The 223,933-nt window shown below is 47.3% G+C and overlaps 2 protein-coding genes and 1 long non-coding RNA gene across 10 annotated transcripts; 1 reads left to right on the forward strand and 2 right to left on the reverse strand.

Annotated features, from left to right (window-relative positions):
• Positions 1-234: 234 nt before the first annotated feature.
• Positions 235-129,265, reverse strand: SHROOM2 (shroom family member 2). The gene is made up of 10 exons (XM_066248647.1): positions 128,960-129,265; positions 65,862-66,013; positions 51,724-51,855; positions 45,347-47,672; positions 43,392-43,489; positions 14,458-15,249; positions 8,663-9,175; positions 7,182-7,365; positions 4,591-4,863; positions 235-2,969 (listed from the first exon to the last, which is right to left on the reverse strand). Exons 1-10 carry the CDS (start codon positions 129,122-129,124, stop codon positions 2,703-2,705), a joined length of 4,902 nt encoding a protein of 1,633 aa, XP_066104744.1. The 5' UTR covers positions 129,125-129,265; the 3' UTR covers positions 235-2,702.
• A 20,544-nt stretch (positions 129,266-149,809) lies between these two features.
• GPR143 (G protein-coupled receptor 143) lies at positions 149,810-171,169 on the forward strand. 2 transcript variants are annotated; one of them, XM_066248767.1, is made up of 9 exons: positions 150,583-150,892; positions 152,821-152,930; positions 153,512-153,606; positions 158,662-158,754; positions 160,928-161,037; positions 162,968-163,076; positions 163,819-163,936; positions 165,430-165,670; positions 170,522-171,169. In XM_066248767.1, the coding sequence occupies exons 1-9, from the start codon at positions 150,628-150,630 to the stop codon at positions 170,614-170,616; spliced, it is 1,236 nt and encodes a 411-aa protein (XP_066104864.1). In that variant the 5' UTR covers positions 150,583-150,627; the 3' UTR covers positions 170,617-171,169. The 2 variants fall into 2 exon arrangements, with proteins under 2 accessions (XP_066104865.1, XP_066104864.1); XM_066248768.1 differs by lacking the exon at positions 170,522-171,169 and having other exon boundaries at positions 149,810-150,892; positions 165,430-166,408.
• LOC136316713 (uncharacterized) lies at positions 150,886-182,496 on the reverse strand. Of its 7 annotated transcripts, none has more exons than XR_010727797.1 (7): positions 181,942-182,492; positions 179,083-179,173; positions 175,004-175,154; positions 169,542-169,695; positions 156,740-156,890; positions 153,578-153,745; positions 150,886-151,249 (listed from the first exon to the last, which is right to left on the reverse strand). It is a non-coding gene; the product is annotated as an uncharacterized lncRNA (long non-coding RNA). The 7 variants fall into 7 exon arrangements; XR_010727794.1 differs by lacking the exons at positions 150,886-151,249; positions 153,578-153,745; positions 156,740-156,890 and adding exons at positions 161,135-161,755; positions 162,903-163,160; positions 163,433-163,621 and having other exon boundaries at positions 181,942-182,495; XR_010727796.1 differs by lacking the exons at positions 150,886-151,249; positions 153,578-153,745; positions 156,740-156,890 and adding exons at positions 161,135-161,755; positions 162,903-163,160; positions 163,433-163,467 and having other exon boundaries at positions 181,942-182,491.
• Positions 182,497-223,933: the final 41,437 nt, after the last annotated feature.

A 223,933-nucleotide genomic window follows, 5' to 3' on the forward strand; every position in this document is an offset into this window, starting at 1 on the left:
GGGCACTGGCCGCATTCCTGTGACAGCAGGTCACCTACGTAACCCACGTCCCTGACGTTTCCTGACTGCTCACTGCCTGGCCTCATCTAGACGGGCACAAATAGTTACACACATACCATCCATCCCACAAGTTGTGAAGGGATTATGACTCCGACACAAAGTGAGACATTCCGATTCTTTAAAAAAAAAAAAGTGTAATAACACAGGTAAATCAGAAGACATACTCCATGCACTGAAAGACACTATTTATTTTGTTAAAGTCAAGCAGGAGGATCCGCTGAGAGGTCAGTGGTTAAGTGTCGAGCACGAAATGTTTACACAGTTTTCCACAGTGAAGGCCACAGGCAACAGCCCGGACGGAAATCTTGCTACACAGAGCATTCCACAGCTGAGCGAGGATAGGTAGGGGGTGGCCACCACCTTAGAACACCAAGGGCAAGACATTAGCACCAGACTGTCGTTATATGCAATGATATAACTATATATACAGAGTTACGTGCACTGGCTCTCTGGAATCTTTGGGTCCCTGCTAACCAGACACCGAAGAGGACCAACAAGGGAGCAGACAGGACAGCTGTGATCACAGGTGCTTGGGTGGCTAAAAAGGGGACAGCACTGTGTCGCTAGGGATGACACAGTCCTCGAAAGACATTAAAAGGCTGGGTACAGACATACAGATTCTGTTACTCACATTTTACATATATATCATCAGAATGATCACAATACTGAACTGCGGTGAGGGTGGGGGTAGGAGGGATCACAGGTAAAAGCTTTGTGTTGATTAAACACCAAAAACGCAGAAATCGCTGGGGTTGTCTTCCCGAGGGAGAAAGACGTAGCTCCGTGAACAGCCAGCTTGACTGTGGGACCACACCGAGCCTCAGGGAGCAGGACACGTCATCGGCAGGTTTTTTCAAGTCATACAGTTCAATGCCATAGGAGTGAAAACTTCTGAAAAAAAGCGTTTTAACTTTTTGGCATGGTTCGGTGGCCAAAAAGTGTTTATTGCCTGCACGCTGGAGCTTGTCTGTTCAGACCCCGCTTCGGAGCCCACTGACATCAGCATAGCGGTCTGGCTCAGGAAGCGTGGACAACTGTCCTAAGACATTAGTGTGTGTGTGTGCTTTGGTAAGGCGGTGGTCACTGCTGACAAAGAGATGTCTCCCCATCTGCTGGAGAACTTCTTTTATGGGGAGAAGGGGAAACGGGAATGGAAATGATCCCTCCATCAGAGACATGCCCACGTTCCCTGGACATGAACTCATCCAAGGGGTCCTCCCACTACGAACCATGCATTTCATCAGTTGGGCATCCATGAGGCAGCACACCAGCTCTGCAGTGAGTTAGGGAAAACCAATCGATAACCCACTGGCTTCTTGACCATCTTTCTCCTATGCTGGTTTGCCAGGTATGTATCGTATCCTCTTTGGTGACCTCTTTTGCCCACACTTTCATTGGGCTGCTTTTATTCCAGTTGAGTTTTCTAGAGTTCTTTATATATTCTGGACATTTGTCACATATGTGACTTGCAACTGTCATCTCCCAGTCTGTGATTTGGCAACTGGAAATTGACAGACAACAGTGTTTTGTTTTTGCTTTTTAAAGTGAATAGACTGTCTTTAGGATCCTGCAATTTGAAGCAATAAAAAGAGTCCAGAATCTGTAACCTCTGGGGCAAAGCTGTCCAGTCCAAGGAACCCTCTAAAAGACCAGAGGCAGGGTTCTTACAGTAGATAAAATGCCTTCACGGCACGGTGACAGATTTAAAGAGGCAAAAAAGAGAGAAGGAATCCATTGCCATCAATGACAGTACGTACACAAAACAAATGTTCTGGGGGGGGGGGTAATTTCATAAACATCCCACGGGTCTTAGGAAACAAACTTCTAGCAAGCACATGACTACAGGACACACTTTTAACCAAGTCATTTCACAAAAACATTTGACCCATGCCGTCAGAGGTGAGACAGACTAAAGGTACTTGCTGTGTGTGTGTCTGTGTTTTCAAACATGCACATGATGTCAGTGGCGATTTTAGAATGAGTGAACCCAACACACAGGCTCTGCATTTCACAGTTGGTTTTTAACCACTTGCAAACTATTCACCTTTATAAAGTGTCAATAAATTAATCATCACCATCATCTTCATCATCATTATGGTTTCTGATGGGTCAGAGAACATCATTATATGACAGAGACAATGAATGCCAACACTGTTGGACAGACACGGATAAAACATGGCTCCCCTCGCCCTAGATGAATCATGAGAAGACGTCAGCCAGGGCTTCCCCTCTCATGCACCCTGGGGACTCACTCGGTTGCTTCCCGAGTGGCAGGTGCAGCAGCTAGAGACAGGAGGAAGGGTAGACCAACCCCTGCCAACGAGCCCTCGCCTGTGTGATGGGGCCAGAGCCCTCGGTCTCCCGGGCAGCAGCTCGCCGTCTACCATAGCCCAGTGCCGTGTGTGGTTCCTTGGAAAGGAAGACACCTAACAGGGAGCCACTAGGCTCAGCATTCCGAAGGGAAATGAAAAACTTCAATAAATCACCCCAAACAGACACGAAGAGTTATTGCTTTTCTAACACCCATTTTGCTATGGGAAGAGTCTTGCTCTAGGACATAAATACAGGCCGGGGTGTCAGGACCTACATCCTGGGGACCAGCCACGGCGGCCCGGCCTCCGTCCCCCACCAGGGAGGACCCTCTATTTGCCCCTCTCGGGCTGCAGGCTGTCCACCAGGCACTTGAGCTGCTCCTCACCCAGGTGGATCTTGTCCTCTAGCTCCCGCTGCTCGATGATCAGGGCCGACTTCATCTTCACAAAGTACTCGTAGTCCGCTAGGCTCTCGTCGCTCAGATAGCTGGCCAAGATGTCGAACACGATGCGCTCCCGCCGGTCCAGGTTCTCCTTAAGCTCCTTGGCATCCTCGTGCTGTTGGATGAGGACCCGCTGCTTCTCAAGCAGTGATTGCTGTGGCAAAAGAGAGAGAGAGGGAGAGGGGGAGGGGGGGAGGGAGAGGGGGAGGGGGGAGGGAGAGGGGGAGGGGGAGGGGGGAAGCCGGCTGAGGACCTGAGCTAAAGCAGCGGCAGCTCTGGGGGCCCAGAGCAGAGGCACTGAGAACGGGGCCAGAACGGACCTTGTGGGTGTGGCAGGCTCCAATCCTTCCCCTCCTGCAGGTGCTCATGGACCTTGCACAGCTCCAGTGCCTCCCAGTGGCCTTGACTGGCTCACAGGAGTGACCCAGAGACTAAAAATGACAGAACTCGGAGATGCTTACAAGGTACAAAAGACTCGGGGATTCTACCTGTGTCAAGGGTTTTTCCTGTGACAATACTGTCACAAAGTTAGATAAAGGGACAGATTTTAAAGAAATTCCAGGGTGGGGTTTGTAAGCCCTCCAGACAGAAGGAGAGGGAGTCCGCGGGGGACTTATACAAGAGGGCGCAGGAGGGCACAGGGGGAGGTGGGGGAGGGCGTGGGAGCACGCAGGGGAAGGTGGGGGAGGGCACCAGAGCGTGCAGAGGGAGGTAGGGAGATACCCAGGGCTGTGGGGCGCAGATATCTCACTCCTTACAAGGGCCCCGATCTGGGGCACAGGGATGGCCCCATTCCCCAAACGTGGCACTCACAATCACTCTCTGTACCTGCAGAACACGCGCCTCCCTTCCCTACACCCTTGAAGTATAATGAACACAAAGAAGGGAAGGCGTGAATGCATTTAGTGTCCTCCCTTGTCTGCTTGGGGGTGCCAGGAATTCCTTTCCTCCATGTGACTTTCGGATTCTTACTGGGGGCATCACCCAGGCTCCCTGCTGTGCTGCTGCCTTGCAGCAGGGCGGAGGACTGTTAGCAAGGGTCCTGTGGGAGTATCCGGCCAAGATGCCAAGATGCGGCTGCACTTTGCAAATACAGAAGCTCAGGAAAGGTGAGCTGCTCTCAAACAGTGGCCAAACAGCAATTGCCCTTGGTGTGCGCCTCCGAGGAAGTGCCCCTGACCACAGGACGTCCCAGGCCATCCTGCCCACTCCTGTGGGACAGCCAGAGCCCGGGTGCTTGAGCAACAAAGGTGTGATGTACTTGGATGGAAAGAGCGGAGGTAAAGCCACTTCAGCCCAAACCAAAGGGGGAGCAGATCGTAAGGGACTCCAGAAATTCACCCCAGGCTAAACCCGGCAGGGCTCACTGTGGGGAGGATTCCACGGGTCCATTCCTGCATTTATTTTGCAAGGGAAGCAGGAAGGAACCCTTCTAAAACCTGACTCCACATCTGTTAACGCGTGAGCGCATCTGTCTATCAAAAACCGAGCTTCCCTGAGCCAGAGAGGCACCAGCTGTGGCAGCAGAATGTGGACGGCACACAGCCAAGGGCATGAAGAGCCTGCCCATCCTCATCTCTACCAGGGACCCACTGGAATGGTGAGAGGGAGATGGAGCCCAGCACCCCGGAGGACCACGTTATCCCTCAAGTACAAGCAGAGAGAGCTGTGAGGTGGACAGGCCACTGTGTGAAAGACATCCCCTCAACATGCCAAGGAGAACCTTCCCAAGCCCCTGATAACCGGGATTCTGGGTCGGACACGCTGGTACATACCCGGTCCCCCGGAGAAGTGCTGTCATCCAGATTATTGAGGGCGTTTTCCACCCGGGCCAGGCGCCCTGACAGGGACAGAAGGAGGTTGACCACTTTGTCCAGGTCCCCGATGAACATGCGGAACTTGTCAAACTCATTGGGTTTGCAGACATCCTTGGCAAGGGCCTCCACCTCTTCTCCGAGGGCACTGTTGGCTTGGATGTCCTCCAGCAGGCTCTCACGGGCGTCCCGGAGCACCTGCAGCTTGCGGCTGATGCTGTCGATGAGCTCCTGCTGCAGGGCACAGGTGGCAGGCAACCCCGCGTTAGGGTCCTGCACCCAGGACTGCCGCCGCCACAGGCGCCCCACATACGTAACTCAGTGGGAGAGTTTATTTTGCATCATCAAATAAGAGATTTGTAAGACCAGAGCAAGCATAATGGTTTCTGATCAAATCACTGGCATTTAATTTAGAAATAAAACGAAGCTATGCTTGTCCTCTTAATGTATCAGATTATAAGGGACTTGGCCTCTCCAGGCCACTCACGGTCAATCTCATTTCAACCTGAATTTTTTTTTAAATTTATTGACTTTAAAAAGAGGAGAGAGTGAGAAAAAAAGGGGGGGGGAGGAGCAGGAAGCATCAACTCTCATATGTGCTGTGACCAGGCAAGCCCAGGGTTTCGAACCAGTGACCTCAGCGTTCCAGATCAATGCTTTACCCACTGCACTACCACAGGTCAGGCTCAACCCAAATCTCTGCAGAAATTCTCAGGGTCTGCATGAAACCTTGCGTTTCATAGTTTGGATGTTTCCAATTTTTTAAAAAAATATTTTATTTTTAACTTTATTCAGTTTTTGTTTTTTTGTTTTTTTAGAGAGAGAGAGAGAAAGAAAGAGAGAGAGAGGGAAGAGCAGAAAGCATCAACTCTCATATGTGCCTTGGCCAGGCAAGCCCAGGGTTTTGAACTGGCGACCTCAGCGTTCCCAGGTCGACACTTTATTAGATGTTTCCAATTTAAAGACTCACATGGACAGTTATTTAGTCTTACATCTGGTACTGAAGTCCATGATTAAAAGGGGCCCTTTATGTAGAACTAGCAACTAAAAATTAAGATAAAGGGGCAACAGTGCACTTAAGTGTCTTTTAGAATAACCTACTGATTTTAGCTTGCCCAAAATGCAAATGAAAGACTAATTTTTTTAATGTGGTAAAAGACATAACATAAACTTTACCATCTGACCCACTTTTATTTTATTTTTTTAGAAAATCATGCTTACTTTTTTTTAAAAAAAGATTTTATTCAGTTTAGAGGACAGAAAGACAGAGAAGGGGAAGGAGCAGGAAGCATTAACTCCCACATGTTCCTAGACCGGGCAAGCGCAGGGTTTCTAACTGGCAACGACCTCAGCGTTCTAGGCCGACGCTTTATCCACTGCACCGCCACAGGTCAGGCTGACCTACTTTTAAAAAGCAGCATTAAGTACATTCATGTTGCTGTGTCACCATTACCACCACCAGACCTCCAGAATTTTCAACAGAAACTCTGCCCATTAAACCCTCACTCCTCTTTCTCCCCTCCCTCCAGGCCTTTAAATGATTAATTTTCAAAGAGCAGAATAAAATGGCTAAGACCTTTCAATCAGCCACCACCCTAAAGCGAAGCAGATTTTGTGGCCTGATTTGAGCGGCAGACAAAGGAGACATTAGCGCCTCCTCTATCACTGTTTATCTGAGAAAAATTATAGGAATGGCTCAAAAGGGGCAATCCTGGCCCCAGAAAAGCCAGTGTCTTACTGCTTTTTTCTTTTGAACTGAGAAGAGGGGAGGCAGAGAGACAGACTCCCGCAGGGGCCCTGACCAGGAGAGAAAGGGGGCAGGGAAGGAGCAGGAAGCATCAACTTATAGCAGCTGCTTGTCATATGTGCCCTGACCAGGCAAGCCTGGGGTTTCTAACTGGGGACCTCAGTGTTCTAGGTTGACCTTTTATCCACTGGACTACCACAGGCCAGGCAAACAGCACTCTATTTATGGAAGTAGGCAGTGGGGCAGGTATGGCCCATGGGCTGTAGTGTGCTGACTGGGTACATCTGTTTATATGTTAGCTGTCCACCTACCTCCCCATAAGAACACACGCTGTGCCAGGGAAGCCAGGGCTCTCTTCTGTTCTGTCTACCGCCATAGCCTCAAGTGCCCATGAGAGATCTTGGAGTTGCTCAAATGGTGCTTTTCAGTTAAGCAAGCACATTACAACCCACTGCTGCACTTATGGTCATCTGGTTAGACAACTGAACTTGATATTCCAAGAGGAACATGTGACTCACTGAAGGGCACATAATTCTTCCCCTAGATTTTCATCAGGATAGAATGGGCACACCAGTTGAACTTGAAATGAAGGAGAAGAATGGTGCCCACGTAGCTAATTGGACCCTGGATCTCATTCCAAAAAGATGGCAAAGAGATCCCAGGGGAAAAGGTCCAATTTTGGAAGAGAAGATTTAACCACAGGGCTTTAACATGACTGCTCCACACGTCAATGTCCTGCAGAGAGGCCCACTGCCACGCAGCGCAGGGCCTGTGTGCACCTCTGTGCGGACTGCGGCTTCCTTACCTTCTTCACGGACAGGTCGTGGTCCTGGTCACTCGCAGGGTCCTCCTCGGGCCCCTGCTGCTGCTGCTGCTGCTGCTGCAGGCCCTTCATCTTGATGAGCAGCTCCGCCTTGGGGGCTGACGTGCTGTAGTAGGCGGAATTGGTGGCCAGGGACACGGCTGCCGGCACTCTTGGCTCCTCCCTCCTGGGGAGAAACGTCACAATGTCCATCAGCCGCGCACATCTGCACAAGCGCGGCCTCGGCCCGCCAACCCGGGCTGTGACAGCTGTCAGTGCTCAAGATGAAGATAAAAAGTAGCCAAATGCATACTCATAAAGTCTAAGGAACCTAGCTTTTAGAAAAGGGGCAACTTCAGTAAGTAAGGGCATCTAAACATCTGCACCCAGAAAGGGAAAGAGCACAGAGCTTTCTCCAGCAGCGTCCGAGGTTATGAGGACAGTGTGAGTGCCACTGTCTACAAGAGAGGGCCCCTGCAACCTGCTTCCAGAAAGCACACTGGCCTCCTCTGGTTCTGGTCCTTGTTGCACACTATTTCTGTTGTCTGCTGTTCTGCGGGGCACTATGGCATCTTGTGCCCATCATCAAAGGGAAGACGGGACCCCATGCACCTTTGCGGGCAGATGACTGAAACCAAAGGGCTGAAAAGTGGTATTTGAAAAACCAGTCCAAACTGTCCTGGTCAGGTGGCTCAGCTGGTTAGAGCATTGTCCCCATACACCAAGGCTTCAGGTTCAATCCTCAGTCAGGGCACATACAAGAACCAACCAACAAGTGCATAAATGAATGGAACAACAAGTCAATGTTTCTCTCTCTCTTCTTTCCCCTCTCTCTAGAAATATTAATAAATACAAATATAAATAAAAATACATTCTAAGAAAACTATGCATTTATTCAGCTGTATCCAGAGTATTACACCCCTGTCATAAACATGCACACTGATGTAGGGGCCTTTACTCCTCTACGACAACCTCGCCACTAGCGACATCTGGGGTAGGTCATTCTTTGCAGTAGATGCCCTGTGCATGAAGGGGTGTTTGGCAGCAGCCCTGGTCTCCACCCACCAGGTGCCTCCCCTACTTGTGACAATCAACGCTGTACCAGATACTGCTAACTGTCCCCTCGGGAAACGCAATGGCCCTGCTGAGAACCACTCTCATCTGAGTAAGGTGCCTTGTGGGCATCACCGAAAACGACATCAGCCTCATGTCAAGAAGGCACAGGAGCTGCAGGATTTTTTGTCTTTGTCAGGCACCAAAGTCACCGTCCCCAGAAACAGGGTCCGCCTGCAATGCCTCAGCTTCTGTTCCGGGAAGGTCGCAAACAGCCTGAGTGCTAAGCACCAGGGCAGCCCTTATGGAAGCCAGACCCCCAAAAGCAGTTATGGGTATACATACACACGTCCCCATAGTCCCGTAAGCCTAAGACACGCCGGCAGCAGCACATGCTGCTAGACGTGGACTACTGGGCAGCGTCTACTCACTTCTCCTCTGCGGTCCGGGGAGAGGGAACCTTGGGGAGCAGCTTCCGCCGCTGCTGGGCCTCCTCTAGGAGGTGCTCGTCCTTGGGGAAGATACCCTCCATCAGGTCCATGGTGGTCTTGATCTTTACGCTGGGGTCCAGGATGTCGGCCAGAGACTTGTCCTTCCCCACGATCTCGCGGGCCAGCTCCTCTGACTTCAGGTCCTCGGCCGTCCTCTCGCGGGCCTTCGCATAGCTGAGCGCAGGCGGGGAGGCCTGGCCATCGGGGCTGCTGGGAGCCAGGGCCCGGGGCTGGGGCTCGGAGCCAGGGCGGCTGTACAGGCAGAAGCGTGAGTAGGACTGCTCCGATGTGCTCAGCGTCTTGATCTGGTCCCTCTCCAGCCCACTGGGCAGTTCGGGCAGCTCAGTGGTGCGGGCCAGGCCCTGGCGGCTCTCCTTCTCGGGTTGGCTCTCGGCATGCACGATCTTGATGGGAACCATCTTCACCGTGGTGTTGTCGATCACCCGCTCGATCCTGCAGAGAGAGGAGCCACCTGCTGAAAGGGAAGCTGCACCCAGGCCTGGCTCCCACCCTGGGGTGGGAACCTGGCGGGTGGCACCCTGCACCAGCATTCCAGTGGCCGACTAGCCAAGGGTCCCACCGCACACACCGGACACACTGTGCAATCTGAACATTATCTGAACTGAGCACACTCTTTCCCTTTAGAAGAAATAAATAAATAAAATAACTTCTTGCTACAAGAAACTGAAGGGGCGCCCGGTCAAGACAGAGAAAATGGAGCTGCATCCTGGACACCCCTCTCTGGACCACATCCAGGGGGACCCTACAGAGAAGGGCCACCGGGACAGAAACCTGTTCCCAAGTATTTTTTTTTTAATTTAATTTAATTTATTTATTTACAGGGACAGAGAGTCAGAGAGAGGGACAGATAGGGACAGACAGACAGGAACGGAGAGAGATGAGAAGCATCAATTATCAGTTTTTCGTTGCGACACCTTAGTTGTTCATTGATTGCTTTCTCATATGTGCCTTGACCATGGGCCTTCAGCAGACCGAGTAACCCCTTGCTGGAGCCAGCAACCTTGGGTCCAAGCTGGTGAGCTTTGCTCAAGCCAGATGAGCCCGCGCTCAAGCTGGTGACCTCGGGGTCTCGAACCTGGGTCCTTCCGCATCCCAGTCCAACACTCTATTAACTGCACCACCGCCTGGTCAGGCCCCAAGTATTTTTAAAGGACACACCGGAAAAAGAGAGCCATCTCCTGGTGCCCGAGAAGGAAGAAAATGCGAGCCAAAATCGCAACCCAAACTCCAGACTTATTTCTAACTTGGGGCTGAATGCCACTTCGAGGACGTGACCCAAACAGACCTCATTTTGTGGGTCACGAGGATGCTCTGGGCTCTAAATGAAATGCCATTTTTTTCACCCTTCCACTGGAGGCTGGGAATGCGGGATGACCTTCTTCCCATTCATAAGGGTGTGCTGTGTACACCGCTGTGAAGCAACTCTTCTATTTCCTTCTCCACCAGCGAAAACTGTGAAGAGCAGATGTACTTAATCTGCTGTTCGTATGCGGTTCCCACAAACACCACCATTGGGAGTCCAGTTTAAAAGGCTAACTATAGGCCCTGGCAGGTTGTTCAGTGGATAGAGTGGCAGCCGGGCATATGAACCTCCCGGTTTCGATTCCGGTCAGGGCACACAGGAGAAGCGACCATCTGCTTCTCTCCCCCTCCCTCGGCCCCTCCCTCAGAAGTGGCTTCATTGGTTCGAGCGTGGCCCTGGGCGCTGAGGATATCTCAGTTGATTGGAGCATTGGCCCTAGACAGGAGTTGCTGGGTGGATCCCTGGATCCCGGTAGAAGCACATGCAGGAGTCTGCCTCACTACTCCTCCCTTCTCACATAAAAGGTTAACTATGCAGACAACACCAGTTTGAGTTGCTACACTTTAGAGGTAAAAATTCTGGCAACTTAACCAAGCGAGAACATACAGGAGTCCCCTCCTTTCCTCTCATTTCACACTGCTCAACACCAACCCTCAGTTACTGATTTTTGAGCCAGCCTACCCCTTCCGGCATTGGTGCAGAAAACTGTCCAGGCTTCCACATATGGAGTTTCATAAACTCTTACTTCAAAATGAGAAAACATCGTGGATTGGACCTCACCGCAGGCAGGTCTCCTCAATTCCTAATCCAAAGGCACCCTGGTGACCTCTGGGGGCCTGGCCACTGTCAGAGTCCAGCTCCCAGAGGGCAATTCACCCGCAGCCACCAACATCAAACAGTCCACCCTGCTCTGCTCACACAGCCCACCCCGGGAGTCAGCCAGCCTGCACGCCACTCTGCTCTGGCACTCTACACGACCCCTCAGGGGACTCTCAGTCCCAATGCTCAAGGGAACGGTAATCTGCCCCAAGGACCCGGGGCAGCCCTCTTGGCTCTCTGCTCTCACACACAGCCTGACGCAGGAAGATGCCTGAGCTCACTGCTGGGCATCAACTCTACTTCATACATCGTTTAAAAAAATAAGAAAGAAGAGATAGAGAATTTGAAAAGATATAAAAGTAAGTGTTCTAGTTTGAGCCCAAGAGTGGATGCACTTTGGGAATGAGCAACGCCTCCGAAATTCTGCAGGTGGGGACATCGCGTTTTCTCTCCCTTGGACTCCCTGCTGCCAGCTCGAGGCCGGCACAGGGCAGCTGCATTCTGAGCGGGCAGAGGGACTGCCCCGGTAGAGGGGGAGGGACAGACAGGGAGGGAGAGAGATGGGAAACACTGAGTCATAGTTGCGGCACCTTAGTTGTTCATTGATTGCTTTCTCACACGTGCCTTGACCGGGGGCTCCAGCCGAGCCAGTGATCCCCTGCTAAAGCCAGCAACCTTGGGCTCAAGCCAGCAACCTTTGGGCTAAAGCCAGTGACCACGGGGTCATGTCTATGATCCTATGCTCAAGCCAGGGACCCCACACTCAAGCTGGTGAGCCTGCACTCAAGCCGGATGAGCCCATGCTCAAAGCCAATGACCTCAGGGTTTTGAACCTGGGTCCTCTGCATCCCAGGTCAACACTCTATGCACTGCGGCACTGCCTGGTCAGGCCCCGTAGCTCCTTTCGTGGGTGGTATGGCCACCTTTTGTCCTACTGTGATCCCAGAGGATAGAGAGGACACATTGGAGATGGCTCTGGTCTCTGACCAGAATTCAGGCTCATGATGAGAGCTTGCAGGGCAGGGACACCTGGTTTGACCACTGCTGTGCTGGATGACGTGCTAGATGGAAATGGAACTCTCAAACAATGTGGATACCTGAAGAACCCCATCGTACATTCACTAAATATTCCTACTGCTTACTGAAATCCTCAAACTCACAAAAAAGATACAGTAAGAAAACGGGCCCTCACTTCTGGTGCGAAAAAAACAGAAATCCATGCCCACCTCCCAGAGCCAACTCCAGTAACGAGTGGCAGGCAAGGGTTGCCCGGCTCCTGAGGATGGAGGGGTCTAGGCCAGCTGGCTTGGGACAATATCTGACACTGGACCCACCACACACGGCACCTGATGGCTTTCCCTTCCTTTCCGCATGTCCAGGTTAGCAGCTGGAAGGTGATTTAAGAGACTCCCGCATTTTGAGTGACACCACACACGAAGCTGTGGCTGCAATGATACATGGAAACTCAGGGTGGTATGAGGCAGGTCGTCTGCTGCTGAATTATTTTCTTTTCTTATACCTTTTTTTTTTTTTTTTTTTTTTGTATTTTTCCGAAGCTGGAAACGGGGAGAGACAGTCAGACAGACTCCCGCATGCGTCCGACTGGGATCCACCCGGCACGCCCACCAGGGGCGTCGCTCTGCCGCGACCAGAGCCACTCTAGAGCCTGGGGCAGAGGCCAAGGAGCCATGCCCAGCACCCAGGCCATCTTTGCTCCAATGGAGCCTTGGCTGCGGGAGGGGAAGAGAGAGACAGAGAGGAAGGAGGGGGGGGGGTGGAGAAGCAAATGGGCGCTTCTCCTATGTGCCCTGGCCGGGAATCAAACCCAGGTCCCCCGCACGCCAGGCTGACGCTCTACCGCTGAGCCAACCGGCCAGGGCCTCTTTTCTTATACCTTTTAAGTGAGAGGAGGGGAGACAGACAGACTGACACATGCACCCTGACTGGGATCCACCTGGCAACCCCCAGGGGTCTGGGGACAATGATCAAATTAACTGAGTTACCCTGAGAGCCTGGGGCCAACACTTGAACTAATGGAGCCACTGGTTGTGGGAGGAGACGAGGGAGGATACAGAAGCAGATGGTCGCTTCCCTGTGTGCTCTGACCAGGGAACAAACCTGGGATGTCTGCACACTGGGCTGATGCTCTATTCATTGAGCCAACTGGCCAGGGCCTGAATTATTCTTTTCAAGATAAAAAAAAAACCAGTTCTAGCCCTGGCCAGATGGCTCAATGGATATAGCATTGACCCAGCACACCAGAGGCTGCAGGTTGGACCCCCCCATCAGGGCACATACAAGAATCAACCACTGAGTACACAACTAAATGGAACTAAGTGGAACAATGAGCTGATGCGCGTGTTCTCTCTCTCTCTCTGCGCTTCTCTCCTTTCGTCTTTCATAAATCAATGGAAAAACACTTTAAATGCCTTGGCTGGATAGCTCAGTTGGTTAGAGCTTCATCCCAAAGTAGAGAAGTTCTGGGTTCAACTCCTGGTCAGGACACATACAGGAGCAGATAGATGTACCACCGTCCCTCCCCTTTCTTTCTCTAAAGTCAATAACCAAAATTAAAAAAAAAAAATTAATTTTAATAGAAAAAGAAAAATAGTTCCAAGACTCAAGAGTGGCGAAGGAAACAAGAACCTTCTGGGATGACAAAAGCTGCCTATGTCTGCTGTCCCCTGCACTGCTGGTGCCACTGAGGAGCAGATTGCATTTACTTGTCCTCAACTCGCATTCACACTGTCACATGGGACTGGCAACTCCTGGATTATTAGCAGTGACACTCAGGACCAATAGTTCCTTGTGGGGACTGTCTCACAGGACATTTATCAGCATCCCTGGCCTCTACGCCCTCACCATCACACCCCAAAATGTCTCCAGACACCGCCTGGGGCCCGCACCACCCTCCCCGTCAGTTGAGAACAAGATGAAAACTCCCCACTCCCTCCATTTCTCAGTTTCTTCAAAGGTGCTCAGACAACAGGGGCCACTCACTGGCCACAGCTCTCAGCTGGCCAGTCCCCACCTGCAAACAGTACCAACATCTCGACGGGCTCCACAGACCGTAGCACATGTGTAATTCTGACAATGGCCCCTTGGGACGGAATCGATTTTCCTTCTACTTTAACACAAGATGCATGCCCACTTAGAGCTTTCACATAAAACGTCTAGACAAAAAGGAGTACGGTCATACTGGCTACTGGGCACAGCAGTGCCAGTCGCAGGTCTCACGCCTGCATAAAACTGAGTGCTGATTACAAACAGAACGTGCCTGGGGCAAACCACAGCCCAGGTCTGTACACGCACATGTGCACCGCAGACGTAAGCATCTGGGGTTTCGGTACTGGCACAAGAGGTGGTCTGTTATCTCCTTCATCTCCCTTTTGGACAGGACAGCTCCCAACAGGTGACCATTGGAGCTGGGGCTCCCTCCCTGTTCGCCCTCAGGACCAGTGAGAATCTGACACCTGGAGCCTGAGCAAGGTACCTGACACTGCCCACAGAAAGCCACACAACAGAGTCCCCTGGTCGGAACGGGGCCAGCGAAAGGGGAAGGGTGCGTAAGGCTTCCGTCCTGGGACAGTACCTTGTAGAACTGTCGTCCTGGATGAGCAGCGGAGGTTTGTCCGTCAGCTTCTGGGGGGCAAACTGAGGAGAAGGGGAGCGCGAGGTCTCCATGGCGGACGTCTTCAGGGGCCGGAACTTGGACGGGAGCAGGGCTTCCCGCTTAGAACAGGCTACGGGCTCATCTGCATGCTGCTGCTCCTGCTCCCCAGGGCCCTTTGGGCCGTCGGCAGGCTGGGTGACACTAAGCTTCCCTGCCAAGGCACAGGAGCTGCGGGAGAGGGCCAGGCGGTCCGCGCACACCTCCAGGGCCGCGGGAGACAGCGGGGCGAGGGGCCTGCCAGGCGCAGCCAGGTGATTGGCTGCAGGTGTGCTGGCAGGTGCACTCAGGAGAACGGCTGTGGGTGCGCCTGTAGATGCGCCCAGGGGAGCAGTCATAGGGGTGCCTGTGGGGGCAGCACTGGCTGGGACTCTGAAATGCCTGGGTTCGCGCTTGGGCGGTGGCGGCCTCTGTGGGGTGGGTCGCTTGGCCAGTGGCGTGGCACTCACAGGCCGTAAGTCCTGCCCCCGAGTGTGTGGGGCCAAGAGGCTGCTCTGCGCTGGTGATCCTGGGCCCAGTGGCGGCAGCGGGTCTGTGGCCTTGTGGTCCTCGGAGTATCTGTAATCACGAGGTAGGGTGCCCGCTCTGCCGCAACCCTCCTGGGGCACCTCCAGAGCTTCCCGGGCGTGGAGCCGCTCAGAGACCTGGGCCGGGCACTGCACGTCCAGCTGTGCTGCTCCTGGACTATGTTCTGGACCCTGGGCATCTGCTTGTCTAGAGGAAGAATAAATAAAAGTGAGCGATCGATTCCAATCAACATCTTCACCCCAAATGGGACTAAGCCCACATCTTGCTAATTGTTTTAAATCACAGTCAGGAATTATTACATCCATGGGCATTTCCCCCATACCTGTCCCCACTGCAATTCCTCATGCAAGGCCACCAGTCCAAACACACACTGGATACCATCAGGCTATATACTGACATATCACATAGAAGACAAGAGTTATTAAAGGGCCCTGGCCAGTTGGCTCGGTGGTAGTGTTGGCCTGGCGTGTGGAAGTCCCAGGTTCAATTCCCGGCCAGGGCACACATGAGAAGCGCCCATCTGCTTCTCCACCCTTCCCCCTCTCCTTTCTCTCTATCTCTCTCTTCCCCTCCCACAGCCAAGGCTCCACTGGAGCAAAGTTGGCCCGGGTGCTGAGGATGGCTCCATGGCCTCTGCCTCAGGCACTAGAATGGCTCCGGTTGCAACAGAGCAACGCCCCAGGTGGGCAGAACACCACCCCCTAGTGGGCATGCTTGGTGGATCCCGGTTGGGCACATGTGAGAGTCTGTCTCTGCCTCCCCGCTTCTCACTTCAGAAAAATACAAAAAAAAAAAAAAAAAAAAAAGAGGTGTTAAAAATACGTATTAGATACAGACACACACACCTATTTCCCATAAACTGCATCTGGGAGCTATGACTGACACATACACAAAGACTTTAGAAAACAATGTGAAAATTTTCACACTCAAACGCTATTCAGAAATATTTATTTCGTGTTACAACAGTATTTTTATGTGCCTTATTTTAGGAAGTTGCCATCTACAGAGGGGCAGAACTTTCTAAGATAGGCTGCAAATTAACTTGTCAATAAAACATTTAAAATCAGTAGTGTATTATTTTTTTAAAAGATTATTTATTTATTTATTTATTTATTCTGTGGCAGAGAGAGAGAGAGAGTCAGAGAGAGGGACAGACAGACAGGAAGGGAAGGAGATGAGAAGCATCAGTTCTTCATTGCGGTTCCTTAAGTTGTTTACTTTTTTTTTTTTCATTTTTCTGAAGCTGGAAACAGGGAGAGACAGACAGACTCCCACATGCGCCCGACCGGGATCCACCCAGCACGCCCACCATGGGGCGATGCTCTGCCCATCCTGGGCGTCGCCATGTTGCGACCAGAGCCACTTTAGCGCCTGAGGCAGAGGCCACAGAGCCATCCCCAGCGCCCGGGCCATCTTTGCTCCAATGGAGCCTTGGCTGCGGGAGGGGAAGAGGAAAGCGCGGTGGAGGGGTGGAGAAGCAAATGGGCGCTTCTCCTGTGTGCCCTGGCCGGGAATCGAACCTGGGTCCTCCGCACGCTAGGCCGACGCTCTACCGCTGAGCCAACCGGCCAGGGCTGATTGATTTCTTATATGTGCTTGACTGGGGGGCTACAGCAGACTGAGTGACCCTTTGCTCGAGCCAGCGACCTTGGGCTCAATCTGGTGACCTCGGCGTCTCAAACCTGGGTCCTCCACATCCCAGTCCGACGCTTTATTCATTGCACCACCGCCTGGTCAGGCAGTAGTGTATTATTAAAAATGAAAAAAGGGAGACTTGCTTGTGAGCAGCAATGAGTCACTCATTTCTTTCAGTTCTTAACTACTGTATTTCCACATTCATAACCCATTTCTTGCCTTCCACGACACGCACCCAGTGGAGCTACACAATGAGTCTCTGACGGAGTTTCCCAGTCGAGTTGTACTCTGTTGGGAAGGCAAGTTCTGAGCTGTTCAACAAGGGCTATGGATAGAGTGTCGACCTGGGATGCTGATGTCCTAAGTTCAAAACCCTGGGCTTGCCCAGTCAAGGCACATACAACAAGCAGGCAATGAACAACTAAAGCGAAGCAACTATGAGTCGATAATCCAGGCTCTCATCCCTCTCCTTCCCTCTCTGTAAAATCAATACATAAAAAAATCTTAAAAAAAAAAAAAAAAAAAAAAAGCAGCAGCAGGAGAACCAGCAGGTGGTGCACTGGTGCTAATTCCTATTAACGAACAAGCAGGATAGAATGTTTCCCTGACAATGAGAGCCCCCTTGTAGGCCAGGGGTGAGCTTACTTCCCGGTACATGATACCTGGCCGGGCACTACAGATGTCCCAACCCCATGTAGGCCTAGGCCACTGCCCTGCAAGCCAGGTGCCCCGTCCATGTCCCTCTTGCTATGTCCTCAGGAGAAAAGTCCCTTGCAGTGTTCAGCAGATACTTTCAGAACAGCACAGCTAAGCAGCCATGTGGTTAGAAAATACAGCATGACCTTTAAACTCTGTCCAATTGACACAACAGGCGCAGTCCTGGCTAAGACGGCCTGCTGTGGACGGGGGGAGGCCCTATCTCTCCCTCCTTTTTCTGTTTCAGGTACCGTGCCTCTTTAGACAGCAAAAACGAAGTCACGACAACCCACAAATGCCTCCCCAACGTTGCATGTCAAAGACTCGAGGCACACGTGAACATTTTCTTTTTGTCCTATGAAAACTCTTGAAATCTAACACCCATCGACCCCCATAAGCTGGCACATGTTATTTAGTACATAATCTACCGCCTCACAGAAATGGAGAATGAAAGTAGCTACAACTGACTGCTCAAAGCTCAGTGCCTTTGGCTACTGAGATGCACATCTGATATGATCATTACAAAGGAGTTCTGTTTGCAAAATGCCTGCAACCGCACAGGCTGTGGGAACCACCTAGGAATGAGAGAGAACTCCCGGTAGCGGCAAAGCTCCCCTGGGGCATAAAGAATGACTCAGGGCCAAGGGCCTGCAGCACAGGGTGGGCTGCTCCCCAGGGCAGAACATGCTGCACAGCCACCTCTTACTCTAGATGTGCACCTTGCCACACTCCACCCCAATACTCCATCCAGGGAGATTTGTGTGAGCACAGCCATTTCGGCACCAACTCTGCCCGCTACCCTCTTCATTTTTCTTTACATTCCCCAAACCTGCAAAGTCAAAGCCATAAAACCACGAGTCGGTTTTTATTGTCCTGGCTGATAAAGAATTCAGAAAATCAGGGTCACCAGAAAAAGGGGACCACAAATGGGAATTTGGGGTTCTGCTGGGGTCCTCTTTCAATCTATCTAATAGGTTCCAAGTGACTACTCTGTAGAAATTTTGTTTATGAATGTGTGTCTATCATGTATATGGCATGTTCGTTGTGTATGTGTGTAGGTGTGTAGGTGTGTGTGTGTGTGTGTGTACACCCTTATGTTTACTGTGGTGTTATTTACAATAGCCAAGATTTGGAAGCAGCCCAAGTGCCCATCAGTGGACAAGGAGATAAAAATGCTGTAGTACATTTACACAGTGGGATACAACTCAGCTGTAAAAAGGAAATCTGACTATGTTTTGCAACAGTATATAGATGGACCTGGAGAGCATTATGCTAAGTAAAATAAGCCAGACAGACACGTGGAATCTAGAGAACACAACAAACGGAGAACTAAATACAAATAGACTCATAGAGAATGGACTGACAGGTGTCAGAGGGAGAGGGGTGTGGGGGTGGATGACTAAGGTGAAGGGATTAAGCAAACAAACAAAAACACCTCATAGACACAGACCACAGTATAATGACTATAGACAGAAAGGGACTGGGGCAGACAGAAGAGGGTAAAGGGGGACAGATGGTGATGGAAGGAGACTTGACTTGGGGTGGTGAACACACACTACAACATACAGATGATGTGTTATACTGTAGAATTGTAAACCTTTAACTAGTCACCCAAATCAATTCAATAAAGTAAATGTGTGTGTGTGTGTGTGTGTGTGTGTGTGTGTATTTTCAAGGATAACGTCAATGGTCATGGCAAGATTTCAGAGACAGCAAAAGCAAAAAAATAAGATGACTTAGGACTGGCAGCAAAAGTGACAAAGGCCTCCCTGCACAGGCTCCTGGGTGCATGCCAAGCACGAGCACAGAGTGCAGCCTCACAAGGGAAAATGAAAAGGACAGCTGTGTCCCGGCGTCCCCCGGAGATGGATAGTCAGGTTAGGCTGGGTCCATCCTCAGGCAGAGCCTGCTAACGACATGGTAGTGAGGAGGACCTACCCACGCAGCTGCAGAAGGAGGGAGAGCCAGCAGGCTCTCCACAAGGCTCTCGGATCCCTCCAGCCCCGGGGACCTGCTCGGAGCAGACGTGCACCACCTCCCTGGACTAGCCACTGCCAGAGGAAATGTGGAGGTGAACGGTCTACAACGGGACCAAAAGCAAAGCAAAAGGGAAGGGGGAACAGCACGGAGGAAAAGCCACGTTAAATGCTGCTCCGTAGCCTTGGCCAGTTGGTTCAGTGGTAGAGTGTCAGCCCAGCGTGTGGATGTCCTGGGTTTGATTCCTGGTCAGGGCACACAGGAGAAGCGACCATCTGCTTCTCCACCCCTCCCTCTTCTCTCTCCCTCCATCTGTCTCTCTATTCCCCTCTCACAGCCATGGCTGGATTGTTTCAAGTGAGTTGGCTAGGCACTAAGGATGGCCTGGTGGCCTCTGCCTTAGCCACTAAAAACAGCTCGGTTGCCAAACAATGGAGCAATGGCCCCAGATGGGCAGAGCATCATCCCATAGGGGCTTATCAGGTGGATCCTGGACAGGGTGCAAGCAGGAGTCTGTTTCTCTGCTTCCCCTCCTCTCACTTCATTAACATGTGTGTGTATGTGTGTGTGTATGTGTATGCTGCTCCATAACACACATGCAATATGATAGGATGGGAACCAGTGTATCAGATCCTCCTGAAATCCCATCAACCCCGCTGTTACTCAAATCTACATTGTTGATCTTGCTATGGACACAGCCAGCCCTGTGTCTTACATGTGGATTCCTCATCTGAGAGGCAGTGGCCTCATTTCCAGAGTCCATCTGCTCATGACGAGCCCTGTGATGTCACGGGCTCACTTCTCTGGGTCTCACTGTCCCACTCCCTGCCTCCACATCTGTGTGGCTGGCTGCTTGTCGCACGGGCCCTCATCTGCCAGCCCTGCTGGACCCCCTCCAGATCACCTCTAGCACAGGACATATCATTCTCCCCTCATTGTTTCGTCTACATGCTTGTCACTGCACAGGACAAGGAGTTGGGCCACCTTCACCACGGCTGCACAGGCAAACATTTCTTCCATGCACTATGTCACCCAAACATCCATCAGACACATAAATGCATCTGTTGCTTTTGGTCACCATGAAGAATGGCAAGGGGGCAAGGCACATTTCTATTTATGTATTTTTTTTTGAGATGTAGGTGGTTAGGTTCTCAGTGAAACAACCTTGCATAGGGCCCTGGCCAGATAGATTGGCTGGTTTAGAGCATCATCCTGATATGCAAAGGTTGCCAGTTTGATCCCTGGTCAGGGCATATATAGAAACAGATTGATGTTTCTGACTCTCTCTCTCCCATCCTCTCTCTCTAAAATCAATCAATAAAAGAGCCCTAGGTGGATAGCTCAGTTCATTAGCGCATTGTCCTGAAGCACAGAGGCTGCTGGTTCAATCCCTGGTCAGGGCACATACAAGAATAGATCTATGCCTGCTCCTACCTCTCTCTTTCTTTTTATCTCGCTAAAATCAATTTTAAAAAAATTATCTTTAATTAGTCAAACCAGGCAGTGGCACAGTGAATAAGCATTGGCCTGGGATGCTGAGGACCCAGGTTCGAAAGCCCAAGGTCGTTGGCTTGCGCACGGGCTCACCAGCTTGAGTGTGGGATCCTAGACATGACTCCATGGTTGCCGGCTTGATCCAAAGGTCGCTAGCTTGAACCCAAAAGTCACTGGCTTGAGCAAGGGGTCACTGGCTCGGCTGAAGCACCCCCCCTCCCATCAAGGCACGTATAAGAATCAATGAACTAATAACATGCTGCAACTATGAGCTGATGCTTCTTATCTTTCTCCCTTCCTGTTTGCCTGTCCCTGTCTGTCTGTCTCTCTCTAAAAAGAAAAAAAAAGGCTAAAAAATTTTTTAAATTAAAATAAAATATTTTTTAAATCTTGCATATGAACATTCCCAATATAACTAATTTGTCTTATTTTACTTTTTGGACTGCAGTGTCATCAATGCTACTTTGCACATAGGGTTACCAACTACCTTCAACGCGAAAGAGAAGAAACTGGCTCTTCTGGCTGACGTAACACACACCAGGGAGCCGTCCTTTCCTGCTTTGGAGTCAGGGGTGGGAAAGGGGTGTACTTATTGGTCACTTCCCGCATGTGGGATTTGGCCTTGGGCTATAGTTTGCTGACCCCCTGGGTCTAGAAGGCAATGCAGGTGTCAATTTTAAAAAATGCAAACACCTAATTGCTCATTTTGATAAGCGTTCTGAAGGCTCCAAAGAGAATGCTAAGGCAGAAAGAACAGAAGAGACATTTAGATGGGGAAGGATCTAATGAGGTTTTTAAAAGTTATGATTTTCTCAGCATTCTGGCCTCCTTTTAGTCACTAGGGAGAGCAATGGTCTCTTGTGACATCATGTATGAACCAGAGTGGGGGGGCTCCACAAACGGTCATTTAAAGTCCTTACAATTAAAAGAAACAATACGATACAAATACCTCTGATAGGTACTTTTTTTATAGCGGACACTTCTTTTACCTCAGTAGTGGTTTTTGGAGCTGGTGGGTTGTGTGGGTTTTTTTTTTTTTTACAGAGACAGAGAGTGAGTCAGAGAGAGGGATAGACAGGGACAGACAGACAGGAACGGAGAGAGATGAGAGGCATCAATCATTAGTTTTTCATTGTGCGTTGTAACACCTTAGTTGTTCACTGATTGCTTTCTCATATGTGCCTTGACCGCGGACCTTCAGCAGACAGAGTAACCCCTTGCTGGAGCCAGCGACCTTGGGTCCAAGGTGGTGGGCTTTTCCTCAAACCAGATGAGCCCGCACTCAAGCTGGCGACCTCGGGGGGTCTCGAACCCGGATCCTCTGCATCCCAGTCCAACGCTCTATCCACTGCGCACTGCCTGGTCAGGCGGGTTTTTTTTTTAAATAAATTTTTATTAATGTTAATGGGGTGACATCAATAAATCAGGGTACATATATTCAAAGAAAACATGTCCAGATTATCTTGTCATTCAATTATGTTGCATACCCATCACCCAAAGTCAGATTGTCCTCCATCACCTTTTATCTAGTTTTCTTTGTGCCTCTCCCCCTCCACCTCCTCCTCTCCTCCTTCCCTCCCGCACCCCCTCCCCCCCCCCCGCCCCCGGTAACCACCACACTCTTGTCCATGTCTCTTAGTCTCGTTTTTATGTCCCACTAATGTATGGAATCATGTAGTTCTTGTTTTTTTCTGATTTACTAATTTTACTCCGTATAATGTTATCAAGATCCCACCATTTTGTTGTAAATTATCCAATGTCATCATTTCTTATGGCTGAGTAATATTCCATAATGTATATGTGCCACATCTTCTTTATCCAGTCTTCTATGGAAGGGCTTTTTGGTTGTTTCCATGTCTTGGCCACTGTGAACAATGCTGCAATGAACATGGGGCTACATGTGTCTACGTATCAATGTTTCTCAGTTTTGGGGGTATATACCCAGTAGAGGGATTGCTGGGTCATAAGGTAGTCTATTTTCAGTTTTTTGAGGAACCAACATACTTTGTTCCATAATGGTTGCACTAGTTTACAGTCCCACCAACAGTGAATGAGGGTTCCTTTTTCTCCACAGCCTCTCCAGCATTTGCTATTACCTGTCTTGTTGATAATAGCTAATCTAACAGGTGTGAGGTGGTATCACATTGTAGTTTTGATTTGCATTTCTCTAATAACTAATGAAGATGAGCATTTCTTCATATATCTGTTGGCCATTGTATTTCTTCCTGGGAGAAGTGTCTGTTCATGTCCTCTTCCCATTTTTTTATTGGATTGTTTGTTTGTTGTTGAGTTTTATAAGTTCTTTGTAAATTTTGGCTATTAGGCCCTTATCTGAGCTGTTGTTTGAAAGTATCATTTCCCATTTAATAGTTGGCTGGCTGTTTATTTTGTTGTCAGTTTCTCTTGCTGAGCAAAAACTTTTTAGTCTGATGTAGTCCCATCATTTATCTTTGCCTTCACTTCTCTTGCCTTTGGAGTCAAATTCATAAAATGCTCTTTAAAACCCAGGTCCATGAGTTTAGTACCTATGTCTTCTTCTATGTACTTTATTGTTTCAGGTCTTATATTTAGGTCTTTGATCCATTTTGAATTAATTTTCGTACAAGGAAACAAGCTGTAGTCGAGTTTCATTCTTTTGCATGTGGCTTTCCAGTTTTCCCAGCACCATTTGTTGAAGAGGCTTTCTTTTCTCCATTGTGTGTTGTTGGCCCCTTTATCAAAAATTATTTCACCACATATATGTGGTTTTATTTCTGGACTTTCTATTCTGTTCCATTGGTCTGAGTGTCTATTTTTCTGCCAATACCATGCTGTTTTGATTGTCGTGGCCCTATAATATAGTTTGAAGTCAGGTATTGTAATGCCCCCAGCTTCGTTCTTTTTCTTTAGGATTGCTTTGGCTAATCGGGGTTTTTTATAGTTCCATATAAATCTGATGATTTTTTGTTTCATTTCTTTAAAGAATGTCATAGGAATTTTGATGGGAATTGCATTAAATTTATATATTGCTTTGGGTAATATGGCCATTTTGATTATAATTATTCTTCCTATCCATGAACAAGGAATATTTTTCCATCTCATTGTATCTTTTTCGATTTCCTTTAACAATGCTTTGTAGTTTTCGTTATATAGGTCCTTTACATTCTTTGTTATGTTTATTCCTAGGTATTTTATTTTTTTTGTTGCAATCGTGAAGGGAATTATTTTTTTTAGTTCGTTTTCTAATATTTCACTGTTGGCATATAGAAAGGCTATGGACTTCTGTATGTTAATTTTGTATCCTGCGACCTTACTGTATTGGTTTATTATTTCTAGTAATCTTTTTGTGGAGTCTTTGGGGTTTTCGATGTATAGGATCATATCATCTGCAAAAAGTGATACCTTTACTTCTTCTTTTCCGATATGGATGCCTTTTATTTCTTTGTCTTGTCTTATTGCTCTGGCCAGAACTTCTAGCACCACGTTAAATAAGAGTGGAGAGAGTGGACAACCCTGTCTTGTTCCTGATTTAAGGTGGAAAGTCCTCAGTTTTATGCCATTTAATATGTTGGCTGATGGTTTATCATATATGGCCTTTATCCTGTTGAGATATTTTCCTTCTATACCCATTTTGTTGAGTGTCTTAAACATAAATAGTGTTGTATTTTATCGAATGCCTTTTCTGCATCTATTGATAAGATCATGTGGTTTTTGTTCTTTGTTTTGTTGATATGGTGTATTATGTTAACCGTTTTACGTATGTTGAACCATCCTTGAGATTCTGGGATGAATCCCACTTGATCATGATGTATTATTTTTTTAATATGTTGTTGTATTCAATTTGCCAGTATTTTGTTTAGTATTTTAGCATCTGTATTCATTAGAGATATTGGTCTGTAGTTTTCTTTTTTTGTGCCATCCTTGCCAGGTTTCGGTATGAGGATTATGTTGGCCTCATAAAATGTGTTTGGAAGTATTGCTTCTTCTTCAATTTTTTGGAAGACTTTCAGTAGAACAGGAATCAAGTCTTCTTTGAAGGTTTGATAAAATTCGCTGGTATAGACGTCTGGGCCTGGACTTTTATTTTTGGGGAGGTTTTTAATGGTTTTTTCTATTTCTTCTCTACTAATAGGTCTGTTTAGGTTTTCTGCTTCTTCTTGACTCAGTCTAGTCTAGGAAGGTTGTATTGTTCTAGGAATTTATCCATTTCTTCTAGGTTGTTAAATTTAGTGGCATAAAGTTTTTCATAGTAATCTACAATAATTCTTTGTATATCTACAATGTCCGTGGTGATTTCTCCTCTTTCATTTTGGATTTTGTTTGTATGAGTTCTTTCTCTTTTTTCCTTGGTAAGTCTTGCCATGGGTTTGTCAATTTTGTTGACCTTTTCAAATAACCAGCTCCTTGTTCTATTAATTTTTTCTATAGTTTTTCTGTACTCTATTTCATTTATTTCTGCTCTGATTTTTATTATCTCCTTTCTTTGAATGGTTTTGGGTTGTTTTTGTTCTTTTTTTTTCTAGTTCCTTAAGGTGTGAAGTTAAGTGGTTTACTTGGGCTCTCTCTTGCTTGTTCATATAGGCCTGAAGTGATATGAAATCTTCCCTCTTATCACTGCTTTTGCTGCATCCCAGAGATTCTGATATGTCGTATTGTCATTTTCATTTGTCTGTATATATCTTTTGATCTCTGCGCTTATTTCTTCTTTGACCCATTCATTTTTTAAAAGTATGTTGATTAGTTTTCACATTTTTATTGGGTTTTTTTCCTCTTTTTTGCAGTTGAATTCAAGTTTCAAGGCTTTATGATCAGAAAATATGCTTGGTACAATTTCAATTTTTCTGAATTTGCTGATGTTATTTTTATGGCCCAACATATGGTCAATTCTTGAGAACATTCCATGTACACTAGAGAAAAATGTATACTCTGTCACTTTGGGATGAAGTGTCCTGTAGATGTCTATCATATCCAGGTTCTCTAGTGTTTCATTTAAGGCCACTATATCATTATTGATTCTCTGTTTGGATGACCGATCTAGAGCCATCAGCGGTGTATTGAGGTCTCCAAGTATGATTGTATTTTTTTCAGTTTTTGTTTTTAGGTCAATAAGTAGCTGTCTTATATATTTTGGTGCTCCTTGGTTTGGTGCATATATATTAAGGATTGTTATGTCTTTTTGATTCAGCATCCCCTTAATCATTATGAAATGACCATTTTTGTCTCTGAGTACTTTTGCTGTCTTGTAGTCAGCATTATTAGATATGAGTATTGCTACACCTGCTTTTCTTTGGATGTTATTTGCTTGGAGTATTGTTTTCCAGCCTTTCACTTTGAATTTGTTTTTATCCTTGTGGCTTAGATATGTTTCTTGTAGGCAGCATACAGGTGGATTTTCTTTTTTAATCCATTCTGCTACTCTGTGTCTTTTTATTGGTGAATTTAATCCATTTACTTTTAGTGTAATTATTGACACTTGTGGATTCCCTATTGCCATTTTATAAATTGCTTTCTGTTAGTTTTGTATCTTGTTTGATTCTTCTCTCTTGTTTTTCTATCATTTGTTTTTGTTTGTTTGTATTCCATACTTCTTTCCTCCGTTGCTACCTTTTTTAAGTCATGTGCTTTTGTGGTGGTTTTTTCAAGGGTGGTTACCATTAAGTAATAAAAAGGGTATCTACCATATTCATTGTAGTACCCTATCTTGCGAGTGTTTCTGCACTTCATCATCTTTTGCTACTGTTAATCTCTGTCCTCCCCCCCCCCTTTTTTTTTTGCTTTTGTTGTCACAGTTTAAATTTGGTTTTATTGTGTTCTTGTGGTTTTGTTTTGTTCTTTGGATCTGGTTGGAAAACCCCCTTTAGTATTTCCTGGAGTGGGGGTTTTCTGATGATAAATTCCCTCATCTTTTCTGTATTTGTGAATGTTTTTATTTCTCCTTTGTACTTGAAGGATAACTTTGATGGGTATAGTATTCTTGGCTGAAAGTTCCTCTCTTTCAGAACTTTAAATATTGGGGTCTACTCTCTTCTAGCTTGTAGAGTTGCTGCTGAAAAATCAGATGATAATCTAATAGGCTTTCCTTTATATGTTGTATTCTTCTTTTCCCTGGCTGCCTTGAGAATTTTTCTTTGTCGTTGGTTTGTGCCATTTTCATTATGATGTGCCTTGGAGTAGGTTTGCTGTGGTTAAGAAAACTCGGTGTTCTGTTTGCTTCTTGAATTTGAGGCTTTAGTTCTTTCCACAGGCTTGGGAAGTTCTCGTCTATTATTTGATTGAATAAATTCTCCATTCCATTTTCTCTCTCTTCTCCCTTTGATATACCTATTATTCTTAAGTTATTCTTTTTGATGGAGTCAGACAATTCCTGTAGGGCTTTCTCCTTTTTTTAAATTTTTGAGTCTCTCTCTTCTTCTCTCTGTTGTGCCTCAAGTTGCTTGTCTTCTATGTCACTAATCCTACCTTCTATCTGGCCTGTTCTATTAGCTAAGCTTGTAACCTCGTTTTTCAGTTCATGAATTGAGTTTTTCATCTCTGTTTGATTTGTTTTTATAGTTTCAATTTCCTTGGTAATATATTCTTTATGTTCGTTGAGTTGTTTTCTGAGCTTCCTAAATTGCCTTTCTGTGTTTTCTTGTATATCTCTGAGTATTTTTAGGATTTCTATTTTAAATTCTCTGTCATTTAGCTCCAAGGTTTCCAATATATTAAATTTTTTCTCCAGAGATTTTCCACATCTCTCTGTGTTACTTCTCTTTCTTTTGTATCCATGATATTTGATTTCTTTTTTCTTAATGGCATCTGAGAGTGGTCTTGTTGATAGCAGTTCGCCTTCAGGGTGTGAAACTCTTGGATGCTCCAAGGATAGATTTTTCTGTCTCTGGTTGTTGAATTTGTTGAAATTTTGGGGAGATTTTTCGGTTCGTGTCCTCACAGCGCCATTTCTATGATGTCACTCTGTGAGTTTTTATTAATTATGATTAATTGCTGATAAAAGCTACAAATGTTAGGACACAGGTCACAAGCAATACATAGATTTAGGTTCACCATAATTCTTGTTCTCCACATCTACACACCCTTCTTCCGAGCAACTTCAGCTTTTTCAAAACGTGTGCTTGAATCCCCCCACCGCACTACAAGGCATCATTTACAGACCGCAAAATTCACTGATCGGAGGTGTGCTGTCTGACGGGTTTGGGTAAATGTATAGAGTGGTGCGTGTGCCACCAGAGAACTACATCTAACAATTCCAGTGCCCCAGGAAGTTCTCTCTCGCTTAACGACACTCCCTGTGGCTGCACCTGTAACCCTTGTAAATGACTCTGTGATCTTGTCCGTCTGCAGGGATGGCCACTGTTACGCAGCAGAGGTCAAGGATTCAACTTCTCTAACATTGCCAATCAAACCACCCTGAAACTGTGGTAAGGACAACACCCCGTTTCAACAAATTAGAGGGTGACTTAATGCAGGGGCCAGGAACCTTTTTGGCTGAGAGAGCCATGAACGCCACATATTTTAAAATGTAATTCCATGAGAGCCATACAACGACCCGTGTACCTTATGCATTATCCAATAAAAATTTCGTGTTGTCCCGGAGGACAGTTGTGATTGGCTCCAGCCACTCGCAACCATGAACATGAACAGTAGGAAATGAATGGATTGTAATACATGAGTATGTTTTATATTTTTTATGTTATTTTTTTTTTATTAAAGATTTGTCTGCGAGCCAGATGCAGCCATCAAAAGAGCCACATTTGGCTCGTGAGCCATAGGTTCCAGACCCCTGACTTAATGTATGATGTTCACCACCGAAACTTTCTAAAAGCCAAGCCGTCTTGCGGTAACTCTTCCAGAACATTCAAGCATCCTGCGTGATGGCATTTCCAACCTTCTTCTCTGCTCTACTCACTGAGTTTTACAAACATGCACGCGTCTCAGTCACAATGAGCATGAAAAGGAGACTGGTTTACTCCCCACTGCCTAACTCCCTCACACCAGCACCACGATGACAGCCAGTCTGTCTCATCCTCCCTCAATCACCTCGAAGACACCTGTCCCTGCACAGTACCCCTGCTGAAGGCCCTTCCTGCCATCTTGCCTGGTGGTTCTCACACCTCAGCCTTGATTCCCACTCTTCAGAATTGATCGCATGGACACCATTCCTGTCCTTAAAGTTATCTTGGCTCTTCTCTTTTCTGGGACCTGTTGACAAAGATAAGCCTTTCTTCTGCTACACCATCCCCCCATAAAGATTTCATCTCTACCGTTTGTCCCCAAGTCGTACTTAATTCACTCGTGCTATGTTCATTTACTATCGCTCCTCCTGGCTAACAGACAGCACCAGCTGCTTCTTCTGTCTTGTATATGTCTGTGTTCCAGAGCCTAACACAGTATCTGGAGAAGGCGGGTTTCAGCAAAGGCTGCTCAGGAGGGACAGAGAGATGGAGGGAAAGAAGAAGCGAGTTAAAACGATGGAAAGGCAGAGAAAGGATAGAGGAAAGGAAGGGAGGGGAGAGGGAGGAGGGGAGATCAAGGCCAGCCAGCCAATTCTCTTGGGCCATGTGATGACCTGTCCATGAGCCTGAGTGACCTCACTGGGACTCAGACCGTCCCCTTCCCTCCTGCCTTCACCCTGCTATACCACATCAGACATTCATCTGAAACTGCCGGGGTCTTCTCCTCCCCCATAGTTTCCTCTTCTTCGCAAAGTATGAGAATATCTCAGACAGTGGGCTCCACCCCTCAGAGGGAGTGCTTGCCCCGAGCCCCAGGCAGCCACTCTGGCCGCAGCACAAACACTAAGGACAGCTCGCCACCACTATGAGCCAGGTGCAGTGGGACACGGGATGGACTGCACAATGCCCCAGGTGCAAGGGCAACGACATGACTCAACATACCTGCACAGTAAAGAAATCTAACCCTAACCCACTGTAAATGTTCGAGAAGGACACAACACACGTCTGGGATCTGTTCACAACCAAAATAACAATGATCAGGAAAAAAAGGCCTGCCCCAGCCGGGTAGCTCAGTTGGTTGGAGCATTGCCCTGAGGAGCAGAGACTGCCAGTCAGGGCACATACAGGAGCAGCTCGATGTTCCTGTTTTTCTCTCTCTCTCTCTCTCTCTCTCTCTCTCTTTTTCTCTCCCTTCCTCTCTCACTGAAATCAAAAAATTAAAAAAAAATTGTTTTAAAAGAAAAAGCCCCACCTTGCACAGAAAAACGTAAGATGTGAACATTATTGCACACAACAGAAAATTACGAATGGCTACCGAAGACACAAATGAGTCCAACTTCAGTAGTCACGGAGGACAAGCAAGTTAAAAAAAGAAATAACTTTTTGCCTACCAAATTGTAGATTTTCTTAGATGGCTAATATGGACAAAGTTCTGGGAGCTGCAGAGCTGTCCCAGGCTATGGGTGGTAGGGTGTGATGACACCCGCTACGTGGACGGCGACTCAAGGGACTTCCCACAGGCTGGCTGGCAACTCCGCACCCAGAATTTTATCTTCAGGAAATGAGCGTTTAAGAGCACAAACATTTCACTACAAGATGTTCGCTGTGGTTTAACTTGTCACTGAAAAAACACCCCAAAACGTCCAGAGTACATTTACTGTGCAATCTGATCTGAGAATGTCCTGCATTACACATGGACAAGCAAAAGGGCACCTTACATACAACATGCACAGTGTGACCACACATGCGACACTGAACATCTGTACTACAAGCAGGACTTGGAAGTACATCCACGTCAGTCTTCCACAGTGGTACATCTGGATGATGAGGTTGATTTTAATATCTTCATTCTGGCCCTGGCCGGTTGGCTCAGCAGTAGAGCGTCGGCCTGGCGAGCAGGGGACCCGGATTTGATTCCCGGCCAGGGCACATAGGAGAAGCGCCCATCTGCTTCTCCATCCCCCCCCCCCCCCCCCGCTCCTTCCTCTCTGTCTCTCTCTTCTCCTCCTGCAGCCAAGGCTCCATTGGAGCAAAGATGGCCTGGGCACTGGGGATGGCTCCTTGGCCTCTGCCCCAGGCGCTAGAGTGGCTTTGGTCGCGGCGGAACGATGCCCCGGAGGGGCAGAGCATCGCCCCCTGGTGGGCAGAGCGGCCGCCCCTGGTGGGCGTGCCGGGTGGATCCTGGTCGGGTGCATGCGGGAGTCTGTCTGACTGTCTCTCCCCGTTTCCAGCTTCAGAAAAATACAAAAAAAAAAAATCTTCATTCTGATGTCCAGAAATTCCACATACATTTAAATTTTTTTATTTACTGATTTTAAAGAGAGATGGTGAGGGAGAGAGAGAGGAAAAGGAAGGGAGAGAGAGAGGAAAAGGAAGAGAGAGAGAGAGAAGATGGGGGAGAGAGAGGGAGAGGGAGACAGAAACATCAATTTGTTGTTCCACTCATTTATGCATTCATTGGTTAATTCTTGTATGTGCCCTGACTGGGGCTTCCACCTGCAACCTTGGTGAACTGGGACAACACTCTAACAACGGAGCCTCCTCGCCAGGGTAAACCTGTGAACTCCCACATTTTTTATTTTTTATTTTTCTGAAGCTGGAAACGGGGAGAGACAGTCAGACAGACTCCCGCATGCACCCGACCAGGATCCACCCGGCACGCCCACCAGGGGCGGCCGCTCTGCCCACCAGGGGGCGATGCTCTGCCCCTCCGGGGCATCGTTCCGCCGCGACCAAAGCCACTCTAGCGCCTGGGGCAGAGGCCAAGGAGCCATCCCCAGTGCCCAGGCCATCTTTGCTCCAATGGAGCCTTGGCTGCAGGAGGAGAAGAGAGAGACAGAGAGGAAGGAGCGGGGGGGGGGGGGGGGGGGGGGATGGAGAAGCAAATGGGCGCTTCTCCTATGTGCCCTGGCCGGGAATCAAATCCGGGTCCCCTGCTCGCCAGGCCGACGCTCTACTGCTGAGCCAACCGGCCAGGGCCTCCCACATATTTTTAATGAAAATGTTTTTCATTAGTAAAATACATTTAATTTTTTTTATTGATTTTAGAAAGAGAGGAAAGGAGGGAGGGAGACAGGAATATTTATCTGTTTCTGTATGTGCTGTGACTGGGGATTGAACTGGCAACCTTGTGCTTCTTAGACACCTGTAATCCTTCCTGTACTAGTATAAATCCTGGCTCTCACATACATGCATCAAGCTTATGAAGTTAGGGATGATTTTAAATTGTGGGCAACCCTTTGCAGAAGACATTACAATATAGTTAGAATAACATATCATCTGTATAAATTAAGTGAAAAAATGATTGGCTTCAAGTGTCTAGCATTTTAACACAATAGCATGTAACCCCAAATTCTGAAAAATCACACACCCTGGATTTTTGTGCCACGATTGTTACCCAGCTGAACCATACTTGGAAATGGGTTATTTACCCAATAGGCTCAGACACTTATTGTACATAAAACTTTATGACCGCCAAGTATGTATAAAGGCCCACGGGCTAAATTAAAAAAAAACACCCCAGAATCATTAAATAAGGTAAGTTATGCAAGTTATGCCCAAGAGAAGCGCACTGTTAGCAGATGACTTTATGAGATGTGAGCACCGCAGTCAGATTAGCTGTCAAGGACACGGCAGCCGCCTCACAAAACCCTGCAGGCAGAAAATTGAGTCTGTTGACAATGGCTCATCTTATTTGTAAACGGTTCTCAAAAGATATTATGTGTGTCTCCTACAGTCATGTCTTCATTCATCCGAACGTTGACAGCAAATGAGTCAAACAGCACAACCCATGGGGCTGGATATGCAATGTTTCAGGGGAATTTAAGCCCCTGGCTTCCCTCCCTGGGCATCAAATATTATTATGGCTGAAAAGGACCTCAAGAATCACTGAATCCACATGCCTTATGTTATGGATGGAGAAACGGAAGGTCATCCCATCTCCAAGCAGGCTAGGCTTGGGACCCGTTGTTCCCGGTCACTCAGCCCAGCTAGGGGATCCTGCAGGAAGCCCATGCTGGAATTCCTTCGTGCTGCAGGGCTGGCACATCGGGCATGCGCCCTGAAAATTAATGAGAGGAGAGGCTTGGCATCTTGCAGCACATTCAGCCATACTTATCTGTAGAGGCTGCCAACATCAGCAGAGAGATGAAGCCATCAGAGTGAAAGCCAGCCGCCATGCAGGTACAGGCCACCCACAACGAGCCATGGGGATTCAGCCACGAAATCCAGGGGGCTGATTGCAAAATGAACCTGGTACCCATGTGGCAAGGCCCAAGAAACACATATGAACTTTAATGAATGAACACAAAGGATCTTGCAAATAGCTCTTTTCAAATACTAACTAAATAACGCTAGGATCTCTCTTCAGACATCCAGGGATGTCGGCACACCTCCCAGATATGATCTGACTACCCAACCCGCTGCAGGCAAAGCCATTGAGAAAACACAAGTGTCCAGGGAGTGGGCAGAGCACTGGTGTCTACCGCTTCCCCACTTGCACCCTCTTCAACTGTAACGCATGGGAGAGGTCAGGACGCAGAGGTGGTGTGAGTCAAGCCAATGTATCTGAAGGACCCCGTAAGGGTCCCGCTTCTCCACCCTCCCGGATTCAGAGGTGGGAGTTGGGAGAGCAGGCAGTCCATGCTAACTGAGCAGCAGGCAGGGAGCAAGCACAAAGGTCATCTGTCACTCCACGCTGGAGAGCAGAAGCCTGTGCAACCTACACGGTCCACACCAACACGTACGGTTATTTCTAGTACTCTTTTCAAACACCTTGGCCATGGCCCTTGCTGGGTAGCTCAGTTAATTATTAGAGCATCATTCTGATACACCAACATTGCAGGTTCAATCTCTAGTCAAGGCACATATATACAAGAATCAAACCAATGAATGCATAAATGAATGGAACAACAAATCTATGTTTTTCTCTCTCTCAAGTCAATAAATAAAAATATTAAGAATAAATAAAAATTGCAGTGGTGTGTGTTTTGTTCATGCATCTACGGAGAATACCCCTGCAGATATTTTTCCTTACGGTGTGTGCATGCATGCGTGTATGTGAGAGTTCAGAGAGAAAGTGTAAAATTTTCCAGTATGCATGACAAAAGCATAGAGCTGTCCCTCTTTCTACTGCCCACAAAATACTTTTCTGCAACATAATCATAAACAAAATTATAAATATGCCCTCAAAGATCTTGCTTTGCAAAGGAAAGAAATACACCGACCCCTCATCAAATCCGTACCAAATCTGCCATTTTCTATGACACGTTAAAAATATTATGCTTGGCTCATTCGTCCTCTACATCTTCAGACAATGTGGTTAAGGCAGAAGGCTGTGGAAATATAAATGATGCCAGGGAGATTTCTGAAAAACCTTTCTTACAACTCCTTTTCCTCCTCACCTTTCACCTAGCCTGACCAGTAAACCCGCATTCCAAAATGACTCCTGCCCATGTGAGTCAGTGTGGGTACGTGTGCACACACAGATACCGTGCAGCAACTTCCCTGTGCATGCCACCCTCCCTACACACACACACTCACACACAAGCATCCTTGAGCAAAGACATTCTTATCATTTTAAAATATGGCCAAAATTATTAACAATCTGCTTCTTTTGGTAGGCTACAAAAGGAAAAAAAAAACCACCCATAAAAGCACAGCCCACGCACACACAGTAAAACCTGTAATCCTGGTCACAATCACACCAAAGGCAGCGAACCCCGAGAACGAGGAAATGCTCAGGGGAGCCACAGGGCCCATTTCCCCAGCTTACACTTCCTTCTGCAATCAGCAGGCTGGGTATGAATTTATCCACAGAGCATTTTTCTCATGACACAACATGCACACCTGATTTCACTGCGGGTTTTTTTTCCCCCTCTTTTCATTTTGATGCAGCTGACTCACCATTTCCTTTCAACATCCACGCTCAACGCCTCAGTTGTAAAAACGCTCATTTCCCACCGTGATGGTTAAAGAAAAGGCAGAAAGCACGGAAGACGAGTCCTGACGCCCGGCTGGCGTCCTGAGCCAGCTTCCTGGGTGACCCTTCCGCAGGAAGGCGTGTCTGCAGATCTCGCAGGGCGCACCCCTCCGGCAGGGCCAGAGCCCCCGGGCACACCAGCTCCACGGCTCACAGCCCGAGCCCGGCGCTGACCTGACAGGCACTGCTTCCAGCTCCAGGGCGCACTCAGCCGACCGCCCACAGCACAGCTGCATACGCCGCTGGGATGTGCAGGCACACACGCGTGCAGAGCGCACGCAGCCTGGGGACTGCACTCTGATGGGCATGATCTGTCATCTTCAGGCGGAACAATAAACAAGGAGATGGTGTGTGCATCTCCCCGGATCCCCCCCCCCCCAGTGCCCCGCGAGCTGATAAACGGCTCTCACAGACAGAACAAAAGAGGCTTTGCAAGCACAAACCCCAGCACTGGGCTAGCCAAGGGACTGGTGTCCCGTCCTGGATGAGATGGCCTGAGGGCACAGGGCTCTTACCCGGCTCACTCTCTCTCTGCTAGCTGCACGCGGCTGTGGCCCCTTCAGGGACCAGCAGCCCCGTCTGCGGCAGTCCCTGCGTCTCCCCGTCTGCAGCACAGAGTCGAAGCCATGCTCACCGCAGCTGGCCTGCCTGTACTTGCTATCTCCTGATGGACAGGTCCACACAGGCTTCCTCACTCTCACCCCTGTGACTCATGCGCCCTTACACCTCATGTTACATCACTGTCAGGTCCTAACCTCACCATTCTCGCACTTAAACCCCCAAAGGCTGGACCCTCCATTTTTAACTGATTTTAGAGAGAGAGAGAAACATTGATCTTCTCCTGTATGTGCCCTGACTGGGGATTAAACCCACAACTTCTGCACATCGGGATGATGCTCTAACCCACTGAGCTACACGGTCAGGGCACAGATCACCATATAACATGGGTGACACACAGTTCAACACCACAACCCTCATGAAGTCAGACAGAACAAGGAAGTTAAAAAAAATTCAAAACTGTACTTCATACCTCTGGTGTTATTTGGTTTATTCCACACTCACTAGGGATCTGATCTACCAGACAACGAACAAAGTGCTTCTGGAAGTTTTGCTGTGGCCGAGGCATTCAGTGAGCTAGACAAAGAGGTGGCAGGCGAACCCTGACCTACCCAATCTGTCACTTCACAATGACCTGTATTGAAAGTCCCCAGAGGGGCCCCACCTCCCCTTCTAATGCAGCTGAGATCTCAGTAGTTTGCCCCTCCCCCAGGAGGTGCCCCTCCTCCCAGGGTCCCTAACAGCCCCTTCCCATTCCAGAGTCCCCACTCTTCCCAGGTCCTGCCCTTCACCTCCTGCACAGACTCCCGCTTGCCAATCTCTTCTGAACTCCTGGCAATCATGTCTGACTCTTGCTCACTTAGCCAATAACACACGTTACTTTGGGTACTCTCTGGCATTCACTACTATTTCTGTGAGAGTGACTTTTCCACATTCCCCCCCACCCACCCACCCACACACACACCTACTTGATCTTAAGCACTGTGTGGGTGCATGGATACCACATGCATTAAATGTTTAAATAAGTCTGCAGGGAAGGTTGCTATGGATATCCGCAAAATTAAGCATCAGTCAGGGACATGAGCTAGCAGCCAGCTTACGTGGCCCGACACAGTCATGGTGAAAAAGGAAATGAGGGTTTCAATCTGTGTCTTTGACTCCAAAGCTGACATTCCTTCCAGTACTTTCCCTTCTTCCCTCTTTCCTCCCTCCCTCCCTTCTTTCCTGTCAGTACTTCCTTACTTTTTGGCACTATAAGATGCCCCAGGTTCATTTTATATGTCCCTTGCCCTTGTCTTAGATGCCGCCATGCTTCTTCCATTCTAACATGGAGACGCACATTAGAATCTAAGATCTGGGTGCTGCTGGGGGTTAGAGGGGCAGGACTCCATGCCTCTGAGCCTGAGCAGGTGGTGGCGTAGTGGATAGAGCATCAACCTGGATGCTGAGGTCCCAGGTTCTAAACCCCAAGGTTGCCGGCTTGTGCATGGTATCGTCAACATGACCTCAAGGTCGCTGGCTTGAGCAAAGGGTCACTGTCTCAGCTGGAGCCCCTCCCTGCATCCGGTCAAGGCACACATGAGAAGCAACCAATGAACTAAGGTACCGCAACTACATGTTGATGCTTCTCATCTCTCTCCCTTCCTCTGTCTCTCTGGCTTAAAAAAAACAAACAAACAGAAAAGAGAAGCCTCTTTGAAAGCATCTGGACAGACCGCCATGCAAGTCTCACCTTTCCAGCTCAGGACGCCACCTCTCACTACCCTTGACCAAAGCCAAGGGGCTGGCAAATCTGTTCCTTAACGTTTTGTTGGAGCACAGCTGCACCCATGCCCAGAGGGACTGTCCACATATGGCTGTGTCTGTGCTACACAGACAGAGCGGAGTCGTCACAACAGGAGCAATGTCCCTCAAAGCCAAAGTGTTTACCATCTGCTCCTTTACAATGATTGCCAACCTCTGAGCCGGACCAACATTTCTCCAGCCTGAGAAATAAAGTCTTGTTTTGAATGAAAAACAAACAAACGGTTTTCCTTAGGGATGATAAGTGTTGACTGAGGTTTTTTAAAAGTGATATAGAACTTACACACACTTATCCACAGGGTACATATTCCAGGACCCTCACCCCCATGAATCCCAGAAACCTCAGATATCGTCAAACTGTGATATTTACACTGTGCTTTTTCTTACAACTTTCCTGCTCGCAGGAAGCACTTCCAGCTTCTCTTTGGCACATTAGGTGTCAGCTTCACCATTCCAGCACGTCGGGGCCAAGATTAAATAAAAGAGGAGTGACTTAGACCCAAGCACTGCACGGCAACCCCACAACAGTCGGTCTAAAAACCAAGGACAGCTACTGAGTGACTAACAGACCATGTAAACGCGCTGGACAAAAGGGAGGATTCACGTCCTGGGCAGGACAGAGCAGGACGGTGTGAGGTCTCGCCCCATTCCTCAGGACAGCACACAGTTTAAAACTTAGGAACCGTGGAGGTCTGAAATTTTCCATTTAATATTTTTGGACTGCAGCCTGACCAGGTAGTGGTGCAGTGGATACAGCATCGGCCATGGATGCAGAGGATCCAGGTCTGAAACCCCAAAGTCGCCGGCTTGAGCACAGGATTATAGACATGACCCCATGGTCATTGGCTTGAGCCCACGGTTGCTGGTTTGAGCAAAGGGTCACTTGCTCTGTTGTAGCTTTCTAATCAAGGCACATATGAGAAAGCAATCAATGAACAACTAAGATGCCGCAACGAAGAATTGATGCTTCTCATCTCTCTCCCTTCCTGTCTGTCTGTCCCTATCTATCCCTCTCTTGTCTCTCTCGCCAAAAAAAAAAAAAAAAAAAATCAATGAATATACAAATAAGTAGAAAAAAATAATGTGTTTCTCTCTGTCTCTCTAAAAATTTCATAATAATAAACTAGTATTCTTATTATTACAAATATAAAACTTTAAAAGAAAAATTAAAAAAAAAGAGCCCCCAGCACCCAGGCCAGTTTTCCTGAAGGCTGCCGCTTCTCAGGTCTGGGACGCCCGCGGGACATCTGCAAGCACTCTGTGCACAGAGGCTGTCATGGAGGGGAGCCGGCCAGGCTCTGGGCTCGGCCCTGGAAACCGCCCAAGTGAGAGTTCCGCCTTGTTATCCTGGCTCCCTAATTACCCAGCAGAGCAGTTCAGAATGGAAAGCCTCAACTGCCTGTCAGTAATTGAAGGTCAGGAAAAGGGAAACATCTTCCTCAAAGCCACAGCCGAGGTGGAGAACTTGGCTGGGCAATCTCTCCCTGCTCCCTCTGAAACCTACCTGTAAATGAGTCACTGGTCTTGGCATCTACCTCTGTGCGACAGGTCACCTCTCAGGGTAAACACACAGGAAGCCAACCTTTTAGCTTACTTAAAAAATATTAAAGTACATTTTCCTCAAAGTGCTTGATTTCATACAAACCATTTGGGGGCTGTTTCGGAGGATTTCCGATTCGCTGTCATTCTCCCCTCCTCTCCCACGTGTCCTGATGGGACACAACCCTGCAGGTCAGTGCCAGCAGCCCGGGAGGGCTGGGCGGATGGGGCCAGAAGGCAGTGGAGAAGGGACCCACAAGCACCTCCCGCCACCAGCTCTGCCCCTAGGTCCCCTCTTTCAGCCTCAGCTTCAGGGCCTCCCAGAACACAGTCCTCATTAAAGACACTCAGATTGGAGGGGCAACAGGTACAACTAGCTATCTGAAAAAGTCTGAACACTATTCCCAGAAATAAGCCCACACTTCAGACTGTAATTTGGGATATTTGTGCTGGCTCAGAAATGCTATATGAAGGACAAGCAAAGCCTGTTACACATGCTGTCGTGTGTACTAAAATCTCAGTGGAATTTCACACCCAAAATGTGCCTGCAGGAAATCATTATTCATCGTCGTCTGGAAGGACTGACCCAAGGAATGTGAGGCTGCTATCCATCCATTCATCTACCAATCCCCCCTTCCCATCCATCCATCCCTGTTCTCACCCTCCCACCTTCTCTCCATTCATCCACCTGACGACCGGTCTATCCTCTCGTCCACCACTGTCCTTGCACAGGGTCCACTTCCCAAGCTCAGCAGGACCAGCCTGCTGCCATCTGCTAGACAGGCAGCAAGGATGTCCTGAGGAAGGCTCGGGCATCTCAAGGATGGCCATATAAAGCATCAAGACCGTGAGGGAGGAATGAGCTGGGCCTGTTGATGGGACAGAAAGGTGGCAGTGAGTCCTGACCCCAGGGATGGGAAGGGAGAGTGGCCAGGACACGGCAGAGAAGACAGGGCATGTGTAGGTCCTTGCGGGTCAGAGTAAGGACTTTGCATCTCATTCCCAGTGCAAGGAGAAGCTGCCGAATGGCTTGGGAGGGGACAAGTGTAATCTGATTTACGGTCCAAGGCCAGCTTATGAGCTGCTAGGGCAAGGCAGGATGGTGTGTGTGTGTGTGTGTGTGTGTGTGTGTGTCAGGCAGCAGGGAGCAGGCAGCCGCTGGGGGCCAGGCTGCAGATGACGGCCTACATGGAGACGCAGAGAGGAGCACAGACTCGAGGGACAGTGCAGAAGCACAGCCCATGGAATACCAATGCAGGTGGGGAGGGGAGGAGAGGGGAAGGGCGGGCTCTGGTTTGTGCAGCAGGGACACAGGGATCACAGCAGTTTCATCTCCACTGGTCACTCCCAGGCACTCCCAGCCATTCAGGCGGGAGGCCAGCAGGCAGCAAGGGGCAGCTCTTAGAGAAGTCGCCCGTCACACAGACACCAGTCCCCATCCTCTCCAAACCGCCTGTGTGCAGAGAAGGCTGTTGTTCCTGGAGCAGTGAGCATCCGCGCCGAAGGTCAATGCTTAACAGGGCAGGCACTGGCCAGAAGGGGCGTGCAAATGGAAGGCTTCAGTTCTGTGTAGGCAAAGAGCCTTCCAGAGGTCTCGCCAAATCCCCGGCTTCACCAGGAGCATGCATGTAGGCAAACTCCTAGTTCCTTTATTTCGAATGTCTGCACGTGGGGTGTGACCTGATCAGCCCCATGACAGAATGACAGTCCCTGAGAGCTGACGCAGCAGACACAGTGGGCTACGGAAAGGTATGAGGGACAGGCAGAGACATTTCTCCCAGGGTTATGAACTGTGGTTCGCTCCCCTCCGCTCCCCCACTTCCATGGCCCTCAGCACATGGCTGTATTTGGAGATGCCTCTTCAAGAGGTAATTAAGCTCAAACGAGGTCATTAGGGTGGGCCCTCCAACGGGCTGGTGTCCTTAGGAGAAGAGGAGATGGAACACAGACACACACAGAGAGATGGTTAGGTGAGGACAGGAGGAGAGGCAACCATCTGTAATGCACGAAGAGAGGCCCTGGGAGAAACCCAACCGGGCGACACCTTGACCTTGGACTTCTGGCTTCCAGAACCATGAGCGAATAAGCCTTGGATGCTGATGCTGCCCAGTCTCTGCTACTGTGTCATGGCAGCCTGAGCAGACGGCCAACCCAGCTGTCGGGGTACCCCAAGTCCATGGGGGGCATTTGTGGAAGCGGACTCCTGTCAGTCACAGTGACCGAGCTTGAAGACCTGCTGCAAAACTCCAGAAAAACAGTGGGAGCCTGTGGGTTACAAGAGTCAGGACAGGGCAGGGGGTTGCTCCCAACGGGAAAGGCTGGGGTAAAGAAATACTTCTGGGCTGCATTTATCCGAGCTCACACACCAACTGTCTCCCCGTGACCAAGCCACAGGGGAGCTCACCCTCTTTCCTTCAAGATTCTGAAGCACCATGCAACTGGTTTTGTTTGTTTGTTTGTTTGTTTGGCAGAGAGAAAGGGAGAGAGAAGCATCAACCTGTTGTTCCACTTAGTTGTGTCACTGATTGCTTCTCATATGTGCCCTGACGGGAGCTCCAACCAGCAACCTCGGGGGTCCAGCCAGTGCCCTCGGGCTCGAGCTGGCAACCTTGAGCTCAAGCCAGTGACCCCAGGATCAAATCAGTGACCCTGGGATCCAGCCGGTGACCCCATACAGACCTGGTAATCTTGGTGCTCCAGGATGATACTCTATTAAGTGCACCATCAACCAGGGCCCGTGCAACTTTTTACAAGAATGATAATCCCGCGCCACCACTGCTATGGTAAGTATTGGTGTCTTTCCTCCCCTCCCACACTGCGACACCGTCTGGGGGGGGCAGAACTTTTGTCCTACTTGTCTTTGTCAAGAACACAGAATCGTGAACTCCACGAAAATGTACTCAGATTGCACGAACACATAGTAATTCTTAGCTGGACGCTCTTCAGTCACCCCAACAACATACAACAAAAAGACATCTTATTATCATGCACTGTGTATCAGATCTGCAATTTATATTCTTTGTATAGACACGTTTACATTCCTTAAAATTTGTGTGGAACACTGAGCATCTTGTAATCTTTGCATTATAGATTTTCTAGTCTTCAGTGAGTAAAAGCCAAGTTCTTTGCCTGAATGTTCATTTATTTTACTATCACAATGTCATGTTTTTAGCACACTCTTTCTTGCCAACACTTCAGAAAATAAATGCTCTCTGAAAAAAAGTTGGAAAAGACTCCTCAATGTTTCTATGCTAGAACTTCATTGAGGTTCGCCACTCTTTAAAAGCACCCACAATTCTGAAAATTGCTGGATCTGAAACTCAAAAAACAGCTGCTGGAACCAATTTTCTCAGAGTGGTTACGCTGTCCACACGAAGCCACGGCTGTGGAACATGGAGTTTATGTCCCCTCCGCCTCCCCCTGGACCCTTTTGCTACTGATAGAGCTATTCACAACACACACACAGTATATATATACATCATAGCTGTTCGGTAGGGCTTGTATACACAGCAGAGGAGCTTAACTCCAAGTACCACATGAGCCCTCTGCAGATTCAATTCAATGCTCACAGCACTTATGCAGGAGCAAAGCCAGAGCCCGTGTGTGCAGGGTGCACTGAGCACCCACACTCACAGCGCACCCTCCCGGCAGGACCTGGGAGTGCACTCTGAACAAAGTCCAGTTGGCCCTCGGCTTGTGCCTTGCTCAGAATTCAGTCATAAAGCTGTCATTGTGTCCCTCGCGCACTGCTCCCTCTGTAGGTGTATTATTCACTGGCCTTTCTCACATACCCAGGGCTCCTTGGTCTGAGCCGTGTACGCTGCTAAGTCACTGACTTCCTGCACACAAAACGCCACTCCAGGTTCCTCAAGGCCATGGACATGTTTGCTCCCCTCTCGGAAGGCTGACAACCCTCAGCCTAAAGTCAAATGAAATCAAACCCCATGACATCAGGCTCTCAAAAGCAAACATTTCAGCTGGTTATTTCCACAAGGGAATCTTGCATGTTGAGATGAGGGTCTAACTTGAATATCACACCGATCACTGGAGAGTTTCAAGGTTGGGCAACAGCACCTGCCCTGACCTAGCCTTTCTCCTCTGCCTCCCTCTGGGATGAAGGGCCAGGCAACACTATGTATGTAATCGGAATCCCTTTCTCGCTACAATGAAACAGCTACTTGCAACACCGCAGGTGACAGCATACACAGTCATTCCTCCCCGCCATCCACATTCTCGCAGATGTCCGCATCTTTCCGCGGGGAGCCAGCGGACCTGACGTCTATTTTAAAGCTCCAAAGGAACTCATTAAATACGGCCAGTTGGGGGGAAATCTGACTTTGAGACCATGTCCCAACCAGCCAGCTGTGTACGAGGCTATTAAAGCCCCCTTCACAGTCGGCATTCGGATAAAGCATTTCATTCACGTGCGTGACACTGGGTTTCCCCTTCTGTCCACATAAAGAACCTTACTGTACAGAAAACACAGCAGCCATTTTTAAAAACCAAAAATACCATGATGGAATGAGAAGGCTGATCACCGCCCTTGGGACGCCTCTCCCGGCAGCACACGGGGCCCGCGGCTCTGGAACGTCCGGTTAGGTTTGGCCAAAACCAGACACCAGACCATGTCAACTAAGCACTCACTCACCATAAAGAAGTTCCCCAACCCCTGCCGCCAGAAGCCTTCTCAGTAACCCCCATCCCAACTCGCCTACCTCGGGGTGGGACATCCCTCCTCGGCCCGTACTGCAGGGGCAAGTTCTCTGGGCTCAGCAGGGTCCTCCGCTTCTCGCCGTGGTTCGATGGGCGCTTCCTGCCAAGGGAGGCAGAGGGAGACCCAGGTCATCAGGCTGGTTTCTCCAGAACATCTGTGATTATGAACCCCCTCATTGTGGGTTCGCCCCGTGCGCCAGGACCACGGGGGCAATGACGCAGCCTGCCGACACGTGCGGACACTCAGTCACAGGGCTAGTGAGCTCAGCTCTGCAAAGGCTTGTACCAAAGTGACTCACCCGGACCCTGCATCCACTTCAGTTGTGGGCAGGAGGCAGAACTCCCACATGCAGTCTGTGAAGCCATGGGACACAAGTGGCAAAAACAAAAACAAATAACAAAAAAACACCCTGAATCAAATCCGGCCCAGCTGCTGACGACTCACAGCAGCAAAGCCTCAAGCCCCAGGACTTTGCAGAGTCTGGCATTCTGTTTCCTGACCGAGTGGGCATGGAATTCCCAGAGGTCACTGTACAGACCACAGGCCAGGGCACTGCCAGGGCAGAAGCAAACCCTCATGGAGTTCATGGGTCTTCCAGGACACAGACTCCACAGGAACTGGGCAACTCTCCCTACACACACACACACACACACACACACACACACGCATTCTGTGGTGCCATAATCTTGCTCCTAGTTCTTTGTCAAAGAAACCTTTTCTCAAACATATACAAATGCAGGTTTAAGAGGCAGAAAAAGCAAAGAGAGAAGAACAGAAAGTCTATCGATGCTTTAAAGTATAGATACAGCATGTATCTTGTTAGAAAGCTAGATGTTGCCCTGGCTGAATAGCTTGGTTGGTTAGAGTATTGTCCCAAAGTACAGAGGTTGCCAGTTCAATCCCCAGTCCCGCACAAACAGAAACAGATGTTCCTGTATCTCCTTCTCACTCTCTCCCTAAAAATCAATAAAACAAATAAACAAAAAGAACATTTTTTTAAAAAAGAAAGCTAGATGCTACCTTTAACCATCAAAACACTCACCTTAAAAAAAAAAAAAAACTGTGGGCCCTGGCCGGTTGGCTCAGCGGTAGAGCGTCGGCCTAGCGTGCGGAGGACCCGGGTTCGATTCCCGGCCAGGGCACACAGGAGAAGCGCCCATTTGCTTCTCCACCCCTCCGCCGCGCCTTCCTCTCTGTCTCTCTCTTCCCCTCCCGCAGCCAAGGCTCCATTGGAGCAAAGATGGCCCGGGCGCTGGGGATGGCTCTGTGGCCTCTGCCTCAGGCGCTAGAGTGGCTCTGGTCGCAACATGGCGACGCACAGGATGGGCAGAGCGTCGCCCCATGGTGGGCATGCCGGGTGGATCCCGGTCGGGAGCATGCGGGAGTCTGACTGTCTCTCCCTGTTTCCAGCTTCAGAAAAATGAAAAAAACAAAACAAAACTGTGGTAGTGTAATTTATGTATTGCATTTTAATTGCATTTGCCCCAGAGCAAGCTATTAAAATATTTGCAAAAAAAAAGTAAAAGAAAAGAAAGAATATGAAAAAGAAGAAACACTAAAAACATTAAACAACATCAATGTGGCTGAATGAAAAGTGGCTATTATACAATGTGTCTCAACCCTTTATGTAAAACATTTTATTTCAGATGACCACTTCCCTTTCTCTACAGGTTCCCAGAGTACCCTGCTGGGAGTCAGGGACAAGCTAATGGGAGAGACAGGTGAAGCAAGAGATGACGATGACAGGGGGGTGGGAATTCAAGGTGTGAGCAAAGCTGGGCACTGCTCCTTCTGTCCCCAGATCCCTCTCACACAGCGGACGGTGGAACAGGCCCCAATGGCTACCCACAAGTCATGCTGACACTGGGCCAGGACACTTTGGGAGTGTCCTCTATGTGCCTTAAGACAGCGGTCAGGGGATGGCCATGGCCTCACCCCACCCAGTGCGATGCTCACCTGTTTGTAGAGGTCTGTGGAGGGCGAGGAACGGGACCGCTCGTGAACGTACTGCAACCTCTCTTGTTGGTCCAGACCCGTGTCCAGGATGTCGTCAGCGGAGTGGTACCTCCCAGAGCCCCTGGCTTCCGGGCCTTTCCTCTGTTTCCTCCAAGAGGCTTGATATTCTGCAAAGGTTCCAAGCCTCTGTGGCGGTTCCGATTTCCCTGTCTTTCCCGCTTTCCTGGGAGCTCCATCGTTGTCCCCAAAGGAGGCGGTGCAAGCCCTCTCCTGGGGCTGGGTGCCTTGGTCCCTGGGACGCACTGGCTTCTCCTTCAGGACTCCGGGGAGAGGCCTTGGTCCTGGCCTCTGTGGAACCAGCCTGCTGGTCTCCTCGAAAAACTTCCACCTGTCAGCAAACGTCCCCACCGTGTCCTCGGGGTGTGGGCGGGGCTGGCGGTCCCCGGAGAGCCCCACCTCGTTCATCTTCTCTGGCTCAGAGTACGACTTCAGTTTCTGCTCCACAGTGAACCGTTTCCGGCCTCCGATGCGCACCACATGCGGCGCACCACCCCCGGATGAGGGCAGCCTGGCCGGGCCCGCCTCCCAGCAGCGCACAGCGGTGTCTGGATCTGGGCGGTGGTCCCCGATCCTGGGTTCTGCTGACTCTGCACAACAGTCTGCGGGACCAGGGTCCAAGTCACGGCGCTTAAACGACGTGGCCCTCAGCACACGCGCTTGGGCTTCCTTCAGGTGGTCCTTGTAGGTGCCCAGGAAAGAGGACTCCGGGGCGGCGGCCTTGAGCACCACGCGCCAGCCCCGGGCTTCCACTTCAGCGGTGTCGGGCACAGCCAGCGCTGCGGTGCTGCGGCTCTTCTGAAGCTTGGCCCGCCGTGACTGGATCTCATTGCGCAGCGTGGTGGCAAACCGGTCACTTCTCCTCACAGGTTTGCCTGCCTCCTCCTGCGCGTCCTCGGGCTGCTGGGTCCCCTCCTGGGTCAGCGAGTGTAACAGGGGCGTTCTTTGCGCGGAGATCTTGCTGCCTTCCCCGTCGGCCCATTGGAAGGAACCAGCGACTTTCTTTCCACTGGCTCTGTCGCTGTGGCTGGCTCGCTGTGGCTCTGCCATTCCCGGGGAGTGACCCCCCATGCCTCTGTCCCCTGCGTCACCCCTCTCCTCATTCTGGGCATCTGGGGCCTCCTCGTATTGAGGGAGGGGACAGCGGGGTTTCTGGCCTGCAGGGTGTGTGGCCGGACCGTTGGAGGCACCCAGAGGCGAGGCACAACGCCAGTAGTCCTCATGGAGCTGTGACACCCCAGCGCTTCCCTGAAGGCCCCGCCTTGTGTCCCCCTTCCGGTCAGCAGCACTGGGCCACCTGGCCTGAGGGGGACCCTCATCCTGGAAGTGGTGGGCAGGAGGCTCTTGACGGACCCCGCGAGGCTGCTCCCTGGGCAACACAGTGGCCCTTGGGGCCTCGTGGAAGAAGGGGCTCTCATCACTGTACTGGCGCGGGTGCTGACACCCATAGGAGGACGGTGAGAAACGCACGTCTGTGCTGGACAGAGAGGCCTGGAGCTGGCTGGGGGTCCCGTAGTTGGAGGGCAGCCACCCGCAGTCCGGCTGTGCACCAGCTGCACAGCCTGAGTTCTCGGGTCTCCTCCCGTCCCCACGGCGCACCGGCCTCCGTGGCTGATCAGTGGGCTCTGGTCTCCAGTCGCCGCGCTGCTGAACCCGCGTCAGGCCCGGAAAGTGCGCTGTGGTGGCCACCTCTGAGAATGGTGGGCCCTGGGCCTTCTCGTGGCTCTTGGTGGCTGCGAAGCTATCGCTGCGCAAAGGGGGCGGTGGTGGGGGCGGGGAAGAAGGTGCTTTTTTCTTATCCGGAACGTGCCAGACGGGCCCGAAACTGGACCTCCCGGAAGGGGCCAGCTTGGGCTCAGGCCCGTCCTCTGGCCTGGGGCTCTTGCTGCTGTCACAGGGGACCCTGAGCGGGAGGTACCCAAGCCTCTCCTCTGCGCCTAGAGGGTCCTGCCGGCTGCCGCCCGGGCGAGAGGCCTCCCACAGGCCCACTTTGTAGAGGATGTTGTCTGTGGATGAGGCCTCAGCCTTGGGCAAGGTGTGGTCAGGTGTGCTGGAGCTGGTGGAAAACGAGCCGTAGGCGGAGTCCCGCTTGCTAGGGCCACCCAGGTGGTCGATGCTGCTGTTGGACTTGGCAGCAGAGAGGCGTCCGGAGGGGTAGGGCTGGGAGGAATGGTCCAGGCTGTCCACGCTGCCCAGGGAGCTGAAGTGGTCCGAGGTACGCTGCAGGTTCGTCTGCTCCCAGGCGCCCAACAGGTCCTGGGAGGAGGAACTGGGGAAAAGAAGCAGCACAGGGACAGCTTGAGTTAGAATCGAGTCACTGCAAGGTGTCTCTACTGCAGCAGTAGGAACGCAGCTGGCCCTACAAGGAAACGTGGTGATTTCAAGGGACAATGACTCTTCCCGGAACTAGATCATCAGACCTGAATTGTGACTGCAGCACATCTAGATTATTGCATTTCAAGGAGACTGGGGGTATAGACACTTTCCAATGCTAGTGGCCCGCTCTTACCCTATACCCACAGGTCACAGCACCCCCAGCAGGGAATGCCTGAGTGAACATGCCCACTACTGATCACTCAAAAAGGACAGTGGCTGGCAAACTGAAGCCCCTGAGCTAAAAATGTGGGTTTGTTTTTTTAGGTGAAAGAAGGGGAGACAATGAGACAGACTCTTGCATATACCCCTACCCGGATCCATTCCACAATCCCCCTGACTGGGGACTATGCTCCAATCAGCCGAGCTATCCTCAGTGCCTGAGGCGGGGAAGACGGAGAGAAGGGGGCGAGAGGAGGGAGAAGCAGATGGTTGCTTCTCATGTGTGCCCTGGCCGGGAATGGAACCCAGAACATCCATACGCTGGGCTGAGGCTCTATCCACTGAACCAGACTGCCAGGGCCTAAAAATGGTTTTCATTTACTTATTTTATCTTTTGCTGTTAACTACTTATTCACACAACACTCACTTGAAAAAGATACTTTGTATTTAAAAAAACTTTCTGCTGGTTTATGCAACTTCTACTTTTATAACTGAAGACGTATTAGGCAGCAGGCAGAATAAAGCATTTTTTCAATTTTTTTTTCCATTCTAAATTTGTTGTAAGAAATATGATCTTGAAACTTCCTGAATATCAAAATTGCTAGCTCCTGGTTAAAATTGATTAGAAAACAGAAGAATTAATAGGGATATGGAAGAAAAGGGGACAGATAGAATTAGGCTTTATTCATTTATGAATTAGTTGGATGTCCTGAAAACATATCTTCTACTCTCTGGGTCTGTTTCCTCACCTTTAAGATAAAACTGGCTTGCTATATATAGTATATAATTAATTCCAAGACTTTGAATTTTCAAACACCATGATTCAAACCCAGTGCTCTCTGACACCCACATGGGACTGTGTAGTTCCTGAATAAAACCTAAGAGGGGTGAGTAAGCAGTGAAATGGTCTGGACCCAAATTACTCAGACCAAAGTTGAAGAATCTCAGGGTTGTAGATTGCCCTAGCCCTCACATGTTCTTTGTAATTATTTTTTTCCCAACATTCTGCAAAGTTCAAGTGCTGAGGATGTGAGAGTTGGCAGGTTGATAGGGAAGAGACACAAGGAGATTTTTTTAATGGCTTGTGGGTGGGGTATAGAATCAAAAGAATAATATTTCACAACCCATGAAAATAATATGATGTTCAAACCCCAGTGTTCACAAACCAACTTTGATGGGAACAGGCAGGGCCACTTGTTTACAGAGTTTGGGGCTACTTTTGAGCTATAAGTGAGTGGCTACTGAGCCTGAAGTATATACCAAAACTCTGCCCCTGGACACCAGTGGTTTTCAACCGCTGGTCCACGTACCAGTGCTGGTCCACCAGAAATGCTACCTGAATGCTCAAAATGCAGGTTCCTATCTTGGATAGGGTCTAAGAAGAAGAAACAAAAAAAATTAGGTGTATTACAAACAGGGTGATACATGGTTAAATCAGGAATTAATTCTTCTGTTAGGTCTTAACAGTGTTGTTATAAGTGTGCCTGACAGCACTCGAAGGTGAAACTATGTATCCAAGCATGTTAAATGCTTTCATTAAAGTTCAACAGAGCTACAACACTCACCCTTTAAGGTTAAAACAAAACAAAACAAAAACACCTACGGCTACTTGAGGCTTTGGCAGAACGAGGATGAAAAAGAACACAGTGTGGGCCCTGGCCGGTTGGCTCAGCGGTAGAGCGTCGGCCTAGCGTGCGGAGGACCCGGGTTCGATTCCCGGCCAGGGCACATAGGAGAAGCGCCCATTTGCTTCTCCACCCCTCCGCCGCGCTTTCCTCTCTGTCTCTCTCTTCCCCTCCCGCAGCCAAGGCTCCACTGGAGCAAAGATGGCCCGGGCGCTGGGGATGGCTCTGTGGCCTCTGCCTCAGGCGCTAGAGTGGCTCTGGTTGCAACATGGCGACGCCCAGGATGGGCAGAGCATCGCCCCCTGGTGGGCAGAGCGTCGGCCCTGGTGGGCGTGCCGGGTGGATCCCGGTCGGGCGCATGCGGGAGTCTGTCTGACTGTCTCTCCCCGTTTCCAGCTTCAGAAAAATGGAAAAAAAAAATAAATAAAATAAAATAAAATAAAAAAAGAACACGGTGTGGTCAGGACAAGGACGTGGCAGTGAATTGGCTAAGTCGTCTGAGGGAGGAAGGGTTAGGTGTTCCGCCCTTTCCTGTAAGGACAGATCAGGCACCCTTCAGATACAGGGCACGTTTCTCTCATCCTCTCACCGACATTCCCTAGGTGATTTTTTCATTAGATCCTTAGTCCAGGGAGACATAACGTTTAAGGACCATTTCCACACAGATGTGGGCGGCATATCTGTTTTTTTAATCAAGAAACTGCCACATGGGCTTAATGGAGATCCTATTACATTCAGTTCAATAATGAAATAAAAGGCCTGCTTTTCACTGACGTTTATCACTCAGTTGACAATCTGCAGTTTTTCGAATACCCTGGGCTCCCATCACCACCATCCCTTGTCACTTTAAACAGTTAATGCTGTATTTGACATGTATTGCCTTCACTTCACATGAGTACTTTGCGATTCTGCAGGAGACTGAGTACGATCAGCCAGAAATTGATTTTGACATGGCTACATTAGCCCCAAATACACTGACATACAGGCACAAACAGCCTGACACAGATACCCATGCACACTCACACATGCATGCACACACATGTGAAAAGATGCGTACACACAGATACAAGTGTATGCATAGATATGCATACACACTCACATGTGCATAAACAAATGCACAGATACACATGCATTCACATATGCACATAAATGTGCATGCATGCACCAACATGCATGCACAACCATGTACATGCAGATACATGTTTGTACGGGTGTGTGTGCATACATGCATGTGTAAACAAATGCACACATAGACACACATGCACATATGTTCAAACAGGTACATACACATAAGTGGACACACATACATAGACATTCAAGTACACAGGTACACATGTATGCACATGCACACATAGATATACATGCATATACACATGCACACACATAAAAGCCACCCTATTTGCTATTGCCATCACTGTCATCCTTCTGACAGGACACTAGGGAGGATGTTGGCCACTGACCTAGGGTGACAGGTCAGTGTCCTATGACTAACAAGAGCCTCCCCAAGCCAACCCCACCATGGTGCTGGCACATGCTCACCTGGCATTAGCCCTCCTGGATCTGAGATGTGGGTTCCAGGTCAGCCGGGCCGACCAGCACTTCCTCTTCCACCGACCCACAGCACCCATGTCCTCTGTCTCACACTCGGTGGAGGACCACTGGTGGGCTCAAGGCAAGCTGCCACCCAGGCGTGAGGACTATGAAGCCCCTGGTGTCCTTACCCCCACACACACACACACACAACAGCACCTGGGGAGCTGTTGCAAAGGATACCTGCCCAACCCATGTGGCTCTGGCCTCGCCATCTGCGTGTAAACATCTCAAAAGAAGGGTGTGGCTGTGGGCACACAGGAGCCCATAACTACCCCTCAGCTGCCCAACAAGATTCAGCCCAGGCTCTTGGCAGGCCCGTTAAACAGCACAACCAGAAAAGCAAACTGTTTGTCTTCTTGGCGCTCTGGCTTTTGTTTGCAGGTCTGCACACCTGTCTGCACAGTGGACAGCTCTCGAGAGGCCTCCCAGCCATGGCGTGATCCTGGCCTTTCTCATCAGAAAATCAAAATCGTTCTGAAGTCAAGGAAGGCACCGTCACAACGGGGCTGGCAAGTCAGGAGTGTGTGCAGATGTGAAACTTTCCACCCGAGTGAGGAGCATGCCTACCTCACGTGGTGTCGGCCGTGCCAAGATGGGCCGGCACCGGCAGATGGCAGCTGACAGGTGACAGTCTCGGGGTGGCTGTCGGAGAACTTGGTGGCATGCCAGGAGTGAGGTCTCCAGCTCAGCTCATTCCTCCTGGAAAAGAAGCAGACGACTCAGGCTGGAAAGAGGTCATAGCCCCTCCTGCATATTTGCAGCATGGCTTCCGGTGGCCTCCCACTGTTCCTGCACAACGACACTCTTCTTCTGTGTTTGTTCCCAGAGGGCTTACCCCATACAGAGGGCCCATCACAGGCCTCTGAACGTGAGCCAGCCCCTTAGTCTTCAAAATGCATTCCAGCTGAGCACACCTTGCCCTCCCCGCCCACACTCAGACAGACCACAGACAGAACTTTCTGTCTTTCCTGTCTGGTACAGCCTTACACAGGCCCTCGGTCTCCTTGGCGAGCAGGCGCTGAGCTGGACATGAGCTCAGCGAGTCCCCAGCTTGGCTGACTCACAGCTCAGAATGCTTCTCTCTGTTTGTTTACTTGCTTAAGTAAACACAGCTATGTCGTAGTTAACTGAGACTAGCAGGCATGCATGCCTCGGGCCTCTCAGAGTGTCTGTGGTGTCAAGTATGGGTCCTCGTAGTGTGACTCATGATGCCCACGTCCAGTGGGCCCAGCCCAGGGCTTCTGAACATGGTTGGAGCGTTCCTCAGATCCCACTCTGCCATCCCTACCATCCCATGGGTGGTCTAGTAGTTTTCTGGCCACACTTGCCCAGGAGTGACAGGCGTGCCCAGATGGAAATCCCTCCAGCTGTCGTGTAAACATGACAGAGCCTCCAGGCACCTCTGGTACTTGCCAGCCTTCAGTTTAGGACAGCACGAGCCTCATGGTGGATGGCTGACAGCACAAGAAAGCAGCCTCCATTCAGCTCTTTGGATACTAAGGGAGATCAAACACTCCCGAGCAGGCAAAAGGATTATGGAATATTATGCAATAAAGAATACTAAGGAGCTTGATCAGGTGGTGGCACAGTAGATACAGTGTTAGCCTGAGACGTTGAGGACCCAGGTTCAAAACCCAAGGTTGCTGGCTTGAACGTGGGCTCACCAGCTTGAACATGGGGTTGCCAGCTTGAGCGTGGGATCATAGACATGACCCCAAGGTTGCTGGCTTGAGCAAGGGGTCACTGGCTCGGATAGAGCCCTCTGGTCAAGGCACACATGAGAAAGTAATCAATGAACAACTAAAGTGCCTCAACTACAGTTGATGCTTCTCATTCTCATCTCTCTCCCTTCTTGTCTGTCTGCCCATCTCTGTCACTCACTCTCCTTCACTTAAAAAAAAGAAAAAGAAAAACCAAAGCACATTTATAACATAAAGCACCTGACAGCTCCGATTACTAATGAGGAAGAATTGCATGGATGACCACGGGTGGCACATGTAGACTTTCTGACCATTTCTAGGAACTAAAGCCTAAAATGGACAAACTCATTACCCCACGGAAGGCCACGGATCTGGCAGACCCAGTATGTACCTCATGGAGTGTCTCAAGATCTTCGTCAGGAAGGTCCTGGCCACATGGATCTCATTTTCCGAAGGCTTTCTCTGTGCTACTATCTCCACCACTCCTCTCATCTTCCTTGAGAGTGAATGACGGAGGGGAATCGTCGGAAACAGATTGACACAGAAGGCAAAGACAAAAAGACAGCTCAGAAGAGAAAATGCCAAGCAGTCTGTGGCAGCAGGTCACCCTGTCACTGGAAATGCCACGCCGCACGTAGGGCTGTGGCCACTGGACTCGTGCTCCCCGGGAACATGCTTGTCTTTTTTACAGAAACAGAACACGCAGCTCCAGGTCTCTGTTTCAAAGACCTGGTCAGCAGTCACAGTACTAATCAGGGCCATTTCTTTCAAAAAGGACAAACAAATGAAACCCCGCCAGAAAGGGTTACACCTACAAGCTACAACCAAGGATGTCACAGCCACAGAGGACAGTGAAATCTTCCTAAAACACACGTGCATTGTCAAGTGCTCTGGATTTCCTAGTGCACAACGAACACACTCGGGAGTCAGAGAGGCTTCAGCTGGTGTGTCTGCAAGAAACTCTGAGGCCCAAAGTGGCTGGAAAAACGAAGATAAGAGATGGAAAGCAGCCCTAGCCAGATAGCTCGGTTGGTTAGAGCATCATCCCAAAATGCAGAGGCTGCTGGTTCGATCCCCAGTCAGGGCACGTAAAGGAACAGATCGATGTCTTGTCTCTCTCTCTCTCCCCTCTCTTAGATAAAATCAATAAGTAAAAAATTTAAAGAGAGGCCTGACCTGTGGTGGCGCAGTGGGATAAAGCGTCGACCTGGAAATGCTGAGGTCGCCGGTTTGAAACCCTGGGCTTGCCTGGTCAAGGCACATATGGGAGTTGATGCTTCCAGCTCCTCCCTCCTTCTCTCTCTCTGTCTCTCTGTCTCTCCTTGCTCTCTCTCTCTCCCCCTCTCTCTCTCCTCTGTTAAAAAAAAAATGAATAAATAAAATAAAATAAAATTAAAAAAAAAAATAAAAAAAAAAAATTTAAAGAGAGAGAGAGAGACCGAAGACCAGTCGGCACCTGCGTGGTCAGGCAGTCACAATCCTGTGACAACACTGGACAGGAAAGCTCTGGGGGCAGAGCACTGGTGCCACCTAGGGCTCTCGCACACTCATCGTCCCTTTGGCTCTTTTCACACCCGCAGACACAGAAGAAATGACAAGAGCAGTTTTATTTATGTCAACAAGATGCTGGTGTTTCTTCCCACACACAAAAACACACTAGGGTGGCTTGAAGCCACCCGTCCCTGGAATCGTGGGGGCCACGAGACGTGCCAGCACAGGGGACAGAGCACCCTGCCATGAGGGCCTGGGGGACCAGCGCCGTACCAGGCCATGCTCGCAAGGGGTGAGACCACCCTCGCCACCTCACAGAAGGAAACAGATGCAGCCAGCTGATGCCACAAGCCTCCAGCCTCATCTGAACCATGCGTTCAGGTGGGAGGTCCGTCTGGTCAGGCCAGGCCACGCCAGGCCACACCAGCCAGGAGACATGCCCCCGTGGGGACTATCAGACAGGAATAAATGAAAGAAAGGGCTGCTCCAGAGGGTGAATGGAAAGGGCAGGGAGCTGGGGAACCTTACAGCCCAGAGGACAGCCCGGAAGAAGCAAGGTAACCAACAACAGGAGGGCCGACCCCTCCCTTGCACGAACCCCACAGCAGCAACAGGGCTAAGTCCACAGTCACGCCCACTCTCAAGACGAACCACAGTACCCTGCTCAGCCCAAGGTCTAGGTGAAAGAGTCTTTCCATTCAAACGGCTACTGATGCCCGTCAGTCTTAAAATCTATGCTTACTGTGGAAAAGAAGGAACGTTAAAAAATTAAGAGGCCAGTAAGAAGGCAAAGGAAAATCACCCATAACCTAAAGATAACTAGGAGCACCCTGGCCAGGTACTTTAGTTGGTTGGAGTGTCATCCCTATACACCAGGGTCATGGGTTCAATCCCCAATCGGGGCACATATAGGAATCAACCAATGAATGCATAGATGGGTGGAACAACAAATTGATGTTTCTCTCTCTCTCTCACCCCTTTCTACTCTCTTTAAAATTAATAAAAAAGCTTTAAAAAAAGATAACCAGGACCACACCTCTGTGCATTTCTCTCTACATGTTTTTAGACAGTGGCGAGCATGCCTCCTGCAGATATGGTGGGTCCCTTTCTTCCCACAGACTGAGGTTTTGGTGAGCACCCCCAGGCCATTGCCACTCCCCCAAAATATAACCTTTCATCAACACCAACATTCCATTCATCTAATTCCTGAAAAGCCATGCTACGAACTATGCATGTTAGGTTTTCTGGTACTCCAGATAAAATTATTTATTCCGGTGAAGGTTTCCCGTGAAACCTTTCCCCACAAATTATACACCAAAATTCATGTAAATTTATTTCCATTTCTAAAAACAATTTTAAGGGGATCAACTATATGGTGACAGAAGATTTAACGTTAGATGGTGGGCACAAATGCAGAAATACTGATGATGTATCAGCATTGTACACTGGACACCTATGTAATTTTATTAACTAATGTCACCCCAATAAATTGAATAAATGATGATTTTATAGCCTAGGGAGTCTTTTTTTTGTTTCAAAAGGACAGGGTTTATGTCACAAATACAAAAAAATGTGAGGCTATCACTCAAAGTTAAGAACAAGATCTAAACATCAAAATTCCTTTTTAAAAAACAGAGTAAAATGCTTCAATGAAGTATCTCTCATTTACATAAAGGCAAGCATTCCCTCCTTCCCCTCAAAAAAAAAAAGAAAAAAGAAAAGGAAAATCCCATGACAGCTGAGGTGATTGTCCTAACCTTTTCCAATGAAGCCAACAGGCACAGACAGCCTCACCAAATGGACATCTGCCTTTAGTCGCCATGAACTTGGTGGTGGGTTGGTTGGTGGGGGGTGGGGCCTTGGTTCCCAAGCCCTGGTGGCCACTGATACCCGATTGATCACTCGGGGTATGCGGGGGTATGCGAGCTTTCAGGCAATACTGGGCTTGGGGAAGCCTTCTGAGAAAACTGAGCCCACAGGGGGGCCTTGGGGAGAGAGGCGTGTGTCAGGGGAGCGGGAAAGCCCTTGGGGTAGGGGCTGTGCCCAGAGGCCCTGCAAATGCTCTGTGGTGAGTTCTGGGGGCAGCTGGGTCAAGCTCCAGGCGCAGGGAGATGCAGGGGAGGGCAGGGACGAATCTGCAAATGCCCTTTTACGCTTCACAGATGAAACAAACTCATGAAACGCACCACCCAACCAACAAGAAAGGCCCCTCGCTCACAGCCCACCCCTTCCTTCCCGTGCCTGCTCAGCCTCTGGAAGATGAAGCCCTAAGTGGCCCTCTGGTCTGTCTCTGCCACCTGCAAGTCCACCCTGGCCAGCCCACGCTCACTCCAGAACCATCAGCTACTCCCAGTTCCCCAGAAGGACACTCATGCTCCTGGGTCCAGGCATCTGGCCCAGGGGTTCCGAGAGTGCTCCTTGGGCGGGCACCGTGGGCATTACCTGGGCACGAGCTTGGGCGGCCTGTACGCTGGCACAAGCCTTCCTGGTAATTCAGGTGCCAGCCCAGGCCTGAGAAGCACTGCTCTGGCCCAAGCCACCCCGACCTCCACCTCCCCACACCCCCTTGTTGTTACGTCCCCTCTGCCATCCTGTCTGGGAGCCCTGGAATCACTGACACGGTCCTACCTGTATCTCGAACCTGGCCCAGCCTTCAACAACCAGCTGGAAGATCTTGTCCCCTGGAAAGACTGCTGAGGTCTGCGTGCCTTGTCCACCCTTCCACCAGGGTCCACGCCTGCCGGCCCACCCAGCAGGGGACTCCCAGAGTGCAGGACCCAATGGTGCGAACTGACCGCCTAGCTGGGGTGCCCCTCACTTGTGTTACATGCGTGTATAAAACACAGGCCAGGCCCTGGCCGGTTGGCTCAGTGGTAGAGCGTCAGCCTGGTGTGTGAAGTCCTGGGTTTGATTCCCGGCCAGAGCACACAGGAGAAGCACCCATCTGCTTCTCCACCCCTCCCCCTCTCCTTCCTCTCTGTCTCTCTCTTCCCCTCCTGCAGCCAAGGCTCCATTGGAGCAAAGATGGCCCGGGCGCTGGGGATGGCTCCATGGCCTCTGCCTCAGGTGCTAGACTGGCTCTGGTCGCAACAGAGCGACGCCCCGGATGGGCAGAGCATCACCCACTGGTGGGCAGAGCATCACCCCCTGGTGGGCGTGCCGGGTGGATCCCGGTCGGGCGCATGCGGGAGTCTGTCTGACTGCCTCCCAGTTTCCAGCTTCAGAAAAATACAAAAAAATCAAACAAACAAACAAAAAAAACACAGGCCAGAGAGTTCCCTAAACCAGTGCTTTTCAACCCTCTTACACTTGGGGACCCATGAATGTAGGAGAATTATTTTGGGGACCTCGGAGGCAGAAATCACCCTGAGCATAAGTGACTGAGAATCCTGGGTCTCCAATCTTCATACAACATCAGGGCGGTTAGCTCTTTCACAGACCGGCAGGGAATTTCTGGCTGGGCGGGCGGTTGAAAACCACTGATATAAACTATTCTATAGCCTGACCTGTGGTGGCACATGGTGGCGCAGTGGATAAAGCGTCAACCTGCAATGCTGAGATCACCTGTTCAAAACCCTGGGCTTGCCCAGTCAAGAAACATGTGGGAACTGATGCTTCCTGCTCCTCCCTCCCCTTCTTTCTCTCTCTCTTCTATCTAGAATGAATAAATAAAATCTTAAAATAAATAATTCTATAGAATTAATATAAGAAAAATGTCACCCCCCCCCACCGTCCCATGCACAGTGGGGACACTTCCACCGCAGAGTTCCTTCCCCAGCGGTGGTCAGACAATGGGATGCTGTGCGCGGTGACGTCGCACTTGAGAAAATCTACACCCCTGTGGGACTGGAGTCAAGCAGTTCCTGCCTTCACACGTGGGGAGAATTAAAGAAAGATAAAAATTCCCAAATGGCCTAAAGAGCGGAAACCGTTAGAAGACATCAAAGCTCGCTTCAAACAAGTGCCCGCTTCGGGGTTCTGCTCCACGAGGCCGCGCCCCTCACCTCCGCCCTAGCAAGGCCAAGTGCACGGCTCCCTTTGTGATACTGCAATTCCTCCCGGGCGCTTGAGCAGAAAACACCAAAGGGCGGCGTCCCCATAATGAACCCGGGCAGAATTGGAGATGACTCAAAGCATTTAGGTGTTTGGGGTTTTTTCTGTCTACTTTTAGAACCTTCCTATCAAGAAACCTGTTCATGTAGAGGAAAAAAAAGAAGCCAAGACTCCCTCAGCAGCACCGCCAGCCCCAGACAGGCTCTGTCCAAACGGCCTGTGTTCACAGAGCAGAGCCCTAATTGTTTCATGGGCACAACACGCTTCCTGGCAATGTTTCAACAGAGCGGGTTGTTTGGCAAAGAAACTAGAACCGCTCGAATATGCAACCATTAATACAACTAATTCTAAGTAGCCCTGGGGATTAGCGGCAGGGCTGATGAGACTGAGGTATAAGAACAGAGAAACAAAAATAAGCAGAATATTTTCTGTGTGGCTTCGCATAGTAGAAAAACCATCAATGGTTTTTCAATTTTGAAACTAAAGTTTATAAATATTGCCTGCTTGCCTTGCAATGAAAAAAAACCCATGATTTTTACAAGTGTCAACTTAACTTACACTATGAAACACCTCACGTCATTCGAATCATCCAGCTAAGCACTTAAGCCATCTGAGAAGTCTACTTCTGAACAGAAGCAACATCTCCCAAATTAAAACAATTCTGATCGACATGGTTTTCCTTCTTGATTTTAATAAAACTGATACCGCTCTCACCACAAGGAAAACATGTATAACTGTGTGGTGACAGATGTTAACTAGACTTGTGGTTATCATTTTGCAATAGATACACATATCGAATCATTATGCTGTACACCTGGAACTAATAATACATGTCAATTATATCTCAATTAAAAAAAAACAATAATGGAAAACAACCCAAACAAGTCAGGGTGTCTAGCCAGCATAGACCTCTAGTTCTACTTCGTTCTAACAAGAAAATAGGCACAATAGCACCTAACTGGCCATAACCCCTAAAATGCTCAAAGTAGAAACTTTCCCCTGAAACTCAAACAACTGACCTCAGACCCAAAGCACCCAGTTTTGACAACACCCACCAGCATTCCCACTAAGACAGACACACCCTCCATCCAAGCAAACACTTTCTGCCCCAAGGAAGAGCCCTCAAAAGGGGACAGGCAGGGAGGAGGAACACAACCTGCAGATGTCCTAGTCATCCCTGTGGTCCGTTAAAACATCTACACGAGCTTGCTTCCGGAAACGTCAATGGTGGGTCCTACCCAGAGTTACCAGCTCAGGGCAGACCACAGAGCCAGGAGGATGAGACCAACCATAGCCCCGCACTGGCTTGGTACAGAATTTGCTGCAGCTGAGTGATACCAGACACCAATGCATGTTGTAAGAAGCGCACTCCCAGCAAGCCTGGCGGCTGTCACTAGATTTAAAACCCCCTTTCTTCAAATACATCACACTAGCCAGACAGTCTGCTTAACCCTCACCGCTCCAGCTAAGAGTCTCCCTCCCCGGAGGTGTTAATCTGCTCCTGAATGCAGGCTTAGTAGCCTTAATCAGTCACACAAGGGTTTAAGGCAGCCAGCAAAGAGGCAGGAAACAACATGAACCAACCCTATCCATAATTCAGCCCTGCTGGTCCCACACCAGCTGGTTCAGGCTTAAGGTTTATGACGTGGTGGCCGGCATACTGTGGTATAAACAAAACTAACTTCATCACATACATTCAGAAGATAGGCTGAAATAGTCATTACAAGCTCTCAAAAATAACCTATGGCATGATAGTAAAACAATTTCCCCAAGGCATTGCAAATCACCTCCTTTGCAGGAGCTGAACTTATAGTAATTTGCCTCCGAAGGACCTGAGAAAAGTAGTGGCAGTGGGCCAGGGGAAGAGGACAGTGACAGCCCTGGGCACCGAGTATACAGCCAGGTGGCCCTCTCACATGTCCCCGACAAGGGGCTCACCCACTGCGCCATACTAATCCGGAAAATGACACAGGTGACCCAGTTCCTGGTCTTAACCTTTTCCAAGCACCGTGGCTTCAGGCAGTGATAGAACCACCAGGGAGAAGGGCCAGGCTGTCTGTGACAATACCAGCCCCTCCCCACTCCAGAACTGCCCACCGGGGTCTCCAGGGTGTGGCCTGGCACAGACACCCAGGAAAAAGTGCCGATGACAACTGGAGAGAGACAAAGGAAAGGTTTCCACACGCGCCCTGAACTTTCTTGTGAGGAGTGGTTCCTTGGCCAAGCAGAGAGGAACCCACAAAGTACCTGGCGGGAAGGGTGAGGCACAAACTTCCTGCTCAGCCTCTCCTACGGGACTGACAGGTGCTCACTGGGCTGACAGGTGCTCAAACCCCTGGGCAGAAGTCCCTGCCCCTCGACGCCTCACTGGTCTCGAACGCCGCCTGGCCACCCTGACAGGAAACATATGTGCAGTGGGTGGGAGCTACGATTACAGTTCTTGGTTACAGCCCACACCACTCGGGGATCGAGGAAGCGCCTGTGCTCATCTGTCTGGGGAGGAAACTTCACTGGGGAGAGATAGGGATCCTGTGCCTCCCCAAGCCTGGTTTCCAAACGATGACAAGATACGTGCTGCCACCCAGGCCTCATGAAACAAGACGCCACAGCTTTGCAGAGCCGGCCACCGCAACCCTACCCTGGCTGTGTGGGGCCCTGCTCACCACGAACTCGGAAATCAAGCCTACCTGCAGAACAGAAACCACTGCAGCTGTCGTGGGCAGGAGGGGTCCGTACATGAACTAGGATTTCCATTTTGTTTACAAAACCATGTATGTGTGTGTTTAATTGATTGATTTGAGAGAGAGAGAGAGAGAGAGACCGACCAATTTGTTGTTCCACTTATTTATGCATTCGCTGGTTCTCCCAGATTGGAGATCAAACCCACAACCTTGGTGTATCAGGACGATGCTCTAACCAACCTAGCTTTCCGGAATGTGTATGTTTTATACTGAGGTGCACACACCCCTCTCCCTACAACAACCACACCTGCCCTGGCCGCCCTCACTGCTCAGGTCCAGAACCTGATTTCCATCTTCATCAGAAAGGTCCTCATTTCTGGGGGGTTTTTTATTTTTAATTTTATTTATTCATTTTCTTTATTAGAGAGAGAGAGAGAGAGAACAGGGGGAGGAGCTGGAAGCTTCAACTCCCATATGTGCCTTGACCAGGCAAGCCCAGGGTTTTGAACCGGCGACCTCAGTATTCCAGGTCGACACTTTATCCACTGCACCACCACAGGTCAGGCAGAAAGGTCCCCATTTCTTAGGGCACCTGAGTTGGGCAGGGAGTTGAATCAGATTAAGCAAGGCTTGAGGACACTCATTTATTATTTGGTCATCCTCTTGGGTAAGGAAATATGTGCTATTTTTGTGTTTGTGGCTCGGCTGAAGGATATTTCACACAGCGCCTTTTTATAAAAGAGCCACTTTTTCAAAGAGTACATGATACGTTTTGGAGCTTTACTTAAAATGTCAAAAATGCTAACTACTCTGCGAGTCGGAAGTCAGGTTAGTGAGTGGGGATCTGGGGATGGAGAAAGTGGGATGGTGACATTTAAGTAGAGATTTAAATTTAGACAGAAAAGGCATGTTAGTGATTTAAGAGGAACCACTTTGAAAGCACTCCTCAGCCCTGGCCAGGTGGCTCAATGGATAAAGCGTTGTCACAGTGCACTGAGGTCGCAGGTTGGATCCCCGGTCAGGGCACATACGAGAAGCACTCAATGAGTGCACACCTAAATGGAACAACTGAGTGGAATGAGTTGAGGCTTCTCTCTTTCTCAATCAATGGAAAAAAAATTTAAAAAGAAAAAGACACTCCTTGGGGCCTTTGCAAGAAGGAAGATGATAAAAGTTAGTATAGACATTTATTGTCTTTACAGTGTGCACCCGAGGGGCTTCCGGCAGTAATTTGCTATATTCTGCATGCCAGCAACAGGTCCTAATATTAACTAATTAACCGGGTTGGACCATTTCCTTCCCATTTCTGAATGAAGCACCATTTCAGACCTTTCTCTACCAGGCAAAAAATAGTACCAAATATTATTTTAAATGAATACAGAATTATTTTTTTAAAACTTTAAACACCTAAGTGTGTTATTAGAAGTATTTGAACAAACTGGTTGGTATGCTTTTATATCTTGTTATACATATTACTGGAAATGCTCAAACTATCCAGACCCGACAATCAGTCTCTACAGCCCTCACTAAAGGAAGCCGGCTATGAGGAATGCAAAATGGAATCCACACAGTGGCTCCGTCACTCCTTCTGGGCAGACCTGGAGCCCTTAAGGCCAAGACGCTGTGAGCGACTGCAGCAGCTCGGTTAGCCGCAGGCCCTGGGGCCTTCTCCCCTCTTGCTGACCAATTCCCACGGCACCGAGTCTGTGCTCCAAACGAAATGGCAGACGGTCTATTTCTATGTCCTAAGTATTCTCCTCTGGTCCAAAAGCAAGCTTCTAAACATATGGAGAAAATGCCCAACTTCACTCACAATGACAGAAACGCCCACTTAAACAACAAAGCCATCTTTTCACCTGTCACATTCACGCAGAAAACCAAACAAACTTCACAAAGAGTAAAAAGTCACACCAAGAGCCCACTGCAGCCTCACCCCAACATCCACCCCCCGAGAGTCATTCTTTTTGTCTTGACCACAGTGCGACGAAGAAACCTCCGGTGGGCACAGCCCAAAACACAGTGTGAGGACACACGGCCAGCTTATGGGGACCAAGCCTCCTGCTGGCTCCCAGGAGCACAGGCACCTCAAACCCTAAGGGCATCTCCTCTTTATCGATGCAAAGAGCTTGATATCTTTTGCTATTATAAAAGTAATACACTACTAAGTAGTAGAATTAAAAATGGTAAAGACAGGGCCCTGGCCGGTTGGCTCAGCGGTAGAGCGTCGGCCTGGCGTGCGGGGGACCCGGGTTCAATTCCCGGCCAGGGCACATAGGAGAAGCGCCCATTTGCTTCTCCACCCCCACCCCCTCCTTCCTCTCTGTCTCTCTCTTCCCCTCTCGCAGCCAAGGCTCCATTGGAGCAAAGATGGCCCGGGCGCTGGGGATGGCTCCTTGGCCTCTGCCCCAGGCGCTAGAGTGGCTCTGGTCTCGGCAGAGCAACGCCCCGGAGGGGCAGAGCATCGCCCCCTAGTGGGCAGAGTGTCGCCCCTGGTGGGCGTGCCAGGTGGATCCCGGTCGGGCGCATGCGGGAGTCTGACTGTCTCTCCCTGTTTCCAGCTTCAGAAAAAAAAAAAAAAATTGGTAAAGACAGTAAATTTGTTAGGTCTATTTCACCACAATTAAAATATATACAGTATGTGCTTCTCTCAGATGGACTTTAGACAGTATCTTTCCAAGCTAGTAAATGCTGACATGATTTGAAATGGCAGCCCTCAATAACATGGATGTCCCTCACTCACTTTGGTATTTCCATTTGTTGAATGTCTAGGATCCCAGAAATGAAACACCTTTTGATAAAATGTTCAAGATATGCCTTCTGAAATGTGTTGTCAAACTTTCCTGTTACCAGGAAAGTTCTCGAACTTGTAACCTCATCAGCATCAACAAGTCCTTGTTAACTCACAATCTCACCGACAGGGGACGCTGCTACTCGATTAGATAACTCCAGAGCCAAAACCTGGTGTTTTGGTTTGTTTTTTTCAACTTTGTGTCGTCTCATTTCTAAATAAACTTACCAATTCCTTGTTAAACATCTTCTCACATGTCTGTTTCCTATTTATGCTTCTCATTTTATGAACTGCCCATTTCTGTCTTGAATGCACCTTTCCACTGGAGTGCAAATTCCATTCTTTTATGTCTGTTACTAGTTAAGCTAACTCTGTTATTATACACCTGCTTTTTGGACCCTAGAATAAGACCAGACATTGACTGACATTTTGCTTTACCTTATTAAATGCAGGGAAGAAAATATTCTCTTTTTTGTGTCCTGATTGTGTCCCCCGAGTGTCAATGGCTCTGTCCCTTTCATTGGCTGCTGTCCCCTGGGCTGCCCAGTGTCACCCTGATAGGCTTTACTGAACGAGCACATTGGTGTCAGCATCCCCATCAGATCCTCCAGGGATACACATCCAGTCCATTTGATTCAATGACCGCCAGTGCTCCACGAGCCCTTGTGCACCAAAGACTATGGGAAGCAGCCCAAAGTTCCCCGACGGCATGAACCAAGCTGGCGCTCTGCCCGCAGAAGAGACAGAACTGTCCCCACAGGAAGCCAACACACTGGCTCAGTGTTTCGGGGCCCTGGCGGCCCTATCATGGAGACGACACGGGAGACAGAGGAGGGGGCCCGCTGTCAGACTGGGGGCTGGGTAATGACTCCCGGAGACGGTGTCTAACTCCCTCCCCTCCCTGTCTATGAGGCTCAAACCTCCTCCACCATCATCACCACCACTGCACCATGTCTATCTGAGTCCCATGAGGACGCATGTCCTGCCCTAGGGAGCTTTAAGATGACCACAAAGGAGTGACTATAACCTGACAGCACCTATACCGTCCCATCTGTCCCAAAGGGCTCCAAACCTGCCATTTTGAGATTTCATTCTTCTGATTTACAAGGATAGCCTACAGCCCTTAGAAATGAAAGTTTTCCCTCTTTTGTTTAGGGACCTCCTCCTTAAATGTCATTTTGATCCCCCTCCCAAAAAATTAATGTCCTTTGGGAATCTGTCTTCAAGTATGTATAAAATAATTGAAGGAAGTGCTTGAGTTAATCTACTTTCTAAAATTTACAGTCAACCTTGGAAAGCCTGCACGAGGTCTGCTAAGAAGGGCATGCTTTCCCAGGACTCAGCCAACTACAAAATGTGCGGCAGAGAATGCTTTCTATATGAAAACAACACGTCACAAATACATCTGTGGTGTCCAGGAGCACTGCTCCAGTTCCTCTGGGTAGAAGTACTACATCCCTACAGTCACTTTCTAACCTCCTCAAACCACCTAAATTTCTACCAACAATCTAATTTCTGGGAACCAGCCACGTGCACCCCTCAGATCTCAGCACGGCTCTCAGAACACCTGTCGCGGGCGTCCCCATTTCTACCCGCAGTAATGCTCTATTCCCAGCATAAAACCCAGTAGCCTGCCCCCCTGTGGAAACAACAGGTAACAACAGGTCACTTCATTTGGAACAAAAGAAGTGTTTTCTCTGCTAAGAAAACAATCTGAATATTGCTAAAGAAAGATAAGACTATGCAGGTTCACTTAATAAATCAAAATAAAAAATTAGTAGTCATAAAAGGAATTTTACTAAGTTTTCGATGCTTAATTCACCCGTGGTCAAGAGATAATCCTATGTGCATACATGCACACATGCACACGCACAATTTAAGTCCAAACCAGAATGGCCGCAATGATACAGACAAGCCAGGCAGACATCCCATGCTGCTGCTGTACTCCATACCGTGTGTCTTGGTAAACATGGCATGAGGTCTGGGTCTTACCTTTTCACCACCAGCTTCAGGGTCTTGTGGGACCCCTTCACCAGGCAAATTGCTTCCTGTCTAAACCCCGAGAGACCAATGTCATTGATGCCCACAATCTCGTCTCCAGCCAGTAGCTTGTCCACTGCTGCGGCTTTGCTCCCTTCTTCAATCTGCAACAAAGAAACAAGCCTGGTAAGCCTCCCAGTGAGCAAAGCAGGTGCCCAGAACTCAGCCAGGAATACAAGCTGCCATGACACGTGATGCCCACCCATAGGCCTGATGACTGGAGGGAGGAAAGGCACCATCAGGCCCTGGAGGCTGCCCTGACTCCCATGCAGGGGTCTGCCTCTGCCAGGACGTGGGCTACCATTCACCACGGGAACGGGGAAGAGCCGAAACACTCAGGAACACAAACAACCACAGACAGCTCATTCAAGGTAACTGATTCATTTGCCGGCTCTCCTTTCTCCAAACAATAAGGATGGATCATTGTTATGATTCACTAATTATTCCTCCTACATTAATCCTGTACATACTTAAGATGATTTGTGTAACAGCTTTATTGAGATAGAATTCAACCACCACACAATCCATCCAGATAAACATCCAAGTGAAATGACTTTCTATTATATTCACAGTTGTGCGACGACCGCCATCGCCAATTTTAGAACACATTGCTGCCCTGGCCAGATAGCTCAGTTGGTTGGAGCACTGTCCTGATATGCAAAGGTTGCGGGTTCGATTCCCAGTCAGGGCCCATACAGGAAGAACAGGTCAATGTTTCTGTCTCTATCTTCTCTCCTCTCTCTTTCTCTAAAAAAACAATAAACAAATTAAAAAAGAAAAAAAAGACCATGTCATCAACCCCAAAGAAACCATGTGCTTATGAGCAGTCACTTTCTGGTCCTCCGAGGCCCTGGCAAGCACTCACTGCCTCTCTGTCTCCATAGATTTGCCTCTCTGGGACATCTCACATAAAACATATTACATGGTCTGTCACCTTTTGTGCCGGGCTTCCTTCATGCAACGTAATGTTTTCACGGTTCATCCACGTGTGGCATGAGTCGGTGTTCCGCTTCTTTTTATGGCTGTATAATACTCCACTGCACAGAACACCACATTTTATTTATCCATGTGTCCACTGGTGGATACAGGAGTTATTTTTAGATTCTGGCTGTATACGTGGCTATGAACACTGGGGTATGAGTTTCTGTGTACATGTCTACACTCCCACTGGGTGTGTATCTAGGGGTGGAATTGCTGGGTCACCTGAGAACTATGGGAGCATTTTAAGGAACTTCTAGACTGCTTTCTAAGGCAGCTGCACCATGTTCCCCTGATCCATGTGACCTCAGGTTACTGGGTTGCTTTGATTATAGTCTGTGCATATTAAGACATTCACTTCTCTGTGCTAAACACATATGTGTGAATTTGCATTGACGAAGTCCCTAAAAGCTTGGATGGTATTCATTTCATAACTTTCATCCTGAGAAACCCTGGCCTTTCCATCCTTAACCATGTTTTTCCTATATAAAAATAATGCAATTCAGTATCGATACACCCAGCCTGTTTTCTGCCCTAGTGCTTGGCAAGCTATGGCCCATGAACCAAATCCAGTCAGCTGCCTTCTGTTTTTGTTTTGGGGGGATTTCTTTTTTGGGGGGGGTTGGTAAATAAAATCTGATTGGCAAAAAAAAAACACCCATCTGTTTATATACTGCTACAGGACCGAATGGAGAAGCGTGGCTCACAAAGCCAAAAGTATTTACCACTTGGCTCGTTACTAAAGAAGTTTGCCAACCCCTGTTCTGTACCCAAAAAAGCCATTCTCTTTGCAAACTGCTAGAAAAACTCATGAATAACATGAACGCTCATGAGGAAGCCAGTGTGCAGTTTGAGAGTTCACCACCCCCCGAATGCACACCACAGCTAACCCAAGAATGAATTCAAGTCTACACAGGCCGCTTGAGGGGCTGGTGTTTCCTCTGGGAGTTAACAAGTTGGGAACCAAACCACTGACAATGCCTCACTTCTGAAAACCCCCATTTTCCCAAATCTGCACCCAGACCCGAGGACAGCTGAACTCCCAGGGTTAATAAAGCAATTGTTCATGGCACGTCAACACCATGAACACTGAACGCCATTCCTAACAAACACATGAAGTAATTCGTTCAGTTAACCACCGGTTTCAAAAGTCTAGACAACTTTACCCCACCATAATGACAGACGAGTTGTTCATCAGCTTCCACCCGCCCAAGATTACCTCCAGCCAAGGGGTCGGCTTCCTGCCATGGAGGGTTCAAGGTGGACATGCCGCGTGTGAGAGGCCAAGGGGCTGTTCAAGGGAGGCTCCAGCCGGCTATGGGAGGAGGGTGCCCAGGGAAAGGTGACCCCCCCACAGGGAATGACCCTGGCAGAGGGCAAACACCAGAGGGGGTGGGGAGACCTAAGCAGGACACCCACACAGAAGACAGACAGACATGCAGTCCTATGACCACCAAGGACTGAGCCCTGTTGGCCGGCCCCTCCCCCACCAGACCTCTAAACCCAACATTGAGACGGGGAGAGGGTGGGATAGGGAAGTGGTGGTTCCCACCAGGAAGACATACAGGGCTGGTGGGTCTGCACATCTCAAACTGTAACGTTCAGACAGATCACCCAGGTGTGGGTTAAACTGCAGGTTCTAATCTAGCACGTCCAAAGTGGGGCCTGTGTTCCTATGTCATTTCGAACAAGTCCCCAGGAGTATCCAAGCAGAAGATGAGCGCACGTAAGTAAAGCAGTAAGTGCCAGATGATTGGGACCCACATTTGCCCTCCTCCGGGGATGGAGGCTCTCAAGGAAGACAGTCATGTAACCCATGGCACTTGGTGTATCCATTTCAAAAAAAATTTATTGATTTTTAAGAGAGAGACAAAGAGACAGAAACATCAACTTCTTGTTCCCCTTATATATGCATTCGCTGGTTGATTCTTGTGTGTGCCCTGACTCGAAATCAAACCCACAACCTTGGTCTGTTAGGATGATGCTCTAACCACCTGAGCTACTCGGCCAAGGCGATGTGTCCAGAAGGGGAGCAGGCTTTGGAGACAGCAGAATGTACACGGCACAGGTACACGAAGGAAGCAATGGCACAGGTCTCGCAAGGCAGCCACACAGACAGGCACAGGGCGCCTAGCGCACTCCTGCTCACGGGGAAGGGCCATGAGCGGAGGGGGGAGGAGGACGGCATTGGGACGCCACAGCCAGGTGTGCTGGTGCAAATGTCCGCGCACACCTGGGTCCTGGTGTAGAGGCCGAACCATCCATGCGGCAAACACGTCCCCCTCCCTACAGCAGCAGCACAAGGGTCACGCACAGCCAGCGAGTCTCAAGGCAAAACCCCTGTGACTAACAGCTTGCAGGGCTGTTTGGGATGGCTTTGAAGGCAGTCCTGGAGGTGACAAAGGACCCGTGTCTGCCTCAGCCACAACCCAACCTCATTCTCCCAGACCCTTGTACACAGTAAACAAGCTCTCCTGAGGCACCAGCACCGTGAAGGGTGACATCCCGTCACTCCCCGGCCTCCGCAAAGCCTCCTAACGCTCCTCCTCCATGAATGAAGACGGCAACCCCCAGTGTCTATCCGCTTGGCCTCAGCACAGCCACACTTCCGCGCAAATGCTGGGAGCAAGGAACAGAAGGCTTGAAGGGCACAGTGAAGAGGTCAGCGGCCATGTGGACACTTGGCTGAACTTGAGTGATGTGTAAAATCACAGGGACCAGAGATTAAAATGAAAGCAGGAAGAACTTCTTTTATTTTTAAGAGTCCGATATCCCATGGTAATGCCTATGGATCACATCCATGGCCTATCTATCAGTCGTGACTATCTCAAGGATGCCTCCCTTTCCGGACAGCTCAGAGGGGCACATGACACAGCCACACCTTTTGTCCCACAGGACGGCCGCTGAAGTCGTCTCCTGTGCCTGCTCCACCGAAGGCCTTGATTCACCCTCCTGGAGCCCAGTACCTTCAGAAAGGAAACCTGACTTATCCAGGAAAGGGGGCAGACTGTGAAATAACCCGAGTGCATCTCTGATGACAGGGAAGCCCGTTGACCAATGGAGAACCAGGCGCTGAGAGCATCCAGACTAACAAATGACCACCACGGCCCCCCCTGAGGGGGCCATGGCAGCCAGCAGCCCAGGTTCAAGTAGAAAGGCGTCAGGAGAGGGCAAGCCTTCAGGCAAACAAAAGGGGAACAGGCTGAAATACAAGATCTACCCGCAGAAACGGGCTGAAATACAAGCTCGACCTGCAGAAAACAAAGAACAACCAAGGAGAGTTGGCCTCCGATGGAGCGGCAGAGAGAGATCACCCTGATGGACACCGTGAGCCATATCTTACAAGTGGCCCGTCTCCCTTCTGTGCAACCCACGGGAGTACTTTCCCAACTGGTGTGGAAATGCACGTTGTGTGGCAGCTCTGCAAACATGTCTAAGCAGGAGGGAATCCAACCCCATCCCATGAAGCGTAAATGCCTTTTTGAGGTGAAATGGTTCACTGGCTGTTTATTGGTTTGGTACACCAGAGAAGGGTGTACCCAGGACGCCAGTGCTCCTGGCTGTGAGCCTACCATTCCACAGTGGGGGCTGCTTTCACACCCAACCACACAAAGCACAGAGAATGGCGATCTGGAGTCCCCATCCACTACATCCTGAACATCTTAAATCACCTCGGTTCCCATGTTGATTTTCAGTATTTTTCATAAAGAAAATCACTCCATAATCTTGGCTGCCCCGGTTCCTGGACACAGAAGCCCACTTTCCCTAGAAACTTCATGTACTAATTTCACGGGAGCTTAGCCATGAAAACCAAAATTTGGGCATGTGGTTTCATAACATTAAATTGTGAGTGGGCAGGACCTCTGCGGAGGCCGCGTATAGACATTGGAAGATGGCGGTACTTCTTCATACCTCTAGTGGGAAATGCACATCCACCTGTGACCTAGGTAAATCAGTGGGATTACTCTTTAGAAAAGAACCACAGTCATGTGGCTTTTAATATTTTCAGCTTGTGTGCTGCTCCAAATGGTGCACCCACTAAAATGTCTGTGCATGGATCTTCAAAACAACCAGCAACATCTCAACCACCAAAGATAAATTCTTTTCCTCGTGGGTGACCACAAAAAATTAAAAAAAAAAAAAAAAAAAAAAAAAAAAAAAAAAAAAATATATATATATATATATATATATATATATATATATATATCAGAAGGCAAGAAAAATGATAGAACAGTATTTTAAAAACAAACAACATAAACCAAAAAAAGCACCCAGATGAGCCCGTCGGTATTTAGTCCGGTGTCTAGCACACAACGGTGTGCCCTAAAGATTCTCGCACACCACTGCCGGCCCTCCCGAAAGCCAGGGTGGACCAGGCCCCCAGGAGAAAGAGAAGCACATGTGGCTTGGTCAGGGGACAGAGCCAGGCCAGTTAGATGTGCAAAAGGGACATGCTGGCTGAGTGAACAGCTCAGTGCAAAGGGGGCACGTGGCCACCAAAGACGTCGAGGAAAGAAGACTCTGTGGAAGAAACAAGGACAAGACCCGGACACTGTGGAGACTGCAATTAGCAACCACACGTTAAAAGAGAAACAGACAAGAGCGGACTGCTCCAAGAGAGAGCCTGTCGGACGGAGAGGAAATGCATTGGGCAGCTCAGAATCCGGGCCAGCTGGACGGGGAGCCCAAGGAGGAGCCTTCATTTCAGGCCAAGAGCCCTGGGCCCCTGGTGTGGGGCAAGGCTGAGGTATGTGCCTCCTCTCCAGGTGCGGATGAGGTCCAGGGTCACAGGACTTTGCAGAGACCATGGAAGGAGCAGTTTCTGCACAGCGACATGCAGGGAGCACTTTCGGAACGCCGCTGCCTGTTGGGCAAGCTAGAATCCAGAAAGAGAAAGATGTGCAAACAACCTACTCCAGCACTGTCCCGGTCAGCACAGGTGGGCCTCCGGACTGCACACACACTCTTCACTGGCCCTCACTGGGATGCTGGTGCAGAACCTGCCAACGCTTCTCCTGTCGGTCAGTAGAGGGCACTGGCAGGACACCAGCGGAGGAGATGTCTCCCTGCAGAATTCAAGCCTGCTCCTGCGTGCAAGGCAGTCATGTGGACCAGGATGGCGCTACCTCCGGGCATGAGTGGGTGGCTTCCCGGTAAGTTTTACTAGCACTACGTCGGGTAGCCTCCCAGAAGTTTCCACGGGCACGATGGCCAGCCGCTTGACCACTTCCCCAACACCCTCACCTGCTGCCCGGTGAGCTACCTGGTGCCAGCTGGCCTGTGGCACTCGGGGATCTTCTCCACTGTCCAGTGGCCGCAGTCCCGCCCATTCCATGGAGTCTCGAACCTCCGAGGGGCTAGGAGGGGGTAGTGCCAGCCATCCTCCTTAGGTAACTCTCCTCAGCCTGCCCGACAGACAGGACATAAGCAGAGGGGCTGTGCTGGTACCTGGCCAGTTTGCTGACTTACAGTGAGCATCACCGCATTCAGATATATTACTACTACATGGTTTCCACCTCCTGACTGCACCCAGACGGATAGAAATTCTGTGTGACAAGTGCAGTGATAGAGGTATGCACAAGGGAGGGAATAATAGAATTTCAGGGTGCAGGGGACAGGGGGGGAGGGGGCTGAGGACCAGGGACGGTTTTAAAAACACAAAGGTTTCAAAAAAACCTGCCTTTATCACTTACAAAATGACGAGATTTGGAGAAAGTCACTTAATTCTTCTTTGTCTCAGTTCATCGCTCTTCCCTCCAAAACGGTGTTAACAGTTAGTTGTCTCATGTCCCAGGACAAGCAGGAGAATAAAAGTGACATGATCATGAAAACACTTTGTAAACTCTAAAGTACTGTATGAGTATGTTGACAAATCATTTTGTTTATATCATAATGTATTCGTGTACAAAATAGAAGTGCAACCCACTCTGGCCTTTCTGACTCTCCAGTTCACTGACAAATGATACCACTCTTGACTTTAACACGAAAAAACCAGAACTGTACGTGGTCAAGGAAGATGGCCTCATGTACAAGACTCCAAGCTATTAATCACTGTCCCGTTGGGGGACATGCCGCCAGCCCCCAAGAGAAGAACCACTATTCTAGAAAAAGGATCAAGTATCCAAGACAAATATTCCAGCTCTTGTGGGACAAAAAGAAAACAAGATACCTCTAAAATCCCATTTAGCCTGACTGGGGGTGGCACAGTGGATAAAGCATCAACCCAGAACGCTGAGGTTGCCCACTTGAAACCCTGAGGTCGCTGGCTCTGAGCATGGGTTCATCAGCGCCATGTCACTGGCTTGAGCAGAGGAATCATCCACACAATCCTAAAGCTCTCCAACTTGAGCCCAAAGGTCACTAGCATGAAAAGCCCAAGGCCGCTGGCTTGAGCAAGGGGGTGCTGGCTTGGCCCCAGTCAAGGCACATATGAGAAGCAATCAATGCACAACTAAAATGCTGCAACTATGTGTTGATGCTTCTCACTTTCTCTCTCCCTTCCTGTCTCACTCTCAAAAAAACAAACAAACAAACAAACAAACAAAAAACCCTTCCTGCCCTGGCCCAATAACTCAGCTGCTTAGAACCTCACCCTCCCTTACCAGTCAGTGGCACAGTGGACAGAGCATTGGACTAGGATGCAGAGGACCCCAGTTTGAGACTCTGGTTTGAAACCCCGAGGTCACTGGCTTGAGCATGGGATCCCATATATGACGCCATGGTAGCTGGCTTGAGCCCAAAGGTCGCTGGCTTGAAACCCAAGGTTGCTGCCTTGAGCAAGGGGTCACTCACTCTGCTGTAGACCCCAGTCAAGGCACATATGAGAAAGCAGTAAACAACTAAAGTGCTGCAACGAAGAAGTGATGCTTCTCATCTCTCTCCCTTCCTGTCTGTCCCTATCTCTCTCTCTCTTTCTCTCTCTCTCTCTCTCTCTCTGTTAGACAGACAAAAAGACAAAACAAAACAAAATAACACATATGGGAACAGATCAATGTTTCTGTCTCTCTCTCCCCTCACCTTTTCTTCTCTCTAAAATCAATCAATTAAATAAATAAACAAATAAGCTCCCACCCACCACAGCGAGAAGCACCAGTCCTCTCTCTGGTTGCCAACAGCCATGCAAAAGGCCAGCTATGGGGCCGGATGGAGCCACCATTACCACGCAGAACAGGCCTGGTGGTTCTGGACACCATCGGCCCTGTCCCAGCATCACACATTGCAACAAAGCAGGCTTTCTCCCCAGGGAAAACAGTCTCCTCTATTCACACAGGGTCCCTTCTATTCACACCCCGCCCCCTCGCCCCCCTGCTGAGACAGCACACACTGCGCCTGGCTCTATACCCCCACTCCAGTTCATCCTTTGGGACACCATAGCAGGCCCCCACCGCCACCAAGAGATCAGACTCCCTCCCCCTGACCTCCCTGACTCCTTTCACTGCTCCCTGTTGAAAACGGTCCTTGCTGCTCAAAGACTAGCACCTCTTGCAGGAGAAAACAAAAATGGTACCTTTGTTTCTGCCCGCCCTCGGCCAATGTGTGTCACAGGCCAACAGGCAATGTCTCTAGAAAAGAATCAGCTAAGGTTCTGAAGCTCCTGCCCAAAGCCCCATTCTCTCCCCACGACTACGGAAGGAAAGCCTCACCACAGTCCATGCCTTTGAAGCTGGTATTAGAAATACCAAGCACGGTCAGGGCAAAGCGCCCCGCAGCTGCCCACCAGCAGGGGGACACAGACCCTTGGCTTCTAACCCTTCTCTCGTGCACCTTCTGGAACGTGGGAACATTTCAGCGAAGCTGGTGCAACAGCCACGCTTGGAGCGACTGAATTTTGCAGTTTTCAAAGTGAATACGCCATCGGAAAGAGCCAATAGGCCATAGAGAAACAGGAAAAGGAAATGCCAGGCAGGAGAACAAAGTGTCCCTGCATGCTCAGAACACAGGGCTGTTTATTTTACATGGATGGTCCCAAGTGGCTGCTAACTTCCAAGAGACAGCGCGTGTCCCTTCAGATAACAAGGCCTCTGTCCTAAGCAGGACGGGGCTCCTCACAGGGAGCTTGGCCATGGTTGTTTCACCTCTTCTTTGGGCGACTGGGACACCCCTGCGTCCTCTCATTGGTTAAAATAAGGGAGTATCTCACCTGTCACCAGAGCTAGCTTTCTTTCTGAAAAGACTTTTCAAGGATGTGGCCACAGACCAAACATTTGGGTCTCCCCAGAAAGGACTTGCTGAAACCTCAGTGTCCGATGTGATGGTTTCAGGAGAGGGGGCCTTTGGAAGATGACTCATGACTGGTGACCCAGGACTGTTGAAGGTGACCCAGGACTGTTGCTATTATAAGAGACCCCCTTTGGCCTTCCAGCCTCTAGAACTATGAGAAATAAATGGTTCTTGTTCCTAAGACACCCAGTTTGGAGTATTTTGTTCTAGCAGCCCAGACAGAGACAGACATCAAAGACAGCACAGAGCCCTGGTCAGTGGCTCGGTGGATAAAGCCTTGTCCTGGCACACCAAGGTCAGGGCACATACAAGAAGAAACCAATGAGTATGCAACTATATTGCTCACCAAAATTAGGGGATATTTTATCGCTTCATATTCAGTTTGAAATATCCTCTAATTTTTGTTAGTATATAAATGGAACTAAGTAGAATAATGAGTGGATGTTTCTCTCTTCCTCCCTCCATCCCTCCTGCTCTCAATCAGTGGAAAGATTAAAAATAATAATAATACAAGGGTGTGGAGGATAAATGAAGGTCTGGCTTGCACACGCAAGTCAGGAAGAGACCGTATACAAAAGACCTCAGCAGGGGCCCCTAGGGAAGCGGCAGTGTGTCCCCTCTGCAGATGCAGCCACTACCCACTGCTGGCCACTGGTAGCCCCAGGAAAAAAGCGCCCTGCGTGGGCAGGTCTTCTAAGTCTAAGTTTTTACAGAAGCAGAAAATCTGGATTTTTATGGCTATTCTCCCCCTTGTCCTCAAATGTGGGCACTCCTGTACTTTTAAGACTAGGAGAGACCAACGTAAAATCATGTCAGAGGGTCACACATGTCACCACAATGGAGAGGTCTCCGGTGCGGGTAATTCCCATCCTGATCTCTGCTGGACACACTCTCTTGTCTGGGTTAGAGCCTGCAGTACCACAATGGAGCCCTAGCCCAGCGTTTTCTCTTCATCTGGGGCTTTGCAGAGAGGCCTGCCTTTAAGTCCCAAGTCCTCCTCTGTTCCTGATGGCATCTTCTGGAAGCTACACCCTCCCAGCACGAGTTGACTCTGACAAGGTCCGCTGGCCGACAGCCCGCTCTCCTTGGAGCTGGAGAGCCCCGGCAGAGCCGGGAGGGGCGGCCAAGCTGCCCTCGCAGGGATGGGTGGCCATCAACAGCCCCCACAGGACCTGGAAGCTCACAGCAGCTGGAGGAGGCTTTGGGGAAAGCCTTGGTCTCGGCATCAGAGGGGCACAAACACCTGGGCCACCCTGTCCCCATTCTTCTAGCTGTGAACAAAGACACACTACAGTGGCTATAGCTGCTGGGCAACCATAAGGGACAGACCTGAAGCATCACAGAGCTGAGACATGAGAGCCACCAGCTGGGTATGCGGGCATCAGGGCTGGGCATGCAGGCAGCAGCGAACTTGCAGCCTCCTGCCCCAGCACAAAAACCAGAACACCTCACCCACAGACACCGACACTTGAGAATGAGTCATAATTCTTTACAACTCCAGATCACGTTCCCTTAATATTTGAGACTCCTAAAAACCAACACCATACAGAATTAGTGCAAAAGGGTAAAACTTGGTGAGCTTTTGTCATTTAAAAATACTTATTGAGGGGTAAACTTTATTACCATGTTTAATAAAGAACAGGCTAGAAAAAACAACTGACTTGCTTTATTTATGTTTCTATTTAAGAGTAAGCCCTGGCTGGATAGCTCAGTTGGTCAGAGCACCGTCCAGAAGCACAGAGGCTACCAATTCAAGCCACAGTCAGGGCACGTACAGGAATAGATAGATAGATAGATAGATAGATAGATAGATAGATAGATAGATGTTCCTGTCTCTTTCCTGCTCTCTATCACCCTCTAAAATCAATACAATAAACATTTCAAAAAATTAATTAGCCTGACCAGGTAGGTGGTGGCGCAGTGGATAGAGCATTGGCCTGGGATGCAGAAGACCCAGGTTCGAAACCCCAAGGTCACCAGCTTGAGCGCGGAGTTGCTGGCTTGAGCGTGGGATCACAGACATGACCCCATAGTCTCTGGCTTGAGCCCAAAGGTCGCTGGCTTAGGCAAGGGGTCACTGGCTTGGCTGGAACCCCTGGTCAAGGCACATATGAGAAAATAATCAATGAACAACTAAAGTGCTGAAATGAAGAACTGATGCTTCTCATCTCTCTCCCTGCCTATCTCCCTCTCTCTCACTAAAATAAATAAATAAATAAATAAATAAATAAATACGCTTCTCATCTCTCTCCTTGACTGTCTCCTTCTCTCTTGCTAAAATAAATAAATATGATTTAAAAAATTTAAAAACCAAGTAGTAAAAAGATCCAATGCAGCTGCCCTCAAAAATCTACCAGCTATGGGCCCTGGCCGGTTGGCTCAGCGGTAGAGCGTCGGCCTGGTGTGCGGGGGACCCGGATTCGATTCCTGGCCAGGACACATAGGAGAAGCGCCCATTTGCTTCTCCACCCCTCCGCCGCGCCTTCCTCTCTGTCTCTCTCTTCCCCTCCCGCAGCCAAGGCTCCATTGGAGCAAAGATGGCCCGGGCGCTGGGGATGGCTCCTTGGCCTCTGCCCCAGGCGCTAGAGTGGCTCTGGTCGCGGCAGAGCGACGCCCCAGAGGGGCACAGCATCGCCCCTGGTGGGCGTGCCAGGTGGATCCTGGTCGGGCACATGCGGGAGTCTGTCTGACTGTCTCTCCCCGTTTCCAGCTTCAGAAAAATACAAAAAAAAAAAAAAAATCTACCAGCTATGAGTCATTACACTTTTTTCATAAGGCTGTCCACCCCCCTCCCCACTGATAGAGAAATGAACCAGCAGAATGTACTTTTTACAGTAATATCATGGCAGAGAGGAAGAAGGGTTAGCTACTTACAAAATCTAAGTAGTTGAAATAAATGCAATGGCTCTACACGAAAGCAGGTTTTTATTGCACAAAACACACTCCTCAGCTCCTCAGTAGCAGCATTTCTCTACCGCAGATCAAAGCTAGGATCAAAGTGAAACAGCCCAACCATTATCTAACATGTGACCCTCCTCCGTCACAAAAACCACAAGATGTACGTCATTCCAACCATGACAAGACTGCACAAGAGACCCTTTGCCGACTCCTCCCAGGAGTCACCTCTGCTGGGCAAAACCTTCACTCCTTATCGTTATGTCTACCCCCCACCCACCCCGGATTCATTCACAGCTTAGGGAAGAAACGGAAACAGTCTCAAGGCCTTGAAATAAAACGACCTGAATAAAAACAGCTTCATTCTTCTGACACAGTTGTGCCGTGGCCCCCACCATGGCCCCTATCACTGCTGGGCAGATTCAGAAGCCTTTGGCTGTGCTTTAGTGGTGGGAGGGGAGGGGTGCAAACTTTGACCAGGATGTCAGAACTTCCTCAGTGGTCCGCCTCCATTCTCCGCAAGTTGAGCACTGAATTATATACTCACCAGTCAACCTGAAATCACTGTGTTAATTACGTGCCCAGCTGATGATGGGCAGAAGTGTGCTGAGCAGGGTGCAGGGACAGCAGGCGCCCGACACACCTCAGAATGCTCATTTTCCCTGGGTCCAGGTGGCGCGGCACTTGTCATGGCCAAGTGTCAACATCAAGGCCATTACTGCAGCTTGCCGCAGCCTGGCTTCGTTTGGTCCCATGCTCTCCTTCCATCCTGTTAGGGACAGAACTCGATGCAAAACGTACACTTTATCTTTTAGAACTGATATGGAAATAGCTGAGATTTTTAATGACTGGGTTCAAAAAAAAGAGGGGGACGCACCTATCTCCCCTGATGGACTCCAAAACTGTTTCTGCCCAAGGATTTGGACAACAAAACCCGTGTAGGTGGTGGATTCCAAACATAGCTAAAATACCAACACAACTGGCCAAATAATAATAATAATAATAATAATATGTCCTTTTGCCAAATATCGACATTGAGGGCACAATTCCAAGACAGAAAAAAGTAAATTTTTATGCTCTCCTTTAAAAAGAGGCCCTTGGCCATCTCCAGGTCACACACGGCATTCTTTGACATGAAACATGGTAAAATAGGCATGCTCAGTCAGTTGGTTACAGCATCGTCCCGACAAGCCCAGGTTGTGAGTTCGATCCCCAGTCAGGGCACATACAAGAACCAATCAATGTACAGATAAGTGGAACAATAAACTGATATTTGTCTCTCTCTCTCCAAAAATCAATCCATTAAAATAATTTTTTTAAAAAAGAAACATGGTAAAAGGATTTGTGTCATTCTCTTGGGATGAAAACCATTGAGGAGGGTTTAGCAGTGAGCAGCAGACAAGAGGAACCCTAAACACTTAAGCCCAACAGAAGGGTCTGGGGAAATGCCTTCAAACAGAAGCATTCCTTAAAAGGTGTAGAGTGTTTTCACAAGTAAAATTTCCTTTAAGATTGTCTCTTCTCCTCCTTCCTCCTGGTGGAGGTCAAGAGAGTGGTTTGCCCTGTGAAAATCCACCAACGCCTATGTTTACAATGTGGGCGCTTTTCTGGATATAGATGACATCTCAGGAAAAAACATTTATTAACCTCTGCTACGGATTTGCAGTGTCCCCTAAAAAGATATATCCAAGTCCTAATCCCTCAAACCTGTGAATGTGACCATATTTGGAAACAAGGCCTTTGCAGATGTGACCAAGTTGAGACAAGACAGCCCTGGCCAGTGGCTCACTGGATAGAGCGTGGGCCTGGCATACAGACATCCCAGGTTCAATTCCCAGTCAGGGTAGATAGAAAAAGTGACTTTCTGCTTCTTCACCCCTTCCACTTCCACTTCTCTCCCTCTTCCCCTCTCGCAGCCAATGGCTCGATTGGTTTGAGCATGGCCCCAAGCACTGAGGATAGCTCCATCAGAGCACAACAAACTCAGGTGCTAAAAATAGCTTGGTGCTCAAGCATCGGCCCCACACAGGGTCACCGGGTGTATCCTGGTCGGGGCACGTGCCAGAGTCTGCCTCATTATCTCTCTTCCTCTCACTTAAAAAAAAAGTTAAGATGAGGCCACACTGAATCAGGGTACAAAATCGCAGTAAGGAGCAGCGGGACATCTGGGCACAGACACCAGAGAAGAACCTATGAAGATGGAAGGTGAGATTAGAGCATTGATAAACCAAGGAGCCACCAGGGGCTGAAAAAGGCAAGGACAAACCCTTCTGTTGAGCCTCCAGAGAGACTACAACCTTATTTCAGACTCCTGGCCTCCAGAGCTGTGCAGCAATAGACTCTAGCTTTCAGCAAGTTGGTTGTGGTACTTTGTGATGACAGCCCTACAACATCCTTCCCCTACAACATCCCTCTCCATGCCGCAAGAAAAAGGCTACCAACACAAGCAGGAAGAACTGCTGGAATGGCCACGTCAGTTTCCGAATGGGCCCAGGTGGTCCCAAGCCAGAACTTCCCTAAGAAGCCACAGCAGGCACCCCCAGGGGGCTCATGCGCGCCCGTCCCACTGGCTGCCTGCCCGCCTTCCAGAGCCAGGCAGGTGGACAGGTGCGCCCGGCCCCTCCACGGATGCTAATAGTCCTGCCCCAGCAGGAACACAAGCTGCTGCAGCTGGGTCTGTGAGCACCGGGCAGGGTGAGGGCGGCGGGGTCAGAGGGAGGCAGATGTTAGAGCCTCAGCATCCGTCGTCCAAAACTCACAGGCTGGTCAGGGACCGAAGAAACAGCTGAAATATTCAGCTTTCCCCAGAGATACAAACACATGACCTTATGTGAGCCTCAGTTTCCTTACTAGTTCAGTCTTGACTGTTCTCAGCTCTCTTTTAGCTTAAAAAAACTTCTCACAACTCCAACTGCACAGCAGTACAACAGTCATTCTTCCTGCAGGTCTAACTCAACAGTCTTACACCACAACGCACACAGACTGTGCACTGACTCCTAGGGAGTGATGTGTGTCCCCAGGGGACACCCAGCTTGGGTAGAAACTCAAGGTGGTGGTGATAAGAACCAAGCCTCAGCCCTGGCTGAGTGGCTCAGGTGGTTAGAGCACATACAGGAACAGACTGATGTTTCTCTCTCTCTCTCTCTCTCTCTCTCTCTCTCTCAATAAATAAATAAATATATATATCTAGAGAGAGAGAAGAGAAGGGGGGGGAGTGGGAAGCATCAACTTGTAGTAGTTGCTTCCCGTTTGTGCCTTGACCAGGCAAGCCCAGGGTTTCGAACCAGTGACCTCAGTGTTCCAGGTCGATGCTTTATCCACTACACCACCACAGGTGAGGCAAAAATCAATAAATTTAAAATAAAAAAAAAGAAAAGAAGAAAGCAAAGAACCAAGCCTCAGATGCTGAGAGGACCCTGCCGGGAGGAGACAGACTTCAGCAGGATAGCTCCTGCTGGGTGTCTGACCATCAGCAGGCAGTGCCAGTACCCACGGAGCTGCCCAGGCAGAGTGGAGGGGGTAGGCTCCTTCTTAAAAGCAGAGCATTGGAAAAAAAGAAAAAAAAAGCCTAGTTAATGGAAAGTGCCAATTAATCAGAGCTTTAGCTGAATGCATTGCCCGGAGGTAGCGTCAGGTTTTTGCAGACTATCACGTAGCCTGTTCACGGGAGCTAACCTCCCCCTCCCCCCCCCCCCACACACAAAGGATCTGAAGGGCCCCACGGGCTCAGCCAGCTGGCAGTCACACCCCACAGTGCAGCACACTGCCATCCGTTTCACGAGAGACTGCCTTTAATGACCAGGCCGACCAGGCCCTTTCTATAGGACCCAAGCTCTCTGCAGGAACAGAATGAGGCAGTGACAGCCTCTGCACGGCGGTGACCTCCTGTTAATTCCAAACTAGACACTGATGGGATAAAAGAGACTCCAGTCACTGGTGGGGAGGGGCTGGGGGAAGCTTCCTCGGCTCCCAGTTAAATTCCACCTGAGATAGTCAATGAGTAACCGTCTTACAACAGAGTAAGGTTTTGAACTTTGTCTCTATATAAAAGCAGGATAGAGGTGGCACACGGATGCTAAATGATACAGTGCAACCCGGAAGGGCGTGCAGCTGTATCCCCAAGAGTCGAGGAAACGGAAAACCTGTACCTCTCCCCAAGGCACCTGGATGAACGTTTACTATCCCCGCATGGGAAATACAGTGGAAGCAGCCAAGGGTGTACACGGCAAGGTGGCTGCAGCACTGTTCCCTCTCGGAGGGCGGAGCGGACTAAGGGCTCACTGCACGCTTGCTGGGCCATTCTGGGCTCCAACACCAAAGTAGAGTTTATTCCAGGCAGACAGGGCGTCAGGGGAACCACGAGACCAGGACTGTCCCAGGACGTTCCAGAGAGTAGACAGGAACAAAGCGGGAAGTCAGCCTCGGCCAGGCGGAAACTGGCCGGTTGGGATGCCGAGCTGGACCGGGCCTCAGCCCTGCCCCCTCCCCCCAGCCCCCCTTCTCACACAGATGCCAGAGTCCTCAGAATCGGGACTTGGAGTTGTAGAGTCAAAAGATTGGCCCAGGGTACCTCGATGGGTGAGCAGTACAGACGACTACTAAGCAGTGAAGTGAAGTGAAGTGAACTGCTGATCCACACACATCCAAGGGATTCCAGAGAGCTAGATGCCCGGGTGAAAAAGCCCAATGGCTCAAGGGCTCACACTGTATGACTCCAACTATGTAACAATCTTCAAATGATACAATTACAGAAAGACTAGGCAGGAATTCAGCTGAGCTGGGCAGGAAGACGGATCCTTGTGGGGATGGAAACAGTGTATACTACCATCTGCCTCCATATCTCCATATCCGCTGTGATACTGTTACCAGGGTTTTGCGAGGTGTTACCATTGAGGAAACAGGGCCAAGTATTCGTGGCATCCCTACCAACACCTCATTTTACTACACTTCACAGATGCTGCATTTTTATACAAATCCAAAGGATTATGACTCCTTTTATTGCAACATTCGCTTTATAGCGGTGGTATGGGACCGAGCCTGTACATGCTTACAACTGTTTATGAATATACAGTTACCTCAGAATAAATGTTTGATTTTAAAAAAGAGAGAGAGGCAATGAAGGGACCATGAGGCTGGGGGGCTGTTGTATACCACCATCAGTCAGCACCTCAGTGAGTTAACTCAGACATTTTGGCATGACACCGGAAGGCAGGCTTCAGAATTGCTAGTGAGATTGACCAGGCGGTGGTGCAGTGGATAGAGGACCCAGGTTTAAAACCCCAACGTCTCTGGCTTGAAAAGGGGTCACTCACTCTGCTGTAGCCCCCGGTCAAGGCACAAATGAGAAAGCAATCAATGAACAACTAAGGTGCCAAAAAGAATTGATGCTTCATATCTCTCTCCCTTCCTCTCTGTTTTCCCTATCTCTCTCTCTCTCTCTCTCTCTCTCTCTCTCTCTCTCTCTCTCTTTCTCCCTCTGTCACAAGAGAAAAAAGAAAAAGAATTGCTAGTGAGCACAAGAAGACAGTAAAATAAACCTCAGGCATCCTTCCCATTGCAGGACTGGCCACAGCTTGTCCAGGGACTTCTCAGGAATGCCGTGCTTTGTACAACTGGACTTTGATTAATTACTCGCCCATTAACAACGTTTACCTACCTGACGCTCTAGGCGCCTCATCCACCACCACACCCCGGTCACTCCCTGCAAAATTATGTTTTCCAAACCCCATTCTCGTCCAGCAGACCAGGCCTTGTTCCTGAAATTCCCTAAAGCAAAGGTCACAGCCTGAGCATGAACTTGCAATAAAAACAAAGCCCTGCCCTGGCCCGGAGGTGCAGAGGAAAGAGCACTGCCCTGGAATGCTGAGGGGACTACTTTGATTCCAAGGTTGCTGGCTCAAGCTTGAGGTCACTGGCTTGATCCCAGGATCGCCAGTTTGATCCCAAGGGTGCCAGCTCAATCCCAAGGGTGCTAGCTAGACCCCCAAGGTTACTGTAGGTTCAACCCCAATCAGGGCACATACATATGAGAAGCATTCAATGGCACAACTAAGTGGGAAAATGAGTGGACACTTCTCTCTCTCTCAAAAATAAAAGCCTCAACCAATGAAGGGCCAGTAGATGGATGTTCAAGAATTTCAAGGTCTGATTCCTCACCACTGGGTTTGGATGTTCTCACCTTGTTGCCCAGGCTTACTTCTACAAGATTTGTCCCACTTCATGGATATTGACCTGAAGCCAAGACAAGTGCAGAATAAAAACAGTCAACAGCCAGAAGAAACCAAAATGAGAAAACCCCACACATCACAGCAGACACTCCCGGCAACTCATCACCTTTGAAAAGTGGGAAGTTACGCTGTCTCAGAGCCCTACTCCATCTCTCAAGAACCCCCCCACTGCCATCTTCAGACCGTCACAACCTCCAAATGCACCCGCCACACATGAAATAAAACGAAACCCAGAAGCAGCACGCTAGCACAGCTCCCTTACCTTCTGCTGAGACGTCACAAAGCAGCTGGGAAACTACAAACTCCCAGGGAGACAGACGCCAACCACAGAGCAGCCAGGCATGGGCTCCGAGGCAACACAAGGGAAATATGTGTCCAAGACAGCGCTCTCCGGGGGCAGGATGAAAAGGGACCACGAGCCTGAGCTGTGGTGGCGCAGTGGATAAAGCGTCGACCTGGAACGCTGTGGTCGCCGGTTCGAAACTCTGGGGTTTGCCCAGTCACGGCACACGTGGGAGTCAATGCTTCCTGCTCCTCCACCCCCTTCTCTCTCACTTTCCTCTTTAAAATAAATAAATAAAATGTTAAAAAGAAAAAGAAAAGGGACCACAAGCAGGGAAAAGTCAAAGCCATGGAAATAGTTTCAAAAGTACCCTCAAAAAAAAAAAAGAAGGGGGGATAAAATGCTGAAGTTCAGCAAAGAAAATGAATAACTATGGCTGCTATCAGCAATAGTATGGATTTCATGAACATAAGATTGAATGGGGGGGGAGCTCGATACAAAAAACTGTAGTTATTCCATTTTTATCAAGATCAAATAAAGGCAAGTCTGTGGTGTGAAAATTCAAGACAGCAGTATCTCTGGGGAGAGGTTCTGGGGCGACAGCATACAGAGTAAGTTCCTACTTCTGGATCCAGGCACTGGATTACAACAGATGTCCATTCCGTGAAAACCATCCAGATGTTTAAGTCATTTTGTGTTTTATTTTATTTATTTATTTATTTATTTATTTATTTTGGTGTCTTCTGTGCATGCAAGCTAAGCTTCATTATAAAAATGTATTAAAAATGAAGGCAAGGCATAAATTTAACCGGCATCAGTACCTCCCTGAGAGTAATAAATGTATCATCAGTGTGCCTTTGAGAAATACATCTCTATCATCCTCTCTTTTTTAAGATGCGAGTCAGGAAATTCCATGTATCTGAAAATCCCTCTACAATTAAACTGAGCTTCAAGGATTTTTCAGCAGGAAGCCTAATTCCTCAAAGGTTTTCAGATCTCTCGGACAAACCCTGAAAAGGAGAAAAACCAGGGACCATACCCAAGAACACAGCCAGTACAAGTCTAGGAGCTTCCAGGTCAGCCCGTCCTCAGCCAAGGGGTCGGTTCACTCTTCACCTGGCCAGACAGCTCAGTCAGTTAGAGCATCGTCCTGATACCCCTAGGCTGCAGGTTCAATCCCCAGTCAGGGCACATATAAGAATCAACAAGTGAGCCTGACCAGGTGGTGGCACAGTGGATAGAGCGTCAACCTAGTACACTGAGGACCCAGGTTCAAAACCCTGAGGTCGCTGGCTTGAGTGTGGGATCATAGACATGTCCCCATGGTCGCTGGCTTGAGCAAGGGGTCACTGGCTCTGCTGGAGCCCCCCAGTCAAGGTCGTATGAGAAGCAATTAATGACAACTTAAGTACTGCAACTACAAGTTGATGCTTCTCATCTCTCTCCCTTCCTGTCTGTCCCTCTCTGTTTCTCTTGCGCTAAAAAGAAAGTGAATGCATAAATAAATGGAACAACACAATGCAACTCGATGCTTCTCTCTCTCTCACCCCTTCCCCTCTCTCTAAAATCAATTAAAAAAAAAAAAAGAATGTACCAAAAGCTTTATAAAGTACCGTTTGGATGACAAGGACAACTGTAAGATGACTGACGGAAGGAGGAAGCCTGGAACCCCAGACTGACTCCCTTAAGGGAATGTAGATGCTGTCCCCAATTCGTTCTGTTTCCCCATCAGAAGCCTGGTAGACCCTGCTGCAGGGTGGGGACTCCTGCCATTTGTGAACCAATCACTGATAAAAAAAAAAAAATGGGGACTACATTAGCTCTGTCTCCAAACATCCCCGCAGGCCAGACAAACAGCAAATGCTATCTCGCTTAAACGGGGTCAGTGCAAACAGAGATGGGGTCCATCTTCGCCCAGGGGCCCTCAATCTCTGTCCAGCTCCATGCCCGGCCCGGCGGAACCCATCCGAGCTCCCAGCGAACAAAAAACTCAGGCCTGCTCCAAAGTCATCGCTGGTGAGACACATGGGTTCCCACTGGACCAGGCAGGCCCACGCGGGAGTGGACATAGCCCAGGGAGAGCGGGGACTAGGTGGATCTGTCAGAAGGGAGGGGATGCTACGTGGGCAGCAACAGTGTTTCCGTGGCTCCACGCGCACACAGAAACAAACCGCATGTTATCAAACCAAGCTCCAACTGGAATCAAAGGAGCAGCAGACAGAACTCTAGGGGAGATTTGAAGGGGTCACGTTGAAGGAAGAGTGGGGTTCAGAATGCAAACGCAGAGGACAACTGTGGGGGTGGGAGCTTGAGCAGGGAACGGAGCCACAGAGGGCACGGCCAGCGGGCGAGAGCAAGGTGCAGGGAAGCTTGCTCAGGAGGCCCCAGACTCGAGTCAGGGGAAGACAACCAGTCTCCACAGGATGCGGGGAGGCTGGAAGAAGTCCCTATTTGCCACGATTACTGTTAAGAGTCAGTGGCCCGTGAAGGAGAGGCCATGCCAGTATTTAGAGCGGCTCTTGGACACACTCACGTCACCCGGAGCAGGGAGGACAAGCAGGGCAGCTAGGAGGCTGGAGGACGGGACAGGGTGGGAGAGGCCACGGAAAGACGGGTTGCATCTGGGAGGCTGCCGCTGCCGGGGAAGGGAACGGACTGGACAGGAGGGCAGAGGTAGCCCAAGAGACGACACCATCCATGGGGGGGTTGGGGGGGACACTGAGCCAACCTGCACGCGGCCTGGGGACTGCAGCGGAGGCAGGGCATAGCACCATCCCTCGGGCAGTAGGGGGACTGCAGGGGCCAGGAGAGTCCACTGTCATCCCGTCCCTGGTCCCTGAGGCCGGACCCAGTGGGCAGGAGGGGCATCCAGGGCCCGGCAAGGCAGAAAACAGAGTGATGGAGAACCAGCCAGGGCTGATGGCCACCTGAGGTCCAGCCCCTGGGCTCTGAGCCTTTTGACTCTACAACCTTCCACCTTGCCCATTCCCCTCCCCGCATCTCTCCCAACAACGCCAGACAATGAAAACCTTTGTTTTCAAGAATTCTTTTCATTGGGGAGGAGGGGGGATGCTTGCTTAAAAAGACTCTCCTGCCATTTCAAATCAGTGGTTACAGCAGGTCCAGGAGTAGAGGCAGGTGTTAGTGGTATAGGCTTTTACAACAGACCAAAGGTCTTTCTCTCTCCCTCCCTCTCTCAGTAAAATCAATAAATTTTTAAATAATATTAAAATGTAAATAAATAGTGTGACCTGCAGTGGTGCAGTGGATAAGGCGTCAACTTGGAACACCAAGGTCGCTGGTTCAAAGCTCCAGACTTGGCCGGTCAAGGTATATACGAGAAGTAACTACGAGTTGATGCTTCCCACTTCTCCCCCCTGCCTTTCTCTCTCTCCTCGCTCTCAAATCAATAAATAAAGTCTTTAAAAAATAATAATAAGCCTGACCAGGTGGTGGCATAGTGGATAGAGCGTCGGACTGGGATGCGGAGGACCCAGGTTTGAGACCCCGAGGTCGCCAGCTTGAGCGCGGGCTCATCTGGTTTGAGCAAAAAGCTCACCAGCTTGGACCCAAGGTCGCTGGCTCGAGCAAGGGGTTACTCGGTCTGCTGAAGGCCCGCGGTCAAGGCACATATGAGAAAGCAATCAATGAACAACTAAGGTGTCGCAACGAAAAACTGATGATTGATGCTTCTCATCTCTCTCCCTTCCTGTCTGTCTGTCCCTATCTATCCCTCTCTCTGACTCTCTCTCTGTCCCTGTAAAAAGAAAATAATAATAATAATAAGTAAAAATAAAAATTCTTCGGATCCCTCACGGTGGTGAATATGGTAAAATGATACATGTGTAAAGAGTCTTATGCTCCATAAAATGTGAAAATTAGCATACGTGCCTTTTGGGTGTGTGTAACAGCCCCATTGTTGTAAAAGCCTATACCACCAACTCCTGCCCCAGCTCCCTCTTGGTTTTCTGTTTCTTTGCCTTTGTAGGAGAGTCCATCTCTAGATAACTGTTTTGCTCGTGTGGCGTGTATTCCCCGGGCTCCCACTCTGTAAGGCAGCTCACAAGTGCTGTGCTGCAAAGAGAGGAGAGATCTAGAGGTCCCTGTCATCAGCACCAAGGAGCAAGCCGGGGCAATTAAACAGGGTCGGCTCTCCACAGCCTCTGCCTCTGGAGAGAGACAGCAACATCAGTTTGTTCCTGTATGTGCCCTGATCAGGGATTGAACCGACAATCTCTGTGCTTAAGTACAATGCTCTAACCAACTGAGCTACCTGGCCAGGGCCAAAGAATTTTTTAAAGAGCAACAACTCTTTTGGTCTCCAAGTAACCCTACTTGGAAAAGCCAAGTATTTTTTGCAAAGCAAGCTGTGTACAACATTCATGTGCTTTCTTAAAAGTAAGTCTTCACTACAGAACTGTTAATTACATAGAAATATAAAGAAGGGGAGAGAGAACTCACCCATATCCCACAACCTCTTTCTCTCGTTCTCTAGGATGCATACACAATGTTACATTAGAAGCATCTGCTGTAAACCCCACCCCCTGCCAAACAGCAGCTGTAATTAAGGCACAGTATGCCGCCATCTGAGCCCACTCACAGAATCCTCAATCTGTTTTCTCTTAGCAACTGTGAAAAGAGAAGCAGCCAATGTTAACCCTGAGGTTGAACTGCTTGCTATCACACACTCACAAGCACTTCATATAGCCATCGAAAGCGCACCTTCTCACGGGACTTGTGCATGGCCTGGTGGTTCGGTTCTGAGCGGTTCGGAGGTACACGTGGCAGCGAGGGTGAAACACTGTGGTTTTCAAAGACTCAATCACTCTCAGGCATTTTAGCGGAGGGTTAGAGGGACAGGGAAGCTCGTGAACCACTGAACAAGTCAGATGAACAAATAGGGCTTCCTTTCTGGCCAGACTCTGAGAGAACGTAGGAGAAAGAGATGGTGGCCAACCACTAGAACATCCCGCGCCCAAACCAGAGAAGGCGACCACAGAGACACCTCACCCTGCACCGCAAGCCACCTCACTGCCCCAGGAACCCAACGCGTGCGGGCACACAAGATTCACCCGCAGTGGCTGGCGGAGTCCCGCGCAACCCATTAGGCAGTGACAAATAATTGATAGGCGGTGTCGCCTCACACTTGTAAGTGATGTCTATCTCAACACCCAGAGCCACCTGCTGAAATTTCAGCCAAGAAAATGACTCCACTGTCCAAACACACCCAGGCCTCTTGCTAGGTTTCCGATTTCCCACTGCGTCTCAGCGGCTGGTTCTGGAAATATCCAGCCCTCTGCCCAATCACCCGCATGTGTTTCCCAAATTAAACTGAGGCGTGAAAGGGGGCATGGCACTTAAAAGTCTCTCATTTGAAGGTTTTTGTTTCCTTCTGGCCTACCTCTGGAGGGTTTAGGTTTGGACTCGCTGTCCATTTTTGAGAAGAAACAAAAGCAATTGCTATGATGAGTTGCTCCCGGCCCTAGATACTTGCATGCAAATTACTCTAACCCCTTTTTTCTCAGTGGGTCATGAAGCCTAGATCTATGTTGTGAGATCTACAAATCCCCACGCTCCCCGAGAAGCACGCAGGCCATGATAAAATATCCCAGCTGCATACCAGAAGCAGTTTTTAGCTGCCACAGGGTCAGCAGGAAGTCACGCTCAGCCAATGCTGTCCTGAAGTCCCGACTTCACTCGGCGCTCCTGCTCCCTAAGGAAGTGTCCAAGACCACCCAATTCCTGCTCTTCTACTGACCCACTGTGGCCTCCGTCGCCCAGTGGCCTGATCCAGAACGTGGGGACAAGCGTCACCCACTGTCCAACTGCAGAGCCCTATGGAAGGCACCCTACCATGTCATAGAAGCCTTGGGGGCCCTGCCATGCTGCAACCCCATGAAGGAGAAGCTGGTACCCAAGGGCACGGGGAGGTGTGCAGCTGACCCTCTCATGCCGTCTGCAGTCTACCAAGAAAAGAGCCACACAAGATGGGAACCCCAACCACAACGCCATCCACTTTCGCAGCGACACCCTGACACTCCCCTCTACCGAAACAGTGTTTCCTACATTCGTCCCAAGTTCCACCCTTGCTGGGGCACAGACGGGACCTGTGCTCGCCCCGTTTTATCTTAAGGAAACCCGAGTAAGGAACAGCCCCTCACCCCGAAGGCCCGCTCCACTCAGCTGTCAGCTTGACGAAGCGGGGGTTTTTCTCCACACAACAAGAATTCAGAGTTACTTCCTGAGGTCAGACAGAGATGACATGAAACACATTTTTCAAATATTTGGTTTATTAGGTTTTTCTAGCCATCCTATGATATTAAAGAGAGAGAGAGAGCAGCATGCTTGCTTACAAGTGATGGAATTGATATGCTGAAGATATGAGCCACCTGCGTCCCCCAGGCCACAGGGCCTGGCCACCTACTGGGGTGCCCACAGGAGGCAGGGAACCACCGACACGGATGTTCAGCCTGGCACAGAAAATGACAGACGTGTACCAGCTGAAGGGTGAACAATAAAACAAATGGAGTGGGTGCACATGATGGAATAGCAGCTAAAAAAAAAAAAAAAAAAAGGACCAGAGCTCTGACACGCTGCGACATGGATGCACCTTAACATGGGATGCTGTGTCAAAGACACCAGACACTCAGGCCGCTGCGTGAGTGCACGGCAGGAAATGCCCGGAACACGCAGACCCGTGGGGCCAGAAAGGAGAGCACAGCTGCCCAGCCGGGCTGCAACGGCGAGTCATGGCTCGATGGGCACAAAGGATCTCACGTTGGGGGGTGGTGATGGAAATCGCCCAAATTGGATTACAACAACTCTGAATTTACTAAGAGTCACTGAATTGTACACTTCAAGTGGGCGAATTTTTTAAAACAAGTTTGACATCCTTTGTTCAAAGGAAAAGAAGCCATGGATTAGCAGACGGCAGGACCCCACGAGCAGTGCAGGCAGTTCCCCACGTTTGGTGGGTGCTATAGACAGGAAATCCTATCCCTCCATTAAAGTGGTCATAACACAGGGAGGGGGAGGAGGGCGGGAGGAAAGAAAGAAAGAAACAAAGAGGTGAGACGGAAAGACAGAGAGCCGGGGAGGGACGGCAGATGTCCACAGATGCACAGCGAGGACTCGAGATGTTCTTAGCATTCCCAGCTGCAACCTGTTGGCCACCATCTAAGGACCAGAAACGTGTCAGGCCCCTCAGATTACAGACAGATACTGCAGGGAGGGCATGCCATGCATGGTCTCCGTCCCCACCCCACCCCTCATTCACAGATGAGCAAACTGAAGCTGACAGAGGTCGCACATTTTATGTGAACTTCCTCTCACGAAAAAAGAGTGGAATGAAGGAACTGGGGGGAAGAGGAGAGGATGAAGGGGAGGATAGGAGAGGGAGAGAGGAGGAGAGGGGGGCACAGAGAGAGGGGGAGGGTGGGAAGAGGGGAGGCGCAGGGAGGGAGAGAGGAAAGGAGGGAGAGAGGAAAGGGAGGAGGAGAGGAGGAAGGGGAGGATGGAGGTAGAGGTGGGGGAGGGTGGAGGTAGCTGTGGAGGAGGAGGAAGGAGGGGAAGGGTGGAGATGGAGCTGGAGGAGGAAGAGGGCAGACAGACAGACTCATTCCCAGAAATTAGTTGTCACATATACACCCCCACCTTGTTCCAAAGAATTCGTGGTCTTCCAAGCCACCACAAAGCATAAGCTCTGTGTTTCACCTGAGGTCACACATCCAGAAAAAAAGGGGAGTGACAGTTTGGCGTCAAACCTTCTGACTCCCAGTTTTGAAATGAAAATATTAGGTCACCATATTTATAGTAAATACAGGTATTGTGTTTGTCCCCAACCAGTGTGCCCATTTCCAGGGTTAACGGGATAAAACCTATTTTCCCTGGCCATGAAGTCCTCTGTAAAACTTTTCAGGATCAAGGAAGGTGACCTTGACTGGTGGAGGACAAACTGGCAGGGGCCTTCTAATGCCACCTCCTGGTTCCTCATGCTTTGGGTGCTGGTGACGCTTCAGGACAAATCCAGGGGAAGCCACCTGTGAGCCCCACATACTAACCGGGCAGACGGCCAATGTGGGGCCGTTCCTGCTCATCTCTAAAGAGAAGAGCCCCAACATGCTCACACACTCCATCCTGGGACTCCCATTCCCTCCTGGAAGATGCTTGTTCTAACTTCTCCTGATCAGGCTCCCGGGCACTTTCCAGAGACGGCCTACTACATCACCTGGGAATTTGCAGGGAGAGTGACAAGGACATCAGGGTAGGAGTCAGAGTAGGCCTCATCCCACCAGCACTCAGAGAGGTTACACCCAAATGCTGGACCGCTGTTACTCCATAGCGTCTGCTTTCCTCTCCTCCAGCGGCTTCTGTGCTCTACAGGGCCGGGAGGCCTCTACCTGCCTGACTTCTCACCCTCACCGGCTCCACGACTCTCCACTGGTCCTGAGGGTCTGCTCTACCCAGCATCTTCCAGCAGCAACCTTCCCACCAAGTGGCACCTCCAGCCCTTGCCCCTGCTCCCCAACACCTTCTGCACCCCTTCAGTCACAGAGGAAAAGACAGCTCCACAGGGAGCAGAGGCCACCTGTGCAAAGCGCTGGACAATAGCCAATGGGGACAGCAGGGAGGCTGCAGTCCAGGCAGCAGGCGGGCAAATGGTGGGGCGCTAAAAATCACCATTTTATGTATTTTTAAAAGTCCAGCCTGACCTATGGTGGCGCAGTGGATAAAGCATTGACCTGGAACACTGAGGTTGCGAATTTGAAACCTTGAACTTGCCCAGTCATGGCATATACAGGAGTTGATGCTTCCTGCTCCTCCCCCACTTCTCTCTCTCTAAAATGAATAAACAAAATCTTTTTTTGTTTTTTTTTCTTATTTATAACAAAATCTTTAAAAAAAAAAAGAATTAAAAAAATCAAAATTTCATTCCCTAGCCCTGGCTGGGAGGCTCAGTGGACAAAAGCATCATCCCGATGCCCTGAGGTAGTGAGTTACATCCCTAGTCAGAGCATGTCTGAGAAGCAACCAGTGAGCACACAACTAAAAGGAACTAAGTGGAACAACCACTTGATGCTTCTCTCTCTCTCTCTCTCCTCCCCCCACCCAAGTCAATGGAAAAAAATTTTAATTTCATTCCATAAGTACCAACAATTTTCTGCTCTACAGGAAATTTGAAAAATCAAATGTTTTCAGTGCTAAAAAGAAATGCACTAACCCAGCCAGGAAAAGACATGGATGAACCTTAATGCAAATTTCTAAGTGCAAGAACCCAGTATGAAAAGGCTCCATCCATACTCTGTGATCTCACACATATGACACTCTGGATGAGACAACTAACTCCACAGAGACGGTAAACACCAGTGGTCACCAGGGGTTAGGAGGGAGGACTCAACAGGCTGAGCACAGAGGATGTTCAAGGGCAGTGAAACTACTCCCGAGGATACTGTAACAATGGATACACTTGTCCAAACCCACAGAATGCTAGGAGTGAACCCTAATGTACACTATGGGCTCTGAGTGGCTACAATGTATCAATGTAGGGACATCCTTAGAAACAAATACTGTATGCCACTCTGAGGACTGATGCTGGGGGGGGGGGGCGAGAGAGGGAGCAGGCAGGAAGTATATGGCAAATCTCTGTACCTTTCTCTCAATTTTACTGTAAATCTAAACTTCTCAAAAAAAATTAGTCTTAAAAATAAAAAACGGGGCCCTGGCCATTTGGCTCAGTGGATAGTGTTGGCCCAGCATGCGGACATTCCAGGTTTGATTCCCAGTCAGGGCACACACAAGAGAAGCAACCATCTGCTTCTCTTCCCCTCCCTCTCCCCCTTCTCTCTCTCTTCCCCTCTCCCAGCTCAGCTGGTCCCAGCTTTGGCCTCGGGCACTGAGGATAGCTTGTTGATTCGAGCATTAGCCCTAAATGGGAGTTGCAGGGTGCATCCCAGTCAGGGCACATGCAAGAATCTATCTCCCCTCCTCTCCATTGAAAAAAAATAAAACAACAAAAACAGCACCCTTATAATTTCGTATTTCCATCCCACAAATTTCTAATTGGAAAATACGCCATGGACTAGAGACAGGAAGGAAACAGGTCTCTACTTATTTTATGTGACTCTCTGAAAGCCTGGGCTAGGATGACTTCTTTTTATGACTCTCTAGAAGAATTATATAATTTTGTACCATTAATATAATTTTGTACCATTAATACAAAAAAAAAATTTTTTTTTTCTGAAGCTGGAAATGGGGAGAGACAGTCAGACTCCCGCATGCGCCCGACCAGGATCCACCCGGCACGCCCACCAGGGGCGATGCTCTGCCCACCAGGGGGTGATGCTCTGCCCCTCCGGGCGTCGCTCTGCCGAGACCAGAGCCACTCTAGCGCCTGGGGCAGAGGCCAAGGAGCCATCCCCAGCGCCCGGGCCATCTTTGCTCCAATGGAGCCTTGGCTGCGGGAGGGGAAGAGAGAGACAGAGAGGAAGGAGGGGGGGTGGAGAAGCAAATGGGCGCTTCTCCTGTGTGCCCTGGCTGGGAATCGAACCCGGGTCCCCTGCACGCCAGGCCGATGCTCTACCGCTGAGCCAACCGGCCAGGGCTAATACAAAAAAAATTGTAATGTTTATTATATTGATTTTAGAGAGGGAAAGAGGAAAGGAGAGAGGGCGAGACAGGAACCCTGACCTGCTCCTGGATGCACCCTGACCGGGGATCAAACCGGCCACCTCTGAGCTTCAGGAGCATGCTATCCAGCCAGGGCTAAAATTTTTTTTAAATAAACAGCCCCAAACGGGTGTTCTTTCAGGCATCCTTTTGTTCAGTGAAACAGTCTCCTGCCACAAATGGGCTATGTGACCTTGAGGTGTGCCCTTTACCTCCCTCAGGGTACATAACTAGATGTCACCAGGGTGTGGAGATGACACATGACAAAGGGGGGGGGTGTCACTTTAAGGAAGAGAACTCCCAGGCAGGGAAAATGAATATGCTAAAACAGCTGACAGAGGGTGTGACACGTTTTGCAAAAACAAAAACAAGGTGGAGAAAGTGGCCTGGGAAGGACGCCCAAGGTCACTGGTGAGCAGCGTCAGACACTTCATACAGAGCTTATCAGTTACCTGATGAATCTCTGGTTTACAACACCTGACAGCAGCACGGAGGCGGAGCTATCACCCCTGCTTTGAGAATTGGGTGTGTGGACGGCTGACATCCATGGAGCATGAACTGTGTCACATTAGGAACAGTGTGTGTGGTAGCCCAGAGCACAGACACAAAGTGCCTCCCAGGGCCCTCACCTGATGTGTAACTCCACAGACTTCCTGCCTCTTGAGGAAGCCCTCCTTCCATTACAGATATTCCCATTACTGCCCAGCTTCCCCTGCCCCCTTCCCAACAACCAAAGTACAGCCCAAAACCCATGAGAGGGACAGTCCCTGCATAAGGAGAGGGGTCCAGAACGGAGGTTCTCCCTGAGCACAGGCTGCCACCTTGGGTCTTTGCGTGGGGCTGCCCTGTACACTGCATGGTGCTCAGCAGCAGCCTCCCTGGCCTCCACCCACTAGATGCTGGTAGTGGAACACATTCCCCCACTGTGGTGACCAAAAACCACTCTCCAGACACTGCCCAATGTGGGGGGGGGCACACTCGGGCCTGGTTGCAGTGTAGGTGGGAACCTCCCTGAGATGGGCAGGAGGAAAGGACCCCTCCCACATCCCCTGGGCAAAGTCTGCGTGACAAGCAGGCAGGAAGGAGACAACACATCTAAGTGGAGGAGGGAGGGAGGGGAACACCAGGCACTCCCTCTCTGGCCAAGCTCCAGGCATCTGTGAGAGTTCCAGCTGGGAGAGTCCTTGCACTCCCCTTTCCACTGAGGGTGTGGACTTATGTCTTGGCTTCTTGCACCAGAATAGTTCTGGGCTCTCTCAGAACCCTCTGTTCAGACACCCAGACACACAAATGAACGTTTCCATGGGCCTCTTCGCCGTGAGCAAGCATTCCTCAGCGCTCAATGTCTCCACAACTCAGTGCTTCGAGTTACGATGTGTTAATGATGAGGTCCAAGCAGAGGCTGAAAATGTGCAGGCATTCGCAAGAGATTTCAGAAAAAATAACTTGCAGATCAAACACTACCCAATATTTTGAAACCATCCCCAGTCATCATCTGGGAGGGGAATTCCGGAAGTATTGAGAAAACATGGACCAGAATCCTCAGGCTCGGAGAGCAGAGGCTGTAGGTCACTGTTGCCATGAAAGCCAGACAGAAAGTGGATAGAGGTGCATGTCCTCCACCATGGGACAATGGGAAAGGACGGCACCAGGATGCCCGTCCCCAGTGAGGTCCACCTTTTGGCATGAGGCTAACGGGTTAGACACGCACAACACGAGACTGCTCAGGGAGGCTCTCTAAGGCTGCGGCTTGTTCAGGCATGTTGTTTCCTAGTCAACAGTTGAGGATTGCCGGCTGTCTTCCTTTGCCAGAGCCACCAGAAACCATGTGTTAATAAGTAGCAGGGAAATGCTCGCTCCCTGTGGCACAGACAGCTCCCTCCTCCCCTCTCTCCTGCAAGTGCGAAGTCACATGAAAACCCTCACATCTGGCCACCTTCTGCTTCAGGAACGGGGAACCGGGACTGATAAGTCCTCACCCTGCTTCTGATCCTTTACGAGGTGGATTTCGGCTACAACCCAGACACAAGACAGAGGCATCGACTAGTTGATGTTTTGACCTCTAACAGGAAAACACCCAGTGGATCAGCAAGCCAGGTGTCACAGATAGAGCTGGCTCACGGCCCAGGACAGGGCCCCACAGCGCGATGCATACTTCAGCGTCCAACAGGCAGCCAAGTGGTGACCCGCAGCCCGCTGCACACTAGCCCGCATGGTGTACCCAGCACGTGGGCTCCCACAGGCTTTTCCAGCGAGCGAAGACATGCCCGTCACACAGGTGGTACCCAACCCCTACGCATCTGCCACTGCCGAATAAAGGGCTTCCTAACCACGGGGCCGGCCTGCGTCCCCAGCACTCCCAATGATTTGCGGGTACACTCTGCTTGTCAGCGTTCTCCAAGGCTGATCGAAGAGATGCATGCGCACAGCACCCCCAATGCTACCTGCCAGGCATGAGTTCTCCTTCCTCTCAAGAGGACCGTTCTCACTCACAAATGCAGGCGAGTGGCTACCCTGCATCCTCCAGGTACAAACCCCCTCCCAAGCACACAGGCATGTCTTCTAGGAATGTAAAATCAACCGACAGACTCTCTGAAAGCATTAACGGAGGGTCCTCAAGAATATCCGGTCAGACTGTCTCCCAACTGAACCTGGCACCAGAATCACCCATCACATGAGATCGGAGGCCTTGCTTTCTCACCCTGAAAACACCCACGGGAACAAAACCTGGGACCCGCCCCCACTAGAATAGTATCCTAAGCGCCTTCGGGTCACTCTGGCCCAACAAACACGTGTGCACTTTCCTCAAACCTGAACCATACTTCCTACGTGACTTCGACATGGTAACCTCAGGAAACCTCGTCACTGGGGAGGGATCTTCAGTCAACAGTTAACTTCTCAAAACCCTGAGCTCCTCTGTCTGCTTTTCACATGTAGAAAAATGTCTGGTACTAGGACTGGCCCCCCACATTTGGCCCTAAAACCTTCCATGTGCTGTCAACACCCTAGGGACCACTCAAACCACCCCGTGAAGTGTTATTTTCCCCAGTTCTGACACCGGAGAACAGTGCTCAGACATTTTAAGTGTCTGTCCAAGGTCAATGCACAGGGAGAGGCTCCCTTCCAGTTTTCTACCCCATAATTCTGTGGTCTTTATGCTACACCTTGCCGAGGTTTTTTTGTTTGCCTGTTCAAATGGAAATAACCATTACTTTACCACTTATAAAAAAAATGCTTGTATAAATGCATACACACAGGTACAAGATTTGGCTTAAAAAAAAACAAAACAGAACAGATCGCACTCTCTCCCTTCCTCTCTCTCTAAAATCAACACAACAAACATTTTAAAAAGGAACAAAGCAAACAAAAAGAAACCAAGCTCTACCTACAGTTGTGCATTAAGTACAGAAACCTCCCCTCTCACCCCAAATACACATACAGGGTCCAACAAGGTCCAGACAAGTGTTTCTTAAAATTTAAACACATAACATCAAGTGCAGGTCACACACTTACATACCTTATTTCAGTTAGTCCTGTCAACTGTGGAAACAGATGCCATAAAGGTGAACTTGGCATCCAGGGTCTTATCAAATGAACAGTCCCACATCCCAAAGTCCATTTCCAGAGCCATGGACACCTAGTGGACTTCTGCTCAGAGCTCTGCTGTCTACAACTCGGTTCCCAACAGCTGAAACGTGTCAACTAAGAGTGATTCCCCCAGCTGACCACGTGAAAAATAGCGCTTCCAAGGGGTGGGGGTGGGGGGGATAAATGAGACAAAGTATGCACAGCTGAGGTCACCAAACTTGAGCCCCAATCAGGGTCCCCTGGAAGAGCCTTGTATCAGTTTCCTAGTACAGCCAGTCTGGGGCAGGGGCCTAAGACTCTGTATTTCCAGCTGTCAAGGGAGGCTGCTCCCCCCGCGCCAGAGACCCCACTCAGAGAATCCCTGCTGTACAGCACTTAGCTGGGCACCTGCAGGCCCATAGCTGGGAGCCAGTACCCGATAAAACGTAGCTCATCACCCCAACTCACTTTCTGGCTTAAATCCCCCCCCCCAAATCCTGCCTCAGCACAGAGGCTGACTCCTTCCCTGCCCATGACCCACTGGCCGCCAGGCCAAGCTCTGCCTTGCTTTCCGCCCAGAAGGAACCAACATGGCCTCCTCAGGTGGCCTCCTTGGGCTCAGAAAACACCTGTTCCGAGTACCCTCTGGCCAGGTAAATGGGACTTCTTTCTTGAGCTCTGCAGAGAACTGTTGGGGCCTGTCTGCAAATTCAGAGGAGTTAAGGCAACAATGTAAACTGTAAATTCTCCACCTTGGCTGCACCTTCGAAATCCCTTGGCGAGCTTTAGAATCACTGATGTCTGAGCCCACCTCCAAGATCCTGACTAATGTGGTCTAGGGCGCAGCCAGGCATCTGTAGCTTTCAAAGCCCAGCCCACCTCCCGCCTGAGACCTGGGCCCCATCCTGCCCAGGGTTTCAGTGCACTGTGCTGGGGAAACAGAAGCGTTTCCTTGTCATCTATGCATCCAAAAGCAGCAGTAACACTTCCAGCAGTCAAGTTTTCCCTGGGGCCTTCAAGCTACAGATCGGCCCCAAGGGTCCTCTTGCCTCATCACTGTTTCATTTCAAAAGCATTGGTGCCTTTGCTGAGCTGTCCCCAAGCTCCCTCATCCTGTGAAAAGCAGCATGTTTGTAGTAATTTTGTTGTGGTCACTGTTAACTGATTAATAAGAGCTCAAATAAAGTTATCCTTAGGAATTGAGCTTTTATAAAATTACTCACTTTAGAGGGAGGTCAGAGGGAGAGACAGAAATATTAATTGTTCCTGTATGTGCCCTGACCAGTGATGGAACCAGCACCTCTGTACTTCCGGACGATGCTCTAACCAAGCTATCCAGCCAGGGCCTTACTCTTCTCTCTATACCATTCGCTCCCTGCTTATGGTACATGAACAAACCTTGAGCACGTGGTGACTAATAAAACATAAATGTCACAAAATGTCCACATCGTGAAGGGCTGTGCAGATTGCCCTGCGCCCCCAAGTTCCTGAACAATGAGCGGGACCAGGATGCATTTTTATCAGTGCGGACATAAACAGGAAAAGGAGGAGAGAAGTTTAAGAAGAGGCTTAACTTTAAAAAAAAATGCCAGCTCATTAACATTCCCACCCCCAACGAAGTTTATGGGAACAGAACACTGAAAGATTCTCACCATGTTCTGAGGACCCAAAAGTGAAAATTAAAATTTCATGCTGTCATGGGATCATGTATACAAATATTATATTCATGCAGCAAGGACGAATTCCACAATGAAACACAGTCCCTACTAGTGGGAGTCAACGGGCAATTACCCCAGTGAATGAAATGGGTTTAAAATACATTCCATGTGATTGCCTTCATTTTGTTCCAACAGCACTCCCATTTTTCCATTTTCGTCCACAATCCCCCTTTCTCGCTCGTAATCTACGGTACCCACAATGCCCTCTTCCCTCCCACAATCCCCCTTTCTTGCCCCTAACCTATGGTACCCACAATGCCCTCTTCTCTCCCACAATTCCCCTCTTTCTCTCATGACACTTTTTGTCATTTCCACAATTGCCCCATCTCTCCTCTAATCCCTTGTCATTCCCAATGCCCCATCGCCCCCACCAGCTCTTACCTTTCCCACAATCCAACTTACTTTCCCATGCTGCTTTATGAGGCCCACAACTTCTATTTATAGCTACCTCCTGTCTTTCACATAATTCCGTCTTTCCCCAAATCCCACTATCTCTCATGATCTCTTTTTCTTCCCATAATCCCTTGGTGTCCCCACAAATCCTCTATCACAAAGTCCCTCATCATTCCCCAAATCTACATCTCTCCCACAATTCCTCTTAATTCCCAAAGTCACCTGGGGTCCCACATTCTATCTATCTCCCATAATCCCTTGTGCTTTCCACAAGTCCTTTTCTCTCCCATGATCCCTTACTGTTCCCACAATTCCCCAGCTTTCCGTGACCTCATCTTTCCCATTAAGTGGACCAGCGTAGCTCAGATGCTGCACAGTTCAAAAGGGCAGAATTCTCATGTTTTGGGGTCTCAGCACCACACTGGGGTCATCCATCCGCTCGCTGGCATTCTGAACGCCAGCATGCTCCCTCAGCCTCCTGTGTTGTTCCCTGGACTCAGTCCTGAGTCCTGGAGCTGCCCAGGAAGGATTTCTGCAACCACTTTGGTTTAAATGCATTCATTATTCCCAGGGGGTGGGAGAATTAATGGAATATATCTAGGTTTATATATCCCAACTTACATGTTGTCTTTTCTTACAAGAAACTGATGATGCTTTAATGTTTAAACAGTTGAACTAAAATGCCCTGGCTGGTTAGCTCAATTAGTTAGAGCATCCTCCCCTATGCCAAGTTTGTGGGCTGATCCGGGTCAGGACACATACAAGAATTAACCAGCGAATGCATAAATAAGTGGAACGACAAATTCATGTCTCTCTCTCTCCTTTCAACTTGCTCTTTAAAAAAAATTAAAATTAAAATAAATAGTTGAACTAAAAAGATTTCAGAGACAACCCAGAATGTACTAACCTCCTTCATCTAAAACCTAAATGTTGTCTATCCATTTAAATCTGAGACGTGATTTCATGATTACTGCCCAAAGAAAAACAAACCAAAAATGGCATAGTCCTATCCTCCCGCTTTCTGAGAAGTCACTCATACCTGATGACGTTTTCATGGCACGCTCTACAATTTTACATGAATGGAAGGCATGACGACATAAATGAAATTGTATTACTTGGGAAGGCAATTCAAATACAATCTTATGATGATGAAGAATCACAAGAAAATCTCAAGAACACGGACAGGATTTATTCAATAACATAACAGGTTTTTTAATTCTAGAGTGCAGTTTTTGGCAGTAGCCACACAACCAGAATGGTTATTAATCTGTACAAAATTAGACAGGTGACTCATTTGATGAGTTACAGTTTCGTGATGATTAATACATTTATATTGGGCTACAGCTTGGGGCTGAATTACAAGGCCAAGTCTGGCCTTCAATAGTGCTATTGTAACTGGGTCTCCAAAACTGTTTAATATTCACTCTGTCTCCCAATTAAACTGAACTTGAAATTACCTTCTCTGTTAAGCACACAGGTCATTTCTTTTTCTTTTATTTTCCAGCAAGTAAAGCAAAAATTTATTGGCTGTATAGGAACACACTCAGAAGGGACTGAGTGGGCAAAGAAAAAGGGGCCCTGGAGACAGGGTCAGAGGGTTAGTCTGGGACGAGCTGCCGCTGCCCACTGGTCCCCTGGGTGCAAGTCTCCTGGGGTCCCTTAGAGCTTAGAAGAAAGAGAGAGGCAAGGAAAGCACCTGGGGGGAAGAGGAGGAAGAGGAGGAAGAGGAGGAGGGGGAAGGCACGGACATGCTACCAGAAGGGAGAGCCCAGCACATAAGTCATTTCTGTATGGGTGAAGAAGTGAGCATACTTGGCGCGTGGAAAGACACACTCCAGCCACTTGGTAGTGACCCTTTAGCTACCCCATCACTCCTTCACCTTCTGGAATCGTGATTATGACACTTAATCTCCTCCAGGAATAGCAGGCTGCCTGTTACTTTAAAAGAGAAAAGGAAAAAGACTTCATAATCTTCCAGAGAAGCCCCAACCAACATTTCTCCTGGATTTGTTTGTGATGTCCTTATTTGACTCCTCTTTAATAAAGAGGGAAAATTAAGTTATCCTGACTCAAATGGTTTAATGACCACTGCTTTTGAAGATTTCTCACTCTCAAAAGGGAATTTTTCCTTACTCACTGCTTCCTTTCCTTTGGAAGCAGTTGAAACAGAGCACGGAAAACCTACGGGAGCAAAGCAAGCTTTGCGTGTCAGAAGCTGCCGGGAAGGACAGATGGCCCTGAGCGGATGTGTCAAGACAGCACTTGCTCAGCCTTGGCCAGTTAGCTCATCGGTTAGAACATCATTCCAAAACGCCAAGGTTGCAGGTTTGATACCCGGTCAGGGCACCAATGAATGCATAACTAAATGAACCAACAAAAATGCTTCTCTCCGTCGGCCTAGCGTGCGGAGGACCCGAGTTCGATTCCCGGCCAGGGCACACAGGAGAAGCGCCCATTTGCTTCTCCACCCCTCCGCCGCGCTTTCCTCTCTGTCTCTCCCTTCCCCTCCTGCAGCCAAGGCTCCATTGGAGCAAAGATGGCCCGGGCGCTGGGGATGGCTCTGTGGCCTCTGCCTCAGGCGCTAGAGTGGCTCTGGTTGCAACATGGCGATGCCCAGGATGGGCAGAGCATCGCCCCCTGGTGGGCAGAGCGTCGCCCCATGGTGGGCGTGCCGGGTGGATCCCGGTCGGGCGCATGCGGGAGTCTGTCTGACTGTCTCTCCCTGTTTCCAGCTTCAGAAAAATGAAAAAAAAAAATGCTTCTCTCTCTCTCTCTCTAAAAATATATCAATAAATCCAAAAAGAAAAAGACAGCACCTTCCCATCGTCCAAATGCACCTCGGCAGAGAGACCCAGATGTGCCCTGGACATACTTATTCCCTCCACGGAACTTTCTGGAGGTGCCTCCCACATGTAAGAGCTGGGCTCCCATCCCAGCTCAGCCCCGAACTCCACCGGGCGGGACGGAGAGCCAGCAGGACCAGCAGCCGCAGGCCTAGTTCAGGCGCTGTGCACAGCATCTCCCATCCAAACATCAGGTGGGACCGACTGTGCCTCCGGGGTACCACTCAGGTCCCTTGACTTCATCACCTCCAGAAGCCCAAGATTTCTCCACTCCTCCCCCACCCCTGCTGCCATCTGTCCTTCTGTTGCCAGGGCTTCCTGCTTAAAAACCTCCCACGACAGCGCATCCTCCCTGAGCACCGAGATCTTGAGTTCAATCTCCGGTCAGGGCACATATGAGAAGCAACCAGTGAGTGCACAACTAAATGGAACAACTAAGTGAAACAACAAGTTGATGCTTCTCTCTCTCTCTCTCTCTTTCTCTCTCTCTCTCTCTCTCTCTCTTCCTTGCTCTCTCAAATCAACGGAAGGCCTCCTCACCTTCCTCTAACCTGCAGGAAAGCAGCTCCCCCAGCCCAGGGGGCCTTCCAGGTGCCAGGGGTCTGTCTGTCCCTGGGCTGTCTGCCTGTGGGTAGGGCCCAGGACCTACACAGACAGATCCCTGTAACGGGCCTTCCTGGTCAGTCTCCTCTCAGCCAGGTCTTTGCAATTCAAGAATAAGGCTGAACACCACGATCCCATTTCCTTTTATCAAATGACAGCTTTATGAGAGCTATAACTCACATGCCATACAACTCACCATTTAAAGTGTACAGCTCAGAGGTTTTCAGTACACTCAACGTTGTGCAACCATCACCACTGCCTAAGTCCAGAACATTTTCATCATCCCAAAAGGACCCCGTGCCCATGAAGGGACTCTTCCCAGCCCCTCTCCCCTAACCCCAGCAACTACCAATCTGCTCACTGTCCCCATGCGCTCTCCTATGCTGGACATCCAATATGCATGGGACCACACAGCACGTTCTCGACCTGTCTTCATTGCAAACACTAAACATGCACTAGTCCTGATGTGCAGTTATAGTACAGGGCGTAGTTTAAATCCCAGAAACTCCTGGCTTCAGGACACTCACGAGGCTTTACAAGTAAATCACCTGCCTTTCCAGGCGGTGGTGCTGTGGATAGAGCATTGACCTGGGACACCGAGGACCCAGGTTTGAAACCCTGAGGTCGCCAGCTTGAGAGCAGGCTCACCAGCTTGAGTGCGGGGTCACCGGCTTCAGCATGGGATCACAGACATGACCCCAAGGTCTCTGGCTTGAGCCCAAAGTTGCTGGCTTGAGCAAGGGGTCACTGGCTAGTCTGGAGCCCTGCCCCCCACCGCCATCAAGGCACATATAAGAAAGCAATCAATGAAAAACTACAGTGCCACAACAACGACTTGATGCTTCTCAGCTTTCTCCCTTCCTGTCTGTCCATCTGTCCTCTCTCTCTCTCTTTTAGAAGTAAATCACCTTCTGGGACCAGGGACTCCAGGCAGAGTTTACAACAAGGTAGCAGAAGGTCACAGCATCCCAACCTCCCATATTCACCCTCTCTTTGCCAACCACCCACTCAAATACAAGCGGCCATTGGAAAAGTTCCCTGACGCACCTCCCCAACCCCATCTCCTCTACTGGGCCAGAGAAGCGTTGCTTTGGAAACTGGTTCTTATTTCATGTGCATAAGACCATCTGAGCTTCTCGAGTTCCACATTCCCGGGCTAACAACTGTGATTCTGAGTGTTTGCACTTTTTAATCCTGATGCAAACGGCAGAGGGCTTGCAGCTCTTTACAGCAGTTCTCAAACCTGAGCCAGCCATCAGAATCTCCTGGACCGTTCCCCACCAACCCCGTTTTGGGCTCAGCAGTTCTTGAGTGCGGTCCAGGGGTGTACAATTCTGACAAGTTCCCACCTAATTCGGCTGCTGCTGGTCTGGAGACCACACTTTGAAAACCACTGCTCCCTGGGAGCAGCCATGCCCGCTGTCTGCTCTTGTGCACAAGGCCCTTTGCCTTAGTCTCTATGGCCATTTTCACTCTGTGACAGCAGAGAAGAGTGTTAGGCCCACAAAGCCAAAAACATTTACCCTCTGGACCTTTGTAAAATGTGCTAACCTCTAGCTTACAGAAAACCACCCAAATTTTAGAAATAACCTGAGCGTATCTATTGTCAAGTTGAGATCTCAGAAACTGAGGGGCATGCAATTTTATAAAATCCTGAGGACTTCTGCACTATAATTTATCTTAACCTACGATGGTTTAAAAGCTCACACGGAAGAGCTATGCACTTTCACACTCAAAGGCCCCGGCTGGAGTCCTAGTGTCCTGACCACTTAATCAATATACCCGACGTCCAGCTTCTCACCTGCAAACCGAACAGCCATGGCCAAACCTCCCAGCAGAGCTGTTACAAAGCAAGCATGACGACAACGGGGAAAACAGTCAACAGAAAACTTTTATAAACTCTGCCGTGCTACATGACGATAATACATATATATAAATGGCCTGCACCCTGGAAAGGTTAAGTTCATGAAATGGAACCAGAGGGTTGAAAACATGTAGATTTCTTCTTGTTTGAAAGCAGAAAGAGAAAGGGAAGAGAGGAGCTTACTTCCAAAGGGGGCCATGCACTGCTGAGCTGTTATTGCCCTTAGCCATGGAGTGGCCCTGCTGGGCACCTGCAATGTTGCCAACAGAAGAATGGAGGTCAACAAGGCAGCAGGAAAAAGGGACAAGGTTCTCCATTCTCCTTCCTTCCATGAGGGTCTGTCCACATGGCCCATGCACCCCACAGAGGGCATGGCAGCTCCCCCAAATGACGGGCAGTGGCAGCAGCCCCCCCTTTAGCAAATTTCTACCCTCATGCACAAAACAGGGCACTAGCCGAGTCCGCTTCCCAAGTGGACTTCTCCACGCTCCTGCTCAGAGAGCAAACAGCAGCATCTTTAGACACTGTTACTTCAGGCCCTGGCCGGGGAGCTCAGTTGGTTAGAGGGTCATCCTGATACGCCAGGGTTGCTGGTTTAATCCCCAGTCAGGGTACATAGAAGAAACAACCAATGAATGCATAAATAAGTGGAACAACAAATCAATGTTTCTCTTTTTCTCACTCTCCTTTCCTCTCTCTCTCTAAATCCAATTAAAAACAACTGTTACCGCAACCTCAGGACAAAGATGACACTCGGCACTGAGGCACACTGTGTCCAGGGTTTTCTGTGGGCCCAGGTGAGACCACAGTTGTAAGAGCAGGGATCCTAGTTTCCATTCCCCCAGTATCATTAAGACAAACATCCTACGAATTTTGCAAATTGTTCATTTGGATTCTAAAAGATTTTAAAATTGTTAGTTTTAATTTTGTGTGAACAGCATCAAAGCCAGAACTGGCTAATTCTACCATTTGGCTTATTAGAGGCACCATGCCCTTGTGCTTTGGAGTCACAGGTACCACAGCCGCATGAGTGTATGACAAGGTCAAAGCGTGAGGGAAACACCCAAGGGGACTGAAAACATGCATCCTTGTGCACGTGTGAGTGTCCACCACAGCACTATTCCTAGCCAAAAGTGGAAGCAAACTGATGTCCCTCAGCTGATGGATGGCTAAACGAAACGGACTCTGGCCACACACTGGAATATTATTCAGCCATGAAAACGGAATGAGGCTCTGATACAGGTTACACGTGGGTGAAGCTTGAACACATGATGCTTAGTGAAAGAAGCCGGACACAACGGACCACACACTGTGTGATTTCATTTATTTAAATGTCTGGAGCAGGCAAACCCATACAGACAGCACACTGGTGGTTTCGGGGACTGGGGAATGAAGACTAATTGTTAATGGGCACATGTTCTTTGGGGTGATGAAAATTTTCATCATTTAGACACGGAACTGTAGCCTGAACAGGCAGTGGCACAGTGGATCGAGTGTCAGCCTGGGACGCTGAGGACCCAGTTCGAAAGAAACCCTGAGGTCTCCAGCTTGAGCTCAAAGGTCGCTGGCGTGAGCTAGGGATTACTGGCTCTGCTGGAGCCCCCAGTCTAGGCACCTATGAGAAAGCAGTCAATTCACAACTAAAGTGCTGCAACAAGTTGATGCTTCTCATCTCTCTCCCTTCCTGTCTGTCTGTCCCTGTCTTTCCCCCACCCTACCTCCTCTCTCTCACTAAAAGGGGAAAAATTATACACACACACACACACACACACACACATACACACATTGAACTGTACACTTTTAAAGGGTGAATTTGATGGCGGGTGAGTTCATTCTCAATTTAAAAAAAAAAAAAAAACTGAACTCAAGGGAAAAGGAGTGCAGGCTGGCATCCCCCACCCTGTCCAGCCACCCCAGGAAATGGAAAGGGCCTCTTCAAAGACTACACAGCCCACCTTTAATCTGAGCAGGGGCACAACTCCCAGACTTGCTTGAAGAAACTAAGACTCGAAGATCAGGATGCTTGGGGTCGCAAGCACTTGAAGTCAGACCCCGCCACTGTGTCAGCCAACAGAACAACCCTGCCAGGGACTCAGACCTGGGCCCGTGCATACCAACAGGCCGTGCCCAGGTGTGCCTGTCACCCGGGCTGGTGCAAAGTCGGGCTTGCTGCCTCCTCCACACTCACTGCCCTGCCCATCCACAAGCTCCCTGGGCCTCTGAACTCTGGGTGAAAGGGACTTTGGAAGCAGTCAACGTGGGGAGGTGCAGCCCAGGAGAGCAGGGGAACTCAGGACAGCCCTCTCCCCCCAGGAGGGGTTTCAGCGGGGCTTCCTGAAATGAATGTGCGAGCTGCCCCTGCAGGACGAAGCAGCACCATGCCACAAGCAATGTGGGCAAGAAGACAGAGCCAGAGCCGCTGCCACCTCAGGATCCTCACACATCCCTTGTGATCTGCCTGCTTTTCCTTCTTTGTAAGGCAGGGGCTCCTTCCTCACAGTTTAGACCAAAACTCACATTCTGTCTTCTGGGTTGCCCTCCACTGCACAGTATGTGTTGCTAGGAGACCCAGGGAGCATTATTCTCTGATGACCTTACCACATGGAAGGCTTGCTTTAGGAACACCTAAGAGCTCCTCTCGGGCACCCACAGCGCCTGCCGCCCCCCAACAGGTCCCCCTGGCCTTGGATCATGAGAAAGATACCCTGCACAACCACACTGGTCCTGCAGATACTCTGACCTTCACCCCCAAACTCCGACACCAGAAACACACACAAAGCCAGTCCTGTGCAGCTGCTTTTGACTACATGCCAGGCACACAATGGGACATACAAGAAACAAATGAGCACCAGGCAAGACCCTGGCTGGTTGGCTCATGGTGGAACACTGGCCTGCCGTATGAATGTTCTGGGTTCGATTTCCGGTCAGGGCACACAGGAGAAATGACCATCTGCTTTTCCACCCCTCCACCTTCTCCTTCTCTCTCTTTCTCTCTCTTCCCCTCCAGTAGATGTGGCTTGATTGGTTCAACTACATCGGACCCAGGCGCTGAGGATGGCTCCATAAAGCCTCTGCCTCAGGTACTAAAAGTACCTCCATTGTGAGCATGCCCCAGCTGAGCAGAGCATCAGCCCTAGACAGGGGTTGCTGGGAGGATCCCGGTCAGGGTGCATGCAGGTGTCTGTCTCTCTATCTCCTGCCTCTCACTTGGAAAAGGAAAAAAAATTAAAAAACAAGCACCAGGCTCCCCTCTCAGGCTGTCCCCATCAATCAGGCGCAGGGACACTGCAATGTCCCTGATGAGACAGGCCCCAGGAAGAGCCCCGGGAGAACACGGTGCCCGCCCAGCAGACAGGGACGGCCAGTGGCCACACTGCCCGGGAGGTGCATCATTGGTGATGACTTCCACAAAACTCTGTCTCAGAGAGAAAGCAAGAGAGAGGACCTCTGCAGAGCCTCAAACCACGCAGGATGTGGGGGACCCTCAGAGAGCTCTCAGAAGCAGCGCTGAGCAAGCCTGACATGCGGTCTGTATAAATCCTTTCGGAGCTTGTTAAAATGCAAATTCTGATTCCTCCAGGCCTGAGTCTGCGTTTCTCCCAAGCTCCCAGGGACGCTGCTGCAGTTGGTTCCAGGGAGCAGAGCTCGCAGGATGACACTCTAAGGCACAGCCAGCCAGTAAGAAATATAATAAGAGCCACATATGTAACTTTCAAGTTTGTAGGAGCCACACTTTAAAAAGCAAAAAAAAAAAAAAAAAAAAAAAAAAGGATGTGAAGTTAATTTTTTTCTTTTTTTAAAGTGAGAGGAGGGAAGATAGAGACAGACTCCTGCAGGGACTGTGACCAGGACCCACCTGGCAACCCTTGTCCAGGGCTGATGCTCAAACCAACTGAGCTATTTTTAGTGCCTGAGGCGGAGGCTCAGACTAATGCGCTATCCTCAGCACTTGGGGCAATATTGGAACCAATCAAGCCACTGGCTACAGGAAGGGAAGAGGGAGAGAAGGGGGAAAGAAGCAGATGGTCGCTTCTCCTGTGTGCCCTGACCCCAGAATCAAACCTGGGACGTCCATATGCTGTGCCAATGCTCTATCCACTGAGCCTACCATCCAGGGCTGTGAAATTAATTTCAATAAAAGATTTTACTTGTTTAACCCAAAGGAGCCAAAATATTTCAACATGTAACCAATCTAAAGGAATTATTAATGAACTACTTTACATACCCCACTTCTTTTTCAGACTAAGTCTAAAACCCAAGCATATATATTATTTTTACTCGCATTTCATCTCATTTTGGACTTGGCACATTTCAAGTGCTCAAGAGTCTCATGTGACAAGCAGCTACCACAGAGACAGTGCAGGCCTAAAGGACCGAGGTGGGAGAGAGGATCCAGAAGATGAGGCTGAGGAATAGGCAGGCGCTAAAAGACAGAGAATCGTCCAGACCCAGCTCCAGTGTTACAGGAGCAGTCTCCGAGGGCACGGTTACTGCCATCAAATGAGAACACCCGGAGCGCTCCGGCCCCCGCACCGCTGGCCGTCTACAGGAATCTGACACACAGAGCGTCTGGAGGCGGTGTGCAAGTTAGAGACCACTGTGACGGTCAGGCAGAGACATCACTGGGATGAGAAAGAAGCAACAAACATAAGACACTCGGGCTCCAAAGGACTTGGGGATCAAGTAGCTGTGTGGATGGTCAGAGAGATGAGTCTAAAAGCTGAGGCTAAAAGCTATGGACAGGATTGGCCATGCAGGAGAACTGAAGGTGAGGGAAGATGCATGAATGGTAACCATCTGGCTCACTCTGAGTTTGCAGGGGCCGGTGCCTGGGGTCCAGTCTGTACACGGAGATGCCACCATTGTCTGCCTACAAACACTCTCTCCAGGGAGCGCAAGGGATCACATTGATGAGATGAGACAGAAAGGAAGGACCTTGAGAAACCAACACTGCAGCGGTCAGCAAAGGCCACGTGTGCGAGACAATGGGTTTACAGGGGACTGAGACATCTTTTTCAGACGGCCGGTACAGCACGGGTCCCTTCAGAATTATACTCTGGGAATGCAGCCCCAGTTCCTGTCTCAAGGCACAAGACAGAGGCTCCCTCAGTCATCAGCAAGAGAAGAATGGCGAGCTCACCTTTATGGGTAAAGTTCCACAACTATGCAGAGCACTGGGAGGTTGTAATTACTTGTCCCCAAACCACCACAACTCACTGAAAATGGGGAAGGAACGGGAAACAGTGCCAGCCCCCCCAGCCCCCAGCTCGGAAACTCGGCGGCATCGGCTGCGTAAGATCTTTGTGGTTCAAGGCATACAAAATAAATCTGATTCGAGCAGCAACAGGCCTATCTTTACAAGTCCAGATGTTTCCTTTCCCAGCTTTCATTGAAGATGCAGGCATCTCAACATGAAGGAAAATTTTTTTAAAAAGAGGCACATACCATAAAAAGCACACAATTGTTGAAACGCTGACGTTACTTGACCAATATAAAGTGCTCAGTTTTCCAGAAGTTAAGGTTGTTTTTCATATGCCTGTCTAGAAAAAGCTAACTGATAAAACTCAATATAGTACACAATACAAAACGATGTCATTTTTAAATTCCAAGTGGCACACACAAAAGTAAGCTTCCTTTAAGTTATCATCCGACTCCAAAGAATTGTTGACAATGTAATTAGTTTTTAATTTAATTTACTGGAGTGACACTGGTTAAGAAAGTTATACAGGTTACAGATGCACAAGATGTGTTTCTGCAACACATCTTCCGTATACAGTATTGAGAATGTAATTCTTAATTACGTTGATGCAATTAAAGATTAGATCTATATGGTGTGGGGCGAAGAATTCCACAGCCAGGGAGGGAAATCAATATAGCTATGATGCCAGATATAAGATTATAGAATGTTTTGATCAATCTTTTCCTTTCTTTTCACTTTTTTCCAAAGTTGTTTTAACATTTCTTACTTTTTTTTTTAAGTGAGAGAGAGGGCATGGGAGAGATAGCCAGAGACAAACAGATAAGAAGGGAGAGATGAAAAGCATCAACTCACAGTTGCATTACTTTAGTTGTTCACTGATTGATTTCTCATTTGTGCCTTGACCAGGGGGCTCCAGCTGAGCTTACCCCTTCCTGAAGCCAGCGACATTTACGCTCAAGCCAGCAATCATGGGGTCATGTCTATGATCCCATGCTAAAGCCAGCAACCCCACCGCGCTCTCGCCGGTAACCTCAGGGTTTCAAACCTGGGTCCTCAGCATCCCAGGTCGGCGCTCTATCCACTGCACCACCACTTGGTAATACGGTTTTAACATTTCTACAACAAGAAAAAACAGTATCATGATGCTCACAAATTTACAAGCCTACGTATAATTAGCACAGATAAGTATCACAGTGCTTACAAATTTACAAACACAGACAGAAGCAGAATTCCCTCAGTTTCAGCATTTTCAAGGGATGGGGGGGGGAACCACCTTCATCTCCTTTGAAAGTCAGAGACAGCTACCAGCCCCAGGCTCCAGGGCCCTGGTCCCCACCCACAGTGCCTTTCCAGATTTTCTGTAGACATTCCAAGGGGACACACCCCCTCCTCCGATCCTCACACCAACTCCATCTTTCTCCTGAGGCCACTAGAAAGCTCCTCACCTTCCTCTCCCTCTCTCTGATGATCTAACTCAGGTGTCTAATGTTCTGTTGGGGGGGGGATTAGTCTGCCATAAAAGATTATTGATTAATTACTCTGATAAAGGCAGCCTGTTAATGAGGACTTAAGGTGGAACCCTCCCAGGGGTACATCCTCTCCACTCTAACCAAAGCACTGAAGGAAAGGGGAATTTATCCAGGAAGCTCCCGTCCCTGTCTCTGACAGCTAGCTGGCTGCCCACCCTTCTCCCTCGGGCCAGCTCCACGTGAGGGCTAAAGACCTGGACTGGGATGCTCCTTGCCTCCTGCCCCACCTCTCCATAGCTCCCAGGCAATCACCTGCAGGGAGGGGCAAAGCAAAACCAACGAAAAATCCAATTAGCCCCAGAGAGAAAAAGCTAAGGTGGAAAGAAGCCAAATCTCTGGGCCTGCCGGTCTCCTGTAGTGAGCTGCTTGCTATGCGCTAATCGGACACCCACAGTGATTCCCTCTACAAAGTAAATAGTCATTCCATCCAGTATGAGTGCAAGTTAAGCATTGTGTATTCAGTCTCTCAACGCTAAGTGGATTTATTTGTCAAAAGGAAAACTTTTTATTTCACTCTCAATTTCATTTGTTAGCATAGCCTAACTCTTACAGCAAGTAACCCAAGAAATGTGTAATGGCTCAAACACAACAGAGGCTATTCCTTGCTTGTGTAATGGTACCACTGAGAGGGTAACCGTGTCCTGAGCAGCTAAGTCCTGTCATTCAAGGACCCTTGATTGAGTAGAACTGTCACATGGCCATACCTAACTGCAAGGGAAGCTGGGAAATATAGTCCAACAGTGTGTCCAGAATGAAGAGCAGAGATGGACAGACATCCTCCAACTCTATGCCTGGATTTCTAATACTTAACCTTCATCTTCCTTACTATTTTCACTTTCCAAATCACTTTTTTTTAATTTAGAAATTAAATTTAATGGGGTGACACTTATCAATAAGAATACACAGATTTCAGGTAAACATTTCTACAGCATATGAACTGCTGATTGCATTCTGTGCTCATTTTCCATCACGGCATATTTGTCCTTCTTTATTCCCTTCCCTCCCCCCCCCCCCCGAACCACTTTTATCTGTGTCCATGAGTCTCAGTTTTATATCCTACCTATGTGTGAAATCCTACAGTTCTTAGCTTTTTCTAATTTACTTATTTCACTTAGTATCATGTTCCCAAGGTCCATCCATGTTGTCATCAATGGCAATATATCATCACCAAATCACTTTTCTAAATTTGCCCAAATTAATCTAAATAGAATTTTTATCCCATGATTCCCTTTACTTCCCACAATATCCCTTTCTACCCATAGTCCCTTGGTGTTCCCACAATTCCCCTATCCAATGAGCGCTCATCATATCAATTCCTTGTGTCTCCCACAATACCCCTCCTATCTCCCATGATTCCTTGTAATTCCCACAATTTCTCTCTCTACCATGACCCTTGTCTTTGACATTATCTTTCCCACAATCCCACCTCTCTACTACAATTCTTTCTTCCTATGGTGCTTTGGCCTACCCACAATTCCCTAGTCATTCCCATGATGCCATGTCATTCCCCACAATTCCTTTTCTATCCATAACGCCTTAGCGTTCCCACAATTCCCCAGGCATCCATGATTTTATTTTTCCCATAATTCCTCCAGTATCCATGACTTCAACTTCCCCATAATTCTTTATTTCTTCCACAATCCATTTCATTCCCATGAATGCTTATTGTTCTTATAATTCCCTAGGCATTAATGACATTTTCCCCACAAATCCTGCATCTCCCATAATTCCATTTCTCCTCCATGATGTTCTGTCTTCCCACAATCCCTGGGAGTTCCCTAAATTCCCTGGTTCTTCTCATGATCCCTCATCACTCCCATTAATTCCTTATGTCTCTCACAATTCCGTCTCTTACCACACCTCCTTATTGCTCCCACAATTCCCCTATGGACACAGGCCACACTGAGCTTCCAGGGAAGCTGGGAACTGGTAGACCAAGAGTGACCAGAAGGAAAAGGAGACATGGACAGCACCTTCTCAAGGCCTGGGGCTCCAACTCTATGCCTGAAAGAGCTTCTAATATTTTCCCTTCACCTTTCTTACTACTTATGTCCCCTCCCAAGCCACTTTTCTAAATTTATGTCTTTCTGAACAGAGCAGAATGGATCTGAAAGAGCTAACTCCGTTAATGTTATAAAAAGAAGATACATTATGTTGGGCAGATAAAATGTATTATGCTCACTTTGTTAAAGATAACACGAGGAAGCCGTCGCCCAGGTGATATTAATGTGTGTTGGGGTGGGCTAAAGGCAGGCGGAATCCTTGTAGCCTGGGGCTTGGTTTTGGGATTAAGCCTTTCCTACCCTTTTTGATGTGGGGTGGTGCAATCCAATCATGCCTCAGAAGATGACTTTGGGTTGGAGACTTCCCTACTTTGTATATTGGATTAGAGGTTGTGAAGCTACAGTATAAAGTGGGGGCAAAACGGGATTTTGCGCTCTTGGTTCCTGAGATTATCATGAGAAGAGAGAGCAGAAAGCAGAGAAAGGCCACGTGGAGGAGGCCAGGAGAAGCAGCCAAGATGGCGGAGTGCTGAGTGAGATGCCAGTTTGTGTAGAGTTTGTATCTGGGATAAGGAAGGAGATGGGGAACTGAGGAGAATAAGGCTGGTGAGCTAGAAACCTTTGATTCTAGGAAACTCGGATAAGTCAGTGGCTTTGTGAGCACTGAGTGTGACTGGGTTTTGGAGCCCAGTGTGTATTTTTACTTGCCCGCCGGGTGCAAGGTAGGATTAAAGGTTATGGCCCACCAGTTTTTGGCTCCATGGTTTCTTTACCGACTGTCCGAATCCAATGCGAACCTGCATGGGCCGGGCTGCTCTGATGGTGGCCCTGGCCGTGGCTTCTGGCTTTACACATTATAATTAAAAATAATGGGGGAGGGTGTAGAAAGGAGGAAAGACACTCCAGTGGCTGTAAACAGCACAGTGAATGCACTGGTGCTGGACAATAGATACGTAGTTTAATTCAATGCTTTCTTTCAAGTCCTGTACTAAACAGTCCAAATCAGTAACAGAATCTCTAGGGAACATGTTAAAATGTTGCCATGCAAAATCTAGCCTGAAGTCCTTCCAGAGTTAAGTCCGTGGTGCAATACAAATATCGTCACATTATTTTTTACAATTTTCCAAATATTTTTTTTATTTATTCATTTTTGGGGGGGGGGGAGAGAGGGAGGGAGAGAGAGAGAGAGAGAAGGGGTAGGAGCAGGAACCATCAACTCCCATATGTGCCTTGACCAGGCAAGCCAGGGATTTCGAACCAGCGACCTCAGCATTACAGGTCGACACTTTATCCACGGCACCACCACAGGCCAGGCCAATTTTCTTTATTTTTTTTTAATTTATTTTTTATTTATTCATTTTAGAGAGGAGAAGGAGAGACAGAGAGAGAGAGAGGAGAGACAAAAAGAGAGAAGGGGGAGGAGCTGGAAGCATCAACTCCCATATGAGCCTTGACCAGGCAAGCCCAGGGTTTCGAACCGGAGACCTCAGCATTTCCAGGTTGACGCTTTATCCACTGCGCCACCACAGGTCAGGCCAGGCCAATTTTCCAAATTTAATGAAGCAGGGTTATATGGGGAAGGGAGGGGGGAGGGAGAGGAGAGAAGAAAGTTCATTCACCAGAGCTGGCTTTACATATCACCTCACTTAATCCCCATGACAGCACACTAAAATGGTAATGATTCCAGTTTGACAGCCTGAAGGATTAAAGATTAAAGATCAGAGAAGGTTACGGACAAAGTGAAAGATCCAGCTCTGTCTACAAGCCCCACCACTTATACTAGTGAGGACCTCCCCTCCAAACTGGAACCACGGTGGTCAGAGTAGGGGGCAGACGTGACCTCTCTCACATCCCTGAGCAGAGCAGGGCTCCTCTTCACTGGCGGAGGTCCTCAACGCCTCCCACTGCCTTCCCAATCTGCCTACACCAGAAATTTACTTTCAGTGGAGGAAAACACTGCCGTCTCACAAGGACACAAACAGTCCCCAAACACTCGTGTCTGTGGCCTCTCAAGGAGCCCAGGGCAGCAGCTTGGCCAGGTCACACACACACACACACACACACACACACCTTCCAAAGAGCACTGCAGTCACCCACACTTAACTACCTGTGGACAGCAAAGATCACTAGACACTGAAGAGAGCCTCCAACAGGGAAGAGAGAAGCCAAAACAAACAAAAAGCAGCAGAGCTCAGAAACTGAATCTGTGCAGAAAGACATTTTTAAAAAGCTAAATATCATCAATGATTAAGAAAGAAGAACCATGAAGCAAGACCAGTATGGTATCGACAATGACCACTGGAGAACAACAAAAACTTTGGGATTTGCAAAACCCGAGAGCACAAATTTAAAAATTCGATGGAAAGAATTGGAAGATAAAGTTGCACAAAATCCCACAAGGGATTTTGCACAAAATACAAAGAAATGAAAAATAAGATAGAAAAAAATAGAGCCAGTTCAAAGCCTCAAGAAACAGACATTTCTGCTTTCTCCGGCAATCCTGACCCTGGGCAGGGAACAGAGCACAGCCCGCCGAGGGCCTGTGGACAACCACCTCCAATGAGGCGCCCGCCCCAAACAGGACATTTACTGTGAGGGACAAATAATGACATTTTCAGGTACAAAGGGTCTCAAAAGACAACCCCCTGTGTATCTCAAAGTATTAAAGATTTTTTACAATTAGGAAACAATTGGAGGATGAATCAAGGCCAAGTACATAAAAATTGAGCAAAGAAACCAAACTATCATTAACTCAGTGATTATGAAAACTTGTGCGGGGGGGAAGGGGGATGGGAAGAGAATTATAGTGTGTACCACCAGGCTCAGCAGTGATAGCACTGCCAATCAAAATAAACAGCCCTGGCCAGATAGCTCAGTTGGTTAAAGTGTGGTCCTGATGTGCCAAGGCTGCGAGTTCAGTCCCCGGTCAGGGCATATATAGGAACAGATGTTCTCTCTCCCTTCCTCTCTCTGAAATCAACAAAATAAACATTAAAAAAAAAAAGAATCAAGCAGTGAATGCATGGGTAATGGCAGTAAATCAATCAATTCCTCTCTGTCTAAAATCAATCAAAAAATTTTAAAAATAAACAGTAACTAGTAATTCAGTGGTCCTCAAAGGAGGTGATTTCTCTCCCCAGGGGACATCAGGTAATACCTGGAGGCATGTTTGGTTATTACACTAGGTTGTGGGGTGCTACTGGCGTCTAGTGGGTGAAGACCAGGGATGGGGCTCAAAATCCTACATGCACAACCCCCAATGAAAAAGAATCATCGGGTTCAAAATGTCAATAGTGCTAAAGTTGAAAAACCGTCTTCTAACCAAAATTATGGTGTGAGTACCTTGGGAGCACGGGGGCCCAAGAAATGTGTCCCTGGATAGTAGTAGGACGGAGCTGTGTGGGGTTAAAGCTAAATCCCAACCTTCTATAGAAGGAAGTCAGTAGCTACCTCTAAGAGGAACAAACAAAAGTAGCAGCAATATAGAGAAGCTCAGCTGATGCCAACAGAAACCAGCTACAAAGTTTCAATGGCTATCTCTAGGGAAGAGGAAATGGCCTGGGGAGAGCTGCTGGTGTGACAACACGCCCCCAGGAACTATCCGATTATTTAAACTGTGCAAAAACCGCTTTGATAAAAACAAAAACAAAACTCAGAAAGATACACTAACATGTTGTCCCTTTCCTCCTATGAATAAGTCATACTGTTCCCCTTCAAAGCTCTCAGACTCAGACCCTGCCTGGGCTCTTGATGACCTTCACAGTTTGCCTTTGATCTGAAAATCTTAGTCCCCTTTGCCCAAAAGAAAGATAATCTGCAACCCTTCCCCTCCCAGCCCCATCCAACAGAGACAGCTGGCATTCCCTACAACTAAATACCCCAGGGATTTGAAAAACAGCGCAGGTTCAAAAAAAAAAAAAGTGATACTTTTGCTTTGCTACGCAGAACATCCTATCTTGGCTTTCCTGAACAATCTGATTTGTTTGAACCTAAAGAAGTTAGTCCAGCCTGACCAGGTGGTGGCGCAGTGGATGGAGCGTCGGACTGGGATGCGGAAGGACCCAGGTTCGAGACCCCGAGGTCGCCAGCTTGAGCGCGGGCTCATCTGGCTTGAGCAAAGAGCTCACCAGCTTGGACCCAGGGTCGCTGGCTCCAGCAGGGGGTTACTCGGTCTGCTGAAGGCCCGCGGTCAGGGCACATGTGAGAAAGCAATCAATGAACAACTAAGAAGTCGCAACGCGCAACGAGAAACTGATGATTGATGCTTCTCATCTCTCTCCATTCCTGTCTGTCTGTCCCTGTCTATCTCTGCCTCTGTAAAAAAAAAAAAAAAAAAAAGAAGTTAGTCCAATTATTTTTTACTGACACTCCCGTGTCCTTCTACTAAGATACGTTCCTGTTGAACAGAACAAGCTCAATCTGCTACAGGACAATCAATGCAAACCTATGACGCAACACAGTGACAAAGCAACAATTATTCCAGAATATGCCCCCTCCCCACCGTGTTGGACACTAGCAATGTTTTAAAAGGACCAAAGAGCAACATGCAACCCTGAGCTCTTTCCAAATCCTTCATGTGGGTGAAAGTTGTCAGCTCCGGAGAGCACGCCTTGCAGAATTTCTCCTCCCCACTGCCCCAGGCCTGGCTACATGCAGTAAGGTAAAAGAAGAAAGTCCTGAATACAGCGTCTGTTTGGCTCTTACATCCTTAAACGATCCTGTTGAATGTTTACACTGTGCCCAGGGTACAAGAAAAGCTCCACAAAGCCCGGAGGAAAGCCACAAACCTAGGTTTATTTGCATGCCGACACAAACAACTCTGGCAAGAGGACAAACTCTCAATGCTTTCCAAATAAGAGAAATGGGCCCTTTCCAAGTGGGGAGACATTTATTTGGCCACAAAATAGAAAGGTGAGTTCAGAAACCCTGGCTCGCCAAGACAGGGTGAAACACTCCTTTCATGAGCCTTTCGTTTTCATAACATTCTACATTTAGCTCTCGGGCAAACCAGTTTTCTTTTTTTCCCCAAAGACGACTGTCAGGGCACGTTAAGAAATAAATACTCATAACTGAATGAGGACGAGCAAACCTATCATGGTGAAGAAATGCGATGCACAGTTTGCGTTTGCAGCTTTCACACCAAAGAACCCTCTGGATTTATTAGGTGTGAGTCAAGCTAAAATACTTTCTAAGAGAAAGACCCTTTCCCCTGTTGAACCTCAAAGCCCCAGGGACCAGCCCTCAGACTGGACCTCAGGCTGTCTGCCAGACTTCCCACCCAATACGCCTGTGGAGGACCCAGGAAGAGAACTCGCAGGCCACAGGCAGGCTTAGGCTGGGACAGACAACATGGAGTGCTCTGAATGCCAGGGACAAGGCAGGTCTGCCAACTGAAAGGATCTTTTGGCCCAGAAAAAAAAACTCACCCCCCTTTAAAAAACAAACATAAAATTAATTCTTCAATACAAATTAGTCTTCAGAATCACACTCCTCCAAACTCAGAAAACACCATGGCTGGGACCCCATCACAGTACCTACGGCATCTGGGTTTGCTGACATGGCGGAAGCCCAGCCCTGACCACCACCATGGACTTCTGCCGGACACTGGAAAAGCAGCAGCAGCCCTCTGTGCAGGGACTGAGCTCAACTTCAACTTCAGAAATGCAGCAAAGCCCAGAAGAGGTTGAGATCTGTCTGTCCTCAAGCCACTGCTGAAATCAACAGACCCCTCCCTCAGTCTCAAAACCTTCACTGATCATTGACAAAAAAAAAAACACCACACACACTTGGCTCCTGGGGGCAAAGATAAGTACAGCAGGACAACCTGTCCTAATTTCAGTCACCAGGCCACCAATGACTGCAACAGCATGACTCCATGAAATGGAGCCTCTTCTCAAAGGACAGGTACGTCAGGTGTTGGTGCCTCCTACCCCCCGCCCACCACCAGAGGGAGCTCTGCCTGTAATTTACAAAGGACATTTGCCATCTGGCTGTGTGACCACCACCCCTGCCCCCATGTGCCCTGATTCCCTTCCAGAGAAATGTTTTAATGATCTGAAGTCCCTTGAGAGGGTGAGTCCGGTTGGGGCATCCCAACCCAAAGCACCCCTCCAGGACGGCTCTGTTTCCCAAAGGCAACGTCAAATCAGGAGCGGCCCTTGGGAGCAAGCCAGGCCCCTTTCAGTGTCTCCTGTGGGGTTGCTGGCTAAGGCTCTGGCATTCTTAGAGGGGGTCTCCAAGAAATGCCAAAAGGAGGGGCCGGGGCTTCATTCCTTCCCCTTAACAAACATTCCTGAGGCCGCAGGGGGTCTGCTGACACCCAGCTGGGCACTGAATGCTTCCTTGGAATTCTTGCGCTTCCCGGGACAGGACAGAAATTGGGTCTCCTCCCTTCTCATTCCCTACCACCACTGAAGTTTTAGGTCTGCTGAACTGATGGGGAAAAGAACGAACAGGCAGAGACAGCAGGACCCTGCGCACCATGTCCTATGGACTCACGGGGTCCTGAGATGCCCTCCATCAAAGCGCATCCCGAAAATACAAACAAGTCAAAGTCTGGGCAGTTTGTCAGGACACAGGACATCATGAAAAGCAGGTTAAGCGTCTCGTCTAGTCCTACTAAAATGTCAATCTCCAAGTCAGTGTGGCCACCTGCAGTGGGCGTCTGGGGCCACTCCACACAGGCTTGGCTTCAAAATCCAAGAATGCGCCCTGGCCGGTTGGCTCAGTGGTAGAGCGTCGGCCTAGCGTGCGGAGGACCCGGGTTCGATTCCCGGCCAGGGCACACAGGAGAAGCGCCCATTTGCTTCTCCACCCCTCCGCCGCGCCTTCCTCTCTGTCTCTCTCTTCCCCTCCCGGAGCCAAGGCTCCATTGGAGCAAAGATGGCCCGGGCGCTGGGGGATGGCTCTGTGGCCTCTGCCCCAGGCGTTAGAGTGGCTCTGGTCGCAACATGGCGACGCCCAGGATGGGCAGAGCACCGCCCCCTGGTGGGCGTGCCGGGTGGATCCCGGTTGGGCGCATGCGGGAGTCTGTCTGACTGTCTCTCCCTGTTTCCAGCTTCAGAAAGAAAAAAAAAAAAAAGAGCTCCTTGAGCTCTAAGAAAAAAAAAAAAAAAAAAAAATCCAAGAATGCCACTCCCAGGAAGTCAGCATCCCCTTAAGTTAAAACTAGACCCAGGGAAAGACAGCCCTTACCCAGCAGCCTCAGCGAATGCACGTAAAACACAGTGCTGGGCAGTTCCTGCTTTGATTTCTTTTTTCCAGATGAAGCAAGTATTTGTTTGAATTTTACTATGCAAATAAAGCCTTTTTATCAGGGCCAGAGCCTGGAGAGAAAACAGCCCTCTATGCAGTTGATGGCCACACCAGGAGTCCCCAAGAAGAAGACCCTACAAGCCAGTGTCTTCTAAAAGAATGAAGCATGAGCTTCAAAAGCTAAAATCGATCCGTGAGAGCACTGTTGCACCCAGAGGACATTTGGCAGTCTGGATATATATATATATATTTTTGGTTGTCACAGCTGGAGAGGGAGTCAGCAGGTAGAGGCCAGCAATGCCACCAAACATCCTACAATGCACAGGACAGCCCCACAACAAAGAATAACCCAGCTTAGGATGTCAATAATGTCAAGGTTTAAAAACTGTCACCGGCCTTGGCCGGTTGGCTTAGTGGTAGAGCGTCGGCCTGGCGTGCAGGGGTCCCGGGTTCGATTCCCGACCAGGGCACACAGGAGAAGTGCCCATCTGCTTCTCCACCCCTCCCCCTCTCCTTCCTCTCTGTCTCTCTCTTCCCCTCCCGCAGCGAGGCTCCATTGGAGCAAAGATGGCCCAGGAGCTGGGGATGGCTCCTTGGCCTCTGCCCCAGGCGCTAGAGTGGCTCTGGTCGGGACAGAGCGATGCCCCGGAGGGGCAGAGCATCGCCCCCTGGTGAGCAGGCCGGGTAGATCCCGGTTGGCGCATGCGGGAGTCTGTCTGACTGTCTCTCCCTGTTTCCAGCTTTGGAAAAATACAAAAAAAAAAACCCAAAAACTGTCACCAAAATGCCCCAGCCAGATGGGTCAGTTGGTTAGAGCATCATCCTGAAGTGCAGGTTACCAGTTCGATCCCTGGTCAGGACACATACAGGAGCAGATTGATGTTCCCGTCTTTCTATCCCTGCTTTGCTCTCTAATACCAAAATAAACATCAAAGCCCTGACCAGAGAGCTCAGTTGGTTGTAGTGTCGTCCTGAAGTACAGAGGTTGCCAGTTCAGTCCCTGGTCAGGGCACATATAGGAACAGATCTATGTTCCTCTCTCTCTCTCATTCTCTCTCAACTCAATAAGTAATAAAAAAAAATTAAAATAAAATAAACATTAAAAATGCTGTCACCAAATGGACATGAAAGAGTTATTCACTATGGCATCACAACTGATTTTAGACAGTAGCATATGGCACCGACTGGAGGAAAAACAGGGGCATTCAGGGGCAAGATCTGGTCCTCCAGGTCCCTCTCAAGACTTGCCAGGTTTGTGACCGCGGGGCACACCTATAAAATGGGCTAACAAAAGGAAAACTCCATCTGAAGCCCAGGGACTGCAGCAGCCTTGCTGGGGCATCCCTTCCAGTCCTAAGCGCACTCCTACGAGGCCCTCCAAATGAGACTCAAGTCAGCCCTCTCACAGTGGATCCGGCTTCTCCCAAGTCAAATTCTGTTTTTTTTTGTTTGTTTGTTTGTTTGTTTACTGAAGCTGGAAACGGGGAGAGACAGTCAGACAGACTCCCGCATGCGCCTGACCGGGATCCACCCGGCACGCCCACCAGGGGCGATGCTCTGCCCACCAGGGGGGGATGCTCTGCCCATCCTGGGCGTCGCCATGTTGCGACCAGAGCCACTCTAGCGCCTGAGGCAGAGGCCACAGAGCCATCCCCAGCGCCCGGGCCATCTTTGCTCCAATGGAGCCTTGGCTGCGGGAGGGGAAGAGAGAGACAGAGAGGAAAGCGCGGCGGAGGGGTGGAGAAGCAAATGGGCGCTTCTCCTATGTGCCCTGGCCGGGAATCGAACCCGGGTCCTCCGCACGCTAGGCCGACGCTCTACCGCTGAGCCAACCCGGCCAGGGCCCAAGTCAAATTCTGTTAAATAGCAACTATACTTCTCATTCTGTTCCCCCTCCAGCCTCTCTCTATAAAATCTTAAAAAGGAAAAGAAAAAGAATGTGTTGTGTAATACCCCAGGGGTCTAATATATAAACAATTTAATCACAAAATTTTTTAAATGCAAAAAATCTATTAGAACAATTACTATCTAATGAGCCCAAAAGATTTTTTTCTGTAACTATAGGGAAAGATTCAGCCTGATCAGGCGGTGGTGCAGTGAATAAAGCATTGACCTGGGATGCTGAGGACCCAGGTTCAAAACCCCAAGGTCGCCTGCTTGAGCATAGGCTCACCAGCTTGAGCATGGGGTCACCAGCTTGAACATGGGGTCACCAGCTTGAACATGGGGTCGTCAGCTTGACTTGTGGATCGTAGACATGAGCCCAAGGTCGCTGGCTTGAACCCAAGGTCACTAGCTTAATCAAGGGCTCACTAGCTCAGCTGGAGCACCCCGCTCCACTCCATCGAGGCACATATTGATGCTTCTCATCTCTCTACCTTCCTGTCTGTCATCCCTCCCCCCTTCTCTTAACAAAATAAGAAAAGATTCAAAGTTCAGAGTAATCCAAATTCTGGTGGTGAAACAACTGTCCCCAGTCCCCATTATAAAAGGCTCTTTCGCCTGACCTGTGGTGGTGCAGTGGGTAAAGTGATAACCTGGAATGCTAAGGTCACCAGTTCGAAACCTCAGGCTTGCCTGGTCAAGACACATAAGAGAAAATAACTACTACGAGTTGATGCTTCCTGCTCATCCTCCCCACCCTCTTCTCTCTAAAATCAGTAAATAAAAATCTTTAAATATATATATATATATATATATATTTTTTTTTTTTTTTTAACAGAGACAGAGCGAGAGTCAGAGAGAGGGATAGATAGGGACAGACAGACAGGAATGCAGAGAGATGAGAAGCATCAATCATCAGTTTTTTGTTGTGGCACTTAGTTGTTCATTGATTGCTTTCTCATATGTGCCTTGACTGTGGGGCTACAGCAGATCGAGTAACCCCTTGCTCAAGCCAGTGACCTTGGGTCCAAGCTGGTGAGCCTTTGCTCAAACCAGATGAGCCTGTGCTCAAGCTGGCGACCTCAGGATCTCGAACCTGGGTCCTCCGCATCCCAGTCCGATGCTCTATCCACTGTGCCACTGCCTGGTCAGGCAAAAAATATATTTTTTTAAGTCTATTTCCAGCCCTGGCCAGTAGCTCAGTTGATTACAGCATTATCTGGATATGTCATGGTTGTGGATTCGATCCCCAGTCAGGGCACACGCAAAGTCAACCAATAAATGCATGTATAGTTAGAACAACAAATCAGTTTCTCTCTCCTTCCTCTCTCTCTCTGAAATCAATCAATCAATAAAAATTTTCACAAAGTCTATTTCCATACTTTAAATGTTCAGAAGTGGACACACTTTCCTTCGTCCTTCTCTAATAACGTAATAGTTAATTACCAGCTGTTGAGTTGTAAGCAAGTGCCACTAATAACTAATCCAGGAGAAAAGACAGGTATGTGAAATACTGCCAATACCATGCAATGTGTGCATGTGTGAGCACGCATGTGTGCATTTACCGTATTTCCCCATGTATAAGACGCTCCCTTGTATAAGATGCACCTTAATTTTGGGACCTGAAATTTGAAAAAAAAAGTAAATGACAGGCACTGGCCAGTTGATTCAGTGGTAGAGCATCAGCCTGGCATGTGGAAGTCCCGGGTTCAATTCCCAGTCAGGGCACACAGGAGAAGCGCCCATCTGCTTCTCCACCCTCCTCTCTCTCCTTTCTCTCTATCTTTCTCCTTCCCACAGCCAAGGCTTCATTGGAGCAAAGTTGGCCCAGGCACTGAGGACGGCTCCATGGCCTCTGCCTCAGGCACTAGAATGGCTCCAGCCACAATGGAGCAACACCCCAGATGGGCAGAGCATCGCCCCCTGGTGAGCATGCCCGGGTGGGTCCCGGATGGGCACACTGGGGAGTCTGTCTGACTGCCTCCCCGCTTCTAACTTCAGAAAAATACCCCCCCAAAAAAGTATATGACAAAGTTATTGAACTCAAGTTTTATTCATTATAAAATTCATACAACTCCTCATCAAGCGTTAAAAAGCGGGAAATGGCCTGACCAGGTGGTGGCGCAGTGGCTAGAGCGTCGGACTGGGATGCGGAAGGATCCAGGTTCGAGACCCCGAGGTCACCAGCTTGAGCGCGGGCTCATCTGGCTTGAGTGAAGAGCTCACCAGCTTGGACCCAAGGCCGCTGGCTCCAGCAGGGGATTACTCAGTCTGCTGAAGGCCCACGGTCAAGGCACATGTGAGAAAGCAATCAATGAACAACTAAGAAGTCGCAACGCGCAACGAGAAACTGATGATTGATGCTTCTCATCTCTCTCCGTTCCTGCCTGTTTGATCCTATCTATCCCTCTCTCTGACTCTCTCTCTGTCCCTGTAAAAATAAAGAAATAAAAAATAAAAAAAAATAAAAAAAAGTTACATGACATAAAAAAAAAAAAAAAGCGGGAAATGCAAGTTAAAAAAAAACTACAATCACTGTATAAGACACACCCAGTTTTTAGACCCTGAATTTTTCGAAAAAGTGTACATCTTATACATGGGAAATAAGGTATATACATACAGGTGTGCATGAAAACTTAGTTCAGAAGTCCCAAACTGTCCTGAGTCCTCTCCACCCTAAACAAAGGAGCCACAACTCTCTGGTCACATTGAAGCATCTATAAAAACTAAGCAGCAGTTGCTAGGAGGGGCAGAGGAGTCTCTCAGATAAGAATCACAAGCATTTTATCCTGCGCAATCCTGAAGCACCCTCTGGAAAAACTGTGCTCACACTGCTATTAGCCTAGCCACAAAAACTTTCACGAAAGAAAAAAAAACCTGACCTGTGGTGGCCCAGTGGACACAGTGCCAACCCGGAATGCAGAGGTCACCGGTTCAAAACCCCTGGGCTTGCCTGGTCAAGGCACACACAAGAAGCAAATACTATGAGTTGATGCTTCTCGTTCCTCCTACCCTTCCCTTTCTCTCTCTCTCCTCTTTCTCAAATCAATAAATAAAATCTTAAAAAATAAATAAATAGATAAAAACCCTTGGCAACTACAGTTGAGAGCTAACCAACAGGCCAGACAGGTCAAGAGCAAACACTTCATTTGCCCTGAGAAGGCCCCATGTGTGTCCACTGGGTGTGACTGCCCACCTCCTTCCGATTCTAGAATGGGGGACTCTTAGACAGGGAAAACAGGAAGCCAGTTTAGAACTGGGGGTACCCTTTGGCAGATGAGCACTAGATTTATCAGGGTGATCATTTCGTAAGTTACAGAAATGTGTAGTGACTGGCCTGTAGACCTGGAATTAACGTAATATTGTATTGTAACTGAAAAACTAAAATTAGACAAAAAAAGAAAGAACAAACATGGGGTCCCTTTCTACAGCTTCTGGTAAAACAACTATATTTTAAAGTGTCTTCCAGTTTTCTCATGCTCTGTAAAGCCAAAAGGCAAGACTTCTCCTTAAAGAATGTTTTACAACTGATCTCATCCGCTACAAAGGCAAATCTGAGGAAGATACATAAATTGAACTGTGTGTATCTTTTCTTCAAAGGAATACATGGAACACTAAAGGTCTGTGTAGTTCACCCAATATCTTTTTAACTTTGACCATCGGCAATGCCCTGTAAGACCTTTATGCCTGGGAAAGTGCCCTTGCTGGGCAAGGTGTCCAAGGACTGCCCACCATCTTCTCAAAGAGCCTAGTTTAATGTAAGTTCAGTGCCCATCTGAATAAGCCTTCCTTCAAAGTCTCTAGTTCTATAAGTACAAAAATAAGAGAAAATATGAACTAGAAAAGTTTGGTGTCTCATCTGCTACCTGAACAACAAAAGCCACTCCACTTCCCAAATCCATTACCGGAGGGGAGGAGGGGTTGGTTAGGAGTCAGCAGATCTCTACGTGCGGTTGGGAAGCAGAAGCAGAGAAAACCGGTAGGTCACCTTCAAATGCTTCCAGTAAGCCAAGTATTTTAACATCTTAAAGGGAACTTTGTCCCTAGGAATGACCTGGCCCAACCCTTCCCAAAGAAACGGACCAATCCACACTTTTACATCGGAAGAAAACAAGGACGAGTGGTTTGTTGTTGGCGTGTTTTTACAGGTTTGTACAGGTTCGGCTGGTCAATTTGAAGACGATTTTTTTTTGTTTGTAGGCAACAGAATTCACTTCCAAAACAGCCCCCTGTCCCTCCACTCCCCCATCCATTCGCAAAACACAATCCTAACCAGACACATTAAGAATTTCTTATTGTTGGAGTTCAAACGCCACTGTTAAAATAAAGGCGGCTGAAGTTTCTGTACGTTTCTACAGGTTCCCCAAAGCGCCATGGCACTGACTGGAGGCCGAAAGTCAGTAAATATTGATGGGCTGATGGGAATCGAATCTCTGGGCGGACGGCAGCTGCTAGTCTGCGTTTCCTAGTGATAAGGGTGTAGGTCCGGGGGGTGCAGAACCAAGGGTCCACAGAGAAACCCCGGTGGGGTGGCTCTGTCCACCTCTGGGCACATAGGAGCGTTTCTTCCGGATCTCTGGGAAGCCCCACAGGTGCAGGCCTCCGCGGGCAAGATCGGGAGTGACAAGGGACCTAGCGGGTCCCTTCCAGGAGGGGGAGGGGAGGGGACCCGGAACAGAAGCCATTTAAACTCTGCGCGGCGCCCGGAGCCAGGGGGGCTGGAAACCACCACAGAGTGGCCGGGTGGCGCCCGGACCACACACCAACACGTGTTCTGGAGCCCACCTCCCCACAGGTGACCCAAGCAGACGCGCGCCCCGGAGGCAGGGGGCGCGATCGTACCGCTTCCTCCTGTGCCCCCACCTCCTCCGAGCCCCCAGCCTGCCTGCGGGCTGTCACCGTGCAGGTCTCGCGGTCGCCTTACCTTAGTGATGACCAACGGCTCGCCGTGCTCGCGGCCGCCCTTCAAGGTGAAGCCCCACGGGGCGCCGCCGTTCAGCTGCACCTCCACCAAGCGCCCGCCGTCGGCCGTCCGCTCCTCGGCCTCGGCCAGGCGCTCGGGCCGCGCGCGGGGCTCGGCGCCCTCCATGGCGCGGGGCGCGCAGGCTGCGCGGCCCCTCAGCCCCCCGGGCCCGCCCGGCCCGCGCCCATGCACTCTGGGAGTCGCGGCTGGCTGGGGGCGAGAAGGCTCCAGGCGCCGCCCCGCCGCCGGCCACTAGCTAACTTGCGCTGCAACTTGAGAGGAAAGTGCCGGGCCGGCCGGGAAGGAGCCGGGAGGGCTGGTGTCAGGGAGGGCGGGCCCGGAGGGGGCGGGCCGGTGGGGCGGGGCGCGGGGGGCTCGCGCCGCTCGGCGGGCAGGGGGCGGGGCGCGCTCGGGCCCGGCGGGGTTCCCGCGGGGGAAGCGCGTCGGGGAGAGACGCCGGGGTGCGCGCTCGGGGCTCCCCAGCTGCCCGGACGGGAAGGGGGCCCGCTCAGGACGCGCGCTGCTCACAGGAGCCGAAGTGCGCGCTCGGGGCTCCCCCGCTGCCCGAACGGGAAAGGGGCGCTCTCAGGACGCGCGCTTTTCGCCGGGGCCGGGGGCGCGCGCTCAGGGCTCATCCGCTGCCCGGACGGAAAGGGGGCGCGCTCAAGACGCGCGCTGCTCTCCCGGGCCGGGGTTGGCCGCGGTTAGCCGGGGGCTGTGAAGCGAGGCCCCGCTCCTGCTCCTGCGCGGGCGCTGGAGGCCTCGGAGCCTCGGCGCGGGCCCGTCTGCCCCCCGGGAGACCGAGGTGCGGCAGGTGAGGCTGAGGAAGCGCCCGCGCGGGGCGGCCCAGGAGGCGGCCGGAGCCGTCTGCACCTCCATCTTAGAGCGCGCGGCCGGCCCCGCGCCGCCGCCTTTGTTGGCGTGGAGCGCGGGCTGCAGGCGGCCGCGCAGGTGAGGACGGAAGCGGACGAGAGCCGCGCGCGCGCACCTGGCCCCAGGTTCGGGGCGTCGGAACCGCGGCTCCCAGGAGCGCTCCGTGCGCGCGGGTACTGTCCCGGCCCGTGCGCGGCCGATGAGATCAGAAGGCGCAGCCCCAGCAGCCGGGGCCCCGACACTGGACCTGTCCCCAGGAGGGGCTGCCCATCCTCCCACATACTCCTTCCTGCAGCGCCCAGCCCAGATGAGGAATGGCCTCTTGTCTGCTCTTCTTATACATACCTACTACAGCCAGAAAGTTTTCCCGTTCAGTGTTCTTACTTTTGTGGAATTCTGTGACTAGGACTCAGCGCCCCACGGCTGCACCCCCTACCAAGGGGAGATGCTGGTCTGGTATTATTAAATGTTTGTGAATGGAACGGGTGTGCCATCTAGTCCTGTCCCTTTTCAATTTTCATAAAGGTCCGGAATAAAACACCTGCAGGCCTGGCTGGATAGCTCGGTTGGTTAAAACATCTTCCTGAAGCAGAGGTTGCTGGTTGCATTCCTGGTCAGGGCACATACATACAGAACAAATGTTCCTGTCTCTTTCCTGCTTTTTCTCTTCCTCTCTCTAAAATCAATACAAACATGAAAAAAAAAAAATACCTGCGCCTGACCTGCAGTGGCACAGTGGATAAAGCATCGACGTGGAACAACACTGAGGTCACCAGTTCAAAACCCTGGGCTTGCCTGGTCAAGGCACATATGGGAGTTGATGCTTCCTGCATCTCCCCCCTTCTCTCTCTCTCTCTCTCTCTCTCTAAATGAATAAATAAATAAAAATCTAAAAAAAAAATACCTACATTGATAGGTATTTGCATGCTTTGCAAAAAAAGAAAAAGAAAATCTGTATTGCTCTTTGTGGTTACATGGCTGGACGCTGATGAACACCTGCTTCCTCCATGCAGCTCCATCCGGGACTTTGAGCAGGTGATGACACTGGGATTAGGCGACAAGGACAAAACAGGACAGCACAAGACAGAGTCTGAAGTCCCTGGGTCTTTGTCTGGGATTTGCCACTGTAGGGGCAGGACAAGGAATTTCAACTGGTCTCTCCTCAGCTGTCAAGTGCAGGATCTGCGTTCTAGGGTCCGCATTGTGTTGTGGTTCTGCTGTCACTCAACCAGGCCATTGAAACAAGAGTGCAGACTCTCCTAGCACCAGTCCTGTGGCTGAGCACTGCTTCCTGCTCCGGGAATGCCTTCCAGTATACAGTGTCCTGAATGCCTCTCCTTAGAGGAATGAGGCGATTTTTTTCCTTTTTAAATGGAGACTTTGGGAGTGTGCCTGTAAGAATCAATCTCAAGTGTATTTTGGCTGTGGTGGTCACACGAATCCACACAGACTGATTAAATTTCACAGAACTACACACACACACACACAGAGTGCGTGTAAACTGGGGAAATCTGAATAAACTTGTGGATTATATCGTATCAGTGTTAATTTAGAGTGCTATAATTTTGCAAGGTGTTATCATTGGGAGAGGCAGGGTGCAATGGATGTCCAGAGTGCAAAGGATGTCCCTGTATTATTTCTTAAAACTACATGTGACTGTAATCATCTCCAAATATAGTTTAATTTAAAAAGTAGATGGAACCTGACCTGTGTTAGCGCAGTGGATAGAGCTAAGACTTGGAATGCTAAGGTCACTGGTTTGAAACCCTGGGCTTGCCTGGTCAAGGCATATATAAGAAGCAACCAATGAGCCTGACCAAGTGGTGGTGCAGTGGATAGAGTGACCGGGATATGGAGGACCCTGGCTTGAAACCCCAAGATCACTGGCTTGAGCGTGGGCTTATCTGGTTTGAGCAAGGCTCACCAGCTTGAGCCCAAGATTGCTGGCTTGAGTAAGGGGTCACAGGCTCGGCTGGAGTCCCCCGGTCAAGGCACATATGAGAAAGCAATCAATGAACAACTAAGGTGCCACAATGAAGAATAGATGCTTCTCATCTCTCTCCCTTCCTGTCTATTCCTATCTGCCCCCCTCTGTCTCTCTCTCTGTCTCTCTCTCTCTCTCTCTCACACACACACACACACACACACAGAACCAATGAACAAGTAAAGTGAAGAAACTACTTCTTGTCCACCCACACCCCTCTCTCTGTAAAATCAATAAATAAAATCTTTAAAAAGTGGATGGAGCCTGACCAGGTGGTGGCGCAGTGGATAGAGCGTCGGACTGGGATGCGGAAGGACCCAGGTTCGAGACCCCGAGGTCGCCAGCTTGAGCGCGGGCTCATTTGGCTTGAGCAAAGAGCTCACCAGCTTGGACCCAAGGTCGCTGGCTCCAGCAGGGGGTTACTCGGTCTGCTGAAGGCCCACGGTCAAGGCACATGTGAGAAAGCAATCAATGAACAACTAAGAAGTCGCAACGCGCACAACGAGAAACTGATGATTGATGCTTCTCATCTCTCTCCGTTCCTGTCTGTCTGTCCCTGTCTATCTCTGCCTCTGTAAAAAAAAAAAAAAAAAAAAAAAAAAAGTGGATGGAGCCCTGGCTGGATGGCTCAGTTGGTTAGAGCATTGGCCCAGTACACAAAGATTGTGGCTTCAATTCCCAATTGGCACATACAGGCACAACAGATAGATGTTTCCCTCCCTCCCTCCCTCTCTCTCTCTCTCAAATCAATAAATAAATTTATTCTAAAAATAAAAAGTGGATGCATATGTTAAGCTAAAAGAAAAAGGACCAGCCTGACCAGGCAGTGGTGCAGTGGATGGAACATCAGCCTTGGACACAGAGGACCCAGGTTTGAAACCCCAGGGTTGCCAGCTTGAGTGCGGGCTCATCCATCTTGAGCGCAGGGTGACTGGCTTAAGCATGGGATCATGAACATGACCCCATGGTCACTGGCTTGAAACCCAAGGTCGCTGGTTTGAGTCCAAGGTCACTGGCTCTGCTGTAGCCCACCGGTCAAGGCACATATGAGAAAGCAATCAATAAACAACTAAAGAGCCACAATGAAGAATTGATGCTTCTCATCTCTCTCCCTTCCTGTCTCTCTGTCCCTATCTGTCCCTCTCTCTGACTCTCTCTCTGTCTCTGTCACAAATAAAAGGACCATGTACATGCACCAGAAGTGTTTGGATGTCTCCTTGTCCTAAAACAGCCACCCACCCCTACCCCAAGGTGATATTGACTTAAATCAGGTCTTGTCCAGAGCTGAAATTCAGGCCACTGGATTCATTAAAGCAGAGACAATGATTGTCTCTATAAATGGGAGCCAAAGTTGCTTTAACATTTTATGTTCATTGTATAATCATGATCAGGTGACCCATCTGTCACTTCAAAGGGTTGTACTGTAATACTGTTCATTTCTTTTTTTTTTAATTGATTTTTAGAGAGAGAGGAAGGAGGAGAGAGAGAGAGAGAGAGAGAGAAAGACCTCGATTTGTTGCTTCACTCATTCATGCTGTCATTGGTTGATTCTTCTATGTGCCCAGACCAGGGATAGAACCTGCAACCTCAGCATGTCCCGATGATACTCTAACCAACGGAGCTACCTGGCCAGGATCACAGTGTTTATTTATTAAACTTAGGTGCAATTGTGCATTATTCCATATTAAACACCATTTTGTGAGGTTTTTGTTTTTAATCTTCGCGTTAAACATCCCTCCTGGGCTTAGCATCATTTGCATATTCTCCCATCCAAGTACTAACCAGGCCCGACCCTGCTTAGCTTCCGATATCAGAGGAGATCGGGTGCGTTCAGGGTGGTATGGCCATAGACATTTGCATATTCTAAGGCTGCTATATTACATTGACATTAATACATATGCTGAAAGGGACAGGACCAAATTCTGTGTGGCCTGTGTGAAGTAGATGGCTACCTCTCAGGGCCACAGAAAGGCTTTCATTGACATTTGGGTTGTTTTTGTTTGTTTTTTTGTTTGTTTTTTGCTTCAGAGACAGAGACAAAGAGGGACAGATAGGGACAGACAGACAGGGAGAGAGATGAGAAGCATCAATTCTTCATTGCAGCACCTTAGTTGTTCATTGACTGCTTTCTCATATGCGCCTTGACCCAGGGGACTCCAACTGAGCCAGTGACCCCTTGCTCAAGCCAGCGACCTTGGGGTCATGTCTATGATCCCATGCTCAAGCCAGTGACCCCATGCTCAAGCTGGTGAGCCCCCATTCAAGCCAGATGAGCCCAGTCAAGCTGGCAACCTCAGGGTTTCAAACCTGGGTCCTCCACATTCCATTCTGATGCTCTATCCACTGTGCTATCCCCTGGTCAGGCTACCTTTGTTATTATATAGTTGAACACATTCACCTGTGCTACCATCGCACCTAGACTTCCGCACCCTATCTGTTGTATCATCACAAGACCCCGTCAAACATCTTGCAAAAACCTCAATGTCTTGTGACGGAAAGATGTCACCCCAATTTATCAATCTTGGACCCTCTGGAAGAGTTCAGTATGACATAGACCAATGTGGAATTGTAGAGGTGACGGCTTTCTTTTCTAAGAACTCACAATTCGGCCGGAATTTATGAGTATAGGATGTCGGTCAGCATCTAGCTTCTGTTCTTTGGGAAATCCGGGGCCACACTCGTTCTGCTGGCCACTAGAAGGGACTAAATAAATGGTTGTTAAAAATATTTTTAATAGAAATTTTTACCAATAGTGAATGATCAATTTTTTTTAAAAGAGCAAATTGAATCAACTTTCAGAGAATAATCAAGAGCTAATCGACTTCATGAAAAAATATATAACCTGACCTGTGGTGGCACAATGGATAGAGCATTGACCTGGAACCCTGAGGTTGCTAGTTTGAAACCCTGGGCTTGCCTGGTCAAGGTGTATACAAGAAGCAACGACTGCCTAACCAGGCAGTGGCACAGTGGATAGAGCGTCAGACTGGGATGCAGAGGTCCCAGGTTTGAGACCCCGAGGTCGCCAGCTTGAGCGCGGGCTCATCTGGTTTGAACAAAAGCTCACCAGCTTAGACCCAAGGTTGCTGGCTTAAGCAAGGGGTTACTCGGTCTGCTGAAGGCCCGCGGTCAAGGCACATATGAGAAAGCAATCAATGAACAACTAAGTTGTCGCAACGAAAAACTGATGATTGATGCTTCTCATCTCTCTCCGTTCCTGTCTGTCAGTCCCTATCTATCCCTCTCTCTGACTCTCTCTCTGTCTCTGTAAAGAAAAAAAAAAAAAAAAAGCAACGAATAAGAGTGGATGCTTCCCGCTAGTATCTCTCTCTCTCTCTCTCTCTCTCTCTCTCGTTGACTTCTCAAATCAATAATAAATAAAATCTTTTAATATATATATATATGTGTGTGTATAACACAATACCTACCTTTTCATATCCAGAGTACTTAAGAGGAAGTACCTAGCTGGAGCTACTATTTTAAAAGTTTTTATATTTTAAAATGCAGTTTTAGAAAGACATTCAGATTTTTGTTGTTGTTGTTCGTTTGTTTTTTATCAAGTAGCCTATGAACATGTATTTCATGAGCATTTTTTTACATGGCCAGTCCTGGGGAGAGGTCAGGAAGGAATGTAAAGGATGCAGGAAATAGGGAACATTAACTCTCGCTGTGAAGAAAAAGTAACTAGGGGCCACGGGACACTTAGAGCACAATTAAGTGTGTAAGGACCTTCAAGCAGAGAAGACAAAAGGCTTAAGAACAAAAGGCTAGAGGTAAAGCTTTTATTAATATTTTTTATTTTTCATCTTTATTGTGGAAACTGCAAAAGAACACAGAATAAAACTCTTGTTTTGTCCCTATCTGTGGGTTTTGGTTTTGGTTTTGGGTTTTTTGGGGGGAAGTATTTATATTTAAAAGCACATCCAGGACCCAAGGATTGGGCTATTATCTTGAAGGAATCATCTCCACACTCTGAGGGAATAAACAGTAGAGATACTTATATGTATATGATATTCTCAGGGAAGGCACAGTGAACTTGTACTTCTGACCAACTCCCCAGCACCTTTCGAGAACCATGGAATAAAGTGACTGAGCCAGGAGAGTCTGCAAACTGCGGGAGCTCCATAAAGGTTATTTTATTCCCTCCAGCTCACCCCACCAATCAACCACAGCCACAAGCTCACAAAGAGAAAGGACTGTCTGTGCACCCTTGGAGCTGAAGGAATTCGGGTGCTGTAGGAAGGAGGGGCCCTGGAAGCCACTGATCCTTGGAGGGTTGCTGATTTGGATTCGGGAAATTCCTTCACTGGATGCTGGCCAAAATACTTCTTTCAGTGGAATCTATTTGAACTTCAAGGAATGTAGAAGTATTTGACTAGCAGTGGAATTATCAGGAAGTAGCCGAGGACAGCTGAAAGGGGGTATAACTTTTAGTGCTATGAATAAATTTCTTCCAGGCACATCTAAGATGTTTCTAAAATGTAACTGGTCACAATAATTGTTTACTTTTACATAATTATACACTGTGGAAGGACCACGGGAAATATATGACTGACTTCTTTTAATAAAAAAATCTTGTTATTTTGAAATTATTTTAGATTTAAATAAAAGTTGCAAAAACAGTAGAAAGAGGACTTGGATACCATTTGCCATGGAATGGTCATCATAACATCTTTCAGAGTCATGGTGCCTTCGTCAAAACACCAGAAATTAACATTAGCACATTTCTAGTTACTACACTCCCAACTTGATGTGGGTCTCTCCAGTTTATACACTAGTATTCCCTTTCTGTCCAGGACCCAGGTGCACCCCACTGTCCTGTCTCTTGGTCTCCATGGTCCTAGGAGTTTCTGTCTTCACTTGTTCTTCAAGGGACCTGGATCGTTTCAATGATGGCTGGTCAGGTACTTTGTCAAAAGCTCCCCAATTCGGGCTTGCCTGCCTTTTTTCTCACAAGAGGATCTAGTTATGTAATGAACACTCACAGGTGATGTACCTTCTCAGCCTGTCACGCAGGAGGTGGTCACTGTCCACATGGCTGGTTGCTGGCGACTTTTATCTTGATCACAGGAGTAAGGAAGTGCCTGCCGGGTTTCTCACTGTGAGGTTCCAGGGAAGGTTTTCCCATTCCTGATGGGCTCTTCCAACACTATAGCTTTTATGATGCACAGGTGTTCTGAGGGAAATCACTTTGATCCAATGGTAGCCACCAGGTTCATAACTGGACAGGGTATCGGTGAGACCAAATTAAGTCTCTGGGATCTCCTGACCTGCAGTGGCGCAGTGGATGGAGTGTCGACCCGGAATGCTGAGGTCGCTGGTTCAAAACCCTAGGCTTGCAAGGTTGAGGCACAAACAAGAAGCAACTACTATGAATTGATGCTTCCTGCTCCTTCCCACCCCCATTTCTCTCTCCTCTTCGTAAAAATCAACAAATAAATCTTTTCTTAAAAAAAAAAAAAGATACTGGGATCACACAATAGATTAAGTCACTTTAAAGAATGAAATCGGAAAAGGTGGGGTGGGTAGACGTGTTTAGATCAGGACGCCCACTGTGGAAAAGGACTATACCGCCTTAGTCCTGAGTTACATTCTGTGCGTGCCTCCTGTCTCTGGCTCAGCCTCTGTTTCTGTTCACCTGCCTGTCCTGCTGATCGTGCTGTTAGGAGGAGCAGAGTTGAGGGTGAGCAAGGGGGGTCAGCAGGGTGGAAGGTGCCGGGAGTCGATACCATTGCTCTCTCAGAGACACAAGCATGCACTGCTGTCGCATGCTGGTTCACCTGCCTGACAACAGTGGTTGTTAGCTGCGTTTCCCAGTTAGAGCGCGTGAGTGGCCAGAAACCATGTCACTGATGATGCGCAAGGTAAGACTGTGCAAATATTTGGAGGCCTCTTGGACCATTCTTCTGTATCTGTGTATAGATCACACATGTTCTACTCACACATCCAACATGTCTCATAAGCTACTTCCTTCTTCTCATGATTTCTCTTATTATCTGCAGCAGAATCAAATTTATTTTATTATTATTATTATTATTATTTTGCAAGACAGCGAGAAAGAGACAGACAGACAAGAAGGGAGAAAGGCCCTAGCCGGTTGGCTCAGTGGTAGAGCGTCAGCCTGGCGTGCGGGGGTCCCGGGTTCGATTCCCGGCCAGGGCACACAGGAGAAGCGCCTATCTGCTTCTCCACCCCTCCCCCTCTCCTTCCTCTCTGTCTCTCTCTTCCCCTCCCGCAGCGAGGCTCCATTGGAGCAAAGATGGCCTGGGCGCTGGGGATGGCTCCTTGGCCTATGCCCCAGGCGCTAGAGTGGCTCTGGTTGCAACAGAGCGACGCCCTGGAGGGGCAGAGCATTGCCCCCTGGTGGGCAGAGCGTAGCCCCTGGTGGGCATGCCGGGTGGATCCCGGTCGGGCACATGCGGGAGTCTGTCTGACTGTCTCTCCCCGTTTCCAGCTTCAGAAAAAAAACAAAAAAAAAAAAAGAAGAAGGGAGAGAGATGAGAAGCATCAACTCATAGTTGTGGCACCTTAGTTGTTCATTGATTGCTTTCTCATACGTGCCTTGACTGGGGGGCTCCAGCCTAGCTAGTGATCCCTTGTTCAAGCCAGCAACCTTGGGCTTCAAGCTAGTGACTTTTGGGCTCAAGCCAGCGATCCCATATTCAAGCCAGGGACCCCGTGCTTAAGCTGGTGCGCCCGTGCTCAAGCCGACAATATCAGGGTTTTGAACTGGGTCCTCAGCATCCCAGGCTGATACTCTATCTACTGCACCACTGCCTGGTCAGATTCAAATATTTTTTAAAAATATACCCAATACAGCCTGACCAGGCGGTGGCACAGTGGACAGAGCGTTGGACTGGGATGCTGAGGATCCAGGTTCGAGACCCCAGGTCCTCAGCAGAGGACCCAGGTTCGAGACCCTGAGGTTTCCAGCTTGAGCGCAGGCTCGTGGCTTGAGCGAAAAGCTTACCAGCTTGGACCCAAGGTCACTGGCTCAAGCAAGAGGTTACTTGGTCTGCTGAAGGCCCGCGGTCAAGGCACATATGAGAAAGCAATCAATGAACTAAGGTGTCACAATGTGCAACGAAAAACTAATGATTGATGCTTCTCATCTCTCTCCATTCCTGTCTATCCCCATCTCTCTCTCTCTCTGACTCTCTCTCTGTCCCTGTAAAAAATAAACAAATAAATAAATAAAATATTAATATATATATATATATATATATATATACACACACACACACACACACACCCAATACAGAACGTGGCCAAGTGGTTCAGTAGCTAGAGTGTCATCCTGGTGTGCTAAGGTCATGGGTTTGATCCCCGGTCAGGGAACATATGACAAGCAACCACTGAGTACCCAACTAAATGGAAAAACTAAGTGAAACAACGAGTTGATGCTTCTCTCTCTCATCAATGGGAAAAAAAAATTAAATATATACACCTAATTCACATTATAAAAGCTCATAAATATTTCTTTTTACAAATATTTTTATGGAAGCCCTGGCTCGGTAGCTCAGTTGGTTGCAGTGTTGTCCCAATATACCAAGGTTGCAGGTTTCATCCCCAGTCAGGGCACATACAAGAATCAACCAATGAATGCATCAAGAAGTGCAACAACAAAGTGATGTTTCTCTCTCTCCCCTTTCTAAAATTAATAAATAAAATCTTTTTTAATTTTATTGATTTTATTGGTGGTGACTTTGGTTAATAAAATTGTACAGTTTTAACATAAATATTTCATATTTTATTATTATTTCTTATTGCTTCATTTTATACAAGAGACCAGGGATTGGCAAATTATGACCCAAGGGCCAGCTGTCTATTTTTGTAAATAAAGTTTTCTTGGAACAACACCACACCCATTCATTTACCTACTGTCTGTGGCTATTCTGGGACTTGCATGGCAGAGGTGAATAATTTTAGCAGAGACCATATGGCTTGCAAAGGCTAAAATATTTACTATGTAGTCCCTTAAGAACAAATCTTCTGACTGTTGTTATGGACCGAAGAAATGACACAAGTTTAAGAGTTGGCTTATATATGTGGCTTACTCTAGATGTTGAACAAAAAAGACTACAAGGAGCCTGACCTTTGGTGGTGCAGTGGATAAAGCATTGACCTGGAACACTGAGGTCGCCGGTTCAAAACCCTGGGCTTGCCTGGTCAAGGCATATATGGGAGTTGATGTTTCCTGCTCCTCCCCCCCCCTCTCTTATTCTAACTCTCCTCTTAAAAAAATGAATAAATAAATAAAAACTAAAAAATAAAGGCTACAAGGAGTCTACTTTTGAGAAAGAGCTGGGGGAGGGGAAGGGCTCTTACATGTAAACTGTCAGACTTCCCTCAGAGGACTAAGGTGCCCACATTTTCTACAGGAGTGTTGTCCGTCCTTCTGAGGTGTGTGGTCCAGCACGTACCAGAGACATATTTCTACAGTGTGCATGACCTGTTGCCATCAGTTTGCATGGTCTACCAGCACGCTGTAGTTCTAACCACAAGCCAAACCCTTGAGGTTAACATCGATTTCCTATTCCCTTCTCACGGCCACTCGAGTGCCAGAGAAGCAGTTATTTCACAATCAGCCGAAGCCTGTGGTTCATGAACAGATTTTGTCATTTTTTTGTTAAATTCCTGAGATTCGTTAAATACCTCTTGTGTGATTGAGGACCGCAGAGCGATACAGCCCTCCCAGGTATAATAGTCATTTCATTACTATATTAGTGGAATGTGCTAAAGGAAACAACATTTGATCAAGTTTAAACCTTGTAACATGGCCCTGGTTGGGTGGCTCGGGTGGTTAGAACTTCATCCTGAAGCACAGAGGTTGCTGGTTCAATCCTCGATATGGGAACACATTGATGTTCCTGTCTCTCTCTCTCTCTCTTTCTTGCTCTCTTTCCCTTCCTCTTTCTCTCTAAAAATTAATTTAAAAAAATTAATTCTTGGCCCTAGCCAGTTGGCTCAGTGGTAGAGCATCAGCCCAGCGTGTGGAAGTCCCAGGTTCGATTCCCGGTCAAGGCACACAGGAGAAGTGCCCATTTGCTTCTCCACCTTTCCCCCTCTCTTTTCCCTCCACCTCTCTCTTCTTCTCCCACAGCCATGGCTCCATTGGAGCAAAATTGGTCTGGGCACTGAGGACGGCTCCATGGCCTCTGCCTCAGGTGCTAGAATGGCTCTGGCTGCAATGAGCGACTCCCCAGATGGGCAGAGCATCGCCCCCTGGTAGGCATGCTGGGTGGGTCCCTGTCAGGCGCATGCCGGAGTCTGTCTGACTGCCTCCCCGCTTCTAACTTGGGGAAAAAAATTAATTCTTGTTGCTTCACGGTGGTGGAGCAAGAAGGTGCATTTCCTCGGTCTGACAACTGTGGATATTCATGGTGACAGAGACATGAATCTCAAGTTCCCTTGTGGAGGAAGTGCATACGGCATAACGTGCCTGGGCTTCCACCTCCATGACCCTGGACACATTTCTCCACCTCTTCCAATGCCTTCCCCTTTAACTAGAGAAAAAAAGATGAGCCACAAGAGCAGAGCTGATAGTTAAGCAAGAGGTACATACCCAATGGTGCCAGTGCCTGGAAGGCAGTCACATTACTATATTCATGTGAGTTCAGTCTCCTTCCTGTTTGTCGGAGCACAAACCGCACCCGCCTGCTTTCCACGCTCCGTCTTGTCTCCTGTCTTCTCAGGTGACCCTGACCTACGTAGCTCGTGATCTCATTATCTGAAGTTGCTGCACTGAAGTTACACTCTGGCACTATTTCTCCATCCCTGAATTCCCGTTGTGTTTCAGGGAAAAGGTTAAGGTTTCCTTCAGAATCCACAGTCTCCTGTTTCATCAGGTGTAGCCAATGCCCAACAACAACTGGAATCAGGCTCCTTGGGTTTGAAGCCCGGATTCCAAATATTCCTCCTGTAGAATATTTGCTACAGGAAGGGTGCAAAGAAAGGGGTTGAATGCCAAACTATGGGACACAGCCACTTCCCACCCTCTTAAAACTTTGTAGCTGTGCCTCGACCTGTGGTAGCGCAGTGGATAAAGCGTCAACCTGGAAATGCTGAGGTCGCCGGTTCGAAACCCTGGGCTTGCCTGGTCAGGGCACATGCGGGATGATGCTTCCAGCTCCTCCCCCCTGTCTCTGTCTCTCTCTCCCTCTCTCTCTCCTCTCTAAAATGAATAAATAAAATAAAAATTAAAAAAAAAAAAACTTTGTAGCTGACCCTGAGCTTTGTTGCCCATTCCATGGGGTCAAGGGAAGCAAATCCAGGCGTGGTTTCTCTTTCCTGGTGGTCACACTCCTCCACCCTTACTGACTTTACCTGGAAACTCTTCCAAAGAAATGCTTCTATTGGGAACCTCACGTCAGGTTCTGATGGGAGGGAGCCAGCCAGTGGCTGGGAGCACGCTGACCTCTGTGGGTTCAAGAGATGATTAAAAAAAATTTTTTTTTCCGCCTGACCAGGCGGTGGCTCAGTGGATAGAGCGTAGGACTGGGATGCAGAAGACCCAGGTTCGAGACCCCGAGGTCGCCAGCTTGAGCGTGGGCTCATCTGGTTTGAGCAAAAGCTCACCAGCTTGAGCCCAAGGTCACTGGCTCGAGCAAGGGGTTACTCAGTCTGCCGGAAGCCCGCGGTCAAGGCACATATGAGAAAGCAATCAATGAACAACTAAGGTGTTGCAATGCGCAACGAAAAACTAATGATTGATGCTTCTCATCTCTCCATTCCTGTCTGTCTGTCCCTGTCTATCTCTCTCTCTGTCTCTGTAAAAAAAAAAAATTTATTATTTTTTTGCATCTCACATCTTTAATCCCAGCACTGCCCCTTTAACTTTAGAAATGGTCCCTCTTAGTTTCTAACCAGCTGAGCTTTAGAGTCTAGCCTCCTTTCTGACAGTGACCAGCATCCCTAAAAGAGAAGCCTTTCTCTCCTGCCTGTCATCTCTTCCCCACCAAGAACTTGTGATGGTATCTGTGTGGTGTTTTTTTTTTAAATTAATTTTACTAGGATGATATAAATAAATCAGGGTACATATGTTCAAAGAAAACATGTCCAGGTTATCTTGTCAATCAATTATGTTGCTTACCCATCACCCAAAGTCAGATTGTCCTCTGTCACCTTCTATCTAGTTTTCTTTGTGCCCCTCCCCCTCCCCCTTTCCTTCTCCCTCTCCCCCCCCTAACCACCACACTCTTGTCAATGTCTCCTAGTCTCGTTTTTATGTCCCACCTACATATGGAATAATGCAGTTCCTGGTTTTTTCTGATTTACTTATTTCACTTTGTATAATGTTATCAAGACCCCACCATTTTGCTGTAAATGATCCAATGTCATCATTTCTTATGGCTGAGTAATATTCCATAATGTATATGTGCCACATCTTCTTTATCCAGTCTTCTATTGAAGGGCTTTTTGGTTGTTTCCATGTCCTGGCCACTGTGAACAATGCTGCAATGAACATGGGGCTGCATGTGTCTTTACATATCAATGTTTCTGAGTTTTGGGGGTATATACCCAGTAGAGGGATTGCTGGGTCATACGGTAGTTCTATTTTCAGTTTTTTGAGGAACCACCATATTTTCTTCCATAATGGTTGTACTACTTTACATTCCCACCAACAGTGAATGAGGGTTCCTTTTTCTCCACAGCCTCTCCAACATTTGCTATTACCTGTCTTGTTAATAATAGCTAATCTAACAGGTGTGAGGTGGTATCTCATTGTAGTTTTGATTTGCATTTCTCTAATAACTAAAGAAGATGAGCATCTTTTCATATATCTGTTGGCCATTTGTATTTCTTCCTGGGAGAAGTGTCTGTTCATGTCCTCTTCCCATTTTTTATTGGATTGTTTGTTTGTTTGTTGTTGAGTTCTTTGTATATTTTGGATATTAGGCCCTTATCTGAGCAGTTGTTTGAAAATATCATTTCCCATTTAGTTGGCTGTCTATTTTGTTATCAGTTTCTCTTGCTGAGCAAAAATTTCTTAGTCTGATGTAGTCCCATTCATTAATTTTTGCTTTCACTTCTCTTGCCTTTGGAGTCAAATTCATAAAATGCTCTTTAAAACCAAGGTCCATGAGTTTAGAACCTATGTCTTCTTCTATGTACTTTATTGTTTCAGGTCTTATATTTAGATCTTTGATCCATTTTGAATTAATTTTAGTACAAGGGGACAAACTGTAGTCCAGTTTCATTCTTTTGCATGTGGCTTTCCAGTTTTCCCAGCAACATTTGTTGAAGAGGCTTTCTTTTCTCCATTGTGTGTTGTTGGCCCCTTTATCAAAAATTATTTAACCATATATATGTGGTTTTATTTCTGGACTTTCTATTCTGTTCCATTGGTCTGAGTGTCTATTTTTCTGTCAATACCATGGTGTTTTGATTGTCATGGCCCTATAATATAGTTTGAAGTCAGGTATTGTAATGCCCCCAGCTTCATTTTTTTTTCTTTAGGATTGCTTTGGCTATTTGGGGTTTTTTATAGTTCCATATAAATCTGATGTTTTTTGCTCCATTTCTTTAAAAAATGTCATTGGAATTTTGATGGGAATTGCATTAAATTTGTATATTGCTTTGGGTAATATGGCCATATTGATTATATTTATTCTTCCTATCCAAGAACAAGGAATATTCTTCCATCTCATTGTATCTTTTTCAATTTCCCTTAACAATGGTTTGTAGTTTTCATTATATAAGTCCTTTACATTCTTTGTTATGTTTATTCCTAGGTATTTTTTGTTGTTGTTGCAATCGTGAAGGGGATTATTTTTTTGAGTTCGTTCTCAAATGTTTCATTGTTGGCATATAGAAAGGCTATGGACTTTTGTATGTTAATTTTGTATCCTGCGACTTTACTGTATTGGCTTATTGTTTCTAGTAGTCTTTTTGTGGATTCTTTGGGGCTTTCAATGTATAGGATCATATCATCTGCAAAAAGTGATACCTTTACTTCTTTTCTGATATGGATGCCTTTTATTTCTTTGTCTTGTCTGATTGCTCTGGCTAGAACCTCTAGTACCACATTAAATAAGAGTGGAGACAGTGGACAACCCTGTCTTGTTCCTTATTTAAGGGGGAAAGCCTTCAGTTTTGTGCCATTTAATATGATGTTAGCTGATGGTTTATCATATATGGCCTTTATCATATTGAGATATTTTCCTTCTATACCCATTTTGTTGAAAGTCTTAAACATAAAATTGTGTTGTATTTTATCGAATGCCTTTTCTGCATCTATTGATAAGATCATGTGGTTTTTGTTCTTTGTTTTGTTGATATGGTGTATTACGTTAGTGGTGTTTTTTTGACATGAGTAGGAGATAGGCTATTTAAGAACATCTACACATTCAGGACATAATTTCAAATTGGAATGACTTTAACTAGCTTTCGATTGAACAAGTCATTTCCATCACTCATATCTTAAAAGTATAAATAAAACTTGTTCTAACCTCAATCTGGTGTTGCCAATGAAATGTGTGTAATTAAAAAAAATTCTACTGAATTAATTTTGCATGCACATTTAAACAATAAAAATTTTTGTGTGTGCATGTGTGTCAATGGACCTCAAATGCATAACTGATCATTGGATCTCAAAATCATTACGTTCCTTTTTGGATGTTAGAAATTTTCATCCAAAATCTTTTTGTCTTTCTTAGCAAAAAGGTCCAAATGTCAGCATAGAGGATTAGGAAAATTGACCTGAAATGCTGGCATTCCTCATTATAAAAGATAGAGAAATGTCTTTAGATGTGTAAATGTAAGAAAGATGGTTTCTTACCATGAAGAAATGTAGAATTATGCTTCCATGCCCATCAGAAAAAGCATAAAATGTGAATTTACATTTATATGTAAGCATACCTTCCTTGACTTAATTCAACTCATCATTGAAGTACCCTTAATAGCTCAGGCTTGCCCATTTATTTGCAGCTTCATTCTCTTGGTCATTAAAGGTTTATTTAAAAATAATAGTATTAGTGCCCTGGCTAGGGAGCTCAGTTGGTTAGAGCATTGTCCCAACATACCAAGAATGCAGGTTTGATTTTCGGTCAAGGCACAGACAAGAATCAACCAATGATCTGACCAGGTGGTGGGTCAGTGGTTAGAGCATCGACTTGGGATGCTGAGGACCCAGGTTTGAAACCCCGAGGTCATTGGCTTGAGTGTGGGCTCAATAACTTGAGCATGGGGTCCCCGGCTTGAATGTGGGGTCATAGACGTAATCCCATGGTCACTGGCTTGAGCCCAAAGGTCATTAGCTTGAAGCCCAAGGTCACTGGCTTGAGCCCAAAGTTGCTGGCTTGAGCAAGGGGTCACTGGCTCGACTGGAGCCCCCTGCCCCATATGTCAAGGCATGTATGAGAAAGCAATCGGTGAAAAACTAAGGTGCTGCAACAACTAGCTGATGACTCTTATCTTTCTCTCTTTCGGTCTGTATGTCCCTGTCTGCCTGTCAGTCTCTACTCCTGCTTTAAAAAAATCAACCAATGGATGCATAAATAAGTGGAACAACAGAGCGATGCTTTTCTCTATCTCTCCTTACCATGTCTCTAAAAAATTCAATATATAAAAATGTTAAAATAACATTCACTACACATATCACAATTAGCTTTTAATATATTTTTGTTTCCTTTTATTTCTCCTTGGTGTTGGTTCCATCTCCAAGAGCAATGGCAACTTTCTGTGCTGTCCCCTCTGGTACTTACTCCATCAGGCTGTCCAGGGTTGTCCTTTCTCAGCAGAATGGCCATCTTCCAGCAAGTTAAGCTCTGACAGAAACCAAATCTCTGTCGGGCAAACCCTGATCAGCCTTCCATCTGAGATTTATTTATTCAAAGAGTGACTGGTTGGCTTTCAGAGAGAAAGTGTTGGAAATGGAGCGTAATGAGGTGTGGCCCATTGGAGAGCGCTGAACCGCTCACCTCTGTGCAAACAGCCCCTGGAAGCATTTCTCAGAGCCCTGGCCTCTTCTATTCAACCCCGGTGAACATCCTTTAAGCTTCTTCTGAGAACATTGTCAGCACATGCTCTCGTGCTCAACACAAATCACTCTCTCTCCGGTCCTTATCAGGCTTCTTCCTCTCCCATGTGCTTCCTTCCCCTCAGCCTGACTTCTGTCTCAAGTTAGTCCCAAACATTCCTCACTCACTGAGGGCCAGAAGGATGTTAGTCATCACTCCTAACCTCAGACTTCTATCCTGATCTGTCATTTGCATTCACAATGCTCTCTGGCTGAGCTGGATGTTGGTCAGTTCCTCAGCATCTATTTTGTACCAAACCCTCCCCAATTTAAATATGGCCTAGGTGTTCCCTTTCTTTCTCAGCGACTTCAAGTAGGAGCCCCTGACTAGCAGCACCTTCTAAACGGAAAGTGTTGGGCACCCATGCCAGGCATCTTGGATCAGAACCTGCTTTTCAGTGAGATCTGCAAGGGAATGTACAGGAAAGCTGATGAAGTCTGTCCTCCAGTCAGAAAGTATTTAAAGACCTCTCTATTCTAGAAAAAGTACAATTCAATTTTTTTTTAAGTGAGAAGAGAGTAGACAGTGAGACAGACTCCCACATGTGCCCTGACCAGGATCCGCCCACAAACCCTGGTCTGGGGTCAATGCTTGAATCAACTGAACTATTTTTAGTGCCTGAGGCTGATGCTCAGACCAATCAAGCCACTGGTTGCAGGAAGGGAAGAGAGAGAGAAAGAGGAGAAGGCGGGAAAGAGAAGCAAATGGTGGCTTCTCACGTGTTCTCTGACTGGGAATCAAACCTGGGACATCTGTATGGCCAGCCGATGCTCTATCCACTGAGCCAGCCTGCCAGGCCACAATTGAATTTTTATTTATTTATATTTACTTTTTATTTTTATTTTTTACAGAGACAGAGAGAGGGACAGATAGGGACAGACAGACAGGAAGGGAGAGAGATAAGGAGCATCAATTTTTCATTGCGGCACTTTAGTTGTTCATTGATTGCTTTCTCATATGTGCCTTGACCGTGGGGCTACAGCAGACCGAGTAACCCATTGCTCGAGCCAGTGACCTTGGATCCAAGGTGGTGGGCTTTACTCAAACCAGATGAACCCGTGCTCAAGCTGGCGACCTCGAGGTCTCGAACTTGGGTCCTCTGCATCCCAGTCTGACGCTCTATCCACTGTGCCGCCGCCTGGTCAGGCCACAATTGAATTTTAAACTGTACTCAACCCCTAACTCTTTCCATCCTCCCTCCACTTTGATGAGTAATTCATTTCTATGGTGCTGCCTTGATGTGGACTCCAGGGCATGCCAGGGACTCTCACCATGAACTCAAGCCTTTATGTTGAGACATCTGGATGTCAGGCGCCTTTAACTGTGACAAATAAGTTGCCTGGGAGAGAAATCCCCGGAGTCTCTCCCAGCGGTTAGTGTCTTTGACCAGTGGGAACAGCAGGAGAAAGCCAAGACCACGGGGCATCTCCTGGGTGGCCTAGGCTGTGAAAACTCAGGACGCAATCCAGATGCAAAATGGGAAGAGAGGGAGAGGCAGGGCATAGATGCGAAGATGATCTTCATACGCTTAAAGGCTCTGATAGTTAATGCACAGGTATCTCTACGTTCATGCTCAACTGATGTCGGCCCTGCAGTGCTCTTGTCCTGCTTGTATCTATGGAGCTTTACCTGTCCACCTTTTTGCATCCTGTTGTTGCACTGCTTCACAAAAAGGTTTCTGTCATCTCTGTTTTATTTTTCATACTACGTTCAAGTTCCCTTTTGCTTGACAGCTATGACATCTAGTCCCTATATCCATCCTTCTGCAGGTATGCTCTAAGGCCCGTCTGCAGCATAACCATGTGAGCTGATACCGCCTAGGTCTCTCTTTGGTAGCAATTTTCTCTTTAAGGACCTGGTAGCCATGCCCTTGAACTCCGGGCACCAGACTCATGCAGAGCACACAGGCTGGCGGAGGCCATGAAGCCATCCTCAGCACCAGGGGCCAACTGGCTCTAATCAAGCCATGGCTGCAGGAAGATAGGTGGGAGAGAGAGAGAGAGAGAGAGAGAGAGAGAGAGAGAGAGAGAGAGAGAGAAGCAAGAGGGGTAGGGGTGGGAGAAGCAGATGTGTGCTTCTCCTGTGTGCCCTGACCAGGAATCAAACCCGGGACTTCCACACTCTGGGCTGACGCTCTACCACTGAGCCAACTGGCCAGGGCAGACGCTCATCTTTCACTTTTATAGTTCAAATGCAGTCCACACACTCCCCTTCGGAAGCATCTCTGCTTCCTACGAGCAACAGCAAGAGATCGCCCGTTCAAATTAGAGAGCAGGCAGGATTCGTGCTTTCTAAAGATTGAAGCTTGGAGGGTAGTCCTATGGAGTTTTCTCCTGTTTTCACGAGCAAGTATGTCATAGGGAAGGGCCGTGAACGTTTTGACAATGTTGGTCTGTTCCGGACTCTATCAAAGCAGCTGCCGGGCTCCCAGACTCCCAGACGTGCAGGGTCGGATCCTTTTGAAGTGTGGCCTCTGCAGCCCTTTGTTACAAGGTCTGCTTCCCATCTGGCAGCGGAGGCCTGTCTGCCTTCCCTACAGGAAGCCCCGGCTCCCGGTATTCAGGAAGAAGGCTCAGGCGCTGAGCCCAAACTCCCTCATTAAGGTACTTCAAACTGCAAAGCTGGGGTGGAAATGTGGGTGAGCCGCTGGGCGTGGGTTGGCGCCCTAAGCATTTGCACTTAAGTATTTAATGAGGGAAGACAGAGGAAAAGGGTGGGGACCCCTTATTTTTAGTTGATTGGATGAAAAACCTAGAGAGGGGCTCATTTACTGGGGGGAGAGGTCAAAGGGTGTCTGCTTTGGAGTTGCCAATGGGCCCACTAGGTTAATTAAATCTAACAGGGCTCCCCCCCCCCCGCCCCAAATAAAGCTTTGGTTAGTAAAAGCCATAACCTGGGGGCAGCTCTCTTATTTTTTTTTTAAAGCTTCACTCAGTATGTTTATTACCATTAGCCCTGATATAATTCTGAAACTTTTATGCATATAGAATCAAGCATGATTCCCTATGTATACTGAGAAATTCTAGCAGTGAAGAAAATCTGAATAAACTTGAATGACATTTTTTCCCCCAAACAGAACTACTCTTGAAAGTTCATTCAGAATGTCAAAAACATAACCCTACATCTGTGGAGCTGGTGTGAAAGGGAGGGTGCAAGTGTGTGTGTGTGTGTGTGTGTGTGTGTAGGTGGTTAGTTTCCCATTTCTTTAAGATTTATTTGATTTTAAATGAAAATCCTGCTTCTGTGGGATTGTTTCCTTGAGGGAGAGGGACCATTGAAAAAAAAAAGCACTATTTTTAACAGCGATCACACCAGTCCCATTTATGACCATGTTCTGGTGCGTGTAAGGCATCAAATTAGGTATGTCAGAGTTACAATCTGGAAAGGTCTGGCACACCAGGCAGGCTTTTCTGGAATATTAGTTAGGGCGAGATGGCTGTTGAGGGGCGGGGAGACGGCCCTTTGCGGGGGCTCGAGAGGCTGGAGAACTGAACTACTGGGAGAAAGCTGACCTCCTGACCCCAGCGCTTCTCCTCCCGACTCCCTCCGCCCTCCCCAGCACCACCCTCGTGAGGCCTCGTGGCGTTTGCAGAGGGCACACAGCCCCCACTGAGCCTGCAGCTAGGGGGATGGGGCGGGGGTAGTGGGGAGAGGCTGGAGCACATGATGCCCCCCGCCCAGCCCGCCCAGCACATGACCAAGGCCGCACAGCAGGGTCCTGGCAGACCTGGCTGCGTCCTCAAGCACAGACAATGGCCTCCCCGCGTCTCGGGACCTTCTGCTGCCCCACGCGGGACGCCGCCACTCAGCTCGTGATGAATTTTCAGCCGCTGGCGTTCCACGCGGTGTGCTTGGGCAGCGGCGCGCTTCGCCTGGCGCTGGGTCTCCTGCAGCTGCTGCCCCGGCGCCGGCCCGCGGGCCACGGGGTGCCCTCGGCATCCCCACCGGCTTCGGCCCGCGCCCCCTCCATCCGAATACTGCGCATGGTCATTGCCTGCGACGTGCTCGGCTGCCTGGGTAAGGGTGGGTAAGGGTGCACGGCCCCAGGTAGGCCCGTGCACACTTAGGGGCGCGTGGCCCGCGCGTTGTAATGGGCTCGGCGCCTGGGTGAGGGCGCGCGACCCCAGGATGGCCCGGGCACACTTAGGGGCGAGTGGCCCGCGCGTTGTGATGGTCTCGGCGCCTGGGTGAGGACTCACGGCCCCAGGATGGCCCGGGCACACTTAGGGGCGAGTGGCCCGCGCTTTGTAATGGGCTCGGCGCCTGGGTGAGGGCGGGCGGCCCACAGGTGGGCAGGGCATCTGCATGCTCTGAGCACGGAGGAGAGAAAACGGGTTCCCTGGGAGCCGGACTGGAAGGGAGGGCTACAGGACTCTGCAAAACAAGATGAGCGAGAAAAGTTATGTCCATGGAACATGTGTTTCTTAAAAACCAGTTTATTGTCTTGGTTATGGAAAGTTTACTAGAGAAACTTGAGTGCTGTTCAGCCAAACTCAGAAAGTGTGTGTGTGTGTGTGTGTGTGTGTGTGAGAGAGAGAGGGGGGGGGGGAGGGAGGGAGAAAACACCTTTTTTCTTTCCTATGTTTGGGTTTTATGCCACTGGGCAACTGCAGGCCAGAATTTTGCCTACTGCTTGTTTTCTATGGATCATGAACTAAGAATGATTTTACATTAAAAATTTTTTTCTTTTAGTAAAAAATAAGTTTCCTGGCATGTAAATATTCAATGAAATTTAAATGCCAGTGCCCATAAATGAACATTTATAGGAACAGAAACAGGCATTGCCCATGGTCTGGGGCATCAGAGCCCTACGAGGGCCACCGTGAAGATTGACAGACAAAGGAAGGCCCAGGAAACCTAAGATATTTCCTGCCTGGCCCTTGCCAAAGCTTGGCTGACCCTGCTTTAAACGATAGCATGGCACCTTTATAACATGGCACTTTTTAGAGATCTCAGGCTAGATGTTGCCGGCTACCTTGTTTAACTTTTTATGTTAGGAAATGTCTAATATATACAAATGCAGGGAGACTGTATAATGAAATGCTCTGTACCCATGGTCTGGCTTCATCTATAGCCAGTTCCCTTATCCTGCTGAGGCCTGGCCTGTGGTGGCACAGTGGATAAAGCATTGACCTGGAATGCTGAGATTGCCAGTTCGAAACCCTGGACTTGCCTGGTCAAGGCACATATGGGAGTTGATGCTTCCTGCTTCTTTTCTCTTCTCTCTCTCTCTCCTCTCTAAAATGAATAAAAACCTTTAAAAAATATAGCTGAGGGCCCTGGCTGGTTGGCTCAGTGGTAGAGCGTCAGCCTAGCATATGGACATCCAGGGTTTGATTCCTGGTCAGAGCACACAGGAGAAGCGCCCTTCTGCTTCTCCACTTCTCCCTTTCTCCCTTCTCTTTATCTCTATCTCTCTTTTCTCCTCCCACAGACATGGCGTGGTTGGAGCAAGTTGGCCCTGGGCACTGAGGATGGCTCCATGGCCTTGCCTCAGGCACTAAAATAGCTCAGTTGCCAAGCAACGGAACAGCAGCTCTAGATGGGCAGAACATCAGCCCCAGAAGGGGGTTGCCAGGTGGATCCTGGCTGGGGCCCATGCCTTCCCGCTTCTCACTTAAGAAAAAGAAAAAAAAAAAATATATATATATAGTTGGATAGTTGAGACGTACTAATTATTGTTCACACAATCTCTTCTTAAAGCACAGTAAACACAAAATACAGGGACATGATAATGGCTAATCATGGTTTTAGTAGAAATTCCAGCACAGTCCAACAGGGATGTTGCTTTCCTCCTCTCCTTCCTCTCTCCCTTTCTGTCTACTAATCAGTCCATCGATCTATGTATTCCAATGTTGCTTTTATAGAGCAACAAGTCAGCTTTAGATCTGAATTAGGACCAGATACAAAGGATCATCTAATTCTGGCATTTAATACTCCCTTAGGTATCGTTGTCCGGTCTGCGGTGTGGATAGGATTCCCTAATTTCGTGGGACACATCTCTGCTGGGAATGGGACAGACATGTGGCCCGCCATCTTCTGCGTGGGGAGTGCTGTGAGTACACCTCCCTTGTGCGCTCCTCCCCCAACTCTGCAAGTTACCACTGCAGTGAGTGGTCTTGAGTCCACAGATGCTGTGTGGGCCCCACCATCTGTAGCAGGATTGTCAGCTTGTCCCTCCCTGCTGTCCACTTAGTGGCTTCCCAGCTGCATCCTGATGGGGTATCTGCTACAGGTCACACCAGGAGGCATATGGTTCCCGGGCTTCTTCCAATGTAGGAGCCTCCTCCTTCCCCTTTAGACTGGGTAGGTCTTTCTGAGTCTTTCCTGCCCACTCCTTCGTCCTCAGCCAAAGAGCTGCTTGTTCAAAGACCCTGGGAGCCTTGCACCAGTTTAAGCTGCTCATCTGAGACCTTGCTCCACTTGGTACCAGTGCGCTCGAAGGCAGGGTTTGCTGGCTCAATCTGCTGAGCAGACCAAGGACAGAGACACATGCCTGTCCCCGGCCACATCACACGCTTGGTTTCCAGGACTGCCCACGTGTGTCCAGGGGTTGTCATGTGTGGCCTGGGGTGGGGGGAGGAGGGCATCCTTGGCCCATTTCCTGGAGCTGTAATCTGCTCTCCCTGAATACAGGTGTGGATCCAGCTGCTCTACAGTGTCTGCTTCTGGTGGCTGTTTTGCTATGCAGTGGACGCCTACCTGGTGATCCGGAGGTCATCGGGACTGAGGTACACAGGGGCCTCCTGCCCTGTTTCCTGGCCGGCGGGAGGGTTCGCAGGCAACTCTCAGCAGACAGTCATGCTCGTCCAAGGCCACTGATGTTGATAGGACGCTGAAGGCAGAGTCAAAAATCGAGGCTTTAAAACCCTGAAAACAAGTGATTGAGTACATTAAATATTGGAAACTGGGCAAGTACTAGAAAAGAATAGGCGTGAACATAAACAAAATTTTGATCGAGTCTGAATGGTCGAGGAAACAAGTCTTCGAGGTCTGTATCGACTGTGACCCCTGAGAATGCGGGGGCTGCCTGGTGAGGGGTCACACAGACGTTCTTGCCTTGGTGCCTATGAGTTTGAATTCCCGCCCAGTCACTGCTGGCAAAGTGGTTACCCTCTCTCTGGGCTTCAGTGTTTGCCTCTGTAAAATTATTCCCCTTGGCTGGGACCTGCTGGCTTTTATGTAGTCCAGCTATTTAAATGTATAAGGTCCGTTGTCTTTAAGTGAATTCACAGCGACCATCATCTAGTTTTATGACATTTTATTCAACCCCTGCCCCCAGATCTCTCTACCAGTTAGTAGTCACTCCCCATTCCCCTGTTCTCCTCAGCCCTCCCAACTACTCATCTTTTTTCTGTCTCTAGATTGGCCTGTTCTGGACATTTTCTGGAATTGTACAATATATGACCTTTTGTGTCTGGCTTCTTAAACTTAGCATAGCATTTTCAAGGGTCATCCATGTTGTAGCCTCTATCAGGACTTTGTTCCTATTCACTGCTGAATAATATTCCACTGTAGGGAATAGACAGACATTTTATCTATTCATCAGCTGATGGGCACTTAGGATGTTTCCATTCTTTGTTATTAGGAATGATACTGCAATGAACATTGGTATACAAATGTTCATGAGGACATATTTTCATCATATACTGAGGGGTGCATAGCTAGGAGTGCAATTCCCGGGTCATAGAGTAACTGTGCATAACTTTGTAAGGTTGTGCTGAACTGCTTTCCAAAGGTGCTGCATCATTTTACATTCTCACCAGCAATCCAGGATGGCTCCAACTTCTCCACGTGTGTACTAACAGCACTTATTTTCTGTGTGTGTGTTTTGGTTTTAAAATTTGTAGCCATCTGAGAGCATGTGAAGGGCTATCTCATCGTGGTTTTTATTTCCCTGGTGGCTAATGACATTGAATATCTTATGTCCTTCTTGGCCATGGGTGTACCTTCGGAGAAACATATGTTCAGGTTTTTTTGCCCATTTTTTTTTTGTACTTTTCTGAAGCTGGAAACGGGGAGAGACAGTCAGACAGACTCCTGCATGCGCCCGACCAGGATCCACCCGGCACGCCCACCAGGGGCGACACTCTGCCTACCAGGGGGCGATGCTCTGCCCCTCCAGGGCGTCGCTCTGCCGCGACCAGAGCCACTCTAGCGCCTGGGGCAGAGGCCAAGGAGCCATCCCCAGTGCCTGGGCCATCTTTGCTCCAATGGAGCCTCAGCTGCGGGAGGGGAAGAGAGAGACAGAGAGGAAGGAGGGGAGGGGGGTGGAGAAGCAAATGGGTGCTTCTCCTATGTGCCCTGGCCGGGAATCGAATCTGGGTCCTCCGCACGCCAGGCTGACGCTCTACAGCTGAGCCAACCGGCCAGGGCTTTTTGCCCATTTTTGATTGGGCTGTTGGTCTTTTTATTACTGGGTTATAGGAGTTCTTTATATATTTTAGATATAAGTACCATACTATGTATATGATTTACAAATAGTTTCTCGCATTCAGTGGTTTGTATTTCCACCTGCTTGATGTCATCTTTTGAAGCACAAAAAACAAAAGTTTTTAATTTTGATGAAGTCTAATTTTTTGGTGTGTTTTGTGGTTTTGCTATCATCTAAGAAATCATTGCCTAACCCAAGGTCACAAAGATTTATACCTATGTTTTCTTCTAAGGGTGTTATGGTTTGAGCACTTTGAATGAGGTCTGTGATCCATTTTGAACTGATTTTTGTGTGTAGGTGAGGAAAAAGTCCACCTTTATTTTTTTTATGTCAACATCGAGATGTCTGAGCACAATTTGTTGAATGATTCACTTTTAATATCAATACAGTAACCAAATAAGGACATATTCAGGCTATAGAAAACACTGGCAATCTTAGTAGATCCCTGCTCTAAAACCATTGATATTCCTGAAGCATATGACATCATTAACTTTGGGCTCACTGGTTTGAAGTTTAATACTTTCTTTGTTTTTGTGCTTGTTCCTTCCACCTGTTTACTTTATTCCCAAGATCTTACACATCTGTGTAGAACATACTTATCTCTGGTTATGAAAATTCTCTAGGAAAGATAGTTAAGGTCAAAGGTAGCCAACCAGGTGTATGAGTGAGGATTAGTTTTGGCTACATAAAATAATAAATGACTTAAACAAGATAGGAATTTCTTTATCATGCTAAGAGAAGCCAGAGTTAAGCAATCTAGGCCTCATGATGGACATCAGGGACCCAAGCTTCCATACTCGAAACCCAATATGGCTGCTGAAGCTCCAGCCATCACATCTGCATTCCAGACAGCAGAAAGGAGGACGGGAACAATGCAAAAGGGGCCTTCCTTTAAGCAGTCTACCTAGGAGTTTCACACAACAATTGCACTTTCGTATTATTGACCAGAACTTCATTTCATAGCCACAATTAGCTGCAAGAGGAGGTAAGAAATATAACTGGTTCACCAAGCAGGCTGCTGCTCTGTGCCAGCCAGGTTATGTTACTAAGAGGAAAAGGGAGAATGTAGTTGGGTGGGCAGCCAGCAGCATGAGAAGGCCTTGTCCCTGCAGAAGCCCAGTGTGAGTGTGTGTCCTTGTCTGATGGCTCCCTCGCTCACTTTCGGAGGGATCAGAGCTATGACATAGCCAGAGATCTGCAGACCCCACCAGTTCTGGAGATAAGAGGAGCCTTTGAACACCGGAAGGAAGCTGGAAAAAGTGCATGCCTCACACTATCCTTGGAGGGTGCATTGCTTCACCCCCGCCCCCTGGGAATGTGGGGTTGGACAGGGCAGCCTTCAAGCTACCTGGAGGACAGACAGAGTCCTGAGAAGCCAAGACAGGACATCAGGGAGCCCTCTTCACACCACAAGAGTGTTTGGAACTCACCTGGCAGTTCAGTATGAGGCTAAGCAGAAGGCTGTGGACGTGCAGAGGGTGACTTCCAAGGGCTTGTCCACCATGCAGGAGGCAGATGTCCAAGGATGCAAAACATGTGGACGCCTCCCAAAGGCAGGAGCAAATGCAGGGTGGAGTTTATCTGCAGGTGGCAATTCAGAGACTGCAGCTCGCAGAGGTGGTGGTGGGGGCTGGGACTGAGGAAATCAGGGCAGGGGGCCAGACTTTCCAGGAATGGCTAGATTTAAATTCCACAGGTTCTTCTAGATCCTCCCAATCTTTGGCTATTTTCTTGGGCATTTGGATTGTCAAAAGAAATGTTTCTTACCATCCGAATCCTAAGAAATGTCATGAAAAGTTAACATTTAAACTGCCCCTTTGGTCCCAGGTGTGGGATCGCAGGTTTCACCAACAGAAGGAGACCCTGGTGAAAGGCCTGAATTGAAGTCACTATTTGCTCTAAGAATGAAAGTATGAGACAAAAGGGTGTCCCAGAGGACCTTCTAGCGGTGGGAACACAAAGACCAGGGTCTTCAACCCCGGGCTGCTCCTGGCGTGGCTGATTGGAGTTCAGAATCCTGCCCACTTGTGGGTTTCGGGCTGTGTCAGTGATTGAAGGAGCTGCTTGCCTGTGTGACCTGGTCCCTGTGCGGCCAGCTGGGGCCAGGGAATTGTTGAGCAGGCCGTGGCCTTGCCTGGCCCGGCCCCTGGCTTGGTCTCTCCCACCTGGGTAGCGCTCTGCAGCCCCAGGGTAAGGTCTGCAATGTAGAGACTGCTCAATTCAGCAGCCTCCTGCAAAGCTCTGGCATCTAGGCAGGACACAGCCATTCCCAGGCCACTCCAGAACTAGTTGTATAATGTAGAGGCAAAATACACTTGAGTCGTTTCCTTGTGACCTCCCTGCAGTCCAGCTGTGAAATACTTCTCCTGGAAGCTCATCCCTTAAGTGCTGTCTCTGTCTCCCTTCCCTCCTCTCTCCTTGGAGAAGGGCATGCTTTCTCTCTGATCCCTGACCGCTTCCTGTATCCACATAGCTGGGCTTTCAGAGTTAAACTGATGAGAGTGGGGTGGGGTTGCACTCTTTGCCTGGAGTCTGACAGATCTGTGAGGATGGTGCCACATGCATGCCACCTGGACCCCTAGCCTGTGCAATCACATGGAGGAGCCACATGGAAGGCTGGGTGAGGACAGATCACTCCTCGGGTGCTGAAGGTGTTGGTCTTCCTGGCGCCACCTGTAAGCTGGCTGCCCGCGAGTCCTTTGGGGGAACAGGCTGGGGTGTGGTACATGGTAGAGACGGCCCAAGAATGTTAACTATGTAGCATGGGTGGGGCGTGGGGAGTGGGGAGCTGGAAGGCTCTCTGGCTACATCTTAACCACCCACTCCTTCAGGGGCCCTCTAGGCGTGGACCTGGCTTTCAGATGCTTATGTATTAGGAAGACGGGGGGGGGGGGGAGATAGAAGTACTTTGCTTATTGGGTGAGCTGTGTACTTAAGGGTACCCATGCCTTAATCCCCTCATCCTTGAAAGGCTTATGTTGAGTGAGAGAAGCAAGACACAAAAGCCCTACGTATGATCGCATTTAGATGAAGTGTCCAGAGCGCACGAATCCACAGGGACAGAATGTGGATCCGTGGTTGCCAGAGGCCGAAAGCAGGAGCCGCGGGAGTGACTGCTCCATGGGTACAGGCTTGCCTATGCGGTGATGACCCTGTCAGTTTGGGACTGGATAGAGACGGCATCACATTGTGCCTGGACTGAATGCCACCAAGTTGTTCAGCAGAAAGAACAACTCAGAGGCTCAGTGAGGAAGTCTTTGCCGAGATCTTTTCTTGGAGTCTTGGGAGTGCAGGAGATGGTGGGTTTCCATGACTAGACCTCTCAGCTGTGGCCTGTCTGCTTTTCCCCTAGCACCATCGTCCTCTACCACCTCATGGCCTGGGGCCTGGCTGCCCTGCTCTGCTCCGAGGGGCTGCTCATGCTCTACTACCCTTCCCTGTCCAGGTAAGGCAGGACTGTCCACGTGCTGGCTCCATGGGGCCTCCCCAAGGTGTGTCTTCTTGCAGGGGGGTGCACGGTGCTGACCCAGACCGGGCGCCTTGCAGCTCAGGCCATGATGGGGGGGGGGGCTTGTGAATCTGTGCTCACTGGCGAGTTGCGAGACCCAGGGTGCTCACGACAACAGCTCGCACCGAGTGGGTTTCCCTGCCTCTGTTGGTGGGGTGGCTGCCTATGCCCACGTGTACGCACAGCTTCAGCGATGTCTGCTCCACAGACACACGCATGCAAATATTTAGGCACAACCCCTTGGCGGTGATACGGCTTTCTCACGCCTGCTGTTTCACTCCTATTCTTCAAACCGGCTTCCTCTGCACAAGCAGGTGAGCTTAACTTTCTAGGAATTCAAAGTGATGTGGAAGAATCCAAGGATCCCTCTTGGAAGTGCTCATTCTAAGCCTCTGCTTGTCACACTTTCTCACATCTCTGTCCTGTGCTCTTGGCTATCAGGAACACAGTTACAGGGAGATGTGGTCTCTGAGATTGTCCCAAGATGTTTTCAAGTTCAAAATTTCATCAATGGAAAAATCCTATCAATGTAAAGCCTCAAGGTCCCTCTAAGCATATATAGCTTCTTAACTTCCACTGGAAAACTGAAAAACCAAGGTTGGTTGCCTGACCTGTGGTGGCGCAGTGGATAAAGCGCCGACCTGGAAATGCTGAGGTTGCCGGTTCGAAACCCTGGGCTTGCCTGGTCAAGGCACATATGGGAGTTGATGCTTCCAGCTCCTCCCCTCTTCTCTCTCCTTGTCTCTCCTCTCTCTCTCTCTCTCTCTCTCTCTCTCTGTCTCTCCCTCTCCTCTCTAAAATGAATAAAAAAAAAAAATTAAAAACCAAGGTTGGGCAGTGTCCCTGAGTCTGTGACTTTAGGCTTGTGTAAACTAGGAATCGGCACAGCACAATCCACAGGACAAATCCGCCCCCCGCCCCGCCTGCTTTTGTAAATAAAGTTTTATTGGAATACAGCCATGTCCATTTGTTTATGTATTGTATATGGCTTCATTTGCATGACATCACAGTTGAACAGTTTTGACTGGAGTATGTGGCCCAGGAAGCGTGGGATATTTACTGTCTGCTCCCTAACAGAAAAAGGCTGCTGACCTGTCGTGTAGACTGTTCTTCTTCCTTCTTTTCACTTCATGCAGTTCTGGTATTACACTGGGGGTGCTCGCATAGCTCTGTGAGCACCCATCCACAAAGCCTGCTCTGCCGAAGAACTCGGAGAGGACACCGAGTGTCCGCGGCTGTTAGAACAGGCTGCACTTAAATGGGAAGGGGAGATTCCATCCCATCCCTTCCCCTGTGGATGTTGGAGACTCCCGGGGAAGTTGCATGAGGGACCCTTTGCTGCAGGGCTCACGCAGGGTCAGCGCCCCGGGCCCACATGGTCTTCAGGAGGCCACCACATTGTAGCATTGTTCATCCTTCATCACCTCTTAATCCTCGTATGCTATGACCCAGAGCCCTCAGCATTCTTCCTGTCCTCCCTCTCTCATTTGTCATTTATTCCATCTTGACCTCCGAATCCTGTCCCTTCCTCCTCTCAAGCCATTCTAGACCACATTTTTGCCTTCACGCCCTGTGGTGACCTGTCAATGGAAATCCTGGTCCTTCTCCCTGAAAATACCCACATGATGGTTCTCATCAACCATGAGAAGTGGTGTCCATTGCAATACAAAGCTCAGGTATCTGACTTGATCAACGAGACGCCCTGGTGTTGGCCAGGACAGCCAGGCATAGCGCATAGGAAACACGCAAAACCTAATTAGTTTATGGAGTGTCTTTGTCTGGCTTGCACTGTGTGTTTTTCCCCTGAATGGAGCCCGTGGGGGAAACCCACCACCCTGGAGTGTCCCCCTTCCCTGCTGTTTCCCAGCAGGGCACTGTGGAGGCTCCCACAGTGGAGCCTTAGAAGTCCTCCCATTGACGAGACAAACAGAAACACAACTGATCGCCCATACTCGTTTGTGATTTACTGCTTCTTCACGGACGTGAGCTATGAGTCACGCTTCCTATAGGTGGAGTCCGGGGTGCATTTGTCTTTTTGCTTTCATCTTCTCATGGGTCCCTGGGAAGTAAGCAAGCACTTTTCCAGAATAACTTGGTTTTCCTCTTTCAGATGTGAGAGGGGTCTGGAGCACGCCATCCCCCACTACATCACCACATACCTGCCACTGCTGCTCGTCCTTGTGGCCAACCCCATCCTGTTCCGGAAGACCGTGACGGCAGGTAAACAGGGATGGCCTGTGCCCTGGGTTTGGTTGATGACACACGTTGTCCTGCAGTGGTCTGGCACAGCTGGCCACATTCACCACCCTTCAGACACATAAGCAGAATCCAGTTGCAGAAAGTGAGCAAGCCGACTTAGTCACAGGTGGCCCAGGTGCATTCCCAACGATAGCTGCAGGCTGGCACCAGGGGACTTTCCACTTCCGCCGGGGCTCCTCCTGGCTGTGACCCGGAGGTCCCAGGAGTGGCTTTGGGAAGTGGTGTGGAGGCCAGTCAGGAGCGGAAGGAAAGGAAAGGGGTGGGGGAAGGCATGGAGTCAGGTCTGAGGAGTCAAGGGCCCGTTGACTCCCGTGATGTACTTGGCTGATGTCTTTTGTCACTCGAGCAGGAAACAGGAAGTAGGGCACAGGAAATGAGTCAAACACCATGGGAAGAACTGGGTGAGAGGGAGGCTGTGAAGTCAGCAGAACACACTGGGAAGACATCTGGGCTGAGGCTGGGGACGTGCATTCCAGCCCCCACTCCATCCTGGAGGAAGCATGACCTTGAGCAGGTCTCCCTCCAGCCTCCCCCAGCAGCAAGAGTCTCTCAAGTGCAGAAGGAGAACAAGGCAGGTCGTTGAAGATCAGCTGAGGATTGTGGGACTGTAAAACCTTTCATGTTCTCTCCCACTGAGAGTAGGATGTTGTTACTGCTCTTTGGGTCACCTTTTTCATATCTATATTTAAAATTAGTGTATTAAATACAGCAATTTTTAACGAAGTTGCATAAAGATAGTGATTCGATTATATTAAACAAATGAAAATAGCATAAAAAGGAAAAAGGACCGGCCATAGCTGAGTGGCTCACTGGATAAAGCATTACCCTGGCACACATTCCAGCACACCAAGGTTGTGGGTTCAGTCCCCCCCCCCCCGTCAGGGCATGTATGAGAAGCAGTCAATGAGTTCACAATTAAATGGAACACTTAAGTGGAACAATGAGTTGATGTTTTGTTCTTCCTCCCTCTCTTCTCTCTCTTTCCCTCTTTCCCTCCATCTCTTTCTCTCTTACCACGCCCCTCCCCCACTCTCTCAAATTAATGGAAAAAAATTTTTTTTAAAAGACTGGAAACACACACTATGATGTTAACAGTGGTTGTTGCTGGGTGGACTGTGGGTCATTAATTCTTGAAACTTTTTTATATTTTCCAACTTGTCTGTGAGAAGAAATTTAAAATCTTTCAATGTTTTAAAATAGCCAATGTGCATAATTTTTATAATAGAAAATATAAATCTTTTAAAATTTTTATTCATTAATTTTTAGAGAAAGAGGAAGGAAGAAGGAGAGAGAGAAACACTGATTTGTTATTCCACTTATTTATGCATTCACTGGTTGATTTTTGTATGTGCCCTGACTGGGGATTGAACCTGCAACCTTGGCATGTTGGGATTATGCTGTACACTGCTGAGCTACCAGGCCAGGGCTGAGAATATAAATCTCTAAAAGTACAGTTCCTGGATCAGTAAAATCCAAATAAAATCCAGGCTTTAATTAATAGTACTACTGTACTGAAGTTAATGTCTTCCTTGTGGCAAAAGTCGTGTAAGGTGCTAACTTTGGGGGAAGCTGGCTGTAATCTGCACTATATTTGCAAACGTTCTGTATATCTAAAGTGGTTTCTAAGTTAACGTTTTAAATACAGCCATATATATGTATACGTATATAATATATATATATATATATATATATATATATATATATATATATATATATTTCCTTGAGTCTATGAGGACTCCACCTTGCAGGTTGTCAGGAGAGCATAGTGGTATCCTGTCCTGCTTCCTGGTTATGTGGCTTTGCTCACTGGGCCTTGCTTGTCCTACCTGTCACTCAGCAGATGTCAGTCATGACCATCATGTGTGATGCACATCCCATCTCTTCTTCACAGTGGCCTCTTTACTAAAAGGAAGACAAGGCATTTACACAGAGAAGGAGAGACGGATGGGAGCCATGATCAAGATCCGGTTCTTCAAGATAATGCTGGTTTTTGTTGTTTGGTAACCTTCCTTCTATTCTTTTTAACTCTCACGGGGAAGGGATGTGTAAGCCGCTTGCTGTTCCGCTTTTCCACATGTGAACTCCTGGAAGTTCCAAAGGGGAGGAGAGGCTTTGGAAAGGAAATCTTTGAAACTGTGCTAGGAGCCCTTTGGGGAGATGCCTGAGAGACAGGAAGGCAAGCCCACAAATCATGCCCCTCTGGGAAGAGTCAGATCTCCTGGAATTGGATATAAAGCCCTCAGAACAAGAAGTCCCGCGGTTAGCATCCACACAGCCCAGCCATGTGCATCCGGTGTTCTGCCACTGCTAGGGTTAGCATGAAAATACAGTGCTCGCTCATGCCTTTTAAACTCACCCATTGGCTTCGGTCTGGACACCAGGGGCTTGTGTCTAAGAAGATACAAAGGCAAGGACATGTCTTTGGTGTGATGACTCATAGCTCAGGCCAGAAGAGGGGAGAGCAATTTTTCTCTCCTCAGTTTCCCACACTGCAGGTGTGCTGCCCCAACCTCTCAGGTGGATGCTGTGAAAATAGACCTGTAACCTGTATGGACCAGATTGGAATCAGAAAAACTTTAGCTGCCGTGAAGCAGTAGATGGGGCCTGTCTTTGTGGGGTTAATCATTTCTCTGATACAAGGAGGTTTAGATGTTCCTGGTAGACATGTCTCCTGACCCCCAGCATTGGAAAACAAATTTTGCTCCTGTTCTCTTTACATTTGGGCTGTTTTCTTCCTAACAGTTGGTTGTCGAACATCATCAATGAAAGCCTTTTATTCTATCTTGAGATGCAACCAGATATCAATGGAAATGCTTTGAAATATGTCAGAAATGCAGCCAAGACTGCCTGGTTTATTTTGGTAAGTCAATCTTGATTTTAAATTTTCTTCTTGGCAAAAAAAAAAAAAAGAAATCAGAAAAAGAAACCCACTCAGGAATATAATATCTTGTTATTATTTAAGGTTTCTTAAACAGTTGAGAGAGAGAGAGAGAGAGAGAGAGAGAGAGAGAGAGAGAGAGAGAAGCATTGATTTGTTCCACTTAGTTATGCATCAGTGGTTGCTTCTTGTATGGGTCCATCGAACCCACAACCTTGGCTCATCGGGACGAGGCTCTAACCAACTAAGCTACCTGGTCCAGGCTGATATCTTGTTATTTAAATAGATCTGGTACCATCTGGGTTTCTAACCTGGGTCCTCAGCATCCTAGGACAATGCTTTATCCATCTTACCATAGTATGCTAACTGCTGATGTCACTCATTGTTGGGAACATTATTAAATGGCACCAATTTGATAAAACCTCTCAGGCAGACTGATCTCAGGGAATTTCTCCTGAAGAAATATTTCAGACTGTGAAAAAGCCATAGGGATGAAGATATTCCTTATAAAATTATCCATAATTATAAAGCATTATAGACCCAAAATTTTTAAAAAGGCAAGAGTTAAGCAAGTTATACTCTTTCATCTTGATGCAATGTTATGCAGATGTTAGGAAGTCTGTAGCATTAACTAAAATCTGAAAATGGTATAAAAATTATATTAAATACTACTACATAATAACACATGCACGAAATATATTAGTAGAAATACATGTGATAGTAAAACATGGAAAGAGCATGGGTAGATCTCTCCCCCAATGATTCCATTGTATTGCTTTTGTAATAAAAAATACACACATGAGCTGTTAGTGGAGCTCGTTGCCCTGTACAGAATTAGTATTTCTGCCTAACCAGGTGGTGGCACAGTGGATAGAGCATTGTCCCGGGATGCTGAGGACCCAGGTTTGAAACCCTGAGGTCACTGGCTTGAGCGCAGGCTCACCAGTTTGAGCGTGGAGTTGCCGGCTTGAGTGCGGGATCATAGACATGACCCCAAGGTCACTGGCTCGAGCAAGGGGTCACTGGCTTGGCTGTACCCCCCCGGTCAAGGCACATATGAGAAAGCAATCAATGAACAATTAAGGCACCACAATTAGGAGTTGCTGCTTCTCATCTCTCTCCCTTCCTATCTGTCTCTCTCTCAAAAACAAAATTTAGGTCACTTTAGAATGGGAGGGAATCTGATTCCCAAGGACTTGACATTAAGATCAGCGTTAACTGCCTCCCTTGCTGTGCTGTGGAGTTCTGCTCCGTTTCTTCGGTTTGCTCCATGCGTTCTTACCACACCAACATGAAGAATGCTTCCTGGGCTCATTTGTCGCCTTTGGAACCTTTGTTAAATCAAAACCAACCAGTCACCCCTAAGTGAGGCTGGCCGGTGGGCATGCTGGGTGGAGTCTGCCACTTTGCAAGCCTCCAGGGCTGTGATGCTGCCACCCTGCCCTCACCGGCCGGGTGTCCTTGTTTCCTCTCAGGGCATCCTGAATCCAGCCCAAGGATTCCTCTTGTCTCTGGCCTTCTACGGCTGGTCGGGATGCAGCCTGGACTTCCAGTCCCCCCGGAAGGAGATCCAGTGGGAATCCATGACCTCAGCTGCCGAGCGGGCTTTCCCCAGCCACGAGGGCCCCTGTGTGCCCCGTGACAGTCCGGCCCCCAGGAAGGGGGTGCGTGTCGGTGGGCACACTTCCGACGAAGCCCTGAGCATGCTGTCCGAAGGTAAGGCCCTGGCTGCCCAGGCAGGCAGGCTGTGGGGGTCCAGGGGAAGCCCCGGAAGCCCTCTAGCAAACAAGGTGACATGGTGTGGAGGTGGTGTCCCTGGACCTGTAATGTCCTTCAGTAGGTGTGTGGCGAGTTACAGTAGCCCACGTTGACACCAAGCCTGCATTTCATAACTCACTTCTCCTTTCAGGATTTCATGGGTGCCTTTTGCTTAGTGATTAAGCACCATAGCCTTGTGTTAATTCTAAATGGCCTCTCCTTGGCCTAGATGGCACTGTGAACAGGAGAGAAAGGGTTACTTGGGCCCCCGCACTACCATTTGCTGTGCATGGTCGGACAGTACCTCTGCACATTACAGGTGCTTTGGTTTATCCAGCTCGCTCGGGGCCATTTAAGGTGAGAGGCCAGTCAGCCTGCATGGGCTCTTCGAATTTGTTCTTTTCGTTAAAGATCAGTGCAGTGATCTTCACATTGTGCCCTGCCGAACTCTGATGTGGTCCTTCAGGCCTTTAGGAAATGATTCAATCCCATTCCAAACTGCATTCAAAAATCTGAGAAAGCCTGACCAGGCGGTGGTGCAGTGGATAGAGCGTCGGACTGGGATGCGGAAGGACCCAGGTTCAAGACCCCGAGGTCACCAGCTTGAGCGCAGACTCATCTGGTTTGAGCAAAAGCTCACCAGCTTGGACCCAAGGTCACTGGCTTGAGCAAGGGGTTACTAGGTCTGCTGAAGGCCTGCAGTCAAGGCACATATGAGAAAGCCATCAATGAACAACTAAGGTGTCGCAATGCGCAATGAAAAACTAGTGATTGATGCTTCTCATCTCTCCGTTCCTGTCTGTCTATCCCTCTCTCTGACTCTGTCTCTGTAAAAAATAAAATAAATTAAAAAAAAATGTGAGAAAAAGAGCTCATGGCTGAGTGTGTTGGTAACCAAACACTAACCACCCGGGCCCACCAACCCGTTACCTCGTGGTGGGAGCTCAGAGTAACGTTCACCCACCCTCTTTGTGTAGTGAAGACTGTTCCGGGATGGCAAGGTGAGCTGCAATTACATCAGCTCCTTAGCTATGTAAAACCAAACTCCTTTGATACCATGCAATGAAATAAAAAAGCAAAAAAGGTGTTTAGGTAGATGGAAACATCTGGGAGACCGCCACTTTTGGTTTTAAGTATCGTATTGACTGAAGCAGCTGTAATACTTATGATTACATTTAAAAAATGTTTAAATTCATTTTAGAGAGGTGGGAGAAAGGGAGAGAAAGAGAAAGAGAGGGAGACAGAGGTGGGGGAGGAGCAGGAAGCATCATGTGCCCATGACTTCCGCATTCCAGGTTGATGCTTTATTCACTGCGCCACCACAGGTCAGGCTGTTTTTTGTTTTTAATACAATCCAAATTGTAACTTACTATATATATTATGAATTGTTGCCAATGGACTACTGTCTCCTGTTTGTGTGAGGGTACCTTGTAAGCTTTAGTCTTGGCAAAAACATATGTCTCTTGAAGAGAAAAGGTTTGAAATTTACCACTCTGACCACAGTCACTGTGACGTTTTCTCTGGACTGAGTATTCGGAATGTCCCAGCAAAGTGATCCTTGAGAGAGGGGTCACTGGCAGCTAAACATTCATGGGAGCCCGCTGGTGGTATGTGAGAGGTTTGGGAAGCTGAGAGAGAACGGTGAAGATGGGCGAGTGCATATGTCTGGGTGGCACGGGCTGCCTCTTTCCGCACCTGGCACTGAGGCTGGGCACTGATGGGCCTGGTTCCCTGTTCAGCCCCTTCCCCACCCATTGTGCCGTCACAGTGGGTCCTCAACTCACCACTATGGGCATTTAGAGCTAGGTGATTAAATTTTTTTAATTCATTTTTTTAGAGAGAAACATAAATTTGTTGTTCCACTTAACTATGCACTCATTGGTTGCTACTTGTATGTGCCCTCACTGGGGATCGAACCCTCAGCCTTGGTGCTTTGGGACAATGCTGTACCCAGCTGAGTTACCTAGCCAGGGCTCAGCTGGGTGATTCTTTATGCTGAGGTGTCCTGTGCACTGCTCCGTGCACCTTGGTCACCACCCACCAGCTGCCAGGAACTCGGCTCCCAGTTGTGACAACCAAACTGTTTCCGGTAGTCAACAAACACCCCCTGAAGAACACAGTGACCCAAAGCCAGGGCCTGTGTCTCAGAATAATTAGGCATTTCAAAGCTGGGGTCCACTCAATTTGCTTTTTCCAACATGTTGTCTGATACAGACACACACACACAGAGCTAAAGACAAACTCCACACAACCTAAAGCCCACACAACCCAAACCACTCTGTACAGAAACAGTGTGATTTGGAGCAAAGAAAATATGCATATGACTTCAGAGTCTCCTGTTGTTTTTGATCCCTCCTCTTCAGATACATAGAAGGAGGGTTTGTTTTCAGGTGACTAGCTTGGTGTAAGTCTCAGTGCCTCCAAACAGGCTGATGCATTAGTTGATTGCTACCTGGAGACTGGTATGGTCAGACTGTAATTGGACACCTTGAAGGGCAACAGTGGTTGTGGCTAACGCTGAAGACAGTGAGTTCCCAGACTATGGGGTCAAATCCTTCCTCAAGGCGAAGAGACCCACCGATTAGCACGGTGCCTCCTAGGAAAGGAGCCAAAAATAGTATCTTGACATTTCCAGCCTTGTTCGTGCTCCCATCTGGCCTTTTAAAGTGCCCAAGGCCATCTTTGGAGGTCAGGTAAAACACTGGAAATAACAGTAAAACCCATCCCAATCGTCTTTGAGAGTTGAGCTCCGTTTTCAGCTCGTTTCCATCAATAATCTAAGAAGGAAATGTCTTAAATGTCTTTGAGTGTGGGTAGTATCCCAATAGCTGAAGCTAACATCCAGGATCTGATACATACGTTAATTCTTCTTTGGCTTCAACGGATCAGAGGAGAAGAGGTGGATTTCCCATGAGACCCAAGGTCTCACCCGTCTAACGTCACCCTGTGCTAGGTCCTCTATTATCCCCCAAGCCCTGTAGGAAAGGGAGCGGGGAAGGGAATGGCTCTTGCAAGGGGGCAGGACCACAATGGAGCTAGGGGTTGGCTGCTATGGAAGGGGCACAGTGGAGCAGACCTTTAGGTGTGGCCCTGGCAGGAGGGGCAGTGGCAAGAATACAACCCAGGGGCGAGGTTCTGGAAGAGGGCGTGGCCAAAGTAGAGCCCATGGGAGGAGCCTTGGCTGGACCCATCTAGTGCAGTATAGCCTGCCTGGAAGGGCAGGTCCAGGCTGAGTGGAGGGCAGACATACAAAATGTGGGAGATGTGGAGAACGGCAGCCCTTCTCTGTGTTGACTGAGAGGCTGGCCGTGCAGATGGGGGCTCGGCTGTACACAGTCTGGGCTACAGCACATAATGAGGTGTAGGAAGGGGGCGCGGGCATGTGGGGGACTGAAGCTGTCGTGGGAACAGTCCCAAGTGTCATGTCCTATAAAGAACATAGTGACGGGACTGGGCAACCTGCCTCTGTCTCTACAACAGTGTCTCCTGTCTCCCCCAATTCGCTGTTTATCCCACAGTTCCCTGTTCTGACCAGAATTCCCTCTCTCCAACGACCCATATGCTTCCAGTGGCCCACAGTTCTCTATTCACGCCCATGACCACCTGTCTCCATCACACTTCTCTCATTCCCACAATACACTGTATATCTACAATTTCCCGGAGCAGTTGTAATCTTTATCTTTCCACAATGCTTTGTTTTTTCCACAATTACCATTACCCATACCCTCTGTGCCGTGGCCTGGGATTGAACCCACCACCTTGGAGTTTCCTGAGGACACTCTAACTGAGCTAACCGGCCAGGGCCATTCCTGCCTTTCTTCCTACTCACCAGTCTCCATGGACATCATAAGTTATGGTTTCAGGCTTTGTCCAATGCTGTGAAGCCACGCACCGGGCTGTACTTAGCACTCAGCATGTGTTCTTGAGCACCTTCCATGTGTCTGGTGTCCCGTGAGGCAGTACACACACTGACACTCTGCATTCTGTGGAGAGACAGAGAAAAACCACAGGTGATTATGTTCCATTCCACGTACTGAGGAGCCTATGAAGCAAAAACAGTCAGCAGGGCGCAGGAGGCTGGTTTTAGGTAGGGTGTCCTGGCCGCCTCCCTGAGGAGGAGATCACATTTGAATTGAGACCTGTGGGAAGCATAGCACGAAGCCATGAGAAAAATATCACAGAAAAGGGACGTACTATGGCATGTGGTGGGGTGAGCTTGGGGTGTAAGTCAGAGGCCGGGTGGCCTGGGGACATGAGAGGAGGCTGCAGTTTTCAGCCAGGCCACTTAGTGGAGGGAGTAGGGGTGCTGGCTATTTCCACAGTAGGCAGTCACTTGCCCCATGCGTGGCTGCAAAGGCCACCGTGCTTTGTGGCTTCCATCTCTGAATTCTTGGCGTGCAGCCTAGAACCTAGCACCCTGCAGGATGTTTGCGAATGAAGAAACTAGACTGACTCCTGTTTCCAAGTACTCACACACAGTTCTGTGTGAAGGCATGTTCTTGGAAAGATTACGCAGCCCTTTAGAATGTCTCTTAGCAGGAAAAACGTTTGCTTTTATTCTAGATAACCCACTCCCCCAACTTCCTGGAAGTCATGTGGCATCATTTGTGAAAAGGCAATTTGGAGGTGTCTTAGTTTGATGGGGGGGGGGGTGATCTTCCCTCTTTGTGGACCTACTGGACTTGAATGCAGGTGGCCAGGCAACTACAAATTCACTGTAATCTCGTTCCTAATGCGACCCTTTTCAAGCTTGTGAGACACCTGCCAGGACACTGACACCGTCACAACCCTTTCTCTCTTCCTCTCCAGGTTCCGATGCTGGCACAATTGAAATCCATATTGCAAATGGGTCCCGCAGCTTGAATGAGGTTGAATCTTTCCCCAAAATCCAGGGAGACCTGTAAGAGGGGTGTGGTATGACGCTGACCCCATATTCTCCGACTACACCTCTCATGCTTTAGAATCGCGTTCCTGCCTTCCCACCTCCATGGTGTCAGGAGACAGCGTCCCACAGGCTCACTGTTATCATCATGGTACAGCCTCTCCCTGAGGGTCCTTTCGGTGATTAGAGAAATGGCCCATGAGCGTGCTCTTGGGAATGGACGATTTCCTTGTAGATCAGTGATTTTTAAATGATGTGCCTCAAGATTTTTTTAAGCATGCAAGACCTGAATATTTAGTGAGGGGCACTGGCCTCTTTTCCCTTATAGTCAAACTAATAAAATGACAACAGCCAACACAACAATCGCCACCTGGTGAGAATAAATCAAAATTATACCTATTATTTTTGTCAGATCAGTGTCCTGCATAATTTTAGTAATTAGTTTGTGTGCCATCAGTGTCAAAAGGTTCAAAATCGCTGTTCTAGTCAAATGCTCAGCAACTTCTGTAGATGCTGCAATGTAATGCCAGGCCCACATCCTTTGTAAAGTTAATAAAGTTGTAACCAACATCCCAGTCTTGCTTGGATTCTGTCCGAACAACACTTTCTGCACATTTTTGCTCTCGGGTAAAGTTATTGGTGCTGAAAGGCAGCCAAGCAGAGAAGCCGCAGGCAAGCAGGGCACCAGGAGCTGCTGTACTGCAATGTTGCTCATTCACCGCGAGATGGCGCAGGAAGCAGCCACTGTTTGGAAGCATTCAGTGTTTGGTCCTGAGGCGGTGCTACAATGTTTCCATTGCACCACAAGAGGGCGCCAAGAGCAGCTTTATTAGGAATTCGGTCTTTAGCCTCCTGTTGTGTTGAGACAGGAGACTCAGGTATCCTTGGAATAGATTCATGTTCATATCACTGCCTAGATCTCAACCATTTCATCATTCGGAAAATATACATGTATGTTTGTATGGAGAAATACTGTAATACGCACTGAAGTTGCAGGCTAGTCAGGTGTCTGTAGCAAAGCAGGATAGTACTTTTAGTGGACACTGCAGACAGCTCTGCCATGCGACAGCTTTTACAGGAAATGCTCCCCAGTAAAGGTACTGATGATGCCTAGCAGGGTACGAGGAGCTGATGTTACACAGGCACCACAAGATGGCAAAAGAAGCCGCTACCATTAAGAAGAATTCAGCCTTTTGTACCCAAGGGGCGCTGCAATGTTCTCATTGTACCACTGGAGGGTGCAGAAGGGCAGCTTTGATAGGAATTTGGACTTGAGCCCCCACGTTGTGTTGAGCAGCGACAGTCTCAGGAATCCTGGGAATTGATTCATGCTCACATCACTGCCTACGTCTCCACTATCCCATCAGTTGTCAAAATAAAAATTGTGTGTGTGTGTGTGTGTGTGTGTGTGTGTGTGTGTGTTGGCAGAAATACAGTAATATGCATTTGAGTTGCAGACCAGCGAAATGTCTGAAGCAAAGCAGGACAATATATTTTTTAAATTTCCTAAAAATTTATGTTATAAAGACAGGAAGGGGGAAAGAGAAAGTGAGACTAGAACATAGATCTGTTCTTGTATATGCCCTGATCAGGGATAGAACCAGTAACCTCTGTGTCTTGGGACGAAACTCTAACCAACCCAGCCATCTGGTCAGGCCAGCAGGATGCTATTTTCTGAAGACACTGCAGACAGCTGTGCCATGTGACAGATTTTACAGCAAATGCTCTTGGGTAAAGTTACCGATGATACCAGAAAGCAGCAAAGTTGGAGAAGCAGCAGGTGAGCAGAGCACACGGAGCGGCAGTGCTGCAATGTTCTCCGTGCACCACGAGAGGGCGCCAAAGAGCTGCTCCCTTTAGGAACTCAGCCATGGTTCCACACACGGTGCTGCAATGTTCCTATATTGCAGCACAGGAGGGCGCAGAAGCTTTAACTGAAATTCAGCCTTTGGTCCCCATACTGTTTTGAGCTGTGACAGTCTCAGGAAATTTCTGGAACCTGATTTAAGGTCATATCACTACCTAGGTCTCACCTTTCCATCAGTTGCTAAAAGACATTTATGTGTATGTGTGTATGTGCACACACATGTGCACAAGCCCTCTTTGGTTTATCCAGGTCGCTCGGGGACATTTAAGATGAGAACCCAGTCAGCCTGCATGGGCTCTTTGAATTTTTTTTTTTTTTTTGTATTTTTCTGAAATTGGAAACAGGGAGGTAGTCAGACAGACTCCTGCATGTGCCCGACCGGGATCCACCCGGCACGCCCACCAGGAGGCGTCACTCTGCCGCAATCAGAGCCATTCTAGGGCCTGAGGCAGAGGCCACAGAGCCATCTTCAGCGCTGGGGCAAACTTTGCTCCAACAGAGCCTTGGCTGTGGGAGGGGAAGAGAGAGACAGAGAGGAAGGAGAGGGGGAGGGGTGGAGAAGCAGATGGGCACTTCTCCTGTGTGCCCTGGCTGGGAATTGAACCCGGGACTCCCGCACGCCAGGCCAACGCTCTACCACTGAGCCAACCGGCCAGGGCTGAATTTGTTCTTTTCATTAAAGACCAGTGCTGTGATCTTCACGTTGTGCCCTAACTACTGTGGTTCTTCAGGCCTTTAGGAAATGATTCAATCCCATTCCAAACTGCATTCAAAAATCTGAGAAAAAGAGTTCATGCCAGAGTGTGTTGGTAACCAAACACTAACACACCCGGTCCCACCAACCCATTACCTTGTCCACCAGGGTAGCTCGTGGTGGGAGCTCAGAGTAACGTTCACCTGCCCTCTTCGTGTAGTGAAGACTGCTCCGGGATGGCAAGGTGAGCTGCCATTACATCAGCTCCTTAGCCATGTAAAACCAAACTCCTTTGATATGATGCAATGAAATAAAAAAACAAAAAAGTTAGGTGTTGAAGTCAATGGAAACTTTTTGGAATCCTCTGACTTTTGCTTTTAGAATTTCATATTGACTCAATCAGCCGTAATGGTTACAACTACATTTGTTTTCTTCTTCTTTTTTAAAATACAGTCCACATTGTAATTATATATGATAAATTGTGCCAAGGGACTACTGTTTTCTGTTTGTGTGAGGGTTTCCTGTAAGCTTTAGTCTTCTCAAAAACATATTTCTCGTGAAGAGAACAGGTTTGAATGTCACTCTCACCACAGTCACTGTGACGTTTTCTCCGAGCTGATGATTTGGAATGTCATGGTGGCAAATGTCATTGAGAGAGGTGTCATTTTCAGCTAGAGGCTCATGGCAGCCCGCTGGTGGTCTGCGGTAGAGGCTCTGGGAAGCTGAGAGTCAGAATGGCGGAGACCGGAAAGCGCGTGTCTCCGGGGAGGTGCAGGCTGCTTCTCTATACTCCCCTGGCATGGAGTTTGGCTAGAGCGGGGCCAGGTTCTGTTCATCCCTCCCTCACCCACTGTCCCTGTGGTCACAGTGGGTCCTCATCTCACCACTATGGGTATTTAGAAATGGGTGATCTTTAAAAATGTTTTTATTCATTTTTTAAAGAGAGAGGAATATATTAACTTGTTGTTCCACTTATTTTTATTTTTTTTACAGGGACAGAGAGAGAGAGAGTCAGAGAGAGGGATAGATAGGGACAGACCTACAGGAACGGAGAGAGATGAGAAGCATCAATCATCAGTTTTTCATTGCGACACCTTAGTTGTTCATTGATTGCTTTTTCATATGTGCCTTGACCGTGAGCCTTCAGCAGACCGAGTAACCCCTTGCTTGAGCCAGCAACCTTGAGTCCAAGCTGGTGAGCTATGATCAAATCAGATGAGCCCACACTCAAGCTGGCGACTTCGGGGTCTCGAACCTGGGTCCTTCCGCATCCCAATCCGATGTTCTATCCACTGCGCCACTGCCTGGTCAGGCTGTTCCACTTATTTATGCATGCTTTGGTTGCTTTTTGTATGTGACCTGACTGGGGATTGAACCAGTATCCTTGGCCCAGTGGGAAGACGCTCTGCCTAATCTAGCTGCCTGGTCAGGGCCAAGCTGGGTAGTTCCTTGTTCTGAGGTGTCCTGGGCCCTGCTGTGTATTGAGCAGCAACCTTGGTCACCACCCACCAGCTACCAGTAACTCTGCTCCCAGCTGTTGACACAACTGGGCCGTGATGACCAAACTGTTTCCGGTAGTCAACAATAGCCTGGAAGCAGCATGACCCAACGTCAGGGCTGGTGTCTGAGAATAATTAGGCTTTCCAAAGCTCCAATCCACAAATTGGCTTTTCCTATCATGTTGTCTGATACACACAGAGCCAAAGAAAAACCCAGCGCAACCTAAACTCCACACAACCTTAACCCTCAGTGCCCCAGCCCGGGATTGAACCCACCACCTTGGTGTTTCCTGATGACGCTCTAACTGAGCTAACCGCCGGGGCCATTCCTGCCTTTCTTCCTACTCACCAGTCTCCGTGGCCCTCGGATATGAGTTCAGGCTGTGTCCAGTGATGTGAAGCCACGCACCGGGCTGTACTTAGCACTCAGCACGTGTTCTTGAGCACGTTCCGTGTGTCCAGTGTCCCGTGAGGCACTACACACACTGAAACTCTACATTCTGCGGAGAGACAGAGAAAAACCACAGGTGATTATGTTCCATTCCACGTACTGAGGAGCCTATGAAGCAAAACAGTCAGCAGGGCGCAGGAGGCTGGTTTTAGGTAGGGTGTCCTGGCCACCTCCCAAGGAGGAGATCACATTTGAATTGAGACCTGTGGGAAGCATAGCATGAAGCCAGGAGAAAAATATCGCGGAAAAGAGACGTACTATGGCCTGACCTGTGGTGGTGCAGTGGATAAAGCGTCAACCTGAAAATGCTGAGGTTGCCGATTCGAAACCCTGGGCTTGCCTGGTCAAGGCACATATGGGAGTTGATGCTTCTAGCTCCCCCCCTTCTCTCTCTCTGTCTCTCCTCTCTCTCTCTCTCTCTCTCTCTCTCTGTCTCTCCCTCTCCTCTCTAAAATGAATAAATAAAAAAATAAAAAAGAGAGAGAGACGTACTACGGCATGTGGCGGGGTGAGCTTGGGGTGTAAGTCAGAGGCCGGGTGGCCTGGGGACACGAGAGGAGGCTGCAGTTTGTGTTGATAAAATCTTACTTTCTCCGCCCTGGCTGGTTGGCTCAGTGGTAGAGCGTCGGCCTGGTGTGCAGAAGTCCCGGGTTCGATTCCCGGCCAGGGCACACAGGAGAAGCGCCCATCTGCTTCTCCACCCCTCCCACCCCTCCCCCTCTCCTTCCTCTCTGTCTCTCTCTTCCCCTCCCGCGGCGAGGCTCCATTGGAGCAAAGATGGCCCAGGCGCTGGGGATGGCTCCTTGGCCTCTGCCCCAGGAGCTAGAGTGGCTCTGGTCGCAACAGAGGGACGCCCCGGGGCAGAGCGTCGCCCCCTGGTGGGCAGAGCGTGGCCCCTGGTGGGCGTGCCGGGTGGATCCCGGTTGGGCACATGCAGGAGTCTGTGTGACTGTCTCTTCCCGTTTCCAGCTTCAGAAAAATACAAAAAAAAAAAATCTTACTTTCTCTAGAGATTTATATCTACTTTAATATACTCTTTCATTGTTTTTATATTAACTGGTCATTTCCTCTAAACATGCTTTGAAAATGTTAGATTCCATTGTTGAAACTAAAGAGGTCAGAAAATTTTTATTACTAACTCAGAAATAATACTCCTAGAAACCTAGAATGTACAACCAGGGGGCACTAAGGTTAAAACCAGAAATGTATTTCAACATTCCTTTATATATTAATTTTTGAAATATTGGTATCATTTTAAAAATTGAGAAAATAAAGGGTTAAATAAAACTATAATTTTAGCAGCCTTAAAACATTAAAAATGAGGCCCTGGCCGGTTGGCTCAGCGGTAGAGCGTCGGCCTGGCATGCGGGGGACCCGGGTTCGATTCCTGGCCAGGGCACACAGGAGAAGCGCCCATTTGCTTCTCCACCCCCCCTCCCTCTCTGTCTCTCTCTTCCCCTCCTGCAGCCAAGGCTCCATTGGAGCAAAGATGGCCCGGGTGCTGGGGATGGCTCCTTGGCCTCTGCCCCAGGCGCTGGAGTGGCTCTGGTCACGGCAGAGCGACGCCCCAGAGGGGCAGAGCATCGCCCCTAGTGGGCAGAGCATCGCCCCTGGTGGGCGTGCCGGGTGGATCCCGGTCGAGCGCATGCGGGAGTCTGTCTGACTGTCTCTCCCCGTTTCCAGCTTCAGAAAAATACAAAAAAACAAAACAAAACAAACAACAACAAAACCCCCCCCAAACATTAAAAATGAGAATTTCCCCCTTATATTGAAACAAATTCTTTAAACAATCTATATTCTCAGTATTCTGAAAAGACAAAATATCTGATTTAAATATGCTATGGTCTGGCCTGACCTGTGGTGGCACAGTGGATAAAGCGTCGACCTGGAAATGCTGAGGTCGCTGGTTCGAAACCCTGGGCTTGCCTGGTCAAGGCACATATGGGAGTTGATGCTTCCAGCTCCTCCCCACCTTCTCTCTCTGTCTCTCTCTCCTCTCTCTCTCTCTCTCTCTCTCTGTCTCTCTCTCTCCCTCTCTCTCCTCTCTAAAATGAAAAAAAAATTAAAAAAAAATATGCTGGCCCTGGCCGGTTTGCTCAGTGGCAGAGCGTCGGCCTGGCGTGCAGGAGTCCCGGGTTTGATTTCTGGCCAGGGCACACAGGAGAAGTGTCCATCTGCTTCTCCACCCCTCCCCCTCTCCTTCCTTTCTGTCTCTCTCTTCCTCTCCCACAGCGAGGCTCCACTGGAGCAGAGATGGCCTGAGGATGGCTCTGTGGCCTCTGCCTCAGGCGCTAGAATGGCTCTGGATGCAACAGAGCGACGCCCCAGAGGGGCAGAGCATCGCCCCCTGGTGGGCATGCCAGGTGGATCCCGGTCGGGCGCATGCGGGAGTCTGTCTGACTGCCTCCCCGTTTCCAGCTTCGGAAAAATGCAAAAAAAAAAAAAAATGCTATGGTCTGGAATATTTCAACATTTTGAAATAAAAATAAAAGTAAAAATATTCATAAAAAAGTGAAAAGTAAAAGTAACATTTAAAAATATTTGCATAAAATATATTTAATGTATCACTAAAATGAAACTATAACCATCTTGTAAAATCAATATTCTACATAAATAAGCTAACATAGTAAACTATTATTCTCCATCTCAAAAATAATAAAATGTCCTATTGTGTGGCCTTAAAAACTGTTGCAGACCATTTTTTTCAATGTGCTAAAAAGTAATATGCCATTCTCTGCCCTTAAGAAAGAGATTCATATTGCGGAAAACCAATGCTTTGCTCAACTATCGCCACCTGTGGCTCTAAGAAGGGTGATCAGCGACAGCATAGCTCCCAATGGACTTAACAGGTTCTTCTAATCTCTGACATGATGGTTAGTGGCTCAAAAATAAATAAATAAAAGGGAATAAGATATAAGATTTTAAAAATACATTTTACTAGACCCTCTATGCGTGCTATGTTGATTACAAAAATGAAAAGGACTTGGTCCGTACCCTGAAAAAACAACTACACAGATGCATGACCCACCTGCTAAAGGAAACGGAGCAAAGGAAGAGAAGTGGGCGAGGGAGCAGGGCAGAGGCACCCACAGACCTCCACACAAAACAAGGGTGTTTCAAGTCATTTAACTTGAGATCCTTTAAACTAGTAACTTCACATAAACTTGAGGATAAGAAATTCATAATGAACTGCCATTGATTAAATTCCTACCTGAGGGGAAAGTTCTTTGTAACAAGAACTTGCTTGGCTCTTACTGAGTATCACTTATTTCTTTCTAAGTGCACATCTAGACACACAAATCTGCACTTTAGGGATGAGAATTAAATCAGTGGGTACTATTTCAACTTTTATATATATATATTAAATTCAGTAATAGGCTAATAGGCCCCCCAGCCTTGTTTTTTTTTTTTTTTTTGTTTTTTGGGTTTTTTTTGTATTTTTCTGAAGTTGGAAACGAGGAGAGACAGTCAGACTCCCGCAAGCGCCCGACCGGGATCCACCCGGCACGCCCACCAGGGGCCACGCTCTGCCCACCAGGGGGCGATGCTCTGCCCCTCCGGGGCGTCGCTCCAGCGCCCGGGGCGGAGGCCAAGGAGCCATCCCCAGCGCCCGGGCCATCTTTGCTCCAATGGAGCCCCGGCCGCAGGAGGGGAAGAGAGAGACAGAGAGGAAGGAAGGGGGGGTGGAGAAGCAAATGGGCGCCTCTCCCATGTGCCCTGGCTGGGAATCGAACCCGGGTCTCCCGCACGCCAGGCCGATGCTCCACCGCTGAGCCAACCGGCCAGGGCCCAGCCTTGTTATTTCTCATGTACACTTATTCAACCATTGAACTGTATAAATTTCATTCCAATTCAAATCAACAAATATTTAATTCCTACTCATGTGAAAAGAATAATACAAGGAATGAAAAGAACCTTCAGGAACTACAATCTAGAAAATAGGATAACACAAATTCATAAATTACTTTAATACATACCTTAACAGTTGGCTGTGTACCACAAAGGTAGTGTAAAACAAAGCCCGGGACAGTCAAAAGAAGTTTCATCTGGTTGGGGGATGACGAAGGTCTAATAAAAGAGATGGCTTTTACAATGTTATCTGGAGCCAGGGATATTAATTCCAGGAAACAGAGAAAAGGTAAAGAAATAGGGATTTGTTTAGGGAACAACAAACTGTTTTTTGGCCAAATTATTTTTTTAACAGAAGCCACATTACAAATGAAATCTTACATAGAGCCCCTATATATAACATAAATGTAGTATTTTATTGATATACTATATTTCGTAAGTTCAAATTAATAGCATTTACTTATTATTAAGTCAAAAAATGTGAACACGCCATTATTTTGATAGTTCCCAATTTCTGTACTGTGTTTGATTACCCAATATTAAGAAAATCCACTTACAATACCCCACATGAATAAGGGGTGAGGCGACAGTCACCATCATTCACTGTAAGGGGGACTGGGGCACAAACAGGCTCTATCTATCGACACACAAATTTGTGTACACTTTGACCCAGCATATAATCCATAGATGTGCAAAAATGTAAATGCTCACTGGAGCACTGTCTGTATTAATTACAGGGAAAAACAAACAAACCTGGAAGCTCACTAATGAAAGCCTGGTTAAGTAACTTATGCTATATCCTTTACCATGGAATATGAAGCAAACATTTTTTTCAATGAAGAATATGTACACCACACATATAATGAGAAGGAAAAATATTCATAAGTATTCAAACTTATACTTAAGTGAAAATACCAATTTTCAGTAGCAGCAACTAAAATACACTGCTTATTAAGTATCAGGCACTTGTGCTATGTGTTTAAATAATGATTCATTTAATTTCATAATAAACACATGACACAAGGTTTCCTTTTATAAAAAAAAGAAAAAAATACACAGATATTAAGTAATTTTCCAAGGAAGCATAGCTAGTAAATAACAAAACCATAACTCAAACCAACACTGTCTGAATCCAGAATTTAAACTATGAGACAGTAATAACATACTTCAAAAACATGCTAACCAACTTTTGTTTTTAAATATAATTACGCTTACACTTAACTAGTTTATATTTACATATGTATATATAAAACTCTCTGGAAGTTGCCATTTAAAAAAATACACCCTCCAGTCTTGAGAAAATGAGGAAAAGGGGGCTTTTACATTTCCCATAACAACTTTCAGTGTTAAATTCTTTTTATTTATTTTTTTAAAATTTATTATTATTTTTAATTTTTTTTAAAAAAATTATTCATTTTTAGAGAGGAGAAAGACAGAGAGGGAGAGAGAGGAGAGAGAGACAGAGAGAGAGAAGCAGGTGGGAGCTGGAAGCATCAACTCCCATATGTGCCTTGACCAGGCAAGCCCAGGGTTTCGAACGGTGACCTCAGCATTTCCAGGTTGACGCTTTATCCACTGCGCCACCACAGGTCAGGCTCTTTTTAAAGTTAAGCAAGTATTACTTGTAAAATTGAATTTTCCCAAAAATCTTGACCACACAATAAAGATCAACTTTATTAATCTTGCAACCTCAGGATACTTTTCAATTAAACAGATCCAGACACTTCAAAAGGTCAAGTGAAAGTTTTTTCACAAAGTTGAATCTATCAACATCTAATAACTGCTCATATTCCTCATCATAAACATAATTCAGAGAAGCACTGAAAACTTCCAATTAACATTAAAATGAAAACGAATGTATTTTCAGCTATCTTATTACTCATACAGTTGTTTTTGATCAATTATTCTGGATGTGCACATAACTGATATGCTAAAACCTGTACTATTCTCACCTGTACAACTGTTTTTAAGCAGAAACACACCTCAATTGAAGTTCAAATATGCACTATGTGTACAATTCATTCACTCACCCATTTGGCAAACACTGAGAGCCCACTAAGAGTCAAACATTGTGCTGGACGCCAAGCAGGTTTTTCTATATAACCCAGGACACTACCAGTCTGTGAACTGTTTGGTACTGGTCCCTAAGAAGGTAGGTACAGAGACTGGGTTTGTTTTTACATAACTTATTATTGCCAGACATACAATTTCACGTATGCTGGATCTAGTAATTAAGAAAAATCTGGCTTGCATTTATGTCTATTTCTTCCATTTCATTTATCTAGTCATTCTACCGCATTTTACAAAAGTATTGCTTGAGTCAGATGTGAATTTAAGTCATTTACAGAAAAGTGAGGCACTGAGAGGTTCAACGACTTGCTCAAGTCATAGAGACAGCAATGCTCTCATTCACCGATCCACTGATTTAACAAATATAAAGAATCTTGCAGGCCAAGCACCAAGCACCGCCCTGAAGCTCCGGTCTAGAACAAGAAAAGCGGAGAGCCCGGCCTCTTCGGGGTGAGTCCCATTCGCCTCCGAGTCCAGGAGCCCTCCTAGACCGTCTCAGAAAGACACCCGTAAAGGCCGGTGGACACAGCAGGTCCAGCATGTAAATGACGCACAAAAGTACAAGAGAAAAAAACAGCAATCACGCACACGCCCTTCTCCAAGTAGCCACTGGGCCAAGAACCGTCCCAGCTCTGCGCCAGGCCCCGCCCCAGGGTCTCAGCCCCATTCCCAGCCCGGCTCCGCCCTGACTCGCGGCTTCCCGCCCCACGCCAGGCCCCGCCCCAGGGTTTCAGCCCAGTCCCCAGCCCGGCTCCGCCCTGACTCGCGGCTTCTCTACCCACGCCAGGCCCCGCCCAGTGTTTCAGCCCAGTCCCCAGCCCGGCCCCGCCCAGACTCGCGGCTTTCCGCCCCACTCCCAAGCCCGGCTCCGCCCCGTTCCCGTCCACCGCGTCATCAACATGGGTCCCGCGACTCACCCTCGTCCACCCAAGCTCCGCCTTCCGCTACAGGTCCGAGTGTTGCTCCAGAGCGGTCGCGAAGCCGCCCGGCAGTGTTCTTGACTCCCTGGACTCGGAACTCTCGCTCCCGGCGCCACTCTCAGTGCCCATTCCTCGACATGGCCGGGAGAAGAGGAACACGCGTAGTAACTGACTTGGCGACCACAGCACGGGTACGATACAGCGCCGCCATGACGGCTCCAGGGACAGGACCTCTGATCTTTAATCTCTCCGTCAATGCGCAGGTCACGGGTGGAGCCACGGGAGCCCCGCCCACCTGCAATAGAGCACTGATGATGCGCGAGCAGGGTGCAGTAAGAGCACGCGTGGCGTTGGTAGAGAGACTAGGTAACCTCAGACTAGGTAACCTCGGGGACGAAGTCAGTGCCTGGATGTCTTCACTGGCAGCGATTCGCAAAGTTTAGCGTGGAAAATTTTTTTACCCCAGGAATTTCGCCATCCCAGGCATCCCGTGGGCCTGGTCCTGCAGTAAATTCTCTGACGCTACACTCACTGTCCCGCAGCCTGTGCGTGTGCCCCCGGTGGCCACAAGCCTTGTCTCCATCTCTCTTCAGGTCTTTGTTGGAACCCCAAATACACACTGTCGGGCTCCCCAGGTTTTCTCTATTCTATTTAAGACTTCTTCATGAACTTCTTAAACCAGATAGTTGACTTAGAGTAATTTTGTTCAGGGTCTGCGGCCCCATTTTGCTGTTGGATGGCTGACCCCGGGTTCAGACTTTTATGAAACCCTGGCTCCAGTTTTTTGGTCTTGGCTTCTTTGCAGCCAGTCCACCCACGTTACAAAAATGCTAATGTGTCTTGAGACCTGTTAGTCACCTCTGCATATTTACAGCCCCTTCTAGGGAATTGAGAAGTTTCAGAATGTGCCTAAATATATTACACCACCATAGCCCCCCGACCCCCATTCTTCAATTTCTCCCTTTTTCCCCAATGTTAATTCCCAGAGTTCGCACACACTCTTCAAAACCGAGCCCAACATCATACTTGAAGAAATGTTTACAAATTAAGATGCAATTTTATATTTATTATACAAGTATTTGTATGTAATTAGTTATTTTGCAAATATTTTGACAGGAGGGATTCTTATGTGTGACCACAGCCCCTATTTTAATAATGCCTTTATGTTCTTGTCAGTTGCATAGGCAGACAAAATACAGAACACCAGACATACACTAACCCTGGAATGGTGCGTAACTGTATGAATCACATACTTACAGATTTATTATTAGCCAACTGTAAGGTAATCCTTAACATATTCAGTAAGGGGCTTAAGATAAATTCTACTCCAGGTAAGTTCTCCCTTCTGGGCACCTAAGCCATTTATTTCCCTTGGCCATTACTGAAGTTTTGTGTAAAACATTTTTGCATTATTCTGTATGGCTGTTGCTACTACCTTCTGCTTTCCTTTACGGAAAAGTAAAGCATGAGCATTGGCCTGTGAGTTTAAGAACCCTTAACTCTAGTCTTGACCCTAATCCTGACCCCAGGCAAGCCAATTTAATGTTAATTTGGTTTCCTCATTTGTAAAACCAAGTTATTAGAGACTGAGCTAAATATAAGGAAGTGTGTGTAAACTTAGTATCTTCAGAACAAATGGGATTAGTAATATCCCAGCATTTAAATTCATGAATTTTCCTGTCCTGCTTCAGCCAGATGATAAATTACTTGAAGGTTATGACAACAGACATTTGGGGATACATCTTCAAGTTTTTAATGTATGAGTGAGTTTGAACCAATTTCAAGTTATGCTAAATTCTCTGCCTTTGGTAGAGTATCAGAAGCATCAATGAGAGGAAGTGTGAAGGACTAAATCAACAAGGAGATATCCATGGCTGTCCTTCCAAATGCAGTCACCAGCTGGAACGTCAGCTTTAACGCGATATTTTAACATTTTCAGGGCACCTTAAGGATTCCGATCCTGCTCTACCCCATGAACTGCACCTTCTTTATTATACAGGCCTCTCTTTCCCCCTATAGCTTGCAAATTGTTAATATGCTTTGTAAAAATATTCGTAATGGCTAGTGGCAAGGAAAGTGAATAGAAAATAGTTCAAATTCTGGCTTCACATCTCCTGGCTGTCATCTATCAAAAGTGACACTGGGCCTGACCAGGCGGTGGCGCAGTGGATGGAGCGTCGGACTGGGATGCGGAAGACCCAGGTTCGAGACCCCGAGGTCGCCAGCTTGAGCGCGGGCTCATCTGGTTTGAGCAAAAGCCCACCAGCTTGAACCCAAGGTCGCTGGCTCCAGCAAGGGGTTACTCAGTCTGCCGAAGGCCCGTGGTCAAGGCACATATGAGAGAGCAATCAATGAACAACTAAGGTGTTGCAACACGCAATGAAAAACTAATGATTGATGCTTCTCATCTCTCTCCATTCCTGTCTGTCTGTCCCTGTCTATCCCTATTTCTGACTCACTCTCTGTCTCTGTAAAAAAAAAATTAAAAAAAAGTGACACTGGCCCTGGCTGGGTGGCTCAGTGAATAACATGTCTACCTGGCATGCCAGAAGTCACATGTTCGACCCCCGGCCGAGAAGCAAGTCAGTGAGTGCACAACTAAATGGAACAATGAAGTAAACAGAGTTCATGCTTCTCTCTTTCTCCTTCTCTCAATGGAAAACAAAATTATTTAAAGTGACACTGCCACATCCTTGAGTAAATATTAAAAGAAATGAGTGTACAATGTCCATCACTTACTGAGAGCTCAATAAACAGTGGCTACTAGCGGTTAGATGGAGGTGACCAGGAGGTTATTAAAAATTCAAGCCTCTTAAGCATGCATGAAAACCTGAAAAAGAGGATAGGGTTAGCCATATATTGAGGAGATAATAGTATCATTCTCAAGACAGTTTTTTCAGCCACAGAGGTGAATAAGATTGAGATCATGTACAAGACGGGGTGGCTATAGGTAATACCACTTAAGGAGCTGCGAGAAGGGAATCCCAGAAAATAGTCAAACTGGAAAAGAAGAGACTCAAGCCTAGAAAGCAAGGGGGAGACTGTGTGTGTGTGTGTGTGTGTGAGTCATAAAGAGAGACAGAGGGACAGATAGGGACAGACAGACAAGAAGAGAGATGAGAAGCATCAATTCTTCGTTGTGGCACCTTAGTTGTTCATTGATTACTTTCTCATATGTGTCTTCACAGGGGTCGGGGGGGGGGCTACAGCAGAATGAGTGACCCCTTGCTCAAGCCAGTGACCTTGGGCTTACTTAGCCAGTGACCTTGGGCTTCAAGCCAGCGACCATGGGGTCATGTCTATGATCCCACACTCAAGCCAGCAATGCTGTGTTCAAGCCAGATGAGCCCACGCTTAATCTGGCAATCTCAGGGTTTCAAACCTGGGTCCTCTGCATCCCAGTGCAAGGCTCTATCCACTGTGCCATGGCCTGGTCAGACTCAAGGGGGAGACTTTAAACCATGTTGAAATGGAGAGTGTTAAGTGAAAACTATAACACATTTTAAAATATTCAAACAACAAAATTGTGGTGGTGTTCTTTGCTGTAGTCTAGGAAAACCACCACATTAATCACTACCAGCCAACCTCACTATAAGTAACACTGAAATTACATATGGGAGCTGGCAACAATTTTAGTTGCTTTTATAGCATTTATTTAAATATGAAATCCTAGCAGGTGACAGGAATATGCAGGCCCTTCCCTAAAGGAGTGTGAAAAGGCTTGCAATCTCCAAGAAGCCAGAGGAAGCATTAAGAAACAAAGGAAGTTCGAGTAATTCTAGAACAATGAAATCAGCCACTTGTTTAAAGTTGTATAAGGTATTAACTGGATTCTGAAATCCTGCACAGGTGAGTTAGTACCAAAGGAAGTGAGGGCACCTGAGAGGCATATGTGTCACCACCAACAGGGTTCAAGAATGCTGCATGCGTTACATTTGGTGAGAACGATGGCAGAGCAACTATAAAGAGCAAATGGGGTAATGTTTGGGATATGAAGTATAGTACACAGGTTGCTGAACTTGTCCAGCCAACAAAATTCTGGTTGTAAAATCTACTGTTCCCACCAATGACAAGCACAAAGTCATTCAATCTAAGGGTTCTGTTTCTGAAACACCAATCTTTCATGCCAGTGGAAACAGAGTCAACTCATACCACATCTGTCCTTGCCCACACTGTTCTAACCCATGTGGAGGGGGCATCCAAGGGCACCAGGAAGCAGGTTTATCAAAATGGACAGGAAAATTCTGCAGATTCAACTAAAAAAGCAACGCACAGTAAAAAGTAACAACAAAAACCAAGACTGGGGCGTAAGTAGGGATGCAGAAATTGTTTACAAATCCATGCAAGTCAGTGCACAAGTGAGCATGGTAGAGTGACACCAGGGTGTGAAAATGTACCACAGAGAAGGGAAGGCAGGTCTCAGCCCACACTTGTGATTGGTGCTCCTGGGCTCATCCCTCAGTGAGACACCAGGCTCGGCCTACAACCACAACTTGCCACCATGAGGGACACACCCTGGATGACCAGGAAGGACTCAAAGGGCAGAAGTTCACAACCAGAACTGTTCAAGAACTGTAAATGAGTTCCTAAGGTGAGCATTTTGAACACTATACATATGAGTTAAGATAGTGAGCCCTGGCCCTGGTCAATTGGCTCAATGGTAGAGCATCGGACTGGTGTGCAGAAGTTCCGGGTTTGATTCCTGGCCAGGGCACACAGGAGAGGTGCCCATTTGCTTCTCCACCCTTCCCCCTTTCCTTCCTCTTTATCTCTTTCTTCCCCTCCCACAGCCAAGGCTCCATTGGAGCAAATGTTGGCCCAGGCGCCGAGGACAGCCCCATGGCCTCCACCTCGGGTGCTAGAATGGCTCAGGCAGCAAGGGAGCAATGACCCAGATGGGCAGAGCATCGTCTCCTGGTGGGAATGCTGGGTGGATCCATGTCAGGCTCATGCAGGAGTCTGACTGCCTCTGTGCTTCTAACTTTGGAAAAATACAAAAAAAATTAAATAATAATTTAATAATTAAATTAAATTAAAATTTATTTATTTAAAATAAATAAAAAAAGGAATAAAAAATGAGTAGTTGGGATTTTTTAAACTCCATTTTATTTAAGTTTCTACAACTATTTCAATCAGTGACTCTGATGTACAACCTTTCCAAAGTGAAAACTATTATTTGTTTTAAATGTAAACTCTTGTTATATCTAATTACTACCATCACATACTATTAGTATTATAATCATAAAGAAAAGTTAGTATACCTGCCATATCTCTTGAAGTTTTTTAAAAATTAGGATAAATTTCTGAGAAAGCATGGATACTACAAAAAGAAACAGGTAGGTAAGTGCACAAGCACCAGAGTTCATAAAGACCTGTGATAAGACTCCATGTTGCAGTGCGTTAGCTGTGACTTTAACCTTTGAAATCGTAGATTAGGCACTGGTTTCTTGCATTTGACACCTGAAGCAGTCGCGAAAGGATTGCCACTTAGCAAGCAGTCTGTAGGTATTAGGTGCTATAACTATATTAAAAATAGGATTGATACTGAAATAATATCGAGAGCTGGCAAGGTTTTGGAAATTGCTCTCATGTGCTGTGAGAAATCTCTGGGAGCATTTTTGACTTATTGGTGTCCATAGGAATAGCTGTGTATCCTTAAAAATCATTAACAGCGCTTCCAGAAATTTCTCCTAAAAAGGTAAAGAAGCACATAAAAAAATATATGCAAGTATTTCCATCAAAATATTGTTCATAATAGAAAAAATAGAAACAACCCATGTTTATAAATAATATGTTCATTAATTAAAAATGAGCTTGTGCATGACCAGGTGGTGCAGTGGATAGAGCATCAGACTGGGACACCGAGGACTCAGGATCGAAACCCTGAAGTTGCCAGCTTGAGTGCAAGCTCATCTGCTTGAGCCCATGGTCACTGGCTTGAGCAAAGGGTCACTCAGTCTGCTGTAGCCCCCCAGTCAAGGCACATATGTGAAAGCAATCTGAACTAAGCTGCTGCAGCAAAGAACTGATGCTTCTCATCTCTCCCCTTTCCTGTCTGTCCCTATCTGTCCCTCTCTCTGTCTCTGTCACACACACACACACATACACACACACAATAGCTTGCAGCAATTAAACATGGGCTATGCAACAATTAAAAATGAGGTTGTAGCCTGACCAGGCGGTGGCGCAGTGAATAGAGCGTCGGACTGGGATGTGGAAGGACTCAGGTTCAAGACCCCGAGGTCGCCAGCTTGAGCGCGGGCTCATCTGGTTTGAGCAAAGCTCACCAGCTTGGACCCAAGGTCGCTGGCTCCAGCAAGGGGTTACTCTGTCTGCTGAAGGCCTGCGGTCAAGGCACATATGAGAAAGCAATCAATGAACAACTAAGGTATCGCAATGCGCAATGAGAAACTAATGATTGATGCTTCTCATCTCTCCGTTCCTGTCTATCCCTCTCTCTGACTCTCTCTGTCTCTGTAAAAAAAAAAATGAGGTTTTAGAAGATTATTTATTGGCATAAAAATGTTTTTGAAATTCAGTATTAAATGGGAAAAGTTATAGATGTTTATACTAATGCCTTCTTAAACTGTAAAACCATTTATAACAATACAAATATAGATAAAGCCTATAAATTTATGTTTTAACCAATGTTACTCCCAATAAATATAAAAATAAAATAAGAGTGAGGATATATCTGGGGAAAAAAAGTAAAAATAAAACATTGTATTATTATTTTAAAAAATTTTAGAGAGATAAGAAAGGAGAGAGAGAGAGGGAGATGAGAAAGAAGCATAACTTATAGTTGCTTCACTTTAGTTGTTCACTGATTGCTTCACATATGTGCCTTGACTGGGAGACTGAAGCAGAGCCAGTGACACCTTGCTCAAGGCAGTGATCTTTGGGCTCATGCCAGCAACCTTGGAATCATATCGATGATCCTGCACTCAAGCTGACAATCCAGTGCTCAAGCTGGTAAGCCCACATTCAAGCCAACAACCCCAGGGATATGATCCAGGGCCCTCAGCATCCCAGGTCAACTCTGTATCCACTGCATCACCATGGGTCAGGCAAAACATTGTATTAAAAAAAAGAGAGAGGACCTGAACATGGCAGTGGAGTAGGCAGATGCACAGACTCCCAGCTAACATCACCAAACTGGATTACAAATTAATTTAGGAACAATCAGCATGAAAAACCAACTCTGGACTACAAGACCAGCTCTCAAATACCAAGGAGCAAAGAAGAAGCCACACTGAGCCTGGTAGGGAGCACCGAAGAGTGGTGAGTCTCCTGTGCTTACAGGACCAAAGGGGGTGTGAGGCTGAGAGCACAGAGGGGCTCTCATTCCAAGGAAAAGAGTAGTAAATATCACAGCCACTTGCCTGGGGACCTGGGATCGAGGTGTGTTGAAAGGGCTGGCTTATCTTCCAAAAGGAAAGGGGGGAGAGAGAGACAGATGGTGACTGGCAGAGGAATGCATGGGAGGACCTGAGAAGCTGACTCATCCAGTGCTGGAGGCAGCCATAGCTGGGGGAGGGGTTGATCCTTCGACATAACACAAGACTAAAGTGCTTCCAGATCATATATCTCCAGACATCTCTCCAGCTCCAATCAGCACAACAAGACACAGCTGAAAACAAGAAGTGGGGAGGAGGGGCAGTAACTCAGGTCTCCATGGAGATCTGAGATACACCTACCCCTACTGAAGCAGAGAAAGCACCCTGCCCCCAGAGAGAGTAACTGGAAGATCAGGCCTTCAGAGTCTCAGGTTACACCCACCACATTTCTGTATAGAATTTCAAATAAGCCTCCTGATGAGATCAGTAAACAAGACTACAACTGAGAAGAAAACAAATCAAAACTTCAAAGTGGCCCAAATCCAAAGGGGATTACAAATAATAGCTGATGTCAACCCAAAAAGATCTAGAAATAACACAACTGAAAATTGGAGGCAGACAACACCAAACCTAAACTCAACCACCCCTACAAACAATACACCCAAACACACAGGCATAATGAGAAGACAGAGAAGTGCAATCCAAATGAAACCAGAAGAAAAATCTCTAGGAAAGGAACTGAGTGATATGGAAATAACCAAACTGCCAGATGCAGAATTTAGAATAATGATTGTTAGGATGGTTAGGGATCTTAGAACAACAATGGATGGTCATTAGGAACACCTAAATAAAGAGATATCAAGTATAAAAAAGGACATTGAAATATTAAAAAAAGAATCAGTTGGAGGTAACAAATACAATATCAGAAATGAAGACCACAATGGAAGTAATTAAAAGCAGGATGGAGGAAGCTGAGGATAGAATCAGTGAGTTGGAGGACAAGATGAACAAAGGCATGAAAGCAGAGCAGAAAAAAGAAAAGAGACTCAAAAACTCTGAGGAAACTCTGAGAGAGCTCTGTGACAACATGAAGAGAAATAACATCCGCATCATAGGGGTTCCTGAAGAAGAGAAAGAACAGGGATAGAAACTTTATTCAATCAAGTCATAGCTGAAAACTTCCCTAAATTGATGCAAGGAAGGGTCTCACGAGTTCAAGAAGCACAGAGAACTCCATTAAAGAGAAACCCAAAAAGACCTACACCAAGACACATCATAATTAAAATACCAAAGCTAAGCAATAAAGAGAAAATATTAAAAGCTGCTAGAGAAAAGAAGGCTATCACCTACAAAGGAGCCCCCATAAGGATGACATCCAATGTCTCAACAGAAACACTTGAGGCCAGAAGGGAATGGGAAGAAATATTCAAAGTAATGCAGAACAAGAGCCTACAACCAAAACTACTTTATCCAGCAAGGCTATCATTTAAAATTGAAGGAGAAATAAAAAGCTTCCCAGACAAAAAAAACTCAAGGAATTCATTACAACGAAATCAATGCTGCAGGAAATGTTCAGAGGCCTGTTGTAAACAGATCAAAGTGGGAAAAGAATATAGCAAGAGATGAATACAGCTTTAAAGAATAGAATGGCAATGAACAACTACATATCAATAATAACCTTAAATGTAAATGAATTAAATGATCCAATCAAAAGACATAGGGTAGCTGCTTGGATAAGAAAACAGGACCCATACATATGCTGTCTACAAGAGACACACCTTAAAACAAAAGATGCACATAGACTGAAGGTAAAAGGAAAAATATTTCATGCAAATGGAAATGAAAAAAAGCTGGGGTAGTAATACTTATATCAGACAAAATGGACTTTAAAACAAAGACTATAGTACGAGATAAAGAAGGTCACTATATAATGATAAAGGGAGCAATCCAACAGGAAGATATAACCATCATAAATATCTATGCACCTAATATAGGAAGGAGCACCTAAATAAATAAAGCAGACTTTGGTGGATATAAAGGGTGAGATCAACAGCAATACTATAATAGTAGGTGATTTCAATACCCCACTAGCATCACTAGATAGATCCTCAAAAAAGAAAATTAACAAAGAAACAGCAGACTTAAAGGACACACTAGATCAACTTGATTTAATAGATATCTTTAGAACCTTTCACCCTAAGGCAGCAGAATATACATTCTTTTCAAGTGCTCATGGTACATTCTCTAAGATAGACCACATGTTAGGACAGAAAAGCAGTCTCAACAAATTTAAGAAGATTGAAATCATATCAAGCATTTTCTCTGATCACAATGGCATGAAACTAGAAATCAACCACAACAGAAAAACTGAAAAATACTCAAACACATGGAAACTAAATAGCATGTTATTAAATAACAAATGGGTTAACAATGAAATCAAAGAAGAATAAAAAATTCCTAGAAACAAATGATAATGAGCAAACAACAACTCAAAATTTATGGGACACAGCAAAAGCAGTCCTGAGAGGGAAGTTCATAGCACTACAGGCATTCTTTAAGAAGCTTGAAAAAGCTCAAATAAACAACCTAACCCTTCATCTAAAAGAATTAGAAAAAGAACAGCAAGTTAGGCCCAGAGGTAGTAGAAGGAAGGAAATAATAAAGATCAGAGCGGAAATAAATGACAGAGAAGCTAAAGAAACAATACAGAGTATCAATAAAACCAAGAGCTGGTTCTTTGAAAGGGTAAACAAGATCGATGAACCTTCATCAAGACTCACCAAGAAAAGAAGAGAGAGGACTCAAATAAATAAAATTAGAAATGAAAGTGGAGAAATAGATAAAGCGTCGACCTGGAAATGCTGAGGTCGCCGGTTCGAAACCCTGGGCTTGCCTGGTGAAGGCACATATGGGAGTTGATGCTTCCAGCTCCTCCCCCCATTCTCTCTCTCTGTCTCTCCTCTCTCTCTCTCCCTCTGTCTCTCCCTCTCCTCTCTAAAATAAAAAAATTAAAAAAAAGAAAGTGGAGAAATAACAACTGACACAACAGAAATACAAAATATTGTAAGAAAATACTATGAAGAACTGTATGCCAAAAAATTAAACAACCTAGGTGAAATGGACAAATTCCTTGAAACATATAATCTTCCAAAAATCAATCTGGAAGAATCAGGAAACCTAAACAGACAAATTACAACAAAAAAGATTGAAACAGTTATCAAGAAGCTAAACCCAAAAAACAAACCCCTGGGCCCAATGGCTTCACTGGTGAATTCTACCAAACATTCAAGGAAGAACTAACTCCTATCCTTCTTAAGCTATTTCAGAAATTCAGGAGAAAGGAACACTTCCAAGTCCTGATTCCAAAGCCAGGCAAAGACAACACAAAGAAAGAAAATTATAGGCCAATATCCCTGATGAATTTAGATGCTTAAATCCTCAACAAAGTATTAGCAAACCGGATCCAGCAATACATGAAAAAAATCATACATCATGATCAAGTGGGATTTATTATGGGGAGGTAAGGATGGTACAATATTCATAAATCAATTAATGTGATTCACCACATAAACAAAAGGAAGGAGAAAAACCACATGATAATTTCAATAGATGCAAAAAAAAAAAAGCATTTGATAAAATCCAGCACCCATTAAAACTCTTAGCAAGGTGGGAATACAGGGAACATACCTCAACATGATAAAGGCCACTATGACAAACCCACAGCCAACATTATAATTAATGGACAAAAATTAAAAGCAATTCCCCTAAAATCAGGAACAAGGCAGGGGTGCCCCCTTTCACCACTCTTATTCAAGATAGTACTGGAAGTCCTAGCTACAGCAATCAGGCAAGAAGAAGAAATAAAAGGCATCCAAATTGGAAAAGAAGAAGTAAAACTATCATTATTTGCAGATGATTTGATATTGTATACAGAAAACCCTAAAGTCTCAGTCAAAAAACTACTGGCCCTAATAAACGAATTCAGCAAGGTGGCCGGATATAAAATTAATACACAGAAATCAGAGGCCTTTTTATATACGAGCAATGAACTGTCAGAAAGAGAAGAAATAATGGAAACAATCCCCTTCGCTATTGCAACAAAAAAAATAAAGTACGTAGGAGTAAATTTAACCAAGGAGGTTAAAGACTTGTACTCAGAAAATTATAAAACATTGATAAAAGAAATCAAGGAAGACACAAACAAGTGGAAGCATATACCGTGCTCATGGTTAGGAAGAATAAACATCATTAAAATGTCTATATTACCCAAAGCAATTTATAAATTCAATGCAATACCAATTAAAATACCAATGACATACTTCAAAGATATAGAACACATATTCCAAAAATTTATATGAAACCAAAAAAGAACATAAATAGCCTCACCAATCTTGAAAAGGAAGATTAAAGTGGGAGCTATCACACTTCCTGATATCAAGTTATATACTACAAGGTCATTGTACTCAAAACAGCCTGGTACTGGCATAAGAACAGACATATAGATCAGAACAGAGAACCCAGAAATAAACCCACATCTTTATGGACAATTGATATTTGACAAAGGAGGTAAGAGCATACAATGGAGTAAAGACAGTCTCTTTAACAAATGGTGTTGGGAAAACTGGATAGCTACCTGCAAAAAAATGAAACTAGACCACCAACTTACCCCATGCACAAGAATAAACTCAAAATGGATAAAGGACTTAAATGTAAATCGTGAAACCGTAGTATCCTAGAAGAAAACTTAGGCAGTAAGCTCACCGACATCTATCGCAGCAATATCTTTGCTGAATTATCTCCACAGGCAAATGAAATAAAAGACAGGATAAACAAATGGGACTATATCAAACTAAAAAGCTTTTGCACAGCTAAAGGCAATATGAACAGAATAAAAAGACAAACCACACAATGGGAGAACATATTCGACAATACATCTGATAAGGGATTAATAACCAAAATTTATAAAGAACTTGTAAAACTCAACACCAGGAAGACAGACAATCCAATCAAAAAATGGGCACAAGAAATGAATAGACACTTCTCCAAAGAGGACATACAGATGGCCAATAGACAAATGAAAAAATGCTCAACATCACTAATCATTAGAGAAATGTAAATTAAAACCACAATGAGATACCACCTCACACCAGTCAGAATGGCGCTCATTGAGAAAACAACACACGATAGATGCTGGTGAGGATGTGGAGAAAGAGGAACCCTCCTCCATTGCTGGTGGGAATGCAGACTGGTGCAGCCAGTGTGGAAACAGTATGGAGAGTCCTCAAAAAATTAGAAATGGAACTGCCCTTTCACCCAGCCATCCCACTTATAGCAGCGGTTCTCAGCTTTAGGCGACCCCTGTGTTTTGGTCGTTCGACCCCTGCCGGGGTCGCGACCCACAGGTTGAGAACCACTGACTTATAGGAATATATCCCAAGGACACCATATCACCGACTGTAAAAAAGAAATGCGCCCTGGCCGGTTGGCTCAGCGGTAGAGCGTCGGCCTAGCGTGCGGAGGACCCGGGTTCGATTCCCGGCCAGGGCACACAGGAGAAGTGCCCATTTGCTTCTCCACCCCTCCGCCGCGCTTTCCTCTCTGTCTCTCTCTTCCCCTCCCGCAGCCAAGGCTCCATTGGAGCAGAGATGGCCCGGGCGCTGGGGATGGCTCTGTGGCCTCTGCCTCAGGCGCTAGAGTGGCTCTGGTCGCAATATGGCGACGCCCAGGATGGGCAGAGCATCGCCCCCTGGTGGGCAGAGCGTCGCCCCTGGTGGGCGTGCCGGGTGGATCCCGGTCGGGCTCATGCGGGAGTCTGTCTGACTGTCTCTCCCCGTTTCCAGCTTCAGAAAAATGAAAAAAAAAAAGAAAAAAGAAAAAAAAAAAAAAAGAAATGCACCCCCATGTTTATGGCAGCATTGTTCACAATAGCAAAGATCTGGAAACAGCCCAAGTGTCCGTCAGTGGACGAGTGGATTAAAAAGCAGTGGTACATATATACAATGGAATACTATTTCCTTAAAGAAGGAAATATTACCTTTTGCAACAATATGGAGGGACCTGGAAACTATTATGTTGGGTGAAATAAGCCAGGCAGAGAAAGAAAAATATCATATGACCTCACTCATTTGAGGAATCCAAGGAATAATGAGAACTGAGGAATGGAATTGAGACAGAGGAGGGATCAAAGGGACCAGAGGAAAAGAGGACAGAGGGAAAGGGGATGATAGGATGGAATAACCCTGAAGGGAAGGGTGGAGGGCACTGTAGGGAGGGGGGCAAGGGAGATGTTGAAGGGAATAGGGGGGAGGGGGATGCATTCGGGGCGACCCTAGAATCTATGTAAACACAATTAATTAAATAAAAAAAGAAAAAAAATCTGGAAACAGATCATCTAAAACTTTCATATTGTAAATATTTTAAATTGTCTTAATGTAGACAAGAAGCCAAGTGTATTAAATGTAGGAAACTACCTAAACAGACATCCACCAGCACCCCCTCCTCCATTTCCTCCTTCTCACCCTACTGCCCAGACCCTCTTTACCCACATATACCTTTTCTCAGCTCTCTGCTATCTCCTCTCCCCCACTCTAGGACAGGCGAGCACACTGCTGTCTCCCCAGGGACTGACTGCGAGCTACTACCATGTGCTATAGAAAAACAAACGAAACTATATTTGGAGTGCAAAGCAGTCCTTCCCTTACCTCTTCGAGTTCTCTCCTCAGCTGCTCCTCCTCCAACAGGGCCTCTGACAGGGCCTCCATGGCATTGACTGTGGCAGCAACATCCTCCCCTGCCTCAGGTACTGGGTCTGTTCTCAGTAGGCCTTGACGGGGTTACAAAAAAAGTCTGTAAGATAGGAAAGCTAAGTACAGTTTTCCTTTGCGCTCCTCCACGGCCCCAACCAGCATCACGCCACGGAGGTCAGACCCATGCATCATCTGTCTGTACCTGAAAACTACTCAGCTCCCCCCAGGAAGGGCCCCAGACAACTTGGTGCTGACTATGAAGCACCACTAGCTTAGACTTTGCCAAAACGCCAATCCGGAAAGTACAGCATTCGCTCAGCTTCTGTTTGCATCCCGTCACTGAAAGCAAAAGAGTGAAGAGGGTGGACAGGGTCTTGGCGAGGCTTGAAAGGCTGAACTAGCATCAGCGTGACTAGTAATTCACAGTAAGCAAGGCGGGAAGCCCACAGTGTCCTCGGCCTCTCCTGTTGTTAGACCCAACTCTGAACAACCTCGGTGAGGAAGAAATACCGAGCAAACTCAGTGCCTCCAGTCTTATTCTAGTTCATTAGTTACTGTTTGTAGGAAACACCTTCTTGTAGCTTTTTAAATACACACACATGGTGGGACAAAAGTAAGTTTACAGTTGTAAGTGTGCAAAACAGTTTATTCTTGTATTATTATTTATTATTGTATTATTTTTCAAACACACAACTGTAAACCTACTTTTTCCATTCCCTGTACATCTATATACATATATGGATATGATGCAGATACCCTTAAAATTCCTAATGTGTGTATTCAGAGAAAAGAACAATGCCCACGCACAGGCTTCCACATTACTTCAGACCAATTCCAATGGCACCTGCGCTCCTGGACCAGAGCCAGCGTCTCCCTGTCCATCAGAAAGAATAAGGTATTTCCAGCATTTCTAGAGAACTCCAGGGAGGTGGCCACCTCTCAACACCACCATCCCCTCCTCTGCCCACCTGACCATGCACAGGGGGATGATGAGGCCAAGGAGGCCCCCACATCCTGGCTGCACCAAAAAATTCAATATGCATAATTTTAATACTTTAATGCAATCATTGTAAAACTCAAAGTTAATTTAAGGAATCCAAGATGAACAAAATATCCCAATTTTAAATCAACAGACTCCAAAATAGCATGGCACAGCACAGTTCCTAATCTCATCTCGATCAAACTTTTGGTATTTTGTTCTTCATGGGTTTCTTCACTTTACTACAGTAACAGGAAAAGCATTGTGAAGTTATGAGTGGTTAAGAAACATAATCATCATTATACTCAAACTACAATACATCAGAGCAGAGACCTTTCTTAGGGGCACATTTAAACCAAACCGATGGAGTAAGGCCAAACATTTGCAGGTTATGTAAGGATCCTCTTTAAAGACAGAGTAAATGGGCCCTGGCCGGTTTGCTCAGTGGTAGAGCGTCGGCCTGGCGTGCAGAAGTCCCGGGTTCGATTCCCCACCAGGGCACACAGGAAAAGCGCCCATCTGCTTCTCCACCCCTCCCCCTCTCCTTCCTCTCTGTCTCTCTCTTCCCCTCCCACAGCGAGGCTCCATTGGAGCAAAGATGGCCCGGGCGCTGGGGATGGCTCCTTGGCCTCTGCCCCAGGCGCTAAAGTGGCTCTGGTCACGGTAGAGCGACGCCCCGGAGGGGCAGAGCATCGCCCCCTGGTGGGCAGAGCGTCGCCCCCTGGTGGGCGTGCCGGGTGGATCCTGGTCAGGCACATGCGGGTGTCTGTCTGACTGTCTCTCCCCGTTTCTAGCTTCAGAAAAATACAAAAAAAAAAAAAAAAAGACAGAGTAAATGGTGAAAAGGAAATAGAGCTACAATAAATACAGAACTGCATTTTGGAAAAGACAGCACAAGAAAAATCACTCATGAGACCCACAGTTCAGAGATTAAGTCCTATAGTTTAGATTTGTCCTTGAAAACCTTGTTCTTTGTATATGCATGTGCAGTCTAATGTGCATTATTATTATTATTTTTTTCTTTCATTTTTCTGAAGCTGGAAACAGGGAGAGACAGACAGACTCCCGCATGCTCCCGACCGGGATCCACCCGGCACGCCCACCAGGGGTCACACTCTGCCCACCAGGGGGTGATGCTCTGCCCATCCTGGGCGTTGCCATGTTGCGACCAGAGCCACTCTAGTGCCTGAGGCAGAGGCCACAGAGCCATCCCCAGCACCCGGGCCATCTTTGCTCCAATGGAGCCTTAGCTGCGGGAGGGGAAGAGAGAGACAGAGAGGAAAGCGGGGCGGAGGGGTGGAGAAGCAAATGGGCACTTCTCCTGTGTGCCCTGGCCGGGAATCGAACCCGGGTCCTCCGCACGCTAGGCCGATGCTCTACCGCTGAGTGCATTATTATTTTGATAAGAGGGTTTTCTACTTGTGTTAGGTGGATTGGACTTTGTCGTTTCCTTTACGTTCCTCCACGTAAAGGAAATGTCTATTTAAACAGCTGTTTATCTGAATATAAATAGCTTTAGATAGATGCCCGAAGGTGTCCCTGACTGGGAAAAGGCCTAAAAGCTACTCCTTCCTAGGACATGTGTAATTTTCTGTTCCGTGTGGTGGAGGGAAACGAATGAACAGTAAAGATACCTAAGAAGTATTGTGGGGCTCGCAGTGTCTGCGCGCGCAGGCTCACACCGGGTTCCCAGCTCCAGCCCGCAGAACGCGGAGGTCAAGGCTTCTCAAAAGTGGCGGCAGTGGTGTGAGGACCAGTGACTGGCTCCTGGAATCGTTGAAGAGACCCTAGGTATGGGGGGGGGGCACCGTGTCCCTTGAGGACCAGAGAGGTGGAGCCTCGGCATGAGGCATCTGGTCGTGGTCCGCGGGCGGGCGGGCGTCTGGGAGCCGCGTCCCGTGCGAGGAACGCCCCCCCTTCACCGCCCCGCGGGGTTGAGCCTTAGCCGGGGGGCCCCCTCAGACCTGGGGTCCCCTCCCCCACGCACTGCCCTCGGATTCGGTGGTGCCGCCCCGGTTCGAAGCTCGGCCAGCACTCTCCCGTGCGTCTTCTAGCGGTAGGTGGGGCCGGGCTGGGGCCTCGGGCGGCGCGGGTGGGCGCGGGACTGAGTGTGCGTGGCCGGGGCTGAACCTGGCCCGATGGCCCTCCGGGGAGTGAAATGTCAATTCGGAAAGACGCGCGGTGTGGGAGTGCGGGCTGGGGTACTGCTGTTAGGTGCCCGGGGGACTCCTGGCGACTGGTGCGGGGCGGCGGGAGGAGCGGGGGTGGGGTGGGAGCGTCCCAGGGGGGCGTGACCCGCTCTCGGTGGGTTGGTGGGGAGGCGGAGAGCGCAGCTCTTGCTCTCCCGAGGATCAGTGAGGTTGCTATGGAGGTGCTTGAGAAGGCGTTTTCACTTTTATCGCTTGGTTAGTGGTTGTGCTGCATGCATCCCAGTGTGACTCGACGGGGGGAGAGCGGATAGGTGAATTTAATAGGTTTTTACACTTTGAGGTTCTACCTTGGGATCCTTTACCAAAATGTTTTTTATTTATTTATTTATTTATTTTTATTAAATTTAATGCAGTGACATTGATAAATCAGGGTACATATGTTGAGAGAAAATATCTCTAGATTATTTTGACATTTGATTGTGCTGTATATCCCTCCCGCAAAGTTAAATTGTCTTCTGTCACCTTCTATCTGGTTTTCTTTGTGCCCCTCCCCTCCCCTAACCCCTCTCTCCTTCTTCACCCCATCCCCCCTCCCCCAACCCCCCGCCCCTGTTGCCATCACATTCTTGTTCATGTCTCTGAGTCTCATTTTTATGTCCCTTCTATGTATGGATTCATCTCAGTTTTTTTTTCTGATTTACTTATTTCACTCCGTATAATGTTATCAAGGTCCATCCATGTTATTGTAAATGATCCGATGTCATCATTTCTTATGGCTGAGTAGTATTCCATAGTATATATGTACCAAAGTTTTTTAATCCACTCGTCCTCTGACGGACACTTGGGCTGTTTCCAGATCTTTGCTATTGTGAACAATGCTGCCACAAACATGCGGGTGCATTTCTCCTTTTCGAGCCGTTCTATGGTGTCCTTGGGGTATATTCCTAAAAGTGGGATATCTTTGTGTTGTCTTTGCCTGGTTTTGGAATCAGAATTATGCTCGCCTCATAAAATGAGTTTGGAAGTCTTCCTTCCTCTTGAATTTTTTGAAATAGTTTTAGAAGGATAGGAGTTAGTTCTTCTTTGAATATTTGGTAGAAATCCGTTGTAAAGCCATCGGGCCCCGGACTTTTCTTTGTTGGGAGTTTTTTGATAACTGTTTCGATCTCCTTTGGTGTAATCGGTCTGTTTAAGTTTTCTGATTCTTCCAGATTGATTTTTGGAAGATTGTATGTTTCAAGGAATTTGTCCATTTCATCTAGGTTGTCTAGTTTTTTGGCATACAGTTCTTCATAGTATTTTCTTACAATATTTTGTATTTCTGTTGTGTCAGTTGTTATTTCTCCTCTCTCATTTCTAATTTTATTTATTTGAGTCCTCTCTCTCTTTTTCTTGGTGAGTCTACTTAAAGGTTCATCAATCTTGTTTACCTTTTCGAAGAACCAGCTCCTAGTTTCATTGATCCTCTGTATTGTTTCTTTAGCCTCTATGTCATTTATTTCTGCTCTGATCTTTATTATTTCCTTCCTTCTACTACATTTGGGCTTTACTTGCTCTTCTTTTTCTAATTCTTTTAGATGCAGGGTTAAGTTGTTTATTTGAGCTTTTTCTAGCTTCTGAAAGTGTGCCTGTAGTGCTATGAACTTCCCTCTCAGCACTGCTTTCACTGTGTCCCATAAATTTTGAGTTGTTGTATGCTCATTGTCATTCGTTTCTAGGAATTTCTTTATTTCTTCTTTGATCTCATTCTTAATCCATTCATTATTTAACACCCTGCTACTTAGTTTCCATGTGTTTGAGAATTTTTGAGCTTTTCTGCTGTGATTCATTTCTAGTTTCATGCCGTTGTGATCGGAGAAAGTGCTTGATATGATTTCAATCTTCTTAAATTTGTTGAGAGCACTTTTGTGCCCTAACATGTGGTCTATCCTAGAGAATGTACCATGAGCACTTGAAAAGAATGTATACTCTGCTGCTTTAGGGTGAAAGGTTCTGAAGATATCTATTAAATCGAGTTGATCTAGTGTTTCCAATAAGTCTGCTGTTTCTTTGTTAATTTTTTTTCTTGAGGATCTATCTAGTGATGTTAGTGGGGTATTGAAATCCCCTACTATTATAGTATTGCTGTTGATCTCGCCCTTTAAATCCATCAAAGTCTGTTTTATATATTTGGGTGCTCCTATATTAGGTGCATAGATATTTATAATAGTTATATCTTCCTGTTGGATTACTCCCTTTATCATTATGTAGTGGCCTTCTTTATCTCTTACTATATCCTTTGTTTTAAAGTCCAATTTGTCTGATATTAGTATTGCTACCCCAGCTTTTTTTTCATTTCCGTTTGCATGAAACATTTTTTTCCATCCTTTTACCTTCAATCTGTGTGTGTCTTTTGTTCTAAGGTGTGTCTCTTGTAGACAACATATGTATGGGTCCTGTTTTCTTATCCACGCAGCTACCCTATGTCTTTTGATTGGATCATTTAATCCATTTACATTTAAGGTTATTATTGATATGTAGTTGTTTATTGCCATTTTCTTCTTTAAAGGTGTATTCCTTTTTTTTTTTTCTGTATTCTTTTCCCACTTTATCTGTTTACACCAGGCCCCTTAATATTTCCTGCAGCATTGGTTTGGTTGTAATGAATTCCTTGAGTTGTTTTTTGTCTGGGAAGCTTTTTATTTCTCCTTCAATTTTAAACGATAGCCTTGCTGGATAAAGTAGTCTTGGTTGTAGGTTCTTGTTCTGCATTACTTTGAATATTTCTTGCCATTCCCTTCTGGCCTCAAGTGTTTCTGTTGAGAAGTCAGATGTCATCCTTATGGGGGCTCCTTTGTAGGTGATAACTTTTTTTTCTCTTGCAGCTTTTAATATTTTCTCTTTATCGCTTAGCTTTGGTATTTTAATTATGATGTGTCTTGGTGTAGGTTTCTCTGGGTTTCTCTTTAATGGAGTCCTCTGTGCTTCTTGGATTTGTGAGAGTTTCTCTTGCATTAATTTAGGGAAGTTTTCAGCTATGATATGATTGAACAAAGTCTCTATCCCTTGTTCTTTTTCTTCTTCTTCAGGAACCCCTATGATGCGGATGTTATTTCTCTTCATGTTGTCACAGAGCTCTCTAAGAGTTTCCTCTGACTTTTTGAGTCTTTTTTCTCTTTTCTTCTCTGCTTTCATGCCTTCATTCCAGTTGTCTTCTAACTCGCTGATTCGATCCTCTGCTCTATCTATCCTGTTTTTAATTCCTTCCATTGTGGTCTTTATATCTGATATTGTATTTGTCGTCTCCAACTGATTCTTTTTTATACTTGCTATTTCTTTATTTAGGTTTTCAAACTGCCCCTCCATTGTTGTTCTAAGATCCCTAAGCATCCTTACAATCATTATTTTGAACTCCGCATCTGGAAGTTTGATTATTTCCATATCACTCAGTTCATCTCTCGAAGGTGTCTCTTGTGGTTTCATTTGGATTGCACTCCTTTGTCTTCTCATCTTCTTTTTTTTTTTTTTTATTTGTAGAGTTGATTGAGTCTAGGCTTGGTGTTGTCTGCCTCCAGTTTTCAGTTGTGTTATTTTTAGGTCTTCGTGGGTTGGTATCAGCTATTATTTGTAATCCACTTTCGGATTTGGGCAGCTTTGAAGTCTTGATTTGTTTGTTTTCTTAACAGGTGATAGTCTTGTTAACTGATCTCAGCAGGGGGCTTCCTTGAAACTGTAACCAGGAATGCTGTGGGTGTAACCTGAGATGCTGAAGGTCTCTTCCACCAACTAATCTCACTGGGGGCAGGGTTTTTTCTCAGCTTCAGTAGGGGGAGGTGTATCTCAGATCTCCATGGAGACCTGAGTTACTGCCCCTCCTCCCCACTTCTTGTTTTCAGCTGTGTCTTGTTGTGCTGATTGGAGCTGGATAGATGTCCGGAGATCTCTGATCCAGAAGCACTTCAGCTCTGTTTTGTGAAAGGTTCAGTCCCTCCCCCAGCTATGGCCGCCTCCAGCACGAATGAGTCAGCTTTTTTATTTCGTTTCTTGCATACCTTAGCCCCTCACAGTCTGTCCCTCTCCCTGTCTTTTCCACTTGGGAGATAAGCTGGTCTTTTCAACCCACCTTGCTCCCTGGTCGCCAGGTAAGTGGCTGTGAGCAGTAGTTTCTGCTCTTTTTCCTCTGTGAAATCCTCTCTGGGCTCTCAGCCTCACCCCCCTCCTTCCGTTCCTGTAAGCAGAGGAGATTCAGGCACTCCTTACCAGGATTATTGTGGCTTCCTCTTTGCTCCTTGGTTTTTGAGAGCTGTTCTTGCAGTTCAGTGTTGGTTTTTCATGCTGATTTTTTCTAAATTGATTTGTATTCCAGTTTGGTGTTGAGAGCTGGGCGTCTGTGCATCTGCCTACTCCGCTGCCATCTTCTCTCCCAAAATGTTTTTTGAGAGCATGAGTATTTATGTACAAGTTCCCATTTAAGACTTTATTTTTAAAAAAAGATTGTAGAATATTGTCGTTCATTACAATGTGTGAGTGCAATTAGAAATTGGCCTCTACTTTGGAGAATTAGATTAGCCTTTGTGATTCAACTCTAGGGTGACTTTCGGATATCTCTAGAAAGTGAATGTATTGGTTAGAAGGGGAAACTGAGGCAGGGAACGTGACTACTTAATAATGACCATATGATTTACAAAATTAAAGTTTGCTTTCTCAAAACCAGTGCTGACACTGCTTTGTTTTTAATGATCACAGAGCTACTTATATTTCTGTTTTGGGGAAAGTATATTATAAAGATGTATAACGTTTTTGGAGTACAGCTTATTATAACAAGCAATTGTTGAACAACAGTTCATACCACATGTTTAATTTTTGTCGATAACGATGCTTGGGAATGTTCTTTAATGATGACAGGTTTGCATTTCTTCCATTCTTAATTGCTTATTAAGTAAGGTATTTCCAAGGATGAATGTTGTTTTATTCTGTTTGTGGTTTGTATATTTAATGGGAAGAATGTGAAAATAAGCTTTTGGAAATGAGTCCATTGGAATTTCAGGAAAGGAGTGAGTTTATAAGCACTTTCCTGATGTCTTGTATTTGTTTGGTTGTAGCTTTATCTGTAGTCTTCAAAAACAGCCTGATAGAATTTTTAAAAACTTTACTCAAACACCATTTAAAATGGCTTTGGAATTTTTGAGTAAATTTCATAAACATCACAAAACCATATAAGCTTCTTAAGTATGTCTACTTGTTTCCTAAGAGAATCTGATTTGTTTTGAAATTGATAGTTTGGAAAAAAGGTTAATGTAAAACTGCATTATGTTTGAGGATGCTTTAAAGCCAAGGATGTCATGATATGTACAAAAAACATTGGAGCCCTTCTTAAAGAAGTGTTTCTCATGAGGCATTTGCTCAGTCCTTTTGGTTTATACTTCAATCAATGTATCTTTATTAAGCCTGTGCTCTTTGTATTGAGTTCAGTTCTGTTGCAGTAATATAATGTTATAGTAATTAAATATATAGAAATATAGAAAAATATGAAAGCTATATAAAAGTAATTAAGATATGTTATTGAAAGCAATTAAGGAAATTAAATAAAGTTATGCCATCTGGATAGGAATTAATATAGTGTATATAAATATGATAAACAGACTCTGACTTTCACGCAGGGCCCAGTTAGTGTGTGTGTGAAGTGAAATATAGATAAGCGGCTTGATGTCATAACTCTGTAAGTTAACATAAGAAGCTTCCCTAGGAACACCTTAAAAGTGGCTTGATGTGACATTTCAGTAGATTAAAATAAAAAGGACTTCCTGGGAGGAACTACCAAAAAGGTGGTTTGAGGTGATAATCCTATAAATTGACACCTGTTAGAAGGTGGGTTGAGATGACAATCTTGTAGATTGACTCCTGTTAGAAGGCATTGGCCAGAAAAGGTAGTAAAGCTAAGGCTCCCCCTGCTGTGGAAATCACCCAGACCCCAACATTGACGTTGACTGTCTCCACGCTGCTCTGACCAAAGACAGCTGAGAGGAGCACACCAAAGGGGTCCCCTTAAGCTGTACCCAGGCATGCCTAAAGGATCTGTGATTAATAAACTGCCTGTGTGATTCTTGCAGCTAACTTGTGTGTTGGTCGTGTCTTTCCTCTGGTGGCAGTTGGTCTCGGCACTGATAAGTAGAATCCTCATGGCCGTCTCAAGAGTAGTCTCGAAGAGGCTGTCAGCCTTCCTGTGTCCCACTGTGCAGGAAAGTGGAATTGGGGATACCTGATCAACATAGAGCTTGGGCTCTACTGGGACAACTGGTGTAGTTGGCACTCAGCCTTAAAAAGGCAATTTCAATTGGAAATTTCTGCTTACAACCAGCAGGCAGAAGAGAAGGGAAATTTGTAAACTCCATATGGTTCAGTGGCTGTCTGCCGAAAGCTGAATAAATCTTTTGACTTCATACAGTTTTAAGGCTGTCCACTGGAAGCTCAGGGAAAACTCTTTCATCTCCAGGTCTGACCTAGTCAGGGTGTATACCAACTGGCCAATACTAAGAGGCAAAAATTTGTTCTTCCATCTTCAGGTCTGACCCCGTCAGGGTGTATACTGACCGGCCTATGCTAAGGAGAGTGAATGTCCCAAGGTAGACTCAGCAGACGGTTGTCACTTTTGAAAGGCAACTGTGAGAAAATCATACTGAAGCCCACAAATTATAAAAAATATTATAAAGAGGATCTACAAAATAAGCTCCAGAGAAAATTCATGAAAATACTATATTACTTAAAGCTAAAACTAACTAAAGGCCTAAAAGAGTGCTGGAGGAAGTATAGAGTAGAAACTAGTTTCAGATATCCACATACTAATCCAAAAAAGTTTTACCCATTTGGAAGATACAGAGTAGGAATTAGTAGTATTAAGAAGGAAAATGGAAAAGATTAGAACTTTCTTTAGAAAAATCTTTTAAGAAAGAAAAGGACTCCTGTGACACCACTTCAGAAAGTCCTTGGAGGAGGACAGAGGACTCTGGAAAAGGTTTAAGGTCCCAGTCGCAGAAAATATCTCACACGACCTTAAAAACCCAAACAACTTAAACCCTATTATAGAGAGGGCTGAAGGAAAGGAAATCACAGGAATTCTCCTCCAAACCATCGAAAAAATAGATGCAGATAGACACAAAGGCAAGGAACTAGCAGGGAAAGTATTAGCAAGAGTCAAAGCAGACCCAGTAGTAATAAGAAAGAAAACTATTAAACAAGAAGATGCTAATAATGAAGAAACTATTGAATTTAATCCATACACCTGAACAGAGCTAGCAGATTTAAGAAAAACATTAATTCAAGGAAATAATACAGATGTAGACTGGCTAATAAAAATTCATGAACAGGGAGGACATACAACCCTCCTATCTGCAGATGAATTAAAAGCAGTTATAGATGCAATTGAAAACCCAAAAATTAAACACCAAGTTGGATTGCTACTAGATAAGAATAAGGACAGAATAGCATCATTAGGGAACTGGATTAGGGAAGCATGGAGAACAGCATACCCTACAATAGACCTAACATCAGGAGCAATAACAGCTAGATGGACAGAAATAGGAGATTTAAAGATACAGTAAGAAAGCTAGTACATTTACTAAGTATATATGAGGATGATTTGGAAAACCTGTGGGAAAATAAAAATACATCAGGGATTATCAGAGCACTTATACATGGACCCCCGAGAATTATAAAAGACCTTTACAAAACTTGTTACAAGAGGCATCCACAGCAGAGGACATTAGAGAAAGGGTACAGTTACATGAGGACTTAAATGGGAAAAACAATTTACATATCACACACACAAGAATGATCAAAATTGTGTTGATGGTGCTTGGTTAGAGAAACAGATCTTCCTAGGAAACTAAAAAAGTCATTTCTAAATATTTTTTAAAAAGTGAAGAAACAGGAGTGACGTCACGGAAATGGCGCCGTGAGCAGTGCGTCTGACAGATCTCCCCAAAATCACAACAAATTTATCAACTAGAAACAGAAAAATTTATCCTCGGAGCATTCCGGAGTTCCACACAAACTGAAAGCGAAAGGACTGTTATCACTTGAATCTGAGAGACGAGGGTGTGGAGGAAGCTAACTACCGCAGGGACGTTCATTCAAGCCGCGGAGAGAGTGCGCCTGTGGTGAGTCGGCCCACACTCGGGGAGTGGCGAGCAGCGTCCGGCGAGCGGCCCGCGCACTGCGAGTGAGAGTCCCCAGCCACCGGTGCCTGGAGCACCCCATTCACGCGCGTGCCCTGGCCATCCAACGCGCCCAGAGCACCCTACTGGCCTGCACACCCAGGGTGCCCCATTATCCTGCGCCCGGTGTGCCCCAGCCACCAGTGGTGGGGCAAGCGGGAGAGGCACCAGGGCGGTCTTCCCTACTTGGGAGATTCTCTCCGTGGGCGGGGCACCTCACCCAGCCATTCAAGCTAACAATCAAGCATTGGGGGAGGGGCGCGCAGGCAGCCTGAAATACCTTCAGGAGCACAGCTGCAGACCCAATCACTGAAATTAGCTTAACCCATGAAATCTATGCACCCACGGGCTCTAATTGATAAGATCTCTCTCAGTTCAGCGATCCAAAACAAGAGGCGTGATATTTTTTAGTGCCTCTCGCTAAAGGGGCGGGGGCAACTTCTGATTGATAGAGCCTCCATATTCAGGGATAAACGCTAACAAGAGGGACTTGGCAGATAATAAGATCTATACTACACTAGTCACAAGCAGAGACTAGTGCCTCTTCTTCCCAGCCAAAACAGGCTACAAAGTGTGGAAAGCCTGGGTTGAGTGGTCCAACTGAATGCTAGGCGCTGAACAGTCACCTTGACAACAATTGACTCCCACCCCCGCCTGATTACACTGGAGGCTCTGACTGCCAGAGCCTTTCCCAAAGCCTTGCGCTGAGTGGGGATAGAGTGGGGATTTCCTAGCTCTTTGAGCCTCTTACTCCCCAGGCAGAAGCAGTAGCAGCCTTATAGCTGGATCACCAGGCTGCTAATTCAGGAAGGGGGGACTAGGAGAGAGACTCCAGGAAAGCAAACTCTCTCATCGTTGGATCCTGCAAACGCCAACAAGCCTTGACTACCAGCAAGACTAAAGCCAATTATATGACATTGCCATAGAATCCCATCGACTGCAAATCCCTACCTAAGTGTGACACAGGGGCAGAGCCTGGGGTACAGAGTCACTGACCAGGAAGAGGGAGAGAAAAGAAAAAGGATGAAGTTAACCTCTCAAAATCAAGAAAAATCCACAGACTTTACAACTTGTTCCACTAATTTTTTTCTTGTTGTTGTTTGTTTCTTCTATCTTATTGCCTTTATTATTATTATTTCTATTTCTTCCACCTCGGTCCTTCTATTCTCTGCCCATCTTATGCTTCTCTTTTCTTGAACTACACTACCCATGAGTGTTACATTTTATTTCTTTTCTTCATCCTCACCCTCCTTTAAGGTTATACTCCAAAACACTTAACTCTCACTCTCTCCTCTTTTGTTTTTTTTTTGTTTTGCTTTATTTTGTTTTCTTCTCTTCCTTTTTTTTCTTCCTTCGTTTTTCTCTTTTTCTTATTTTTTCCTTTCTATTCGTTTTTTCTTTTCTCATTTTACTTTTCTTCCCATTTAATCTTCAATCACGAACAAATTAGTTAATTTGGGACTCAAGGTATTTTTTTGGTTTTATTTTTCTTTTTTGCTTTTGTTTTTGTTTTTTTTGTTTGTTTGTTTATTTTTGTGGCATTTTGGGTACTTTTTACGTTGCTTTTTAACTCACTAGCATTCCTCCCAACCCAAGGTCTCCATTGTATTTAGTCTTCGCTCCACTTAATACAACAGATTTTTACTTATTATTTTTATTTTTTCTTCTTTATTATTCTTTTTTTTCTCCTTTTTTCTGGTTCCCTCTTATCCCTCTCATTATATCTCTTAGTCGACCATCACTTACAAGCAAATCATCTTATGCTTGTCTATGATTTTCTTCCTTTTTTTTTTTGCACTTAGTAGGTCCCTACTCCCTTTTTTTGCCCCTTGAACTCTTCACCCCAAATCAGGCCCTCCATTATAGGCAGTTTTTGTTCCATTTAGCATAATATAATTCACAGGTCATCACGATATTTCCCTGAGGAGGGGAGAGGAGGGAAAGAGAAGAAAGAAAAAAGGGGGAAATAATAAATTATTACTGTTTTTTTTTGTGGGGTGTTTTATCTTTTTTTTTTTTACTCTTTATTAATTCTAATTAGTGCTATCAACAAGACCACCCTCAGATGCCAATAAGAAAGAGGAAATCGAATATTATGGATACAAAAGAAAGAGAGGTAACACAAATAGATGTGGAAAAATCTATGGAGAAAAGACTTAACATATTGGAAGTCTTGGAGCTAAATGACAGAGAATTTAAAATAGAAATCTTAAAAATACTCAGAGATATACAAGAAAACACAGAAAGGCAATTTAGGGAGATCAGAAAACAACTCAATGAACACAAAGAATATATTACCAAGGAAATTGAAATTATAAAAACAAATCAAACAGAAATGAAAAACTCAATTCACGAGCTGAAAAACGAGGTAACAAGCTTAGCTAACAGAACAGCCCAGATAGAAGATAGGATTAGTGAAATAGAAGACAAACAACTTGAGGCACAACAGAGAGAAGAAGAAAGAGACTCAAAAATAATAAAAAATGAGAAATCCCTACAGGAATTGTCTGACTCCATCAGAAAGAATAACATAAGAATAATAGGTATATCAGAGGGAGAAGAGAAAGAAAATGGAATGGAGAATATACTCAAACAAATAATAGACGAGACCTTCCCAAGCCTGTGGAAAGAACTAAAGCCTCAAATTCAAGAAGCAAACAGAACACCGAGTTTTCTTAACCCCAACAAACCCACTCCAAGGCACATCATAATAAAGATGACACAAACCAATGACAAAGAAAAAATTCTCAAGGCAGCCAGGGAAAAGAAGAGTACAACATATAAAGGAAGGCCTATTAGATTATCATCAGATTTCTCAGCAGAAACTCTACAAGCTAGAAGAAAGTGGACCCCAATATTTAAAGCCCTGAAAGAGAGGAACTTTCAGCCAAGAATACTATACCCATCAAAGCTATCCTTCAAGTACGAAGGAGATATAAAAACATTCACAAATACAGAAAAGATGAGAGAATTTATCAGCAGAAAGCCCCCACTCCAGGAAATACTAAAGGGGCTTTTCCAACCAGATTCAAAGAACAAAAGAAAACAACACCACAAGTAACAGCTCCAAGAAGAACACAATATAATCAAACTTAAACTGTGACAACAAAGGAAAAAAAGGGGGGAGAGGATGGAGATTAACAGTAGCAAAGGACGATGAAGTGCAGAAATACTCATAAGATAGGGTACTACAATGAATATGGTAGGTACCCTTTTCATTACTTAATGGTAACCACCCTTGAAAAAACCACCACAAAAACACTTGACTTAAAAAAGGTAGCAACAGAGGAAAGAAGTATGGAACACAAACAAACAAAAACAAATGATAGAAAAACAAAAGAGAAGAATCAAACAAGATGCAAAACTAACAGAAAGCAATTTATAAAATGGCAGTAGGGAACCCACAAGTGTCAATAATTACACTAAATGTAAATGGATTAAACTTACCAATAAAAAGACACAGAGTAGCAGAATGGATTAAAAAAGAAAATCCAACTATATGCTGCCTACAAGAAACACATCTAAGCAACAAAGATAAAAACAAATTCAAAGTGAAAGGCTGGAAAACAATACTCCAAGCAAACAACTCCCAAAAAAAAGCAGGTGTAGCAATACTCATATCTATTAATGCTGACTACAAGACAGAAAATGTACTCAGAGACAAAAGTGGTCATTTCATAATGATTAAGGGGAAGTTGAATCAAGAAGACATAACAATCTTTAATATATATGCACCAAACCAAGGAGCACCAAAATATATAAGACAGCTACTTATTGACCTTAAAACAAAAACTAACAAAAATACAATCATACTTGGAGCCTCAATACACTGTTGACGGCTCTAGATCGGTCATCCAAACAGAGAATCAATAAAGATATAGTAGCCTTAAATGAAATACTAGAACACCTGGATATGATAGACATCTACAGGACACTTCATCCCAAAGCGACAGAGTACACATTTTTCTTTAGTGTACATGGAACATTCTCAAGAATTGACCATATGTTGGGCCACAAAGACAATATCAGCAAATTTAGAAAAATTGAAATTGTACCAAGCATATTTTCTGATCATAAAGCTTTGAAACTAGAATTCAAATGCAAAAAAGAGGGGAAAAAACCCACAAAAATGTGGAAACTAAACAACATACTTCTAAAAAATGAATGGGTCAAAGAAGAAATAAGTGCAGAGATCAAAAGATATATACAGACAAATGAAAATGAAAATACGAGATATCAGAATCTCTGGGATGCAGCAAAAGCAGTAATAAGAGGAAAGTTAATATCACTTCAGGCCTATATGAACAAACAAGAGAGAGCCGAAGTAAACCACTTAACTTCACACCTTAAGGAACTAGAAAAAGAAGAACAAAGACAACCCAAAACCAGCCGAAGAAAGGAGATAATAAAAATCAGAGCAGAAATAAATGAAATAGAGAACAGAAAAACTATAGAAAAAATCAATAAAACAAGGAGCTGGTTCTTTGAAAAGATCAACAAAATTGACAAACCCTTGGCAAGACTCACCAAGGAAAAAAGGCACAGGACTCAAATAAATAAAATCTAAAATGAAAGCGGAGAGATCACCACAGACATCATAGTTATACAAAGAATTATTGTAGAATACTATGAAAAATTATATGCCACCAAATACAACAATCTAGAAGAAATGGATAAATTCCTAGAACAATACAACCTTCCTAGACTGAGTCATGAAGAAGCAGAAAGCCTAAACAGACCAATCAGCAGGGAGGAAATAGAAAAAAACTATTAAAAACCTCCCCAAAAATAAAAGTCCAGGCCCAGACGGTTATACTAGTGAATTCTATCAAACATTCAAAGAAGACTTGGTTCCTATTCTACTCAAAGTCTTCCAAAAAATTGAAGAAGAAGCAATACTTCCAAACACATTTTATGAGGCCAACATAACCCTCATACCAAAACCTGGCAAGGATGGCACAAAGAAAGAAAACTACAGACCAATATCTCTAATGAATACAGATGCTAAAATACTAAACAAAATACTGGCAAACCGAATACAACAACATATTAAAAAAATAATACATCATGATTAAGTGGGATTCATCCCAGAATCTCAAGGGTGGTTCAACATACGCAAAACGGTTAACATAATACACCATATCAACAAAACAAAGAACAAAAACCACATGATCTTATCAATAGATGCAGAAAAGGCTTTTGATAAAATACAACACAATTTTATGTTTAAGACTCTCAACAAAATGGGTATAGAAGGAAAATATCTCAACATGATAAAGGCCATATATGATAAACCATCAGCCAACATCATATTAAATGGCATAAAACTGAGGACTTTCTACCTTAAATCAGGAACAAGACAGGGTTGTCTACTCTCTCCACTCTTATTTAACGTGGTGCTAGAAGTTCTGGCCAGAGCAATCAGACAAGACAAAGAAATAAAAGGCATCCATATCGGAAAAGAAGAAGTAAAGGTATCACTTTTTGCTGATGATATGATCCTATACATCGAAAACCCGAAGGACTCCACAAAAAGATTATTAGAAACAATAAACCAATACAGTAAGGTCGCAGGATACAAAATTAACATACAAAAGTCCATAGCCTTTCTATATGCCAACAATGAAATATTAGAAAACGAACTCAAAAAAATAATCCCCTTCACGATTGCAACAAAAAAAATAAAATACCTAGGAATAAACATAACAAAGAATGTAAAGGACCTATATAACGAAAACTACAAGGCATTATTAAGAGAAATAGAAAAAGACACAATGAGATGGAAAAATATTCCTTGTTCTTGGATAGGAAGAATAAATATAATTAAAATGGCTATATTACCCAAAGCAATATATAAATTTAATGCAATTCCCATCAAAATTCCTATGAGATTTTTTAAAAAAATGGAATAAAAAATCATCAGATTTATATGGAAGTATAAAAAACCCTGAATAGCCAAAATAATCCTAAGGAAAAAGAATGAAGCTGGGGGCATTACAATACCTGACTTTAAACTATATTATAGGGCCACGATAATCAAAACAGCATGGTATTGGCAGAAAAATAGACACTCAGACCAATGGAACAGAATAGAAAGCCCAGAAATAAAACCACATATATATGGTCAAATAATCTTTGATAAAGGGGCCAACAACACACAATGGAGAAAAGAAAGCCTCTTCAACAAATGGTGTTGGGAAAACTGGAAAGCCACATGCAGAAGAATGACCACATTCAGAAGAATGAAACTCGACTACAGCCTGTCCCCGTGTACTAAAATTAATTCAAAATGGATCAAAGACCTAAATATAAGACCTGAAACAATAAAGTACATAGAAGAAGACATAGGTACTAAAATCATGGACCTGGGTTTTAAAGAACATTTTATGAACTTGACTCCAATGGCAAGAGAAGTGAAGGCAAAGATAAATGAATGGGACTACATCAGAATAAAAAGTTTTTGCTCAGCAAGAGAAACTGATATCAAAATAAACAGCCAGCCAACTAAATGGGAAATGATATTTTCAAACAACAGCTCAGATAAGGGCCTAATATCCAAAATTTACAAAGAACTCATAAAACTCAACAACAAACAAACAAACAATCCAATAAAAAAAAATGGGAAGAGGCCCTGGCCGGTTGGCTCAGTGGTAGAGCGTCGGCCTAGCGTGCGGAGGACTCAGGTTCGATTCCTAGCCAGGGCACACAGGAGAAGCACCCATTTGCTTCTCCACCCCTCCGCCACGCTTTCCTCTCTGTCTCTCTCTTCCCCTCCCGCAGCCAAGGCTCCATTAGAGCAAGGATGGCCCGGGCGCTGGGGATGGCTCTGTGGCCTCTGCCTCAGGCGCTAGAGTGGCTCTGGTTGCAACATGGCGAGGCCCAGGATGGGCAGAGCATCGCCCCCTGGTGGGCAGAGCGTCGCCCCTGGTGGGCGTGCCACGTGGATCCCGGTCGGGCGCATGCGGGAGTATGTCTGACTATCTCTCCCTGTTTCCAGCTTCAGAAAAATAAAAAAAAAAAAAAAAAAAGGGAAGAGGACATGAACAGACACTTCTCCCAGGAAGAAATACAAATGGCCAACAGATATATGAAAAGATGCTCAGCTTTATTAGTTATTAGAGAAATGCAAATCAAAACTACAATGAGATACCACCTCACCCCTGTTAGATTAGCTATTATCAACAAGATGGGTAATAGCAAATGTTGGAGAGGCTGCGGAGAAAAGGGAACTCTCATCCACTGTTGGTAGGACTGTAAAGTAGTACAACCATTATGGAGGAAAGTATGGTGGTTCCTCAAAAAACTGCAAATAGAACTACCTTATGACCCAGCAATCCCTCTACTGGGTATATACCCCAAAACCTCAGAAACATTGACACGTGAAGACACATGTAGCCCCATGTTCATTGCAGCACTGTTCACAGTGGCCAAGACATGGAAACAACCAAAAAGCCCTTCAATAGAAGACTGGATAAAGAAGATGTGGCACATATACACTATGGAATACTACTCAGCCATAAGAAATGATGACATCAGATCATTTACAGCAAAATGGTGGGATCTTGATAACATTATATGGAGTGAAATAAGTAAATCAGAAAAAAACAAGAACTACATGATTCCATACATTGGTGGAATATAAAAACGAGACTAAGAGACATGGACAAGAGTGTGGTGGTTACCAGGGGTGAGGGGAGGGAGGATATGGGAGGGAGGGAGGGAGAGAGTTAGGGGGAGGGGGAGGGGCACAGAGAACTAGATGGAGGGTGACGGAGGACAATCTGACTTTGGGCGAGGGGTATGCAACATAATTTAATGACAAAATAACCTAGACATGTTTTCTTTGAATATATGTACCCTGATTTATTAATGTCATCCCATTACCATTAATAAAAATTTATTAAAAAATTAAAAAAAGTGAAGAAAAAGAAAAATTTAAAAATGCTCTAAGGATAAAGTCTATTAAAAATAAAAAAATTATGTTTACCTGAAACCTGTGTACTCTTATTGATGAATGTCACCCCATTAAATTTAATATTCTAAATAAAATTTTAAAATAATTTTTTAAAAGCCACTTCTGTTATCACACACTAGAGATTTGAATGCTCTGGTGGAGAAATGAATACTTGTCTAGACACAGAGAAATTTCAGCACTTAGTGAACATCACAGCCAAAACTTTGAGTTATGAGCACTTCAGTTGATTCCTGTCTCAGTTATTTATTTTTTCAACATTAAACCTTCAGTCAAAATAGCTATTATTGTGTAACTGAACTCGAAAGAGGTATTGAATAGAATGTTCAAGTTACTTCTGACCTAGCTAAGTAGAACATACTCTTGTTTTCTTCAAGATTCAGATAAGCATTTAAGCCTTGAGAGATAGAAATTTAAAGAGTAAAATGATGCTTAAAATATCCATAGTGAATACATGGGACAGATTCAGTAAAGAACTACTTTGGTTCTCAAAGATAATGGGGTTTTTGAAATGTATTGATTAAAGTGAATAAATTTAATAATTATGAAAGCAAATTTGGGGAATTTCCATTGTATTTAGCTAGAAAATAAACCTAATCTAGCCCATGAGGAGAGAGATTGAGAAAAATTCATTGAACCACTTAAAGAGAGTAATAGATTAGCTCAGATGAACCTAATTAATCCAATTAAGAGATCTTTTGCAAAGAGGCCAAAGAGGCCTCAGATGGCTCGGTCGGTGTTATGATCTTCGAAGCTTTATGGTAACTTCTGAAGCTGCTTTTGTTGTTTGGGGGAAGTCAGATGGGACACTCATGGGTAGCCATCATCACATCATCTTTATCGAAGCTGTCACTGGATATTACACTTGGAGTCCTGGGTCCTTGCAGGGGTACTGAGCAGATGGTTCCAGGAATGAGACCATTACTCCTTAACACCTCTTCTTTCGGGATGATGATCAGGTCAAGTTTGATTTGTCTTTTCCCCCATTGAAGGTGGAAATTCAGCAGCTGAAACTGACTCAGATATGCCAGAACAAGAGCTCTCTGATGACCCTTCAACTTGGTCCATAGAGGAAGTGGTCCTGTTTCTGAAACAAAGAGATCCTCAGACACTCACACCTGTCGAGGATGTCTTCAGGCAACGTGAATGTATCTTTTGATCTGATTTTCCTGTCATGATGTTTTTGACCTCTGTGCAGGCTCTTCAGTTGGATACTGATCATTGTGGATGGTGGGGAGCCCTATGAACTGATTTTTCCCTATGTGGGAAAGGTTACTTTGTTCAAAGTTAGATCCTTAAGTGGTAAAGGCTAGATCTGTGCTTTGTGTGGTTACCCGGGCACCTAAAACACTACAAGTCTTCAGGCTCTCAAGAGCAGATGATTCGGCATGGTCACTCACTGGCAGGTGCTGTCTTCTCCTTTGTAATGACAGCCACAACTTCCCTCAAGGGTGTCGTCCTTGTTATGATGCCTGAAGAATCCAGCAACTGATTCCATTTGGATCAGTTCTGTTAACCTTGTGGTAACTGACAGTTTGGGATGCTGATAGCCTCATACCATTTATAAAGAAACATCATGAACTAAATTTTTATAAGTTCTAATTTCTAGTTTTACTTAGTAGTAACAATATAAAAGGTGCCTAAGAAAGGCAGTACTGTATGGGATTTCAGATCTTTTCAGGCAGTGATAATATGATTCAGTAAAGTTTTCTTTTTAAACTAGATTTCATGAAAACTAAAAGATGCTTCATACTCTTGTTTCTCTTCAGATTGCATAAATCTTTTGCCTTTTGACTAAAAGATGCTCCAGCAGCATCAGTTGGTTAATTAATATAAAAAAGAATTTAAGGAGGATGCCTGTGTTTATCAAGTCATATTTTTATAGTTCTTTTCTATAAATGGGTAAAATTAGTGGGTACATATCTGATATACCCTTTTAAATATGGTACGGAAATCAGTAATTAGTTTTAGCATCTTTTTAGCTTCAGATGGCTAACTGATTAGCTTTCAACATAAAGACAATGCTGTATAGCACATTATCATTTGCATTGATGCTGACATATTCATGTTCCCAGCCTTTCTAAGAAAGTTAATGACCATCTGAAATTCATTTCTACCATTCATAGTTTTTACTCTTTTTGTCATAGCTATGCAGTATTTTATTCAACATACAATATTTAAAATAAGGAAGTTTGCTACATAGGGCTTTTTCAGGATGTTAGGTTAAATATCCTTTTTCTTAAAATTTGAAGTAAATTTACAAATGATCAAATGATGCTTAAGCTGTACAAATGATATCTCTGACAGTTTTCATCAAGCAGATGCATGCTCAGAAAAATACATATCTGGAATGACCTGCCTTCTAATTGATGTTACCTGTTGTTATATATAAAGAAATAACCACTCTGACATAATATGAAAGTGTTATTAATTATTGTCATTTCTTTCTCTCTGTAGGACATTGATGGGAAAGCTATGCTAATGCTCCAGACTGATACTGTGTTAAACCATATGGGGCTCAAGCTGGGGACAGTTGTGAGGTTGCGCCACTACATGGAAAAGCTTAAAGAAGAAAAATGAATTGGCATGTGAAAGAAACGTTTGTGTAGATTTAAATTGTACTTAATATGGGGGAGACCAATACCACCTGGTGTAAATCATCTTGCTGCCCTGAGAAATTTTTGTGTTGTAAAAATACCTGTTATTTTAAAGCTTTTAAAATATTTTGCCTAAGCTTGGGTATTTGACTAGTCATTTACAATTCACATCTCTCTGAAAATGTTTATGTCCAAATTTTTAAAGATGCATATTCTTATGGATTCTATTTCATATTTACACTTTACTCTATCTCTGAAGTATGCACACAAGTAAACCATTCAGAATTTAAAACAGTACTTTGCACTTCTTGAGATATAAACATGAAGCTAGATATAGCGAGATGTTTCTATTACGTACATGTGCACATCATTTCCATCACTGGTACCTCTCAGCTCACTCCTCAGTGTCCCTCCAGAGAATTTCCGTCCTGTTCAATGTTTCTAGCTAATTTGCTTTCTGAGCCATTTAGTCTACTAAACATTGGAAGGTACATTAGTTCAGATTTGTCATTTTGGACTTTAAGAATTAGAACTTTCAAGCAAATCGTGTTCATTGTTATTATTTTGTTATTACATCATTGTATCGTATAACATTTATTGTAATGTTTATAAGCTATGATGACAATTGGTGCTAATTGTATTAGCCATTTGTTCACCAGGGGCCAGAATGTATATTCTCTGTTTAGAAAACCAAGTGTCCTTTATATTTATAAACAAATGCGACAGTTTACTGGGCATGTGTGATCTGAAGAGGGATTTTTATTTCTTTTGTTATAAAACAAGCTTCTAATTTACACTCTTAATCTCAGATTGTTTGAAGTTGCTGTGTCCAGTAGAACAGTCCTCAGGTGTTTATACAAATACTATGTTTTATAGTTCTCAGACTTTAAAATATAATAAAGTTAAATACAAAAATTAGTGCCAAAGCCTTATATTGATTTCTTCTTGTTACGTTTATATATGAATTGGTTATACTGAAAAAGAAGCGCTCTGGTAAGTTTGTGGTTTTATATGTCCCAATACTTGAGTTTTTTCCTTGACCTTATTTTATGGGTAAACTGATTCCTGGGAGGAAAGGGCTGGCCTCTTGTAGGGGCCTAAACAGGAACCTGGGGGACAGTCAGGAGTTAAATCAGGGAGCTCTATCTGTGCTTGGAACCTCAGTTACTTGAAATGTCACTGATGACGTGAGTGCGCTAGACAATGCTGGTGCCCCCAGAGGCCGTCCCACCTGAGTCCGGGCACCTGCTGGCAATTCTGGCTGCTGCTTTACCGGTAGGGCTCGGAAGCCATACCGCCCGTCTGCCTCCAGCTGTCCCAGCCTGCGTGGTGGGAAGGCCTTCGAGGCTCAGGGTCGTGGTTGAATCGCCTTCAGGATCTGACCCCTCGGCCCACCCACCCTAGGCGCTGCTGCTCGGTGCTGCTGCTGTTGGAGTGTCTGAGGACGTGCTTGGTGCCTGGGAACCCTGAAACGTCCTGCTGTTGCTTCTCAGCAGCCTGTCCTGTAAGTGACAGGGCTGTAACAGGTCAGGGGTCATGCTCAGGTGAGTGAAATGGGGTGTCCGTTTGCCGTCTGAGATGGGTGATTCAGAACCACTTGCTCTTCACTGTCTGGTTTGAGAATTATTAGTGCAGAGAACATGTTATTTTATCCTGTGAACTTGCCAGGCTCTAAAAATCATCTTTCCCCTAGTTCTGCCTCAGTCCAACCTCGATCCCTGTCGCCAGCAGATCTGCAACTGGAGCGCTGAAGCCCTGTGTGCACAGCAAGCTTTTGCTTTTGTCGGCGTGATTTCTGATGGCTGGTGTGTCTTAGAGGACATGTTTCAGAGAAGGATTTCCCAAACTTTTAAAGCCAGCATCCTCTGTGAGCATGAAAGAACCGTGCCCTTCTGTAGCGTTATTAAAAATTAAACTAAGTCATTGTGCAGCGTCACAACTGGGAACAGTGGAAAGAGGGGAAAGGTCCTGCTTTCTCAAGCTGCAGACGGGACTGCACTCCCAGCGGCCGAGGAAATGTGCATTTCAGTGACATTTCAGGGGCGGTTTCTACAGTGTGAGGCTGGGACTTGCTTGTGTCTGTAAGTCCTCTGGGGCTGACCAGGGAATGAGGGGGCTCTAGGGGTGGGAAGCCGGCCGACCAGGGCCCTCCGTCGGGACGCATGGCGGACAGTGCTCCCTCCACTCCCTCCCGACGTGCCCTCTGGTCCAGCAGCTTGATGGAGTTGAGCCTTGAAGGCTCCTCTCCCCGGTGCTGCGCGCTGACTCACTGGAGCTTGCCCACCCGCTACGGAAGGGCCCTTCTCCTCCCCTCAAGCTGCGAACATCACGGATGGGACTCAACAGCACTCCCGGGAAGGAGAGCCCGTGGGGCTTGTGATGAGGCATGTGCGTCAGCGTTCTGTGCCTTGTCTTCAGCTGGAGAACGAGAGCACTTAGTTAAGCTCATTCGTTTGGGGCAGTAACCGCTCAGAGGCAAGGAGGCGGCCAGGGCAGGCTTATGGCCTCGGCAAACCCCGCCCCACCGTTGGCCTCCCCACTCCGCCTGCCTGGGCTGCTCAAGTCCCCTGATGTCCGGGGAGGGGCTTTCTAGTCCATGAGGCACAGCAGTCAATCCAATGAGAGCAGGCTGCACATGCCGCACGTTAGAGTTTTGTAAGATGAGAGAAGTTAAGCTCTGACACTTAGTGTATGGGCTGACCAAAGTGTTCTGAAGTGCTGGGTGGTGGTGACAGTTGTGACCATCCCAGCCCTTCTAAGTTGTCCCCTGTGCTTAAAGGCACAAAGCCTGGAAGCAACATTCCCCACACTCCCTCCCCAGTGGGTGGGTTCGATTCTACCCCGAGCGGGAAGGAAGAAGGGAAGGAGCAGCAATTTTTCACCTCTGGCTTCTCAGGACAGGCCTCTGGGCATCGGCAGAAGGCAGATGTGGGTTTGCTGGGCTGGATGTCATCTTGAGATCGGTCCACTTGAGTCATGCAGGAAGCTAAATCCAGGGAGGGGGATGTCCTGTGACCCTTGTCCTCCTGGATCTCTGGAAACTTCTTCCCTGCCTTGGCCCCAGCCTTCCAGCAGCTGGGTAAGCTCCTGGTTCTGTATTAAACCACACCTGTTCTGAAGACTAGAATGACCATGTGTCCCTCCTCAAACCCTGACTGGAGCCCTCCCTCAGAATGTTGTCCTGCCCCCTGTTCTCAGAGAAGAGTGGAAGTTCCGCAGGGAGGGGCCTTCACTTTCCCTCGTTTCAACAAACTAGTACATTGAACCAAATGCAAAACTTTGTGCAATGTGCCATTGCTGTATGAACCAAAGGGAAAGAAGAATGCCTCCCATTAAACCAATTTCACAGATGGTACGACGTGAAAAACTGGGTGGATTAAGATGCATAAAAGGTTAACTCTGAAAAGCTGAACTCCGGTCATTTATAAAGGTGAACACACGGAACTGAGAACTAAAAGCTAACAAGGTAAGCCCAAGTGAACAGCAAGAGAGAGGCTAAGCTGGTCTGAGCTTTGTAAGAACCACGATAAAATGAAAACAAAATCAATCTAATCAGTCTGTCCCCAAAGTCAAAATTAGCAAGACTTTGAAATGGGAGTCTATGTCCTACCATAAACGAATGGCCTTGCCACGATTGTACATTTTTACCTTCTGGTATTACCTAATGCTAGCTAGAATGAAGGCATCACAATCAGCAAGATATGAACAATTCCCTGTGTGCAGCAAGGAAAAGAGAGCAAGCCAGAGTGATTATACTAATAGATGAACAGTCTCAAAGACATGTCATCCAAGTGCCACGTGTGAACCTTGTTTAGATCATGACTAGAAGAAGCCAACAGTTAGAAGGCATGTATGAGAGATCCAGAAAAGATCATTTACCCAGTGGATATTAGGTAATATTAAAGAATCACTCCTTTATGACAGTGGTGCTCATGGTATTATAATTATGGTTTGAAAGGGGGGTCCCCTTATATCTTAGAAATGCATTCTGAAGTTTTACAGATGAGATGATACCTGGGACTGTTTAGAGATCCCAGCAGGGAACGGGGTGTAGACGGAGTGGGATGAGCTCTGTGTTGTTATTTGTGTAGACCAGATGATGACTATGTCAGATCCTGGTACAGATCTCTGCATTCGTACATATGTTTGAAAATTCCCATAATAAAATGTTTAAGAAAAGCAGTATCCAGAATTCAATGACAAAGCTTCCTATTTTTTAAAAAGATGTCTTAATTCAAGCAAATTCTGTCAAAGGTAGCAAGCAGCTACCTATGGGAAGAATTAAAGCCTTTGGTCCTGAAGCAGCGCTGCAATGGTCCCATTGTACCACAAGGGGTGAAGTAGAGCACCTTTAAAAGAAATATCAGCATTTGGACCCCTGCTGTGTTGAGCAGAGACAGTCTCAGAAATTCTAGGAATTTATTCATGTTCACATCAGTGGCTAGATCTCAAACTTTTCATTATTTTTAAAATATACATATATATTTGTAGGCAGAAATCCTGTAATATGCACTTGAGTGGTAAACAAGCCAGGAAGACAAAGCAGAATATATATATATATTGCACAAAGTGAAGCAGTTATACCATGTGACAACTTTTATAGCAAATGCTCTAGGTTGAAGTTACAGATAATATCAGAAGGTACCAGAGTGTAGAAGCAGCTGGTGAGCTGGGCACACGGAGATGCTACGCTGCAGTTTTGCTTGCACCAAGTGAGATCACCAAATGGAGGATGTGATGAAGAATTCAGCCTTTGGAAGTACACAGCACAGCAATGTCCTCATTGCACCACAGGAGAACGCAGAAGGGCAGCTGACTTAGGAATTAATTCAGCGTTTATCCCCACACGATGTGTTCTGCAGGGACAGTCTCAGGAATCCATGGAATAGATTCATGCTCACATCACTGCCTAGCTTTCCACCTTCACATCATTCGTGGGGTAAAAAAATAAAAAAAATAAATATATTTAGGAAGAAATACTGTATTATGCACTGGAGTTGCAGGCTAGCCAGGTGTCTGTAGCAAAACAGGATAATATTAACTGTGGACCAACAGAGGGCTATTCCATGTGACAGCTTTAACAGCAAGTGCTCCACAGGAAAGTTAATAATGATGCCATACGACTGTATAAGGGGCAAATAGCAGACTACCAGGGCAAGGGGAGTTGGTGTTCTGCAATGTTGTTAAGTCACCACGACGAGGTGCACAAAGCAGCACCCGTCAGTAAGAAATCAGCCTTTGGTCCTGATGCGGCACTTCAACGTTCTCATTGCAGCACAGGAAAGCGTAGAAGGGCAGCTTTGATCCTATCAAAATTCAGTCTTTTTTTTTTTTTGTATTTTTCAGAAGCTGGAAATGGGGAGAGACAGTCAGAAAGACTCCTGCATGCGCCGACCGGGATCCACCCGGCATGCCCACCAGGGGTGAAGCTCTGCCCACCAAGGGGTGATGCTCTGCCCCTCCAGGGCTTCCCTCTGCCGGGACCAGAGCCACACTAGCACTTGGGGCAGAGGCAAAGGAGCCATTCCCAGCGCCCGGGCCATCTTTGCTCCAATGGAGCCTTGGCTGCAGGAGGGAAAGAGAGAGACAGAGAGGAAGAAGGGGGAGTAGAAAAGCAAATGGGCACTTCTCCTATGTGCCCTGGCCGGGAATTGAACCCGGGTCCCCCGTACGCCAGGCCAACGCTCTACCGCTGAGCCAACCGGCCAGGGTCAAAATTCAGTCTTTAGCCCACAAGAAATAGTGAGAAGAGGGCACAGAGGAGCAGCTCTGTTAGAATTCAGCCTTTAGTCCCCACGCTGAGTATAGCAGCAGCAGTCTCAGCAATTTTTGCAACAGATTCATGCTCACATCACTACCCAGGTCTCCACCTTCCAGGCAGTTGACAAGAGAAAAATAATATGTATGTGTGTTTGTGCCTATGTGTGTGTGTCTGCGTGATAGAGAGAGAGAGAGGGAGAGAGAGCGAGCATGAGAGAGATAGAGAGAGTATGCGAGCATTTATTTTTAGGCAAAA

The sequence above is a fragment of the Saccopteryx bilineata genome, chromosome X (assembly GCF_036850765.1).
Source record: "Saccopteryx bilineata isolate mSacBil1 chromosome X, mSacBil1_pri_phased_curated, whole genome shotgun sequence".
NCBI classification, from domain to species: domain Eukaryota; kingdom Metazoa; phylum Chordata; class Mammalia; order Chiroptera; family Emballonuridae; genus Saccopteryx; species Saccopteryx bilineata.

Bases quoted from the DNA above. Each gene is read 5' to 3' on its own strand.
- SHROOM2 (XM_066248647.1), bottom strand. From the start codon at position 129,124: ATGGAGGGCGCCGAGCCCCGCGCGCGGCCCGAGCGCCTGGCCGAGGCC. The intron at 47,673-51,723 runs GTAGGCATGCTC...TCTTTTCCCCAG, and splicing joins CACGGCCGACACCACGTGAG to TTCCTCCTCCCAGGACCTGT. The intron at 4,864-7,181 runs GTAAGGAAGCCG...TGTGCCCTGCAG, and splicing joins ACGACCTGTCCGTGAAGAAG to CAGGAGCTCATCGACAGCAT.
- GPR143 (XM_066248768.1), top strand. From the start codon at position 150,628: ATGGCCTCCCCGCGTCTCGGGACCTTCTGCTGCCCCACGCGGGACGCC. The intron at 152,931-153,511 runs GTGAGTACACCT...CCCTGAATACAG, and splicing joins TCTTCTGCGTGGGGAGTGCT to GTGTGGATCCAGCTGCTCTA. The intron at 158,755-160,927 runs GTAAGGCAGGAC...TTCCTCTTTCAG, and splicing joins TACTACCCTTCCCTGTCCAG to ATGTGAGAGGGGTCTGGAGC.